Source organism: Urocampus carinirostris, chromosome 9 (genome assembly GCF_059441175.1).
Source record: "Urocampus carinirostris isolate Australia breed hairy pipefish chromosome 9, RoL_Ucar_1.0, whole genome shotgun sequence".
Taxonomy (NCBI): domain Eukaryota; kingdom Metazoa; phylum Chordata; class Actinopteri; order Syngnathiformes; family Syngnathidae; genus Urocampus; species Urocampus carinirostris.
Window position 1 is genome coordinate 31232530 of NC_142357.1, and position 253161 is coordinate 31485690.

At 40.3% G+C, this 253161-nt stretch overlaps 12 protein-coding genes, 1 long non-coding RNA gene and 1 pseudogene across 21 annotated transcripts in view; 7 read left to right on the forward strand and 7 right to left on the reverse strand.

Annotated features, from left to right (window-relative positions):
* Positions 1 to 9067, forward strand: part of LOC148360062 (D(1) dopamine receptor-like) — a 35098-nt gene extending 26031 nt beyond the window's left edge. Inside the window, exons 2-4 of one of the 3 annotated variants that reach the window (XR_015851281.1) lie at positions 616 to 967; positions 8608 to 8687; positions 8818 to 9067. The gene's annotated coding sequence lies outside the window, so the exon portion shown is untranslated. The remainder of the gene's footprint in view (positions 1 to 615; positions 968 to 8607; positions 8688 to 8817) is intronic. The other 2 variants (XR_015851282.1, XR_015851280.1) reach the window with 2 other exon arrangements.
* A 48276-nt stretch (positions 9068 to 57343) lies between these two features.
* ttc9c (tetratricopeptide repeat domain 9C) lies at positions 57344 to 61900 on the forward strand. The gene is made up of 4 exons (XM_088343494.1): positions 57344 to 57466; positions 59514 to 59818; positions 59935 to 60117; positions 61439 to 61900. The coding sequence occupies exons 2-4, from the start codon at positions 59524 to 59526 to the stop codon at positions 61558 to 61560; spliced, it is 600 nt and encodes a 199-aa protein (XP_088199620.1). The 5' UTR covers positions 57344 to 57466; positions 59514 to 59523; the 3' UTR covers positions 61561 to 61900.
* A 932-nt stretch (positions 61901 to 62832) lies between these two features.
* On the reverse strand, positions 62833 to 85914 carry LOC148360064 (uncharacterized). The gene is made up of 4 exons (XM_088343493.1): positions 85445 to 85914; positions 69707 to 69926; positions 66463 to 66681; positions 62833 to 66392 (listed from the first exon to the last, which is right to left on the reverse strand). Exons 1-4 carry the CDS (start codon positions 85658 to 85660, stop codon positions 64009 to 64011), a joined length of 3039 nt encoding a protein of 1012 aa, XP_088199619.1. The 5' UTR covers positions 85661 to 85914; the 3' UTR covers positions 62833 to 64008.
* A 642-nt stretch (positions 85915 to 86556) lies between these two features.
* LOC148360065 (uncharacterized) lies at positions 86557 to 97209 on the reverse strand. Its single transcript, XR_015851350.1, has 4 exons — positions 97070 to 97209; positions 96599 to 96957; positions 94619 to 94773; positions 86557 to 86741 (listed from the first exon to the last, which is right to left on the reverse strand). It is a non-coding gene; the product is annotated as an uncharacterized LOC148360065 (long non-coding RNA).
* map1lc3cl (microtubule-associated protein 1 light chain 3 gamma, like) lies at positions 94736 to 96914 on the forward strand. Its single transcript, XM_088344134.1, has 4 exons — positions 94736 to 94796; positions 96404 to 96459; positions 96519 to 96625; positions 96688 to 96914. The coding sequence occupies exons 1-4, from the start codon at positions 94736 to 94738 to the stop codon at positions 96863 to 96865; spliced, it is 402 nt and encodes a 133-aa protein (XP_088200260.1). The 3' UTR covers positions 96866 to 96914.
* A 7111-nt stretch (positions 97210 to 104320) lies between the features above and the next one.
* Positions 104321 to 133541, reverse strand: ehd1a (EH-domain containing 1a). Its single transcript, XM_088343495.1, has 6 exons — positions 132841 to 133541; positions 119832 to 119929; positions 111192 to 111433; positions 109028 to 109198; positions 108789 to 108953; positions 104321 to 106546 (listed from the first exon to the last, which is right to left on the reverse strand). Exons 1-6 carry the CDS (start codon positions 133227 to 133229, stop codon positions 106013 to 106015), a joined length of 1599 nt encoding a protein of 532 aa, XP_088199621.1. The 5' UTR covers positions 133230 to 133541; the 3' UTR covers positions 104321 to 106012.
* Positions 124472 to 124568, forward strand: LOC148360068 (U2 spliceosomal RNA; annotated as a pseudogene).
* An 11305-nt stretch (positions 133542 to 144846) lies between the features above and the next one.
* Positions 144847 to 155424, forward strand: ubxn1 (UBX domain protein 1). Of its 3 annotated transcripts, none has more exons than XM_088343496.1 (10): positions 144847 to 144905; positions 145380 to 145444; positions 145523 to 145576; positions 148443 to 148561; positions 148683 to 148764; positions 151248 to 151439; positions 151507 to 151558; positions 151627 to 151743; positions 153134 to 153317; positions 154969 to 155424. In XM_088343496.1, the coding sequence occupies exons 2-10, from the start codon at positions 145386 to 145388 to the stop codon at positions 155007 to 155009; spliced, it is 900 nt and encodes a 299-aa protein (XP_088199622.1). In that variant the 5' UTR covers positions 144847 to 144905; positions 145380 to 145385; the 3' UTR covers positions 155010 to 155424. The 3 variants fall into 3 exon arrangements, with proteins under 3 accessions (XP_088199622.1, XP_088199623.1, XP_088199625.1); XM_088343497.1 differs by having other exon boundaries at positions 144886 to 144909; XM_088343499.1 differs by lacking the exon at positions 144847 to 144905 and adding an exon at positions 144916 to 145185.
* Positions 155425 to 156937: 1513 nt separating this feature from the next.
* LOC148360070 (pre-mRNA-processing factor 39) lies at positions 156938 to 171150 on the reverse strand. Of its 2 annotated transcripts, none has more exons than XM_088344135.1 (15): positions 171055 to 171150; positions 169464 to 169666; positions 167828 to 167953; positions 167626 to 167744; positions 167381 to 167548; positions 167127 to 167307; positions 166949 to 167053; positions 165943 to 166060; positions 165696 to 165868; positions 164392 to 164515; positions 164047 to 164318; positions 161668 to 161852; positions 161527 to 161601; positions 158605 to 158785; positions 156938 to 157276 (listed from the first exon to the last, which is right to left on the reverse strand). In XM_088344135.1, the coding sequence occupies exons 1-15, from the start codon at positions 171104 to 171106 to the stop codon at positions 157205 to 157207; spliced, it is 2154 nt and encodes a 717-aa protein (XP_088200261.1). In that variant the 5' UTR covers positions 171107 to 171150; the 3' UTR covers positions 156938 to 157204. The 2 variants fall into 2 exon arrangements, with proteins under 2 accessions (XP_088200261.1, XP_088200262.1); XM_088344136.1 differs by lacking the exon at positions 156938 to 157276 and adding an exon at positions 161189 to 161349 and having other exon boundaries at positions 158662 to 158785.
* Positions 171151 to 171435: 285 nt separating this feature from the next.
* Positions 171436 to 186648, reverse strand: ganabb (glucosidase II alpha subunit b). 2 transcript variants are annotated; one of them, XM_088343500.1, is made up of 25 exons: positions 186424 to 186648; positions 184006 to 184107; positions 183795 to 183903; positions 181999 to 182126; positions 181074 to 181253; positions 180870 to 180935; positions 179610 to 179652; positions 179458 to 179533; positions 178801 to 178897; positions 178517 to 178697; positions 178296 to 178449; positions 177969 to 178204; positions 177637 to 177763; positions 177460 to 177539; positions 175931 to 176071; positions 175744 to 175840; positions 175575 to 175676; positions 175198 to 175441; positions 175013 to 175077; positions 174218 to 174294; positions 174067 to 174141; positions 173884 to 173997; positions 173707 to 173816; positions 172473 to 172573; positions 171436 to 172389 (listed from the first exon to the last, which is right to left on the reverse strand). In XM_088343500.1, the coding sequence occupies exons 1-25, from the start codon at positions 186441 to 186443 to the stop codon at positions 172280 to 172282; spliced, it is 2835 nt and encodes a 944-aa protein (XP_088199626.1). In that variant the 5' UTR covers positions 186444 to 186648; the 3' UTR covers positions 171436 to 172279. The 2 variants fall into 2 exon arrangements, with proteins under 2 accessions (XP_088199626.1, XP_088199627.1); XM_088343501.1 differs by lacking the exon at positions 180870 to 180935 and having other exon boundaries at positions 186424 to 186645.
* A 3116-nt stretch (positions 186649 to 189764) lies between these two features.
* On the reverse strand, positions 189765 to 203689 carry ints5 (integrator complex subunit 5). Of its 2 annotated transcripts, XM_088343504.1 has the most exons (6): positions 203414 to 203689; positions 201234 to 201486; positions 195959 to 197935; positions 193846 to 194247; positions 191310 to 191408; positions 189765 to 191249 (listed from the first exon to the last, which is right to left on the reverse strand). In XM_088343504.1, the coding sequence occupies exons 1-6, from the start codon at positions 203488 to 203490 to the stop codon at positions 191103 to 191105; spliced, it is 2955 nt and encodes a 984-aa protein (XP_088199630.1). In that variant the 5' UTR covers positions 203491 to 203689; the 3' UTR covers positions 189765 to 191102. The 2 variants fall into 2 exon arrangements, with proteins under 2 accessions (XP_088199630.1, XP_088199628.1); XM_088343502.1 differs by having other exon boundaries at positions 189765 to 191408; positions 203414 to 203688.
* Positions 203690 to 207080: 3391 nt separating this feature from the next.
* rarres3 (retinoic acid receptor responder 3) lies at positions 207081 to 215349 on the forward strand. 2 transcript variants are annotated; one of them, XM_088343506.1, is made up of 6 exons: positions 207081 to 207216; positions 208244 to 208343; positions 208694 to 208742; positions 211693 to 211801; positions 213050 to 213318; positions 215082 to 215349. In XM_088343506.1, exons 3-6 carry the CDS (start codon positions 208728 to 208730, stop codon positions 215196 to 215198), a joined length of 510 nt encoding a protein of 169 aa, XP_088199632.1. In that variant the 5' UTR covers positions 207081 to 207216; positions 208244 to 208343; positions 208694 to 208727; the 3' UTR covers positions 215199 to 215349. The 2 variants fall into 2 exon arrangements, with proteins under 2 accessions (XP_088199632.1, XP_088199633.1); XM_088343507.1 differs by having other exon boundaries at positions 207081 to 207196.
* An 82-nt stretch (positions 215350 to 215431) lies between these two features.
* Positions 215432 to 236984, reverse strand: scyl1 (SCY1-like, kinase-like 1). Its single transcript, XM_088343505.1, has 18 exons — positions 236783 to 236984; positions 234507 to 234647; positions 231850 to 231957; positions 231532 to 231758; positions 231330 to 231420; positions 230561 to 230716; positions 230326 to 230484; positions 229408 to 229515; positions 229195 to 229308; positions 228957 to 229112; positions 227955 to 228143; positions 227805 to 227880; positions 226684 to 226869; positions 225479 to 225618; positions 224742 to 224828; positions 224368 to 224667; positions 218743 to 218821; positions 215432 to 217247 (listed from the first exon to the last, which is right to left on the reverse strand). The coding sequence occupies exons 1-18, from the start codon at positions 236888 to 236890 to the stop codon at positions 217123 to 217125; spliced, it is 2550 nt and encodes an 849-aa protein (XP_088199631.1). The 5' UTR covers positions 236891 to 236984; the 3' UTR covers positions 215432 to 217122.
* Positions 236985 to 250605: 13621 nt separating this feature from the next.
* LOC148360075 (uncharacterized) overlaps positions 250606 to 253161 on the forward strand; it is a 20272-nt gene continuing 17716 nt past the window's right edge. The window contains exons 1-2 of the mRNA XM_088343509.1: positions 250606 to 250952; positions 252464 to 253161. The exon at positions 252464 to 253161 is cut by the window's right edge and continues 866 nt beyond it. Coding sequence (XP_088199635.1) covers positions 250849 to 250952; positions 252464 to 253161 — 802 coding nt within the window. The 5' untranslated portion in view covers positions 250606 to 250848. The remainder of the gene's footprint in view (positions 250953 to 252463) is intronic.

A 253161-nucleotide genomic window follows, 5' to 3' on the forward strand; every position in this document is an offset into this window, starting at 1 on the left:
GAAAAAACACAATATTTGTCTCGACCAGAACAGAATCAGGACCCAAATGCGTTGCGTTAACCATAAGTTTATTGATTGAGAGAGGAAGGGCAGCGCCCGTGATCCGGTGCTCGCTGGACGTGGGAAGCAAACAGCTCATGCAATCGGACCGTGATCCGAATACGCAAGTGGCTCTTCGGTAGCGAGAGATGGCGGTGTCAAGGACGGAAAGAACAGGTCGATAGCCGGGACAGGAGAGCAAAAACGTGGTCGGGATCATAAAACGAGTCGTAAGCCGTGACGGGAGACTTTCAATAAAACTTGTGGTAAACGTCACGCAAGTGGGTCCTGTTTCCGTTCTGGTCCTGACAAATATGGGTTTGGTGATAATGAATCGCGGTTGCACGAGTTCAGTTCATTTTCGGCGGAAACAGGAAAAAAAGGAAGAAGAAAAAAATCATCATAATTGGAGCATGGTTAAAATGTGTGTTAAAATCTCTAAAAACAGCATGCTAGCTCAAGCAACAGAACAAGGAGCAAGGATGCAATGTTCACTGCGCTAGCTACGACTTCACGATTGATTAGCCTTGCTTGTCTTTCATGGACGGATGAATAACTACAGTAAAACAAATGCAGGTCTCAGGACCCTCCACTGTCCTTGCCTTATGAGCGAGCTGCCAGAAGGGATCAACAATTAATAGAACCCAAATGACTCGGACCGCCGAGCGAGGCGGTCACCTGTGACTCGCCGGCGCTTTCACCTGCTCCGGAACGCGACCCGTATCCCTCCAAACGTCACCGACACGGAGAATCTCTCTCCGGTTTTCCCTCCCGGGGTTCTAGGAGGCTCTTTAAAGTGCCGCTGTCGTCCCGGATCTGCACATGGAGGACGTGATGTCGGACATGGCGACGTGGCATGATGCTAACGAAGCGCTCCGGGGAAATGATTTACTGAGACGGGGCAAGGAGAGAGGAAAGAACGCCTTACGTAAGTATCAAACGACCGCGGCTTTGAAAAGAAGGGGGGAGAAGAAAGTGAGAGGAAGCTGGTTTAAGGGGCAGTGTAGGACCGGCCTAAACCTTCATGGGGCCCTGAACAAAATTAGATTTGGGGCCCCCTATTACTTGCATCCATACCAGAACTCATTCCATGTTCTACTCCAGGGGTGGGTAACTATTTGTCAGGGGCCGCATGTGGTATGTTATACTTCTTTTTAAATAGTTTCATCAAATTGGCTTTGAAATGACCACAGTTAAAGTACAATAGTAAATTAGGCACTTCATTTGTTATTTAGTTTTGAAGTATTATTGTTACGGGGGGTTTCGTTTTTTTTTTTTGTGTTTCTGAAGTGAGATTTTTATTTAAGTAGTTTTTTTGTAGTGTTACTGTTGTTTTCTCTTTGCACTATTTTTGTAGTATTTCTGAAGTGATTTTTATGTAGTATTTCCGTAATAGTATTTCTGTAGTATTTTTGTTGTATTGTGAAAGTAGATTTTTTGTTGTTGTATATCTGTGGTATTTTCGTAGTATTTTTGGATTATTACAGTAGTTCTATATTTGAAGTATTTTTGTAGTATTACTGTCGTATTATTATTTTTTAGTATTTTTGTATTATCTCTGTTGTTTTTGTAGTATTTCCATATTAAAATGTTTGTTGGCTATCTGTGGTATTTCTGTAGTATTTTTGTAGTACTGGTTTACTGTAGTTTTTTGTAGCATTTTTGTGTTATTTTCATAGGAGAATTTTTGTAGTATCGCTATGGGTGAAATTTGCGGTATTTCTGTTGGAATCCTTGAGTAATATATTTTTGTAGTAATATTTCCCTAGTATTTTTATATTATAGTATTGGGTATTTATATTTATTTAGTATTTCAGTAAAAGTAGAAGTGATGTATTCCCAAAGCAGTATTTTATTAGTATTTTTGTAAGATTTTTGTCGTATTTCCACGGTACTATTTCTGTCATATTTCTTTAGTATTTTTGTAATATTAATGTAATTGTCTTTTTGTATATTACCGGTAAAAAATTCTGTAGCATGTTGTAATATTGTAATACTGTCACGGTTGTCATGGTGCCCAATTGGACGGGTAAATAATTTTGTAGCATGTTGTAATATTGTAATACTGTCACGGTTGCCATGGTGCCCAATTGGCCCCGTCTGTGTGGCGCCAGCTGCGGCTCATTGACAGATTGGCTTTCTGTCTATTTAAACCCAGTGCTCTCACTCTTCGTTTGTCAGTCCGCCAACGAACCTCTGCCTCGCAAGACGTGGGTTTTGACTCGGTCCTGTTTCCTGTTGGCATTTCCTGTCCGGTATTGTTCCCGTTTATTTTTGTCCTGTTTAATATCGGTACTCCAGTTTCGTTCCCGTCTATTTTTGTCCTGTTTATTATTCTCTCCAGTTTTCGTTCCTGTGTACTTTGTCTAGTTTTATTTCGATATCCTGTTTCATTATGAATCGTGTCCGTCCCGTCCTGTCCAGTATTGACCCCATCTGTCCAAAATCTGCTCGGGCAATTGGTATCGATCTCGTCAGCCTCTGGCTTCCGATCATTTCATGCCAGACTGCTGCCTAACGTGCATGACTCCCCATTTCCCGTAAAATAAAAGGCTAGTGTGAGAAACGTCACGCGTTTGGGTCCTGATCCTGTTCTGGTGCTTGACAAATACTGCAGTAGTATTTTTGTAGTAATACTATACAATGTTTTATTTTCAGAATTAAAGCAAAATAATATACGAGGTCCCTGTTTTTAAGCACTATATTTGATATTTAGTTTTGTAGTTATTGTAGTATTTTTGTTGTATTTCTGTCGAAGTATTTTTGCGTGGACACACAATGAACAACTCTTGGGGCCCCCTACCGGTAGTGAGGCCCTAAGCAGGCCCATAGCTCGCTTATGCCTTGGGCCGGCTCTGGGGCAGTGTGTAGCATTCGAACACTAGATCTCGCTTTCTAGTTTAGTTTAACAGTAAACAAGTGCTATACAAATTACAGGGAGTCAATGTGACCAATTTGGAGAATGAGTCAGACTACAAGGGTCAAAGGACTATCGGCAACCTCACACTGAAAACCACAAAAACAAAGGAGATAGTCCTGGATTTATATGCATTTCCTAAAATAACAATCATATCATGTTGTTACTATATCGTTACTATGTTACTTTTAGGTTACTACCCCATTGTAATTTCAAGAAGTAGAGTTAAAATAGGTTCAGCCACCGAAATCATGACAAGTTTGCTCTAGATGAGTCTCATATTATGTGAAATAAACGCAAGTTCCTTGACCTACAAGTATGTAATGCACTTTTATATTGTATTAATTAATAATGTACCACTAAGAGGCGCTAAATAATACACAACAACCATTTAAAGGCTACATCCATCTGCAAAGTCGACCTGTTGTCACGTCGATCACGAAAGACGCTTCTTGTTTGTCGTGCGCTAACCGCTAATAAGCGGGCCCCGTGCTAGCGCTAGCAGCCCGCTAATGCGCCTAATGATTTGCTCATCGTTCGCGCTCTACCGCGTTTGTCCTCCGGGGATTCAAATGCAATCAAACAATTTGCTATGTCTGTACTAACCCCAATTAAAAATGGATTATTCACAACTGGTGGATCATAATTGAGCTGGAGAAAGATTCATTTTTAATAACTCACGTAACACCCGGGATAAGCATAATTAGCCAGGTGCTTGTTAGTGACTTGAACCTAAGTGCGTCAGATATGAATTTTCTGGGTAAATAAATACCTAATTATACCTTTATAATCAAACATGTCAAAAATACCAGATTTATTTGTGTATAAAGCCATTAGTATGTAACACGCTCCCCTATTTTTGGATTAAAAATCGGTGTAAAATGTTTTTGAGTTCCTGATTCAATCGGGATTACGAGACAGGAAGTTTATCTTTGCTCTTGACTGGACTTTTCACATAATTTCTATTACATCCATCCATTATCTGCACCGCTTATCCTCAGTAGGGTCGCGGGGGTCTTCGGGCAGTGGGCAGGGGACACCATCAACTGGTTGCCAGCCAGTAGCGGGGCACACAAACGCAGCCAACGCACTCGTTCATTCACACTTAGGGACGATTTGGACCGGTCAATTAACCCGACATGCATGTTTTTAGAATGTGGGAGGAAACCGGAGTGCCCGGAGGAAACCTACAGTAGCACGGGGAGAACATGCAAAATCCGCACATGAGGATTTGATCCCATGACCTCAGAACTGTGCCGTGGATGCGCTAACCACTCAGTGCCGCCCATGATTTCTATTATTACCTATATATTTTTTATTTTTATTTTTTTATATATTTTTTATTTTGTTTTAAGTTTTTCCTTTCCTTAATGTAGGTTTCAGATCAGGGGATGTTGTGATGGTGGTGTTTGCATCCCTTTGAGACACTTTGCGAGTAAAGGCTATACAAATGGATGTAAATTTATTTGATTTCTCTTTTCCTTGTCTCAAACTAAGTAGATGAGTGACAAACATGTTGAATGCTTGTGACCACGGATCCCTTGACCGCCAGGGTTGTAGGGGCAACACTTCCTGTGGTGTGTCTTGGGCAGGTACAGCCTGGCAGGGCCGAATCCTTTCCAGGTCGTTTTTGGGTTTAGGGGTTGCTTCTCTATATAAAACAGAGGTTTCCATGGTTGCCAGTAGCAGGAGAAACATCCTGATGTGACTGAGTTACAGCACCTTCATCATCTGGTTGCCGTTGTTTTTCGGTGTACAGTGTCATCTTGCTCTTTGGAGATGAATTGGACCTCAGCGATGACGGGCAGCGGAGTTTGTGTGAAAATACTGATATTAGATCCAAAATCACTGGGGAAAAACTATTTTGTTCCGAAATTTTGAGTATCACACCGTACAATGCACATTGCATCACTTGTGACTTTCATTATTTTGTTTAAAAATGAACGTTTGTAATCACGAATAAGATCACCGACAAGAAGAGCTCTAGGAGCAAGCGATCTAATATTTAAAAGACTCAATTTTAGCTTAGCTGAATCGTTTAACTTAGCTGAAGTCTTTGTAGAGATCCTCACAAGATTTCGCCGTTCGGGCGTGTTGAGTCTCAGGCGTCGGTTGACAGGCAAGATCGATGAAGAAATATTGGTGGAATTAGGCACAATGCCATCATCTTCGTGTCCTTCTCTGCCGTTTCGCTGATGTAGCTCCCTTAGCTTAGCACAGTTGCCCGAGCGACAGCCCCGCTTTTGTTTACGATCCCTACGCCGTCTCCGTCGCTTCGAAATTGGGTTGGCCATCCACGGAGATCCCGAATCTCTTTGTATCTCTTTCGGTATATCAAAGGTGATATAAAAAGTGCCCGAAAAGTAGAAATTTAGACGCAGACCCAATTGTATAAGTTCCTCCCAACTATATGTATTATTGGCCACACATGTGTCCAGAAAAGAAAGCAAAAAAGACAAGAGAACGGTAATAAATAGAGAATTAGCTGAAGAGCTGTGAGCCGCTGCGTCCTTGCGCGCCGCCATGATCTTCAAAAAATAATGGATGGATGGATATTTTAGAAGGCATCTTAAGATGTCTAAAATACATGTTAAAAGTGTCTTAATTTGGATGAAAAGTAAAACGTGAAAATCGTCTGTGTACTGCAACTGTCATGACCAGAAGGGAATCAGGACCTAAATGCGTAGCGTTAACCACAAGTTTATTGATAGAAAGAGGAAGGGCAGCGCCCGTGATCCAGTGCTCGCTGGATGCGGGAAGCAAGCTGCTCATGCAATCGGATCGTGATCCGAACTCGGAAGTTGATCTTCCGTAGCGGGAGATGGCACTGTCAAGGACGGAAAACAGTGGTTGGGATCAAAAACGGGTCGTAAGCCGGGACGGGAGAGCAGACGTGGTCGGAATCAAACACAGGTCTTAGCTGGAGACAAACGGGGAAATCTGGAACGGACAGGTGGAAAAACGGGTGCAAGAACGGGCAGGCAGGCGTCAGGGTCAAAATGCTTCCCTTGTAACAACAGAGGTTTGCTGATGGACCGACAACCGGAGAGTGACAGGACTGGGCTAAAAAAAGGACAGGGAACCAATCAGGTAGCCCGCAGCGGCTGGCGCCAAATGAGCAGGCACAAGTGAAACTTAAATAATTAAAGCATTCGTGGATAGTGCTTTCTTGTATTATACTTTGTAATCATGCCAGTAAAATGATTCTCACTGTATGAACAACAAGGAATGGATGTAATATTGCGTAGTACAGTAATATTATCAATTGTTTACCTAGTGGCCATCATAGACTTTCTGGACTAGTTTACAGGCTGGGGGTGTCGTTGGTGTCATGCTCTTTCCGGACATTTTCAACATCTTACCTAGTGTTTACTATTCTGTGTACAGTAATGCTAATTGTGATTCACCCTGGTCAATCCTGGAAGGTGGATTTCCACATATGAGGTCCTTTCTCAAGGTTTCTCTTTTCTCCTCACACTGAGGTTTTTGAGTTGTTCCTTGCCCGCATGCTGGTTTAAGATCAGGTAATTGTGTCATTGTAATCCTGTGCAGTCCTTTGAGACATTTTTGTGATTAGGGGCTATACAAATAAACATGACTTGCTAAAAAAAGAGTAAAGTAGTCTCACCATAACACCAAGTGTTTCCAAAAGCTTTCAAAAAGTTAATCTGTGCTTTTTCTCACAGCAACTGTTTAAACACTACACACTCACTCTTTAAAACTACAATAATAAAAAGTTATGTGATTCATTGCAGTTCTTAACAACAGAAAACCACAATAACAAAATAAAATTTACAACATTTAATCGAATACTAAAGTTATCTTGCATAACTTTCCTGCAGTATGCTGATGAAAGATAAAAACCGCTCAAATCAAATTGCATGCTAATCATGGATTATATACACACATGTATGTGCTTCCATCCAAAAACTGAAAGTATGCCAGGGAGCCAGGACCACACTTCTTTGCAAGTTGCCGACATAATGAAGCGCAGTTTTCACAAACAGCTCGAAGCAAACAAAGTGTCTCGGCGCTCGCCTTGCTTGTTGCAATTTTCAACAATTACACTGGCAGAACATTTGTATAATCACCTCCATGTCATGTGTTTTATAAATAGATATGTTAGGCTTCCCAAAATTGTCATTTTTTTTTCAAAAAGACAAGCAGGGATTTTAACTGCAGTGTACCAGATGATGACACAACAGCACAAATGCTCAGCGAAAGAAATGGTTTGGCAAGCGTTGCTTTAATTTGCCATGATTTCTAGGCTGTTGGTTCGGGCTTATCGTTTCCATTTGGTAAATGGCTTTTTGTGGTGTAGATTTGATCTCGTGTGAGAAAGTACGACAAAAATGTTTGCCTGTGATTCTCGGTGTGGATGCTTGAAAAATTCAAATAAATTATCTTTTTCACACCATATATAATATATATATATATATATATATATATATATATATATATATATATATATATATATATATATATAGGGAGTTAGGACAGGGCAGACAGAGACAAAGAACATAGAGAGACAGAGGGTGAGAGGAGGGAAAGAGAGATGATATGAAATAGAGACATGAGAAAAGGGGAGTGTCAGGACCAGAACGGACACAGGACCCACTAGCGTAACGTTTCTCACAAGTTTTTTAGAAGAAAGGGAAAGGGTTGGGCCCACGATCCGGGGAATGCTGGACGCGGGAAGCACATCGCTCTGAACGCGGCAAGCGATGGCGTGTCGGGAACGGAAAAAAACGGGTCAGTAGCCGGGATAGAAGAACAAAAACGGGATCGGAAACAAGTCTAAAGCCAGGAGAGGAGAGTAGATGTGGTCGAGATCAAAAACGGATCGTTATTCGGGACAGGAGAACAGACGTGGTCAAGATCAAAACAGATTGTAGCGGGGGACAAACAGGAGCAAAAAACGGGACAGGTGAAAAAGGGCTTGCCATGTAAAAACAGATTTGCAGACGGGCCGACAAAAGGGGAGTGACAGGACAATACTGACAGGGAGCCAATCCGTCAACAAGCTGCAGCTGGTGCCACATGGCGGGGCCAATTGGGTGCCATGGCAACTGTGAAAGATAGAGAGAGGGCATGAAACAGGAAGTTATAGAGGGGAAAAGTAGATTAATGGGGATAGAGAGAAGGCGAGAGAGAGAAAAAAAGGGAAAGAGGTAGAAGGACAGATGGGGACAAGAAAAGAGAAAAACAGAGAGAGACATGAGAGAGAGAAGGACAAGTAAAAAGAACGAAGAGAGAGAAAGAATGCGATGGGGAGAAAAAGAGAGGGAGAGAAAGACAGACAGACAGACAGAAGGAGGGGATAAAAAATGGACAGAGAGAGCGAGGGGGAGAAAGAGAGAAGGAAACACAGATAGAGAAATAGAAGAGAGAGGTGTGAGGCAAAAACGAGAGAAAGAGACAGGGTCAGATAGAGAGTGAGACAGGAAGAGAGACAGAAATAAATAGCGAGAGAAAGACAAAGAAAAGAAGAACAGAAAGAGTGATAGATCGAGAGAAAAGGGAACAGAATAAAAGAAAGAGAGAGAGAGAGTTGGAAAAAGAGACAAAGAGACAGAGAGAAAGAGAGAGAGAGCGAGCATGTTATCTTTACCATTGGCTGTAACATAATTTAAATTTTTTTGTTCATACAGTGATTTCATGTGCTATGAAAGATTCTTGGAGGACTTCAAATTCCAGTACATGGATCTTGGTGCAAAGCTAATCCGGCAGTGTATGTTGTGCACATGAGGTCATTCTCATTTCCACAAACTGATTACTTGAGCTATCTCCTTCTCTCTCCATCCCTGCTGTCATTTCCCCTCTCCGTTCTCTCTCTCCTTTTTCCGGTGGTGGGGTCACAGGCGCCGTTCTCTCCACTGGAGCCCGAGTGACGAATGGCGACACGGCACTGCCACTAGGCTGCAGCGTAAACAGTAAACAGAGCGTGGGCGTACCACAAAAGCCGTGTCATGAGCAAAGACGAGAAACAACTAGCCGGCGCAATCAAGCGGCCTGTCGCAAAGGACAAACTTTAAAGGTCAAAATATGTTGTTTTCATTTACCATATTTATTTATATTTCCTTCTTTGTTACTAACCTTTTTTTGGGACGTATTATTATGGGAAGAATAAGGAAATAAAACTTTAATAATAACAATAAAATGAAATGTGGTCCCTTTTCAAAAGTGCAGACTGACTTGTTATTATTATTTTGCCACGGCACAGGCCCGTGACCCAAATAATTTACAATGACAAGTGTTCCACTGTACCTTTGAACCTTTTGTCACAAGCCAGGAACGGAGACAGGACCCAATAGCATTCGTTTTACTCAGTTTTTATCAACAAAGAGAGCAGTGCTTGCATCCACGATCCGATGATAGTCGGTCACGGGTAGCTGATGGCAGGAACGCAGAAGTGGCACTTCCGTGTCGAGCGAGGGTAGTCGTTGAAAGCGAGAAAACAGGTCGAGAAAAAGGTCAGCAACAGGTATCAGGCAGGAAACAGGGCAAAACGGGTCTATGGCCAGGACGGAGGAGCAAAAGCAGAAACGGGTCCAAAAAAGGTCAGCAACAGGTATCAGGCAGGAAAACAGGGCAGGATAATGTCAGAGAGTACAAAAGCTTGCCTGGCTGAGAGCATAGGTTTGCAGACGGTCTGACGGCTTCCTTTTAGAAGACGGGAGTTTAAAAAGAGTCCATCAGGCAATCAGGTACCGTGGCTGTTGGTGCCAACGGGGCAGCTGCAGGTGCCCCGAATCAGTAATCATAACACCTTTAATATGTAACAAAAGCAAAAGACGGAACATTATTGCAACAAAGTATGTTTTTTGACAAAAACTGAAAGTTACGAGTGGTTACAATGCGTACTGTACGATGTTGTACTCAAAATTTCGCCGAAAAATATTTTTTCCCTTGTGATTTAGGATCTAGTATTATCATTGTCACATGCTCTGGCCCGCCAATCACGTGGTTCGGTTCATCTCTGAAGAGCTGGATGACGCTTTACACTGAAAAACAAGGGGAAACAGATGAAGAAGGTGCTGTATCTGAGTCCAATCAGAAAACTTCTCCTTCTACTCGTAACCATGGAAACACGTTCTGTTTCACGCAAGGGAGAAAACCCCTACCCCGAAAAATGGCCTGGAAAGGGTCGAGTGCTGCCAGGCTGCACTTGCCCAAGATACACCAAAGAAAGTGGTGTCCCTACAATCCTGGCGGTTAAGGGATCCGTGAACTGTGAATGTATTCGATTATAACGCATATTTTTTTTACCTTCAAAATACAGTTACTCAAAGTTTCGGTGCGCATTATACACAAGGTCTTACGGTTTATCACCATAACTTTTTGCCTACCACAATCACAAAACATTTAATGCACAAATGGTAAATGGTCTGCATTTATATAGCGCTTTTCAGGTCAATGAAGACCTCCCAAAGTGCTTTACAATGTGCTTCACACACACACTCACACACCAATAGCGGCCATGCAGCCATGCAAGGTGCCTACCTGCTTATCGGGGGCATTAGGGATTCAGTGTCTTGCCCAAGGACACTTCGACATATAACACGGAGGAGCCGGGAATCGAACCTGCGACCTCTTGATCCCAAGACGAGCGCTACAATCTATTTCAGGTAACAATATCCAAACCACTTGCGCGGCGGTTTTACAATAGTTACGGTAATTTCCGATGGCTCGTGCTCAGAGGCGAGGCACCTCTTCATACCTTTCCTCACTTTGCCTGGCTGACACGAGTCTTTCGGTCATTTCTATCAAAAGTAATGATTTTTTTTAAATAATTGCGAAAAATGGTTTGCACGTGTGTCATGAGATCGAACCTCCTGTGTGGAGTTTGCATGTTCTCCCCGTGCTTGCGTGGGTTTACTCCCACATTCCAAAAATATGCATGTTATGTTATTTGGCCCGTCCAAATTGTCCCCAGGTGTCCCCTGCCCACTGCCCGAAGATAGCTGGGATCGGCTCCAGCACCCCCACGACCCTACTGATGATAAGCGATGCAGATAATGGATGGATTGATGAATTGCAAACCCAATGCTATGAGTTTGTGCAGCTTGGTGAGTATGTCTATGTGTAAAACAGCTTTCACTCCACTGTTAAACTAAACCAGTTAACACATTCAATGCCAAACATGAAAATATTTTTCCAATTGTTTGTGAATAAATGTGTTGTGTTTAGAAAAGAGCCTTTGTCTTCCTTTACTGTAGTATAATAAGTTGGTTGGGTTATTAATGTAGGCTTAATGATAAAACATGATACTGAAAATGAAAGCTAGAAATTTTGACAGACATTCTTTTATTTTCCGGCCCGCCTCAGAGTAGAAATTCTGGATCGAGCCCGAGAGCCAAACTAAGTTTGACATCCCTGATCTCGAGTTATAGCTAGACGGCAACTCAGGCTGTGAAGAAGAAGCGTCCTGTCTATGATGCCTCTTTCAAGTTCAAAGTTGCTGATCATGCAGAAGATTACAGTATTCGAGCAACAAGCCAAAAACGTCACTGTGCCAGAGACTAATGTTAAAGAACGGAAAAAAACAAAAAGTCGTCCTGAAAGATCTGTACAACTAAAAAAGCACGACAGGGAACACCGTGTGTCATGAACCGGACCGGAGGAGAACCCAAATGCATGACGTTTCTCACACATGCCTTTTATTATACGGGAAATGGGGAGTCATGCACGTTAGGCAGCAGTCGGGCGTGGAATGACAGGAAGCCAGAGGCTGACGAGATCGATACCAATTGCCGGAGCAGATATCGGACAGATGGGGTCGATACCGGACAGGATGGGACGGACAGGATTGATATCGAAACAGGATATCGAAATTAAACAGGACAAACTAGACAGGAACGAAAACTGGAGATAATAATAAACAGGACAAAAATTGACAGGAACGTGACCGGACAGGAAACACAGGCAGGAAACCGGACAAAGTCAAAACCCACATCTTGCGGGGCAGAGGTTCGTTGACGGACTGAGAAAGGGAGAATGAGAGCACTGAGCTTAGATAGAAGGAAAGCCAATCTGTCAACGAGCCACAGCTGGCGCCACACGGGCGGGGCCAATTGGGCGCTATGGCAACCGTGACATCCTGAAAGATAGATAAAACCAAAAAAGCATGGCGAGGGAAATAACGCTTTGGTGTATCTGATGATGAATTTGACTTTGAAGGACATTAATCCATAGATTATAAAAATTGTGAGAAACAAAAGAGATAAAACGATTATTAGTGAAAGAGGGGGAAAGAAAGAAAGAGAAGGAAATAAATCCAAAGAGAAATAGTAAGAGAGAAGGAGGGAAAAGAAAAGGAGAGAGAGAAGGGGAAAGCAAGAGAGAGAAAAGGAAAAAAAGGAAGAGAGAGCAAAAGAAGGTAAATAGACACAGAGAGAGAAAGATACACGGAGGAACAAAGAAAGAGAAAAAGAGAAACGGAGAGAGTGAAAGAGAGAGAGACAGAGGGTAAGAGAAAAGAGGAGGAAGAGAGAGAGAATGAGAGACAAAGAGGGAGAGACAAAGAGATTCTAGTACAACATTTGTGAGAGGCACCTGGCTTTGTCTCGCAGGCCGGATTCAATCCCTTCGCGGGTCTGATCTGGCCCGCGTGCCCACTGTTTGACACCCCTGATATAGAGGGCAGCACGGGAGGGCAGCACGGCAGGGCAGTGGTTAGTGCGTGTGTGGCACAGTTCTGATGACATGGGATCGAACCTTCCTGCGTGGAGTTTGCATGTTCTCCCCGTGCTTGCGTGGGTTTCCTCCGGGCACTCCTGTTTCCTTCCACATTCCCAAAAATGCATGTCAGGTTAATTGGCAGATCAAAATTGTCCCTTGGTGTGAATGAGCGAGAGAATTGTCTGTCTCTAGGTGCCCTGCGACTGGCCAGCAACCAGTTCAGGGTGTCCCCTGCCCATTGCCTGAAGATAGCTGGGATGCGCTCCAGCACCCCCGCGATCCTACTGAGGATAAGCGGTGCAGATAATGGATGGATGGATGGGCACCATATAGAGTATGATAGTTTTTTTCCAGGGGTCACCAATGTGGTGCTTGCAAGCACCAGTAGCCCCATAAAAGCACCTGAATAACCCACAGACTATTCCTGAATGTAGCTCACTGGTGATGGTTATTGTGATTTCCGATGAAATCTGATTTCTAACTAGCAAATAACTCATTTCCATGATCAGTGTCCTTAAATACAAGATAAATGCTTCCAAAATCAGCCTGTAATTTACAAATGCGAATGAAATGCCCTTAGTGGTTGACTGTGCCTATTTAAACCCTACGTCTAATGATTAAAATTTGATAATAACATGTGGTCATAAAGTGATAATTTATTTTTACCAAACTAGTAGTTTTTCACGCTAATCAATAATAAATATGTAGCTCCCTACCAGGGTTGGGTAGGGTTACTTTAACTTGATTACTTTCAATTACTTTTGGATTACTCCAATACCAAATATCCTAATAAAAGACAAAAGAAATTAAATATAAATACAATTACCAAATTTTGTGCAAGCTTGGGGAGTAACGGAATACATGGAACGGCAAAAATCATGTCGGCAAGCTGTTTGGATTGATTTTCATTTTGTTTCTGTCGCATTTTATGTTAGTTTTGCCGGAGATCCAAGAGATCAAAGCCAGGAGAGAAAGCTTACCACGTGTTGTGAGTCATCATTTTATTCATATTTAGTTTATTTTGTCTTTTATTAGCATATTTGGTATTGGAGTAATCCAAAAGTAATTGGAAGTAATCAAGTTAAAGTAACACTACCCAACCCCGCTCCCTACTTTAAAAAGGTGACTCAAAGTTTAGCCTTTGTCTGGAATCTAAAATGTCTGATGAGAGACCAAAGAGAGGTTTAATGCACTTTAATAAAATAGGAAATGAAGGAACGTTTCTGATGCTTGATGAGTCAATATTACAACTTTGACCTTTATTTTTTTCTGGTATGAAAGTGCCGACTGCTGGTGTGTGTCTGCTTCCGTTAAATCAACGTTCACAGCATACGTGTAGCATGTCCCAGACTTTCTTACGCAAAGGAAATTAAGACGCTCTCAAAAGTCGCATGCATTTAATAGTACAAACGGAAAACTGGAGATGACATCATTTTTCAATTACTTGAAAATGCTTGGAATGCAGATGAGAGACATCTTTCCAAAGAATGCAGGGAAAAGAAATGCGAAACTCATTAAGCCAAGTCAGGTCAAGTCATGTTTATTTGTATAGTTAATCACAAGAGGTCTTAAAGGGCTGCACAGACCACAGACTTTTGCAAACTACAGACTATTATTACACCATTCCCTGATCTAAAACCTACATGGGGGCAAGGAAAAACTCAAAAACCTCAAAATGAAGAAAACCTTGAGAAGGGGCCGCACATGAGGTCATCCCCCTTCCAGGATGACCAAGCCAAAATGAATATTGCAAAACACAGACATGTAAAGGTCATTCATAAGCTATAGTACAGTGGTTTGCAAAACTATTTGGCCCCCTTGAACTTTGCGGCCCTTTGCCACATTTCAGACTTCAAACATAAAGATACAAAACTGTAATTTCTTATGAAGCTTGTAGCGCCACCTTTTACTGCGATTACAGCTGCAAGTCGCTTGGGGTATGTCTCTATCAGTTTTGCACATCGAGAAAATGATATTTTTGCCCATTCCTCCTTGCAAAACAGCTCAAGCTCAGTGAGGTTGGATGGAAAGCGTTTGTGAATAGCAGTTTTCAGTTCTTTGCAGAGATTCTCAATTGGATTGAGGTTTGGACTTTGACTTGGCCATTCTAACACCTTGATATGTTTTTTTGGTCCAGAGTGATCGTGGGCCTCTTGGCTGAATCTCTGATCAGTTTTCTCCTTGTATAGTTTAGGGGGAAGGCCCGATCTTGGTAGATTTGCAGTGGTCTAATACTCCTTTCGTTTCAATATCATTACTTGCACAGTTCTCCTTGGGATGTTTAAAGCTGGGGAAATCTTTTTGTATCCAAATCCAGCTTAAAACCTATCCACAACAGTATCTTGGACCTGCCTAGTGTGTTCCTCGTTCTTCATGATTCTCTCTGCTCTTTAAACAGACGTCTGATACTGTCACAGTGCAGGTGCATTTATACAGAGACTTGATTACACACAGGTGGATTCCATTTATCATCGTTAGTCATTTAGATCAACATTGAATCATTCTGAGATCCTCACTTCTGGACAGAGTTTGCTGCACTGTAAGTAAAGGGGCTGAATAATTTTGCACATCCACTTTTTTGTTTTTTATTTGTTAAAAAGGTTTAAAATATCCAATAAAGTGTGTTCCACTTCGTGATTGTGTCCCACTTATTGTTGATGCTTCAAAAGAAATTACAGTTTTATATCTTTATGTTTGAAGTCTGAAATGTGGCAAAAGGTCACAAGTAGTTTCGCAAACCACTGTCTATAAGTGTGTTTTAAGCCTAGATTTAAACAGTTCCACTGAGGTTGCAGATCGAATCTCAGAGGAAAGAGCATTCCACAGCACCGGTTCCCAAATAAGTCTTGTTCCGGATCTGTTTCTGGGTAGCTACTGGAAGCTACATGTCAAGAAAAAGTACATACAGTATATCAGAAAAGTGATTAGAAGTTTAGACAATAGCCGCCAGATGCGCTTTGAAGCCCCTGCTGCGTTTAGCCCAAAAGAAAAACGAGAGCAGAGGAGCACTTAGCGTCCCACTGCTGAGTGAAGCTGAACAAACATCCCCAGCCGAGCTGCAGAGACAGTCGCAAAGCATGAAGGAAAGAGAAGGAAATTGCAGAAAGATTGGGACAAGGTCTCGCAAATTTCCATGCAGGCATGAGAAATCATTAAAAGGGATCATTTCTTTAGAATATATCTTATTAGTCTACATAAGGGTTGCCCCAAAAGTGGGTCACGGACCTGTTTTCTGTGGGTCGCTTTTTCTTGGCTGCTAAAAAGAAGAAAAAACAGAGGGGCGGTTACAGTACTTAACAGCAGATGGCGATAATTCCATGCCCGATCTCTTACCTGTTTCGTCAATCGGTAGCAGAAGTCAATGGAAGGAGACCAGAGGAAGGCCGCGATTGACGTGGATGGATAGTGTTATGAGTGCACTGCAGGAAAGAGGTCTAAATATTATGGAAGCTAGAGCTCTTGTTGGTGATAGGAATGAGTAGAGATGGAAAGTGGGATGTTTGGACGCGTTTTAAGGGGTGGGTAGGGCACCCATATGCTGCAGCAGGGGTAAACCAGTGAAAGCTGTCGGGCTCTGCTGTTGAACAGAAGAGTGTGTTGTGTCACCCTGACCCAAGTGACATGGCCGCTTTCTTGTGTCCCGTTTGATCTGGAGGGACGAAAGCATGACAGACTTGTTTGGGCGTTTTGGCATTTGGGTTGGCCATGTTGTGTTTGTTTTTTGCTACTTTTTCCCTTTTTTTAATTTTCTTTATTTTTTTATGTGTTTGTCTTGCTGTCGGTCACCTCTCTGGAGGGATATGACCAGGGTAGATAGATAGATAGATAGATAAATAGTCAATTGGTGCGTTGGAGAGGGACCACATCTCATTTTATTCTGATTGTGTTGGTTTCATTACCAATTTCTGCCCATAATAACGGGTGCCATGAAAGTCAGTGATAGGGGAAGGAAAATTGCTGGGTCAAAGACCTGTTTTCTAGGGGTCACAGGCCTTTTCCTTGGCAAAATAATGTTAGGAAGAAGAAAAAAATAGAGGGTCAGTTACACTACTTAACAGCAAATGGCGATAATGCAATGCTCAATCTTTTTTACCTGTTCAGTCAATCAGCGTTTTAGAAGAAGAATAGAAGAATATACCTTTATTGAGATTGTTACATATTGTGACAACGAAATTGGACGTGGCACTCTAGTATCACATTTAACAGTGAGGATAAAAGAAAACAAAGAAAATAAAGGAACAAAGAAGATAAGGTTATAATTTACACAATATTTTACTAGGGGCACCACATCTCATTTTATTTTGATTGTGTCTGTTTTATTATCAATTACTGCCCATAATGATGGGTGCCATGAAAGTCAGTGATAATTGAAGGAAAAGTGGAAAACAGTGACAATAAAGATCAGGTCCAAGAAGGAAACAGTTGCAAAATATGAATAGGTTGTATTAGGGTGGAATGGTGGGTCTTGAAGTCAGATAAGTTGCTTTAGAGGACAGTGGCATGCTTGATGATATTTTAGCATAATATTTTTCTTTCATTCCTTTAATATTATGTATTACTATTTTGCATATAATCATAAACATATTTCCAAGTTCCTTTCCAGCTCTTTCATGCATTAAATTGCGGACTGAACGTTTCAATTCTCAGCAGTTTTTTGAGAGAGAATCTTATAATTGTGAAAAAAAAGACTGGAATGCTAATTTACCTTCGATTTGCTTTAGAATGCAAAAGCCCTAAACATCCCTAGGAAAGGATATGGGCACTATTTACTCACTTTTTTTCCGGCTTACTTTTACGACTAGCGAGTTGGCTCCGGGTGTGGGCAAATGATATTTGAAGCCATGAATCACGGACGGGCAGAGAAAAAGACACGATAAGAGGTCTCGAATAACGCGAGGAGAGGGAAGATGCGGCGTCCCCAGATGGGCCAAGAATAGAAACACCTCAAACATTCATTGTTGCGGGAAGATGGTGCCCCGGCCTGGCGTTTGTGCCGCTTTTTTGCTTCCTCGGGAGCAGGAAAGGCAGTCGACTCCATTTCTGCTATTTTGGGGAGATAGATCTTAAAAAAGAAGGCAAGTGGGAACCCTTGGGGTCGGCAACCTAAAATGTTGAAAGAGCCATATTGGACCACAAAAACGAAAAACAAAATTTGTCTAAAGCCGCAACAAATTACAAGCCTTATATAAGCCTTATAATGAATGCAACACGTGCCATGTGTATCTGCATTGGCTATATTAGCCTACATGCTTGGGGAGTGACGGAGTAATGTAACTATGTTTTATAATCAGGATACAAAAAGTAATTGTATTCCGTTACTTCTATAAAGAAAATGAAATTACAGGTATATTTTGTAAAAGTAAGGATTACTTTGCAGGATTACAATTCTATTAAAAGCATTCTTCTTATTTTTTGAAATTTTTATTTTATATTTCATATCATACTTTTAGTATTTTATATTTTATTTTTATTGTGTGTTAATGCAACATTCATTGCAGCCTGGTCATCCTGGAAGGGGGATTACCTTATGTGCGGTCCCTTCTCAAGGATTTCATTTTTCTAATGCTGAGGTCTTTGAGTTTTTCCTTGCCCTCATTGTCATGATTTGTCAATTGCCCTCACCTGCGCTCACTCTTTCAGCCCCAGCTGCCACTCGTTCCCCTGATTAGCCCTCCTTCTATTTAAGTCATTCTCGTCCACTCCTTGTCAGTCCATCAGCTAATCTCGGCGCATGCAAGGCAAGGACTTATGACTCTGAATCCCGTTTGGATCCCGACCTGTTTCCTGTATCGACCCCCGATCCAAGCTCCGTTCTCCTACCCGTAGCCTGCCTGATTCTGTTTCCTGTATTGATCCCCAATCCCTGGTTCTCCGCTCTGCCTGACTTGCTTCCGATCGCCGACCAGGCTCCGTTCTCCCGTCCTGACTGCCCGGATTGTTCTGTTCTCCAATCACGCTCCGTCTCCTGTCCCGGCTGATTTGTTCAGATCTCGGACCTAGGCTTAAAACACATTTATATTCTATAGATTATGAATGACCTTTACATGTCTGTGCTTTGCAACATCCATTTTGGCCTGGTCATCCTGGAAGGGGGATTACCTCATGTGTGGTCCCTTCTCAAGGTTTCATCATTTTCCCCATGCTTGGGTTTTAAGTGTTTCCTTGCCGTCATGTAGGTTTTAGATCAGGGGATGGTGGAATACAGCTCTTTGAGACTCCTTGTGATTAAGGTCTTCACAAATAAACATGACTTGACTTGACATTTTTATGTTGCACACCAATATTGGGGTTCGGTGTGCGTTATTCTTTTCCTCGTTCACAACAGCTTCGTTTAGACTCGGCAAGTCCGTTCGTGCTTCTCCCTCTCTGCGGTCTCATTCATTCTACACGCTAACACTCAGGAGCCCCCAGACCCCTCCACCTGCGGAGCTGCCCAAGGTGCCTGACTACAAAACATTACTTTATGACCACAGATGTCTCAAAACAACACGTCATTAAAGAGTCACTAACAAAACAGCATCAACAAAAAAGTATGAACAAATGAAAAACATTAAATTTAATTATGGATGGAATTCAATGCCTGGGAGCATGTGCCCTCTTTCACAGCATCCTTAAATGCATCCATTCATTCACTTCATGTATTCATTCACGTGTGTCTCGTATTTACATATACAGGGTGACCCAAAAAGATGCTTACCCATATTTTATTCGATAAAAAATCCATTATTTAACGAATGTCTTTTCTATTGCAGGACGTGAAAGCTGGATGATCTTTTGCAGCTATAGTTGCCATAAAAATGTCTTGGACAAATCAGCAGAAGATATTCTCCCTGGAGACCTATTTTGCGACAAAATCATACCAGAGTGTACAGATTCAGTTTCAAAAGCGTTTCTATTGTCACAACTTTCCATCAAAATCCACGATTGTTAGTTGGGGTAAGAAGTTCAGAGAGCATGGAACTGTAGTGGACCTATGTTCTAAAGCCACAGGGGGAACTTATTCAGACAGGAAGAAGAGTGCAAGGACAGAAGAAAACATTGCTTGCAGCCCTAGGAAATCAGTGCGTAGACGCAGCCAAGAACTCGGAATGACAAGGGAGTCACTGCGGCGTGTTCTTACGTCTAATCTGCACCTATACCCATACAAGATCAGAAATAAAGCAAAAATTAACTGATGCTGACAAGGAAAAGCAAGTAACAATGTGTAAATGGTTCTGTAATGTGCTTGAAAATGATGAAAACTTTCTTGAGAACGTTTGGTTCTCAGATGAAGCCCATTTTTTGCTTTCCGGGTACGTCAATAGCAAAAACAATATTTTTTGGGGTTCGAAGGTTCCAGAAGAAGTGCTTCAGAGGCCGCTTCATTCCGTTAAAAATAAAAGCCATCCCGAAAGAGGAGTGTATAAAAGTGATTCAAAACTTTGCCAGTAGAGTACAGTTTTGCTTGCAACGAAATGGTGGACATTTGGAACACATCTTGGGAAAGCCATAAATTGGATTGAAGATTGACAGAAATAGCTGAAACTCTTCCATAAACTGAATAATGTGTGGCTGTAATTTGAAATAAATAGCTTTTTAATCAAAGCCACAATTGAAATTTTTATGAGTACGTATCTTTTTGGGTCACCCTGTACATAATGTTTAAATAGATAAACTGTGTCTATTATAATTTTAATTAGGGGAACATCTCGGTATCCGTCGGACGAGCTGGATGAAGTGGCTGGGGATAGGGAGGTCTGGGCTTCCCTGCTAAGGCTGCTGCCCCCTTGGCCCCTGGGTAAGCTGAAGAAAATGGATGGATGGATAAATGCAGAAATTTAGGATCCCTTTTCCTCATGCATTGCTGAAGTATTGGCTGGTGACTCTGTATCTGCAGATAAGATAGTCAAATTAATCCTTTTTTTTGCCATTTTTTAACTCAATGCAACCCTTGACTCAAAATCTTTTCCCACCCTGTTCTTATCATTAAGATTCTGGGTAAACTCTATACCTACCTTCAGATGGTGTTCCACAGGCTTCCATTTTAGGGCTTATTTTCTGTCCCTGGCTAGGAATGAATGGCATGTCCTTTCACTGCCTTGCAGGTGACGGTCCCATGGGACGTTTTTGATGCTTAAATGTTCTCTCCCCACATAAAATTTCTGAGCTACCCCGTCCTTTGGCACCTTCCCATCGCTTCAGGTCAGAAGACCAGACGCTTCTGGAGGAAGGGCGGACTAAAACCGAGGCTCAGAGAGGATCAAAGCTTTTCCGTTGTCTGTCCTTACTTTTGGAATGACCTTGCATTAAAAAGTTATTCCAGTCTCCTTGTTGATATGAATGAGAAAAACGTACTGGGAAATTGTGCCATGGATCCCTCATGGAAAAACAATGTTTCATTTCACTCTATCGAAAAAAATAGAAAAGGATTAAAAAAACGGATTTTCTTTACAGGTCATGGGTTGAAATTTTGCTGGAGCTTAATTATATTTTCTATTCTTGTATACGTATATAGAAATATTGTCATGATTACTGATTAGCCTCACCTGTGTCCGCTCATTTGGCGCCAGCCGCTGCGGGCTACCTGTCCTTTTTCAAGCCCCGTCCTGTCACACTCTGGTTGTCAGTCAGTCAACAAACCTCTGTTGTTACAAGGGAAGCATTTTGACCCTGACTCCTGCCTGTCCTGTTTTTGCACCCGTTTTTTCCACCCGTCCGTTCCTGATCTCCCCGTTTGTCTCTGGCTCAAACCAGTTTTTGATTCTGAATACGTTTGCTCTCTCGTCCCAGCTTACGACCCGTTTTTATCCCGACCTGTTCTTTCCGTCCTTGACACCGCCATCTCCCACTACGGAAGGTCCACTTCCGTATTCGAAACCCGTTCCGATTGCTTGAGCGGTTTGCTTCCCGCATCCAGTGAGCAGCGAATCGCGGGTGCTGCCTTTCCTCTCTCTATCAATAAACTTGTGGTTAACGCTACGCATTTGGGTCCTGATTACGTTCTGGTCGTGACAAACATCAGGTTTTTTCTTTGTTTTTGTTTGGTTCATGTGTGACTGGAGCAGCAGATTTTATCAATGCAAACCCGGAATAAGGGCACCTTCTCACGTATGGATACAACAAATTACTTTATGTTCTAAATCGATTCGCATTTGTCTGATTTCCTCCCACTACACAAATGCTTTTGTTAATTCACACACCCTAATGGAATTTAAATTTACAAGCACAGCTCTATTCCTAACAAACGTGGGCATTGGGGGCATTTGTAATCATCGAATTGTTCTGCTGGCATGTACACAATTTAAATAAAAAAAGCTTTTTGTCAGTGTCTGAAATAACGGGGCGTGCATCTTTTATGTCGGGCGTACAACTTACAAAATGTCTCCGCCCGGGTGGCCGACAGCTTTTTCATAAAAATAAATAAATAAGTAAAAATCTTAAGTGTTTTTTTTTTTTCAAATCAATTTGCTTTATTCCGATTTCGAAATTTCGGAATTTCGGTTCGTTTAGCAAATGTGTCCTAGATTTTCGAATCAAAGCTTATCTGCGATTTTATTCTTACTTACTGATGAGTTTATTCTGCTTGCTTACAATAAAGAATGTCAGTGTCTGAAATAACGCCTGCCCGGACGCCCGGGGCGTGCATCTTTTACGTCGGGCGAACAACTTACAAAACGTCTCCGCCCGGGTGGTCAACAACTTTTTCGAGAAAAACAAAAAATAATCTTTCGGGTTTTTTTTGTTTTTTTTCCCCCTTCAAATCAAACGTTTGCTTTATTCTGTTTTCGAAATCTTCGTTCGGTTTGGAAATTTCGTAATTTCAGTTTGTTTGGAAATTTGCATACTCGGCAGCAGATCAGAAGCCTGCATCGAATAACTTAAGTTCTGGACTTTCCCAAGCGTTAAAAGGTCGTGCATTTGCATATCATTTCCCAAAGTAAACGCACAGAGAACACAAGAAAAATGAATACGTGGTTAGGAATCAAGCCAAAACATCAGCTCCGGAAGAAAGATTCAAAAGAAGCTAACAAAATCTATGACGCTACAAAACGTAAATGTACATTAAATGCATCGTGGAATGAGGAGTTCACGTGGCTTGTAGCAGATGACGCAACGCAAACATTGCATGAATGAAGATGAGTAAATCCAGGTACATACTGATGGCAGATGGAAAACAGCAATGTCACATACATGCAATGAATGTTATAAGTAGATTTATAATAAACTGAATTTTAAAGTGTTGTTCTGTTATATATTCTGATGATCAATCCTTAATACTTTGCAACAATGTTTTTTTTTTGCCATGAGTTGTCTTATTGTGTTTCAAGTTGTGAAAAATGGGGCAGGCAACTTTTCAGAGTTGTCTGCCCTGATGTCCGGTAACTTTTTGTCACGAGTTTCAGACAGTTTTTGTTCTCCTTTCAGTCTGCGCCATGAACGCTTTATTTGCAATCGGAAAAGCAGATCTCGAACGGTTTGCGTGTCGTTCCGTCAGAAATTTAAAAATCCCCAACCAGCCTGACGGCTTCCACGTGATAAATCACGAAGGCTTTACAAGCCTAGTCCATCCGGTTTACAGACATCTCTGTCTGAATTTTTGATGTTTTCTCATGCACTACATTTCAGTAACGTGTGGCATGTGATCCATTAGGCAAAGCAAGCAATTGTTTGTTGACCGCCTAGCCAGCATAGGACACCAGAGGGCCAATATAGTTCGCACGAAAAGAATATAGTGAACCGTTGTTTATCGATGCTACGTTCCAAAAAGAACCCGTGATAGGGGAAATCTGTTTTTTTTTTTTAATTACTAAACAATTAAATACATTGAAACTGAAGAGCAAACCTTTTTTATAAGCCCATGCTTTCGTTTATCAAAATAAAGTACTGTACACTGTATCCGTGGAAATTCCATTATTTCTTTAATGCCAATACTTACTCTCTTAGAGACTGTTTATCCATTTAGAATTCAGAATGACACAATGACTGATGAAAATCCGTGAAGCAGCGAGAAGGTGAAAAATCAACCACATTATAGCGAGGGATTTTTGTTTTTTTATGCTTTCATGTTAGAACCGCCAAGTTTCAAGGACGAGTGACCCTCTCGAACTCCTTTAAAAGGGCCCCACTAGTCAAAATAGAGGTGGAACAAATTTTTCTCTATTCTATGTGTTTTTTTATATCTTGGTAATAAAACAACAGGCCGGCTTGACAAAACAAAAGCTTGAGATGAGCAATTCACTTACAGAATATTCTGGGCACAATGAGGTGTTACGACCGGTACAAGCAGGGTACCCAAATGTGTAACGTTTCACACAATGCTTTGTTAAGGAATCAGGGAAGTCAGGGTGAGAGGAAAAGATAGCAATCTGGTGCTCGCTGGGCAGGAGGAGCGGGAAGCACTCGCAAACGAAGTGTGGGCGGAGATCGGAACAAGTCGGGCAGCCGGGACGGGAGAAAGGAGCGTGGTCGGAAATCGGAACAAGTCGGGCTGCCGGGACAGGAGAACGGAGCTTGCATCAGGGATCGATACAGGAAACAGAATCAGGATATGGTAGACGGGACAGGAGAACGGAGCGGAAAGAATATAAACTATGGAAGCTCAAAGAGACTAAACTGCACTATTTTCTTTTCTTTCTTATTTTTTGCACATGTATTTATGCTTATTTTTCAGATCAACATTGTTATTTCTAATGAATGAAATTTGACCGCTAGGAAGCGCTAAATAATATGCACTGTCCCTTTGAACAGTAGTGCTAGTTTGTATTTTTTCTTGCATCTACTCGGTTAAATAAAGCATGTTCAAATGTGGATGTATGAATTGTATTTATCATTCATTCATTTATTTACAACAAAAGTGACTTTATCTTAAGTACTTTCGTTTTAGTTTCACTCACTATTAAAGGAAAAGGTCAGAAATCCATCTACCAGCCTTCCTGTGCGGAATTTGCATGTTCTCCCTGTACTTGCATGGGTTTCCTCCGAGCACTCTGGTTTTTTTCCAAAAACATGCATATCAGGTTAAGTGGCCAGTCCAAAATGGTCTAAAAAGGTTCTGAGGTCATGGGATCGAATCATCCTGTGCGGAGTTTGCATGTTCTCCCTGTGCTTGCGTGGGTTTCCTCCGGGCACTCCGGTTTCCTCCCAGATTGCAAAAAGATGCAAGTCAGATTAATTGGCTGGTCCAAATTGTCCCTAGGTGTGAATGAGCGAGTGAATTTTCTGTCTTTGTGTGCCCTGCGAATGGCTGGCAACCAGTTGAGGGTGTCCCCTGCCCACTGCCTGAATATAGCTGAGATGGGATCCGGCACCCCTCGCAAACCTACTGAGGATAAGCGGTGCAGATAATGGATGGATGGTCTATTATTCACTCCTTTAGCATGCTGGTTTAATATGTAACCAGGCAACTGCAAATGGTCCAGTTTCAGCCTGCTATTTCTAATTCCCTTTTGCTCAGGGCCCTCATGGACCACTAATACGCCACTGCATTTGATCAGGATTTAGCATGTAGCAACTATTCTTTGAAATACATCAAAAGCAAAAGCCTAGTCTTCGCAATGCCCTCAGTAAAGACCTTACAGTTAAAGGATTTGTAAAGTAACCCAGGAGCCGTGTTGGTCCCCGCTCAGCAAGGAGCAAGGTAATCTGACTCCTGTAGGAAACATCTCGTGTCTCCCGCGGCTCAACGCTCAGAAATCAAAGGTCGAGGTTGGCGGTAGATGATGTTTTTTTCTTTTTCTGCTAGTCATCACTTTCTGGATGGATGCTAGCAGTCAATAGAATCACCTGTGGTGAGGTGACTTCTAAAACAAAGTCACTAGCTGCGTTTGTGCCCATTAGTGCTATTTCTGTGTGAAAAGGAACATCAGAAGATAAATCGTATTCCACCTATAGAGAAAAAGAAGTACAGTACCTTGCAAGAGTATTGGCCACCCAAGAACCTTCTGGAATATTTCAGGCTTCAAGCTTATACATAGAAAATAATAAATATTTTCTATGAATCAACATCATGCGAGACACATTTGTGAAAAGAAACCACATTGATTCAACATATATGTAACGGGTGTAATAATAACTTTTGTTTTATTGAAATTCCTGCTGAAATATGTTGTATAGTTTCTGTATAAGTGTCCTGCAATGATGAGTCCAACAGTGTCACCTGCTGGTATGTGTTAAGGTTTGGTTTGGCTTTAGACTTTGTGACAGGAAGGTGGGGGGTTTTGGCAGTCTACAACGAGCTGCCAACGGTAAGACACGATCTATTGGTGTTCCGCAAAAAGTTAATTTCAAACATTAAAACCACAGCTGACAAATCCCTCAACATGTACAGGAATTTGATTGATGTTGTCAAGCTGTTTGGATCTATTTTCGTTTTGTTTCTGTCGCCTTTTATGTTAGTTTTGCCGGACGTTGCACATTGTACTAAAATGCTAATTCCCCTTATAGAGATCAAAGCCAGCAGAGAAGCTTACCACATGTTGTGTTGTGACTCATTCATTTGCAGGTAAATTGTACCTGTTTTTTATATTCATTATTGTTGTTATTTCTATTTTCTCATATATATAAAAAGATGATGTTGGTTAAAATTCAGAGTAAAGAAAAATATGTTGAATTCATTGTAAACGTAAAAAAAAACACTATACGATCTCTTGTTAAAAGTATCTTGTTAAAATGGATGTAAAATGTATTATGATGGTTGATATTCTAAAATGTATTTTATGTAAACTGAAAAGAAAGCTCTTTGATATGTTTAGGACAGTCTACAACGAGCTGCCAACAAGATCAAAGCCTGCAGAGAAGCTTACCACGTGTTGTGTTGTGACTCATTCATTTGCAGCAAGTGTAATAAAAACCTCATCATCCAGTCCAGCGTGAATGTGGATCTTTGGTGGGACAGGTACACCGCGGTAACACATATATTGTGCTGACAAATGAAATTGAAAATAAAAGGTAAGTGTTGCAAACTATTGGCCCTCTTTGGGTTAATCCTTAAAGTGAATACTTCAAGTTAGGACTTTGTACAACATCCTTTTGCTGTGATCACAGCCACAAGTATTTTCACTTAATTTCAGTTCAGTTCAGAAAATGTATTGTCATTGTCAAAAAAACATCAAAACTTTGTTTGGAGCATCCAGTCATCCATTCACAGTTAAAAGAAAATACAAAGATCCATAAATATTCAGACTAAATATAGATCTCTATGAGGTATGCATATCTTGAAAATCAATGTTTGCCCATTCTTCCTTACAAAACAATAAGTTCCCTAAGGTTTGATGGTGATCGTGTGTACACAGGGCCTCTATATAGTTAGTTTTAAACCATTGCATTGTAGGTTTAGCTTTATGTTTCAGGTCATTGTCCTGTTGGAAGGTGAACCCGCGCCCCATTCTCAGGTCTCTTGCAGACTCCAAGTCAAGTCACAATTATTTGTATAGCAAATTGTATCAAAGGACTGCACTGGTTACAATGACACTATCCCCTGATCTTAAAACAACATGCGGGCAAGGATAAACGCAAAACCTCAGCACGAAAAATGTAAATGTAAATGGTCTGCATTTATATAGCGTTTTTCAAGTCAATGAAGACCTCCCAAAGCGCTTTACAATGTGTTTCACTTTTCCCTTTTACACACTAACTGACCGATAGCAGCGTCAGCCATGCAGGGCAACTACCTGCTATAGAGGGCATTAGGCATTCAGTGTCTTGCACAAGGATACTTCGACATATAACACAAAGGAGCCAGGAATCGAACCTATAAGAGACATAAATGAGAGATACCTGAATCACACGGAATTGGTGAAAGTGAGTGACGCTGACAGACAAACCAGGAAGAGAAAGCAATAACAAAAGTGCCTAGCAGCAATCAATCGGATGCAGTTAGGTGGCTTACATGAGTGGCTAAAGAAGGAAACAGTGGGAAAAAGTGGAAGATGCCTGAATCATGGAGCTCAGTGACATTCACTTGCATGACCAGCCATGGAAAGAGAGTTGCACAAAAGGGAGAAGCCGGAGCAGGTAACATTAGCGGCGAGCAACCAACTGAATAACACAAATAGCTAGAGAAGGAAACAAAAAATTGGAAGATGCCTGAATCACAAAACTTGTCCGTGACCAGCTGTGGAAAGCGAGTAAAACTGAAGGACAAAGCATAAGCAGCTAGTAATATCAATAACGGTGAGCCATAGCCTGTAGCCAAACAGCTATCATGATAGGCTAGAGAAGGAAACAGTCAAGAAATCAGACGATGCCTGAAAGATAAGACCTGGCTTTTGATGGTTACAACACTGAAAGACAAAGGTGGAGCTGCTCACAATATGAAACCTTGAGAAGGGGCCTCACGAGTGGTAATCCCGCTTTCAGGATGACCAGGGTGCACTAGATTTAGCATTGAGTAACAGTACACAAAACATATTGACCATCAATAAAAGAAAAGATAGGTAATATGTTAACCCTGACCACCAACTGCCGTACAATTTTATTTTTAACATGGACGTTATATTGAGAAACTTGATCAAATAAAAAGAAATGGGGATTTTGTCATGATCCTGCCCTCAGATTACCCTCACCCGTGCTCACTCCTTCAGCCCTAGCTGCCACTCGTGTCCTAATTATCCCTCTCCCTATATAAGTGCTTCCTCTCCAGTCACTCTTTGTCAGTCCGTCAGCGAACTTCAGCACATACCAGGCAAGGACTTTTGACTCTGGCTCCCAGTTCGATTCCCACCTGTTCCTGTATCCTGCGACCTGTCTGCCCACCTCGTCTTCCTGCCTGATTCCTTCCCCGGATTCCTGCTATTGGTCCCCTACCCCTGGTTTCCTGATCGTCTCCGGTTCCCTCACTTGCTCAGATCTACGATCACGCTCTGCTTTCCAGCCCCGGCTATCCACCTCGCCACCTGTCGCCGGCCGCGGGGCTTCTTGTTCAACCTGTCCAGCGAGCACCAGATTGCCGTTTTTTTCCTCTCTCCCTGATCCCCCCGATTCCTTAATAAAGTGTTGTGTGAAACGTTACGCCTTTGGGTCGACTGTTTGTTCTGGGCGTGACAGATTTACTGGGTATGTTTTGAGTGTCCAAACCTCAGAGCAGGTAACATTAGCGGCAAGCAACCAACTGTCGTATACAAAAAAAATATTTTCTGCCACAATCACCCTGTATTTGGCTCGGCCTATCTTCCCATCAACTTTAAAGATCTTCTCAGTCCCTGCTGAAGAAAAGCAACCACAGAACATGATGCTGCCACCACCATGTTTGACAGTGGGGATGGTGTTTTCAGGGTAATGTGCAGTGTAGCTTTACACTAAACAAAACACTTTGAATTCAGCCTGGTTTTCAATTTTGGTCTCATCAAACCAGGGCACCTTGTTCCACATATTATTTGTCTCTCATTTGGCTTTTTGCAACTGCCAAATATGCTTTTTATGGCATTCTTTTAGAAAGGGCTCTCTTGCCATTCTCCCATAAAGCACAGATTCATGAAGAGTATATCTAATAGTTGTCCTATGCAAAGATTGTTCCACCTAAGCTGTGTACGCCTGCACGTCATCCAATTTTATCTTGGTTGCCTCTCTGATTAGTTTTCTTCTTCTTTGGGCTGAAAGTTTAGAGGGACGGCCATTTCTTGGTAGGTTTATAGTTCTCTAAAGCTCTTTCTGTTTTGATATTATTGCTCGCACTGTGCCACAGGAGGTGTACAAATAATGTAAAATCTTTTTGTATCTCACTCCTAGCTTGAAACTCCTAGTTTCTGCAACTTTATTCTGGAACTGCCTGGTGTGTTCTTTGGTCGACGTAATGCTGTCTGTTCTACAGTGTCTTCTTTCACAGACCTTTCAACGTGGTGTTCAAAAAACCACCTCATACTGAACACCACAAAAACAAAAGAACTCATACTGGACTTCAGGAGGAAAGGCAGGAACCCAGCACCACTCATTTTAAAAGGAGACTGTATAGAGAGAGTCCACTCTTTCAAATTCCTGGGTGTGCACATCTCCGATGACCTCTCCTGGTCTGCAAACACCAGAGCGGTGGTAGGAAAGGCCCAGCAGCGACTCCTTTTCCTGAGAGTGCTCAGGAAAAATCATCTGAAACAGCAGCTGATGGTGTCCTTTTACAAAGCCACTGTGGAGAGCATTCTAACATTCTGCAATACGGTGTGCCATGCTGGGTGTACGGCAGCAGACAGGAAAACGCTTCAGAGGGTCATCAACACAGCCCAGAGAATCATTGGTTGCTCTCTACCCAGTCTGGAGGACATTGCCTGCTCTCGCTACCTCAGCAGAGCAGAAAACATCATCAAGGACTTCTCTCCCCCCGGCCACCACCGCTTTGACCTGCTGCCTTCCGGCAGGCGCTACAGGACACACAAAACAAAAACAAACAGACTCAGAGATAGTTTCTTCCCTAGAGCCATTACTACCCTTAACACACACCACACAACAAACTGAAACTCTTGCAAACACACTACCTCATACAGATGTAAAATTGTATTCATGCCTATGCTCACTTTGCACAATGTTGACAATTTTTTTGAACAATGTTGACTATTTTTGCACTTAACCCATATTGCACTAATACGATCCCAAAACTGTATGTAACATCCTACATGCTCACATTTCTTGTGTAAATATTGTGTAAATTATAACTTTATCTTCTTTGTTCCTTTATCTTTTTCGTTTTCTTTTATCCTCACTGTCAAATGAGAAACTGGAGTGCCACGCCCAATTTCGTTGTCACAATATGTTCAACCAATTTTGTAACAATGACAATAAAGGTATATTATTTTCTATTCTATTCTATTCTATTCTATTCTATTCTATCACAGAGCAGGTTCATTTGAACTGAGACTTCATGACATGCAGGTGCACTCTGTTTGTCATTGTTAGTTATTTAGGTTGACATTGGATTATTCAGAAGTCATCAGGCAACTTCTGAAGAAAGTTGGCTGGGCTGAGAAAATAGGGGACCAATCATTTTGCAACACTTACTTTTCTGTGTTTTCAAAGTATACATAAGATAAAATGTTGAAATCATTTGCTTCCAATTCACTATTGTGTCTCGTGTCTGTTTTTGGAAAGGATTTTCAGATCTTCGAAAAAAAAAAAAAATGGGGCGGCAGTAGCTCAGGAGGTAGAGCGATCGTTTTAGGATTAAGGGATCTCAGTTCGAATCCCGGCTTGTCCGTGTTACATGCTGAAGTGTCCTTGGGTAAGACACTGAAACCCCAATACCCCCAATAAGCAGGTCAGCGCCTTACATGGCTGCACAGATCACGGCCGCTATTGGGAAATGTGAAGCACAATGTAAAGCGCTTTGGGAAGTCATTGACTTGAAAAGCGCTATATAAATCCAGATCATTTCATTCATTTCATTTCATCTTAGCTCAAAGTTTGAAGCCTGAAATGTGACAATATGACAAACTCATCCCGTGATTCAGATGTTCAATTCCATCTATCAGGATAAACAAAGTGGAGAATGGATTGCATCTAGATTGGGAAAATCTTAAACATTTGGTTTGTCTGCTTCTTTGAAGCAGCATAAAATTCATGTGATATTTACTTCCAACTCATAATGCGTGCAATTGCTGACAAGACAAAGAACAGTCCAACCCTGCGCATCTTCTATCTTTCCCACCGATATTTTACAAAAATATTTGAACACATGATCTCATAAATTGTCGTGAAAAAACACTTTGGGACTTTCCAAACCTGCATGTGATGTATTTATCTCAAATTTTCGAGACGCTCTCTTTGTTAATTCATCCGTCCCTTCATTCTTTTATTTATTTCAATGCAGACCCAAATCAGCCGGTGTGAATCTTTAAATGAATGTAAACTAATTCAGATATAGAGTAAAAGACACATAAACACTAAAAATCCAACCCAATATTGTGTCAAAATGAGCTGATCTATTACTTGGATCAATCTATTCAATTTTTCTGGGTTGTTTTTGAAGAAAATATTTCATTGTTTTTTCTCTTTTTTCCATCAGCAAAATGTCCTTTTTTAATTAAAAAAAAACACTATTGTTTATTTATTTGTTTTGTCTGAAATGTATGTCATTTGCGAGGGGGGACCTGCGAAGGAAATAAAATATTCTTTTTTTTTTGTTTGGAGGTAAGTAATTATTTTAGGAGAGAGGGTTTTTAAATGGAACTCACGTTTAATAAAATTATCAAGTTTTGTTGTGTTTTAAATATGACCTAATATTTTTTCAAAAATATCCAGAATTTATCTTTTTGTTTAATGACCATTATTACTATTGTCATTATTTTTCCTACTAGCCTTCTGAAGCCTTCTTCTGAAGTCCATTAGCTCTCTCCTTATTGGCCATCTTCTCCCCGCACAATGGCGCGCCGGCTCCTACCATGAGCGTGCCAAGGAAGCCCAAAGTGGGCTTAACAATCTCAGAGACGAGCATCCCGATGTCTGTGGTTCCTCAAAACAACGGCGAGCGTTTCTCAAAACAACGCCTGCCGTCCTCCGTCAGAGTCCTGTTATCAACAGAACTAGACAAAATATTCTGCATTTGGAACGGCCTGACCTGTCATTGAACTAAAGCCTACTCAGTGAAAATCTTCATTGCATTATGAGTCAATCGTATAAAATCCTTTATAGTCAAATGTATAAAATCCTTCACTATACATCAAAACATTTGAGATTTTTCCATCTTGTGCATCCTCCCTCTGTTCTGTGTGTATACTGTATTGTTTTTGTCTGTGACCAGCATGTTTAAACACAAAATGGCTTATTGTTTTAGAACAGAAATATTTCAACAGGCGTTTGCTTAGAGACGGTATGGAGGCACGTGCATCATCCCCACCTGGGGTCTATTTGTGCATAGGCTGGCCAACTGCATCATTCTTCGAAAATGTTGACATTTCAAATGAGGTCGAACGATATCGAGTGAATCAAATTAGAGCTCATTCAGTACAAAGCGGAAGTGGACATGAGCGCTTATTCTACTATGTTAATCCGCTTTAATTGTCCCATCTGGAAGTCTGCTCCCCTGCACAGCTCACCTGTTTATCAATAGATCAATATGGAGGAAGAAAAGGATATTTTTCAGGTTTTTTTCTGCTTAAATGTATTTCGCTTAAGCATAACTCTCAAGCAGTTTTTAAAACAGGGGTCTCCAACTTAATTTACCTTGGGGTCGCTGGACCTCACCAGTTTTTTCACAATGAAAGCTCAGAAAAATATTCCAATATTCTCAAATATATATATTTTTTATCAGAAAATAAGATGGGGGGGATAAGTAAATTAATACAAGGAGATAAATGACTGTAGAAACCACATATAGTTGCTCACTATAAAAAATATATTTTTAATTTAGCTCAATTGCCTTGTTTCAATTTTAATTTGCGAAAAATCAATGAAACAGTGATCATGAACTGTTCTCATACCTGTCAACCTGTATTTTTTTGCTGTACAAAGTGTGTTTATTATGCATTTTAAGACGTGTACGACGTCCAAGAAAATCTGTACGGAAAAACGCGAATTTGTCAATTATGGGTACCATCCAGTAAACACCGACTATCAAGAAATGGCAAATCACTCAAGTCAAGCGAGTTCGCCGGGGAAGCCTCTATCTCGGTATCTCGTTTTTTTCCGCTGCAAACGAAGCAAGCGGTTTGATGCTACTGTGCGTATGCGTCTGCCGCGTGGGGATTTCCCATCATGCATCATTTCGTGGTAGTTGTGTAGTGAAAGGTAGTCCGTCTCTTTTTAGGGAACCGGCTTTTTCGGCTCAACTCATTAAAGAGAGCCGGGTCTCAAACAGTTCACTTGCTTTGATGCATTACATTACGAATTATTATTGTTGTATAGAGAAGTTAAGAAAAAAAGGAAGTATAAAAGGATAAAATGAAAAAAGACAGGTTTGTGGTTATCCCTTTAATCAGTATATTACCAACAATAATTTAATGCAGAAAATGAATTTATAATTGGAATAGAAAAATGTATTATTCTACTTAATTATATTTGCATGTATTTTTTCCTTCTACAGTGAACGTCCAAGCTACTTGATTTTTAAACTTTTTTGTAATAAACCTCATTCATGTCGAGCAACTCATTATCTAAAAAAAAATGTTAATTAACAATATATATGATACAACGAAACACATGTACAATATAACATGTTAAACTACATAAATAAACACGTTTGGAAAAAAAATATGGTGTAAGATTTTTTTGTATTTTTGTAAGGGAAAATACGACAGTTTGTAAGGGCATGGAGCTGTGGAGCTTGACAGGTATGTGTTCTAAACATGGCTTCTCTTGCTTACTTCTCGCTGCTAGAATTACAACAGCAAAACTGAACAATTGTAAAAAACAAACCTTTGTCAAGGACCCGCTCGGGGTGTTGTGGAAGCACAATGCAGAAACGCAAAATGTACTTTGATTTTTATTTCAAGCAGGGTTTCGGCTCAAAGGGGAATCCGGGGCAGCAGTGTCTTAATCACCGGAGGCAGCAAGCGCGGTCGAGAAAGGAGACAAGGGTTCGGTAAACTGGATATAAATAAAGCAATGACATGAAGGCTTGGAACTAGCACAGAACCAAAAATCAGGAGCGCTCAAATAGGGAGCAGGAGAGGTGATTAGGGAGCAATCAGGGCAAGTCATTCCAGGTGTGAGTGGAAATCAGAGCTAAGGAGGAAGTGACCAAAAAAGCAAGGTAAAGCTAGGGGGGAGAGAAAGTCAAGTTGTCAAATCTGACAACCAGGCGGTGATAGAACCCCCTCCTCCTCAAGGGAAGACTTTTGTGCCGCATGTCAGAACCAGAACAGGAGGAAGATCCAGATGCGTAAAGTTTACTCGCAAGTTTATTGAGAAATGGAGGAAAACAAACGCCAGCGATCCGGTGCTCGCTGGACGAGGGAAGCAAGCCGCTCACAGGATCGGAATGCAGAAGTGGATCTCCCGGAGTGGGAGATCGAAGCGTGGTTGGTGGTCCAAAACAGGTCGTTAGCCGGAGCGGGAGATCAGAGCCTGGTCAAAAGGACAAAAGGGGTCAATAGACAGAGACAAATACGGAATCCGTAACAGACGAGTGGTATACGGATGAAAAAACGGGACTGACGGGAGCCAGAGTCAAAGTGCTTGGCTTGCGTTTGCAGAGGTTTGCTGACGGGCTGACAGGGGGCGACTAGCGCACAGGGTATAAATAGGAGGGAAATTGATCAGGCAACAAGCAAAAGCTGGCGCCAAACAAGCGGGTGCAGGTGAGTGCAATGAGTAATCATGACAGCGCATGTACCGTAGGATGAGATAAATGAAACTCATGAAAGAGATCAGGGTCCAAAACAAAACGAAAAGGAACCCATAACCGCTCTTTAGGGCCGTAACCTTCCCAATCCACTGTGGAGATATTCCCTGACTTGCTACAGAAACCCCACTGCGTCAGAAACTTTTCCCCTGTTTGCATTCCTTCTACAGTGGAACCTCTACTTAAAAATGTAATTAGTTCTGGGAGTAGCTTCATAACCTGAAAACTTCATAAGTAGAGACGCATTTTGCATTTAAATGTGCCAATCCGTTCCAAGCCCCGCAAAAGTACAGTAGGATATTTCTTTTAATAAATCATAAAAGAGCATCAGAACATGAAACATGAAAATTAGATTACTGCACAATAAACATGAAACAAGAGGCACATAATGTAAAAAACTTGGAACAAAGGAAATAATAAAAATATTAATTTGCCTTTTTCCCTTGCGTTTTGAAGGATTTTATACATTTTACTATAAAGGATTTTATACGATTAAATACAAGTTACATTTATCGAGTGCAATGAAGATTTTCACTGAGTGGGCTTCAGGTCACGCTGTTCCAAATTCGGAATGTTTTGGCTGGGGGATTTTGATAATAGGACTCTGACGAAGGATGTCAGGCATGGTTTTGAGAACAAGGCCCTGATGACGTGGAGACGCTCTGCTGTTTTGAGTTTCTCCAGACATCAAGGCGAGGGGGTGGACACCACGTGGGGGATTTCCCTAGCACGCCCATGGGAGGAGCCGGCACACCAGCTTGCGGAAAAACGTGGGCTGAGAGGAAGGAAGCAGAAGATCGCGAGAGGAGGCTTGACAGAGACTCGAGGGACACTAATTCGGCTAATTCTGCCGTATTGTATGGAGTTCACTTAGCTAATTTGTTTAAGAAATTAAATCTTCCCCCGTGTGGAAATGCTGGTCTCTTGTCCATCTTTACCATCAAGAAACGAGTGCGCGTGGTTAGGAGAATGCAGGTTGTGTTTGCTTAATGGAGTCAGATAACTAATTCGGACAATTTGGTAAACGATACATTATAATATTAAATTCCTAACAATTTATCGACAAACGAATCCAATGAAGTCTTTTGTCCATCCGTTGGAAATCCGCGAGGCAGACGTAGCTATAGCCTGACTTGTCTACACTTTTTCTGGGTGATTCCTTTCCACAAATTCTGAAACTTCATGAAATTTTAGTAAAACGTCTTTAATTTGGGCTGATTGGAGGATAGCTGCGTCCTCCTCCCGCTCTCTTGCTGAAATCGGCCTCGTCTCTGAACTCTGAACTGTGGCTGTGACATGAAGAGCATGCTCAGAGCCAGGGTTGGGTAGGGTTACTTTAACTGGATTACTTTCAATTACTTTTGGATTACTCCAATACCAAATATGCTAATAAAAGACAAAATAAACTAAATATGAATAAATTACTACATTTTGTGCAGGCTTGGTGAGTGACGGAAGACATGGAATGGCAAAAATGATGTTGGCAAGCTGTTTGAATTTATTTTCATTTTGTTTCTGTCGCATTTTATGGTAGTTTTGCCGGAGATCAAAGAGATCAAAGCCAGGAGAGAAAGCTTACCACGTGTGGTGAGTCATCATTTTATTCATATTTAGTTTATTTTGTCTTTTATTAGCATATTTGGTATTGGAGTACTCCAAAAGTAATTGAAAGTAATCCAGTTAAAGTAACCTTACCCAACCCTGCTCAGAGCACACATGCGCACTGGGTTGCCAGGCAAATCTAAAGTAATATTCAGATTCAGATTCAGATTCAGATCTACTTTATTGTCATTCTAGTACACGTGTATACAGAACGAAATGTCGATGCATCTGACCCCCACAGTTTCCTTGAATGTACAGATATAAATAATGTTGTATTGTATTTTGGCTACGTAAAGTATTTTACCATAGTGCCGATAGTGCAAGAAGAGTAGCTAACCAGATGTGCAAAATGGGCAGTCAGGTTAACAAGTCAGGTACACAGTAACATTAACACTGTAACAATAACGCTGTAATTACAATAGTGCAGAGAGCAATGTGCAAGGAGTGGCAAGCTATAAAAAAAAAAACTGCCAGTAGTGCAAAAAGTCAGATTAGCAGCCGTTTAGATTTAAGTTAACTATATGTTAGATTGACCATTTAACAGTCTAATGGCCAGGGGGACTAGACTATTGCGGAGCCTGGTGGTCCTGCACCGCACACTGCAGTACCTCTTCCCAGAGGCTAGCAGAGTGAACAGTCCATGATGGGGGTGAGAGGGGTCCCCGGTAATGTTTTTAGCATGGGATAGGCAGTGCTTCTGGCCAATGTCCTGAATGGAGGGAAGTGTAGTCCCGATTATTTTCTCTGCTGTCCTCGTTACCCTCCTCACACTACCCCAGTCGGTAGCGCTGCAGCCTCCACACCACACAGAGATACAGCTGGTCAGGATACTCTCTATGGTGCCCCTGTAGAATGTAATGAGGGAGGGTGGGGGCAGGTGGGCTCTCCTCATCCTCCGCAGGAAGTACAGGCGCTGCTGTGCCCTCTTAACCAGTGATGCAGTGTTCACGGACCAGGTGAGTTTGTTTGTAATGTGCACCCCTAGGAACTTGATACTGCTGACAACCTCCACAGCCTTGTTGTTGATGCAAAGTGGGGCATGGTTGGGCTGGTTTTTCCTAAAGTCGACAATGATCTCTTTAGTTTTGTCGACATTCAGGACCAGGCTGTTGTCCCTGCACCAGCCCACCAACTGCTCCACCTCCTCTCTGTAGGCCAGGTCGTTGTCATCCCTGATGAGGCCCACCACTGTTGTGTCGTCAGCATACTTCACGATGTGGTTTGTGGCGGACCTAGGGACGCAGTCGTGTGTCATCAAGGTGAACAGCAAGGGGCTTAGGACGCAGCCTTGGGGGGAGCCCGTGCTGAGGTAGATGACATCTGAACTGTTCTGACCTATCCGCACTGATTGGGGTCTGTCACAGAGGAAGTCCAGCAGCCAGTTCCGCAGGGGGGTGTTGAAACCCAGGAGTCTCATTTTGTCTTCCAGATGTTGTGGGATGATGGTGTTGAATGCTGAACTGAAGTCCAGGAACAGCATCCGCACATGGGTGTTCTTCTCCTCTAGATGTGTCAGGCTCAGGTGAAGCGCAGAGGAGATGGCATCCCTGGTGGAGCGGTTTGTCCTGTAGGCAAACTGAAAGGGGTCGAATGAGGAGGGGAGACTGGAGGTGATGTGCTCTTTAACCAGTCTCTCAAAGCACTTCATTATGATAGGAGTCAGTGCAACGGGCCGGTAATCGTTGAGTGATAAGATCTGGGGTTTCTTTGGCACTGGGATGATGTTGGCAAATTTGAAGCATGATGGTACTTTGGCTTGGTCTAGCGAGGTGTTGAAAATGTCTGTTAGTACACAAGCCAGCTGATCGGCGCACTCCCTAAGTACCCGCCCCGGAATGTTGTCCGGGCCTGGAGCCTTCCTTGTGTTGACCCTTCTCAGGGTCTTCCTCACGTCAGATGAGTCCAGGTGGAGTGCTCTTTCGTCCTGATTTGGAACCGCTTTCGCTGCAGGGGTGCCGTTTTGTGCCTCGAACCTTCCAAAGAATTTGTTGAGGTCATTCAGAAAGTCCATGCTAGTGTTCTGCACTGGGGCGGTGGTTGGCTTGTAACTGGTGATGGCCTGAATGCCTTTCCACATATCCCTGGTATTGGTTGTGCTGAGGAAACGTTCCTGGATTTTTTGACTGTGCGTTCGCTTTGCTAGTCTGATAGCCAGGTTCAGGTTAGCCCTCGCTGATAACAGCGCCTCCTTGTCACCAGATCTAAAGGCAAGGTTCCGTACTTTTAGTTGTTTTCGTATTTCAGCAGTCATCCAGGGCTTCTGATTGGCACGGGTGCATATAGTTTTGTTATTGCTGACGTCTTCTGCGCATTTACTGATTGATGTAGGCTGACACAGAAATGGCGTACTCATCTATATTTATTTTGTTGTTGTAAGTGGCAGCCGATTTAAACATGTCCCAATCAGTGCAATCAAAGCAGTCCTGTAGTGCCTCCATTGCCCCCTCAGACCACACCCTCACCTGCTTCACTGTAGGTTTTTCTCTGGTCAGCAGGGGCTTGTATGCTGGAATTAGCATAATAGAAAGGTGATCTGATGAGCCAAGATGGGGGCGGGGGGCTGCTTTATATGCACCTTTGATGTTTGTGTAGGCCAGGTCTAATGTGTTCCTACCTCTTGTAGCAAAGTTTACATGCTGATGGAAATGCGGGAGAACTGTTTTCATATTGGCCTGGTTAAAGTCCCCCGCCGCAATAAAAATGCACTCGGAGTAAGCATGCTGCAGTTCACTCACAGTTCGGTAGAGAACGTCCATTGCCTCCTTCGTATTAGCGCTGGGGGGCACGTACACGGCAGTAATGATGGTCGCGCTAAACTCCCTCGGTAGGTAGAACGGTCTGCAGATCACCGTCAAAAGTTCAATGTCTCGTGAGCAGTGTTTCGAGATTATCTTCGCATTTTTACACCAGTTGTTGTTGGTATAAATGCATAGACCGCCCCCCTTGCTTTTGCCGGTGAGCTCGCCGCTTCTATCAGCGCGGAAAGCAGTTAGCCCCACAATGCTAACAGCGTCATTCGGGATAGATGAGTTTAGCCATGTCTCCGTCAGAATTAAAGCACAACAGTTCGTCAATTCGCGGTTCGATGTAAATTCCACTTGTAAATGGTCCAGTTTGTTGTCCAGGGAGCGGACGTTGGATAGGAAAATGGATGGTAGAGGCGTTTTGAAGGGTTTAGCCTTCATCCGAGCCGTTAGCCCGGCCCGACAACCTCGTTTCCTTCCCCGGTCACAGCGCTTCCGCTTGCCACTTTTACTCGCTGCTTTGTAGGCCGCTGCGTTCTGTTGACGTAGCACTCCGAGGCTAAGTAAACACTCCAGAGTGATCGTCGAAATTTGCGCTGGATTTCTGGATGTTCGCATATCCAGCAAAAAACTGCGATCGTATATTAATCTACAGTTAGAGTTGTCTTTGTTCGCCCTCATAAACTGAGTCGAAGATTGGGGTTTTTGACTAGAATGTGAGAAACTGTCGGGAGCAGATCCAGCCGCCGCCATAGAGGGCGCCGCCATTTTGAAATAGACAGTTTGTATACGTTTGGGAAACTTTGGGAGCGCCTAATAACAGCGAGTACTGTATTATATTTTTGACTTTGTAACTAAAGGCAATATTCTCTCGTTCAGGTACTTTGTAAGCTAAGCTTTGTATGTAAAGACATTCGTCAATAAAGGTATCACTTTATAGACTTAAGTGCCACACTTTCCCCCTATTTGCATTCTGTTAATAGACTCAAGGGCCACACCCTACCCAGCCTAGACAACTCTTCGTTCAAACTGTTTGGGTTACTCTTGTTGATCGATTTACCGGTGCCAACTTACGACGTTTTCCATTGTAATTACTGTATTTTCCGCACTATAAGGCGCACCAGGTTATAGGGCGCACGCCCCAAAAAATAGTTTTTGGTCCTATATTTTCCATACATAAGGCGCACCGGATTATAAGGCGCTACAATGGGAACGTCGACAAAACAGTCAGATAGTTCGGTCAAACTTATTACCCCCTTAACATTCCAAAAGCTTGCTTGCAAAGAAGCAAACACGTGTCTCAGACATCTACGGAAACAGTGTCTGTACGATGTCACTCAAATGCATCGTTCCAAATATCATTCGGAAGGTTAAAGTCTTGGGATTCAAGAAATGCCAAACATTTCTTAGTTTCTATTTTATTTTTTGCTGGCAACTGTGTGGACAGCAAAGTCAGAATTTTATTGTGCAGGGAAACGTGGTGGGCAGCACGGCGGCGCAGTGGTTAGCGCGTGTGCGGCACAGTTCTGAGGTCGTGGGAACCTCCTACGTGGGTTCAAATCCAGCTCCCGGCCTTACTGTGTGGAGTTTGTATGTTCTCCCCGTCCTTGCGTGGGTTTCCTCCGGGCACTCCGGTTTCCTCCCACATTCCAAAGACATGCATTTCAGGTGAATTGACCGGTCCAAATTGTCCCTAGGTGTGACTGAGCGAGTGAGTTGTCTGTCCCTGTGTGCCCTGCAATTGGCTGGCAACCAGTTCACGGTGTCCCCTGCCCACTGCCCGATGACTGCTGGGATGGGCTCCAGCACCTCCGCGACCCTACTGAGGATAAGCGGTGCAGCAGATGAGATGAGATGAGATTAGGGAAACGTGGTTCTTTACTGTGCATATGACAATAAACACTTTGAATTGAATTTAGTTTAAAAATAGACTCATCACAGAAACATCAAGATCGTTCTTAAACAAGATACCGGGAAAATATAAAGCCGCATAGCTCACCTAAGTTCTCTTGCAGCCATCACGTTCAATAATGATACATAACCATTGTCTTCTTACAACCGTGAGTGTAGTAATCCAGGAGAGTAAAATATTTACAAATACAGAATAGTAAAAAATGTTTTTTCTGTGCCGTAGTGCAACCCAACGAGTGATTCACATTCATCTTTTTCGGCCAATAGCAGGCTTTGTTTCGCCCCTTTAGCCTATGCGAGCCTGTAAATGATAAAAAGGATCCATCCCCTTTACCTCCAAATAACTTTAGCTAATAGTGACTGATTCAAATGATGATTGACACATTGGTTAGGAAATGAAACGCCGGTATATAAATCCCAGCATACACCGCGGACTACTTCGCCTTCGGCAGAAAATCTAGTCGGCGGCTGCTTGCCTTAGTTGCAAGACTTTGCGACTTAATATAGATCCATATATAAGGCGCACTGTATTATAAGGCGCATGGTCAGCGTTTGAAAAAAATAAAGGCTTTTAGGTGCGCCTTATAGTGCGGAAAATACGGTAAATAAATTAAAGAGGAGGGCTCAAAGGGCTAGTCTTAACTGGCTTGACATGACATGAAACTTGGGATGAATGGGTATCCCTTTTGGAAGACTGAGGCAGACCACCCGGGGATCGATTACCATAGAAACAAGGAAAGTGACCCCATGTGTGAGTGTAAATCAGAGCCAAGGAGGAATTGACAAAAAAGGCAAGGAAAAGCGAGAACCAAACCTTGATAGTCAGACTATGACATCCTTCAATTGAAATTCAACCACAAAATGACCAAAATAATGAGCGAAATGACCCGAAAAGACGCCCGGAAAATGACCAAAAAATGAAAAGCAACCCCCAAAAAGGCCTCCAATGTAAAAATTAAAAAAATGTACTGAAAAGTATGAAAAATAACTAAAAGGGTACAGAAAAGTATGGAGAACGTACAAAAGCCGGTGAAACGTGTCAAAAAGTACTGAAACTTTCTTTAATTTTTTTTTCTCTTCTTCTTTTTCCTTTTTTCCCTCCTTTTTCCTTGTATATCTTGTTTTCCTTCTTTTTTTTACATATTCCTACTTTATTGTTTTTCTTTTTTTTCCATCATCCACTTTTCTCTTTATTCTATTTCCTTTTCTATCTTAGCTCCATTTTTCCTTTTATTTCTTTTGTCATTCTTTTTCAGGTTTTTGTTCTTATTTTCTTTTTCTTCTACATTTTCCTTCCTTCTTTCTTTTTCTTTTAACTTACTTTCTTTCTCCGATTTTCCTTTTTTTCTTTCTTTTCGATTGTATTTCTTTCTTTTTTTTCTTACTTTTATATTTTGCCCTTCTTTTTTCTTGTTTTATATTTTTCTTTATTCTTCTTTTCCTCCTTCTTTTTTTTAACTTTTTTCTTCATTCTTTATCCTTTATCCTTTCTTGCTTTCTTCTTCTTTTCCCTTTTCTTTTTTGTGATTTTGTTCATAAAAAAATGCAAAAAAATGAGAAGAAATATGGTCACTTTGACACTCCTTGTTTACGTTTTTCCATGTGATTTTTCACACTCATTTCTCAGTTGCAATACTAGGTCATTTAGAGGTCAATTATTAAACACTGTCCCTTTAAGCAATTTCTTTTTTAATGAAGAAGCTTTTCTTAAGAGAAAAATACAATGACACTTTCCCTAGAAAGTTCGTCTCGCTCAGATTCATTTTAACTACAATTTACAAAGGTCAGCACATTTGCGGAATTTAATCTCTGGTGAATGTGTGTGGAACGGCCTTATTATTTCTCGGAGGGGGGTGCGGGAACGGCGACTGCTTCACTTTATACAAGCCGTCCGGGAATAAGTCCAAAAGTGTCCGCGTATAAAAATAACATATTGTTAATAATCTCCTGATCAGCAAGAAGGCCTGTTTAAAAAAACTGAGGTGTCTCTTGACTTCTTCTTGTGACTTTAACCAGGGTTGAACAATGATGTGCTTCCCTCTAGTGGCGAAAAGTGGAATGAGAGGGGAAAAAATAACGACAACAACGCTGTTGTGTTGGAACTAAAATTATATTTTGCTTGCCGCGTCTCATAAAATCTGTTAAATTACCGTATTCTATAAGGCCTACCGCCCTAAAATAGTCGTTTTTGGTACATTTTTCATATATAAGGCACCCTTAACTATAAATTGCATGGAATTAAAACTATAGTTTTCATAATTAACGATGTGATTCATTCGTCGCCAACCGCCGCAGGTTCTGATTGGCTCCCTGTCACTATTTGAACCCTGTCCTATCAATCCCCTGTTGTCAGTCTGTCTGTGAATCTCCGTGTATACTAGGCAAGCCTTTTTTTAGCCTGACTCTCGCCTCTCCCGTTTTTTGCTCCTGTTTGTCTCCTGCTACGACCTGCTACGTCTCCTCTCCGTCCCGGCTTACAACTGGTGTCCGACTCCGACCACGTCTTGCTCTCCCAGTCCTGGCTTCCGACCAGTTTTCCGCCCCTGACACCGCCATCGCTTGTTACGCAAGTAGGTCCTGTTTGTGGTCGGGTCCTGACACCAATAAGAGCCAGGGTTGCATGACATTCAAATCAAAATGAATTATTTAATAGAACATAAATTGAAATTATAACATCTGGTTTCACCACCAGAGGGCACTCGAAAACCACTCTATGTTTCTCAAAGGCAGAACAGTTACAGTATGCAGTGTCGTTCAATTGTAAGTATTCATTTCAAATTTTATCCCAGTATAAGGTGCACCAGATTGTAAGGCGCACTTTCAAATTTTGGGCCAATTTGCGATATTTAGGTACGCCTTATAGTCTGGAAAATATGGTTTATTAAGTATACATTAAATACAATTTTACGTTTCTTGTGTAAATATTGTGTAAATCATAACTATAACCTTATCCTCCTTGTTTTATAACCTTATCTTCTCTGTTCTCTGTTCTCTGTTCCTTTATCTTCTTGGCTTTTTTACCCCACTGTGGATGTGTGAAACTGGAGTGTCATGCCCAATTTCGTTGTCACAATATGTTAACCCATTTTGTAACAATGACAATAGTCAAGTCAAGTCAAGTCATTTTTATTTGTATAGCCCTTAATCACAATTAGCCTCTAAGGGCTTCACAAGTTATTACATATAAGAAGATTAGGTTACTCGTATGCTATAGAGTAGAAGTGAGTTTTAAGCCTAGATTTAAACATTTCCACCGAGGTTGCAGATCGGATATCAGGGGGAAGAGCATTCCACAACACCGGTGCCCGGATGGAGAACGCTCTCGAACCAGCGGAACACTTCTTGGCTCTTGGGATCACCAGGAGACCGGCGCTCTCGGAACGAAGGCTTCGGGCCGGGACATAAGGGCAGATCAGATCTGAAAGATACGAGGGGGAAAGTCCATGTATGATTTTGTATAGTAGTAGGAGAACCTTAAAATCGCATCTTAGGCTAACAGGGAGCCAATGCAGGTTAGCCAAAATTGGGGTGATGTGATCATACTTTTTTGTCCTTGTTAAAAGCCTCGCTGCAGCATTTTGTACCAGCTGAAGACTCTTGAGTCTGGTCATCGGAAGACCGGAAAGTAGTGCATTACAGTAGTCGAGACGGGAGGTAACAAACGCATGAATAATGATTTCCGCATCCGACTGAGAAAGTATAGGACGAATTTTAGCAATGTTACGGAGATGGAAGAAAGCGGTTCTAGTAATTTTCTTCACATGTGTTTGAAAGGACAGATCAGGGTCGAAAATGACACCTACATTTTTAAGTGAGTCACTCTGTGTGATGTGGCAATTGTCCAAGTTCACTGCGGTTTTAGAGAATAAGTCACGGGACTTAGAAGGACCAATTACTAACATTTCAGTCTTTTCAGGGTTAAGACGCAGGAAATTGAGTGACATCCACTCTTTTATCTCAGTGAGGCAGGCCTCCAAAGTTCCACAGTTTAGTGTGGTAGATTCCTCCATCGGGAGATAGAGTTGAGTGTCATCTGCGTAACAATGGAAACTGATGTTATACTTGCGAATAATATCACCTAGTGGAAGCATATAAATGCTGAAGAGAAGGGGGCCAAGCACTGAACCCTGCGGAACACCACAAGTTACACTAAATGGCTCAGATGTCAAACCAATAAAGGTATATTCTATTCTATTCTATTCTATTCTATTCTATTCTATTCTATTCTATTCTATTCTATTCTGTTCTATTCTATTCTATTCTATTCTATTCTATTCTACATCAATAATGTGGTGCTGGTGTAGACACTGATTAGGCACAGGTGGGCCCTCTCCAACCATTTCCCCCGTGCTGTTGTAAATAAGAGTCAACAATGGCCAATTGAGTTCATAGAGCCTTTATATATTTTTGCACCACGCTTATTTGTCACGGTTGCCATGGCGCCCAATCTGCCCCGCCTGTGTGGCGCCAGCTGCAGCTCGTTGACAGATTGGTTTTCTGTCTATTTAAGCTCAGTGCTCTCACTCTTCCTTTATAAGTCCGTCAACGAACGCGCAAGACGTGGTATTTGACCCGGTCCTGTTTCCTGTTGGTATTTCCTGTCCGGTATTGTTCCCCTTTATTTTGTCCTGTTTAATATCGGTTTCCAGTTTTTGTTCCAGTCTAGTTTGTCCTGCTTATTTTCGATATTTGTTTTGATATCAATCCTGTCTGTCCCCTCCTGTCCAGTATCGACCCCATCTGTCCGATATTTGCTCGGGCAATTGGTTTTTGATCTCGTCAGCCTCTGGCTTGCTATCATTCCATGCCAGATTGCTGCCTAACGTGCATGACTCCGCATTGCCCGTAAAATAAATGTTTGTGTAAGAAACATCACGCATTTGGGTCCTGATCCAGTTCCGGTTCTTGACACTATTTGCTTCTTTCTTACTTTTATCATTGATGTTCCACCCACAGATCGAATTAAGCTAAAGGAAAGGAAGCGTCAAAGGGGTAGGAGGCTTTGCATGCGCATGCTCGAGGTTTTCTTTAATACTAGGGTGAAAATGGTGAAAGTAAGAAAGGGAATGTTTTAAACAGCCAACTCAAAACCCCAAAAAGATGAAAAATGAAGAGTTTATTGGAGTGTGTTTAGGAGAGAGACGTATATGCACGTGCAACAAATGGACCTTGACAGAGGCTGTCATGAATACTGATGTGAAGCACCTGTGGCCGCTCTTTTGGCGCCAACTGCCTCTGACTCTGATTGGCTCTCTGTCCCTATTTAAACCCACTCCTTTCCGTCCCCTTCTGTCAGTCCGTCTGCAAACCTCAGTTTACACTAGGCAACCCTTTTTTCGACCCCGACTCCAACCTGTTTTTTTTGCTCCTGTCTGTCCCCCGGCTTCGACCCGTGTTTGATCTACTCTCCCGTCCCGGCTTTTGAACTTTTTGTCCTCGACCACGTCTACTCTCCTTTCCTGGCTTCCGACTCGCTTCCGACCCTGACCATGTTTTTGCTTTCCTGTCCCGGCTACTGACCCATTCTCCGTTCCCGACACCGCCATCGCTCGCCACGGAAGTCCCACTTCCGCGTTCAGATCGACCTGCTTACCGTGCCCAGCGACCCATTCTCTTCCTTCAATAAAACTTGTGAGAAACGTACGCAATTGGGTCCTGTTTCCGTTCTGGTTCTGACAGAGGCTGCAGTGATGATTACAGCCAGAACATGGCGTTAGCAACTCGACTATTTTAATGTCACGACCACAACCTTTAAGAACCTCTGGAATAAGTTTTTTTTTCCACACAACAAACATAAACCACTCTACTACAAAAACGGAAAATATATTTTAAAAACCTCAATAATGCAAAAGGTAAGAATTATGAGCCTGTCTCAATGTATGTAAAGTTTCAGTTAAATTGGAAACCATTTAACTGATCCAAGCAAATCAAAAAATAAGTAAATAATATAATACAACCTTAAATCCTGTCTGAAAGCACAACTCAAATGCAAGCCAGACTATTTTAGTGTCCCTTTATGTTAAATTGGGTCACATTTGCCGACCACATCAGCGAGAGGCTTCCCTTAGAAAAGGCTTGAAAGAAGTCAACAAAAAACACCAACTGCTGGAGGAGATCTGCTTGTTAGTGCGTGACTTTCTACGAAATATTTTACTGTCTTCTTGCGGCATAGAACACAAAAACAAAAACAAAAAAATCATTCACATGACATCATCTGGTGCAGGGGTCACCAAGCTTTTTGAAGCTGGGAGTTACTTTTTTGTTAGGGATGAGCTCCATGTGCTTCCAGTTTGATTCGTTTTTGTTAAATAAGAACTTATCGTGTTGTAACTATTTCGTGTTGTAATCCTGAAATTTGTCACTTCCCATGTTTAGACATTGTATGGTTTCTTTATTTATGACTTCATTATTTCAGACATTTATTAATTCTTCTTCTATTCAATTTTGAATACAGTTTCTCCCTTTTATTTCAGTTGTATTTTATTCAGAAGTGGTCTTGAAAACGTGGTATCAGTACTTGATGGAACCGCTGTGGCCTAAAACTCTTGTTCTGTGAATGTCCACTTCCAACTTTTTTTTCAGGTTTTGTTTTTGAGTCATGGGCCGCCCCTCAAGTATAAAAGTGATTGTCAACCATCCGAGTCTTTCCAGTTGTGAAATTCTACAGCCATTGTTCTGTAGCTCATTTGTGCCCAGAATATTCTGTAATAAAAACTTGGAAAGGAACTGCATTTCTTAAAGGGACGGTGTGTAATATTTGGTGCCTCTTAGTGTTACAAAAAAATCTTTGTGTCAGTAAAATAACATTGATTTGAATCCTAAGCAAAATTACATGAACTATTATTCCAATGGGCAGCACGGCGGCGCAGTGGTTAGCGCGTGTGCGGCACAGTTCTAAGGTCTTTGGAACCTCCTGTGTGGGTTCAAATCCAGCTACCGGACTTACTGTGCGGAGTTTGTATGTTCTCCCCGTGCTTGCGTGGGTTTCCTCCGGGCACTCCGGTTTCCTCCCACATTCCAAAGACATGCATTTCAGGTGGATTGGCCGGTCCAAATTGTCCCTAGGTGTGAATGAGTGAGCGAGTTGTCTGTCCCTGTGTGCCCTGCGATTGGCTGGCAACCAGTTCAGGGTGTCCCCTGCCCACTGCCCGATGATTGCTGGGATGGGCTCCAGCACCCCCGTGACCCTACTGAGGATAAGCGGTGCAGCTAATGAGATGAGATGAGATGGGATCATTCCAATGTTATTTAAAAAAAAAATCATAAATCGAGAAATTAGCACATATTTTTTTACATATCTTAGGTTGCAGCCATGTTTGTCGTCTTGTTTCTTGCTGTGGCACTGGTTTTTGTTCACATTAGACAACGGTCCTGTCTAGTGGTCCAATATCACAGCCTTTATTCTGAAAAACTAACAAAGCTGGGAAATGGTCCATTTTGGTACAGGGGTGACCAATCTTCTTGAAGCTCAGAGCCACTTTTTTGTTTCTGATTAGCACAATCGGCTCCTCCCACTATTTTTAATTTGTAGCCAGAGGTGGCCTTGAAAACAGGGGTGTCATCATATCAGTACTTGTTAGAACCATTTTTGACCAAGACTCTTGTTCAGTAAATTTCTACATCATATTTTTCTTTAGGATTTCGTTTTGACTCTCGGACTGCCTCTCCAGTGTAAAAGTGATTGTCAACCATTTGAATATTTGCAATGTCTGCAGCTATTGTTCTATAGCTCATTTGTGCCCGGGATATTCTGATAATAAAAACCTTGTAGGAACTGTTCATCTCTCCAGCCTTCATTTTGACAAACCTAACATCTTAAAACCCGGATAAAAACGAACATGCGGAGGAAGGAATATTCAATTGTTAGTTTTTTACATTATGTTTTTTTTCACATTAGTGTATTATGCAAATGCTAAAAAAACTGCAAAGTCGTCCACCCGGAGAGGCTACAAAACTTTCAGACAGGAGTCATCAAACCTTTTGAAACTGAGAGCTACCTTTTTGTTACTGATTAGCCTGATTAAGGGTTCATTTATTGTTTTAACAACATATGTTGTTGTATGTGACATCCCAATCGAAACTAGAGGCAAAATAATACTTGCGCTGGTTAGATAACTAAGGAAAAAAATGCTTTCGTAGCTGCTAGTGGCCATTATGTTGAGTGTTTGTGCACCGGAATCGGGTAAAAAGCATTAGTGATCCTAAATTGAAGTTATACAGGATCCCAGCGAACACTCCTGTTAAAGAATAAAGAAGATAGTTGTGCTACTGCTACATCACAATGCAAACAAATGAAGGAGTCTATACAATACAATACAATGCAATATACAGACAATACAATACAGTACAGCTTCAGTGCTATATTTTGTATGTTTAGGTTTTACATAAGTATGTTTCAGGCTTGTATAAGTAACCTGTATTGTTTTTTACTAAAAAATAAACGTTTAATGAAGTAATTTGCTCTATAAAGATAAATAAAGTGAGGTTTAACTTACTTTTGGGGGATGCGCTTCAAGAGGTCATCCTCCGTGGTAAAAGGTGGCCAAAAAAAAGCGATCCGACCATTTTCTCAACAGCATCTAGCTTCTATATTCCACTTTCATTTCAAATGATGCCATATATTAATTAAAATCAAAAATATAAACGATCTGCTAGCCTATAAGGAACATAATACAAAACGCTGTATGTACTCAGACAACCAAATAACTAAAACCTGCAAATCAAAAATGAAATGAAATGAAATGAAATGATCTGCAATTATATAGCGCTTTTCAAGTCAATGACCTCCCAAAGCGCTTTATAATGTGCTCCACATTTCCCAATAGCGGCCTTGCAGCCATGTAAGGCGCTAACCTGCTTATTGGGCGTATTAGAGGTTCAGTGTCTTACCCAAGGACACTTTGACATGTAACACGGACGAGCTGGGATTCGAACTGGGATCCCTTGATCCCAAGACGATCCCTCTACCTCCTGAGCTACTGCTGCCATCCAATGCCCGAAATGTGTTCAAAAACCTCCAGAAATGTAAGGCTAATGCTAACCCAGAGCATTAAAATAAAGAGCCCAACTCGGACTCAATGATTGGACTTTCACTGGCCTAAATTGTATGCTCATCAGATAATAGTGCAATGAAATAAACAGCAGCATTTTGTTATGTATAATGCAATGTATTTGGCTCTAAACGATCTACTATTTATTTCAAAAGGAGTTTCATAACTAGCTGTATGGAGAGTTTGACGTATGAACATCAAGGCAACATACGAAGAGCAGAAGATGTAACGTATGGGGTGGACACCTGTTTCCAGCTTTGAAGGTAAGATAAAAGCTCACACTTGCTGCATCACTCATGTTTTTTCCGTGGTGTGTGAAACCAAAACCTGACTCCCATCTCATTTTCTTTTCATCACACTTCAAATTGTAGCACCTCTGAGAGTGATCCTTTAGCTGACTTTTTTTAAAACTTCTGAGATACTTGTCTCAGTTTGATGCTGTATTCCCTTGGAATTACACTTTAGCTCAATTGTCAGGAAAAAGCCAGGACAAAAGAGACAAAGCGATATTGCCTCTAGGAGGTTTTATTTTCTTTCAACATGACAGGCATGACTTTTTTTATTTGAATTTTTCACAAAAGGAACAATTGTATTCAGTCGTGCGCAATGGACAGGGTTAGGTAGGGTTACTTTAACTTGATTACTTTCAATTACCTTTGGATTACTCCAATACCAAATATGCTAATAAAAGACAAAAGAAACTAAATATGAATAAAATGACTAAATTTTGTGCAGGTTTGGGGAGCAACGGAATACATGGAACGGCAAAAATGATGTTGGCAAGCTGTTTGGATTTATTTTCATTTTGTTTCTGTCACATTTTATGTTAGTTTTACCGGAGATCAAAGAGATCAAAGCCAGGAGAGAAAGCTTACCACGTGTTGTGAGTCATAATTTTATTCATATGTGGTTTCTTTTGTCTTATTAGTATATTTGGTATTGGAGTAATCCAAAAGTAATTGAAAGTAATCAAGTTAAAGTAACCCTACCCAACCCTGGCAATGGAACGTAAACTTGATAGAAGTCTAGGCTGGATGCTCGTTAAAGCCACAGTATGTAATATTTTACCACTAGATGGCACTGTTGTGTATTGTGAATGAAAACCAGTGCCACAGTGAGCAACAAGACGGCAGACAAGCATAGCGTGTCAAGAACCGGAACTGGAGGAGAACCCAAATGCGTGACGTTTCTCACACAAGCTTTTATTTTACGGGAAATGGGGCAGGAATGCACGTTAACACAAAACACCAGTGATTCAACGATCGCTGCGGGAAAGACGAAAGACAGAAAAACAGAAAGCAAAAGACCAACAAGATTGATACCAGTTACACGAGATGATACCAGACAGATGATGTAGATACCGGACAGAACGGGATAAAAAGGATTGATAACAGATATAGGAGACTGGAGACGGATATCAGACAGGAGGAGAATGACGGGCACGATACCAGACACTGGAAACCAGAGACCTAAATCACAACAGGACGAAACAGATGGGATCGATATCGGACAGGATACACGAACGGGATACCGGACAGAGTCAAAACCCACGTCTTGCGGTTGCAAAGGTTCGTTGACAGACTGACAAAGGGCGAGTGAGAGTGCTGAGTTTAAATAGAAGGGAAGCCAATCTTTCAACGAGACGCAGCTGGTGCCAATTGGGCGCCATGGCAGGCAACCGTGACATGGCGGATTCCACAATGTAAAAGAAATACAGATTTCTCAACCTGTGATATTTTATAAAAAATATACTATTGGAATAATTAGGGGTTAGTGAGTGTAGTTTTGCCTAGTTTTCCAATCAATGTTTTATTTTTTACTGAATGAAAATTGTTGTACCACTATGACGCACTAAATAATACTCACTGTCCGTTTTAACAAGTGAAACGAACAACTTAAAATTAAAGTTAAAAGCAAGCCTTTGCATGTAAAGATTTGTATGTAATTCGTGTTTTAATATATATAAATTTAAATATATATATATATAAATATCTCATCTGATCTCATATCATTAGCCGTACCGCTTATCCTCATTAGGGTCGCGGGGGGGCTGGAGGAAACCCACACAAGCACGGGGAGAACATACAAACTCCGCACAGGAAGTCTGGAGCTGGATTTGAACCCACGACAGGTTCCCATGACATGAACTGTGCCGCACAAGCGCTAACCATATATATATATATATATATATATATATATATATATATATATATATATATATATATATATATATATATATATATATATATATATATATATATATATATATATATATATATATATATATATATAAACTTCACAACGCTTCCTATTGTTATTTCAACAAGTGTAACAGGTAGCCTAGATGGTAAGGCGCCCGCTTTGAGACTGGGAGGTTCGGGTTCGCGCCCCGGCCGAGTCATTCCTAAGACTTAAAAAGTGGTCGGCGGCGCCCTCTCTTGGCTGCGGCTGCATCGGGTCAGATGCAATCGACATTTCGTTCTGTGTACATTGTTACACAGAATGACAATACAAGGAAATTATTATTATTATTATTATTAGGTTAAACAAATAACTCTAAAGACTCATAGGGGAATCGAAGGGAAACTATGACACTTAGCGGTAATAAAGCAGAACTGCAGGTCCAATCATCAAGCTGGGATCACCATGGTGGTATTGGCGGATCTTCTGTGGGGCCACGCCGTGTGACTACTACTAATCCCAAGAGCCAAGAAGAGCTCTGCAGGTTCCAGAGCATTCTCCATTCAGGCCTCGGTGTTGTGGAATGCTCTTCCCCCTGAGATTCGATCTGCAACCTCAATGGATCCGTTTAAATCTAGGCTTAAAACATGATTCTACTCTAAAGCTTATGAATGACCTATATTTCCTGTTGATGATATCTGTGTATTAATTATTATTACAGCATTCATTGCAGCCTGGTCATTCTGGAAGGGGGATTACCTCATATGCAGTTCCTTCTCAAGGTTTCTTCATTTTCCTTATGTTGAGGTTTTTGAGTTTTTCCTTGCCCCCATGTAGGTTTTAGATCAGGGGATGGTGTCATAATAGTCTGTGGTTTGCAATAATCTGTGGTCTGTGCATCCCTTTGAGACTCCTTGTGATTAAGGGCTATACAAATAAATATTATTTAATAATATGATTACTGTTGTGGGGCAGCACGGCGGCGCAGTGGTTAGCACATGTGCGGCACAGTTCATGTCATTGGAACCTCCTGCGTGGGTTCAAATCCAGCTCCAGGCTTCCTGTGCGGAGTTTGTATGTTCTCCCGTGCTTGCGTGGGTTTCCTCCCACATTCCAAAAACATGCATTTCAGGTGAATTGGCCGGTCCAAATTGTCCCTAGGTGTGAATGAGCAAGTGAGTTGTCTGTCCCCGTGTGCCCTGCGATTGGCTGGCAACCAATTCTGGGTGTCTCCTGCCCACTGCCCGGAGATGGCTGGGATGGGCTCCAGCCCCCCCACAACCCCAATGAGGATAAGCGGTACAGCTAATGAGATGAGATGAGATGAGATGAGATTACTGTTGTTATATTGTTACTGTTACTGTAACTTTTACTGTTACTATTGTTATCAGTGTTACTGATTAGTGATGTGACTCAGCTGTGCCTGCTCTTTTGCCGCCAACTGATTCTGATTGGTTCCCGATCGGTATTTAAACCCAGTCCTGTCAATCCCCTGTTCTCAGTCCGTCTGCTAACCTCAGTGAACACTAGGCAAGCCTTTTTCGCCCCTGACTCCCACCTGTCCCGTTTTTTGCTCCCGTCTGTCCCCGGCTTCGACCAGTTTTTGATCCCAACCACGTCTGCTCTCCCGTCCCAGCTTTCGACCTATTTTCGTCTTCTCTCCTTTTCTGGCTTACGACTCGCTCCCGACCCCGTCCACGATCTTGCTCTCCTGTCCCGGCTACCGACCCGTTTTTTCCGTCCCTAACACCGCCATTCCTCGCCACGGAAGATCCACTTCCGCGTTCGGAGCACAATCCGAGTACAGAGCGACTTGCTTCCCGCGTCCAGCGAAGACCGGATCGTGGGCGCAGCCCTTTCTCTTCCTTCCAAATAAAAACTTGTGAAAAACGCAACGCAAGTGGGTCCTGTCTCAGTTCTGATCTTGACAGTTACGGTTAATTTTTACCAAATTTACTATTGAATAGTGCTTCTTGTTATATTTGATTGTAACTTAAAATTTGCAGTACCCCACAGAAAATTTTTCATTATTTCAGCACAGATCAATGATACAGATTGTTGAAATGTTCACTTTGTATTGCATTGTCCGAATTTTGATTTAGACTAATTAGAATACAAAACCATATGATTTACAGCTGAGAACTAGTTGCTAGAAGTACAGAATGTTGTTTATTTTGGGCGCGCTAATTGACATTAAACATTCTAAGTAATGGAAATTGACAAGCTTGTATAAAGTGCTGTTCTTGTGCAATACATTGTGACTTAATTGCCAATTTGAATGTTAAAGAATGTTAATGAATGTTAATGAAAAGGTTATATACAGCTTTCCAATGGGGTTAAGGAGACAAAAACACAAAAAAACTTATTAAAAGCGAGAGGTTGGTAGCAGCTTTCATTTTTTTCTGATAAATTTTCTGTTTCCTACCCAAAATATCTGTTGTACCCACTTGCGCCTCCGCACTAAAATTAATCCAGATGCGCCCCTGGCCGTATGCAGCCATCAATGAAGATGAATACATTAGACAAGGCAGGAGAGTCGGAAGTCAAATGGAGAAACCGCTGATCCTATTCCCAAAAGAACTAAAAAAAGAATTGAAAAGTAAAGTAGGATTCACATATTTACAGTTCATGACTACCGTATTTTCCGCATTATAAGGCGCACATAAAATCAGATTTTTTTTTTTAAAAAGCTGACTATGTGCCTTATAATCCGGTGCGCCTTATATATGGATCAATATTGAATTGCAAGGTCTCGCAACTAAGATAATAATAATAATAATAATAATAATTTCCTTTGTATTGTCATTCTTTGTAACAATGTACACAGAACGAAATGTCGATACACCTGACCCGTTGTAGCGAGTCGATGCAGCCGCAGCCAGAGGGCGCCGCCATTATACCAATTAGGTATGTCTCGGTCGAGGCGCGAACCAGCGACCTCCCAGTCTCAAAGCGGGCACACTACCATCTAGGCTACTGAGCTGGTAAGAGAAGTAGCCACCGACTCCATTTTTCGCATAGAAGAAGAAGTGCACTGTGCATACTGGGAAAAATTAAATAACGATTCTCTTTTGTTTGTGCGTTCGTATAAAGACCCTGAAATGGCTCCTATTAAGAGACACGCTTACAACGCAGAGTTTAAACTCAAGGCGATCAGTCACGCAGTAGAACACGGAAATAGAGCAGCAGCAAGAGAGTTTAACATTAATGAATCGATGGTGCGGAAGTGGAGGAAGCATGAGGATGAGCTGTTTACATTTTACATTTTACAGTTATTATGTTATTGCTTTATTGTTTTGTTTTGCACTTGTTATTGTTTTTGCACATTACAAGTGTCACTGTATTGCGAATGCACTAACGTTTAATTTACCATAACAGTATCAGACGTTTTTTTGCGTGTTGACTAAATGGACTAAAATGTTATGCCTTGCTGTTGTTCAAAGATGTTAAAAATGTGTCACGAAAATGCTTTACCTCAGAGAAAATAATAAAACAGCTGTTTATTCATTTTGGGAGTGAATGGAGTTGTGGAAAGCTTGTTGTTATCTATTAATAAAGTTTGACTGACCAATCTGACTGTTTTGTTGACATTCCCTTTAGCGCGGCACCATCTAAAGGTTGCATAGCGTAACTACAGCCTCTATTGTAGCCAAGTCAAGTCACATTTATTTATATAGCCCTTAATCACAAAAATGTCTCGAAGGACTGCACAGGATTACAATTACAAAATTGCACAATTACCTGATCTTAAACCAGCATGCACTTATAGCGCCTTATAATGCGGTGCGCCTTATGTATAGAAAACGTTTTAAAATATATCATTCATTGAAGGTGCGCCTTATAACACGGTGCGCCTTATAGTGCGGAAAATACGGTATATCCTAAACCTTAAAGGGACAATGTGTATCATTTAGTGCCTCCTGGTGGTAAAAAATAAGTCATTCATTTAAATATTTCATATTCAATATTAATGAATCATAAGCAAACATATATGCCCAATCATATAAACATACATTTTTTTAAACACTAAGTAGTTTCAAGAGTAATTTGTATTTATTTTACATAACAAGAGGCTCACCAAGAAGGAGAGATGACATTATGGTTCGCCATCCTGCCACTGAGCCGTTTTTTTCAAGATTTGTTTTTAGTTTCTCTAGTCATTGGTCAATATGCATGTTTTTGTTGTTGTTGTTGTTATTGTTTTAGGGATTCTGTGTTATTGACTTTTCATTTCTTGAATATAAAAAAGTCAAAATTGTTTTGTGTTTGAACTTTTTGTTTGTACATATATAAATATTTTTATATTTCATGTTTATGTTTCCTGTGTTTTTCAGGAATAATGTGTTTTTCATAACAGATTCAAAGTATATTCTTATATTTGTTAGTTTATTTGCTGTTGCACCCAAAAATCTATATTTTTAATTAACAGGTTACTATGTTTTTCAGAGATTTTAAGCTTTTTCTTAATATAACAAGTTAAAATAAGTGAAAAGTTCATGTTAGAGTGAAAGGAATGCTGTTCTATTTAGTAGCATAATATATTTTAGACTGCATTACCACCCCCTATCTGACGTTTCCGGGGCCTTTTAGGCTATCCAAACTTAGGATAAAAGCCTTCCAAAAACTACAATAAACACTTTTGTTTTGATAAATAAATATTAAAAATTGTAAGTATTTAAAAAATAAAATAAAAAAATTGAAAGCATTTACTTTCTTTAGATTTGAGCAGCGGGTTGACGGCAGACACTCGTACACTACTCAGTATACAGTATTCAATAATTTCCTTTTTCAACTCGAACGTAGCTCTCGCTGTTTTACCTTTCTCCTGGTCCACTCGGTCTTTTTTTTAATACTAATGAGGCAGCAAACAAATAATTGACTGTTAATAATTGTCTTTATATTTTATATGTACTATTTTTTCCCTAACAAAATTATAGATTTCAAGTGCATATTCACGCGTAGCCTCTAGATGGCAGTAATGAACATGGAGTTTATATTTTAACCCAATTGGTGTCAAAACGAAGAAGTAAACAAAATTTCGGGGCAATTTTGTTTGACATATTCATATTTTCGAAGTTGAGTCCTTCGCCTGGGTTTAAAGGTGAGACAATTCATTAGTGACTTTTAATTCTTAACCCTTTAAAGCAGGATTTTTATGTAAAAAATAAGTCTGAGGGGTTTTGTGTTTTCGTAACATTTTGTTTAGTGTCAGGTGTCTACCGTGACTAGCATCGTTAGCTTAATTGTCGATACACGGTTTAAACTAGCATGACAGTAACTCAAGGCGGAATTTATTTACTATTGTTTTTGATACGCTAATGGTGCTGTCTAACAATGATTGAAATATTGTGGATTCTTGTGTGCGGTGTAATTACTAGTCAAGTCATGTTTATTTATAGCCCTCAATCACATGGAGTCTCAAAGGGCTGCACAGACCACAGATTTTTGCAAACTAGAGGTTATTATTACACCATCCCCTGATCTAAAACCTACATCAGGGCAAGGAAAACTCTTAAAAACCTCAACATGAGGAAAATGAAGAAACCTTGAGAAGGGACTGCACATGAGTCAAGTCAAGTCATGTTTATTTATAGCCCTTAATCACAAGGCGTCTCAAAGGGCTGCACAGACCACAGACTATTGCAAACTAGAGACTATTATTACACCATCCCCTGATCTAAAACTTATATGAGGGCAAGGAAAAACTAAAAACCGAGTAGACTACTGTACTGAATCCCTTTGTTCTCCATTCAGCTACAACCAACCAACCACTCCTCCAATATATAATATCAAAACCGATACAAGTAGTGTCTGCCTTTGATTTAAAAGATCCCCCCAGTGTTTATAATTGTCATCACTGGTAATAACGTGGTTTACTTTATTTACAACGAAAGTAGACGTGGTAGAATATTGGGGAATCTTAAGATAGATAGGCATTTCACAAGATCGTGCTCGTCATCTTTCCTAAATTGTAAAAGCATAAAAAAATGCTGCAATGATATCTAGCAGCAAAATTGTGCTAATTAGGAATGTAGAATGATATAAATATACATTAAGAAAGATATTCTTTCACAGTTGTATGTGCTTGTTCAGGGTGGTAATGGCTCTGGGGAAGAAACTTGTCTCCGAACATGTTCGTCTTTTTTTAAGGCACCTGTAGTCTATAAAAAGATTTTGCAAAAATGTCGGCTCTCCTGCGGTCCTACAGACACGGCAGAGATCAGTTGGTGATTTTCTGGGCTGTGTTGATGACCCCATAAGGTTTTCTGTCTGGTGCTGTGCTCTTATCATACCACACACCTTAATGCTGTTCGCCAGTATGCTCTCTATTGTGGACAACTTGTAACTTTTAGACTCCACTAGTGATATCACTCTAAATTAGACACACAATGCTCTGAATGCAGGTTTTATACAGGCGCTTGAAAATGCTTTAATTTTAATGCTGTGTTTTCAAGGATTGAAAAGTGCCTAAATATTTCGGCAAAGTGCTTGAAATAATTCCCATGTTGAAAAACAGGTCTGCCTAAAAATGGCGTAGACACTGCTCTCTGGTGGCTCGATTTTGTCATTGCCTTTTTTCTTCCTTTGTGATTATTGGCAGCTGGCATTAGTTTGTATGGCCTTCTCCTGTGGAGTGTCATAGCCTCCTGTGAGGACAGGTCCAAAAAATTAAGGTGGTGTTTCCCAGTGGTAAATTGTGATTAAAAAAAAACTTCCTGCAACTTAAAATGTAAGCTACATATTACCGCCATTTTTACCCTACACCCTTTATGAGGAGAAATTTGTCTCAAAAACAAATATATTCGCAATTTACTCAAGACCTAAAAAAATCATGTCTTGATAAATGCACATGCAATATTAAAAATTGCAAATGACAATCGCAGATATAATTGTGGCGTTGCATAATTATTCACGCTGTAGTTTTTTTTAATGGTACTGTAGAAATTGAAAAATTTTCAGTTCTTGATTTTGGCCATGACTAGGGTGTACGGACACTGTGAATGTATCTTACAATTATTGAATGCAAATGTTCGCATGCGAAATTACAATCATGTTTTGATGTTTTATAATTTTGTTTACAACATTACAAATCAAACCAGCGCTTGGATCACACAGTCATTAAAGTTCAGGATGTGCTTTCATTTCAGCTTTCCTGAAATGCCGATTGACGGAGAACAGGGAGCAGCTGCCTCTTCTTCTTCTGCTCTGAAGCCAGTCTGTGTTTTGTTGGATGAGGCCAAAGAATTAAAGACCAGAGGGAATGCGTTCTACAGGGAGAAGAAGATCCGTGCCGCTGTTGGCTGTTATCACCGTGCTCTGATCATACTTCGCAGCCTTGACTCACAAATGCCGTCCGCTTTAAAAGGATTTGGACCTACGAGGCCGCCCCTCACACCCGAGGAAGAGACATTGTTGAAAAACACAAAAGTTGATTGTTACAACAATTTAGCTGGTATATTAATACACAAAAGAGGATTTCTTATTTGGATTTCAGATATTGTCTCTTTCACAATTCAGTATTTCATAAACTGTAAATTTGTACAATATTGCTTCGTTTTTATTTTTCAGCCTGTTTGCTGCAGAAAGAGGACGCGGACTACGCTCGTGTCCAGGAGTACAGCCTGCAAGTATTGGAGCAGCGGCCAACTGATGCCAAAGCGTTGTACAGGGCCGGCGTGGCCACATTAGAAATGGGGGATGCACGGAAAGCCAAGCAGTACCTAGCACAAGCCTGCGTGTCACAGCCTAACGGTAAAAATAATACTCAATTTAAGGCTGATTCCATCGACAAAAAAGTCAAGTCTTAATATCATGTCAGAGTTTAAAGACGACTGTAGAAATGATTGTCAATAATAGCTATAGTACATCCCCTAGATCAGGGTTCAAGCTTTTTGTTACTAATTTGCAAGGGGCTACCAGTTTGATATGCATTATTACCAGAACAACTTATGTTGTTATTATGATGTTAATATAATTACTAGATACTATAATTATTAGAAGTTGGGTTAAATAAAGTCAGACAACCACTAAACATATAATTTTTACTAGAAAATCACAATGACCTAGCACTGGTCGAGATATTTTCAGGACCAGTCCGCATGTTGCTCAATTGTCCTTAGGGGACTACCCGGTGCACTTGGGCTCCATGTTGCTCTCGATACATGTAACACCCGAATAAAATCCAACTGGCTCTAAACGTCCAACAGCGAGGATTGTAATGCCCTTGGAAAATGTCCTTGCTTTCATCGCTTCTTGGTTTTAATAATACTGTAGTTTTGATTTTTGAATGATTATGGGCACGAAACGGTGCCAAGGAGTGATTTGTGTGCCTTGTTTGTATTTCTTGATGATAGCAAGCTTCGTTTCCATGATTATCATGTTTTTGCTTTTCCTTTATCACTGCAAGCCTTGGCGAATACGGTACAAAAATTACAGAACTGTAGGCTGACTCGCTAAGTCTTTACAAAGCACGCGAGATTTTGAATTGAATGGAGGGAAAGGCATTGTGGGAAGTAGTTTGGCCAATAGCATATATTTGTTTTAATGATGCCGTAAAGCCAACCAATAGCAGTCCAGCATTTATATGATTTCAACCAGTAGCAGAAGCGCATGTTAGAAACGTAACTCGTATGCACAAATATTCAAAATTTTAAATTTAAGTTTTGGGCACGCAAAATAATTTGTTGTGCCTGTCGTACGGTGAGGAAAAGGCTGTAATGGCGGCCTATTACCTTTTAATTCCTTACTGAACAATCAACATTTTTTTTAATATGAGGCAGAGTAACAGCCCAAAAGAGACCCGGCATTGGTATGAGCCGAGTTTTGGCCACGTGAAATAGCTTGTTGTCGTGTAGTAGAGAAAATGCCGTAGATAGTGGCTGAATAAATATCTTATTCCACACAGCAAAGTGAAAACGTCATTTGGGGGATTTGCTATATCCTGGAAGTCTACTGTAATTAGAAAAGAGTATTTAGTTTTTAGCTTTAAATATACATTGGTGCTTTTTTTGATATCATGTTTCTTCTAATGACTTTTTGAAATGTTGTGTTTGATCCATTATTTTGACCTCAGATGTCAACGTCAAGAGGTACCTGCAGAGAGTCGAAGAGAAGCTGAGCCACGAATTGGTCCAGGAGAAAGCTATGTGCAAAGGCATGTTTGCCTCTAGCACAAAGAATAGCACCGGAGAATAAATCCACCAGATGGAGACATCTGAGACCGAAGACTTTGTTCAAACAGAATGGATGGCAAGTCATCTTGGTATTGCACTGAAACGAAAGCGTGTCTTGTTTTTTTTCGGAGGTGAGTGGGGGACAACAGTTATTGTGCACCACAAGTCAAAATCCACAGACACCCCCATGCCATTGACAGAAAATGCAAACTTTTGACTAAAAATAAGACACAGAAGAAAAAAGCCCGCCTCCAAGTCGAGACAAGAACTGGTGTTCCCTAGCAACGAGTATCTCTTGAACTCTGTAGATCAAATATGCTCACAAAGCTGATTTTGGAAGTAAAGACATTTTGTCAACTGTGCATTTTTTACGAGATTGCTTCGTCTCGGAAATTTTAGAGGTATCTATCCATTTCATATCTTTGAGGTGTGTGTGTGTGTGTGTGCACTAGGGATGCAAAAAAAACTATTGAGTGATATTAGGAACAATGACTTCAATTATCGGTCCGCTAAAAAACAACTCTGGGTTCATCCACATTTTTTAAAGATGGCGCCGTTGTGTGTTGCTGGCCGTTTACTTCTGCTACTTGTCGCTTTTCATGTATCTCTACTTGTGTATGATCTTCAAACGGTAATTTAAAAAATGATTCTGGACGGATTGATCATTAGGAACACTGATCTTGTCAATTATTTCTCATACCAGTTCAAAATCTAATTTCCTAGAGAAACAAAATAGCGCAACACTGGTGAGCTCTCTTGCTTTAAGACTGTTAAGTACCAAAACCTCAAATTCCCATTCCAGGCTTTCTTTACCAATAGAAACCAAATGAATAAATATTCTTATCGATTATTTGTTTATTCACTTTGGGTGAGAGTTGAAATTGGAGGTCGTATCCAACAGAAATGCAAAATCATCCCGGCTGCAATACATCTATAGATGATAAGCTGCGAAGATGATTTCAAAATAAAAGCCTTTCAAATTGTTTAATTTTTAAATCCTTATAACATCCCAGAGTATGTATATGACTATATGGAGAACTGTGCTCGAGCTGTTCTATTGGCAGCTGAAAAGAGGGACTGACGAAACAAATGGGACCATAGTGTCCTTGTTTTGTTGTGGTAAAAAATGTGTTGGGACCTAAAAAGTAGCGTCCGGTGCCCTAAATTAAAATAGGTCAAATAATTTCGACAATAAAACTATCAGTTAACAGTTTCACATGGTCACGTATCACAGCTTCAACAACATCAACAAATACTTAGCATTCATAGTTTGTACCACATTTGTGACACAGTGGATGTATAACTCGAGGTTTATTTATTTTAATGAGAAGTTGCACTTAAGTCTCACAATACTTTCAAAAATCCTGAGCACATTCAAGGAAGAAACATCCAGTTTTGGTCAACATTTTGGCCATTATGATTGTACTTCGGAGGCAGGGTTGCCTATCATAACAAATAAAAAAGATCTGATATCACGATTACTTATCACTTCACAGAGCAGCATGCATAATTGTGTATATGAATAAATTCAATCTTTTCGGTTACAGCAGTCAAGAATATGTTCAGTGTTATATTTTTCTTCTAGCGTAGCTACTTATATACCCAGATTAGTGCTCTACAACAGTGGTCGGCAACCTTTTCTGTACCACGGACCGGTTTAATGTCTGACTATTCGGAGGAAAAATAGTAAGCTCAAATCTTCAGTGCAAACACTAGCATCTGAATGACAAAGGGGAAAATATTTTATCTTTTCACGCTAATTTACCTCACAGTACCACATCATACAGCCATGCTTAGGTGAACGCTTTCCCATAATGATCCATTAGGATGTACAACGTTGTATGACATGGTACCGTGTGTGATGATGAAACTAATTCTAATGCCTTTAGTGAGAATATGGCTAGAATCGGGCGCTTTTGCCACCCCAATTCAGGCTCAATTCCCACTGCATCCAATGCTGCGCGATTGAGGTCAGTGGTATTATATGACTGATCAATCATTGCTCTAATACGGTGTTGGACCACCGTAAAACCTCGGTGTATCGAATTCGCACCCAAACTCAGATTTTATTTTTGGCTGAAAACAAAATGCGTGTATACACGAATACATTCGGTGTAAGTCGAACTAAGGCTTACTTTTCTTTCAGTGTAGTCTGCTACCAAACGACCCACGGCCCGGTGGTTGCTGATCACTGCTCTACAATACTTGATAAAAACACACAATATTTGTACGGGTCCTTGCATCTGCAAACGCTTAAAAGCCGACATTCATTCTTGTTGATTCCAGGCACTCTTTACATAAGAGATTCAGTGCGGTCATTCATTATGTTCCCCAGCTGTCTCTCAATAAAAATAATACATTTTATGGATCAATGTACCTGAGACTAACACCCCAGATGATTGCTTGGAAAACATTTAGTGTTCCAGTCCAACATCAAATCTTCACTGACATTTTACACGGTGCTGAAAAGTCACTTCTTTGAAGGTTTTTGTTTCAGGCTTAAAGACCTCATAGAACCGAAAACTCGCCTGCCCAAGTCCCTCAGTGATCGAGAACGTCGAAGTCTGGGTGGAGGGGAAGGTGAGAAAGAAGGTGAGGACAGAGGAGAGATTGAGTGACAGCTGCTTTCGAAGCTCTGCGAGCAGGAGAGATTGAATAAGCTGGCAGCGGATGAAAGGTGCTTGTCCTCCTTTGCGATCAGTAGTCTCTCACCTTTATCCCTGACACTTTGCCCTACATCGAAAGAGGAAACCCAATTAGACTGTCTTGAGGGCTCTTCTCTGTTGCAAGGCATCAGCAAGCCCTGAGATTCGCTCCTGAACAAAGCCCTTCTGTACATCCTGACACTTGAACTTCGCTTCTCTCCACTTTCTGCTCCTCTTTTCTTGGAGAAAGAAGGTGACCACTTGTCGTAAGTGTCGGATGCCACCTTTACCCGTCTCTGTTCTCCCCTCCAGCTTCCGCCTACGTTCCTCGTCCATCCGTAGCCGTACTCTGCCCTATCCATCTCCTCCTTCTCACTCTCGTTTTTCCCCCAGAAGCGCCCTTCAAAAGCTCTGCTCAATTTGTTAGGAGTCTTACTACGTGGTCGTTTCTCCTCATCCTCACGCCAAGCAGAGGCGTAGTCCTCTTGTTTACTATAACTGCTAACAGTCGCTGCCCTGATAAGCTTATGAGATGCATGCTTGCCACTGTAGAGCCCATCGGGACCCCCTCCGCTGTGTCGGAGGGACCCGTTCCTCGGATGAATACCTCCGTACTCGATTGGAGGTGTGCTGTTAGTGGAACGAGGCAAGGAACACTGAAAAGGACCGTCTCGTCGAAAAACCGAAAGCGGAGTAGGTCCCATCGGAGAGGGTTGAAGAGGACGAGGAGGGGAGTGGGCTCTCTGCATGGGAAGGGTGGTTGGAGAGGAAGCAGTGGAGGAGGGTATGTCTGCTTGGTATTGACTGTTTGAAGAACAGACTGGGGAAGGGGTGTGGATGGACTGGTAAGGATGTATAGGGCTGCTGGAGTGTGAGATTGAAGGGGTAATAGTAGACTGAGGGGAATGGGTAACACTGAGAGATAGCTGGATTGGTCTCGGAGGAATCCGGTCGTTCAGCCTTATGGAATCATTTGGTTGTTCTTTGTGGGTTGTCAGAAAACCCTTACGTTTCTGTGAATTGCTGCTTGTTTCAGTCTGGAAGCAGTCAATGTCTAGTTCCACCCCTTGATCCATCAACCCTACCACAACATCTCTTGACAAGCCAGAGAGACGAGAGATTTCTCCAACCATTATGGAGTCCTCGATCAGTTTGGGACTGGAACTGGACTCGCGTATTAAACTACTGCGCTGCGACCCCGCAGTCGATCCATAACTGTTCTCAAACACCGAGGTCTCCTCTTCCGGTGTCGGTCCAGTACTCCATTCCAAAGACCGAGAGAACAGTGCTGATCCAAATCCTGGAAAGGTTGCAGGACCTGGAGAAACTTCCAATGAACTTCTGTGGTTCAGGGAAGTAGGACATGTAGAAATTCGAGGCCGTGTTCGGAGAGGTGGGCCTGGTGTGGATGAGGGTGTCTGTTTTGAAGCAGCCTCAAACCCGTGATTGACATTTTGGCCTTTTCCATCGTTCCCCTTGGTGGATTTTAATCCAGGGGCTAGGTTCAAGTTGAGGTTTAGATGCAGGTTGATGTTCAAATCATCACCGGTTGCAGAGGGAAGGCTCCCCAAGTTGATTGAGTTCCTTGTGGCTTTTTTTCCAGTAGCACTTAGACTCACTCTAGCTGAATTACCCAGCAGTGATTTACAAGGTGTTGCACTGCCCCCTGGCAGCGCGGAAGGTGTACTGCGGCTTTCGAAGGCAGACAAGGACTGGGTGGAACCGTGACCTTTACCAGGCGTACTAAGGCTTCTTTGTGGGACTTGACAATGTGCAAGATCAGGAACGGAGAGGTTATTCCGTTTGTAGTATTGTTGTGCCAACCGGGAAATGTACTGCTCCAGCCTGGTCAAAGACGTTGCGTTTACGGAATTCCGATTTTGGAGAGGGAGGTTCACACTCGCACCGGATTCCGTTTGTTTTATTCTGTTTCCGCTAGGATCTGGAGAAGGAAATCGCGCCTGTGTCTGAGAGGTAAAGAGAGGACTCTGTAGGGCAACAGCGTGCAGAGGACTGGGAAAATAGTACACTTCTTTTGTCCGACGAGATAGGAGATCTTCGCAGTAGCACGGGTCCATCTGGGGTTGTTGTGCACATGAGGATGGGGATATACGGTCAAAATTTAGAAGGGACGAAATCAAGGAGTGATTTAGACCTGGGCAGAGGTCGGATAAAAACCCCAGACCAGACACTTCTGAGTCACTTGAAACTGTAGACAGAAAGGGGACAATTTTTTAGTTGCATTTTAATTTTATATTTTTTGTTAACCATAAACTCACCTGGTGTTGATTGTTCCATGGTTGCCTCAGTCTCCTTGCGTTGATTGTGCTGTTGGGCCCCACAGTCTGACCATAAGATGTCAGTGTTGCATAAAGGAGCAGGGATCTGCTCCCAAAGCTTTGGGTGTCGGTTCACCGGTGCCAATCCTCCCCCGGCAACATCACTGGACACTGAATAGGACGAATCTGACAGAGAGCTACCACTCACTGAATAGAAACCTAAAAGAAAAACATCCGGTCATGGGTTTGCATGTCTACTATACTAATCAGCTATCACGTTCCAAACCCCAGTGCCCCAGGTAAAAACATGAAAATTGTATTTACACATTAAACATAAAAACAGGATAGTACGTAGTAAGTACTACTTATGTGTCATATAAGTGCATATCATAAATAAATATAAATTAAAGTAAATACAGGGATCAGAATTTTCCGCGGATCCGCGGGTTTCCGCTGTTTTTGAACCCCAAAGGCATTCCGACTTTTTCACTTTTTCTCTTGCGTAGCAAACAAATTCAAAATCCGACTGTCTCACTCTTTCCTTTATTGCTCTGGCGCATCCTGGCGGCCGTTAGAAAAATTGGCCGCATTGTTGCTCAAGCTGCAGGGACTGAACTGCATTTGAACTTATCTTGCAGTATTTACAAAAAAATCAGTTATGTGGGCAAATTATTTTAATCTTCTAAAAATGTTACTTAAATGATAAATATAAGCATGATTTTGGACAAGTAAATTGCCTAAAACCCAGGAGCTTGGGGGGGGGCTTTATTCCTGGACCCTGGCTATTTCAGCTGAAAATGAAAATCTCCATTCTGATCCCTGTAAATATGACATTTTATCCATCTTCAGTGTGACATGACTTGAGGTGGTACGGTGGAGTAAGTGGGTGAATGCAGAGTGAAGAGGAGACGAGTTATCAAGAATTAACAATTTTGGAAAATATTTTTGCTTGAATTGCCTCCTTGTGCCTAATATTTTTCCTGATTGTTAAACTGTTATGGCTATATTTTTCATCAAGATTGACAATGCGGGTGGCTTCTTTGTATTTCTTGATAATCACATGCTTCATTCCATGGTTAGCATGTTTTTGTTTCTACCCTTAGCATTACCGCAAGTCTTGGGACCCAAAGCTAATGAATGCAGTCAAAAAAAATACAGTATTGTTAAATACAAAACATTAGACACTAAACAAAGACAATGATAATGACGCAAACCAATAGCAGGCAAGCATCTGATTTGACATTGACCAATGGTAGAGGGCTATCTTAGAGATATGACTTTTCATATGCACAAACACTGCAAATCTTGAACTTTATTTGTTTTTAGTCACACAAAATAATTTGCTGAAGTGGGTGAAATGTAAAGAGAGGCCAAAAACATCTTATTCCAGTTCGTCAAGTGAAAATGTTGTAAGGTGGGGTCGCTGTACGCTGAGGGTCAACTGTATTATTAATGTGCACCGTACAGCAGCAGGCTTATCGCATTTTAACCATTACTATTTGTTAAACAGAGTTTTATCAAGTTTGTTTTTTTGTTAATTTATCGACATGTGAAAAAAAATCAATGTCAGGTGGTGAGGAAAATGCCATAACCATGGAGCCCAAAAAATATCTTATTCCTCATCATAATGCAGCGATCCGCAACCACTGGGCAGCGGGCCAGTACCGAGCTGCAAGTGATGTAGATACAATGGGAAAAGCCTTTAGATTTTATCTCGACTTAACACTATTTTTTTTCACACGGTACCATTTTGTTGTATCATGATTTAAATAGTTTATTTACTACATAAAACGGAAAAATAATTTATCTTTCCATCTGTTATCTGGGCCGCTTATCTTCAGTAGGGTCTCGGGGGCGCCGGAGCCCATCTCAGCCGTCTTCGGGCAGTGTGCAGGGGACACCCTCAACTGGTTGCCAGCCGGAGTGCTCGGAGTAAACCCACACAAGCACGGGGAGAACATGCAAAATCTGCACAAGAAGGCTGGTAGATGGATTTGATCTCATTACCGTGCCGCCTGTATTCATTTAATGACCTTTAAAGTCGTTCATCAGATACACCAAAGAGTTTTTTCCCCTCGTCATGCTTTCTTGTGTTTATATCTTTCAGGACGGTACTATGACTAAAAATAGGGTAAAGATCATGTAAAACCGAATGCCTTTTCTGATGTTATCTGTATTTCTAGTGGTCTGATGTTTACTTAGTGGATTTAGGCTCATTATTGTTATTAATAGTTTTTATTGCTTTTATCAATGTTGTTATTATTGGGCCGGGCTGCAAGAGTATTGTCAGGCTTTAGACCACAGGTGTCAAACAGGGGGCCCCCGGGCCAGATCAGGCCTGCTAAGGGATTGAATCCGGCCCGCGGGACAACACTCAGAGAAGCGCAAGAGAAAAACAAGCTGCAGGTTGAAATATGTCAACTTGATGTTGCCAAAGCCAGGTGCCTCTCACAAAGACACTGTACTTGTATTTTTTTCTCTCTCTCTCTCTCTCTCTTTTCCACCCCTTTTCTCCCACTCTCTGTCTCGGTTTCTATCACTTTCTGTGTCTCTCTTTTTCTCTTCCTTTGTTGCTCTTTGTCTCTTTCTCTGTGTCTTTTTAACTTCATTTGCTCTAACTTACTTTTTTCATTTTCTCTTTCTCTCTTCATACCCTTCACGCTTTCTTTTCTCTCCTGTCTTTCTATTTCTCTTTGGATTTCTTTCTTCCTCTCCCTTTCTTTCCCCCTCTCTCACGACTTCTCTTTTTATGTTTTTTTTCTCATGCTCTCTCCCTCTCTCCCTTTATTTCTTTCTTTGTCCTGCCCTCTCTCTTTTTCCCTTCCTCTTTCTCTTATTTCTTTCTCTTTAATCTACTAGTCCGGCCCCCGACAGAATGTTTGTGATATCGTGTGGTCCCACGAGTTAAAGTGAGTTTGACACCCCAGCTTTAGACTGATCCGGCGTGCAAAAAAATGGTTGCAAGGTGGGGACACTGTAACCCGGGGGTCTACTATATCTTAATTTGAACTAATGCAATCAAGCGCTAGGGGATTTTCTCAAGTTGCGTGTAACTACTGCTGGCGTTAAGAATGTATGACTTGGATAGCCATTAAGATAATGCCGGGAAAGGCTGAAAAGTTGAGTGAGTCAGTCACTAAGTCGCACAAAGTGCAAGTCAACAAGAGCAGAAAATAGGAGCTGTTAATGTTTAGAGAGACGTCTTCAACAAGACGTCCGCACGCTTGCGTTTGTTCGTTTGTACCTGAGCTGGGTCTGGAATCGCAGTCCAAGTGGATCGCTCCATTGGGGTCCGGTGTGGGTGGTGACAGCAGGTCGGAGGGAGCGTCCCAGGACAGAGTAGACCAGCGGGAGTTACTCCCCCCGCTCACTGAAGACTGGACCGCCCCGTCGCCGGAGTTACCGCCTGAGTTGCCCGGGTTACTCTGACTTGACAGGCCCATTGTGTCCGAGGGGGAAGGAACCTAAAAATGAGACGGAAGATAATGTAAAAAACAGGTGTGTGTATGTGTTTGTAACACAGCATTTAAGACAGGGAGGTCAAACAGGGATTGAATCCGGCCCGCGAGAGAATGCTGAGGGATGCACAAGAGAAAAACGAGCTGCAGGTTGAAATATGTCCACTTGATGTTGTCAAAGCCAGGTGCCTCTCACAAAGACGCTGTAGTTTTATTTCTTTCTCACCCTCTTTTTCTCTTTCTTTGTTCCTCTTTGTCTTTTTACCTTCTTTTTCTGTTTTTTTCTTTTCTCTCTATTTTCTCTCCTGCTTTCCTATTCTCTCTTTCTCTCCTTCACTCTTTCTATTTCTCTTTGGATTTTTTTCTCTCTCACTATTTTTCTTCTATCACTTTTGTTTCTCACATTCTCTCTCCCCTCTCTATCTCTTTCTCCTCTTTCTTCGTGTTTCTCTTTTTCTTTCTCTCTAATCTACTAGTTCGGCCCCAAAGAGAATGTTTGTTCTATCGTGTGGTTAAAGTGAGATTGACACCCCTGATTTAAGACATGCACAAGCAGTCATTTGTACTGTCGTTAAAGGTTTTTATAGTACATTTTAGCGAAGCATTTAAAATCTCGGGGTTCCGCACACAATTTTCATGGCCAGATTCAAGCCATTTTTAAGGACTTTTAAAGCCATTTTTGAAATTTCTAGATTAGAATTCTAATCCAAATGATGTATTTTGCAGATCCACAAATATATCTGTGATTCTTGCGTGGACGTTAATCAAGAAATTATTATTAGATTTTGACCCAACGGCGAATATATTTGTGGATTGGAATACGTGTGTTCATATTTTTGGGACAAATTTCAAAAAAACAACCTAAACAAATAATTATTATATTTTTGCTACAAAACTAAATATTAAATTTAGTGCTATTTATATACTGTCATATATATATATATATATATATATATATATATACACACACACCCGCGCCATATCCCCCTAGTGGCAGGTGGCTAGAGTCAAGAACACATTCCTGACTCTTTCTGGGAGATTGATACAGAGGAGGGGATTCCCAGCCCCCTTGCTCAACCCAACAGATGTGTTGGGAGTCATTAGGTGACCAAACCCCCTAATTCCAACCCCTAATGCCGAGCAAGGGAGGCAATGAGTACCAATGTTGTAAGTCTTGGGTATGACTCGGCCGAGGCTTGAACCAGCAAGGCCACTGAACTAATATATTGGTTTGCTTTAATTGTGAACGTCTTAAAACCAATTAGTTGAGACTAATCTTACTGGATGTATATTTGTTCAGGAACAGCCTCCTGGCCTAATAATGAAACCCAACGTGGCCCCCGACTCCAAATAGTTGCCCACCTGTTTTCAAGGCCCCCACACCCTGCTTTATTAATCCACGTCAGAAACAGGAAGCCAGAAAGATCTATGGCATCGTTTTCACTGTGTGCCCCTTTTCGAAAACGAGTCTCCGTCCTCACGCCACGGGACTGACAATCACTCCATCAAGTCAGCAAAGTGCTTCCATTTCCTAGATTAGCCGGGGCATGAAATAACCCCCCCACCGCCAAACATAACCCCCCACCTTCTTTCCTCCAATTATTCTCAAGCACTGCTGCCGGTCCCTGCGCGAATCAAGGGAAAGCATGTGAGCACTCCCGATCGAGAAAACAATACAGGTAGTGAGTCACTGCCGTGATGATGGGAGACGGTAGGGGTGGGCGGCGGGGGGGGGGGTTGAGTAGATAATGGGAGAAGACAGATGACGTAACAAAGAACACAAAGCAGGAGGTTTGTTTGTGGGGTTTGTGTAATGGCTAGAGATTTGAACTGCTGTCAGTCTCCACCTGTCACCTTGGAGATGAGGAAGCAAAAAAAAAAGACTGGGGTGACTCATTGAGTGATTAAAAGCGAGATGAACCCCCCTCTCCTCTCACTCTCCTTCAACTCCCCTTGACAAATAATCCCCCGCTCTTTTATAATATCCTCAGCCTTCTGCTTCTACCTACAGTGCCTAGCAAAAGTATCGCCCTCTCCCGAAGAACTTAGTGCCACACATTCCAGGCTTCAAACGAAACTAATTCAACGTTTTATTGTCAGGAACCAGAACAGGATCAGGACCCAAACGCGTGACGTTCTCACACAGGCCTTTGATTTTACGGGAAATGGGGAGTCATGCACGTTAGGCAGCGGTATGGCGTGGAAAGACAGGAAGCCAGAGACCGACGAGATCGATTCCAGTTGCCCGAGGTGATATCGGACAGATGGGGTCGATACCGGACAGGACGGGACAGACAGGATAGATAATGAAACAGGATATCGAAAATAAACAGGAGAAAACTAGACGGGAACAAATTTAGAAACCGATATTAAACAGGACAAAAATAAACAATACCGGACTGGAAATACCAACAGGAAAACAGGACCGAGTCAGAACCCACATCTTGCAGGGCCGAGGTTTGTTGACGGAGAGAGCGCACTGAGCTTAAAAAGACGGAAATCCAATCTGTTAATGAGCTGCAGCTGGTGCCAAACAGGCGCCATGGCAACTGTGATATTTATATTATATTTACAACAACAAAAAAATGAAAAGTAGGTGTTGATGACTTCTGAATGACCCAATGTCCATCTATATGACTAGCAATGACGAACATAGTGCACCTGTCATAAAGTCTCAGTTTGAAATGCACCTGAACACACATTATGCAGATCACAGAACACGCCAGGCAGGTCCAGTTTGAAGTTGAAGGAAAATTTCATAGCAGGACTGGGATACAAAAGATTTAGCAATATTGACACATCTCCTGAAACACTGTGCAAGGAATAATATCAATATAGAGAGAGCATAAAACCACTGCGAACCTACCAAAACCTGGCCATCCCTCTAAACATTCAGCCCAAACAAGGTGAAAACTAATCAGAGACGCTACCAAAAGGTACATGTTTACTTTGGAATACCTACAGGCATACACAGCTGATGTGGGACAACCTAGGCAAAGGACAACTATTAATATACCCTTTATAGAAGAGTGGAAAGAAGAATAACATAGATAGGCCCGTTTGGCGTCTGCTATAAGCCATATGGGAGACACAAATAACATGTGGAACAAGGTACTCAGTACAGACGAGACCCAAATTGAATTATTTTGGGTTGAATGCAAAGTGTTACGTTTGGCGTAAGAGTAACGTTGCACTTCACGCTGAATACACCATCCCCACTGTCGGACATGGTGGTGCCAGCATCATCCTCTGAGGTTGCGTTTCTTTAGCAGGGACTGAGAAGGGGTCAAATACAGGGCAAATCTGACAAAAACGCTGTTGGAGCTTGTAAGAGACCTGAGAATGGGGCACAGGTTTACCAACAGGACAATAATAATAATAATAATAATAATAATTTCCTTGTATTGTCATTCTGTGTAACAATGTACACAGAACGAAATGTCGATTGCACCTGACCCGTTGTAGCGAGCCGATGCAGCCGCAGCCAACAGAGGGCGCCGCCGACCACTTTTTAAGTCTTAGGAATGACTCGGCCGGGGCGCGAACCACCGACCTCCCAGTCCCAAAGCGGGCGCCTTACCATCTAGGCTACTGAGCTGGTGAGACCCTAAACATTGTAGGGTTTTATACATTTGACTATAAAAGATTTCATACGATTGAATACAAGTTACATTTATTGAGTGCAATGAAGATTTTCACAGAGTAGGCTTAAGTTCAATAAGCAGTGAAAGTTCAGGGCCCCATGACGTGGGGCTGATAAGATAATCAGCGCATCTAGACGCGGAGGGGCCCTGATGCCGGAGGACGGCAGGCATTGTTTTGATAAACGCTCTGCTGTTATGAGTTTTCCAGACATCGGGAGGCTCTTCTCCGAGATGGTGGAGCCCAGAGGGCTTCGTTGGCACGCCCATGGGGGGAGCCGGGACACCATCTTGCGGAATAACGTGGGCTGAGAAGAGAGGCAGGAGAACGAGAGAGAGGAGGCTTGACAGAGACTCGAGTGACACTAATCGGCCATATATGGAGTTCACTTAGTTAAATTGTTTAAGAAATTAAATCTGTGGAAATGCCGGTTTCTTGTTAATCTTTTCCATCAAAAAATGAGCGTGCATTGTTAGGTGAATGTAGGTTGTGTTTGGTTAATGGAGTCAGATAACTATTTGAACAATTTGGTAAACGGTAGATTTTATTATTAAATCCCTAACAACATATAGCAAAGTACAATTGAATGGTTTAAAACTAAGAATGAAACACCTCAATCCACTAGGGCCTTTTTAGAAAGAACTGAACAAGACTGTGCTCAAACATCCACCATCAAAGCTTAAGGAACTGGAGCTGTTTTGTAAGAAAGAATGGACAAATGTTTCTCATTTAAGATGTCAAAATACCACAAAAAAACTTGTGGCTGTGATCAGGAGGTTGTACAACGTATTAACTCAAAGTGTGGCAATATTTTTTCCAATTCCTACTTTTCATTTTTAGCAAAATATAAAACGTTGAATCAATTTAGTTTCTTTTCACGATTGTGTCTCACGTTAGTAATTCTTAGTAAATATCTTGTGTTTTTCATCTGTAAGATTGAAGCCTGAAATCTGTCAATACGGCGAAGAGTTCAGGGGGTTGGGGGGTTATTACTTTTGCAAAGCTCTGTAACTCCTCTGACTTCTTCTCAAACCTGTGCATTTGCCCTCTGATTCAATTTCGAGATTACGTACGGCATATAATGTTGCACACAGGCGCAGTCGGTGCATGATCGAATCAGGAGTAGTGTGGGTGGAAACAGGGGAGAGGGGGTTGCAGTCGCATGCCATGTAATCTGATCTTCTCGCATGTCAGGAGCAGGGAAACGAAACATATCGGTAACGTGAGCACTATTTATTTCTCATGCATTATTAATTACCGATGTGAAACATCCGCCCACCGTCGTGTGCAGCGCCCTTCGGTCGGGTGCGTATTTTACCTTTTCGTTTGTGTTTCAGCACCCGAGGCGACGAGCGCAGACAAAGACCGGCTGGATTCACAAGTCGCCCTAATGGTCGAGTGTAAGGTGATGCGTCCTCGATCTCGTTTTGTTTACAAACGCTTGCGGCAGGGCCTTCGACTATGAAAGATTTATCACTCCGGCGTTCGATCTGATTCCATACATCATACATTTAAACACTGAAGCGCACAAGTACATTTTAAAGCCCAAGTGCAGGGGTCTGAAACTCGATTTACTTGGGTTCTAGGTGAGGTTGCACCGATTCTGGTTTTCACTCGAAAATCTCTTTAAAACATTCTACTGTTCTCTTATATCTTATTTTTAAATCATGCACAAAAAAGAAGGAATATAAAAATAGATTATTAGTATTAAAATGAATCCATATTCACATGGACTGCTTTCATTAAACTTTCATATTGAGGCCGGGGCCTCAAACTTGCAGGCCAGGGCCCACAATTGGCCCTGAAGCCGAGTGGACTATATAGTTACCCCTAGTGGTGTATAAATGCATCATTCCTTCAAGTAATACCCTCTTGATTCAAATAATAAACAAAAACCCATCTACGATCTCAAAGATTTTTTATAGACTTGTAGTGTCACGATTCAGCGAAATGGGATTATTGACCCATTTTTAGTCCCCCTCTGTGCTCCCCTGTCCAGGTGCTGCCAAACATCATTAGCCACTCTCAACTATAAATACTCCGGTCTCCCACTCTATGTTGTTGTGTCGTCTTAGTACTCATCTCAAGATATTCCTTTGCCAAGAAGTCGAGCTGCTCATCCTAAGACTTTCTTCTCCAGGTTTTTTTCTTTAAGATATGTCTCAAATATTTTTCTCAAGACTTTCATACTCCAAGACAAACTCATCAAATTTCTCCCTTATGACTCCTCTCTTGGTCAGTTCCGGTACGGCTCTCTCTCTAGCAAACTCAATTTGTGATTGAATCAACGCAGCATGTTTGGGTTTGATCGCATCCCTGTTTTTTGTGTCCTGCATTTGGGTCTGTCCGACATTACGTGACACGAAGGTTTAATGAAATATTACACTATTACTACTACAGAAGCTCGGATGACGATTTTGCAACGGTAGCTTGTCCTGATGATGCTTTTAGCACTTCACTGCCACTATTTTTCCACTATTTCCCTCTTTGGCCACTCATTTTAGATGCTTGGCTGCAGGCTATGCCTCGCGCTATTATTGTCAGCTGCTCGTGTAAATAAAGCTTTCTTTTGTCCTTCAGTTTCCCTCACCTTCCACTGCCTTTCGTGCAAACACGGAAAGGGCTCTAGAGGTGTTGGGTAATAATTGAGATTAATGCAGAAGATATTTTTACAAAAAATGTGTAGATCTCTGAATATTTTATTTCATATTTCATGTGTTTTTCATGGATCCCCTGCAAAATATATGAAATGACTAATTACTAAGTAGGTGCATAATGTTTTATTAATATTATTGATCATATCATCAAAAAATATATATCTGAGGAGTTGTTTTCGTAGCCGAAAAATCGGCTCTTCTCAGCGAGACCAGCCAAAAAAGACGGTTTTCTAAATAGAGCTGTTCTCTTCGGTGCAACCAGTATGGGGTATTGATGCTTCACGTTACTACTCTATAATGACGAGCCACCAGAGCAGGCCTGCTGGCATTATTTATATGCAGTTTTTTTTCTTCATTTATTACGTGGTCTATAGATTTAGACTACTCCTAGAAACATGGAAACAATTTCAAGAGTTTTCAAGCATTCCACCCGAAATTGAAACATTTTACAGACCTTGACAACACAACATTAAAATTTTTTGTAGGATTTCAAGCAGCCGTACGAACCCTGACCATACCTAAAAGCTACATTCACAATAAAAATTTGCGGTTAATAGAACTATAAGTTAAAAGAGTAAATGTCAGTGTTTAGTAAGTTAACAGCGCAGATCAATTGAATTTATCGTTATCTAATTCACTGCTAACCTGGTGGAAATGTTTAACCGCATTAACCGTCATTGGCGCTGAATGAGTGGATAGTGCTTAATAACATTAGGCCACCATTAAAACCAAATTATTGATCTATTCTGTGAAATTTTTAAATACAATACTGTGAGGACCTAATATGTAGTAATCCATGACTGCAATATTTTTTGTTTTGTTCTTTATAAAATCTTCCCGCCCTTAATAGAGCTTTCCAACATGATCAGTGATGAGTTATTGTGATTATCTAAGAAATGTCATTTCTTACTAGCATGATGTTTAGTGGTTGACTGTGTCATGATTACTGATGTGACTCAGCTGTGCACACTCATTTAGCGCCACCCGCTGCGGGTTCTGATTGGCTCCCTGTCACTATTTGAACTCACTCCTGTCAATCCCCTGTTGTCAGTCCGTCTGCGAATCTCTGTGTATATTAGCCAAGCCTTTTTCGATCCTGACTTCAAACTGTCCCGTTTTTGCTCCTGTTTGTCTCCCGCTACGACCTGTTTTGATCCTGACCACGTCAGCTCTCCCGTTCCGACTTACGACCCCTTTTTGATCCCGACCAAGTCCGCTCTCCCGTCCTGGCTTACGACCTGTTTCTGTCCCTGACACCGCCATCGCTCGCTTCGGAAGATCTACTTCCATCTTCCGATCTCAATCCGAGTCCGAGAACGACTTGCTTCCCGCGCCCAGTGAACACCGGATCGTGGGTGCAGCCCTTCCTCTCTCTTTCAATAAATCGACCACGTCTGCTCTCCAGTACCGACTTACGACCCGTTTTTGATCCCGACTACGACTGCTCTTCCGTCCCGGCTTACAACTCGTTTCCGACCCTGACCACGTCTTGCTCTCCCAGTCCCGGCTACCGACCAGTTTTCCGCCCCTGACACCGCCATCGCTCGCTACAGAAGATCCACTTCCGTGTTCGGATCACAATCCGAGTGCGAGAGCGACTTGCTTCCCGCGCCCAACGAACACCGGATCTTTCAATAAAAGTTGTCACGCAAGTGGGTCCTTTTTCCGTTCTGGTCCTGACAGACTGTTCTTATTGTATTCCTAGTTTTAGTAATCACAGCCCGGTTTGAACATGATAACATACATAGATCATAATGGTGCTTGAAATCCTTCAAAATGCTTGAATTTTGGTTGAAGGGCTTGTAAATGCTTGAAATTGCTACCATGTTTCCCAGCAGTCAGACTCGTATACCGCGAATTAAATGAAGACAAAAATAAAAATCACGTCTGCTTGAAAATGACGCCAACACCGCCAGCTCTGGTGGCTTTGCTTTGCCATTGCATTTCTTCTTGCCTTGCGACTCACGGCAGCTGGTATTAGTTTGTATGGCGTTGTCACGTGAAGCCTAGTCGCCACCTTAGGACTGATGAAAAGGCCAAGATGCCGGGTACTGGAGAAATTGGAAAATTGGCTTTGAAAGTGCTTGAATTTGGCCATGAATACCTGTACGAACCCTGTAACAGTAATAACATATGTTGTTATTATACGATAATCAGTAACAAAAAAGTAGCTATTATTTTCTGAGAAATTTGATTTCTAACAGGCACGATGTGGTGATCTGAGCCTGATCACAACCTGGTCATAACATAGCAATATCACAGTAATAACACAACAGGTTGTTCTTTTAGAAACGCATACGAAACTCGTTGCCCTTTGCGCTAGTCAGTAACAAAAAGTAGTACACATCTTCAAAAAGGTTGGTAACTACTGAACTAGATCGTTAACTTTAAACAGATCTTCCTAATGTTTTAGGGTCCTTTAAGGATCCGAGATTGGCGTCACAAAGGCTGTCTTGTGACGGTTTGTCTATCTCAAACAAAAATTCAGAATAATCTTATCTCCGTATAACACGAAGCGAAGTTGATCTTATTTTCTTCGGTAAAGCAAAAATAGTGGATAAGGGAGCGTTTCCAATGGAGTTGCGAGCGAGCATTCGGAAAAACAACTCGTTATATAATTGCAAAACAGTGAGTCATGCCGTCCAATGTGTCGGAGCAAGAAAGCGTGCGCCGTGGTTGTTGTTTTTTGCCCGCCGTGCTATCTACACGCGGGTACATGTCGGAGCTCTCGCTGTTCGCATGGGCGGAAGGTATCGGGCCACCTTTTGAGGTGAGAATGAGAAAACCAAGCTTTGGAGATGCCCCGCCGAGTGGTTGGAGGTGGCGGCGAGTGGGTGGTGTCGAAAGCTAGTACGATGCTGGCGATCTGATTGGTCGAAACTCTTCTGTACAACTAATAGAAGCGGTTTCAATGTGCTGTCATATAGCTGAACCAAAAATTTCCCATGAACTGCTATACACCTCTAATGATCACAAATAATCTTCACCAGGGGTCTCCGACGTAGTGTCCGCGGGCACCAGGGTGCCCCTGGAGGACACTTCAGGTATCTGCGGAGCTGTTCTAAAAATAGCTTACCATCTCTGGGTCATTGTGATTTTATAGTAAAATGATTTTTTTGGGTGGGTTAATTAAGTCTATTAAACCTTATTTTTTATTAATTAACCTGGTAATAACACAGTAACAACATAGTAATAACATGAAAATGTGTTATTTAATAAATTTTAAAAAAATAATTCCAGTTCATGGCCTTCATGGAAAAACAAATCTATTCAAGTATTGATGAGTATTTTGAGCAATTAATTCAGAAAATCTATTCATGTAATAAATGTATTTATTCATTTTTTTTACAGGAAATACAACAAACTAAATTCCAGTTTATGAGTTTAATCATTAGCAATGAGCAAAAATCATGCAGTTTTTTAACTAGCTATCTGGCCACCCTTTTAACTTAGTAGCTAGTTATGTTCCTACGTTTTTAGCAAGCTATCTAGCTAACATTTTTGCTAGTTAACGAGCTAAATTTGTACCTCTTTTCTAGCTAGCTGTCAATTTTTTTTTTAACTTTTATATCTGGCTATTTAGTTGGCTTTTACTGTTTTAGCTAGCTATCCAGCTCTTTTTTTAGTTTTAGTTTACTATTCTAGCTAACTATCAAGCTATTTTTTAGCTATTTAGCAAGCCATCGAGCTAAGTTGCTATTTTAGAGATTCGTATCGAACTGGGTGCCCTTTGCGCTAATTAGTAAGAAAATGTAGCTCTCGTCTTGAAAAGGGGTGCCAAACCTCATGTTTGCAGCTCCTCTTTACGGCTTTTTACCCACTATACAACAGCAACAAATTATTTCATGAGCCCAAAAACATATAAAATCTAAACTTATGTTCAAGTTACGTCTCTAAAATGTGTGTGAACTATTTGTCAATGTTATATAAAATATTGGTCTACTATTGGTTTTGGGATGGCATCAAGAAAATGCTGATATGCCATTGGCTGAACCACCTCCCACCATGCCGTTCTCGTTTCGTTCAGTTTAGAATCTTATGTGCTCTGTTAAGACTTGTCAAGTTGGCAATGCAATACTGTATATTGTGTACTGTATCTATTTGCCATGAGTTCCAAACTTGCAGTGATGCTAAAGGGAGAAGCAAAAACTTGCTAATCATGGAAACGAAGCATCCGATTATCAATGAATATGAAGAAGGCACACGGATAGCTATTTTCACTAAGTTGCATGACAATAACCCTTCGATGATCAAGACTATTATTAAAATAAGGAGACGATTAAAGCGGGGACATTTGCTAAAGGCATCGCAAGTGGAAGTCTCAAGATCTCAGTTACCAAATTTTACAGTCTCGGGTTGTTTTTTTAATAGATCAGCCGGGGGTGCGACTTATACTTAGGTGAGACTTATATGTGAAATTATTAACGCATTATCATATCTTTGTGTTTTAATTTTTTATTACCAGGACTATATATGACTTCACATGTTATTTTCACACTAAACTGCAAGAGGGCGCTCTAAGTCTGTGTTAACAATTTCAACATTGCCCTTTAGGGGGTGAACATTTTTGAGAAAGCAAAGTGGCTTATCGTCCTGGAGAAGAAGTTTACGGGTAAATGACACTGAGGATGAATATTTTATTGGAATTAGTGATCCTGAAAGGGGGATGCCACATGTGCGGTCCCTTCTCAAGGTTTCTTCATTTTCCTCATGTTGAGGTTTTTGAGTTTTTCCTTGCCCTCATGTTGGTTCCAGATCAGGGGATGGTGTTAAAATAGTCTGAAAAAATAGTCTGTGTAATAACCTGTGAAGCCCTTTGAGACTCTTTGTGATTAAGGGCTATACAAATAAAAATGACTTGACTTGACATTTGGAGTGAAGCTGATAGTTTGGTAATGCTAGCGTTATCTGAATAACTCTTAATATTTTACATCGTTACTAAAATATGCACGTACCAGTAACATCAGTATACCGTGTTCTCTATTGTATTTTAATTTGAAATTGCCTTTCAAGATGACGTGTATTTTCTGGGTGAAGGATTTTATCAAATAAATCACCGCCCCCACCCCACCCCCCCAAAAATGCGGCTTATACTCCAAGTGTGACTTGTTTATTCCTTATTATGCATTTTTTGGCTGCATGATGCGACTTTTACTCCGGAGAGACATTTTTTAAAAAATACGGGAATTTTAATCAACCATCTTTTCCTCCTCTGCATCCACCCGGTAACTCCACTGGACCAGCTCCCGTCACGTCACACTTTTAAGTTAATAAAATGTCACTTTTTGTTGACATATTTATGAGGATATTTCATCAATATTCACGTGTATAACATAACAATTGTACTTGCTACATACTATTTTATTATTTGAATGTTTGTATTTGGGGTATAGCCAATTACGATAGGATTCTACCCCCCTCCCCCGTTATGCAGCGATTTCTCTTTGCGTTCCCCGTCTCAGAACGAATTAATGTCATATCCTGGAGTTCTTAGGCGTGCTTTTATAATGATGAACTACAAAACGCTTCATCTTAACCTCAAACTCCTACCCAGTGTGAATTTTCATGAATTGACCTATATGTGGCCAAACCCCTCTGCTCCATTTCTTTGATTTCACTTGAGCAAATGTAGATCAGTATCACAAATAATGCACAATATCACCATCACCATGGGCAGGAGCTTCAGGCGGGAACATTGTGTCCTTCTAGATTGTATGTCAGCCTACATTCTACAACATTAGGTTTACTCTCATTGGATTTGTTTTTTTACCGTTGTTAGAAAATAAAAATTCATTCCAGGAGTTTTGATCTGATAATGATTTGCGTCGGATATCAGCCCAAAAAACTAGGGATATTCCATACCACATTTTTAGACTGATACCTAAACCTTGTAGTAGTTATTATTGATACTATGTACCAATACCAGCGGTACATAAAATGGCCTTCCCACTATTAACTGGTAATTTACCATCCTAATAATTTGTTGTTAGCCACTATCGCAAGTATCGATAGATAGGTAGATAAATAGATAGATATAGATAGATACTTTATTCATCCCCATAGGGAAATTCACACTTACAGCAGTATCCTTGTGTTAAAAATAAAACAAAAATGAAGTAAAAGGAATATAATATATAAATACCCAATACCCAATGTAACGTGGTAATATAGAGTATTTAAATAGTGCTACATAAAATACACACTGTAATAAAAATAGGGTAATATGCAATGTGGGGGTGAGGTTTAATGTAGGCTTTTACTCCCCCGGGTGGAGTTAAAGAGCTATCGATGCTCAAAAACCTTGTATCAACACCGATTATACTTAGTATAAGTACTTTTTTTTCGAATCAAAACATTTGTTCGTCTGCAACAATTTCAGTGTTTGTCATGCACAATTTTAAGAGCATCGGGACTAAATTTCAAAGTTTTTAAGTCTAACTGTCATGATTACCGAGTGGAATTACCGGTGCCCGCTCGTTCGGCGCAAACCGCTGCGGGCTCTGATTGGCTCCCTGTCACTATTTAAACACAGTTCTGTCACTCCCCTGTGGTCAGTCCGTCAACGAACTTCTGCCCCGCAAGTCGTGGGTTTTGACACGGTCCTGTTTCCTGTTGGCATTTCCTGTCGGGTATTGTTCTCGTTTATTTTTGTCCTGTTTAATATTCGCTCCTGTTTTCGTTCCCGTTGAGTTTGTCCTGTTTTATTTCGATACCTTGTTTCATTATCAATCCTGTCTGTCCCGTCCTGTCCGGTATCGACCCCATCTGTCCAATATCCACTCGGGCAATTGGTATCGATCTCGTCAGCCTCTGGCTTCCTATCATTTCACGCCAGAATGCTGCCTAACGTGCATGACTCCCCATTTCCCGTAAAAAAAAGGCTTGTGTGAGTAACGTCACGCATTTGGGTCCTGATCCGGTTCTGGTTCATGACACTAACATGACTTGAACTAGAATTGTCCAAATTAAAACTGTTTTGTGCCCAATTCGAGGGGGGGAAATATGATAAAAACACTAAATTAAAACAATTATTCATTAAATGCAGTTATTCAATTAGAAAAAAAACGTATTCATAGGAGGTAATAATAGTCGTATCGGAAATATTGTATCGGGACACACTCAATCGATTCTTCTGTTATTTTATTGACTAATCTGATACACACCGTTTTCATTACAATGTTTGGATTTATATTTGACAAAAATAAAGGATAGTTCAAATTTGCTCATATTTACAGTTATGGAGTTTGAGATATTCTAATTCCCAAAAAGATCTCAACGATTAATCAAATGGATCGTTTGATAGTCGATTATAATTGTATTTCTTATTCTCTTCCAATTAAGATCTTGCAAGGAAATGTTAACCAACCGTTTTTAAGACGAGATCTACTTTTTTTGTTTCGGATTAAAGCAAAGTGCTACCAGTTATATCCATGTCTAAAATGTTATTACCATGTTGTTATTATTAGTAGTGTTAAAAAAGCCTTGGCCAGCCACTAAAACATATGCCTTGTATAAGGGTAGACTGGTTTATATACATGTACAGAATCGATCATATATTTAAAGACACTCAATGGTTTCTCATTCCAGTTATAAAGGACATTACCAAGAAAATCACAATGACCCACCACTGGGCAGCTTTTAGCAAAACATGTCCGCCAGCTACTCAGGTGTACTTAGCACCATCCTTCCTCCAACTCACTATACCTGCTGCCCGTCTCAGCTCCATGGAGAACTGAGCTTTCAGCCGCTCTGCCCTCTAATTCGGGAACTCGTTGCCGCCTGACTTCCGGAATTCCGCCACTGTTTACCTTCAAATCCACCTCTTCAGACATGGCTTTTCTTGATCACCTGCCTCACATACCGCCCCCTTTTTCACTGTACTTTGTTTTTATTTGGTATGTGTTACTTGCTTGTTTTATTGTTGTTTGGTACTCTTGTGTACAGCACCCTTGGGTGTCCTGAAAAACGCTTTGAAGTAGAATGTATTATTATTATTATTAGTAGTAGTAGTATTATTACCAGTTTCTCTCGAGCACCTTATGGATGAACAAATGTACCTAATATATTGCCTCGTTTGTCAAAGGGACCCTTTATAGCGAATCTCCATATTGGTGCACCAAAAACAAAACAGCGGCAACTCTCACTCAAATCCCATATCTGTCAACCTGTACGTTTTTGCCATACAAAGTACGTTTATTATGCATTTTAAGATGTGTACGAAGTACGATAAAATCAGTACGGAAAAAAACAAATTTCTCAATTATGGGTACCATCCGGTATACACCGACTATCACGAAATGGCAAATCAATCAAGTCAAACGAATTTGCCGCGGTAGCCTCTACCTCGGTATGGTTTTTTCTGTTGCAAACGAAGCGAACGGTTCGATGCTACTGTGTGCATGCATCTGCCGCCTGGGGATTTTCCATCATGCATCATTCCGTGGTAGTTGTGTAGTGAGAGGAAGTCCGTCTCTTTTAGAGTACCGGCTATTTCGGCTCACTTGCTTTGATGCATTATATTACGAATTATTATGTTGTATAAAGAAGTTAAGAAAAAAAAGGAAGTATAAAAGGAGAAAATGAAAAAAGACAGGTTTGTGGTTATCCCTTCAATCAGTATATTACCAACACTAATTTAATGCAGGAAATGAACTAATAATTTGAATAAGAAAATGTATTATTCTACATTATATTTGCATGTATTTTTTCCTTCTCCAGTGAACGTCCAAGCTACTTCATTTTTGAACTTTTTTTGATAATAAACCTCATTCATGACAAGCAACTCAGTATTTTACAACAAAATGTTAATTAACAATATATATATGATATAACGAAACACATGTATAATATAACATGTTAAACTACATAAATAAACACGTTTGGTGTAAGATTATTTTGTATTTTTAAGGGAAAATACGACAGTTTGTAAGGGCATGGAGCCCTGAAGGTTGACAGGTATGCTAATAAATTGCCCCTTTGAGACTCTTCGTGATTTAGGGCTATACAAATAAAAATGACTTGACTTGACCCTTTAGAGCGAATCTCCATAATTGGTGCACCAAAAATGATAAAACAGCAGCAACTCTCGCTCAAATCCGCAGTCACGCCTCCATGAGATTGTCAAGTAACTTGATGGGGTTTAAAGAGTAGAGGAAAAGGGTGGGGGTTACATTGCCCCCGTGTTATCTTCCCCCCGGGATGCGACATGCCACCCGCGGTACTGACCTGTTGCCAGCGGGCCGTGGCCGCATTCTGGTCATGGGCTTCGCTCCACTCCGCCGCCCCCGGGTCGTGGGTTGAATCCTTCCGAGCCCCGTCCACCATCTCGAGATGTTTTCGCCGCAGCAGCTCGAGCTCCAGAACCCCGGCTAGCGTCGCTTTCAGGCGCTCCCCGATGCGGACGCGCTCCGTCCCCGACCACAGCGAGTTGACGGTGGCCATCCTGGCTCCGGTGAAGGCTACGGTGAGGGAGCTCCAGTCGGTTGACTCATCCGGGCCACGGATTCCAGCCTAGCACGCGGGGGAGGGATTAAGAGAAGGCGGGTAATTTCCATCGAGTTGTCGCACTGTGTCTGATATGCAGGTTGTTATTTATTGGCGCGCGCGGGTCGCCATGGGGCCGCGCAGGCTGCGGTTCTTCCGAATGAGACAATGCAACACACCCGCAACGTGGGAAGCGGCGGCGGGGAGGGCGGGGCCAAGTTGACATAGCTGCGCTGGGATTGGCTGGGGACTTTTTTCGAATAGACGCAAGGGCAGAAGGAAGCGACGAAGAGTTCCACTTGGAGCGGTAAGGGTGGGCGATACTAGGATTTTTTGATATCGAAATGCTTCAAGTTAATACAGAGTAGTATTGTTCGAATCCTATACCGATACTTTTTTCTTGGAACTGTCGTCATCATTGAACTGCACTCCTCCCTCCTTGAGTTGGGAACCTTTGACTCGTGAGCTATATACAGTATGGCTCTTTTCCTGAGTCTGTCCATCTATCTACCTCTCCATCTATCTATCTAACTCCGTCTCTCTCTCCATCCATCTATCTCTCTCTCTCTCCATCTCTCTCTCCATCTATCTGCCTACCTACCTACCTACCTACCTTAGTCATATCCCTCAAGAGGGGTGACCGACAGCAAGACAAACACATACAATAAGTAAGAAAATGAAAAAGATTAAAAAAAATAGCAAAAAACACACACAAACATTTTTGGGACCATGGCCAACCCAAATGCCCAAACACCCAAACAAGTTAGGCACCTCGGCACCTAAGGTGGTCACGCTTTCGTCCCTTCAGATGAAACGGGACACAAGATCACTTGGATCAGGGTGACTTGTTTCTGTTCAACAGCAGGGCCCGACAGCTTTCGCTGGTTTACCCCTGCCGCATCATACGGGTGCCCAGCCCATCAGGTAAGAGAATTCTCCCACCGTGGTCCGCAGTGTGTCGTAAGAGGCGACTAAAGTGGAGGGAGCGAGGGGACTGTCGATCATCTCTTCTCTATCTCTACTCCCTTAGAGACTTTTCCTGAGTACAGAAAAAAATAAAAAACAGAAAAGAGTGTCGCAAATGTGGAATTAGGAAGAAATATGACTAATTCAGTCCAGAATAATAGAACATAATGTAACTACAGTTTACAATGAAGGTGACGCTCCAACATACCCCATTTTGGCTGCAAATTGCTAAATAACCCTGAATACGAAAGCTCATGTAACAATCTATGTTCATCGTTGGGACACTATATGATGAAAAGCCAAAGAACAAACATTTTACCCAGAAGCTCTTGCAAAGATTTAAAGCAATTTATTGGGTAAACTGTAAGAATGGGCTAAGCTATACACAGCGCCATCTGCACTGATGGTAAATACGTTTGTATCCTCAATTGCAGTATTTTGTGACATTTTTATAAAAGAACTTTGCTTGCACCTCATTTTAAAACCATTATTTAGAACAAAAAGGCGTTGATGGGCTTTATAGGCCAGGGAATGTGATGTTATGACTCTAGGCCTTCGCTGATGTGCATTCCCAGGGACTTGATACTTCTCACTCTCTCCACTACAGAGCCATCGATCATGAGTGGGGCATGCTCGGTGTGAGCTTTCCAGAAGTCAACAACAATCTCCTTGGTCTTCTCCACATTCAGTTGAAAATTGATGTCTTTACACTGCTGGACCAGCCTGCTCACTTTTCTTCTGTATGTCTCGTCTTGTTGTTGATGAGACTCACCACAGTTGTGTCGTCCACAAACATAATGAACAGGTTGGAGTTGTTAAGTTTCAAATTCATTTCTATCAAGAATTTTTTTTAATAAATACCAACAAAAGGCTCTTTTTGGCCTCTAGAGGGCAGTGTTGAGTCTGTCTCGTGTGTTGAGTTCGTTCAGGTGTAAAATGGTAAATGGTCTGCATTTTAATAGCGCTTTTAAAATCAATCAAAACCTCCCAAAGCGCTTTACAACGTGCTTCACACTTACCCATTCACACACACACTCACACACCAATAGGGAGTCAGCCATGCAAGGCGCCTACCTGCTTCATTTACTCAAAAATGGCCCCTTGTCATTTGGAATTATAATATGTAGGGTCCATTACTAATAGGGTCTAAATGATGAAGCATAATACTGAAAAACAAAGCAATAATTGTATAATTGACATTGCTTTACTGATCTGTGCTGCTTAAGTCTGGATTAAGCTCCATGCCAAACTAAAGGGACAGTATTATTTAGCGCCTCCTACTGGTAAAAATACATATATAATTTTTTTTTAAACTAAAATTGTTAAAGAAAAAGTACTTTTTGAATTAAAAATACATAAACTCAATGACTGGAGGGCTTCGAGGAATAATACATGTTTTTCTTTAAAGCCAGCAAATATTTTAAGCCGCTGGAATCAACAATAGTATTAGCATTGATAATATAACGATTTACAACTATAAAACTACATTTTACAGTTAAATCGTGTACTTTCGTAAACACAACCGTGTAATATATGTAGAACTACAAATGAATACAATTAATACACTGGGACAACAACAAAAAATGACCCATTTTTGTAGTAAAATCTTGGAGACATCGAGTATTCGTTGGCGCCTCCTAGTGGTAAAAACTTGAATTCATTTAAAAAAAATTGATTTGAATAACAACCAGAAGTATATTAGCTATCATAGTAACATGCATTTTCTCAGATACTCACAGGTTGAATATTTTGCATTTCTCTGACATAAGAAATCACCTAGAGAGAGCTGACATCATTGTCGGCCATCTTGCTGTTAAGGGTACTCAGAAACTAGACAAAAAGAAGAGAAGACACACGGTAACCGTTTTCTGTTGCAGTACACCGTACAGGGACATTCAGTCGTCTAACAATACACACTGTCCCCTTAACAGTATCAAAATAAATATAAATAGTTCTGTTACAACTGTTTTATAACAAAAGATTTAATAATAAAAATTATAGCAATGTCAACAAAACATCTAGAATACCTTCCATTACCCAATATTTGGAAAAAAGTGCAAAATGGTCTAAACACAATGGAATCCGATTTTAAATTTATAAAGTATACATAATCTCACAATTCACTAACAGCATTATTTATTGTGCTAGCAATGATCCAGGACAATAGTATCAATAATATCGCCATTTGGATCAATCTGCCACCCTTAGATAGCAAACAGACAAGTCCTTATAGAAAAGTGGCATTCCTGGAGAGTTCCCATAGAGATAGTGTGTCTTAACAAGTGACCTCATGGCGGGGGTCTGTTTTTTGTTCCCAGGATCCTTTGTGTCTTGAGGTGAAGTTTTTAGTTGATGTTATTTAAGGTGACGGGCGTGGACCCCCATTGTGCGAATGCCTCATGCCTTTAAATCCATTTTTTTATAAAATACGTACCCACCAAAACTACCGCTTTAAGTATTAAACGAGTGATCATCACTACCCCCAAATGCTCTATTAAATTTAAACAACAATAAAAGATCTTTACTCAAGACCAGGGGTCTCCAACCTGGTGCCTGCAGGCACCTGGGTGCCCCCTGAGGACAGCTGAGATGCCCGCGGACCTGTTCTTAAAATACCCAATTGTTGCTGGGTCATTGTGATTTTCTGGTAAAATTATTATTGTAGTGGTTGACTGAGTATATTTAACCCTACTTCTTGCCTATCTTATTCTCTTTCTTTGTTTCTCTCTCTCCTCTTTTTTTCTTTCTTTATTTCTTTCTTTCTTGCTTGCTTTCTTTCTCTCTCTTTCTTTTTTTTCTTTCTTTCTCTATGCATCAAAGCAAATATTACATTTCCTTTCCTGCTCAGAGCATTTGCTCTGAAAATGCTGGTATACGAGTGATCCCAAGAGCCAAGAAGAAATCTGCAAGTCCAACACGTTCTCCATTCGGGCCCCAGTTCTGTGGAATACTCTGCCCAATGAGATTTGATCTGCAACCTCAGTGGAAGTGTTTGAATCTAGGCTTGAAACACTTATATTTAATATCTTATTAATGTTGACATCTGGAAGCTGTCAACCGGACATTCTGTTATATTACGTATATATATTGTTGATGATGTCTCTGTATTGTCAAGTCATTTTTATTTGTATAGCCCTTAATCACAAAGAGTCTCAATGGGCTGCACAGGTTATTGCACAGACTATTATTACACCGTCCCCTGATCTGGAAACAACATGAGGGCAAGGAAAAACTCAAAAACCTCAACATGAGGAAAATGAAGAAACCTTGAGAAGTGGCATGAAAGTAAAAAGCTAGTGTTGCATAAAAAATAAATTTGAATTGAAATAATTTATTTCATAGAACATAAATGAACATGATGTCATCTGGTTTCACCACTAAAATAGTTTTAGCAACAGACAATGCACATGTTTACCTCAAGAGGGCACTGGAAAAACCTTCTATTGTCTGATTAAGGGCTATACAAATAAACATGACTTGACTATATTTGTTTTTATATTTATTTATATTTGTTGTATATTTCTTTTGCTATCTTTCTTTTTTCACTTCTTTTTCTCTTTCTTTCACTCTGTCTCTTTTTTCTCTCTCTCTTTCCCCCTTTGAGAGTGATTAAGGGCTATACAAACATGACTTGACTTATTTATTTCTTCTCCCTCTCTCTCCTCTCTCTCTTTATTTCTATCTCTCCTGTTACTTCTTTCTTTCTTTGTCTGTTTCTCTCTCTCTCTCTTCTTTTTACCTGCAATAATTAACCTGGTAATAACATAGTAACAACATAGCAAGTAGCACAAGATACGTTGTTATTAAAGAAATATATGTCAAACTGGGTGCCAATGGCACTTATAAGTAGCAAAAATTAACTTAAAGCTTGAAAAGGTTTAGGAAGCCCCGCTCAAGACTAATGCTTTAGTCTATGGTTGCTTTATTTTGAAAGGAGATAAAGCCTTTGTGTATAAATAAACTGCTCCAATGATTGTATTACATTTGGCAAAAGTTTACCATTTCCGTTTTCAAACAATCTTTTTGTTAAATATCCAGAGACGGACTGTGTTTCATGCCTATAAATAGAGTGTGCGATAACATGCGCCCATTTTTAACGTCAACAGGTTGGCATTTATGGGTAATATTTTGAATGATTTAGTAATATTTCAATTGAATTGTGTTTTCCACGTCCATGTGAGAACCATGTTTGGGTATTTAACGAGTAATGTAGTATAACAGCAGTGGTCTGACGAGTCCATTTCTTTTGAGAATTATTTAGATTTTATCTATGGGGGACTTGTCTTTTTTACAACTCTTATTTTAAACCAATGATGACATTTACCCGTTTTCAATTTTCTTTTCAAAATATATAATATTTTTATATTCATTTCTTTTTACTTGCACTGAATCAGTTGCTTTTATTGTTTTAATATTGCAACATTATGATAAACTTGAGCAGCTAAAAGATTGAAATATTTATTTGAAATCTACTATGGTTTGTGAAAATATTTTATTTGTATTGAATCCACTTCTTGGAAGGCTTTATAAATACATAAAAAAGTCGAGTTAATACTGAGCTTTTTAACATAGGTTCTGTTAAAATTCTGGTTTTGACCAACAGATGGGGATGTTCTCCATTAAATTGAAGTAGACGACCCTTAAGCATAGGCTTCTGCAAGGCCTTTGTAATGTAATGTAAATGTAAATCTGCAATTATATAGCGCTTTTCAAGTCAGTGAAGAACCTCTCAAAGCGCTTTACAATGTGTTCCACACTTTTCCCTTTTACACACTAACCGATAGCAGTGTCAGCCATGCAAGGCAACTACCCGCTATCAGGGTCTGTTCATTACCCACCTATAATGTACACAGTGCAGCCTTGTTTGTCGCGGGGGTTACGTTACAAAAATCTAATTTGGCATATATGTGTACATAGTAAACCACAATGTTATTGACACTGTCACGATCCCGCACCCATTTGGTTTTTATTGTGGCTCTCTATTGTCCTCCTACCTTTATTAGTATTCCTTCCCCTTGGTACCTTGCTAGTTCCTTGGCTTCTTTGTCACATCCCAAGCATCCTTCTTTTGACAGGATGACTATATTACATACACCGGGTTGTGTGTGGTATCCCAATTCAAGACGATAGTATTTTTATGTTTAAGGTTTTGGTTGCACCAAAAAAAAGCCTAATCCCAGAATTGGTACAGCCACATCTTGCAATTGAACCCACAACCCTAAAAGTGCTACAGGCAGTTAACATTTTGAGCTACTTCTTGAGTAATGTTTTAATGAATTCAATATAATGTAATGTCTCATCTCATCTCATTAGCTACACCGCTTATCCTCAGTAGGGTCGCGGGGATGCTGGAGCCCATCCCAGCAATCATCAGGCAGTGGGCAGGGGACACCCTGAACTGGTTGCCAGCCAATCGCAGGGCATATTACACTAAAAATTCTTCTTCCCAGTAATAATTTTATATTCCATAAGATTGAGGGTTTTAAGTTTGAATCTATTTTTGAACAGTTTTTGTAATTTTCTTAAAAAGCTGTGTTGTTACTCAGGTCGCGAATGCCCAATAATTACAATAAAATAACGAAATATTTTGTACTAAAACCTTGGAATTTAAATTAAGTGAAAAAAAAATAGTCATTATGAAATACAGGTAACGTCCAACCTGGACTAGCATCAGTTCATAAATCAATTACAACAACGCCATCTGCTGCCGAGCCAGTATATAATTAGTAAGTGTATAAAGGTAGTGGTAAATTACTGTGTTGGCTGCCAAAATTGTTCTAAGTGTTGCCGGACTACTACGCACTGTACTGCCAGGCATTGGATTTAAAAGAATGTACAGGTAGAGGTAGAGTGCTCCTCTTGGGATCAAGAGGTCGCAGGTTCGATTCCCAGCTCCTCCGTGTTATATGTCGAAGTGTCCTTGGGCAAGACACTGAATCCCAAATGCCCCCCGATAAGCAGGTATGGACTCCCTATTGGTGTGCTAGTGTGTGTGTGTGAATGGGTAAGTGTGAAGCACATTGTAAAGCACTTTGGGAGGTCTTCATTGACTTGAAAAGCGCTATATAAATGCAGACTATTTACAGGTGTAGGTAAGTCGAGCAGGTCCCAAGTCGGATATTACCAGTATTATATATTTTTGAGGGGGAAAAACAAGAAAACATTTCGCTTTACTACCTTATTTCACGATTCAATTACCAATTTACCAAGATTATATTTAAGTAAAGTTGTTTTTTATTGATTTGATTTTAGGCTTTCATAGTTTTTGCCACTCCCAAAACCCGTGGACACCAAGTAGCCCCCTAAGAACACCCGAGTGACCCAGGGACCAGCTCTATAAAATCGCTCACCATTATTGATGGGTCATTGGGATTTTCTGTGAAATTTAATTTCTTACTAGCATAAGAAATTAGGGACTTTAAATACATAAAAGATCAGTTCTTCCAAAACTGTTTTTAAAATTAGCCAATGATTTATATAATGTTTGTGAATATCTCAGTGCTCTCACAAAAGGTAGATGTTTTACATATAATGACATAGTAACATAAGTTGTTATTGTCTAAATGCATATCAAACTGCTAGCTCTTTACGCTAATCAGTTACATAAAAGTAGCACTCAGATTCAAAAAAGGTTGGTTACCTAAGCCCTAAAGATTCCTGGCGCCTCCTGATGGACCACTTTGCAGCTTTTTCAGTACAGTACAGTAATCCCTTGTTTTTCGCGGGGGTTATGTCCTAAAAAAGAACCCTTGGTATACGATTAAGTACTGAAACTAAAGTACGAACGTTTTTACAGTCACATATATTTGTTTAACAAATACAATTACTAAATAAACGTTTATTTAATAAACTTTCAAATAATAATACGCGGCATGACTTAATGGCCAATCAGAAAACTGAACCCACGCACAATGCAAATTCATTAAGTAGCAAAACCGTAAAGAGAAAGATGGATTACGGCGAGTGTCACGTCCAGAAGAAAGGGTAGACCCAATCGCGTCACGTTTCTCACATGTTTATTGAGAATGGAGAGAGGAAGGGCAGCACCCGTGATCCAGTGCTCGCTAGACACGGGAAGCTCTCTCGCAATCGAATCATGATCCGAATACGGAAGTGGATCTTCCGAAGCGGGAGATGGCGGTAAAACAGGTCAATTGCCGGGACAGGAGAGCAAAATCGTGGTCGAGGACAGAAACGGGTCTTAAGTCGGGACGGGAGAGTAGACGTGGTCGGGATCAAAACAGATCGTGGCCGGAAATAAACAGGAGCAAAACGGGACAGGCGGGATTCAGGGTCGAAGGAAGGCTTGCCTTGTATAAACAGAGGTTCGCAGACAGACTGACAACAGGGGACTGACAGGACTGTGTTCAAATAGTGACAGGGAGCCAATAAGAACCCAGGGCGGTTGGCGGCAAATGAGCGGGCACAGGTGATTCGCATCAGTAATCATGACAGCGAGGGATTACTTTATTCACTTTTTTTTTAAACTCACCAAACTCGGTTTCAACAAACGTGTATTTTTCCCCAAATATTGCAATTAAGATTCGACAAGACTGCATGGTGGAAAGTAGTTCAAACATCTGCATCACGCTTCTGAAGATCTGGATCTAATGCCCCCCTTTCTGTGCTACTAAACTGACACAGATTATAATGTTCACTTTGCACTTTTGTGTTATAGAATCAGCACTTTGATAACGGCCTTCCAGACACCAAGTTGTGATTACCCAACCAGTACAATTGAATTATAAAAAATAAAAAGATGCCACAATTGCTTTGACCTCATTTGCAGCCCTTCTTCCGGCCTTTGCGGCCCCCACCCGTCAGGCAGCCCACATGACTGTTAGAATGCAAAGTCAGGTAACCAGTAAGTGTGAATCCACCGCCGAGCCACATACGTTTTATTTTTGGCCCGGGAGGACAACACCCCCCCTCTTTGCCCACTCAACGCACCTATAAAGCCCCCCGTCGCCCGTCTCTCGTCGGGGTTTGCAAACTTCCACTTCGACCGTCGCAACATCTCCAGCAGCAGCGCAGGTCGCGGCAAACCACCCCACGCAAGTAACCAAGATGGCGCCCTTTGAGAAATCCATGGAGATGATGATGCCCTTTAAGCAAAGGAAGTGCTTAGGTGAGTAAAGAAAATATTTTATTTTTAGTATTAGTATTTATTTTTATAATAGCATATTGGTATGTCCTTTTTTTCCCTAATTACCGGTGGTTTTGATGATTTCTTATGCAGAAATCCCTCGTTTTTAGCGGGGGGTTGCAATGCAAAAAGGTCCCACGATAGTCAAAACCCACAAAAATTGAAACCTTTATTTATCTATCCATTAAATACTCTATTATACATTGAAACCAAAGAACAAACCCAATTTACAGCATTTGTTTAACAAAAAAAAGTACTATATAAATGATGTGTTTAAAATATATCTTCTCTTCTGTTCTGTACAACGTTACTGACGCACAGCCGGACACAGGCAGAAAAGGGCTGGGGCGACTTTTGAGCCAATCAGAATGCAGAACACGTTGCACATTGAAAATCCACAAAGTAGCTTTACCGCAATACTCTGTGTACGTGTATGTAGGGAATCATTCCATTTCAAAGACGACGCTTTAAACTCTGAGTTAATGCTTTAACTATATTGAAGTTAATGCACAGTACTACAGAGATTTTGACTCTAAGTTTTTTTATTATTATTTACCACTAATATTAACGGGCATTAGGTATCCCAAAGATATTATCTAAATGTTTTTTTAGTCAGTCTGGAAGATGACGATTTTAATCAAATTAAATTAATTTTAATCTCACTGGAATAACATTTATTTAAAGAAGGCTGTATCTATTTAAAAAATACATCCCATGCAAAATGTTAAGACAAGAATACATATTTTAACCAATATTTACTGAAAGTTAAGTCATGCCAAAAACAGGCACAAAAAAATTGAATTATTCGCAATTAACCTGTTTTATAATTAGCATTTGAGTAAATTAATCTCTTAAACTTTACAATTTTTTAAAGATATATTTATGAAATAAATCAAGGTCATTCCCAATGTGTTCACACTTAAACCTTTTTTTGAATCAAATATTTTTCAAATGACAAATTAATCAAATTAACTCAATTAATTTTGACAAACTTTACAATTTAGGCTTTTTTCAAATGTTGAAAAGAACAAATCAAATGAATTCATTTAATTTCCAAATACATCTAAATTTCAGCTACTTTGTAACTGAAAACCTTTAAAAAGACAAATTCAATAAATTAATTGGATTTTTCAAAAAGGTTTCAGCAAAATTCAAAATTAAGCTAATTCTTTAATTGTATATTTTTAAAATAAATTGATAAATTAAATTACTTTTGTTTGATTACCCCTTTTAAAAAAATGAAAATTTTCAGATATATATAGTTTTTCAAATGAACAATGAAAAAATGTATTTAATTGCCTATTTTATCTTTCGCTACTCAAATGAAAAATTTGATGTTTGACGTCGAAAACCGTCAATGGCACTAAATGATAAATTAATCTAATCAACCTAATTAGTTGCCCCAAACTTTCACAATTTAGCTAGTTTCCAAAGTTATCAAATTAATCTGATTAATTGCCCAACGTTAGTCTTTAATCCATCACTGCTTAACAGGAAAAATTGAGCTGCAACATCTATAACTCTAACTCTATAACTATAAATGTGATTGAAAGGTGAACAATTAACAGCTGATTTTCTCTTTTGCTCAGAAACAAGAAAGGATGAAGTATGCAGCATCCGCTCCAAATTCCCCAACAAGCTACCGGTGAGTTGTCATTTGTCCCCATAGCTCAATCCCCATTTGACCGACGTTTCGTCTTCAAGGTGATCGTGGAACGTTACCTCCGGGAAAAGACTCTCCCCCTCCTGGACAAAACCAAGTTCCTGGTTCCTTTTGAGCTCACCTTGGGTCAGTTCCTCTGCCTCCTCAGGTAAGACCCTCACCTCGCCCCCATCCCGTCTTCCTCGTCTCATTTCCGGCTTTTCGTCCCAGGAATAAAATCGACCTGGAATCCACGCAGGCGCTTTTCCTGTTGGTGGCTGAGAAGAGCATGTCCTGCATGTCCTCCAGCATGGGGGAAGTCTACTCCCACTACCGAGATCAGGACGGCTTCCTCTACATCACTTACGCCTCGCAGGAGATGTTCGGAGCACCGTCGCCGCCGTGTTGAGGTCCGGGGGGGAGGCAATTTACGGACATTTGAAACCGGACCCCGGACGAGAGGCCACTTCTGTCATCTGGGGGTTCAACTTGATGCTGTTCCTTCAGGAAAAAGTCCAGAATGAATGTGTTTAAAGTTACAAGAGCAAACATTTACGGTTGGGTCATGTGTTAAGAGATGCGATGCGGACAAAAGGAGAGCTGCGGCACTCACTTGGGCTGCAAGGCGATAATCCCTCGTAGCACTGGATCCCTTCTCCCTCGCATCGCTTCTTCTTCCCTCCACAATGTGAATTCTTGTCCCGAGGCTCCTGGTCGCGAGGACTATTGAGGCACTGTGATGTGTTTCAGTATTTTAAAAGAAATAAACATACTTTTAATACAATGTAATGACTTGGTGTATTTTCTATATGTTATTTTAGTGGTGTAAAGTTGAATAAATCTTTATACTTACCACAATTTAGAGCACATTGCACATCAGAAGTCGGGAACCATCTCGACCCAAAAAGCCTTTTTTTTTTTTACAAAGCCGTAAGCCGTATATTTTAAGACAAGTTTTATAAAAATCGCCAAACTCGCTTTTCAGACAAAATCTAATTTTCAAGTCAAGTCATGTTTATTTGTATAGCCCTTAATCAAAAAGAGTCTCAAAGGGCTGCAAAGACCACAGATTATTGCAAACCACAGACTATTATGACACAATCCTGTGATCTAAAACCTACCCGAGGGCAAGGAAAAACTCATAAAACCACTACATGAGTCAAGTCATGTTTATTTGTATAGCCCATAATCACAAAGAGCCTCAAAGGGCTGCACAGACCACAGACTATTGCAAACTACAGACTGTTGTTACACCATCCCCTGATCTGAAACTTACAAGAGGGCAAGGAAAAACTCAAAATCCTTAACATGAGGAAAATGAACCTTGAAAAGGGACCGCACATGAGTCAAGTCAAGACATGTTTATTTGTATAGCCCTTAATCACAAGGAGTCTCAAAGGGTTGCAAAGACCACAGATTATTGCAAACCACAGACTATTATTACACCATCCCCTGATCTAAAACCTACATGAGGGCAAGGAATAACTCAAAAACCACAAAATGAGTCAAGTCAAGTCATGTTTATTTGTATAACCCTTAATCACAAAGAGTCTCAAAGGGCTGCACAGACCACCGATTATTGCAAACCACAGACTATGATTACACCATACCCTGATCTAAAACCTACATGAGGGCAAGGAACAACTTAAAAACCTCAACATAAGGGAAATGAAGAAACCTTGAGAAGGGACCGCACATGAGGTAATTCTCCTTCCAGGATGACCAGGCTGCAATGGATGTTTCAGTAACAAATAATACAGATATTGTCATAAAATGTAGGTTATTCATATGCTATGGAATAGAAGTGTGTTTTAAGCCTAGATTTAAACAGTTCCACTGAAGTTGCAGATCGAATCTCAGGGGGAAGAGCAATCCACAGCACTGGGGCCCGAATGGAGAACGCTCTCAGCGCATTTTATTTCACTGTGTGACGTTAGATGATTTGATCAAATCTATGAAGTAAGAATAATGCCAAAGCCTGTGTCCCATGTAAACCAACATACCACTTGCAACTTGGCTGCCTCCCGCAATTACTGGAGATTGTTGAGGCTTATTTTGACATTCATTTTTTTCATAAATAACAGTTTTAAACAATGTGCAAGCAAAGTTCTTTTGCAAAAAAGGCCCCAAAATACTGTAAGCGCAGATAATTTGCTGCAGATGGCGCTGTGTGCGAAGCTTTGCCCACCCAAACAAATTGCTCTGTGTACTTGGCTGGCATTTTTTGGAGTTTACATTTACAGTTTGTTTTGTGGGTTTTCATCATAAAGTGTCTTGACGGTGAACATAGATTGTTTAATCAACTTGCATACAAAGGATTCCTTTGCGACGTACAGCCAAAACAGGGTATGTTGGTGTGGCACCTTGACTCTAAATTGTAGTGGAAACTGTGCCCTTTATAAACTGGACAGGATCAAGGGCATTACCAGTACTACATTAGCTTTGCACAAACCGAACCCTTTTGCGGGCAAAACAATTTACTGATTAAATTTGCTTCAGTAAGCTTTTATCTCCGGGCCATGCGTACTCATGCAAATAGCCATACAGTATGTCACAAAAATGTGTACACCCCTCACATTTCTGCAGAGCTTTCATCACGTCTCAAAACTTGGGGGGAAAAAAAACCTGACTGAAAACTTTGACCATGGTCTCGTCAGACCACAATAAAAATCTCAAACCCATGTGGGGAAATATGTGATCTGTAATTGAATTTGATGTATTTTATTTGATTGATTAAAAAAACTCTTCTTGCAAATTGCTAAAATAAATAATTCTACCCGAAATCCAGCCAGGTTTTGAAATAATGATAAAATAATTTGGCCAAACGTTTTGTGAGTATGCAAACTGCAATAAAATACATCAGACCGTCTTTGAGAAAAGTGTGATCTGTGATTGAATTTGATGTCTTTTAAATTTAAAAAGGAAAAAAAAACCCTCATTTTGCGAGCGTTACTTGCAAAATTAAAATGTATATAATTTCCCATAAATTTTTAAGGCAGTTCCAGCCGAGTGTTCATAAAAATGGGAAAAATACTGCTAATAAAGACCCAACTGTCATGATTACTGATCTGATGCACATGTGCCCGCTCCTTTGGCGCCAACTGCCTTGGACTTTGATTGGCTCCCTGTCCCTATTTAAACCCACTCCTTTCTGTCACCTGTTGTCAGTCCGTCTGCGAACCTCAGTGAATACTAGCACGCCTTTTCGACCCTGACTCTCACCTGCCCCGTTTTTGCTCCCGTCTGTCTTCGGCTACAACCCTTGTTGATCTTGACCACATCTGCTCTCCCGTCCCGATTTATGACCCGTTTCTGACCCGACCACGTTTTTGCTCTCCAGTCCCGTCTATCGACCTGTTTTTCCATCCCCGACACCGCCATCGCTCGTCACGGAAGATCCGCTTCCGCGTTCAGAGCGACCGGCTTCCCGCGCCGAGCGAACACCGGATGGTGGGCGCAGTCTTTTCCTTTAATAAAACTTGTGAGAAACGTAACGCAATTGGGTCCTTTTTCCGTTCTGGTCCTGACAGCAACAAAATATCCCGATCCCATTTAAGCAAATGCATGATCCGTATTTTTTCTCAGTGAAAAAAAAAAAAAAATCACAATAGTGTCTCCGAGCCAAGCTCATTATATCATTAAATCCTCATTAGTGGGGACACTGGACATCAGGTGACGGATGGCTTTGTGTCCCCTAGTTGACACAATGTTTGCTCGCAAGCAGGTGGCCAATTCCTCACCTTTTATTCCAAGAATCCTCACTATGCGCATTATTAGTTACATAAGTTCAAACCTGCAAGGTTCAGCATGTCACCGCCGTTTTTTTTCCTGGGAAACAAATAAACACAAGAAGGGGAGCACGAGGCGAGGCGGCAAATAGGAAGGAAGAGGGGAAATTGGGAGTGTGGAGGAGGGGTCTTCCTGACGGAAGAAGACAGGAAAGGGGAGAAGAATGTATAGGAAAGATTTTGCAGAGAGCGGCAGTCATCAAATCCTACCTTGGCTCGCTTCTCGTCGTTGTGGACATTCTGGCAGCTTTGTGCTAATTCAGAAGCGACCTCAAATGGTTTTTGGGGGCGTGGGCGTCAATGGCATTCAGTCAACAGAGAAACAAGATGTTTCCCTCAAGTTATAAACATGTCTGTTATTTCACTTAACATTTACTGTATACAAGTTAAACTGTGGGATTATATTGGTATTTACAATTTAGAATTTAAAATTACAAAAATACTTTAATTTGTACATTGACGAGAATTACGATTTTAGCTAACCTGCATCGGCTCCCTGTTAGCTTAAGATGTGATTTGAAGGTTCTGTTGGTATTATACAAAATCATGCATGGACTTGCTCCTTCATATCGTTCAGATTTAATTTCCCCGTTCGCTCTGAAAATGCTGGTCTACTGGTGATCCCAAGAGCCAAGAAGAAACCCGCAGTTCCGAGAGCATTCTCCATTCGCGCCATGGTGCTGTGGAATGCTCTTCCCTCTGAGATTCGATCTGCAACCTCAGTGGAAATGTTTTTATCTAGGCTTAAAACACACTCCTATTCTATAGTTTATGGATGACCTATATTTCATGTTGACAATATCTGTGTATTGCTTGTTAATGCTGCATCCATTGCAACCTGGTCATCCTTTTTATTTTATTTTTCGTTTTTTATTCTAAATTATACTTTAATTATTTTATTTCCAATTTGATTGTCTGTGAATGCAACATCCATTGCAGCCTGGAAATCCTGAAAGGGGGATAACATCATGTTGCAGTCCCTTCATGTTCCTCATGATCAAGTCTTTGATTTTAGCCGCACATTTAGCACCGGAGCGGTACAAGAGATTGCAATACAGAGGACAAAAAGAGAATTTAAAAAAGATAATAATAATAATAATAATAATAATAATGAGTCAAGGCAGGGAAATTATCCTTTTTTGGACTCGTTTTAATTATATTAATGGCTCCAAACATTGTGCGTTGTCAATCACCGACATAAGAATCTTAATCAATCCCTCAAAGCTTAGAACTTTGTGTTCCTGGATACCAAAATTGAGTAGAGACTAATGATATTTTTGTTTTTGTTATACACATTTTAATATATATGTTTGTGTGTTTTTCAGCGGTTCTGTGTTGTTTGTTGAATCGTAAACGCTCTCCGACTTACGACTATTCAAATTATGAAAAATGGTAGATACAAAAAAAAATTCCGGGATGGCTTAAAATACATTAGATATTGTATTGTGCACCTTTTTCCAAGTACAGGACAGTACTGTAGTGCTTCTTTCCGCCACGTGGCGCTGTGAGAGGTCACCCAGCATCCAACCCGAAGAAGAAATCTGGCTTCTACTTCCTGGTTCGTGTGTAAACATAACAATATGTACTGTATCGCTCTCGCGCTAAGAACTTTGACGTTTTTATTGTTAAATATCTCGTGCATTCATTCAATACGGTTGGTGTGAAGTGTAAAGAAGAGGCAAGCCGTTTCTTTTGAAACAAAAGTGGAATAAAAAAGCTTGATGCGGTTGAGAAAATGGTGGGAACGCTTTTTTTAGGACAATTTCTGCCATCTCTTGAAGCGCATCTTCTAAAAGTAAGTTAAACTTAACTTCATTAAGTTTATTAAGGGACAGTCTCTAAAAAGAACCACAACTAATAGATTGTGAAACATAGATGTTTACCCCATATTTTATACATTTTTTCAATCATTTAAAAATTGTGTACTCCGTATATTTTTTGTTCTACATAAGTCTACCTTGCTGTGAAGAAATAAGTGTCGCCTTGTGCTTGTAAGGTTGATTTTTACCTAATGAGGAAATTGCACTCATTATTAAGGAGAGCAATTGGCGGAAGTGTGTGACAGGTATGAATTAACTTCCTGTAAACCATCAAAGAAGAACCGACATCCTGTGATAGCAGCAATCATAAAAGCATCAGTAATGATATATATTACTGTAATTTACTAAATCACCCATACAAGTATTGAATTTAACTAATTCAAACTTCATATCAGTGATTTGGTCTGTTTAGTCGCCCCTAGACTCTCCACCAACCGGGGTCTCAAACTCAATTTACTTGGGGGCCGCTAGAGATAGGGCCTAGGTGAGGTTGGGTCTAATGGGGGTTTCCACAAAAAGAGCGATAATAACAACATTACACTGTTTTTAGATAGCTTCTATACAAAACAAGATTTAGATTTTACAAAAAAATAATATGGTAATAGGCAGCATGCCAGTGCAGTGGTTAGCGTGTGTGCGGCACATTTCTGAGGTCATGAGATCGAACCTTCGTGTGTGGAGTTTGCATGTTCTCCCCGTGCTTGCGTGGGTTTCCTCCCACATCCCAAAAACATGCATGTCAGGTTAATTGGCCGTTCCAAATTGTCCCAAGGTATGAATGAGCGAGCGAAATGTCTGTCCCTAAGTGCCCTGCGACTGGCTGGCAACCAATTCAGGGTGTGCCCTGCCCACTGCCCAAAAATAGCTGGGTTGGACTCCAGCACCCCCGCGACCCTACTAAGGATAAGCGGTGCAGATAATGGATGGAATATATGGTAATCAATCAGTAAATGTGTATTTTCTTAGTTAATTGTAGGTCGGGAGTTTTGTATATCTTTATCACAAGAGGCTCATCTAAAGAGAGCTGATTTTATTGCCGGCTATCCTGCTACTCTAGAAAAACAGAAACTTTTGTTTCCTTCATTCCTTTTTTTTCCATTTTTATTTTTGTACTTATTTCTCTTTTTAAAATAAAGTTTGATTTAGTCACTTTGAGTCATTTTTTTCCTCTTTTGTAGCACATTGCACAAAACAGAAACGTTCAGTTGTTAAATAATGCACACTGTCCCTTTAACTATCATATTAAGGAAGGGACCTGAAACTATCATCCTGAGGTCTGCAATTGGCCTCTTGGCCCCGAGTTTGAGACCCTGTTCTATGGGAAACACTGCACTGACAAGTATTTAATTTCAATGACTCACACAAAAATAACGTGTTTTTTCAACTTGAGTGTTCAAAAAAAGGATATAATACTGCTTTGGTCACCAATGAGTTATTTATATTAAAACAAGAAGGCTATACTAATCACATAAACACGCTACATGCTAACACGAGCATTAGCGTTTTGATTTTAGTTACCCACACCTAAATTTCCCCCCAGAGAATTGTTAAATCACCAATGTTGTTGTTATAACATGATGTTATACTGGTTTACTTTGTCACTTGTACGTTATTTAAAGAAAATCTCGTTAAAAACTTGAGGGGCTAACACCATGCTAACGTTAACAGGCTAACACGCAAAATAATGTCATTAGCATGAGCGTTTATTAATTGGTTTTTATTCAGGTATCCACTCGTAGAAATGTTTTTTTTTCTATCATCATTGTACATCAACCGATGCCATACTTTATGCCTACCTTCATTAATGAGTTAAAAGTAAAATACGACCTGGAAAAGATAAATCTTAACACGTACCAAACGTTTCCACTGGGGCGTTAATTAGTTTGACTCACTACCGCCACCCTTAGCTTTAAGATGTTATTGCAGCCTGCATCAAACTCGCGTTTGTTATTATAACTGCTCAAAATCTCACCTTAAAATCAAAGTCAGATTTATAGAATCAGAAAATGAAATCATGTTGGGTGACATGACCCCAAGTTTGTCGACTACATTTTGTATCCTGTACTGTTTTGAACGGTGATGATGCTATGACTTAGTTTGACCAAGAGGGGGCAGTAGATACCATTAAAAATCCGGTTCTAAGTATTCTAAAGTGTCCTCTCATAACGATTTAAGAGGTGTCATTGTAAAAAAAATCCCACGTCATTATAATACCCCACAAACCAAAAACAAAACCTAGGTAGACAAACACCAAAATGATGAATATTCCTTTTATTTATCTTTCCAAAAAAAACAAAAAAGGAACCATTTGGAGTTAATGTCAGGAAATACAAAAATATAGATGAACTGATTTATTTCCTCTTTTGTTTGGCTCCAAATTGAAAACAAAACAACTATATCTTTGGATCAACAAATAATGTGGACTATATACTGTATACTATAAGACATCTTTTTTACACTGAGGTGTAAATTTAGTTGCAGATGCATCCTGCTACTGGGTGAAGAGGTCCAGGATGCAGCAAAGTCCTCCTGTGTGGAAAATATCACTCCACCTTTGACATCCATATTTGTTAGTACAGCTCTGGAGAAAAAAATAAGGTGATGACTACTACTTTGGGAGTCAGTTTAATATGGATTCTGGGAGTATTTTATGGGTAAGAATGCTTCCTCTTGTGGCAAGATAAAGAATGACTGAAATGTACTTGATTAAAGCTCACCTTTGAATGCATTTTATTTGAAAAAAAAAATCCTTTAAAAAAGCATTTATATGTAAAAAATATAGGCACTATTTTCAGGCTACTTTTATAGTCATGTATGTTTTGATGTTTGAAAACCAGGAATTTTGAGCAATAATTTCAGGGGTCTCAATTGTGGCCCTCAGAATGATAGTTATGAGGCCCCCGCTGATATATAAAAGGACAGGGTGTATCGTTTGACCGCTAGGTGTCACTGTATCGTGTTGTGCAACCAATAATGAGTGCTACCAAACGCGAGGATGAATAAGAACTACGTAGTCTGAAAGTGACCTGACAGCAGTTTTATTACTTTTAAAAAGATAATGAGAAATTAGATTTAAAAGAAACAACGGTAATAATAGGAAGAAAAAGAAAAAAAAAGACAAAAAAGCAAGAAAAGGGGAAAAGAGAAATTAAAAAGAAAAAGACAAAGAGAAAAATAGAATATTTTTATTTCTGTCTTTTTCTCCTTTTTCCTTTTTTGCCTTTTTCCTCCCCTTTTCCATTTTGCATCTTTTTTTCCACTTTGTGATTATTTTACCTAGTTATTTCTCTTTATTCCCATTTCCCCCAACCCCCCATTTTCTTTTCTGCTTTCTTTTGCTCTATTTGTCTTTTTATTCCCATTTCCTTTTTTCTACCCTGGCTTGTTTTTCTGCTGTATTTAGCACCTGTTTTTCTTTTAATTCCAACTTTCATTTTTTTGCTTCCTTTTGCTTTCTTTTTCCCTATTTTTATTTTGTCCATTTAAATTATTTTTTTCTTTTCGTTTTGCCACATCTATTTTATTCTCTATAAATGAATGGGTAAGAAAAGGGGAGTTTCCCAAGTTTGTACTCTGTTTTTTACTCTTAGTAAGACTCATTTTCCTTGCACTTCACGATACAGCAACACCTAATGGGCAACTATTAAACACTGTCCCTTTAAGAAGAGCAAAATGTTTTCATCAGCGCTTCTTTTGTGTGGAAAACCCAATTGGTACGACCTCACCAGGACCCTAGCTTCAGGGGTTTGATTGAGTTTGAGACCCCAGATTTACTTGCAGAAAACGAAGAAGTGTTTCTCTGTCACATTATTTTTTCACCAGAGCTGCATTTTTCCCCAAAATAACCGAGAATATCCTAATTGAAAGGCCGGCGAATCTTGTGCCCTCTAAACCTCTCAGTTTCTTTCTCTCCGGTGCTCTTAAGAGTCCCAAACAGGAATCGGCGCCTTACTCCTGCAGCGTGCCGTCGCGCTTGGACGGGGGAACCAAGTGATCAGGCAGCGTGGAAGGCAACTCGTGGCCCTCCAGCTTAACTTTAATCAGATGGTTAGCCAGGGCGAACTCCTCGTTGTCCAGGAGGCCGTCCCTGTCCACATCAGCCAGCTTCCAGATCTTACCCAGCACCGTATTGGGCAGTTTGGACTTGAGCATCTCCTTCTTGGCGGCGGCCCCCGACACTTTCCCGTTAATGGGCGAGAGCGTGTAGAAGATCTCGTCGTAGGACGGTTTGTCGCGGTTTACCACCCACTCCAGATCGTCGATTCCCTCGCCGGCGCCTTCGCCGTAGCCGTGACCGAAAGGGCCGCTCATTGTGCCCTCGAAGGCGCCGCCTTTGACGGAATTGCTAGGCAGTGCCGCTTCTTCCTGGCGCACGAGCGCCATGAGGCGAGCGATGTCGTTGGCTAGCATGTCCTCCACCGCTTCCAGAAGTTTGGGCTTCATGGCAGCGAATTTGGAGAAGTCCTGAGCGTTGAGCATCTCCTGCGCATAATAAAAAAAAAAACAGGAATCGGTGATAGAAATAGACTTTTCCAGTGGCGGTGCACGGGCAGGATTTCCTGGCGAACCAGGAAAAATAAATCTGGTCTACATCCTGGGAAAGAAAGGTGAAGGGGACGCCGCAGTCAAATCTCAGGCAGAGAGCAAATAGGGGATGGCTTGGTGAATTTTTGGGCATCCGGTGCGCTTTTTGTCCAACAGAATTAATAATAATTAAATGCATTTATTCCTTATAAGGAAATTAACTTTCACCGATTGTACCGAGGAGTACAGTCAGTGCTGTCGCAGCAGAGCGTGCACCAAATGTCTTATTTACAGCACCTGGTACTCCCAGGCGGTCTCCCATCTGAGTACTAACCAGGCTCGACTTAACAGGCAAATGTTATAATGCATGGGGGATGCAACACATTTTCACCAAGGGCCACATCAACATAATGGTTGTCCTCAAAGGGCCCGATGTGAACTTATAAACGAAACGAAAGCGGCGCAGTGGTTAGCGCTTGTGCGGCACAGTTCATGTCATGGGAACCTGTCGTGGGTTCAAATCCAGCTCCAGACTTTCTGTGCGGAGTTTGTATGTTCTCCCCGTGCTTGCGTGGGTTTCCTCCGGGCACTCCGGTTTCCTCCCACATTCCAAAAACATGCATTTCAGGTGAATTGGCCGGTCCAAATTGTCCCTAGGTGTGAATGAGCGAATGAGTTGTCTGTCCCCGTGTGCCCTGCGACTGGCTGGCAACCAGTTCAGGTTGTCCCCTGCCCACTGCCCGAAGATGGCTGGGATGGGCTCCAGCCCCCCCGCGACCCTACTGAGGATAAGCGGTACGGCTAATGAGATGAGAGATGATGAGACTATTTCAATGTTTTACAGTGAAACTTAAAACAATGTCGATATTATGCACAATGTTTAAGGTGAAGTTTTCTAATAGACTTTTAATACTGACCTTAGTAAACTGCTAATTGACAAAAGAAAATTCCAAAAGGAAACTATTTCAGAGGGTATGTTAATTGAGAAAGGCATGAGATCTCGCACCACCTTATTTCTACCTGTGCACGACATCATTCGGTATACCCATGTTAAAGTTTTGCCATTATTAAGCTAAGCAAACATTTTCCAGCCTATGTAATGTGCTTGTTCTGAACACACATTGCGGAATGTAAAGTTTCATTTTAAGAAAACTCAAATGGGAGTGGCAATAAGAGCTTTTTCACCCTGAGGTAAATCCATTGCTAGCAATGTGGTCAGGAGCAATTCAAGCTTCCACAGATAACGATCTTTCTCCCATGCAAAAGTTTTTCGTTTTTCAAAAATTTGGGGGTCTCCTGTAATTTTAAGTAGCAGTTCACCTGTTAGAAGTGTCGCGTGTACAGTCATACCTCTAGATACAGTTTTAGAAGAGGACTGGCTCTGTGGTTTGACAAGAGGAAGTGGTGAGTGCAGGTTACAAAGTCGCAGAGGTATTTTTGCAATGCTTCACTTTGTTAAAATAAAAACAGTATGCTGTGAAAGTGTTTTTGTGAATGTTCATTTAAAGTTACAGTAGCTTTATTTTTGGAGTGTACAGAAAGTACTCACGAATTATCAACAGTCTTTCGTGTCCCGCACCTATTCCTCCATAGTAAGTGCTCATACTACACCCGCATTATACTACGTTAATATCTATCCATCCATCCATTATCTGCACCACTTATCCTCAGTAGGGTCGCGGGGTTGCTGGAGCCCATGCCAGCCATCCCCGGGCAGTGGGCAGCGGACACCCTGAACTGGTTGCCAGCCAGTCGCAGGGCACAAAGGGACAAACAATTCACAAGCTCATTCAGACCTAGGGACAATTTAGACCGGCCAATTAACCTAACATGCATGTTTTTGGAATGTGGGAGGAAACCACACGCGAGCACAGGGAGAACATGCAAACTCAACATAGGAGGTTTGACCTCATAACCTCAGAACTGTGTCGCACACGCGCTAACCACTGTGCCGCCGTGCTGCCCTACGTTAATATCATCTTATTATTTTATTTTTTTGTTCATTTACTATTTTTTCAGGAAGATGTGTTTTATGGCTATTTAGAGTTAATTTGGATGCTTCTGATAGGCCGGAGCAGATCAATTCATTTTCAGTAATTTAACATTGGGAAAATGCGCTCGTTACACAAGTAATATGAGCACAATCCTGAAACAAACTAGGCTCATAGGTAAAAGTGTATTCTGTTTACTTTGACCTTACCTGCATCTTAGCAAGGTTAGGGAAGTCTCCTGGAGAAATCTGGTGCTCCTTCTCCACCTTTAAGTAGATCTCGCCTAGGTTGGCAATCAGTTCCTTCTTTTTTGAATCCTTTCCAAACACACTGGGCATTTCTTTCTTCAGCGAGCAGATGATGTAAGCGTGCACCTGAATAGTAACAAAAAGGAGTTACGGTATGCCTAATTATGATAACTTCCATATCGTTTCACATCGATATGAACCTTTGCCAGGCGCGCCCGCTTAATGAGGTCATTGAGTTTTCGTAAAGCAGCATTGCGGGGCAGGGACTGGATGTCGAGAAAGAGGTCCTGTTCCTCGGCCTCAAACAACTTCCGGTTGTCCGGTACGAGCAGGGGCTGGGCCCAAAATGAGCCGATGTACACGCGAACCACCTGTTGGGGGCGAGACATTGACACGTGAGCGCAAAGTGGCACTAGGCGGCGCCCGCATCCATGACAGTGATGACACAGCAATGTGGGTTGAAAGAATAAACAAAAACCAACGGAGAATTTGTGAAATGTAAACGGCCGCGGCGACACTAAGTCCTTCAGCGTGCATTCTTGCAGGCCGCAATGTCAGTGAATCATTGCTCACATGACCCTGTGGTTCTTTTGTGAACCGTTTATGACTTTCACTGACGTTTGAAGATTAACTCAAAAGCACGAGTGGGAAAGAAGGAAAAAGACACATGATATAATGTGGCATCAAACGCTGCGTTCAGTTATCACTAATATAAAAATGATCTGATTATCTTATGATAGTCTCCATGGAAATTTGAGGTGTGGATCCAATCACCCTTTTCAAAAAACAAATGATATTGCAACGACCTTGTCAGTGAGCACAGTGGACCCGGTTGACCTGTATTTTATATACTGAGCATGCTCATTAGGTTGTTGAGCGAGGGCGACACTAACCTTCGCACCTATCCGCACCCAATTTAGCATGTTTGTTTTGGGAATGCGAGAACAAATGAGAAAAACGCAAGCACAGTGAGATTTTGCAGATAAAACAAAGGACTGCTGGGGGTGGTTGTCAGAAACAGCTGAAAAGAAGGATCTGGTTTCATTCAACGCTTTCTGCTGGGAACTTTTTATTGTTGCTTTACTATTTTTTTCACTACAGAGGCTGGATGGAATTTTTTTGCATGTCCAATCAAATCAGTTTAATGGTTTCCATGCAGTGCATGTCTTCATATAAAAAATGAAAAATTAAAACTGGAAAAAAAAACATTCTTAATGATGTTTCCTTGGCTACATAAAGCTTGAATAAAAGTTAACATCAAATTATGACATTTAGCGAAACAACTGCAAGAACCCAATTAAAAAAAGAAATATTCCCAGTTTCTTTAGGAAATTAGGCTACCAGAATCAAGTTCTGTGGACAGATAATTCTGCTTATTTTATTGCTTATTTTACTGATTGTTTTATCATTCGAATATGTATTTTCTTCTCAAATTTTAACTGAAGTTTTGCAATGCGGAAAAAATCATTTAGAAAAAACAATTATAATACAAACATGCTTATTACGTGCAAAATTAGATGGAAAATTTCTGTTTCTTTTCAATTTTATTTTACAAAGATAAAGACTCACTCTGTTGGCAGAAAAATGTGCACAATTGAGGTCTAATTTTTCCGAGTATATTTTAGTAAGATAATTAAAGCAAAAAGAAAATTAGAAAAAATATCTAATATGGCAAATGTTATTTTCTTATTTTAAAATTTATCAAAACACAATAAAAGCATAAAATAGAAAAAAATCGAATTATGTTGCTAATTTTTCAAAATTTTTAACTTAAAATTAGGCTAAAATGGTAGTAAAATAAGAAAAAAAATACCTAAAAATAAGCAAAAGTTACTGGTAATAATTTCATTTTTGCTTTATATTTTGGTCTGTAATATCTTGTGAAAATGTTGAACACTTTGGAATAAAAAGTTAAGAAAGTATCAACCAGTGTTGGAAATATGGTAAAAAAGAAAAATTCTATAGCATGTACTGGTAAATGGTCTGCATTTATATAGCGCTTTTCAAGTCAATGAAGACTTCCCAAAGCGCTTTACAATGTGCTTCACACTTACGCATTCACACACACTCACACACCAATAGCGGCCGTGCAGCCATGCAAGGCGCCAACCCGCTTATTGGGGGCATTAGGGATTCAGTGTCTTGCCCAAGGACACTTCGACATATAACACGGAGGAGCCGCGAATCGAACCTGCGATCTCTTAATCCCAAGACGAGCGCTCTATCTCCTGAGGTGTGTTTTGTATGCGGTTATTCTAATTCAGCACAATGCCTCCCAATTTCAAATATTTTTGACTTCTTAGTCCCGATTTTGTATTGGGCCCTGCGATAACCCAGAAATGGTGTTCCATGAGAACCTCGTACCTCGGGCGTGTTGATGATTTTCCCCAGCGACCACATGAGCGCCCCGTAAACCCTCATGAGCTGCTGAGTGCTGATCTGGTCGGCCTTGTTGAGGACCACGCGCATCTTGTCCTCGTGGTTCTTGAGTGCCCGGATCACCTCAGAGAACTCATCCGAGATGTCCAGTTTGTGGGCGTCAAACAGAAGGATGATGCGGTCCACGCGTTCCGCGAACCACTCCAGCACGGCTGCAAAGTCGTACCCTGCGGATGGGAGGAAAGCGTGTGAGGGATTTACCTGCCTGTGCACACATTTCTATTACTTGTTCTTGAATGTGTGTGTGTGAATTCCTTTTACATGAACTTGCAAAGGCTAGTACACTCATAACCAAGCGTTTTTACATCCACTTCTGTGGAGGAACTCGTACAGAAAGATTTCCCAAGCATAACGACATCTATTGAAACTTCCACAAGTTTCATTACCCCAAACTGACAGGTCACAGATTCTTCCCATGGTCAATTAAAGAATGTATCGGGCAGGATTCACAAGATACGAATTGCATACAACAATCATGTAAGGGTCAAAGATAATTTTTTGTTTGAAAATTACTCTCGACACAAGGTAGTTTAACTGTAGAACGGCGCAGTAAAATGGTCATTATATACTATTAAACAATGAAAAACTCCTGAACATTTTTGGATTGCAGTGCAAATAAATGAATTATTATTTTACTGGCAGATCATATTGCTTATTCTAAATATTTTTATCATTTTACCTTGCATTTAACCATTCTAAAACCATCACAGGCTTTTTCAATATTCTTTTCTTATTTTACCATTTATTTTAAAATGATTAATTTATCACACTATCATCAGATCATTTTACAAAAAACTGGTAGTTATTATTCTTTTTTTACCGTTATGTTTTTAAAATAAAATTTAAGTCAAATAAAAGAATTTCACTAATATTAAAGAGGTTTTTTTTTATATTTCCAACTTGTTTTTATATAAAACCTAAAATGAAAGAAACTACAGTATCTTATATTGCAGACCATTTTGCTTATTTTAAGTACCATCTTTCTTTCTTTGTAAACTGTATTTTATCCATTTAAAAAATAAAATCATACTGTGAGAACCAAAAGTAATCTGATACTTTAAATAATTTTACTCATTTTAATTATATTTCTCTTATTAAAAATATATAATTGTTAATATTAAAAAAATGGAAAAAGAATATTTAAAATTTGTCAAATGATCTTCCAGTGTATCAAAATAAATCAACTTTTTAACATGTTTTTCCCTTCTCAATTTCATTACTTTTCGAAAAGTGTATTGCAAGGAAAAAATGAGTTTAGTAACAACCAATGTGACACAACGGACTGTACTGTACAACCTCCGGAGATTCCACTGTACATTTTCCTTCTTACAATGAAAACAGAAACAAATGGTGCTGTACAAATATGGCCATGTTTCATAAGGTCAAAGGTGAAGAACTAGCAAGGAGGAAAGTAAAGCATCATGTGAATATCAAGATCGAATGTACCGAGCAATAGTTTGTTCCCCAGTCTGCCAGCTGTGAATAAAAATTAAAAAGAAAACAAAGTCTAAGAAACTGACATTTTATGCTACAATGTCATCTCCCAGTGTGTAAATCAGATTTATCACTTTGCATTTCAATCACACTAAAAATACAATGTGCAATGGTAAATGGTAACTGGTCTGCATTTATATAGCGCTTTTCAAGTCAATGAAGACCTCCCAAAGTGCTTTACAACGTGTTTCACACTTACCCATTCACACACACTCTCACACACCAATAGGGAGTCAGCCATGCAAGGTGCCTACCTGCTTATTGGGGGGCATTAGGGATTCAGTGTCTTGCCCAAGGACACTTTAAAGGAAAACGAGCGCAACAAAGTTGTGGGAAGATTACAAACTACGGAGACTCCAAGTGACCAAACTGCACCATATTTTTGCCCTCATTTTTTGGGGTTTAGCCGTAGCAGCAAGTGACCTCGAAGTGAGCCCCATGTTATGTACAATTTCCTCAACTGACAATTGTTTTAAAAAAGATAACGCTCGTTTATATAATGGTTTGTGTATTTTTGCTTATTATTCAAATCACTCGTTTATTTTTCCACTTGGAAGCAAAAAACAATTCACTTTGTCTCTTTAACAAATAAATCACAATTGTATTTATTTTTAAGAAAATGTTGAAACATTCCACAAAAGAGGTGAAGTACAGTTGTGTCCTTTATGGCTTGGATTTCCAGTTTGATGTCTTATTTGAGTTGCCAAAAAAAGGCACACATTATACGAACTCTGAAGATTTCCTAACTTCTATTGGAAAATATTTGGAAGAATTGATTATATATTCTTAGTCAGCGATCATGTCTATAATTTTCCATGCCAGTTAAAAATCCCAAATTCCTGAAAATTTTTTTTAAAAATTCATCCAAAAATTAAAAAACGACTGATGACAAGGTCACAAGGGCAGTTTATTATGGAGAAACCAGAGTTGACTCAGTTTTTTTTCCACCATATTCACCCCCCTAACTTATTTAAAATCAACAACTAACGTCTATCTCAATTCTCACTGAGTTGACCGTTTTCTCCACAATAAGTTGTTTTCCATGGTTACCTTTGAACTCACATTACTGGAAGCGTTGCCTTAAGTGCTGAGAATGGATTTTTCTGGCAAACTCACGTCCTTTGCCTTTTTTTTTTTTGAGGCGCGAGTACAGTGAAGGCCTCAAGGTCAAATTCCAAAAAAGAGATAAATTGTTTCAAACTCCAATTTGGAAATTTATACTAACCTCCAACCCAATAAATTAAACATAAAGATAACCCATATGTTTGACTGCATGAGTGTTATCTATAGTTGTTCTATGTCAAAATTCAAATTAGAGCTCAATCAGCATTCCAGTACCGATTACGTCTGAGGGTGGGACGGAATGGATTTGATTATTAATGGGCGTGTCATTGGATCTTTCTCCGCAAGTTTATCTCCCTGCAGCGTAATCATCTATCAGCATCGCATATCTGCCGCACTCGCATTCTTCCCTTTTGTCTGCTTTGGAGCACGTGCACAGTAAAAAAAGAGTGAGAGATTCCACGGGCGATTAAAAACTACGAGCGACAGTGAGCGAAAGAGTAAGGGCTAGTAAAAGTGAGCTGCCGCTTTTATGTGTGAATAGAGAGGACGACATATTTAAAAGTCCCTGAGGGAGACGGGGGAAGACATTTTGATGCGCTGTTTTTTTCTTTCCCTAACTTGACAGCTGCACAAGCATGAGGCTCACTTATAGCCTGCACGGACAACTGTTGTTTCTCCGACGTACATGCCGGGGATGCTCATGCGGGCCATGTAGGGCAAAAACCCTTGTGCACACCATCGAGACCAAGGTGAAATTAGGGGCCATCTTCATTGGAGCAAATGGCAGTAGAGTTTTCGTGTTTCACAATCAAGAAGTTCATTTAGTAGTCAAGTCATGTTTATTTGTATAGCCCTTAATCACAAAGAGTCTCTAAGGGCTGTACAGACCACAGATTATTGCAGAACACAGACTATTATGACAAGATCACCTGATCTAAAACCTACATGAGGGCAAATAGCATCAAGTTCAAAATCTAAAATTTGATAATTCCTCTTAAGTTTTGAAAATTGTCTGTAATAAGTGTTTTTCTCATTCTTAAACATGATTTCTCAAGGACTGCTTTCCTGACTTGGGTTCTCTGTGCCCTGGCATGTCTTTTCTCTTAACCATGTCTCCTCCGCATTTTAGGGACATTAAGTGTATTAAGTATGTTTTTATTGCCAGCTTGCCTTACCACAACAGAGGAAACAACATTATAAAGGACTCTTCACCCCGGTCACCACCAGTCTGACCTGTTGTCCGATAGGTAGACGCTACAGCTCCCTTAAAACAAAGACTAACAGGCTCACAGTTTATTTCCCGGGGCCATCAAGCCATGATTATTTGTATAGCCCTTCATCACAAAGACTCAAAGGGCTGCACACACCACAGTCACAACATCCCCTGATCTAAAACCTACATGAGGGCAAGGAAAAACTTAAAACATAAAAATAATCAGGATGAGGAACATGAAAAAACCTTGAGAAGGGGCCGCACATCCTAAACAAGTACACAATACTGTGAAAAATGTATATCTTGTCAGTTACATTTCAAAATGGAGACTTATATCTTATTTATTAACTTATTTGGGATTTTTTTTTTCATGCATTATTGTTACGAGTTAGTTTTTATTGCATTGTAACAAATTGGGCCAGTCTCCAAGCATTGCTTTCTAAATATTTGTGCCCATTTATGCTGAATTTCTTTTATCTTAGTTTTTTCTTTTAAGTCTTTTTTTTCGTGTATATCTCGTGCAATGTCAAGTCATGTTTATTTGTATAGCCTTTAATCACAAGGAGTCTCAAAGGGATGCACAGACCACAGATCATTGCAAACAACAGACTATTATTACACCATCCCCTGATCTAAAACCTACATTGTCATGTTTATTTGTATAGCCCTTAATCATGAGTAGTCTCAAAGGGCTGCACAGACCACAGATTACTGCTAACTACAAATTATTGTTACACCATCCCCTGAAGGAAAACCACCATCCTAAAGTGCACAAAACTGAAAAACATACCATATTTTACAGACTTTAAAGTGCACCTAAAAAAAAAACAATTGGCCAGAAATTTTGCGCCTTATATACCAGGAAGTTACAGTGGATATAATTGGAAACGCATAGCTACAATTTAATTATACTGCAGACGGTAATTGCTCTGCCTTTGAGAAAACTCAGCTCGGACGCCAACTTTCAAACGTGACACCATAAGCATTCATATGATAGTTATTATAAGGGTTCGTTCAAGTAATATTTTTCACGGATTTTTTAAATATTTGCAAACTATATAACACCATCCAAAGGTGGTTGCAATGATTCATAATCTCAAATCGAAAAAAAAAAAAAATAACGGGTCTCATTACTACTATTTTGCAACCAAAGGCAAGACTAATAAACGTGTTTTCTGAAATGTGTCAGTGTACCATGAAAATGGTGAAAGTAAGAGAAGGCCTGCCTCAAGTAAAGTGCAAAAGCCAACCCAAACCTCAAAATATATATTTTAAAAAAAAGTTGATTTGAGCGTGTCTAAGAAATGAGCGTACCTTCATGTGCATGATTAATAAGCTGACTGAGAATGCAATAACAACACAAGCCAGGGGTGGACAGCAGAGAGTATTAAAGTTCCAAATTCCGTACAGCTCCTTTAAGGTCTTTAATTCCATGCTCACCTATAATCCTAAATGTAATCTTGTTGTTAAAAATGTACACATATTGTAATCAATGAAAATGACGACAAATCTTTTCTGATCTTGTAGCACACAATGTTCACTGCCTTGTTTTTGATGACAATATAGACAATTTTCATTTTAATATATAACATTAATGTCATGTGAAACAAAATCCTGTGCATTCATTCTTGTATGTCAATGGTTTATTTAAAAGTCATTTAACAAGTTATCCTTGCCCAAATCTTTTACAGTACTACTAAATGTATTATATCACTCATATAAAAAAAAAAAAAAAGTAAAAAAATATCCCAAAAATTCGTTTTTGGGGGGAGTAATTGTGTTTCATTCTTCCTGCTGAAAAAAATTACTTTTGAGAGTAGTGTTTTTCACATTGCAGCGACAATATGAAAACCTTTTCATCGAATTTCAATTGATATTTTTATAGTAGGGGCAGCACGGCGGCGCAGTGGTTAGCGCTTGTGCGGCACAGTTCATGTCATGGGAACCTGTCGTGGGTTCAAATCCAGCTCCAGACTTCCTGTGCGGAGTTTGTATGTTCTCCCCGTGCTTGCGTGGGTTTCCTCCGGGCACTCCGGTTTCCTCCCACGTTCCAAAAACATGCATTTCAGGTGAATTGGCCGGTCCAAATTGTCCCTAGGTGTGAATGAGCGAATGAGTTGTCTGTCCCTGTGTGCCCTGCGATTGGCTGGCAACCAGTTCAGGGTGTCCCCTGCCCACTGCCCGGAGATGGCTGGAATGGGCTCCAGCCCCCCCGCGACCCTAATGAGGATAAGCGGTACGGCTAATGAGATGAGATGAGATTTTTATAGTAAAAATTTGTGTCACAATATGTCCAAATAAACAGCACATTTTGACCATATCACATTTCCAACATAGCGGCAGGAGGATATTAACTAAGAACATTTGTATGTGAGGACAAGGTGCTTTTGGAATAAGGCGCAAGACAAAATGCAGTAAGAATTTTCTTTTGAACTCTTATTCCATACATTGTAAATTAAAATACTTTAGACTATTAGAGGCATACAAAACCTATCGCAAAGAAAATGTTTAACTTGACCTCAGACCTTGGAGGTGTAAAACACAGCTTTGAGTATTTGATAAGAAACTCTGTAAGAGACTGTGACCTTTGGTATCATTGTAAATTACCTCGACTTTTATTGCATGTTTTACACCATATAGTGTTAAAGTTGATGCAATCAGTAATTAAATCAATTTGACATTTTATCCTTGGCAAATCCGACAGTGACTGGTCATACAAATTTCATCGTGTTATAGGTTTCCTGAAATTTTTTTTTAACTCATCTGTCAAGAAAATATATTATCTAATCAACATTTTGCACAAGACTCTTACATGTTCAGTTTTCTTCCTAATTTAGTCAGGGTTAAAGTGTGTGCTACTGTTGTGTGAGCATGCAAAAATCGGCAAGCAATGCATGTCAACTTCCTGCACTCTGGTGCCAGATATCTGCATCGAGTGTTTAAAGTCTATACGCGCTTGTTTGTATATAATACAGTAGCGTATTGTATTAATGTTTATACACAAACAAGGAAGGGCAGGGAATTAAAAGGTGTCTCCCTTTGTGACCTTGAGAGAGTCATAAAAATATCCATCACAACTTATTCAACACATTATTCACCTATTTGTAATTATATCTTGGGTTCAGTTTGTTTGTTTCCCCCTTTCTCCGTTTCCTCCAGCTGCAACATTTTTCCGGCGCTCGGTCTCACGGGAAACCCGGACTCAATAAAAACCACATTGCGTATCAGCGCATGCAACTTTCTTGTGGAAACTCGGAATTCTCCGATTCACCCAGCTTCCTCTTCTCAGCTCTCTGTCACTATGTGGACACTTCCTCTTTTAACATGTGCAGGGAGGAAGATGTTTTGCGAGTCATTAGAGTCATGAGAAAAGTGTGAACGGAGCAATTTTGAAGTGCGAGTGCAGCGTGTGAACGCCGAATGCAAGCGGATGCACTGCGTTTCCCCAAGTAGTCGTTTGCAAGCATTTATTTACTCAGCAAGTTATTAATTGGGGTAATGTGTGGATCACAGAAAGCCTCAAAGCATGCAAGACATTTTCAGTTTACAATTTCCCCGAGGAAAACATTAGTTAATGAAAGGTGTGGTTTATGTTTATTCGACTTTGAAAGGTAAGCACCTGGAATCTAGCTTAAGCTCGTCCCTATTCACAAAGCATTGACAGTAGCGTTGAAAATACATTTTTTAAATTGTGGATTTAAGAACCTTGGAATTTGGTGATTTATTAAATTAAATTATAAAAATTACAATAATTATACAAATTGTTATACTTGTTTCATTTGTTCATGCAAAAATAATAAAATGCCAAAAACAAGTGATGTCTTTATACAATAGCTGAAAGGAGACACTGTATTTATATATATGTACGGTAATTTAAAATAGCAATTATAATGCATTAACAGTATGAGCAAAAAAACAGCAGTCAAACAGAAAATGTTTAAAAAAAACTAAGTATGACCTTCTTAGTAAGTCTGTAAGTGGTGAGAAATTATGTGTGAACAATATTTTTTAACCTCCAACATTAGATGAAAAAACACAATATCGAAGTATATGTGTTCCCTAGTGTTCTCTTTTATTGATGTTTACTATGTTTGTGTACTGTAACTCAATGCTATGGGGGATTACCACTTGTGAGGCCCCTTCTCAAGGTTTATTTTTTCCTCACGCTAAGGTTTTGTTTTTCCTTGCCCGCATGTTGGTTTAGGATCAGGTAATGGTGTAATTGTAATCCTGTGCAGTCCTTTGAGACATTTTTGTGATTAAGGGCTATATAAATAAATGTGACTTGACTTGACTTGACTTAAAAATTGAAGTTTGGATTTTGTATTGTAATTTCATTCAAGGGTGAAGTTTAAGTTTTCTTTTTCTATTTTTTGGGAAAAATTTTGATATGAGTGAGCTTTAGCCTGTTCATTTTTAATGTGCGTTTTCTTTCAGCGGTTATAACTTTTCGGTTTGTTTTTTTAACACTGAATGATCAAAATAAAGGACCATTTATTCATGTATTCACATCAATGTTTTGAATTTCTTTGAAGTGGTTTGGTAACATCATCAGGATAAAGGGAAAACAAAGTGGGACGAAAGGAGGGGGCGGTCGAGACGTTTGTAGGCAGAAAAACGGGATAAGTTGCATGACCCGTTTGGTTAGAATTTGGACTGCTGACGCATAGAGAACACAACGTGGCTCGAGAGGCCATACATTTCTTTGGGGGGATTTGCATTTTTCACATTCGAACTTCCCGTTTAACCATTCATGTTGTAATCGTGGGGTGTGGCGTGCAGCGTCCACAGACCTCGGCTGATCCTCTGCTTTTCTCCTGACAGGATCCCAGGAGTGTCGATGATGCTGATGCTTTCCAGGACTGGGTTGGGCAGCTGGGCACACATAAACCTATTGGGGAGAAGGGGAGGGCGTCAGTAACGGAAAAAAAGAAAGAAAAGCAGGGAGTGGAAACGGAGCATGAGGAAGGATGGGAGAGAAGTGTGTGTGTGGGGGGGAATTGGTCAGCGTGTGTACATAAGTTAAAAAGTAAACACGCAATAATCGAGCTGAAAATAACTCGTTTTCAAACTCAAACATGTGAGAAACAGGTGTTTCGGTTAAATATTTGAAAAACAAAATGGAGTATTGGCACAGCAGAGACTCCACTTAGACAAGAAGAGAGTAACGACTATTTATAGCGTGTTTTTATATCAGATAACCGCCAGTCCTAATAAAAGTACCACATTTTTTGTTTGTGCAAAGAGAATGAACACACTTGCAGTCGCATATTTTGTTTGTTTGAGGAAACGCATTGACGAGACATGATGTATCACAAGCGGAAACAATCACATTGCTGCACCAGGGTACCTACAGCTTAAGGAGGCTCAATTTCAATACTTCTTTTTTAGACTTTTTAATGCCTTTTGAAATCAAATTTAAGACCAAGCTGACCCAAAAAAACACAATTGAAACAAGCAAAACAAGAAAACACAAAACTTTCTTGCCCACGATACATCATGCCTCGTTCACATTCCCTGGCACGGCTTTTAGCCATGGCCAAAAACTTCTGGCGGACAGGCCCCTCTCATTAAAATTACACTTTCCAACGGTCCAAAGTAAACATCTCGGTCCGAAGTTGCCGTAAGTATCTTGGGTAGACCTTAAACATGCGTCAGCTCTTAAGGGCCTGACTGAAACAACATCACCGTTTTGATAACTTCTGTTATTGTGGTCAAGGTATAGTGCCATGAGTGTAAATCGGCTAATTATTGAAAAATGTTACTAAATCTTGAGATATTTTGACGCCAAATTAGGCCTTATTTTTAGAGTAATGAATCTAATGCCTTTTAAGACTTTTAAGGATCCGCGGGAACCCTGTGCACAAATGGCTCTTCATAGCGGAGAACGGCTGCTTTGTCACAAGGGTTCGTCGAAAAGGTGCGCTCAATTTGCTATCTAAATGTACAGATGTGAGATTGAATGCCCTGGGCAGAAAGTATACATTTCACAGAGCTACCAAATACTAAAAATGTTCCGTAGTTCACTAAATTACTACTTATTTTCTATGACAACTAGGAAAATTGAAATTAAAGTGATGCTCATTTTATAATTGAAAATATTGTTTTGTACAAATACGTAGATTGTTACGAATACTAAAAGATTATGTTCATACTAAATATGTACAATAGATTGACACGACGCTTGAATTAACATAGAATTAAAAACAAAATCGGACATTTTATTTAAAATTTCTAGTTACAGGTAGCAAAACAACCACAGGAGCATTAATACCTTAGAACCAAGGGTGTGCAGGTTTATCACACAGGCGATTTATTGTGATTGCTTGAATCAGCCGATCTCATCTTTTAAAAATCTCAGCTTCCTTGCCTTTGGTCAGACAGCTACGGTTTTATTCTGCTAAAATGACTTATGGAATTTTCGCTTCAAATTTAGCTTATTTCTCAATGAGCCATTGAAAAATAGAACAAATAAAAATCGTTTGATTGCTCTAAAAATACTGTTTTAAGTTTATTGATATACTGTAATAAGATCAGAAAAGTGAAAGTGTGCTTTACTTAAGGGGAAGAAAGCCTGTATGTTCCGGAAAACGCAGAGTAAGGTGGAAAAGTGTGGGGATAGATATGAACCAATTACACGTGTTTTTATAGTGAACACAAATTCCTAAAGAAGGCTCTGTAAGACAAGGAAATGTACAAAGGAGGAGACGTGGTTGCAAAAGAGGAGGAAGAATAAACAAAACTGAAGCACGGTATTTGTTTAGCAGCATACCTATTTCTTTTGCAAGTTAAACACTGCAGTTTATAGTCGTAACCAGTTCCAATATTACAACAAACGCAGCCAGAAATGATGACGTGGTATGCACGAAGTAAGTTTCTTTTATTCCTGAAATAATTCCCTTTCCCTTAACCAAATGAAAAACAAATACAAGATAAAGTGAGTAGGTGTAAGAGGAAATCATGGGATTGGACCGAAGTAAACAAAGTAGGGCTGCAACAACTAACCAACTAAAATCGAGTATCATAAGCATCATCGATTTGTTGTATAACGTGATTTATGAGCTACTAAGTACGTTAAATCAACGTAAATAAGAGTGCAGACAATCCGGTTGAGACGCTGAGAGTTGTAGTACCATTTTGGTCCAGGACAGGGCACCAATACCGTTTCATTAAAAAAAGTTGGCTTACATTTTAAACTATTTTTTCATTACAAACAAAATTGGCACTAAAGTTTCAAATTTGAAGTGTTTGATTGTTTCATCGAGGGATTTTAAAGTGCTGCTGAAGTAGAGAGAAAATACATTTTTTACTTAATTTCTGATTTAACTAAAAAGAAAAATAATAATAGTGACATGTTTAACTCTACACAAGGGACGGATTAATCATGTAATTATATATCCTTTTCATATTGTGAATGTTTATCATATTCAAAGATTTAACCCCAAAAACAAATTCGTCCACAACTTTTAAAAGTGGGTTTATATTTTTGATAGATTTTTTTTGTGGATAAAGAAAATTCTCTACACCCAAAATGAAATGTATTTTTGTTTCATTTTCGTTTTGTATGATAAATCCAAACGTAATCTTTGGATAAGGCCGTAGGAAAATAGTATCTTACAAATTAGCAGGTTTATTGCTTTTATCTGTATGTATTTTTATTTAATGTCAAGTTAATTGACAAACACTTTTTATTGCTTTATATTATAGAATATTTTGCGCACTATTTTTCTATATGTCAACTACTTCAATGAAGAGGAGGAATTTAGTAATGTTTTCAAGACATCCAATTCATCTGATAACGAAAAAAATGATAGACCGATTCATCGATTAAGAAGATTTTAAAAAATGATACGAAAAAGTTTCATTTTTGTTCCAACACCTATTGGCAACCTTCATTGAATAGCCTTAGTCAAGAAGCTAGTCCTAACACATATAGATATAACCCACAGGACTAGATGCGTGACAGTAAGGACAAAGACTCCAATTGTCGAGACAAGCCATAGCTTACAGAAGGCCTTGTCGGGTTCAAAGTAAAAACAAGACTCATAACAAAAGCTCTGAAGCTGAGACCGAGTCACGAGACCGAGGGAGCCTTGCTTTTAACGTTCATTCTGAAACCACGCGAAGGCATGCGCACACAAAACCGCACTATAAACCCGAAGAGAGGTCTCCTTCCACACAATAGAAATAGGAAAATCAAAACCAATCATGTTAAATATGTGCTGGCATTATAATATTATACTGCCCTGTTTATTCTAGATAAGAAACAAGCAAGATTCTTCCGCCCATGTGTCACAACAGCCGGCATACTTTGGAATTTTGGCCCAGGGCTTTCCAGTTACCCATCAATCCCCATCGTTTCCACTCAGGAAAAAATGAAGCGGATGAATTGGAATTCTACAAAGTCATAAAGAGTGTGGTTGTGCTTGCAACTATGCAATGTTCGTCACCCTTCAGTTATGTATCGGGTAGGTGCGAGTACCTGCAGCCGCACATCTTTGCTAAAATAGCACTGAGGGTTAATAACCACGTCCTGTGATTGAAGGTTAGGTTTACGCCTCACTACTGGACTTTTAACCTCCCAACATACTTCCTGCGGACAAAGAGGAAATGAGTTTGGAAGCTGCTGGTTTTAGGTACAGGACAGAGGTCATTGTAACCTTTTTAGGATTAAATTCAGTTCAATGTGAGCAACTCATCACACATTTACCATGTTAACCACTATAAGGCTCGCCGGATTATAAGGCGCACCCCTAAAAAAGTGTCTTGTCGTATTTTTTCCACACATAAGGCGCACCGGACTATAGGGCACATGAAATTGAGACTACAGTAAGAGCTACAGTGTTTATTCATGTATAATAGTTGGGGTTAATATTTACTTACGGCATATAATTGTGCATTGATCATAATCACTTAACAGTTTTTGCAACGAGAATCGAACCCAAGTTGCAGCAGTAGGGAACCGACTATTACAAACTAGACCAGATGACAAACGAAAAGGCATTCGAGCTTATTTCATTATCACACGATTTTCACTCACAGAGCCAGAAACACTGATTACATAGTGCACTTTGTTCTGCATTTTGAATGGTCACAGTCTCTCCACTTCTTCACCTGTGCGTCTCTAACGTTGCGGTTTAATATGTTTAAGTACATGAAAGAGCTTGTATAGTATTTTGTTGAAAGACTTTCTGTTTTCGGTTTCAGTCTTTTGAAACAATACTGATGCAGTGGTGGAGAAGTGGAGAGAATGTTTAACCTATCAGAGTGCAGATCAAAATGCACTATGCAAATCAGTTTTTCTGGCACCGTGAGTAAAAATAGTGTGACATTGAGATAAGCTCTTTTAATTTTTCGTATGTCACCTATCCCACTGGTGGTCCAGTGATAAATAATCAGCGCCTGTGATTTTTGGCCTGTGGACTTTAATGAAGGAGCTTCTCGGCCTTTTGGCTAAGATCAAGTGTAGTATCTGTCGCTTCTCGGCCTTTTGGCTAAGATCAAGTGTATAGCCGACTGTGAGATTCTAAATGAGTCGTCATGGAACGGTGCACTGTGAGATTCTAAATGAGTCGTCATGGAACGGTGCATTCGCAATGATCGCAGCAAGGCTTTAGGGCTAGGACCTTAGCTTGGCCTTTTGGCTGAGAGTAAGTGTCCCGGCTCCTAGGCTTTGTAGCGTATTATGAACTGACCGATAACGGATAATGGATAATGAATAACGAAGATAGATCAATAACCCTTAAAAACCCCAAAACCCCCCATCGCCATGACCTGGCCATTACATAGATTGTATTGCAATCTGTGTGAGTGATGATAAATTTTAAATTGATCAATTATTGCTTAAATACACTACTATACCATAAAACCTTGTGTAGTAATGCACACCTATTAATACTGCATGCATTTCCAATTCCATCCACTGTATTCTGTGGTACATAAGGAGCACTTTCAGATGTCTGGCCAGCTTGGTGTTTTTAGGTGCGCCTAATAGTCCGGAAAATGAGTTCCTTTGAGACAACTAACAGAAATCCTGGTTTGGATTTGTTGATCTACTGTCCATCCCTCTCTGAGGCTATGCGTGCCTTGTGTTGCAGGAATAACGCAAAGTCAGTGTCCTGGAATTAAAAGCCAGGAGATGGACAGGACGAAGCGGGAGCAGTGCGGAACTCCAACTTTGCTGACTCAACTGTTACCGATAGAAGCTCACACGGTTTGTTGCTCTGAATGATCGTGTAGGCATTTTAAATAAAAGGACAAGAGGGAAATAAATTAAATGTATGGTGGATTTGAGGGGGACATTTACCTTTTTTTTTTTTACATGAAGGCTAAAATGAGTAATTATAAGGTCGAAAAAAATAATCCCAGTTACCTTTGGAGTATAAAGGCATTGGGATCACATGACAAACTTCAGTTTTCATTCAATATGAATAAGAACCTTAACCAAAGGTGAGCTTGCTAGTTAAAGAGTAACCTGTATCTTGGGCAACTACAGTTAAATGAGTAAACCCTTAAAGTATTTAAAATGCTCTGGAAATTAAAAAAAATAAAGTTTTAAGAATATGTATCGCTGCAGGTCTTTTAACCTTATACCTATCTGGAGGAGCAACAACTAATCGATTGTCAAACTAATAAACCTATTTTTTCTTATTATTTGTTTGGATACTCCTTTGGGATTATAAAAATATTTCCTTAGGGGTTTCGCTCCCTAACAGTATCAGCCATTTATCGGGTGCTTGATTATAAAAGACCAATAATATTTATGTTATATCAGAACCCCAATTTTTTTTAGAGGTCACAATTAGATAAATCTCAAGTTATTTAAAAATCCTTACTATTAAAAAAAGCATGCGGGGGTCTTTTTTACAAATAAATGATTTTCTTAGGGTCACACAGGTAGATCATTGTGACCTGACTCCAGCGATTAACTTTTACTTGGGAAAATTGTTTTTTAAAAATCCTCATATTCTGAAACATACAGGCCTAGGCCACAAAAATAAGGTTATTTTTCTTTATTCAATAAATTGATTGACAAAGTAATCAATTACTGGTATTTAAACAATTATTTTTGCAGCCATACAAAGACATGAGTATTAATATTGCAAAAACATGCATTCATTCTCAGAAAGCGGTCAAGTCCACACACGATTCTACTACCCAGTACTGGCTGTTGATCGATAGTTCGGCTGAAATCAAAAGGAAAATATTTTTCTATACAGGATAATAAAAAAATATATATCTTATCAATAGCATTCAAAGCAAAGCACAAGTCTGTGACACTACAGGACAGCGTCCAAAAGTGTGACAAATGATTCAGGGATGGACAATGGCCTTTGTTTACACACAATCTTATCTGGTTTCCTCTCACATCTAATACACTGTGACTGAAGAATCGTCCACTCTGAAGTCCGAAATCACCGCACTTTTAAAAGGGTCTTATCTGAGATGAGTTATTTTGTTTTTCTGGGCTTGTCTGATGTTTTTTGGCAGCGTGTGGAAAGAAAAGGCAAACAATTTGCAAAATTGCAGGAAAAGGATTGCGATGGAAAGTGGAAACATGTCATTAAAATGTGCTTGCTTGTCTAGATACATCAACAACTGTGAAGAAGTATTACCTCCTGCATACTACTCCATCCAAAACACTGAAATAAGACGGTTGTGGTTGAGAATGGCAGTTAGCCCAGCTACCATTCTGATCACGAGACTAAGTCTTGAAATATTCATTTGTGGGCAGTGAGGAACGAAAGCGAAGCTCTATTTTCTTGGCTAAATGGTTAAGTGTAATAAGTTGGGAGAACAACTGTGTGCTAATTAGAACTTCAGTCAGGCCAGTTATGTTGGAAAGAAGAATTTTGCCTGCAGGTGGTCATCTCAGAGTCCCGCAATTCATGCTCTTGCAGTTTTTGCTAGCAGTTCACGAAAGTTCTTGCTAGCCACTCTTGCCCAGTCCAGTTCAAAATGTTGACAATTGGGCTTGTAAGTGTATTCTTATTTATTAGTTCACCATTAAATAACACTCAGTGAGGCTCAAGCCTGGTGAGATATACAAATAAATTAACCTACATCTTATTCATCATTTGATTGACAGAGCAAGAAAGCAAAAAAACTGTAGCACTGAGTGTTATTGTCTTACCTTAACTAATAAACGAAGTCTATGCGCTGCTCCTTTTGAATAAAAGCTTATGTAATCTTCCAATATGAAAACAAGTCCACGCAGACAGCTTGACTTGCAGTTAGCTTGCTAATGCTATCACTAATTCTATTTTTGTGGATCAGGTATGCGCGGAATTAAAAATTCTAGAGCTCGTTATTGCCCTCTGCCATGAGGCAAGCGAATTGTGTGCCTCACTCAGCACAGTAAAACATTCCATACTAAATGGATTATTAACATTCATAATATAATGTGAAAAAAAATAAAAAAAATGTTTAAGTTAAATGAGAAAGAATTTTAACACTGAATAAATATAACATTTGATATAATTATGTTTTATATTTTTATGATAACAACTAAAACAGCCTCATCTGCCTCCCTTGAATGCACGCCACTGAACGATACTCGGTATTATACGTAAAATTTGAGAAATACAGCAAAAATTTTTACATTTACTTTATCTGGAATCCTGTTTTTTTTTGTCATCATCCTTCCAATCTCCTCTTTCTTCCACTCAGTCGCTTTACTTCCACATCCTCTCACATTTAGTGACCCTATAACTAGGGTTTGCGAGAGCTTTCGGTCTCCCGCCTCCCTTTCTTTGCCTTGCTGTCTCTTAGGAAATGGAATTTTCATTTCATGTCTCTTAGGCAGTAGAGATAGAGAGGAGAGGATCCCCAGTCCCCTCGCTCCCTCCACTTTAGTCGCCTCTTACGACACGCAGCAGACCACGGTGGGAGAATTCTCTTACCTCTCACAAGGAGATGGCCCCTCAAGACAAGGCACTTTTTTTGTTGGTAATAGGAATGAGTGGAGAGGTGTCGTAAAAGGATAGTGGGATGTTTGGACGCGTTCTAAGGGATGGGCAGGGCACCTGTATGATGCGCCAGGGGTAAACCAATGAAAGCTGTCGGGCCCTGCTGTTAAACAAAAGAGTGTGTTGTGTCACCCTGACCCGAGTGACAGGGCCGCCTTTCTTGTGTCCCGTTTCATCTGGAGGGAAGAAAGCATGACCAACTTAGGTGCCGAGGTGCCTAACTTGTTTCGGTGTTTGGGTTGGCCATGGTCCAAAAATGTTTGTGTGTGTTTTTTGCTATTTTTTCCCCCTTTTTTTATTTTCTTTGTTATTGTAGGTGTTTTGTCTTGCTGTCGGTCACCCCTCTTGAGGAATATAACCAAGGCAGATAGATAAATGTTTTTTTTTCTTAAGTCTTTAATTACAACTTTATCCTGAAGTGCCACTTCTAATTTAGCAATCTTTAATTCTAATCAGAATTTCTAGATGGAGATTTTATCATGCGAAAATTCAGTGTCAACAAATCTACCATTTCACAAGATCGGAAAAACAAACCAAGTCAGATTCATTACAAAACAATTTGTGTGCGTTTTGTTTGGTGTGATTGTTCCAGCAAAGGATGCCCCCACAGTAGAGAACGGGGGTGGGATGGAGAGGCATTCAACCATTGTCTACAGGATGAAGTGTTATAAACAAACTTCTTTTTACACAGATGATGACACACACAAAAAAAAAACACCAGGGGCAGAGTGGAGTTACATGTTCCAACATATGAGTATGCTTGCTGTAGCTATGTGTAAGGGATCAGCCCACTTCTGGCGGTGTGTCTCTGTCTTTTGGTTGTTTTGATGGAAAAGAAAAACTGATGACTCAAACTTAGAGTAAGAGAGGTAAGGAAGAGGAAAACTGCATTTTACTAGTCAACAGGGTTTCTACAGGTTAAGGGAAGTTCGATTCAAGTCTTTTGAAATCAAATTTAAGACTAAGTTGCCGAAAACACAATTGAAACACACAAAACAAAACAAAATATTTCTTGCAAACAATACATCGTGCCTGGTACACGTTACTTGGCAGAGCTTTTAGCCATGGTGAAAAACGTTTGACGGACAGACACTTCTCATTGAATTTAATTTTAATCTTCTCTATGGTCCCAAGTAAATGTCTCTGCTCGAAGTTGCTATGTGTATTGAGGGTAAACCTAAAACATTAATCTACTCTGAAAGGCCCGACTGAAACCCCATCAACATTTTGACAGTTAAGTCAAGTCATACTTATTCGTATAGCCCTTTATCAAAAAACGCCTCAAAGGGCTGTACGGAGCACAAAAATGAAATAAGTTGTAAAGTATAACATCAGCTATATAAAATATTTTTGTAGGAACGGAAATATGTTGAGAAAAATATGGAAAAATTAAATATGAAACTTGGTTTACATAGGATCCAAATTCCAAATATGATTATATAAATATTAATAATATTGTAAAGTTCGTACTCAGGTAAAAAACTAAGTTGAAGCTAGATAACTCACTAAAATAGTAAAAAGTGATCAAATGTTAGCTCGAAAGCATACAAAAATGTAAAACGCTAGGTAGATAGCTTGCTATATAGCTAAAAATGTATAAAGTTAGCTAGCTACAAAGCTAAAAAAAAAAAAAGTAGCCAGATACATCGATAAATGGTAACTGGTGTGCATTTATATAGCCCATTTCAAGTCAATGAAGACCTCCCAAAGCACTTTACAATGTGCTTCACACTTACCCATTCACACACACTCACACACCAATAGCTCAAAAAAACCTGCGCATTTTTTGCTTATTCGCTTTATGAAACCCGATTGCCGGATTTAAGTTTTTTTGCACCACTAGGAGGCACTAAATATTACACACGGTCCCTTTAAAGACTAACACTGCTCCAAATTTTACACTTTGAGCGCTCACTTCCATGACATTAATGTTGATTTTGTCCAAGACTCTCCTTGTGGTCACACAATGTTGCCACGAAAGTAAATTGGTGAATTATTCAAAAAGACAATTGACTTGAAAAGCGCTATATAAAAATGCTTTTACATTACATAAATGTTTGTTTCAGTTCAAACACATCTAAATATAATTAATGTGTTAACATTTTCAAGACTTTCGAAAATTGCATTAAAGACATTTCAATCATATCTAGAATAATGAATTCATCGCCTTTTAAGACGTTTCAAGGATCTGCGGAACCCTGGTCGAGTGGGCGTTTCCTTTTTTTCTCAATTTCCCCAGACCATGACACATTGTACACGTGTTAGGCATAATAATAAATAATTTCCTTGTATTGTCATTCTGTGTAACAATGTACACAGAACGAAATGTCGATTGCACCTGACCCGTTGTAGCGAGCCGATGCAGCCGCAGCCAACAGAGGGCGCCGCCGACCACTTTTTAAGTCTTAGGAATGACTCGGCCGGGGCGCGAACCACCGACCTCCCAGTCTCAAAGCGGGCGCCTTACCATCTAGGCTACTGAGCTGGTATATAATGCAATACTCATAATGTACTTTCTGTATTTGTGTGACTAAACAACCCAAATGTATTAATGAATGAGCTTTTACTCAAGTACAACAGGGATCTAAGATAAGCACGCTGAGTCAGTCTCGCTTGTTACAATGTCAAGCAATGATACGTGTGAACCTTTAACCTGCTCAGACAATGCTCTTGCACAAGGGCTGCTGGGGCAATAAGGAAGGTAGTTTTCCTGCTGGTGCCGTGAATTTGCAGTTCGGGGGTAGAGAAAGTTGAAGCTGTTGCCAGGCAACATCACCTACAATCTGTGTTTAGTCAAGAAGCTACTTGAAGAGTGTGCCAGGTGGTCGCAAAGTATGTGGCTAAGGGAGAAAGTGGACTACGATTCTATCAAGAATATCCTAACGTCATGATGTGTGAGCTGGATCAGCTGATTTTGGGTTGACATGAAGGGAACCATTGACTGGTGGTTCTCAAATGGGAGTATGTGAAAACTATTTACACCTAAAGGGTATTATTTGACTACGAGATGTTGGTGTATAGTGTCGAGAAACCAGAAACGATTGCTAAAAAGCACAAGGAAAAGTAGAACTACAGAGACTCAGTGACTAATTTGCATCATTTTCCTTCCCAAAAAATATTTGCCCATCCTTTTGCAGTATTGCTGTAGCATTACTGTAGCTTGATTTTTGTAGTTTTTTCACCAGTTGCATTTTTCTATTATTTCCATAGTAGAATCTTTGTAGTATTTCTGTAGGAGTAAGGTTGTAGTATTTCTGTCGTAATATCTATGAAGAAGTATTTTTGTAGTATTTCTGTCGCAACATATATGTAAAAGTAATTTGTAATGCAGTCTTACTGTAGTGGTATTTTTGTAGTATTTCTGTAGTAGTTTTTCCAAACAATGTTTTGGGAGAAGTTCTAAAGTATGTTTTTAGTATTTCTGTTTTAATATTTCTATAAAATACTTTTGATTCATAGAATTAAAGTAGTACTTGCTTTTAAGTATCATACAGTTTCTTTCTAAAAAGAATGAAAACAAAATAATGTTAGATCCTGTTTAAAGCACTAAATCTGATATTTGTTTGTGTAGTAATTTTGTAGTGATTTTTAGTATTTTTGTTGCAGACCCACAATAGGGACAAAAAAAAGGAAATGTATTAGACCCGGTGGAAAGATCTGATGGTCTGGAGAGGGATGGGCACCAACAGGCTCTATTTGCCCAAGACACACCACAGGAGATGGGCCCCATGACCCTAGTGGTTAAGGAAAACATCCACCAACTTGCCACTATATTTACTAATATAGAGTCTTCATTATATTTTGTTTGGCGGGCTCTAGTTTGCCCACCCCTGATCTGGGTGCTCAGTACCCAAAAGCTCTGAGCCCAAAATCGCCCTTGGTCTACACCCAATTTGAAAAGAAACTTTAATATCGAAGAGAGCACGTGAACAAGACGGTCAAGTCAAGTCAACATCCATTGCAGCCAGGCCATCCTGGATGGGGGAATACCTCATGTGCGGTCCCTTCTCAAAGTTTCTTAATTTTCCTCATGCTGAGGTTGTTGAGTTTTTCCTTGCCCTCATGTAGGTTTTAGATCAGGGGTGGTGTAATAATTGTCTGGAGACTGTAATGGTGTGTGCAACCCTTTGAAATGTCTTGTGATGAAGGGGTATACAAATAAACTTGACTTGAATTGACTCATGTGCGGTCCCTTCTCAAAAGTTTCTTCATTTTCCTCATGATGAAGTTTTTGAGTTCTTCCTTGCCCTCATGTAGGTTTTAGATCAGGGGATGGTATAATAATTGTCTGTAGATTGTAATGGTCTGTGCAGCCCTTTGAGACTTCTTGTGATTAAGGGCTATACAAATAAGCATGACTTGACTCATGTGCGGTCCCTTCTTCGTTTCTTCATTTTCCTCATGTTGAGGTTTTTGAGTTTTTCCTTGCCCTCATGTATGATTTAGATCAGGGGATCGTGTCATAATAGTCTGTAGTCCGCAATGGTCTGTGGTTTGTCCAGCCCTTTGAGACTTTTGTGATTAAGGGCTATACAGTATAAGTAAGCACGACTTGACTTGACCCGGGATTCGAACCCACAACCCCGGAACTACGATGCCGACGTGCTAAAAGCCTGACTCACGTTTGATGATGAATACAGAAGAGTCACACAAACGTGAGAATGCTAACAATATTGTGTAACAACCTGTCGCTGAATGAAACTAAAAAAATATGGCGTGGAAAAAGGGCGTGTGGGACTCATTTAAACGATACGATTTGAGTATATTTGTGTTAGAGGTATGAAAACAGAATAATAAGTTACTCTTTTGGGTGAAAAGCGTGAATACGATGTACCTGTTGAGAAAGGCGTTTCCAAAAGCGTTGAGTTTCCGAAAGGGCTTCTTCGGGTCGACGACCAGCGCGTTACCCGGGATCACCCCGTCCTGATCCCCATGCATCACCGCGATAAACGAGTCCGTTGTGGGTTCCGGGCCGATACGCATGCCAGGGAAGTCCTGCTCCATGAGGTGTCGAATGAAAGTGGTTTTCCCGGTGGAGTACTGACCCACCAGCAGAACCATGGGCTTGTTGTCGAAGTCGGCATCTTCGAGGGCAGGAGAGTGAAAGTCGTGGAATCGATACGTGTCCTCCAAAGGGAACAGTTTGGTCCGGTAAAGCTGCCGTAGACCGTCCGCCACGTTCTGGAACAATTCAGGGTCCTTTTTCAAGGTTTTTCGGAACATGGTGAATGGAATTTAGTCGTGTCAGAATCCCCCTTTAGGACGTTAACGTTTGGAGAAAGAGGGCGGCTGACTGGCAGCGTCTCGAGGGTTAGCGGCCCGTCGGAATGAAGCAATGGCTGGGCGAGGTCTGCCAAGTTTTTGTCCCCACCCTCCGCGGTGTTAGCTAGCCAAACAGCGCCGCGCGCTCCTTTTGATTTACTCGTTTCCCAATTCAAAAATGTATTTATTTATAAAAGATAAATTTAATTATCAGAAGGACAATTTTATTTTGTTTTAACTTGATAGTTACGTTAATAACTTTAACGGCTTTCTAAGTGACGTCAGCTGACTTGACCTTCTACGGAAAGCAAGAGCGGACAATTTTGTTCCTCTTTTTTGTGTGACAGTATTTAGTTTTTAACACGATAATGAAATTGTGAATGTGTTTAATTGCTGTTAAAAATGTCGATAAAAACTGTTCAAACGTTATAGTGTTAGAAAATGATATAACGAAATTGTCTCATCTCATTAGCTGCACCGCTTATCCTCAGTGGGGTCGCGGGGGTGCTGGAGCCCATCCCAGCAATCATCGGGCAGTGGGCAGGGGACACCCTGAACTGGTTGCCAGTCAGTCGCAGGGCACACAGGGACAGACAACTCGCTCGCTCATTCACACCTAGGGACAACTTGGACCGGCCAATCTACCTGAAATGCATGTCTTTGGAATGTGGAAGGAAACCGGAGTGCCCGAAGGAAACCCACGCAAGCACAGGGAGAACATATAAACTCCGCACAGGTAGGCTGGTAGCTGGATTTGAACCCACACAGGAGGTTCCCAAGACCTTAGAACTGTGCCGCACATGCACTAACCACTGCGCCGCCGTGCTGCCCATAACGAAATTGTGAATATGCTTAATTGCTTTTAAAAGTGTTGAGAAAAAATGTTCAAACCTCACATTGTTTATTTGCTGTTAAAAGTGTCAATAAAATTGTTCAAACCCCCCCAAAAAAAATTTGTAATTCATCCATTAACATACCTGTCAACCTGTACGTGTTTGCCGTACATAGTACGTTTATTATGCATTTTAAGACGTGTACGACGTACAAGAAAATCTGTACTGAAAAACGCAAATTTGTCAATGATGGGTACCATCTGGTATAACCGACTATCACGAAACAGCAAATCAATCAAGTCAAACGAGTTCGCCGCGGTAGCCTCTATCTCTGTATTGTTGTTTTTTTTTTTTCGTTGCAAGCGTGCTACTGTGCCCATGCGTCTGCCGCCTTGGATTTCATGTGGTAGTTGTGTAGTGAAAAGAAGTCCGTCTCTTTTTAGAAAAGCAGCTTTTTCGGCTCAACTCATTAAAGATTTCTCAAACGGCTCACTTGCTTTGATGCATTATATTACGAATTACTATGTTGTATAAAGAAGTTAAGAAAAAAAAGGGAGGATAAAAGGAGAAAATGATAAAAGACAGGTTTGTGGTTATCCCTTTAATCAGTATAATATCAACAATAATTTAATCAGAAAATTAATTAATAATTTGAATAAGAAAATGTATTATTCTACTTAATTATATTTGCATGTGTTTTTTCCTTCTACAGTGAACGTCCAAGCTACCGGTACTTAATTTTTGAACTTTTTTTAATAGTAAACCTCATTCATTTCGAGCAACTCAGGATCTCACAATAAAATGTTAATTAACAAAAATTATGATATGACGAAACACATGTACAATACAACATGTTAAACTACATAAATAAACACGTTTGAAAAAAAATATGGTGTAAGATTATTTTGTAAGGGAAAATCCGACCGTTTGAAAGGGCATGGAGCCCTGGAGGTTTACAGGTATGCATTAAATATATATTTAGTTTATTTCCCAATGATCCAAAAAATCCCACAACTATAAGTCAGTAGTTATTCTTTCATTTCCAAGTTACGCTTATGACTTTAGATGGTGTTTTATAATTTGTCAGCCCCATGACCTGATCTACAGCAGGGGTGCGGAACTCATTTAGGCTTGTGTAACAGAATTCAAATTTGATTGTTTTGAGTTTTTTTGAATTCTCACAAAATCTGTGTTTTTGTTGCATTACTGTTAAAACTCTGGTACCACATTCATTTGTTAAGCCATTGGGGTGTGCGAACCGTAGTCCGCCCCCCTGTCTGTCTATCTATCTATCTATCTATCTATCTATCTATCTATCTATCTATCTATCTATCTATCTATCTATCTATCTATCTATCTATCTATCTATCTATCTATCTATCTATCTATCTATCTATCTATCTATCTATCTATCTATCTATCTATCTATCTATCTATCTATCTATCTATCTATCTATCTATCTATCTATCTATCTATCTATCTATCTATCTATCTATCTATCTATCTATGCATCCATCCATGCATCCATCTATCCATCCATCCATCCATCCATCCATCCATCCATCCATCCATCCATCCATCCATCCATCCATCCATCTATCTATCTATCTATCTATCTATCTATCTATCTATCTATCTATCTATCTATCTATCTATCTATCTATCTATCTATCTATCTATCTATCTATCTATCTATCTATCTATCCATCCATGCATCTATCTATCTATCTATCTATCTATCTATCTATCTATCTATCTATCTATCTATCTATCTATCTATCTATCTATCTATCTATCTATCTATCTATCTATCTATCTATCTATCTATCTATCTATCTATCTATCTATCTGTCTGTCTGTCTGTCTGTCTGTCTGTCTGTCTGTCTGTCTGTCTGTCTGTCTGTCTGTCTGTCTGTCTGTCTGTCTGTCTGCCTGCCTGCCTGCCTGCCTGCCTGCCTTTCTGTCTAGCCCATGGACAGGTTCTGAAAATAGCCCATCAGTGATGGGTAATCGTGATTTTTCCAGGAAATTTGATTTCTAACTGGCGTGATGTTTGAGTGGTTGACTGAGCTTACAATTACTCAACTTTTAATAATTGCAACATGGTAATAACATAGTAACAACATAGTAATGACATGATAAGTTTTCATTTTAGAACTGCATATCAAACGTGTAGCCCTTCAGTAACAAAAAGTAGCTCTCAGCTTCAAAAACGTTGGTGACACACACGCAAATTTTTGATTTGTGAATTAGTTTAGATAGATTTAGATTCTACATCCTCTGCTCTGAAAACGCTGGTCTACTAGTGATCCCAAAAGCCAAGAAGAGATCCGCAGGTTCGAGAGCGTTCTCCATCCGGGCCCGGGTGCTGTGGAATGCTTTTCCCCCTGAGATTCGATCTGTAACCTCAGTGGAAATGTTAAATCTAAGCTTAAAATACACTTCTATTCTATAGCATAAGAATAACCTATATTTTATGTTGACAATATCAGGGGATGGTGTCATAATAGTATGTAGTTTGATTTGTGCAGCCCTTTGATACTCTATGTGATTAAGGGCTATACAAATAAATAGGACTTGACTTGACTCTTAGACCAGCATTTTCAGAGCGAAGGCTCTGGACTGGAAAACAGGGGGAAATTAAATCTGAAAAATATGAGGGAGCAAGTCAATGCATGATTTTGTATACTACCAACAGAACCTTAAAATCACATCTTAAGCTAACAGGGAGCCAATGCAGGTTTAGCTAAAATCGGGGTAATGTGATCAAACTTTCTTGTCTTAGTGAAAAGCCTCTCTGCAGCATTTTGTACGAGCTGATTGATTTGGGACTTTGGGAGACCGGAGAGTAGTGCATTACAGTAATCGAGACGGGAGGTAACAAACACATCAATTATTATACAAATAAACATGACTTGACCGCTTTTTTACAGTGTGTCCTATTTTGTATTATTGTATTCCACTTATTATCTTTAAACAAATCCCTATAAAAACAAGCATTACATTTATGACTTTAAATTTAAAGTTTTAGGTTACAATCGACTCTAATTACTTTTTCATGTCCGTGTTGTCACTTGACTTTCTAAAGCAAGCCCCTCCCTCCAAAAAATAATCAAAATTGATCACATTTACAACAATGCCTATATTTCATTTTCATTAATTAATACTATTTGTCATCTGTACTTAAAGTAAACTGGTGAGCACTCTAATACATGTTAGTTACTTATTTTACAGGAAAAAATGGCTTGTGGTTGGTCTTGTTTTTCTCTCCAGTTCCACACTCAGTTTTTACCAACGTACATTAACTTAAAGGGACAGTGGGTACTATTCAGTGCCCCCAAGTGGTAGAACAAACCTTTCTTCATTAAAAAACATTGATTAGATTACTAGGCAGAAATACATTAACTATCATACCAATTGATTTATTTTTTTTATGAAAAAACATAGGTCGATATTTGTATGTATCTTACATAGTGGAATCCCTACTTAGAAGTCGTCGCCATGTTTGTCTGGCATCTTGCCATTACACTGCTCAAGGCACTGGTTTTCGTTCGCATTAGAACATATAGTGACATCTAGTGGTCAAATATTGCACACTGTGGCTTTAATGTGCACCATGCGTGTGAATTATAAAAAAGATATTTCACCAAACCTGGGTTCAAATATTCCTTTTAATAATGCAACTATTTCATTATTGTCAGCCTTTCTTAACAATAGTTTGGAAAATTTTCCGAATTTTTCAGATTTGTCTTAAAATTCCACTCTTTTACTTACCAACAAGTTGTAATCCAATTAAGATAGGCCTTGTGATGGGCTAGCTCCTTTCTTAGCCCCTCCATTATCTGCACCGCTTATCCTCAGTAGGGTCACGGGGGTACTGGAGCCCATCCCAGCTATCTTTTGGCTGTGGGCAGGGGACACCCTGAACTGGTTGCCAGCCAGCCACTCTCACTCATACTTAAGGACAATTTGGAGTCACCAATTAACCTGACATGCATGTTTTTGGAATGCCCCGAGGAAGCCAACACATAAGAATACATGCAAACCCTGCACATGGAGGCAGGTAGCTGGATTTGAACCCTGGACCTCTGAACTTTAGGGTTGACGCCGCTGTGCCGCCCTTCTTATCTCAAATTGTGATTAAAAAAGTTGGCCACATTATATAGGAAGTGAAAGGGCCGCATATAATTAATCTTGGGACAGAATTCACCCTTATTATCTTATTATTGTTTTTGCAGTAACTTAATTATAGCCATCCACGATGTTTGTGGCTTTATGTTATTCCTTCTTATGATTACAGGAAAGTTATATTTTATAAATTAACATTTTATATAACTGTGGTTGAGTCATTATATATACCTAATTATTTTGAACAAGTTATATACAGTATTTCTTATTAAATTCATCCTTTTAGAGCATTCGAAAACTATTGACTTCCACTTGATTCGGGCCAAAAATTTCTCGGCTTAAAAATAAAGAACATTTTTGCAATGTTGATGAAAATAAATTAAGCCTGAGTTTAGAAATAAGAGAGACTGATTTGTAATCCCATTTTATTGACAACACAGACATAAAATACATAATAAAATACAAATATATCATTGAAATGGTATCGGTTATCCCTCCAAAGATAACAGCAGCTCCACTGGAAGTCCAAATTTTCCCATATGGAGATGCTGTTACAGCTGGTGAGACCCAAAGGTGCACAAAGAGATTTTTTTGGTGGGGAAAAGTGAAACACATTCGTTTTTGATTCGGTTAAACAACAAAAAGAAGAATGCAAGAGGCATGTAACACAGGCATGTTAGTCGAGTTAATCCGTCTCGTCATCGATTTTTGAGCATATCACAAAAAGAAACGAGTCTCTAGATCATTTCTATCAAATTTTAAGAATTTGTCATTAATACTGTACTGTAAATGCAAACCAAATGCAATCCAGACGCTAGAGGGTAGTGTTGAGTTTGTACGGTGTGGTGAGTTGGTTCAGGTGTAAAACTTCAACTGTTAAACTAGTTAACACATTCAATGCCAAACATCTTTCTCCACATTGTTTTTTTTAATAAATACGTTGTGTTTAGAAAAGATCCCTTGCCGTTTGTGATAATATCTAGGGTAGGTTATTAACGTAGGCTGAATGATGAAGAATAATACCGAAAAACAAAGTTTAACATTTGGAGTTCATATTTGTTCGATGATCACAATGTCTTCACCGGGCCTTGGAGCCTAAATGAGTTTGACATCCCTGCATTTAAAATTGGGAATAATAAATAAGATATGTATAAGTGATCATTGTTTCCTGATGAGTATTGTTTCGAAGAGGTTATACAAAAAGGTTTTTGAATATTAATTGGAAAATGTTGGGAATCTTGCTTCATCAACTTTCTAACAGAAAACTGCTCAAACATAAAATGTTGCTGCCCTCTCTTGGTGGCAGTTTGCTAGCTGAACAAATCATTTACTGCTATCACAAGCTCCTAAAAGATAACACGGCCCACATATAATAAACCCGAGTCAAGTACTATCACGCCCTTGGATTTTAACCCCCATTCAAGATTAGAGTTTTCCTCTTATGACGCCAATGAAATGAAGGTCGTTCACCTGATAAACGAAAGAAGAATCCATGCTGGAGGTCAGGAAGTGCGATTTTTTTGGATCGTATGTTATAAGTTCATAATAAATGTATTACTTTTGCGCATTTTAAGGGCGTATATTTCAGTTGTATTTCTTTTTTTCCCCTGGAAAATAAAATCAACTTTACTACCAGCGGTGATGAACGATGACTTTTGACCTCATACCCAAGTGAAGAAAACAGGGCCATAAACTTATCAAGTTTGCACTTTCACCTCGTTTTATGACTTTATGAAAGTAAATGGTCCAGAATCAAAAGAAGTAGTACAAATATATCATTGTGTTTGCTGAATGAATCCCGGTACATTCACAATTTTCATTATTGACAATGACTCACCTTGGTCAAAGGGAAATCATAGCAGCAGAGATTCTGAGAAGATCTACTCTGTTGCAGAAGTCTCATGACATCAGACCTTGAGAAAATCCTTAGAATTGGCTACGAATTTGCACTTAAACATAAAAATTGGTTTCCATTGCCATATATAAAGCTAAATCATCGATTGCATCCAGACTATCTCTTACAGCAAGCGTTCACAACCTTTAAGAATTCAATCCTATGTGTCGAAAGCTGAGGATACCATTAGATAATAAAGATATCTTAAAATACTTAACAAAAAAATAGCACTGTTGTGAGAATATTTAAAACAATATTTTCATACTTACAGGTGTGAACTTGAGAGAAAGAAGGAAAGAAGGAAAGAAGGAAAGAAAGAAAGAAAGAAAGAAAGAAAAAAAGAAAGAAAGAAAGAAAGAAAGAAAGAAAGAAAGAAAGAAAGAAAGAAAGAAAGAAAGAAAGAAAGAAAGAAAGGGAAAGAAAAAGAAAAGAAAGCTGTGTCTCAGTCCTGAGGTAAGGCGACGAAGTGCTTGCGCTCAGACTGGCTGCTCCTTAAGACAGCAAGGTGGGCGAGAAACAAATTAATCATTAAAATGATTGTAAATATGTAACAGACCTTCCCTGCCCATAAAACACGAAAAGAAAATTATCTGTGCTCATTGTGTTTTGCATGCACCAACAAATTCACGTCATTTATATTAAGAAGGGGAAAAAAACAAATACCCACACTTATTATAACTCAATTAACTAGGATGAATTTACATAAAGTAATCGATGAAGACTTTTTCTAAGGCGTTTCTACGTGAATGTCATGATTACTGATGTAACTCAGCTGTGCCTGCGGGTTCTGATTGGCTCCCTGTCAGTATTTGAACCCAGTTCTGTCTGTCCCCTTTTGTCTGTCCGTCTGCAAACCTCAGTGAACACTAGGCAAGCCTTTTTCGACCCTGACTCCCACCTGTCCCATTTTTGGCTCCCGTCTGTCCCAGACTTCGACCTGTTTTGATCCTGACCACTTCTGCTATCCCGTCCCGACTTACGACCTCTTTTTGTCCCCGACTACGTCTACTCTCCCGTTCTGGCTTACGACTCGCTTACGACCCCGACCACCGCTTGCTCTCCAGTCCCGGCTACGACCCGTTTTTTCCGTCCCTGACACCGCCATCGCTCGCTACAGAAGATCCACTTCCGCGTTCGGAGCACCATCCGAGTACAAGAGTGACTTGCTTCCCCCGTCCTTTTTCCTCTAATAAAACTTGTGAGAAACGTAACGCAATTGGGTCCTTTTTCCGTTCTGGTCCTGACAGTATAACAGAATTACTGAATGCTTTATAAACGGTTGCATTTATTACAAGACCATTTTCTTGTGAATTTTTGTTAAAAATACATTAAAAACCTTTTCTCATTATTATTAGTATTTCTCTTATTTGTATAAAATAAATATTGTTGAAATGAAATAATGCTCTTATCTATGGAGTTTTCCCCAGGGCCTTCACTACCCTAAACACGCATACAAGACTGTGAAAATAGATTTAAATATCATGCTATGAATAGAAAAATGTATATTTATATTTTGTTGCTCTACTCTTATTTTGAAAATATGATCCTGCAAATGTTATTGCTGTCAAGACCAGAACGGAGACAGGACCCACTTGTGTTGCGTTTCTCACAAGTTTTATTGGAAGAAAGAGAAAGGGTTGCGCCCATGACGGTGAATGCTGGACGCGGGAAGCAGGTCGCTCTGGTACTCGGATTGTGCTCCGAACGCAGAAGTGGATCTTCCGTGGCGAGCGATGGCGGTGTCGGGGACGGAAAAACGGGTCAGTAGCCGGGACAGGAGAGCAAAAACGTGGTCGGGTCGGAAGCGAGTCCCAAGCCAGAATAGGAGAGAAGACGTGGTCGGGCACAAAAAGAGGTCAAAAGCCGGGACGGGAGAGTAGACGTGGTCAGCATCAAAAACGGGTCGAAGCCGGGGAACAGACGGGAGCAAAAATGGGACAGGTGGGAGTCAGGATTGAAAAAGGCTTGCCTAGTGTTAACTGAGGTTTGTAGACGGACTGACAAAAGGGGACAGAAAGGACTGGGCACAAATACTGATCGGGAGCCAATCAGAGCCCAAAGGAGCGGCCACAGCTGAGTCCCATCAGTAATCATGACAATTGCACTGTTTTAAATTGCACTATAAGTTCCACTACCGCACAAATACAAGCACTACCATGTAAAAAATACGTTAGTGATAACGGTGGAAACCAAACAAAAATCAAACAAATTCAGATACAATCACAGAGATATACATCTTGACAAGAACACAAAACAGACATGTCCTGAACAACTCATAGTTAGGGCAGACAAGCGGGAATTATTGTTATGATAATAAATACTCTTATTTTGAAGTATGCTGAAAATGTATGTGTACAGCAATGATGATAATGATGTCAGAGAAAATAGTGATGGCGATAATAATGACGGCGATGATAATGAAGGGACTGTGCATCCACAAAACGAATGTAAATATGTATATTCATGAGATGTTAGCGATCAGGAAGTCTAGGGGGTGGATTAAATAAGCAAATACTTCCTCCTATTTCTTTTCGGTCATGATCGAAACATAGTTTCCTTTATTCAGTATAGTATAGTGAGTTAAAAATACTGCCAGAAGTACAAAAAAAGCACAAAATATTTGTTTGTTTTTTTTATTTGAATGTCAATGAAATTTAAGAGTGTATGTGAATGGGTAAGTGTGGAATACATTGTAAAGCAAGTGACTTGAAAAGCGCTATAGAAAATGCAGTGCATTACTATGTACTGTACATCCTGGGGTTTCAAGTCTCATCTCGCTGTAAACAAGATTTACTACGTTGTTATCGATGATAATAAAGAAAATTATAATTTTATTTCTATTGTAATCTTATTTTAAAAATGATTCAGGTATTTTATTTTATCTAAAGTAATACCAATCGTATTTCCAATTGTTTATTCCAAGTACGTGTATTAGCTTGTTATGTTTCAATGCAGCCTATAGCCTAATAAGAGTTTATTTTCTGATGATCAATTATTATTCGAGAAATTGTTAAAATAATGTACAATAATACCAGTCCTTTAAGAACTTTTTTTTTTTTTTAAAAGGGTTAAAAAAAAAAGAAGGCAGGATCAGGCCGGAAAGGGGTTTTAATCCAAGATAATGCGGAAAGACAGGAGGAAAATGATCTGCAGTTGTAAATATGGCCACTTGAGGTCTCCAAATCCAGGTGCAATTTGCAAAGCAAATGCAGCTGCAATTCTTTCTCTCTCTCTGTCTCTCGCTTTCTTTTTTCTCTCCCACTTTTCTCTTCATGTCTTTCTCTTTTTCTGTCTTATTTTTTCTTTTCTTAGTTTTTCTCTTTCTCGATCTCTTTTTCTCATTTCTCTCTCTCTCTCTCTCTCTCTCTCTCTCTCTCTCTCTCTCTCTGTTTTTGCATTCTGCTCTCTTTCGCTCTTTCTCACTTTCTCTCTTTCTCACACTCTCTTTATCTGTCTTTTGTCTCTCTTTTTTCTCCTTTATAATCCAGTAAAAGCAGCAACATTGTAACTCAGAACGATTTATTTTTTACCCTTATAGTCTTCTCTTCAACGTCTTTATTACGTGTATTATTTGTTATTGAAACATCCGCTGGTGCCTGGTCATCTTTGACTGGGGATTACCTCTTGTCCGATCCCTTCTCAAGGTCTCTTCATTTTCCTCATGTTGAGGTTTTTGAGTTTTTCCTTGCCCTCATGTAGGTTTTAGATCAGGGGATGGTGTCATAATAGTCTGTAGAATAATCTGTGGTCTGTGCAGACCTTTGAGACTCTTTGTGATTAAGGGCTATACAAATAAACATTACTTGACTCATGTTGAGGTTTCTGAGTTTTTCCTTGCCCTCGTGTAGGTTTTAGATCAAGGGATGGTGTCATAATAGTCTATAGTCTCTGCAGCCCTCTGAGACTCCTTGCGATTAAGGGCTGTACAAATAAACATAGTTTGACTCATGTTGAGGTTTTTGAGTTTTTCCTTGCCCTCGTGTAGGTTTTAGATCAGGGGATGGTGTCATAATAGTCTGTAGAATAATCTGTGGTCTGTGCAGACCTTTGAGACTCGTTGTGATTAAGGGCTGTACAAATAAACATGACTTGACTTGACTTAATAATAATCATGATAATGTAATTTAGGGCAGCACGGCGGCGCAGTGGTTAGCGCTTGTGCGGCACAGTTCATGTCATGGGAACCTGTCGTGGGTTCAAATCCAGCTCCAGACTTTCTGTGCGGAGTTTGTATGTTCTCCCCGTGCTTGCGTGGGTTTCCTCCGGGCACTCCGGTTTCCTCCCACATTCCAAAGACATGCATTTCAGGTGAATTGGCCGGTCCAAATTGTGCCTAGGTGTGAATGAGCGAATGCGTTGTCTGTCCCTGTGTGCCCTGCGATTGGCTGGCAACCAGTTCAGGGTGTCCCCTGCCCACTGCCCGATGATTGGTGGGATGGGCTCCAGCCCCCCGCGACCCTACTGAGGATAAGCGGTACGGCTAATGAGATGAGATTCTATTTAAGCGGTACAGCTGATGAGATGAGATGAGATGAGATAATGTAATTTATATTCTGGAATGCATTTTTTAAAAGTCATATATTGTGGATTTGTTATAATTCGACTGATACGTTGTACTGATTTGAGTTTATTTTCTTGTCAGGTTTATTAAATATGGAAAAAAAAACTGTTTTTACCCCGTCAAGAAATTACTTTTGACCACAATTGATAACAAATGAAGACGTTATACAAACGTCGTTCTTTTTGACGCAAGCGGGCTTCCGTACTGTGGCGACGAAGGCGTGAGTAAGCTAACTTACGTCTCCTCGTGATTCCCTTTCATTCTGATAGAGACATTCAAATAAAAGATGTTTTTGTAAATACTAAAACTGTCTTTAAAGAGGAAACACCTTGAGTGGGACTCAGAAAAATATTTGCCGGCATTATTTTGTCGCCTTTTATCAATAAAGCCTCGCTGGGTTATGATGCTAACGTTAGCTTCTGCTCTTTGAATCTTAGCCACATCGATGCTATTGTAAAACCTATTTTTTCGGTCGGGTGGCCACACTCGATCACGTAGTGGTGAGATAATTCTCTTATTTGCGGGATTAATATGAGACTTTTTAATGGAATGTGAAGTTTACTTGATATTTTTTAACTGAAATCCCAAGCTTCATTCAATTCCCATTAGCTTTAGTTCAGATGAGGCGAGTTGATTTGGTGACGTCACTTCCGCTAACGTGAGAATATTAAAGACATGTAAACGTTTGTTTCAGCTAAACATGTCAGAGCTAACAACGCTTGAGACCCTTTTGGAGATGGGCTTTGAAAGGAACAGAGCGTAAGTGGGAAGATATACAAATTACGATTTTTAAAGGAGAGGGACTTTTCTAATTTATGATCATTTCTGTCCTTTTAGAGTAAGGGCTGTGGCCAGCACTGGGAATCAAGGGATCGAACAAGCAATGGACTGGTAAGTCAAAGATTCAAGTTTAAATGGTAAATGGTCTGCCATTTATATATGAAGACCTCCCAAAGCGCTTTACAATTTGCTTCACACTTACCCATTCACACACTAATAGGGAGTCAGCCATATTGGGGGCATTACGGATTCAGTGTCTTGCCCAAGGACACTTAGACATATAACACGGGGGGAATTTACCTTGCGACCTCTTGAGCCCAAGACAAGCGCTCTACCTCCTGAGCTAAGCCCTATAAAGTTTAAGGTCTGAATAGAGTAGAGCAGCAACGATTAATCTTTCGATTTATTGTTTCGATCAATCCGTGAATCGGATTTTTAAAATGTGCTCTCTATTCAAATATTAATGTTTTGGAGGGATAGAAAAAAAAGTTCATAAAACAACATTCTCTGATGTAAAACAATAAAAACTACATACAAAAACATGTTAAACACCTGCAAATACAAAATGAATTATTTTCCTACCACCTTATATATTATATTTAGACTTCTACAAAATAATAAAAAAAATGGCAATGCATTTCATTTTATAATGTATCCCCCACAAAATGTACCAATGATGTTAATCCACTTTTCAATCTTTGAATATAATAAACATTTCCAATAAGAAAATGATTTATAAAATGCTAAAGAATCTGCCATTTGTGTAGAATTGACAATGTCATCATTATTATTTTTTCCTTTTTTATTTGATTAATTTGTTTTTTATTCTCTGTACTTTCGCAGCACTTTCTGTTCCCCTCTAAATTTGTTAAAAAGTTAAAACGTTCATGCCAATTTTGTTAGTAAGGATGAAATGTTCAATTTAAAAAAGATAAAAAAGAAATTAAGAACTTTTTTATAAAACGGTCTTTGTGCCCCCTGCTGGATTAAAGTGGTACTACAACTCTCAGCATGCAGTCTTATTTGCATTGATTTCGCGTACAGACGTTGCCTTACTTACGATTCCCGATGATTGTTCGTAAGTTGCTTCGGAGCTATATTTTGTATGTTTAAGGCTTGTATAAGTAACCTGTATTATTTTGTACTAAAAAAAAAAACAATTCATAAAATAATATGCTCTATAAAGATAAAGTTACGTTTAACTTACTTTTGGAAGATAGGCTTCAAGAGGTCCTCTGTGGCAGAGTAGATGAAAAAAAATCAATCCAACCATTTTCTCAACCGCATTAATCTTCCTTATTCCACTTTCATTTCAAGTTAAACGACCTCTTCCTTATACTTTACACCAACCCTATTGAATGGATGCACAAGATTAAACAATAAAAACTTCAAAATTCTTAGCTCGATAGCGATACTGTACACGTTATGTTTACACACGAACCAGGAAATAGAAGCCGGATTTCTTTTTTGGGGTGGATGCTGGGTGACCTCCCACAGCACCACACGGCGGAAAGAAGCACTACAATAATGTCCTATACTCGGAAAAAGGTGCACATAATACAAAATTTAACTTACACTAATGTTCGGATATTTTTCGACATCCTGAAAAAAAGTTGGTGTCTACCGTTTTAAGTACGTAAAATGGTCGTAAGCAGGGGAGCGTCTGTACTTATTACCTCATAAATCATGTGATACAACCAAATAGTTGCCAGTACTATTAATCAAGTTAATTGATTCGTTGTTGCAGCCTTAGAATTGATAGTTATCACTTGAGCTACACTCGGGTCATATTGGATGGGTTTAAGTTTACCTCATCGCGATCGACATTAGAAATATGGCGGACAAAGCTGTAGTTTGGCTGTCGTTAACTGTTCTGGACTAAGTTACGACAACAAATATTCACCGATGTACAAACATGTGCTAGAGAAAAGTGTGTGGTATTGGAGTTAGAGTTCAAATAACCAATTTAACAAAAAAACATCTTATTCCACAATGTAAAAGCTCCCTTTGGGACTCTATTTGGACGATGAACAACAAACTATCACCAGCCAGGATTTTTAAAAGCCTTGACAATCGACCTGGATTACATTACTTCAATTAGGACCCTATATCTGTCCTCCACTCACCGGATAGGGGTCCACTATTTTCGACACTTGGAGCTAATTTCTCCAGGGGAAAGGCACACTACATCGTATTTTCGGCTGGGCTTTCTGCTGCGTGCTTTAAGTCGCATTGACTAATTGAGGTTCTCACTCTACCCTAAACTCACCAGGTAACAGTACTTGCAAAAACAGATTAAGTCACAAAAAATGACGCCTTACATCTTCCACTTTCATTTGCACATCCAACAAAATAAGTGTAAACCAGTGACAAATGTGCTTTATTCATACAGCTCTTTACAACAATCCCTTCACTGTACCAAAGTTCTTAACAGTAATAATAGTAATCCAAGTGTCATCTTCTTACTGAGTATTAAAAGCCATCCTTAAGAATTGGGTTTTTAGCCTGGGTTTCAAGAGACCCAGTTCAGAAATAAGACGCAACTCGACTGGGAGCTGATTCCAGAGCCTGGGGGCAGCAACAGATGAGGCCCGGTCACCCTAGCGTTTATATTTTGACCTGGGAACTTCCAGCACACGTTAGTTCTCGGACCGCCCAACACTACCAAGATTGCAAACGGTTATAAGCTCAGATAAACAAGATGGGACAAAACAGATAAAAAACAAACATTAAAAACTTAAAATCAATTCTAAAACAGACAGGGAGCTGAAGAAGGGCTTTAAGAATAGGAGCAATACGCACACGTCCGCTGGCGTTGGTTAAAAGCAGCGTTGAAGGCGACTGATGCACAAAAACATCGAACCGCGTTGGTTGGACCCATCCAATATGGCCGACTGTTGACATTTGAGGAAGCGCTGGATGTTGCGCCAAAACTATCTATTACGAAGAGCCGGTGATGTAAATGTGTGCTGTCCAGGTTAATGGAGCATGAGAACGATCCAGACATCGATGAGCCGTACAAACCTCCTGTTTCGGAAGCACCGGGCCAAGAACAGTCCGGCACACAAGAGCCTTTGCTTGGGGATGCAGCTGGGGGTCAGTCAACATTTTATTAAAAAAAAAAAAACGACAACAATATGTTTATTTACACAGCTTCGTAGCGGGTTTGGCTTTTTTTTTTCCTCGGGTTTTACACCCAAACGCTTTGTTTACGCAGTTGCGAGTGGAGAAGGCAGCCAGCCTGATGAAGCGGACAAAAAACCCATCACAGAAGAGGAGAAACTGCAGCAAGTCAAAAGGTCAGAGTTCACACCAGGGGATGTTTGTCTTTTGTAGTAGGAAACAAAGCGTTTTTTGTGTGGGCTATATACGCTCAGATGACACGCTTAAAAAGATAGACACCAAATATGGTGACCCACTGTATGTTTATATTCACTTCATGGTTTGGATTAAGATGTTTTGCCCCTTGCCATGGCATTTTCCCCAACTAAAAACGTCTACGGCCAATGATATTGCGTGGGCAAAAACTGAGAAAATTCATCCTTCGTGATGTATGTATGAATGACTTTGTGAGTTATGTCTCCAAGATGCCAGTCTCCAATTGTTCGTCCCGATATTAAATTTGCTATCAGCATCATGAGCTGAATTAGCGCCCACCATGCCCTTTCCTTAATTTAGTGTAGACTACTAGTTGATGATAAAATATTGTATTTTTTTGTACTGTATTTATTGGCTATGGGTCTCAAGGCCAGCACGGTGGAGCAGTGGTTAGCGTGTGTCCGACACAGTTCTGAGGTCATGAGATCGAATCCTACTGTGTGGAGTTTGCATGTTCTCCCCGTGCTTGGATGGGTTTCCTCCAACCACTCCGGTTTCCTCACACATTCTAAAAACATGCATGTCAGGTTCATTGGCCAGTCCAAATTGTCCCTAGGGGTGAATGAGAGAGCAGGGTGTCCCCTGCCTACTGAGGATGAGCGGTGCAGATAATGGATGAATGGGTCCCAAGGCTTGGAGTGATGTTTAGCAAAACATGATAACCATGAAAACGAAGCTTGCGATTATCAACAAATACAAAGGCGGCCCACTCATAGTTACCCTTGTCAGGGGATATAGCCTTGACCATCTCAGCTATTATTTACAATAAAGAGGCCATTTAAGCAAGAATTTCATTGCTGCCCTTTTAAAGATTGATATTACAGTAGACCCCGGAATACGGTGACTTCACCTTATAACATTTTCACTTTACAGTGTGTAATAGGATGTTTTTTGAGGCCCCACGTTAGGGCATTCTGCCTATTACATGATGTCAACAACAAAATATTTTGCGCCAATTTAAGATTTAGGCAGATGGCTGGCAACACAGCATCAGCAAAATGCAGATATGCTGTAAACTGAATTACTGCCCTCTTTTCCTTAACTTCAGTTCAGTTTTCTAAGCTAAGACTTTGGAAGTCAGTGAAACAATACTGTCCTGTATTTATTCGCCATTAGTCCAAAATCTTGCAGGGATGCTAAAGGGAGAAGCAAACACTTGATCACAATAAAAACAACGCAACAATTATCAAGGGATCTAAAGAAGACACACGTATTGCTACATTCCTTGAGGAATAATGCCGTAACCATAAGATCATCATGGCTTTTATTAAAAATAAGGAAGCAATGAAAACAAGGAAATATTCCAAGAAAATAGCAATCCTCACAAGTGGATCTTTTACAATCAATTTCATTTGTAATCACCGTTTCCCACCTCTGCATCCACCCATTAACTCCCCTGTATCTTATAGATGGATAGATAGACAGGGATCAGAATTTTCCGCGGATCCGCGGATTTCCGCTGTTTTTGAACCCCAAAGGCATTCCGACTTTTTCACTTTTTCTCTTGCGTAGCAAACAAATTCAAAATCCGACTGTCTCACGCTTTCCTTTATTGCTCTGGCGCACCCTGGCGGCCGTTAGAAAAATTGGCTGAATTGTCCGCCCTGCTTTATTCCTGGACCCTGGCTATTTCAGCTGAAAATGAAAATCTCCATTCTGATCCCTGGATAGATAGATAGATACTTTATTCATCCCCGAAGGGAAATTCACATTTCCAGCAGCATCCCTGAGCTGAGAACAGTACAATAATAAAGTCAAAAGAATACAATATACAAATACCCAGTGTGACGTGCAAATGCCCACTGTAGCGTGTTATATAGAGTAACTAAATAGTGCTACACAGAATACATATTGCAGTAAGATTCGGTAATATCCAATGTAGGTGGTGTGGTTTAATTTGGGCCTTTACTCTGCCGGGTGGAGTTAAAGAGCCTCATGGCATGAGGAAGAAAAGATCTCTTCAGTCTGTCCGTAGTACAAGACAGTGACAGCAGTCTGTTGCTGAAACTGCTCTTCTGTCTGGAGATAATGCTGTGTAGTGGATGTCAAGTCACTCTGAAGGTAAATGTCAGTTTGCCTTTAAATGTTATCTAATCATATGCACATGTTTTACTAATATGTAGACCTATTATATTTTCGTTATTTGAATATTTTTATCTTGGGCATTGGGGTTTTTGAAGGCATTCCCTAATCATCATAGGTTTCTGTCCCCCGCTATACCCTGATTTCCCCTTCCGATCCCCACTTCAGAACAGTTTTATGTCGTACCCCGGTGTTTACTGATTACTCTTAAAAATCTCAGTAACCCCTTAATGACTAATTATAAAAAAAAGTCAGATTTTCCCCTCCTTCATTTAAACACATTGGATCAAGTAAGCATGTTATAATTGGAATATCTCCTCAGGCTTGAGGAGCTGATGCGAGTCATGCAGGCAGAGCGCCAAGAGCGCGAACAAGCCGAGGAGCTCGAGAAGGAAAAGCAGCGGAGGAGGCAAGGCCAAGAACTGCAGCAGATTCGTAGCAAACTGCAAGACGACGACATGAAGAAGCTGGCCGAGTTGAGGCAGAAGGAGAAGATGGAGGACAAGATGGCCAGGTGAAGTCGGTCGGCGTGTTCAGAAACGTGTTTTCTTGTTCAATTGACGTCGGGTTTTCTCCTTTAGGCAAAGGGTCAAAGAAAAAATAGCAAGAGACAGAGAGGAGAGAGCACGAAAGGTAGATGGATCGGCGTTTTCTTTATGGAGAAGGAAGGATTTGTGACTGGACGTTTTTCTTGTTCAAAGTTTGGAGGTGGAGGAACATCCAGCTCAAGCGCTTCTTCAGTCCAGCCAAGTCCGGTGTCCCCCACCAGTCAGGGCCCGCCCCCCACTAAGAAAGAATACGACGAGTCCAAAATACAGGTCAGGATTTAAATTTGGTCTCTGTGAATCCCAAACGGGACTTTGTGTATTAGCACCCCCTCATGGTAAAAAACTTGATAAGAAAAGTATATTGAATAATAAGCAAAAATCACTGTCTACTAAACCACTTGAGTATTTGGGGCATGTATCTCCAGGTGTTTTTTTTTTTTTTTTTTTTTTTTTTTTTTGCCCTCCCAAATGAATGAGATAGTACTGGTTTCCCACGGTTACAAGTAACGGGGGAAGCCTCCCGATCTGCCTCAGACACAGCAACATCATCATCCGGCCGCCATTGTTTTTCAGTGTAAAACGTCATCTCGCTCTTGAGATATGAGCCATACTTTGGCTTTTTTTTTGGTTGTAATAGTACTAGCAATACTTGGTCTACTCTCAATTACTTTGTCATGTGCGCAAGGGATGGGAGAGCTTAAGATCAGTCGCATGGCTCAGCATGTGTACAGGCTATTGTTATTGAACGGGCATCTCAGTTTTAGGCCGTACAAGAATGTTTTTGTTATGTTCTTGTGTTAATGCCCATTTAGTTAATATTAATTTATAGTAGCTTCATCGCGGCAATGTGTTACTTTTCCCTACTAGACATTTCCCCGCTGATTTTTAATGGACGTAAGGTTATTTTTACAGGTGTTTAAGCCTGCGGCTTAAAATCTGGTGTGGCTTATACAAAACCAAAGTTGAGTTTCTTCCTTGTATGAGTGCATGTGGTTTTGAATCGGGGGCAGCATGGCGGCGAGGTGGTCAGCGCGTGTGCGGCACAGTTCTGAGGTCATAAGACCGAACCTCCTGTGTGGAGTTTGCATGTTCTCCCTGTGCTTGTATGTGGCTCCTCCGGGCACTCCGGTTTCCTCCCACATTCCAAAAACATGCATGTCAGGTTAATTGGCTGGTCCAAATTGTCCCTACGTGTAAATGAGCGAGTGAGTTGTGTGTCTTTGTGTGTGACATGCTGGCAACCAGTTCAGGGTGTCCCCTGCCCAAAGATTGCTGGGATGGGTTCCGGCATCCCCGCGACCCTACTGAGGAGAAGCGGTGCAGATAATGGATGGATGGATGGGTTTTGAATCAGGTGCGCTCTGTAGTCAAGAATTGAGGTATATTATCGCTATTCAGGTTAAACTTTGATGATTTTGTGATGCTGGGAATAGACTAATTGGTTTGTATAGTAATTTCTTCTGGGGGGGAAAGTGTACATATGAGCTCAATACGGGAACAAATAAGTTTCTTACGAAGAGGGGCCGGTGTACTCATAAAAAGAGCCACACCTGCCTGTTAAGACGCGCCTTCCCGACCCGTGTCATAATGTCCACGTGTTTTTTATTATGAGACCGAAATGTCATCAAGTGGCAGTCAATAAGCAATGCCTCGCGCACAGGTACGTCTCCTGGACGGCTCCACCCTGACGGCGGTGTTCAAGGCCCAGGAACCCCTGGCGGCGGTACGCGTTTACGTGCAGGTGAACGGAAACACGCCCGAGGGACAAGACTTTACGTTGCTGTCCCCTTATCCGCGCCAGGTCTACACTGAGCTGGATATGGAAAAGCCTCTCAAAGAACTGGGTGAGACATCAGGACACATTTAGCGCAGGGGTCTCCAAAGTGATGCCCCCTGAGGTGTCAGAGGACAAGGTCTGAACATTGCTCAACAGTGCTGGGTCATTGGGATTATCTAGTGAAATTATATTTTTGGTGGTTGAATGAGTCTCTTTAACCCTACTTCCTTTGTTTCTTTCTCACGCTTTCTCCCTTGTTCTGTCTTCTTTTTTCCCCCTCTTTATCTACCATGGTCATATCCCTCAAGATGGGTGACTGACAGCAAGACAAACACAATAACAGAAAAGAAAATAAGTAAGGGAAAAATTAGCAAAAAACACACATAAATTTTGGGTGGGACCATGGCCAACCCAAACAAGTTAAGCACCTCGGCATCCATGTTGGTCATGCTTTCGTCCCTCCAGATGAAACGGGACACAAGAAAGCGGCCATGTCAGTAGGGTTAGGGTGACACAACATACTCTTCTGTTCAACAGCAGGGCCCGACAGCTTTCACTGGTTTACCCCTTCCGCATCATACGGGTGCCCTGCCTATCCCTTAGAACGCGTCCAAACATCCCACTATCTTTCACAACACCTCTCCAGTCATTCTTATCACCAGCAAGAGCTTCCACTAGATTTAGACCTCTTTCCCTTTTTCTCATATTTCTTATCCTTATTCTTTAACCCGGTATGAGATGTTATTTTAGAAATGTAACTCAAACTAAGTGCCCTTTGCGCTAATAAGTGGCAAAAAGTAGCTCTCAGCTTGAAAAGGTTGGAGACCCCTGATTTAGCCAGTCCACGACCAGTCTTGGGTGCTTTGCTGAAAACAGTAGTTACTAGTTACCTCTTCATTAATCCATTTAGTTACTTCCTAGATTACTGACACTAAAGTGGCGTGTAAATATGTAGTTACAAATTACCTTAAAAACTCATTAAAGCCAACCCCTAAAACTGCTATAGAAAAGCCACATAATAAAATATAAAACATGTACACCACCCTTTGGAAGCACTAAAGCCTTCATTTCTTGGATTGTGCAATCTTTATAGTTTCCAAAGAAATGCTGAGACAAGTCACTCTATTTTTCTCTGGGCTTCAAACTATTCAAAGATATTCCTCCTTTCTGGTTCCTAGACACTGCGTATTGCAAAAAATAACTTACCAAAATTCAGCACACTTTTCACCGTAAATGACGTGCTCACGTTTGCCCCATTGTTTTCGTTGTTCCATCATAAGACATGCCCCCTCCGTAGCTTTGCCTACCACACAACCAAATATGTGCATATATTTTATTGTATAGTTGTAAATAAGGCTTGGACGTGAGTCTATACGTTAGGGAGAATATCAGCAGGGAGAAATTCAGTATCCTCGCCACTATTCCTGTATTCAGTTATTCTGAGTAGGTAAATGCTTCTTGTGCGTTGCATGTTTGATTATGTACAAAGGAGGAACTGTTTATGACCAGAAAACGTCATAAATCACAAGCTGCTTTTAAAGAAGTAGCGGAATAACGCACCATGTTGTTATGACTGTTGAGATACAATTTTTAACTACGAAAAAGTCGAGTCCCAGGAACACGTGTTCCTTTGATACTCGTTAGTCCCAACACTGCTTTTGACACAGTTCTGCATGGCTTTGCTGTTTCTAATCCATTTGCGCTTGGGTCTTCTTTAGGTTTGGTGCCTTCAGCTGTCCTGGTGGTAATCAAAAAGTGAGTTTACGGGAGCGTTTCGCTCCGTGGGGCTACCTCACCACCTCCACTTAAAGCAAGAAATCGACTGGACCTGAACCCCCAAATGTTCATTTTGCCACTGGACCATCGACTGTTGAAAATCAAGTTTTCACTTTTATCAGCCGAAGCTCTCGAAAACAGACAAAGAAATGGCTGTTTGATTTCACTGGATGCTGTATAAAGTGATGCTTGCCGGCGCAACTCAAATTTCAACAGAATCTCCTAATAAACAATATATTGACACTTGCCTTTTTAAAAGGGCCTTAAAATTGAGTTCACAATATACTGATTTTGTGAGATTCTACTTTGCCAGGTTTTATAAGTCGGAATATATTGACATGTCTGTATCATGGACTTCCCAGAGTTGACGTTCAATAAAGCTGACTTGGAGAATTTCACTGCTGGCATTTTCAATGTTCCTATTCGAGTCGACCCCGGGATAGAGTGACCCCCGCCTTACGATGTCTTCACTTTACAGTGTTGAGACCTCACTTAATGGTATTTTCTGAGATATAACTTGTCATGAAATTCTAATAGTTGATGCTTGTCTGCTATTGGTTTTTGTCACCGCATCATAAAAATGCAGATATAAGATTAGCTAAACTATTTCCCACAATGCCTTTTTCGTCATTCAGGTAATCTCGTTTGTTGAGGAATTAACGAGTGATTGCAATACTCTACTGTTTTTTATGTTCTGTATTCTTTGTGGGTTCCAAAGCATGCACTGAATCTAAAGGAAAGGAAAAAAACATTGAAACTTGCAGTTATCAAGAACTAAAAAACCAAGTGCACAAATCACTTCAATCAACAATTTAGACTTATTAAATAATGAAGGAATAAATCAAGCAAATTATTCTAAGGGCATGACAATACCCGCATGCGCTAGGTTTAAAATCAGTTATTTTTGATCAATATTTCCCCACCACCCTCTGCATCCACCTGTTACTCCACTTGACCATCTTAAGTCACACCAAAGGAAAATGTAATTTTTCTTCATGTATATATGTGACTTAATCATCAAAGTATATGTCACACAAGTAGGACTTACTATACTGTATAGCATTTGCATATTTGTTATCTTTTTATCTAGGGTACAAGGGATTAGCTACAGATTCCTATTGGGTTTCTATCCCCCGCAATTTCAGTTGGCGATCCACACCTCAGAACGGATAAATGTATGCAGTATCTACTGTATAACCTGAAGGATTTTATATTTTATTTATTTGACTATAAGGGATTTTATACAAGTTACAGTTATTGAGTGCAATGAAGATTTTTCACAGAGGAGGCTTAAGTTCGATGACCGGTCGCGCCGTTCCAAGTGCGGAGTGTTTTGGCTGGGGAATTTTGATAAAGGGGCGCTGACGTAGGACGTTAGGCCTTGTTTTGATTCCTTTAGACAACGCGACGCCTTTCAGTGAGGAGGTGGTGAAGCTGGCACCTGACCCGCCCCATGGGAGGAGTCAGCACACCCCATAGGAGGGGCCTTCGTGACGCACCAGTCCAGATGAGGTGGCGACTAGGTGGAGGCCACGTGGGGAGTTCCCTGCCCGCCCATGGGGGAGGAGCCAACACCCCAGCTTGTGAAAAGAACTTCAGAAAACAGAACTTAGACAGAAGAGATGGAAGATCGATCGTGAGACTAATTCGACAATAATTCGGTGGAATTCACTTAGTTAAATACTTTAAGGAAATAAACCTGCACCCATGTGGAAATGCCAGTCTCTTGCCAATATTTTTTCCAACAAGAAAAGAGCATGCATTGTTGGGAGAAAGAAGGTTATGTTTGGTTAATGGAGTCCGATAACTAATTCGAATAATTTGGTAAACGCTACATTTTTTAATCGTTTTTTTTCCCCCAACAAACCACACAGTCAAACATCTCTTCAAAATAAAGTTCCAAAACACAACAACCCTATAAAACACTTTATGTACATCAGGAAACAAACACTTCACAAAAGTGTACAAAACGTCTCATGATCAGCGAGTGACCGACTTTGATCATAAAATACCTTTCAAATAAAACTCAAAAGCATGCGGACATGTATAAAAATAGTTCGTTAAAACAGCAACACGCGCTGTTGTTTTTGTCGCCATGGCAACGACGATGACAAAAGGATGCTTGGAGATCATTCGTGAGGACAGAAAATGGGTGGAGTTATTGTACCTTTCTTTTTTTTAGGTGGGTGGATAATATCCCTGGTTGTAGTTCCAGCTGTTTTGGTATCCGTAACTTCCGTACTGCGGTTGCTGGAAAAAAGTAGAAACTGATAACATTAAGATTCTTCTGTTATTGACATTGGACAAATGCAAAGGTTTCATACGATTCCAGTTCCTATTTTGACTATTGTTTCGTACTTTTGTCTGTTGTGATGCCATCGACCAATCATGTTCCTGTTCTTTGATTCCCACACCCCTTTAAGGCTGATCTATATTTTTTTTAATATATATTTGAAGATGTTACCCCTTAATCTACCTGGTCAATTTGCCTAAAATCCCAATCCACGACGTACCCAAAGTAAAAGGAATGATGTTCTTGAACATTTGGAGAATATGGACAGTTCTTGTCTCTTTTGAAAGACTCTGAAGTTTTATCCCAAACTGAAATAATTACTGCAAGTGCTACTTGCATTGCAAGAGAGTTGGAACACACGGAAATAGAAGGGTTTTATTCTCGCCTGAATTTTGCAATCAAATGCCTGCAGATGAGTGTAGCATGGGCATCCTAGCTGGAAAACAGGTGAGACAATAGCCTGAATAGCGTTTACAAAAGTTTCCATCTGGAAACGACCACATTACTACACTCAAAGCTTTGCAAATTTGTATTTTACTTTGGCCAATTAGTTAGACATTGTGAAAGAGTTGTAAATGTGTGATTTGTCTTTCAAGAAGTCAACTCAATTATTTTGCACATTTGCGTGTCATCTGAGTGCGTAAAAATGAATCACATATTGCTTTGTGCACGTTTATTTTCAGCTATGATTTGAATAAAATTCGAAAAATTGTAGACATTTATGTTGGAAATTTTATCGGCTAACCAATGTGTCAATCGTCATTCGAATTCGTTACTACTGGCTGAAGATATTGGTTCCTAATGGAGACTATATCCATTTGATTTATCAAACAGGCCCCTATGCCAAATGCGGGCTGCGGACCGTGAAAAAAATCCTGATATTGGCCGAGAAAGGTGCTAATCAAAAGGGGGGAGGCTAACTACCATATTGGGATTAATTTATTAGTCTGTTTATTTTGAAAGGGGAGTTTTGGAGGGAAACGAAGACATTTCAAGAGGGAACGTTGAACGAAGTAGACGAGCTTTCAGGCAGATTCCAATTTATCTGTCAGAATCATCCTGTGTTTTCACATGGTTGGATTATATGGATTGTCCTTAATGTAACGAAGCCATTTTACAGTCTTCAGAAACAGGGAATGGAATTTTCTTATCTGAAAGCTACCTTCCCAGGTTCTCTTTCTAGTTCTAAAGCCATTGACATATTCTCTCCCAATTTTGAGTGTCTAATAAAGTTTAAACTTAAACATCAATGAACAGTTTCCTAAACACAAGTCAGAATTCCTACCTGATACCAGTTGCTGTATGCCGAATGAGTAGCAGACTGTGTGCTCACGTCCATTGTAGTCGATGGAGGGACAGTGATTGGAGGGACAGTGATTGGAGCTTGCGGATCGGCGGGTGGGACTTCTGGAGTCGTGTCGGGTGGGGCGTCTTCGTTTTTGACCGCCTTCTTTTTCTCCTCGTTTCTGGAGAGAATTTACAGAAAACCAATGAGGATAGCAATTTTTTTGTCGTTCAAGGCCATCTTACATAGAAAATAGCAAGTTCAGGCATCCTCAAATGTTCCATAGTATATTAGACCGTGATAGCAGGATCCATACTGAGGTGGAGATCACAAAGTGAGATTTCCGTAAAGCAGGGGGATAGAGCCTACTGTAATTAGCTCCCAAACCTTCTGCATCAAAGATAAATACATTACCAAAATAGTATATAGTAAGTAACATGTGCGGTCCCTTCTCGAGGATTCTTCATTTACCTCATGTTGAGGTTTTGAGTTTTTCCTTGCCCTCGTGTAGGTGTTAGATCAGGGGATGGTTTAATAATAGTCTGTGGTTTGCAATAGTCTGCAGTCTGTGCAGCCCTTCTAGACTCCTTGTGATAAAGGGCTATATAAATAAACATGACTTATGTGTATGATTAAATAGCGTTAAAACTAAATATACACCGACAAAGGCAAAATAAAGTGATATTAGCCTTTGGTGTGATGTGACTAAAGCTAGTGGGTAGATGCAGAAGTGGACAAGTGCATAATAGTATTTGCCTCTGGTTATTTTTGTTAAGTAACCCAGCGAAAAACAAGGGCTTGCTGTACTAAAAAGGCTGGGAGTTGGTCCACCAGGAGAGGGCTACTTGGTGCCTGTGGAAACCACTTTGGGGACTACTGCCTTCGAAGATTTCCTTGCTTTAATGACTCTCTTTTGCTCAATATTAATCCTGATCTTCGATTGGTTACGGCCATACAACTTGGTGAGGGTAGTTATTTGTTTCGTCCTCATGTTCCTTGATAAGCTTCATTTCCATGGTTATCGCCTTTTTGCTTCTCCCTTTAGCATCACGACAAGCAAACAATTACAAGCACATTACCACAGTATTGAGACTCTGAACTGAATGAGATGTAAAGGCTTTGTGGGAGATATTTCAGCCAATAGCATTTTGGCATTAACATGATGCTATAATGCAAACTAATAGCATAGCAGCAGCAGCATTTTATGACTGACCGATAACAGACAGCCATCTGAGAGACGTTACTATACCAATACAAACATCGCAAAGTTTTAATTTGATATGCTTTAGGACACACAAAACAATTTATCAATGAAGTGGGGAAAATGCCCTAAGGAGAGGCGAAAAAACCAGACCATCATAAGAACATCATAAGGTAGAAACACCCTAACCCAGGAGTCTACTGTATCTTTAACAGCTTAAGTTAAATTCAAGACTTTTTAAACGCCTTCTTGAATCAAATATAAAACCTAGTCGACAAAAAAAGCCATCTTGTCAGAACTGCATGCAAACGAGTAGGCAATGTCACAGTCGGGGAACATTGCGCGGAATAAGTCTCCGACTCCCTCATTTGACTTAAATGATAGGTATTTTGTCACAGTGTCCAAAGACCAGAGAAGCTCCGCTTTTACTGTAGGTGTACTGCCGAACTCTCGAAGATGTGATGCTGCCGTCTCGGTTGTCCTCCGGCACCCAGGTGAGAGCACGGTGGAAAAAACAGACGACCAGGTCTGTTGGTATTCTAACCTTCTTTGATCAGAAATGTCCACCGCGATACTGATAATCTTCAATTTGCGATCACTAATGTTTTTTCTCCGATTCCGGCACACAAACAACCAACAAGACAACAACAGCTTTCTTTTCAAGATGGCGGCGCGAGCGAGTGCAGCGGCTTCAGGCTGTCCAGTTAATATTTTTACTTTCAGTGTTGTTTTATCTCTCTTTTATAACCTCATCTTCTTTGTTCCTTTATCTTCTTTGTTTTCTTTTATCCTCCTCCTAAATGTGAAACTGGAGTGCCACGTCCAATTTCCGTGTCACAATATCTTCAACCCATTTTGTAACAATGACAATAAAGTCATATTCTATTCTATTCTAAGTCCCCTCTGAAGCTATGTTTCATGCGTTGTATGTGGTACTCCAATGCCCTGACTCTTATCGTGCTGAGTTTAAGATATTTCTTGCACACAATACATCGTTGCCTCGTACACATTACCCGGCATAGCTTTAAGCCATGTCGGACAGTGACTTTTCTCTATATGTACACTTTCCGAGAGTAGAAAGTAATCGTGTCTGTCCGAAGTTGCTATGTGCATTATGGGTAGACCTAAGACATGTGTCTGCTCTGAAAAGCCTGACTGAAAAAACATTCTCGTTTTAATAGTTCCGTTATTGTGGTCACGCGATGTTGCATGAAAGTAAATCCGTGAATTATTAAAAAAGACAATCGATAAATGTTACTGAATCTTTTCAGTTTAAACAAATAATCTTATTATTCTGTTAACAGTTTTAAGACTTTTGAAAACTGGATTTAAGACATTTTCATGGCAATTAAGGGCTAATTTTTAGAGTAATGAGATCAAAACCTTTTAATGTGGCATTTGCTCAGGAAGTAAAGCGCTCGTCTTGGGATCAAGAGGTCGCAGGTTCGATTCCCGGCTCCTCCGAGGTGTATGTTGAAGTGTCCTTGGGCAAGACACCGAATCCCTGGTGCCCCCAATAGCAGGTAGCTGCATGGCTGACGCTGCTATCGGTTAGTTAGTGTGTAAAAAGGAAACGTATGAAGCACATTGTAAAGCGCTTTGTGAGGTCTTCATTGACTTGAAAAGCGCTATATAAATGCAGACCATTTAAATTTAAGAATTTTCATAGATCCGCGGGAACCCTGTCCAATGATTTTCGTGAGTTGTATGTATCTTCTTACTTCTCTTCCGCTTCTCGCTTTTTTCCGCTGAGGTCTTTGAGCAGTTTCTGGTGATCCTCGTAGAAGGACAGCACGCTGAACAAAATAGGAAATGAATGTGACCAAGGTTAGAATAATCAAAGGGATGAATGAAGTATTAACCTCTTGATAGAGTTGCCATACTCCTCCAGAAACTGGAGGCAGCGCTGTGAGAGGATGATTTTGGTGTTGGGCGTGAGAGGAGCCGCCAGGGCTCGCGTCACGCACTCCTGCACCGCCTCATCTGAGGACCGCGCCTCACTCGAGACCTCCAGTTCCAACAAGTTCAAGTGCAGCTTCTCGTTACTCTAACGGAGAGAACAACCAGAAAGTGTTAAACAATATGTTTCGAGAGCACTACTGACCCCCTTATCTTGCTTTATAGTAGTGGCACATTTTTTTCTATTACACAAATTGCACTAGAAGTACTCTGTAGGAACAGATAGGTCAACAATAACCCAACATGGGTCACGGGTGAAATGACCCTCCACTTTAATTTTTTTTTCAACCCAACTTCCTGGGTTGTATTACAAACAATCTTAATAATTGGCCTTCGGTCCTCCCAAAAACATTTCTATTTGGAAGTCTGCTCTACAAAACGTAATGTTTTCTAAAACTACTCTTTGAACCCAGGCCCTGATTAAACACGTTCCCAAATCAGGTTGTCGTTTTAAACCCCTCCTTAAAATCAGTGTTTTAATACAGTACCTGATAAAACAAATCCCCCAGAATTTGGTTACACTGTTCAAAACAAACTAAAAAATTGTCCATTTCCTTTGGGCCCCCAACGAGATCCTGTTACACTAGGACCACCCCAAAAAATTCGATGCATTGTACAAACAATCTGCAAGCTGGGTAATTTTGTTCAAGCCAAACAAAAAAATAGGTTATTTTGGTTGAGGACCCTCAAAAATCCTCTTGTAACAACCTGAAAAATTACACCGTAGAGTACAAAACAACCTCCCGAAGTCAATTTATTTGCGCTAACCCCAAATAATTTGGGCTATTTTGTTTGAACCCCTAATGATCCTGTTACACTTGGACAAAAAAAAAACAAAAAAACAATTGGGTCATATCATGTATGAATAACCCCCAAAAGCAAGGTCAGTTTGTTTTATTCAAGTTGAACTTTAAAATTGAGTTGTTTTGTAGAAAACAACCTAAAAAAATTGGGTCATTTTGTTTGAGCCCCCAAAATGTCCTATTATAATAACGCCCCCCAAAATTTGATTTTATCGTACAAAAACAATCCCCAAAAGTGTATTTATCCAAGCCAAACCCCCCAAAATAGAGTTCTTTCGTTTAAGGCCTGCCAAATAACGTCATAGGCGCCGCCGAATGCGACAGCCTTTCCAGCAGCTCTGTTATTTCGCTCTTTTTGTGATTTATTGTTTTTATTGTCTGCTTCTATCTTTGGTGTTTTTCATCCCGTTTGACAACTACACTTTGGATTATTTTCTATCCTATTGTTTTAAGGCACAAAAATGCGTTTATTCGAGGAATCAACTCCTTGCCCTGAAGAATTCTCGTGCTGGCGTGATGAGGGGGCCCTATCGTGGCTGCAGAGCCGGAGCTAAGGTGAAGGATAAGCGACTAGCGGCGACATAAGCCTTCGGTACTGTCCGTAATCATGGGAAATGTGAACTCTCTACCAAATAAGACCGACAAACTGGCTGTACTGGTGAAAAACATCAAAGCGTACAGGGAGTGCAGTTTGCTGTGTTTTACAGAAACGTGGCTCACATCTAGCATACCAGACGCTAACGTGGAGCTACAGCGCTGTTAGGACAGAGACACAAAAGCCTGTGGTAAACAGAGAGGAGGTGGACGCGCTATCTACATGAACACGAGGTGGTGTAACCCATGGCACAAAGATTTCCATCTGCTGCAGGGAGGTTGAACTTTTGGCCTAGCGTATGACGTCATCCACTCTGCTGTTGCTAAACTACAACACAGCACACTGAGGGCATCCTGTTAATCTGTTAATAATCAACACAAGGATACTGCTGGGAGTGTGAATTTCCCTACGGGGATGAATAAAGTATCCATTTATCTATCTATCTAAATATATTTTATAACAAGATAAGAAAATGTGTCCACATAGTAGAAAATTACTTCCCCAAAGCTAGGCCAATTTATTCAAGCCAAATCCCAAAAATTGGGTCATTTTGTCTGAAGACCCTCAAAAATCCCTTTATGACAGCTTTGGGTCGTACAGTAGAAAATTACTTCCTAAAAGTTAGGTCAGTGTATTTAAGAATTGGGTCATTTACATCAAAAGCCCCAAAAAATCCTGCTCTGACAACCTAGAAAATTGAGTCGTTTATTACAAAACAACCTGCCAAAGTTTGGTCAATTTATTTGAATTAATCCTCCAAATTAGTGTTGTTTTTTTGAAAACAACCCAGATGATTGGATCAAATGCATCATAGAGGTAGAATGGCCAATTATTTGACCCAATTTTGGGTTTCTTTTTACTAAAAGGTGTATACTCCTACTCACCGGACTGATCTCTAGAGCTTCCTGCAAAACACTCCGAGCCCTGTCTGGGTTCCCGCCGAGTTTCAGCAGCATCCGAGCGAGCTTAATGGAGTAGAAAGCGTGCAAGGTGGGCTTCTCTTTGGACTGGCTGACCGCTTCCTGCAGAAGAGCTTCTGCTTGCTCCGGTCGACCGGCCCTCCTCTCCAAAGCGGCCCTGCGGACCCGAACCACGGCCAGGCCTGGCTTGTTTTTATCCAAAGTTTCCAGCACCCGCCGAGCCTCAGCCCGGTCGCCTGAACGCCGAGACGAGGCGCGGTGAGAAACGGGTTGACAACTGAAAAGGGAAGTTCCTTTGCGGTCTCGTACCACGGTTTTCCTCAAAAGTGGCTCTCCGCATGTGGAGGTTTGGACTTGCGGGCAAGTGAAGACAGGCTCGCTTGTACACGGCCCCAACCTCGTCCGCGCTCCACGTTTCCAGGTATTGAATATACTGAATGAAAATCACAATTTAAAAAAAATGAAATCCAAAAATGTACATGGTTCGTACACTTATTTCATGGCCAAACTTAAGTCCCTTCAAAGCCAAATTTTCTATATTACCGGTACCTTCAAAGGAAAAAGATCCAGCGGCAAAATAACGTTTTTTTTTTACTTTTGACTTGAATGGTTGAAATAAAGTTGCTATCTTGCTGCTAGCACATACTTTTAGTACAGGCGTCGCCAACCTTTTTGAAGCTGATAACTCCGAGCTCTTTTAGTTGTTCCTATCTATGATCTACGATCTGTTTGTGTCAATGGGCTTTTATAAACCTTCCATTCTGCCTCAACAATGCAAACGAAACTTGTCTATGTTACACTTGTCTACAAACACGGAAAGGGCTCGATAGGCGCTGGCTAATAATTGACTTCAATAGGGAAGACAAAAAAGAAGGGTCACATGTATAAAAAGGACATAAATGAGCCAAATTTGGACTCAGTCTAATGATATTGATTGCTCCGGAGTCCATTCCATCTTTCAATTGACTGCTGATCTTTTGCTTTTTTTTAACTTATTTAAATTTATATTTTCTGCACGTTTTTCAGAGAGTCTGTGTCTAAATTTGTTGAAATAAAATTGTGAATAGTTGATTTCATTGTATTTCCAGGGATTTTGTGTTGTTGGTCAACTTTAAATCTGTTTCAGTATGTAAAGATCTGTGAATATCTTTATTTATATCTGATTTGCAGGGATCCCCCTCAGAACATATGGCATTTCTAACCCCTAAATAATTTGGTGCATAATGTTTTTTTTTTTATTTGTTATCATTTATCTTAAAAAAAAACATCTGAGGAGCTGTTTTGGCCCCAAAAGCCGGCTCTTCTCAGTGAGCAGAGTCAAAAGAGCCATTTTTCCAAATCGAGCTGTTCGCTTGGGTCCGACCACATGACAACGCCATTTTGACCGAGACCAGCCGTACCCAGGTCATTTTTGCTTACTTTTCAAAAAGATTTTCTTTATTTATTGCGTGGTCTATATAGAGTCAGATAGACAAGAAACATGGTAATGGCAACAATTTCCAAGCATTTTTAAGCACTTCACCCAAAATTCAAGCATTTTCCTGACACTGAAAATTAAACATTAAAATTCAAGCATTGTGAAGGATTTTAAGCACCCGTACGAACTCTCTTACCCTGTTCCAGAACTCCTCATAGAGAGCACAAGTGATCAGACAGCGCTCGAAGAGAAAACGAACTCTGTGGTCATTGCGGGGCATCTCGCTTTTATCGGTCGCTTCCCGAGTCTGGGCTGTCACCTCAGGGCCTTCCCTGGTCGATTCAGCATCCGTGGCTGTCTCTGTGGAGTCTGCAGAAGCACAAAAAGGACGTTTTTAGCTCCACATATACAAAAGAAAAATCACGCCGTTGTTACGGTTTCACCTTTCTTCGTATTTTCCGTGTCTTTGTTCAGTTGACCAAGCTCCCAGTCCAGGTAGGTGTGCCAACCACGTAGCTGGATTTGATCAAGCGGCTTCACGTGGAAGTAAGGACGTTTGATCTATAAATCAAACGCACCAATTTGTACTACTGATATATCTTGTGAGCTAAAGTAGAATACAACTTTTTGTTTAACTAAAAACGAAAATTAAGGAAGAACGGCAAAGTAATCCTATGAAGTTCCTTCTTATAACATAGCTTTATAACAAAATATGAAAACATTGTTTGTATAAGTTTTTATTACAATCACAATACTTCAGTCACTGTAATTTTAGAGTTAAGTGGAGCTACAAATGAGCAGAATTTTTCTTACGCAAAAATATTTACATAGTGCAGGCATGTTCCAAGTCCAGCCCCGGGGCCAGTTACAGCCTGTTATCAAAATGTTACCGGCCCGCTGCCTCTGCCATAAAATTGATATGTGGCCTGCTAGTAATGTTGCCTTGCTGCACTGCAGGAAAGAGGTCTAATCTAGTGAAAGCTAGAGCTATTGTTGGTGATAGGAATGAGTGGAGAGGTGTTGTAAAAGGATAGAGGGATGTTTGGGTGCATTCTAAGCGATGGGCAGGGCACCTGTATGATGAGGCAGGGGTAAACCAGTGAGAGCTGTCGGGCCCTGCTGTTGAACAAAAAGGTGTGTTGTGTCATTTAGGAGCTTTGTTTCATAAGCTGACCAAAAATGCGGCTTAAATTCAAGTGTTGGTTTTCTGCCTGATTTTGCAATTTCTAATATAAAATTGCCGCCAACCTTATGCAGTTTTAAGGACAAAGAATATATTACGCTGCTAAAGTAGAAAATGTATTAATTATTATTACTTTACATTCCAAATAATGGGAATTTTGAAGTGTGAAGAATTATTTTTCAAAGCAGCGTATTCTGAACCACAGGTTATCAAATGTGGCCCAAAGACCAAAGAACGTCCAAGAACAAAGACTCATGATGACTCACAGTGTCTTCAAAGATCCATCGTTTGCGGACTTCGTTTTCATTTTCCTGGTGAATCTTTTCCCGACGGAACAATGCTTGCTCCCTAATCCTCTGCATCAGCTCCTCCTAGGTCAGGAAAATAAAATGATCAGATGTAGGTTCGGCAGATGCGATTGCGCCATGTTCAAGGGTTCTTCACCGAGTCTGTGTCTTCAGGCGTGGCGGGTTCCTCCTCCCCAGGCGGCAGCTCTTTACCCTTCTTCTTAAGCTTTGCGGTACGCTCTAAATTCTGAGCTTCCCGGCAAAGCGCCCTCACCTCCTCGTACTCCTCTGAAGAAAGCACTTCCTTGGGTTCATTGCTGCTCAGGTGGTCCTTCAACCTAGAGAAGATGCCACATCCAATTTTTACAATGACGCTCTTCCCAACCATAAATAAGAGCATCAACGTCTTACTTTTGGTAGTGTGTGCCGTAGTTCCGTGTAGGAAGTTTGAGGACTCTGTCTAGGACGGCAGTGACATTTCTCAACTTTCCTTGCTCCTTCTCCCATTCCACATACAGATCCCACAGCCGGTCTGATTGGAAGTCCAAGCCGGCTGCTACAACCGCGTCCTCAAACACACTAAAGGTGAGGATGGACATCAGTACAGTGCAAAAACATCCTCTCTCAGAGAAAATACAATAACTGTGTGTGGGCACCTGCGAATACGCTCTGGCGACTCAGAAAGATCCATGTCCAGTGTTCCCAAAAGCAGATTGATGTAGTGGATCCACAAATCCACACTTAGTGGGATTAACTTAAGACCCTCAATGCAAACCTAACACAAAAACACGATTAACTCTGAAAAACCTCAAAAACACCAGCTACAAAGCCGACCTGATTTCTAAAAATGATCCTCACCTCAGCTGCTTTGTCGTTGTTACTAGCGCGACGCTCCAAATCAACGTACTTTTTCCAATAACCGTAGCAGAGTGGATAGCGACCGAGAAACGCTGTCAGGGCTTTCTGTGATGCTGCATGGTGACCCTAACAGAAAGGGAAAATTGATTTTATACAACATAAAATCAGATGTAACACTTCCACCTACTGTGCCGGGGGAAAGCAGGATTTTTCCAGAGGCGAGTACTCCTAAATCTTATTCTGTATCCGCGCACTGACATTGGTGTAGTGGGTGAATGATATCCTGGACAATGGTGTTTGCCAGTCCGATGATGGACCTTTTAAGTCTGAGAGGTTGGGGGTGGTCTGGCTGAGGATTTTAGCTGCCGTGCATGTGATACACGTTAGTTTGGTCCAGTTTGTAACGGAAAACATAGTGAAAAAACATGCGGAGCGGTACACGAGGATGGGTTGGACAATTATTTCGCACAGTAGTAACAGAAGGCAAGGTGTAGCATTTAGCCCTTTAAGTTTATGGATGACTGACCTTACCCCCCCTTTTTAGTCTGTGGTGTGCTGATTAAAAGTTAGTTTGTCCTCCAGTTTTACTCCCAGGTACACGGTTCCTACACCCTTTTTGATGGCCAGAATTAAGCACTTTCAAGGCCAATTTTCATTGTTCTCCCAGTCCCATTAAAAAAATAAAATAAAGTTTCAATCATTTTGCAGAGCCGTAAATATATCTGCGATTACATTTTCGATTTTTAATCTTGTGTGTGAAATCATCAAGACATACAGTACGATTTTTAGATCTTGATGAATATAATATACATGTGGATCTTAACAATACTGCAGCGTCCGGGAGACGGTGAAAAGAAAGGGACCCGTTGGTCAATCGTCGCCTTTCTTGCTTCGTGTGGTAATAATTTTAGACAAATCTCTCCTCATATAGGTGTTGGGTCAAATGAAGGTAATTTCTGTCTTACATTTTCAGTTGCATGAAATTCTTCCCATTACAATTTACCACTGAGATAACCTGTTTTATTTTTTTACATAACACTTAATGAAGGTCAGTAATTGATACATAATACTTGCACTAATACACATTGCATATTGCCCTTTTAGGTGTAGCTTGTAGCTAACTGTTAGCAGGAAAAAAAAATCATAGTTTGATGTCTTTTGTGCACACTTTGCAGCATGCGGTATGCGGATTTGTTCCATGTTTTAATCATGGTTTGTAACCATCTTTTTAGAGTCATCCTTCATTTATTCTGCAACGTCCCGGCATTTAGGGGTGATTTAGGGGCGGTTTTTAAGCTGACTTTATGATTAATAATTTTGTATTACTGTATATTTATTTGTTTAATCTGTGTCTGTCGAGTAAGACTCCCAAAGACATCATATGGCAAGACTTTTATGCATTATCAAGCACTGCAAACAAAATAAAACCATTTTCCTGACCTTGAAAACACAACCCTAAAATTCAAGCATTGAAACACCTGAACCATACTTCTTTTGTTTTCATGACATTGATTTTGAAGTGAGTGGCTGTGCATGATTCTGTGAATGTCAGAGAGGAGTTTTAACATTATTTCATCAAAAAAGATGCACTTGTCCTGCCATTAGTTAAAAGAAATGCTTGAGCTGAAGCTCTCACCTCTTGCTCACAGTATTGTAACAAGTTGGTCCAGCTGTTGAAGTCATAAGCGTTGTTGTGCGCAACATTCCATAGACGTTCAAAGTCTGTTGGAAAATCGCCTTTTTCATCCTCCAAGACTGGAAGTAGTGAAGAGGAACCAGTGTCTCCCTCTGCAGAGTCTGCACAGCCATTCTCATCCATCATCTCTGAAGCCTCCATGGCTATAAATAAGGAAATTGTTAGAAAGACATATTTTCCACTACCGGAGACCTCCGGCCACAGCACCAAAAGACCTTTTCCCTTTACAGTGTGGAATAAGATGTTTTTCCGACCCCTTTTCTGACATTTTCACCACTTGTATGACAACTAAAACAAATTGTGTGGCAAGCCCAAGAAATATAAACTTTCCAGTGGGCTTGCATACTAGAATCACGTCTTGAAGATGCATGTCAGGGGCGGCAGTTACATGTCTAAGTGTCCTTGGGTAAGACACTGAACCCCTAATGCCCCCAATAAGCAGGTTAGCGCCTTACATGGCTGTGGGGCCGCTATTGGGAAATGTGCCCCCAATTGGTTGATGTCCTATAAAATGCTGGTCTACCATTGGTTTGTGTTAATGCATCATGAAAATAGATGCCAATTAGATGTGAATTACCGTCCACAATGCTTTCTTTCTCCATTTGTTCAGAATCTCTTGTGCTTTGTAAAAAACCCGTATTTCAACACTGCAATCTTTTTTATACTGTATTCATTTGCTCTAGATCCCTAGATTAAAAAAAAGATTACCATGGGGAAAAAAAGCTGGCGATTATCAAGAAATATGAAGAACAAGCAATGATTGTCACCCTTGCTATGTTGCCTGGTCATATCCCATCGACAATCTGGACTAAAATTAAAAATAAAAATGCAATTAAAGCAAGGAATTCTTCTACAGGTAGTAAACAAGTGATGAATAATAAGATATTCAGAAATTTAAAATATAAACTAGATAACAACTTCAACTCTTCTGACATCGTTTTCATTAAAATTTCATTGACAAGAATTAGACATATGAGACAAAGGATGCTGAAAAGAAGCACCACAGTGCCGTCGACTGGAGAGGGCGTTACGTGATGGCTTACCTTGCAAGTTTGGAACGAGTAACAATTGCATTGCAATTTATAAACACAAAATTCACAAACAGAATTTATTTTAATCGTTATCACGCAAAAAGACAGATTCCTATTATGCATAGAGAAACAATAGACCAATTTACTGTTGTAACCAACACACGCGACAGATAATATGAATCATTGAGTCAATGGGAATGTCAAGTCAAGTCATTTTTTTCTTCTAAAAATTGTTATTAAAGTAATAATACAAAAGAAAACAATCGGAAACATTTATTAAATGTATTTTGAGACGTTGACAAGTGTCACTAAGTACATTTACGAATAAATCTATATTAATACTCGTTAGCCTAGCTTAGGCTAGATACGGTTGCCCCAAAACCAAGCATTCTTACCCAGCCATTAATCTTATGTTCTTCCAGAATGAACTAGCCGTTAATACATACATCTAACCTACACGGCAAAATGTTTTTAATTGTATTTAACTTTATTCAAGGTACCTGAAGGGTGTCCCATCTCCCCATTGCCGCTTATCCCGCGTTTGGTCGCCATGATGGCAAACCGTAGTCATACGTCATTATACTGCGACACTTTCCGCTCTGGCGTCACAGAAATGCGACATCACTGTTGATTTTCTCCAAACTTACAGTAATGTAGATAGTTATTAAATATTTTAAAGAATGTATCCGAAAACTTAAAATAATTGTAGACAATTTCACATTCATATTGTAGTTATAAATTGGACTTTTCTGCTGCAACTGTATGAATAGTTCAATTAAGAAAGTACCACTGTTACTTCCCATTCCCGCGTTGACATTAAAATGATTCTAATTGGTTCTACTTAAGGTAGCTTGTACCAGTAGGGAAAAAAAAAAGACTACCACATTTGGTCATCTTTATTTTCACTTGGTCACATATTTTGAAAACTTAGCTAGTTTGCTCCTTCACTTCCATTTCCACTGTATCAAGTTGAACCCTGAAATATTGCAGCAACATTCACAATCATAAAAACAATACAAGAGCAGACAGACACAATTTAACAAAACAGGACCCTATGATCATTTATGGAACAGTCTTTCCGTGATATGACTCAGATAACACAGAAGTTTGTTTACCGTTCAGATTTACGTTCAAGATAATTTGGACCTATACAATCTGGAAATGTTGGATTCAAGAATGAAATCGAAGCAACCCGCAGGTTGGCAGAAGTGCATTTAAAATAGCAGTAAACAAATGGAAATGCAAAGAACTTGTCAACAAGTCAGTATTTCAGTAGCTCAAAAAAAAAAAATCCCGATTGAAGTCGTTCAAAACAACCGTGTTCAGCAACATGAACCCTTACCAAAGAAAATATCGTCATGAAGAACTTCATCTATCTCTATTTTATGACGTAAACCAAAATGGTGCAAAACAAGATCATTTTTTCTCCCTTCATATTGCAAATCCTTGAAATATAAATTATGAGTTGGGTGAAATATTAACATCAGTTTGTAATAGACCGTCAAAGAGAGCATTGACTTTGACAATTACAGGTACATTAGTGACTCAGTATGAGTTGACGCGATTATGATTAAAAATATTACATGTTGTAACACACGAGCCAATAGATTTTCACTTCATAAGAGCAAGAGCATTTGTGATGTCGCGTTTAAGTTCAAGTTTACACAGTGGGGACTCCTGTTACTGGTTTCTCTTTTCAGTCACAATTCCTCCTTTTATCCCCGGTTACTGCAGCATTACAGTCCAGTCGGTGCCTGCATTCATACCGGGCTTCCTGATAGTCAACACTGATGTGGACACGCCAAAGTCAAAATCCAGCTTGCTGGTCTGACCATCTATAGAAGGAACAAAATAAATTGTAATTAATATAGAACTGATGTAATTATCACGTGAAAAGGAATTCAAAAAAATGACTTACCGGCTGTCTTCAAGATAACCTTATTAGGCCTACTACCACCCAGTATGACGATGCGTTCAATGGTGGAGAATGTAGAGAAATGGGCCTCTGGATCGAGGTTCCTACAGGTCATGACAATTCCATTTAAGATAACAGAAACCCCCAAAATCACATTATTTTCGCATTTGATGCCAAGGAACTATGTCAATGTGAGTTGCAGAGGTCACCAACGTTTTTGAAGCGCAAAACTACTTTTTTGTTTATGATTGGCGCAAATGGCTAACATTTGATATGCGTTTCTCGAATAACTGGTTATCATGTTAATGTATTGTTACCATTATGTTATTACCAGGATGTGATTCTTAGTAGTGTTAAAATAGGCTCAGTCAATCGCTAAAACATCTTCCTTGTAAGGCTACAGTGTTTTACATAACAATTATAGTAAAATTCTAAATATAATTTTAGAAAAAATTATGTATTTAACCAGTGTTCCTACAGTTTAAGGCGAGATGAATTCAAGAATTTTCATCGACTTTTTAAATGCCTTTATAAATCAATTTAAGACCAAGTCGACAAAAAAAAAAAAAACATTGGAAACTAACAAAACACCACATGAATTAGGGGCAAATTCAAACAAAATCATATTTTTTTTTATAAAATTTTGGTCCAGTTAAAAATGTTTCCATCTGAAAAACATAGCAAAGATTTATACATGGAAAATAAATAAAACCGTCGTTTACAGTACATCATGGATCCTTGGTCAAAACTGTTAGATAACTACTAAACCTTTATGCTACATTCATGAAGCATTTTTTTTATCATAATGCATGAAAAAGGACTTAACTGAATCTTTATGGTCAAACTAATATAAATCTAATTGATGTTTTATGAAGACTTTCGAAAATTGGATTCAAGTCATTTTAATGCCAATTAAGGCCTTATTTTTAGAATAATGAATTCACTGCCACTGGTTAACCCCTCGCGTGCCACTTAAAGGAGGGCATTTTATTTTCTTACCATACACTGAATCGTTTTAAACAGCATTTTGAGTTGCAATTCATTGCTTGAAAACTGCGTTACAAATACATTTGGATTTGACACGTTGGTGACCCCAAGTGTATGGCTTTGCCTCCATCCTCTGACATATTGTTACCAAGGAAATTTGTTAAAGTGGGATGAAGGGGCAGCCACGGCATATTATTTTTCCTCTCTTTAAAAATGTGGTCCACTTGAAATTTCCGTATAGGCTACTCACACTGAGGAAAGGTTGTTGTTGACAAATGACAGCCTCCTGTGAATGAACTCCTTCTTATCAAAATTGAAGGTATGGCCATCATCGATGTAGAGTTCTCCCTCTGCAGCTCTCTGTGTAAAAATACAACAAGCCTGAGTACATAACAGCAAACTAAAGTCCAGAAATGATTATCTGTACCTGATGGTCAAGAGCCACAAACAAAGTGTAGGGGTCATTCTCCATACAGCTGGAAGATCTTCGCACTCTGAGCTTTCTTGGGATAATGGAGCCGCCGCGTTGGAAAACCGGGATCTAAAATGAAGAAAGAGAACATGATTATTGACTGGACATATGTATTTAGTAAAGATTAGTTTGTCTTACAGAGCTCATGGTGACAGGAATATAGAGATTCTGACCGCCGTTGTGCTTCTGGAAGGTGTGGACATCAAACCAGACCTGATAGGGTTAAACAGAAGAATGCAGTGAAGAAAACGCATAAGTGAATTGAGAGCATCAAAACTTGTGTTCTCACCTCTTCTTTTCCTGGTAGATAAGCAGTTACTCCACTGGCTCCCTCTTCAGTCACAGGATGCACTAACAAGTCTTTCCCTGTAAAAATAGTTATGGGACAGAAACTGTTCAAACCATTGATTTGTAATTCGGCACAAAAACTCTGTTGTACGCCCCATATTTTTCGGACCACAAGGCACACCTAAAAACCCCAATCTGACCAGAAATTTGAAAGTGCACCGTACAACCCAGTGGTACAAATGGCACACAATAAGGCATTAGACTTAATCTCAGTATCACACTATTTTTACTCACAGTGCCGCAACACTGATTTCTATAGTGTCTTATGATAGGTTAAACAGAATCTCTACTTGCTGTTAGTTATTTTAACATAATACTATACAAACTCTTTTACGTACGCATACATGTTAAACTAAGAGGTTATCGACGCACAGTCGAAAAGGTGGAGAGACCGTTTACCTTTTCAGAATGCACTGTGCAAATCAACCTCGTGGCACTGCGAGTATAAAAAGTTAGATGATGTAATAAGGTCTAGGGTCTAATTCTCTTTCGAGTATCATCTGTACCACTGGAGGTCTAGTAGTAATGTATGAGCACTCTCACCGCCACTGCTTGGGTTCGATTTCAATTGCATTAATATGTACCTGTACACACGAAAGCTCTTGGTATAGTCTCAATTTCATGAACCTTATATTTCGGTGCACCTTATGTATGAAAAATATGTAACAAAATACTTTTTTTGGGGGTTGCACCTTATATTGCAGAAAATCAATATCAAATTTCCTCCATTTCTTACCAATTAAAAACTCATCCTCCAGAGCATATGTAGTCTGATCCTGAGTGTATTCCACCCACAGCGGCCTATAGAAAAAGAAAAAAAGTAATATCCACATGGATATGAGAAAGTTTCATTTAATAAAAACTATGACTACAAACAAAATGAAATCTTGCAACACCATTGAAACACTTCTTAAATCTCACCTCATGACCGGATGTCCGGTACGATACGCGTGGTAGAACTGCTGGTACCAATACGGCAGGAGGCTGTAACGTTGGCGAATAACCTCTCGGATCAGAGCAGTGTTCTCTGGGCCGAAGAGCCACGGCTCTCGACGGGCGGTGTCCAGGTGGGCATGAGCCCTGAAGAATGGCTGGTAGGCTCCAGTCTGGTACCAACGCACAAGCAACTCTGAGCTGGGAGACTTAAAGAAGCCCCCAACATCAGCTAGAGGAAAAAATTGGATTATGGAGGGTCTTTAGAGTCATGCTGCAGTCATTAAAAAGTAAATTACACATTTGATTCACTCCTTTATTGAGCTTTTGGCTCAGCTTACTAAATGTGGGACGGATGTACTTACCACCACAAAAAGAAATCCCCACCAAACCCATACTGAGACACATGGGGATGGATATTTTCAGGTGGCCCCACTCAGCTGCATTATCACCAGTCCACACAGCACCTAGCAAAATACAAATACACTCAGTAAACAGTGACAGAAGCTTCGTTAGAGGAAAACCAAGGCTCACCATAGCGCTGTGACCCAGCAAAGAAAGCCCGAGTCAAGACAAAAGGTCTTTCAGCCCCTCCCGATCTATAAATCAGGCCCTCTGCTGTGGCTTTGTGCTGCAACAAATATAATTACTAAAAACTGCAAATAAGGAAACATAAAACTTCAATACAACGTGAGAATCGTGATAAGTGACTTCTTCTCACCACGTAAAAGCCATAAAGGTTGTGCACATCCCGGTGCTCCCAGTCTCCATGCTTTGCATCCTTGTGCATGGTGATCTCCGGCCCATTGAATATCGAAGGCTCGTTCATGTCGTTCCATGTGTACAGGTTCTCCATTGTGCCCTAGAAAAATGAGTAGCAGAGAATTTTGGGTAGTGGATCACGTATAGTGATACCTTGCCTTTACAAAAAACATGGGTCAGTCACTAAACATATGGTGCTTAATGCTAACACACAACGCGAAAGCTCATTGAGAAGTCAATAAACACTGTAAATTTTAGGAACCTTGAAGCAAGAATAGTTAGACATTAAGAAAATTCATTACCCTGGAAAAAAAAGTGTTTTTTACTCCAGTTTAGAGGTAAGATCAGGCAAAAACAAATTTAGCCCGGCCCGACAAACTTGATTTGAGGGACAGAGCCCGGAAAAACAGACTTGGATATTTTATTTGTGAGGACAAGGTAGGGACGGAGAAAGAAAGTGTGCATGTGCTGCTACACGAAGAACAGGAACCACAGATACATATGACGCATGTGGCATGTAAAAACAGCCGCCACAGGGTAGTTACAACAGCGTGACCTCACGGTCGTAGAGTGTACTGTTGCCGCAAAGTGTGGTGAAAAGAATGGCTACTGTAGACAAAGGACAGTGAGCACAGAGCTGGTTTTTAATTGCCTTATTAAACATAACATTGGCGACCAAGATGGAGGTTCCACTCTCGCCCTTCCTCAGTCCATTGCCCTGCCTGGCAATCCGGAAAGTCCCATGCCCCGCTGATTAGGATCTCTTGAAACGTATTAAAGCCATCGGGCTTTTCAACGCGTAAAGACAGGCAATGCTAATCCATAGCCTGTGTATCTTTCAAAGTCTGGGACCCACCATGAAATCTGCGGACTGTATTGCACATCTCTCCTGACACTTTGCCGCTCTACAGAGCTTCATTGTGCGGCGGATTATCTTAGGGCAGTGTCAATAGCGGCCCGGTGAGTCAGTCCACCATTACATCGCGGACCTCTAGGGCTTAGCCAGCCTCTGAAGGTTCAGAGATTTGGAAGACGAGCTGAGCACACGATCGATCTTAAAGTGCGGGACAAGCTGTTTTCATCGCCGGACAACACGTCACAGGAGGTAAATGCTCATTTTAGGACTGAGAGGTCGCATGTTCGATTCCCTGCCCCTTTGAGTTAAATGTCAAAGTGTCCCCTGGCAAGACATTGAATCCCTAATAGTCCCGATCAGCAGGTTGGAGCCTTGCATGGCTGACGCCGCATCAGTGTGTGAGTGTAAATGGGTAAGTGTGGAGCACAGCGTGCTTCAGTAACTTAAATGTAGACTTTTTACCATTATTCACAAATGTGTGTTCTGTGATGGACTATTTCAACTCATTCCAGAAGTTCAACAGATTCTATTATCCAATTAAATATGATTGAGAAGAATAAATAACCCAAAGATCACAAGTGAAGGCCCCTTAGAAGTTGATTCATAGGTCATCATAGTTCCATCGGTCTCACCTCGTACTGGTCGTAGGCAAACATGCTGGCCCACCAAGCCCTCATGTCTGCACGGGTAAAGTCTGGATAACCGGCACTGCCTAACAAAAAAGAAAAGGAAGAAAAACAATCAGTATTGGACAGTCTCGGTAGGGAAGCGTCATCCAAGAGCTAGCATTTAATTCAAGTGTGCCTTACCAGGCCAACACCAGCCCTCATAGTCTGCGCCATCTTTATTTTTGGTGTAGAAACCCTGAGACTTGATTTCATTATGGATCTTGTAGCCGCTGTCCACTTTGATATGAGGGTCCACAATGGTCACCATCTTTTACACACAAAAAAGGAATGGTCATGAATGATAAGAATCAGTTTAGACTCTCAGAAAAAAGTGTCAGCTCAAATCACTTAAATGTTTGTGCTCTTAGCTTTTTTAGAGATATTTTAGGACATCTATTTTAAAACGTTTGCCCCCAACTATCCCAATTGACTATGATGCACATAAACAAATAAACTAATGGTTAATTTAATACCTTGCGCTTCTTATCCATGAGACCTTGAAGCATTTCCTTGGGTGCAGGGAACTTGTTAGTATCCCAAGTGAAGTAGCGCTTGCCGTCTGTGTGCTCAATATCAAGCCAGATGAAATCATAGGGAATGTCGTGCTCGTCGAAGCCTGCATCAACCGACTTTACGTCTTCCTGATCGTTATAGTTCCAGCGACATTGGTGGTAGGCCAGTGCAGCCAATGGGGGCAAGGCCTGCGTGCCTGACAAAAGGTTACAAACATTTTAAATGTCCAAGGGAAATACACACAAAATTCTTCTTGTTGCCAATCATTTCCAAAAATATAATCTTACCCGTAAGAGAGGCATACTGTGCAAAGACATCTTTCGGTGTTGGGCCGAGCATGATGAAGACATCGATGATACCGCTTTCAGAGAACCAATGCACATCTGTCTGCGGAGTCTCGCTTGAACCCTGCACATATTCCAGCATTTTTCCAAACACAGTCTGAAAAAAAAATTAAAAATGGTGTCAAAATTGGCATTTGGTTCATCGCATGAGAGGAAACACATACCTTCCCTGCAGTGTTAGAGCTGATGTCAACCCAAGTCTCAGCAGCATTGAGCCAAAACATTCCAGTAGTTCGCTGGGAATTGTGAGCCAACATGACAGGTACAGAACCATAAAGTGCCATTGGATTATCCAGCTCGTATTGGAACACGTCCAAATTATACAGCCGATAAGGATCTCCATTACTGAGGTGAACCACACAAAATATAATTACCCACTGGTGAAATCTCACAGTAAACAAGCTCTTTTCAACCATGCGTAGTCATTTTGATTTCATTCGGCTCTCACTTCGTAGTTTTGAGTCGGAGGGTGTCTGCGTGTTCTGGAATGCCGTATACATGCTCCACCCCTGGTAATGAAAAGTCTAGACCGACAGCAGTTGGGCCTGTAATGTGAGCATAGCCAAATTATTACATTCAAAATAAAAAACACGGTATTTTCTAGTTATTTATGACTATTCGTTCATGTGCTTTAGAGTGCCAATCGTTGAACATGGGTGGCCATGATTAAAAGTTAACTATAAACACGATACAAAATCTAGTATATTTATTTAATGTCTTCCAAAGTCCAATTCATCATCAAATACACTAACATTTTCTTTCCCTCTGCGTATTTATATATCTTCAAGAAGACTTTCTGTTTTCCCCATTCTTTAACATTTGTTTCTGGTACTGTAAATAAAAATAGTTTGATAAGTACTAAGTCATATACTGTATATTACTAGTTGTGTAGAGGTGGGGATGCAGTGCTCTCACGTCCAAGACCTGGGTTCGATTCACGTCAAATGTAATGTTTGGCAACTGCGGTCATTGATATTTTTCGACGGATCAACCATTGTACGAATACCATAATAATACCTCTTGTATAACGCACGACAAAACTTTTGAGTCTTTTTTAGGTTAAAAAAATGTGTGTTACACACGTATTTTAGGGTTAACAACTTACCATTTGGTTTGCTGTCTGTAAATGATTTATACGTTTCCTCCCACATTCCATCCTCATCTTTTTCCTCCAATATAGCCTGCAAGGTAGGAATGTATTTATTTTATGATGTATTGCCACATGAAAGGTAGAGTAAAACTGTTTGTGTGCAGCACCTCATTCTCCGGCTCTGCACCCTCAGCCTCTTGGTCAGTCTGTCTGCTCCAGTCCATAAGGTGAAATAGCATAGGAGACATGACCAAAAAAAATACATTACTATGGAAAATGCGTTCTTTTTGAAGATCTACAGTGTCAATTTAACTGGGGAGAACCTGTCTAACACAGACAACACAGACTGCTATAACAGTCTAGGACGTGGACTCTACTAGAAAAAACGTGCAGATTCTGCCTTATTTTCATACAACTGTAAATTCTATTAATATGGTTAAGGAAACCTTTTCTACATTCAGCTGAGGAGTTGCTTGATTCACACCAGCACACGAGCATGCAAGCATTAGCCGATTCTTTAAATAATTACAGATCAAGAAGAGATGCAGATGCCGTGGAGTTAGCAATTAAGGGTGCATACTAGGAGATAGGATTAAAAGCAACTTTTTCCACACTATAGGCATGTCCATACTTATTTGATGGCATAGCATATCAAGCAAAAGGTTTTTTTTTCCAGAAATCATTTTTTGTAATCTTAGCAAAAAGAAAAAAAATGATCCTGCAATAATTGACAGTGCATTTGGTCACAATCTTAACAGTGAAGGAAACAATTCTACTGCTATTGCAAATTCTCTAGCCGTGTAACTGTATCGTAATTTTTTTTTTTTTTTTTTTTAGGATTGCCTAACAAATGAAACACTTGACAAAAAAGCCAACAAGTTCATGCAAATACAACATGTCATGTTACTGGCATTTGCAAGCAAACAGATTTTTTTTTACAGAGCATTTAGTCATCATCTTAACAGTGAAGGAAATCTCCTGCGAAAGCAAATTTTCAAGCCATGAGGCTAAATCGTGATTTATTTGGGCGGGAGATTTGCTAAAGAAACAAAAGCTTCTCAACTGGTCGTCAAAAACGCCATCAAGTTCATGCAAACAAATATCTGCCTCAAAGTAAAAAAAAAAACTGAAGGCCTAAAGATAACCATGCACATTTTTCTTTAAGATATCAAACGTCCAAAACACACACACTGAACTTTTTCATTTCAAACTGTTAAAAGGAGAAAATCATTTAAAATTTTGATTGAATTCCATCACCAGCAAATGCATTCCACGCTCAGCCACATCAACACCCAAGAAAAAAACCACACAGTCCACGTTCCCATTGTCCTCATTTTTTTCCAGGAGTTAAATTGGAATTTTCCCTAAAAAGACTATGTTGCTATTTACAGATTAGTACAAGGAATATAATACACAGCAGTCTTTACCTAGAGAATATACTCGTGACATTATTCCACACACTAGCCAATGTGCCAGTTATTAAATTGGAGAAACTAGGGCGATAAGGAGAAGAGGACAGAACGAGTCAGACAATTCTGAAAGGAACTCTGATGTTGTCAAAAGAAAAACAACGGGCACTTAAACGAGGGACAGGCATTATTCAAAGTGTGTGTGTAAGCGTGTTCTCTCACGTGTCCTTCCGTAGCCTTAAGTGCTCAAAAGCCAGAAGGCCACGCGAGTTTAGGGACATCAGCACGTCTTGTCCTTCCATGATGAACAATCGGAAGGGCCGTGCAATGACGATAACTCTTTGAGATTCCGCCCCCAGAGACAAAACCACTCCATTCTCATCTTGAGACAAGAGAGACAGGCTGGGGGAAGGGGAAAAAAAGAGGCCAGTGAAAATATGCAAGGTTTTGAATAGGGGCTGCAACAATTAGTTGTTGTGACATTCTCTGCTCTGCACAAGATTAATCAAGTGCAATTACAGTTTTCAAATTGTAACAGATTTGAGCATTTTTTTCTTAAAAACACAATTGTTGTCAGTAACGCCAGTTTTCCATGAGGTTAACAAAACCTCAGTTGACAAAATGTCAAAAACGACAAACGTCACTTGCTAAAGCGTTTGATTTCAAACTGTTGGAATTGTTAAGTACTTCTGGTACGGACTTTGCAGTTAACCACTAAATGTACATAATGCACATCATATGCGTTTTATTTACAGTTCTACTGCTGCCAATGAGCCTCTTCTCGGTTTCTAGGGATAAAAATGTTTACTTCGTTTTATTACTTATTTGCCTGTCCCTTAAAAGGGGAACAGGGACTGTAGCAATTTTTCTTGTTTTTGTTATAATTTGCCTCATAAATATATATAATAAATCAACTCCATGCCAAATCTAAGAAAAAAATAACAATTTTCCGATTATTTGACCAATCCTTTCAATAATCGGCGACGAGTAAAATATTAAAAGTATTTAGTTGCAGCCCTATTTTGAATAGGATGACACTTAAACTTTTTCATCACCACAGAATCATGGACTTTAACCAACATGTCAACATCTATTACCTTCACATGAAAAACTTCCACTGCGGCAACAAAACCCATGAGACACTTACGGCTCTGTAGGTGGCTCTCTAATGAGCACGTCAGGGACCTCAAAACGAGGCTTCAGAGGCTTTAGCTCATTAATCTTCACCCTTGTTATGTTTCCCTGGAGACGATAGAGCTCCAGGAGCAAACGCACCTATGGAGAAAGCACCAGAGATCACATCCTGGGAAATTGGAACACCTTACGTAATGCTGTACTAATAAAATTTGCATTCAGATGTGCCAACAATAGATGTTGTTTTTTAAACTAAAGCGCAAAACTGTATTAACCCAATAAAATATTCTTCGAACAATTGCATTAATTTTAGCAGTGTTGGACGTGATCAATTGAATTGCAATCAAAAGAGAAAATACTGAAATTTTGTAAAAATAAATGTTTAAACAGTCATTTGCATTTCATATAAAAATTTAAAATTACTGGCTTTGTGCAGTTTTGACTATTATTTTCTGAAACATGACAATTTGAAGACAAACACAAAAGCTTTGCATTACTCTTTTATAGTGATTTATCATTTACTCAAATGTTTACACCTAAGGAGCCTGGAAGAATTTTCCGAAGTTGTATTAGTAAATCATTAAATCACTGTAAAACAAAAGTTTTTTAGGTAAACATCTCTAAATAAAGAATTATCCCCATAACTTTATCCATCCATCCTTTATCTGCACCGCTTATCCTCAGTAGGGTCGCGAGGGTGCTGGAGCCATCCCAACTATCTTCGGGCAGTGGGCAGGGGACACCCTGAACTGGTTGCCAGCCAGTCGCAGGGAGCACAGAGACAGACTCTGTGGCCTGTGCAGCCGTTTGAAACTTCTTGTGATTTAAAAAAAAAAAAAAAAAAAAAAAAAAAAAAAATCAAAATGCTGGTCTAATAGTGATCCCAAGAACCAAGAAGTGATCCGCAGGTTCAAGAGCCGTTCACCATTCGGGCGCCTGTGCTGTGGAATGCTCTTCCCCCTGAGATTCGATCTGCAACCTCAGTGGAAATGTTTAAATCTAAGCTTAAAACACACTTCTATTTTATAGCATATGAATAACCAAAATTTTTTTGTTGACAATATCTGTGTATTATTTGCCCTCATGTAGGTTTTAGATCAGGGGATGGTGTCACAGCCCTTTGAGACTCTTTATGATTAAGGGCTATACAAATAAACATCACTTGACTTGACAACTCACTCGCTCATTCACACCTAGGGACAATTTTGACTGGCCAATTAACCTAACATGCATGTTTTTGGAATGTGGGAGGAAACCGGAGTGCCCAGGGGAAAACCACGCAAGCACGGGGAGAACATGCAAACTCCACACAAGAGGTTCGATCTCATGACCTCAAAACTGTGCCCCTATAACTTTAATATTCCTTTATTTTAACATATCGGCCATCATTGTAATAAATAGATTCATTGCAATGTTTCTAAAAATAAACGAGAAAAAAAATATATTAAAATATCACTTCTCACAATCAAGATTATTTTCAAAAAAATTGTATTAATTTTCCTAATCATTCAATCTGTTTCAATATTTTAATTACATTCTCATACTGAGAAATGATGTTTTTTTTTTTACCTCTCACAAAGTTGGGTGATGCCACTACATGCTCCCCCAAGAAAAACAAAAATATGAAAAGGCCCTAGCTTGAGTATTCCTGGCTCAGCAACCTATTAGATCAATAAATAGAAACACATATCATATTCACTGGAGCACAATATTTAGAGAGTTCTTTTATTTTATTTTTTTATTACAGGGGCGCATGTGTCTAATTGGTTATAGTTAGTGTCTTGTATTGTATCAGGTAATATGCTGTACCTTGTTCTTATCATTCTTGAGCTGCAGTGTGAGCCTAGTGTTTGTTAGCTCCATCGTTTCGAGCAGGGCACGATAGGGCGAATTGCCAGGGTTCAATGCTCGCTGACGTCTGTTAGAAAAAAAAGAAAAGAAGAATGCATTGATGCAGAGCGACGTAAACACGTAAATACATAAACACGCTTCCGTATTCCAAATTAATGACTTAACACACTTGCAGAAGGCACTCTGGTCACAGGTTTTGAAATTGGCTCTCTCCACAGCCCATGTCCCACTGAGACATACAGCAAGGCAAAATAGCAACATAGGTGCCATCCTGAAAAGGGAATCAAGATAAAGGATTAAGGACTAAAATGGCTCAAGCTGGCAAAATATGTGAGAGTAGAGTCCCAAGAAGCACGCGCAACATTTGTTTTTCTGACCATTAGAAATTCACCATTCACCATAATTCAACATTTGATCATTTATAACTGTGAAGATTTGTGAAACAGTTCACTCATAGATTAATTAATTATGCTGAGCCCAATAAAAAAACATGTCAAGGATCACATGAGAAGCCACTTGTATCCACTATAAAAAGTGCTAACCTGTGACAGCATGGGGACAGTAAGCATCAATTTCTGTGAATTCTGTACTGAAAAACTTTTTGGGGGAAAAAAACATTCATTTCTTTGGTAAGTTATTGAGGAATCATTGTGATCATAATCCTTGTATTTTTAAAGAAGCTGTATGGAATTTGGTACTTTGTTACCCTCTGCCGTCATCTCTTGGCCTAAAGTCATGATCGCAGCCTCAGTCAGCTCATTCATGATGCTCGTGCTAGTATGTGCATTTTTTAGGGGCAAACGGATAAAAGCTTCTTTTCTCATCTTTCTTTGGGTTTGGGTTGGCAGGCCTTTACTCACTTTCACCATTTTAATCGTACACTAACAAATACAAAAAAAAAGGCAACGTGACGTCACTCTTCAGCACTTCTCCTCACACCTCGTCCCTCCTACCTAATATGTTCCGCCCCAAACAGCTGTGATAAAAGTAAGATGAAAGTAGATGGGCACAATGTAGAATAAAGCAAAATGGGTAATTGAATTCAGTTGGGCACTGTTAACAAAAAGACGACAGTTTGTTTCCACATTTGTTTTTCATACAAAAATCATCAACACTTTGATCGGCAGTTGAACAAAGATCAATTAAAAAAAGGGAGGTGATTACAAATGATTTGACACATTCATGGCTGCCACGTATGACTTAACTTAAAAATGGAAAATGGCCACCACAAATTTCTTAGTATTGTATTTACACTAACACCTCTAGATTTTCAATCTAAACAAACAGAAATCTAATCCAGGTCAGGCAATTCATCATCATACCATTTTTTATTCACAGTACCAACATAAAAAATACAATGCATTTTTTGAATGTACTTCAAAGTCCGATTCATCATCAGATACACACATCGTTTCCCTTGTCGTTCTTTATCTATACAGCTCTCTGGTCTTAATTTTCATTAGCTCAGGAGGTAGAGCGATCGTCTTGGGATCAAGAGGTCGCTGGTTCGATTCCCGGCTCCTCCATGTTATATGTTGAAGTGTCCTTGTGCAAGACACTGAATCCCTAATGCCCCCAATAAGCAGATAGGGTAAGAGTGAAGCACATTGTAAAGTGCTTTGGGAGGTCTTCATTGACTTGAAAAGCGCTATGTAAATGCAAACCATTTACCATTTAACCAGTACTTATAAAAATATTTAAATATCTACTTTTAAAGGACACCTCAAATAACGCAACCCACCTTCGATGCATTAGGAAAACTCGGTGAACGTAAATTTCTTAAAACTGGAAATAATTTGCATTGATATGTAGCCAAGGTTTGTGACCTTAGGTCCAAAAATTCGCAGTCATTGCCCCCATTGTGCAAAGCTTTCCTTGTGTGCATCGAGCACTCTCTTCATTTGTTTAGCCTCTAGGCACGTGTTTTAACATGTCCGGATTGTGTTTGTTTTTTAAATGTGCAATTATCTACAATCCAGAGAAAAGAATGTATGAATGTAGTTTTTTCATGCACCTGTAAAACGTCCCGATTACGCCGGACTTGAGCCTTCTGGATGCGGATGCTGTCCTAATGATCAACGCGGTGTTTACACAAATGCTTCGATTCCAAATTAAAAATAAATACACATTCTTATGTCAGTTACAGTGAAATCCCATTGAAACAGTATAAATAATTAATTTGACCAATTGTTAGAACTACAGAGGCGTTTTGTGCTTCGAACTGCTGCCATTCAAGCTAGCGAAAGCCAACTATTGTTTAACCACCTGAAAATTCGTATTATTCATTATAGTGTGATAAATCTACTTAGAATGTAAAGGATAAGCAACAGTAAGACTGCTTTTGTAAACTTTAAGACGGTTTCCGCTGTGTCGTGCTAACTGGTTAGCAAGCGTCCTAGCATCAGTACAGGTTGACGGACGAGTTTATTTCTTTAATAGGTTCTCCACTGTGAGCGAGCAGGTTTTGTTCGGTAGTGATAAAAGCACATACGCTGTCATTATTGTACTACAACTAGTTTTTTTTTTCGTGTTGACACAAAAACATTAAACACCACCATGAATGACAATGCGAAACCGTTAGTCTTACCTTTCAGTGAAGGCGGCCATCTTGATTATAAGAGGGTCAACTCCGCCTCAGTTTAAGAAAGTGGAGGATTAAAAATCAATATCCACAACATTCAAATACTCATAGCTTGGCCAGTTTACTGGTAAAACACATCAAATCGATTTTTGTTGATTCGGATCAATAAGAAATGATGGTTATTTCGTTCACGTACCCGGCGTCAAAATGAATTAAAGTTGGATCCTCTTAGGATCAGACACGTCATCGCCGCATGAACAATAGTTGCCATACATTCATTCATTGAAAAACACACACGCACATAAAAATTAACTGAAATTACAGTCAACTGATATAAAACATTTTTTGAAAATCCTGAAAAGATGCAGAAAAGACGGTAAGATTGCGTCCCATTGGGTCTTTAAGCGAAACTTTTAGGGGGCTAAATTCTGATCCCTTTTAAGAAAACACAAGATTTGTTTTAGGACTTAATTTGCACTCCTGTCAATATGATTTCAATAGAATCACATTCAGTAATTAACACGAATTTCATTTACCATATTTGTTTTTGTCTACCATAATTAAAAAATATTTTACTTATTAGACGAGCTAAACACAGCATCTTTTTTTTAAATTTACTTAATTTGCATATCAACCCAAACAATTTTGGACAAATTATTGTTGAAGTATTTCAATACGAAAAGTTAAAAAGACTGCAAAATTCAGTTCAAAATGTTTTTAATTGTTTTAAAATTGACAGTTGAAAATAAAGTATAGTTATATCTACCCAGGTCATATCACTTGAGAGGGGTGACCGATAGCAAGACAAACACATACAAAAAAACAAAGAAAATAAAAAGGGAAAAAGTAGCAAAAAAATCCCACACAAATTTTTGGGGACCATGGCCAACCCAAATGCCCGAACACCCAAACAAGTTAAGCACCTCGGCACCCAAGTTGGTCATGCTTTCATCCCTGCAGATGAAACAGGACACAAGAAAGCGGCCCTGTCATTCAGGTCAGGGTGGCACAACACACTCTTCTGTTCAACGGCAGGGCCCAACATCTTTCACAGGTTTACCCCTGCCGCATCATACAGGTGCCCTGCCCATCCCTTAGAACAATTCCAAACATCCCACTATCCTTTTACAACACCTCTCTACTAATGAGGGTCCTGGGAGGTGTGAGAATTCTCCCACCATGGTCCACTGCGTGTCGTAAGAGGGTACTAAAGTGGAGGGAGCGAGGGGATTGGGATCCTCTCCTCTCTATCTCTACTCCCTAAGAGACAGCAAGGTAAAGAAAGGGGGCGGGGAAAAAAGGTCCCGCAAACCCTAGTTCTCGGGTCACTAAATGTGAGAGGATGTGGAAGTAAAGCGACTGAGTGGAAGAAAGAGGAGATCGGAAGAATGATGACTAGAAGGAAGGTGGATGTGTTACACCTGAGTGAAACAAAGATGAAAGTAAAGGGTGAATTACAGCTTGGTGGTATGTATGGTAGAAAGTCTGGCATTACGGGTGAACATGCTAAAGAAGGAGTGGCTGTGCTTGTGAGTGAGAAAGCAAAGGAAAAACTGGTGGAGTCGAAAGAGATATCTTCCAAAAGTATATTTCAACAATTCTTTGGACCAAATTTAAATACCAGTCAACCTGTTTTCTTTTTTTTTAACAAATGTTTGCTGAACTTTTCGATACTATAGTATACAGAAAGTCACACGATTTTCATGTGATTTACATAAAATTATTTTGCCAACTTCAAGTGAACATCCTTTCGTTAGGCTATTATTTATAAAATGTGGTCAAAGATTTTGGCTGAACCTTAGATTGTTCCATGATTCTATCTTCCTATCTATCTAGCTACCTTGGTCATATCCCTCAAGAGAGGTGACCGACAGCAAGACACACACATACAATAACAAAGAAAATAAAAGGGAAATAAATAGCAAAAAAAAAAAAAAAAAAAAGACACAAAAATCTTTGGACTAAGGCCAACCCAATTGCCCAAACACCCAAACAAGTTAAGCACCTCGGCACCCAAGTTGGTCATGCTTTCGTCCCTCCAGATAAAATGGGACACCAGAAAGCAGCGATGTCACTCGGGTCAGGGTGACATGGCCGCTTTCACACTCTTTTGTTCAACAGCAGGGCCTGACAGCTTTCACTGGTTTACCCCTGCCGCATCATACGGGTGCCCAGCCCATCCTTAAGAACGCGTCCACAATCCCACTATCCTTTCACAACACCTCTCCACTCCTCTTGGTGTTCCGTGATAAGAAGTGAAAACATGGGAAAATACGTATTTAACAAGAGAAAGTCAACCAGTAGGTCTACATCTTGGAAACGCGAAGGGTATCCCAATATATTAGAAATGAGTACAAAGCAATAATCAAATCATTGAAAAGACAAGAAATGTGATAAGTGCTTTGGACCATGTAAAAGTATGTTGATATAATATTGAGACCATAACAAGGATCCGTGACGTGAAGTGTTCAACACCCTCAGTGCTGCTCTACAGTAAGTATTTATTTACTTATTTAATAATAACATTTCAATTTATGGGCGGCACGGCGGCTGGGTTGTTAAGGCGCAGCCTTGCGGAGCAGAGGTTCAGGGTTCAAGTCCAGCTACCGCAGCCTGCCTGTGTGGAGTTTGCATGTTTTCATCATGCCGGTTTCCTCCCATATTCCAAAAACATGTATGTCAGGTTAATTGGCCAGTCCAAATTGTCCCAAGGTGTGAATGAGTGAGTGAGTTGTCTGTCCCTGTGTGCCCTGCGACTGGCTGGCAACCAGTTCAGGGTGTCCCCTGCCACTGCCCGAAGATGGCTAGGATGGGCTCCAGCACCCCCGCGACCCTACTGAGGATAAGCGGTGCAGATAATGGATGGATGGAATTAGATATATCCGTACATATTTTAATCACTCGAGGTTGACAAGTGTGCGTTACTGATTTAAAAATTTCAAGGTTAAACCTCAATTTTTACACTTGTTTGACAACCCTTTTTTAAAGTTGGCCTTGTAAAATTGTTGTCATTCAGGGTTGCCAGGTATGAATTTGGTCCATGCTGGATGAGCTGAAAGTGATCTAATTCTAGATGTCTATTTTTGGACTAAATATTATCAAAAATGGGCCAGACCAGATTTAGCCCAATGTCCAAAAAATGTCAAGTGCTCTTTGGGAACCTTACCCTGAGATTTAACATGGATAAGGGTAGGTAGTACAAAATCATACTCAAAATGTTACAAAGTAATTTAAAGTACACGGCATATGGTGTATTTGTATTTAAGTACATGTTGATATCTTGCTCACAGCTAAACCCAACATGTTTTACACACTAAAAAGTGGTTAAATCAAATCACATGAGCGTATAGCATTTTTGGAAAGCTTTATTTCAAATTGTACCCTTTCCATCCTTTTCTGGAAGGCTCTTTTCTTGCCTTCTCAAGCGGGACCTAAGAATTATTATTCACAGTTAAAGAACCCAAATAATATCATTTAATTTCCAAGTTGGATATGGAGCCTTCTTGGGCATGTTAGCCAAATTTGAAAACTGTATCAATGGAATTTTTTTTCACTCATGACTTACAGCAGAAAATACATTTTAATTACCGATGAACAATGCAATACAAACACTCAATTTCCTTAAGTGCAAGGGAGTCAATGTTCAGTACATTTTTCTTCTTCACAGAAACAAGATGTTAGAAAAGTATAAAGTCTAAGAATATATTACAAAATATATACATACAGGTACATGTGCGGAGATTCACACAGGAAATTTACCGCATTTTCCTATCCAAACTCTAAGGTACACCCAAAGACCCCAAATTGTCCAAACATTTTGAAAATGCGCCTTACAACCCGATGCACCTTATGCAAAAATACTGATAGATAAAATTGGAAATGCATACAGTATTTATTTGTGTGCACTACTACATGAGGTTTTTCAGTTTATTACTGTAATTGTTGCAATGATTGATTGATTGAAAATGGTCTCAGACCAAAATCGCCAAAAGTTGTATGCATCGGGAATCGGACCCAAGTCGCGGCAATAAGAGCGCTGAATCCTTACACTGGACCACCAATGATATAAATAGTACATGAAAAGACATTCATTTTTATCTTATCATCACACTATTTTTACCCACAGGACCATACACAAATGAGAATGGAGCAGACAGAAAGTCGTCCAGGAGGATATAAATACCGGTAATCAAAAGGTCCGATTCATCACATGATACACCAATGAGTGGTTTCCCACTTCGAGCTTTTTTGCCTTTATCTATATCTTTCAGGAAGACTTTGTTTTCTCCATTCTTTAAAATGTGTCTTTGGCACTGTGAGTCAAAAAAATGAGATAAAATCTAAAGCTTTTGGATATGTCATCTTTATCACTGGTGGTTTAATAATTACATTACATTTTTACAAAATTATTCCCATTGTATAAAATGTTTTTGCCATTTTGGTCAGTGACATTTATCAATTGATCAATCATTGCACTGATATAGATATACATATGTATAGGGTAGTTGTTACTGCAATTTTAATTTAATGTGCCTTATGTATGAAAAACATTTGACAAAAGTCTATTTTTGGGTGTGCGCTTTATAATCCTGGATGCGCCTTATAGTACGGACAGAAAATACAAAACCTTGTGAGAGTGGTACTGCAGGTGTGATCTAACTCAAACATGTATTTTCCTGTGTTTTTCAGAGCTGAAACCTCCAGCAAAGGTGTCCCAGCCTGTCAATGTTCTTATGCAGGACGCTGTGAACCGGGGACACGTACCGGGCCACGTCGCCGTCCCGGGAGAAATCTCTGCAGAAAAGACCCTTTTCCGGGTTGAAGACAAATTTCTGCGGCATGGGGCCGTTAGCTCTCACGTATTCCCACACTGCTAGCAGCAGAAGCCTCACCTCAAAAGGTGCCAGGTGGGCGAAAGCCTCGTGGACGTTGGCCAGCACCGGGGGCAGCAGCTGACCTTCTCCCATGCAAGACACCAGGAGACAGGATGCCTTTAAAGATATTTTTTAAATTAGACACAGAACGTGTAGTGTTCCTCTCCACAATTCAGCAAACACGTTGCAAAATATTCCACGCGCCAAGTCAAAACTTAAGTCAAAGGTTGATGCATCTGTCTTTTTGGCTGTAGAGCTGCAACATCATTTAGGTAAAACAACTCTTTTAAAATGGCAAATCCTAAAAAAAAAAAAACATGTGAGGCCAGCTCTGAAACAGATAGCGATTGTAGTAAACAAAAGTTTCTTTGACCTGATTTTAAGAGGGATTCTGACAAAATAATGTCCCTGACAGATATGTCTAGGGAAAAAAACAGTAAACACACGTATATTCAATAGCTTTAGAGAGTCGTTGGCATCATACTCTTGTCTTCTTCTCCTTGAAGGAGGAGGATAAGTCTGGTTGTTGCACGGTGCATGCATTTCGAGCCATCGTACCGGCACTTAGACCTGATGTATGACATCATCTAGAACCTGCTGCATTGGTCACTATTTTGGAACAGGGAGCTGTCAACTGGACATTACCTATATTCCAGGGGATGGGAACCTTTCTGACCCTAAGAGCTGTAAAAGCAAAAACAGTTGAAAAAATATTTGAGGGAGCCACACCATATATTTTAAAACAAAATTCAACAAAAGCACCAAACCCGCTCTTCAGACAAAAGTTAATTCTTCAGCACAATTTATTTCACTGTGTGATGTTTGATCAATTCTATGAAATTTGATTTATCCCACATCCCATATTAGTATAAATATGCCACTTAAAATTCATCTCCGTCCTGCAGTTACTTAAGGGCGTTGAGTCTAATAGTTTCAGAACAAGGTGCAAGCAACATTCTTTTGTAAAAATGTCACAAAATACTACAAACGAGGATACCAATATATTTACCTTCAGTGCAGATGGCGCTGGGTGAGGAGGATGAATGCACACGCTCTGAATAACTGCCCATTCCTACCGCTCACCCAATCAAAACTTATCTAAGTGCTTTGCTTGATCTTTTGGGTGTTGAACCCTCAAGCTACATTGTAATTTTTGAGTATTTTAAATTCAAATAAAAAACAATTCATCCAAAAAAACACTAGAGAGCAGAAATTTCTATGGGTTGTCTAAAATGTCCTGATTTCAAAATGCCACCTGCTGGCCATTCTAAGCAGCTGCAGCAATGAGATAATAACTTTGATGCTGAAGCATACATGAGCTACAATTATTGAAGCATAGACACCCATTATGATTCAGATTTTTGAATGCATAGAAAACCTAACGTGCATCCCGCTATTGCCACATAAATCGCTTTATTTACGTTTGTACAAACATACTCATGCCAAATTTTTGTTTTGTGAGCAATTACACCCCTTAAAACTAGGTGGAGCCAGATGTTCGCTAATGATTTTTCCTTTTTACAGTAGGTTCCAAACGATGCGTACCTTTATAAAAAATTCCATCCAGATGTTACTAGCGCTCTGTGAAAACCTCCATGCATAACATTTTGAGTTTTGTAGGCTTCGAGACCGGATAGGCACCCGCTGGCTGTACTTGCCGGAGACACACCACAGGAAAAGGTGCCCCTACGACCCTAGTGGTTCAGAGATACAACCAACCCACGCATCGCCGCTTGTCGCCATAGCCGTTGTGTATTTTCAGTGTTGATTCCTGCTTAATCTGGGTGCTCACTACTTGTTTTTGGGTCGGCCAGCCCAGTGTTTTTCCCCTGAGGCTGTGTACGCCTTTCGTGGCTGTCCCAATTAGTTCTCTGTGTGTTTTTTTTTTGCCAGCCTCTATTTGGCTGCCCGCCCTTTGTTATACTATTGCACATTCACCTGCAACACAAGGCTTAGGCATTCCCTGTAAAAACTACACTTTACCTTCAGCACAAAACTCTGTTTTCAGGCATCGAGTTTCCATGAACTGCACGCGACAACAGTCTGTGTTGTCCTGAGCAGTTATATTTTCTGTGTCAGTCCTCTTCAAAATGTGCCGAGCATAACAACGACCTCTTTTAAAGGCCTTCCCACACTTGCACGCTCTTTACAAATTTTGTCCAATTTCTAGCACCATATCTGACTAACTGAGTTGTACCATTATTTCATCCATCTGCGACACAACACCTATGGATTCACCAAAACGTGATTGAAAATACCCCTCTTTGACTAATCAACACATAGATCAAAGCAGCGTCTGGCTTGCTAGGGTGCTGGTGTTCCTTCGATGACGTCACAGCTCCAGATGACAAAGACAATAAATGTTGTCTTCAAAATAAATTATCTCGGAAAAATAATTGGAATATACCGATGCAATATATATATATATATATATATATATTTATAATATCGGTAGATGGATAAAGAGATAGAGAAATAGATAGAGAGAGAGAGAGAGTGAGAGAGAGATGTACAATTTCCTTACATTTTGCAATGTCTAAAAATTTGGAATTACCTTTAGGTGCCACGGCGAGTCGGTGGACAAGCTTTCACGAGACGCCTCCCAATGAGCCAGTAGCGTGGCCAGGAGACCCCTAAGAACAGCCGAGCAGTAGCAAAGCGCCGGGCGTCCTGCAGCTACTACTTGAAGCAAGGTGAAGAGCACAGGGTGGGCCTCAAAGCAGCGGCGGATGTGAATGTCGCGCTCCATGGTGGTGCGGGCGTGCTCCTCCGGAGGCCACGAAAGCTCGCCGTTTGCCACGTCCGGGCACACGTTCTCCACCAGGGTGACGGCCACCACTTTTGCCGCTTCGGCGTTGATGGGCGGGGGTTCGTCTGGGTCAGCAGGGGGCCGAGATCCGTTGAGAGCCGAGGAGCTGCAGCACTGGACTACCACCATCAGCAATGTTTGGATGTTCTGAAGGGAAATAATGACAGAGGGGGGGAACTGTTTATAGATAAATCAAATAATTTCCATTTCTAATTCACTGGTAATGACAGCTGTAGAAGACAAACATCTAATTTAAAGGTGTCCTTAAAAAGTCAAAAGTAAAATATTTCCTGTATTTAATATCTGTTACGTATGCCCAACTGAGTTCAAAGAGCCCTTAAGCTTTATTTTTTCCCCAGAGCGCCAATCTACTTTTGGGGTGGAACACATTGGGTAGGTAGAATATGGGCCAGGGTGTTATTGAAAAAAAAATAAAAAAATAAAAAATGAAAAGTTTTATTCAAGCACGTCTAAGAAGTCTATGTACTTTCATGTGCTTTATGAAGAAGCTGACAAAGGCTGCAGAGATGACAACAGCCAGGAGATGGCGGCCGCAAGTAAAAAAGTTCTAAATTCTGTACAACTTCTTTAAATTCTGTGCCATTCATGTCTTTGGACCTCAATCCTTCCTTTTTCATGCTGGAAATGAGTTAACTGGGCAGGCACTGAATTAGATAATGTTTAGTATCGGTCATACCATTATCACACAACATTGCCTGATACTTAATACCAGTGAACTTTAGATGTAACCATACGAAACCTTTCCTTGTTTCAGGGTTTCTGTTTGCTTCCAATAAATGCAGTTGTGTTCAAACTGAGACCCTATGTCCACCAGCTCCGTAGCCTAGATAGTAGGGCGCCTGCTCTGAGACTGGGAGGTCGCTGGTTCAAGCCTCGGCCGAGTCATACCTAAAAGACTTACAACATTGGTACTCATTGCCTCCCTGCTTGGCGCTCAGCATTAAGGGTTGGAATTGGGGGGTTTGGTCACCTAATGACTAAAATGGCTGCGCCCTGTTTGGCTGGGGCTGCATTGGCTCGCTACAGTTTAACTGTACGGGTCAGGTGTATCGACATTTCGTTCTGTGTGCATTGTTACAAAGAATGACAATAGAAGTAAATTCTATTCTATTCTATTCATTTGAAGCATGCCATTCATTTTTAGCTTCCCCCAGCATATTAAAAGAAGACCTTTGACACAGCTTATTAGATTCTGTTAACAGTTGAATTAAAAACGAAACAACTTGGGACAAGAACGGACGAGTTGCCTAATTGAGTTAATTGTGATGCAAATTCCTCAGTGGTTTTGTACAAGTAGCACCCAAAAAATCTTTATTTACAACAAATATCCAAACAAACAAGAAATAACTCAAAAATGCATTATTTTTTTTAAAAACTAAAGCAAAGGAGTCAACCTAAAAAGTTATGTATATTGTATAAATAATTTTAAAACTTTTGATTTGTTTGATTAGAAACAACTGAAAAAACGGCAAATTTCGGACCTATTGGTTTAAAATAACAGTCAAATGTATAATGAATGTAGAATTTTAAGCTCCACCATAGAACAAGCATAGGAGCATTTTCCGCTAGTGGGAAATATTAAAGTCCTCATTGTACAGTGGAAATACCAACATATAATATCAAACCCAAATGGTACGATTACATTTTTAAAGTTATTTTGTTTTCCCTTGACAAAACTTTTTTTCTAGTTAAGAGAAACTTCTCTAACATTTTATCTGAGGAGAAACTTCTCTTACTAGAAAAGTATTTACTCTGGAAAAAAATTTAAACTCAAATTGTAATCCAAACAATTAAACAAGATGAATAAAATCACGTTTTATTTTTACCCTCTACTTACCAGGGTGACCCCGGATGGGTCTGGCTGAGGTGTAGCGGTCCTCATCTTCAATCCCTTGCCGATCACACCGGCATGGAACACTGACCAGACGCTTCCCGAAAAGTTGACGGTCGTGCCGAAGCGGCAATTGATGTCCAACAAGGAAGCTCCCACATCAAGGGATCCCGACTGGGACGACACAGGAGCGCCCGACATGTCGGCAATCTGCCCTCCGAAGAGCCCGGCGTTTCCTTTGTGCAACACTCCTTCTACCAGCTGCTGAAGTACTGCCTTGAGAGTAAACGGGGAGTACCCAGCAAAACGGGACAGCAAATGAACCGAGCAGCTGACGGCCTCGGCTGCTTGTCCGCCGTCTCTACCTGCCTTCCCTACCTCCCCTCTCCGCCGCAGAGCAAGGAAAAAATGAGCAACAGCCGCCCGGGAGAGCAACAGGAGGTGTGCCGGTGAGGCGGCGCGGGGGAGCGGACTGGCCGATAGGAGCCGCACCGCCGCATGAGATACAGCGGGATCGCCGTGGAGTAAGAGAGGGCTGAAATCGTGGAGGTGAATGGAAATAGCCGAACCAACCTGGGAAGCCATGGTGGACTGGCCATCCAGGGTTCCTTTCCTGTCTTCGTCTTGACTTTTGATTACCGTGGCCAAGTTGAGAAGCAACTGCCGAAGCTGCCGTGGTCCAAAAGTGTGCGTGTGGATCTGGGCCACGCAGTGGGCCACTGCAGCACTGACCAGCCCAGCCATGGAGGACGAGAGGTTATGATGTAGTTGCCAAGCCAAAGCTAGCTCCTCTGGGTTTCGGGCCTGGGTGAGCAGCTGACAGAGCGCCTCAGTTGCCACGCTAGGTCCGCCATACACGGACAAAAGGCAAAGCAGCTGATGCAGCCAGAGATGCCGCTTTCTTTCCAGTCTCAGCGTCTCGGCACAGAGTTCACCCACATGTGTCTGAAGCTCCTCCAAAAACGGCACTGTGATCTGCGGCTGAGCGGAAGCCGAATGATGCGGGTGCCCGTCTGCCCCATCTGAGCGGTTGTAAACCAACTTGTGGAGGTGCAGGAGCAGCATTTGCAGGAGGCTGTCACAACCTTCTCTCACGCCCTCGTGAGGGGATGAGCCCGGACCTGAGATGATAACTGAGGCCGGCGTGGCCGTGTCTGCCAGGAAACGCAGGACCCGAGCCCCCCCCGTTGGACTTTGGCATATAAGGTGGACTGCTAAACCCAACATGTTGTCCAGTTCGTCTCTGGCGAGTCCCTGCAGTAAACTGTGCAACTGGAGCAGGACAGGCGGGCGCAGCAGATCAACCAACTCGCCGGACAAGGCCCCGAAAAGATCCGGCGACATGGCGGCTAGCTGAAGGAGAAATGGTACCGCAGCTCGACGTAGCTGAGGAGAACCTTCCCAGGAGGTGGAGGACGATGTGGGAGACATGGGGCTAGAAGGGCTAAGACTCTCTTGGAACATTCTCAGCAACTCTTTCCGGATACTGTCCGAGTGGTGCGCCGCCAGATGCCCGAGGATTCCCACAACAGAACCAATCTTTGGCACCCGGCTTCCTTTTTCCACTCCGTTCACCACCGGTGCTGGGTCCTTGGCACCATAAGAGCAGAAATCCTTTAGTCCACAGGCCAGGACACGGCTGATGATGGTCCCTGGGAAGGCAGAGCCGATGTGAGCCACCACCCAGTCAAAATGCGGAGAATGCTGGACCGAAGTGTCCAACAGTGCATCCACGCAAGCGTCAGGGCACCAGGCCAGCATGGCGGCCAAACACTGAGAGTATGCCTCCATGAGGGAACGGGTGGCAGCACACGACATCCATAACTGGAGGAGCTCATTCAGGCTGGAGGAGTGAGGAGCTACCCTTCGACCAGCGTGTTTGCTGCTAAGCTGACCCAGTAAATCCACAGCCCAGGTGGACACCAGAGGGGCCCAAGCCCTCGGGTTGAGCCGGATGAACTCTGAGAGTACGCCATGGACCTCCTATTGCGAAACAGAAACACAAATTTACGTTCAAGTCAAATCATGTCACATTTGTTTGAATAACTCTTATTCACAAAAAGTATTAAAGGTCTGCAAAGACCACCATTACATCCCCTGATCTAAAACCTACACAAGAGCAAGGAAAGTTAATAAACTTGAGACTGGGTTGGACATGAGGTAAATTCTCCTTCCAGGAATACCAGGCTGTAAAGGGTGTTGCAAGGAAATAAACACTACACAGTCAACATAAAAAATAAACATAAGTATTAAGATTCAGGGCACGGCGGCGCAGTGGTTAGCGCTTGTGTGGCACAGTTCTGAGGTCATGAGATCGGACCTCCTGTGTGGAGTTTGCATGTTCTCCCCGTGCTTGCGTGGGTTTCCTCCGGGCACACCGGTTTTCCTCCCACAAAACATGCATATTAGGTTAATTGACCGGTCCAAATTGTCCCTAGGTGTTAATGAGCGAGCGAATTGTCTGTCTCTGTGTGCCCTGCGAGTGGCTGGCAACCAGTTCAGGGTGTCCCCTGTCCACTGCCCGAATATAGCTGGGATAGGCTCCAGCACCCCCGCGACCCTACTGAGGATAAGCGGTGAAGATAATGGATAGATGGATGGATTTAAGTTCAGTTGACCCTTTAATGCGTGTGAGTTGGGATAATTAACAAACAAAATTTGTTTTTTAAGGATACGGAGCATACTGTATTGGGAAAAACATCAACATATGGCTTAATATGAAGTCAGATAACAAATTCAAGATTCTCATTTCTCATCACACCATCTGATTCAATATAATCACACACAAGATTATTCTTGAGCTTGTACTTCCAACATTAGTTACTAGGGGGATTTTTTTCCCCCTTAAAAACAAAAACAAAATGACCTTAAAAGGTGGTTTAAAAATCCCTCAGAACAAAATAGATATCCAGGAAACAAACAAAAAAAATCCTAATAAATTAGAATATAATAAAGAAATCTCCCAATAATCTACAGGGAGTGCAGAATTATTAGGCAAATGACTATTTTGACCACATCATCCTCTTTATGCATGTTGTCTTACTCCAAGCTGTATAGGCTCGAAAGCCTACTACCAATTAAGCATATCAGGTGATGTGCATCTCTGTAATGAGAAGGGGTGTGGTCTAATGACATCAACACCCTATATCAGGTGTGCATAATTATTAGGCAACTTCCTTTCCTTTGGCAAAATGGGTCAGAAGAGGGACTTGACAGGCTCTGAAAAGTCAAAAATAGTGAGATATCTTGCAGAGGGATGCAGCACTCTTAAAATTGCCAGGCTTCTGAAGCGTGATCATCGAACAATCAAGCGTTACATTCAAAATAGTCAACAGGGTCGCAAGAAGCGTGTGGAAAAACCAAGGCGCAAAATAACTGCCCGTGAACTGAGAAAAGTCAAGCGTACAACTGCCAAGATGCCACTTGCCACCAGTTTTGCCATATTTCAGAGCTGCAACATCACTGGAGTGCCCAAAAGCACAAGGTGTGCAATACTCAGAGACATGGCCAAGGTAAGAAAGGCTGAAAAACGACCACCACTGAACAAGACACACAAGCTGAAACGTCAAGACTGGGCCAAGAAAAATCTCAAGACTGATTTTTTTAAGGTTTTATGGACTGATGAAATGAGAGTGAGTCTTGATGGGCCAGATGGATGGGCCCGTGGCTGGATCGGTAAAGGGCAGAGAGCTCCAGTCCGCCTTAGACGCCAGCAAGGTGGAGGTGGGGTACTGGTATGGGCTGGTATCATCAAAGATGAGCTTGTGGGGCCTTTTCGGGTTGAGGATGGACTCTAGCTCAACTCCCAGTCCTACTGCCAGTTTCTGGAAGACACCTTTTTCAAGCAGTGGTACAGGAAGAAGTCCGCATCCTTCAAGAAAAACATGATTTTCATGCAGGACAACGCTCCATCACACGCATCCAAGTACTCCACAGCATGGCTGGCAAGAAAGGGTCTAAAAGAAGAAAAACTAATGACATGGCCTCCTTGTTCACCTGATCTGAACCCCATAGAGAACCTGTGGTCTCTCATCAAATGTGAGATTTACAAGGAGGGAAAACAGTACACCTCTCTGAACAGTGTCTGGGAGGCTGTGGTTGCTGCTGCACGCAATGTTGATCGTGAACAGATCAAAGCACTGACAGAATCCATGGATGGCAGGCTTTTGAGTGTCCTTGCAAAGAAAGGTGGCTATATTGGTCACTGATTTGTTTTTGTTTTGTTTTTGAATGTCAGAAATGTATATTTGTGAATGTTGAACTGTTATATTGGTTTCCCTGATGAAAATAAATCATTGAAATAATAATAATAATAATAATTTCCTTTGTATTGTCATTCTTTGTAACAATGTACACAGAACGAAATGTCAATACACCTGACCCGTTGTAGCGAGTCGATGCAGCCGCAGCCAGAGGGCGCCGCCATTATACCAATTAGGTATGTCTCGGCCGAGGCGCGAACCAGCGACCTCCCAGTCTCAAAGCGGGCACACTACCATCTAGGCTACTGAGGGGTATACATTTGTTTTTTGTTAAGTTGCCTAATAATTATGCACAGTAATAGTCACCTGCACACACAGATATCCTCCTAAAATAGCTAAAACTAAAAAAGCCCCACTCCAACTTCCAAAATTTTCAGCTTTGATATTAATGAGACTTTTGGGTTCATTAAGAACATGCTTGTTGTTCAATAATAAAATTCATCCTCAAAAATACAACTTGCCTAATAATTCTGCACTCCCTGTATACATAACAGAAGACTTTGTTACAAGAATTTGTTTTATGATTAAATTATTGTGAAAGGTGTTTATACTGCCAAGATAAGCTCATGCTTTTCCCCATCAGCTCATTTTTTCTTTCTGTTTTCTCGTTTTTTTCCTCAAAGTTGTTGATTTTGAATTCATTGTAAACTTTTTATTGGATGAAGAGAGGGAAACAAATTCAATAAATCAATCAAAAACCCCTACAACAAGTCACTTCGGCCTCAGAATTCAAGAAGATCCTTTTTTCAGAAAGATTGGCCATTCACTGCTTTAAGAGTTTGTTTTGTCATTTGCTTTACATACATTTTTGGGGGTTGGGGAATCGTTTTAATGAAAGAAAAACACAAGGAAAGATTTTACCAAAATTATTGTTAAAAAAGATTCAATAAAACAGAACACAGAAACCCAAAAGATTGGCTTTGTTACATAGTGCCGATGCTCTACCAACTACCACTGAATTGGAACTTTAGAATGACCAAATGAAATGCAGTTTTCTCTAATAACTGACATTATCCCACCTGAATGATGTCTTCCAGATTAGTGCTGATCCCTGAATTGCCATCTCCCTCGGTCTCTAGGTGGTGCAGAAAGACTGAGACGTGTTCATCATAAACGCCTCTCAGATGTTCAAGCACTGCTCCTCGACAGGCTGGGACAGATCGTAGCAGACGTACTGCACAACGGGCGTGTTCCCGGACACTTAGCTTGCGACCCTGGGTTGTGTCAACGCCACTGATGAAGGACTTGATCTCTTGGGACAGTTCCTGGCCACTTGGAAAAATATGGAGAATGGAAGAGAGAGTGAATTTTAGTGGTAAGACCGGGGCTAAAAAACTCAGGCCAGCAGGTATTAAAGCCCGACCAATTAACTTGATTTGAGGGACCGAGCCCGAAGAAACCCAAATTTTCCTATTTTATTTGTAGGACTCGGAAGAAAGGGTGATTTGGGCCATAAGACCACCCCACCTCCCCGCTTCTCTGGGTCCGACTGTCGCACAGACGAATTTTGGTTTAGGCTCTAGTTGAGCTTAAGATTTAAATGATTAAGGGCTATACACATAAACATGACTTGACCTCTAGTGAATTTATACATTTACCGGAGCCATATCCCCCTAGTGGGAGGTGGCTAGAGTCAAGAACACATTCCTAACTCTTTCTGGGAGATTGATATAGAGGAGGGGGTTCCCAGCCCCGTCGCTCAACCCAACTGATGTGTTGGGAGTCAGGTGACCAAACCCCCCAATTCCAACCCATAATGCTGAGCGCCAAGCAGGGAGGCAATGAGTACCGATGTTGTAAGTCTTAGGTATGACTAGGCCGAGGCTTGAACCAGCAACCTCCCAGTCTAGGAGCGGGCGCCCTACCCCCAAGGCCACCGAGCTGGTTTAAACCGAGCTGGTGCATTTTGATCAGAAAATTCTCACTTTCGGGTTTTGGACAGTTCAAAATAGTTTGTTTTCAAACATATCATGCATTGTCTTCTTTTTATGTCAGGTTTAGTCAGCAATAGTTTGTTTTCCAACATGTCCTGTGTCTTTTTCCCTTCTTGTTTTGTTTAGATCTGTTCTACCATTTTATGTATCTATTATTTTTTTCAATTTAACCCTTGTGCGTTTGTCTGTAGTTGCTGTTCCAAGTTGTTGGACGAGGGGAAAAAGGTTTATATACAGCACTTTGAGTTGTAATTTCTTGTCTGAAAAGATGCTAGACAAACACGTTTGATTTGATCAGGTAACGGTAACTTTAAAAGCTGTATGAAAGATTTCAATATACAATAAGAAAAATCCTTGGAATTCTATCACCTAACATCCCGAGATCCTGAAATACAAAGACACACACTCACCAAATGGGAAAAGAAAACAAATAACGATAATAAATTAAAAAAAAAAAAAAAAAAAATCAAGAAAATGTGATGCCAGGGCACAGACTAACCATGTCAGGAAATGGTTTTGATAACGCAAGAGAGCACTTAAGCCTACTAAAAAAACTTTAAAAAAATGGCCAGAGTAAATACTTATCATCAAATATAATGTCTTTCCATTTAATAAAGGAAAAATAAAGAGCATATTCTATTGCAATTTGAAATCGGTAAATGAGTGAAATTGCAATAGTCCATTTTGGTCCAAATTGCAAAGTATTACACTTGGCTATGCAATTCCAAAAACACAAATTAAAGTGTCAGTGTGTATTATTCGACCACTAAATGTCACACGGTCTTGTGTTCTGTTTGCTACAAAGCACAGGGAACAATACAAACTACAGAGACTTAAAGGTAACCAAACTGCAACACTTTTCTTATTTTTGTTAACATTTTATAAGTGATCTGTTTTTTGGGATATTCTAGCAGCAAGATGTCAGCTCCCTTTAAGTGAGGCTTATATTACGTAAAATAAATAATTTTTGCAACCTATGGGTATTTTACAAAACGCACGTTTGTATGAGTTTACGTAATTTTGCTGATTATTTAAATCAATATCTTTAAATGAAAAACACTTTTCCCACTAGGAGGCACTGAATAAAACACATTGTTCCTTTAATGTTATCTTGTTAGAAGGAAAATGTGAAGACTTGTTAATAATTTTTAAAAAATACATATTTTAATGATTGTTGTTGTAGAATCCAAAATCAGAAGTTTAAAATACAAAAGCGTTATTATTTTTTGTTTTATGGAGGTTCTCCGGCGTCTCCACTCACTCACCTCAAAACAGGCAGCGGTGTGTGAGTGTGTGAGCTCTGCATCGCATTAAGCAGACTCCCGTCAAACACCACAGACATCGCTTACTATTCTAACACAAGAAAGGGACATTAAAAACTCCCTAATGGCCCTTTTGTTTCAATTTAGAGTGCCTATAACCCCTTTTTCTTATTATTCTCTGTCAAATAGCGTAGCGAAGAATACGCCGAAAGGGCGCTCCTTGGCCGGAAGTGTTTTCTTCTTCGATGGAGAAAAATGTAAATTGATGACGTCATTGATATTGCTAGCGACATCCTGTGTTCTGTTAGGGGCATGGTCGTGTTTTAATCTCGTGTCGTCAGCAGCATTCAGGGTGAGGCAGGGAAATAAACTAATTAACATACCTGTCAACCTGTACGTTTTTGCCGTACAAAGTACGTTTATTGTGCATTTTAAAACGTGTACGATGTACAAGAAAATCTGTACGGGAAAACGCAAATTTGTCAATTATGGGTACCATCCGCATACCTGTCGCGCTCCAGGACTCCATGCCCTTACAAATTGTCGTATTTTCCCTTAGAAAATACAAAATAATCTTACTCCATATTTTTTTTCCAAACGTGTTTATTTATGTAGTTTAACATGTTATATTGTACATGTGTTTCGTTATATCATATATATTGTTCATTAACATTTTGTTGTGAGACACTGAGTTGCTCGACATGAATGAGGTTTATTATAAAAAAAGTTCAAAAATGAAGTAGCTTGGACGTTCATTGTAGAAGTAAAAAATACATGTAACCATAATTAAGTAGAATAATACATTTTCTTATTCCAATTATGAATTCATTTTCTGCATTAAATTATTGTTGATAATATACTGATTAAAGGGATAACCACAAACCTGTCTTTTTTTTCATTTTCTCCTTTTATACTTCCTTTTTTTCTTAACTTCTTTATACAACAATAATGATTTGTAATATAATGCAACAAAGCAAGTGAGCCGTTTGAGAGCCGGCTCTCTTTAATGAGCCGAAAAAGCCGAATCTCTAAAAAAGAGACGGACTTCGTTTCACTACACAACTACCACATGAAATCCGATGTTGAATGATGCATGATGGGAAATCCCCAGGCGGCAGACGCATACGCAACGAAAAAAAACGATACCGAGATAGAGGCTACCGCAGCGAACTCGTTTAACTTGATTGATTTGCCGTTTCGCCATTGTTGGTGTATACCGGATGGTATCCATCATTGTCAAATTTGTGTTTTTCCCTACAGATTTTCTTGTACGTCGTACATGTCTTAAAATGCATAATAAACGTACTTTGTACGGCAAAAACGTACAGGTTGACAGGTATGCATCCGGTATACACAGACTATGACGAAACAGCAAATCAATCAAGTGTAACGAGTTCGCAGCGGTAGCCTCTATCTCGGAACCTTTTTTTTCCTTGCAAACGAAGCAAGCGGTTTGATGCTACTGTAAGCATGCATCTGGCGCCTGGGGATTTCCCATCATGCATCATTCCGGGAAAAAAAAAATTGGTGTAAGTTTATTTTGTATTTTGTAAGGGAAAATACGACAGTTTTTAAGGGGCATGGAGCCGTGGAGGTCGACAGGTATGACTTAAAGACAAATAGATTATGAAAAGATGGACAGAATACTGCTCCGAACTCTACAACCACCTGACACATGGAAATCCTGTGGTCCTTAAGAATTCCGACTTTCCTATTTTAGTTAAGAGGTAGAGGCAGCATTTAACTCACTGAAGAACAGAAATTCTCCAGGAAACGACAACATCCCATCAGAAATCATACGAAATTGTGGTGAGCAAACTATAGACATTAGGACAAAGATTTGCAGAGAGATCTGGCAAACAAGAAAGTGGCCATCTGCAAGTATGCTCCTAACAACTACAGAACCATCAGTTTTATCAGCAAGTAAAGTTATGCTAAAGGTCCTATTGAAACCACAGGCTAATAACATCCTAGCCGAAAAACAGGCTGGTTTAGGGAAGGAAAAAAATACCACAAAACAGAGTTTTAATCTGCGCATCCTATGTGAATGATTTTATACATTTGATTATAAAGGATTTTATACGATTGAATACAAGTTACATTTATTGAGTGCAATGTAGATTTTCACCGAGTAGGCTTTAGTTCAATGACGTCACGCTGTTCCGAATGCAGAATATTTTGTCTAGTTCTGTTGAGAACGGGACTCTGACGTAGGATGGCAGGCATTGTTTGGAGAAACGCTCTCTGTTGTTTTGGTTGGTCCAGACATCGCGGCGCTCTTCTTCGAGATGGTGGAGCCCAGGGGGCTTCGTTGGCGCGCCCATTGGAGGAGTCGGCACACCATCTTGCAGAAAGACGTGGGCCGAGAGAAAGAGGCTAGAGGACTTAAGAAAAAAGGCTCGCCAGAGACTCAAACGACGCTAATTCGGCCATATTTGATGGAGTTCGCTTAGTTAGATTGTTTATCAAATTAAATCTGCCCCTGTGTGAAAATGTCGGCTTTTTTTGTTCATCTTTTCCATCAAGAATCGAGCGCGCATTGTTGGGTGAATGTAGGTTGTGTTTGGTTAATGGAGTCAGACAACTAATTCGAACAATTTTGGTAAATTTTACATTTTGATATTTAATTCCTAACATATGTAAGAAATTTCAACAACACCAGACAAACCTCTATCATGTTTTTGTTGATTTCAAGAAGGCATTTGACAGAGTATGGCAAGCCGCTTTATGGTCACAGAGGGCTAGAACCTGTCTCCAAAATTCAAATATCTTGGAGCTTTCATATCAGAAGATGGGACAGAAATCAGAAATCATTTCCAGGATAGCTCCAACCACAGCACACTTGCCAGACAAGAACATAGCAGTGACATCAAAGATCAGACTCATGCAAGCACTGGTTTTCCTCTGCGCTTGCGAGACATGGACTCTCACAGCAAAACTGGAAACGAAAACCCAGGCCATTGAGATCTAATGCTAAAGGAAACTTCAAGGCCTCTGCTACTTAGCCCGTGGACAAACAAAACGGTGCGCAACACCACCAGAGGGCAGATTGGAACATACGAAGAACTGAATGGTATGGTCACGTCACAAGATCATCAGGACTGGCCAAGATAATTCTCCAGGGCACAGTCCAAGGGGGCCGGAGGAGAAGATTACCGAAAAAGAACTGGGCTAAAAACATTAAGGAATGGACTGGTCCCAACTTTGCCACGACCCAAACACAGGCCGGGGACCGTCGACAGTGGAGGAAGCTGTCCAGAGTTGGGTCCTCGTTGGTGTCCCGACGACCCATACGGTTAAGGGATCCGTGAACCGTGAAGTGCAGTGGTTAGCACATTCGTCTATCAGTCAAAAGGTCCCCAGATCCAGACTGGGTGTAAACATTTGCTAGTCTGGAGAGAGTTGGGCGCCACCAGGCTGTACTTGCCCAAAACACCACAGGATATGGATGTTAAGGGATCCAATCAAACAACCAACCAACCAACCAACCAACCGTTTATATGATATAAATCTCCCACTTGGAGAATCACATACCTGTCAATCTCTACGCTGTCACGGTTGCCTATTGCCCTCACTTGGGCCCGCCCGTTTGGGGCCAGCTGCTGCTCGTTTCCTGATTGGCTTCCCTCCTATTTAAACTCAGTGCTCTCATTCACTCCTTCAACGAACCTCTGCCCTTGCAAGACTTGTATTTTGACTCTGTCTGGTATCGATCCCGCCTGTCTCGTCTTGTCTGGTATCTTGCTGCAGTATCCAGTATCGATCCCGTCTGTCTCGTCCTGTCCGGTATCTTGCTTCATTATCCGGTATCAATCCCGTCCTGTCCGGTATCTTGCTCGTGTATCGGTATCAATCCCATATGTCCCGTCCTGTCCGGTATCTTGCTTGTGTATCCAGTATCGATCCCGTCTGTCCTGCCTTGTCCGGTATCTGCTCGTGTAACCTGTATCACGTTCTGATCTCATGTCACGGCTAACGACCCGTATTTTAAACCCCGATCACGTTCTGATCACCCGTCCCGGCTCACGACCAGTTTATCCCGTCTAGTTTTTCCTGTTTAATTTCGATCTCCAGTGTCTGTTATCGTTTCCATCTATCCCGTCCTGCTTGTTATCGGACTCCAGTCTCCAGTGCCTGATATCAATCCTGTCTGTCCCGTCTTGTCCGGTATCAACCCCATCTGTCCGATATCTGATCGTGTATCTGGTATCGATCTCGTCGGCCTCTGGCTTCCTGTCATTCCATGCCAAACTGCCGCCTTACATCTTTCACCCAACGATCGCCGAATCACTGGTGTTTGGATTAACGTGCATGACTGCCCCATTTCCCGTAAAATAAAGCTTGTGTGAGAAACGTCACGCATCTGTGTCGTCCTCCTGTTCCGGTGAATGACAAAAATGTTCATTTAGAGTTTTCATTTTGATTTCCTTCCCAAACTGCTATCGTCCTTTCGTCATGCCTGGATTACTGCATCCCTCTTTCGTTACGACTTATTTAAAGACACCATGATCTATTGTTTTTGAAATAATTCCCATTATTTTTTCATAGTTAATAAAATAATTATATTTATATAATTGTAATAGTTTCGTTTTCCAATACTTTGATTAAACCGGTTTCTATGTGCTTTTATTTTCGCTTTGGCGAAAATAAAACTAAAGAGAAAATTCAAAATAAAAGAAAGACTGCTACGTGTGTGCTAAACAGTAAATTATTTTTTTTTAATTAAAATTCCCGCGTATCACAAGTAAATCTAAAGATATATAGACATGCAAAAATAAATGTTGTCACTGTACTTACTATGTATTGAATGTGTTTATACTTTTATTTGGAAAGGAAAAGAAGCAGTCAGGTGATCTCTGACAGTTGAGTTCAGCTATATTTACGATGGATTTTCATTTTCCAGTCCAGAAACACATCGACTCTACAATTTAAGGTAAGCACAGACGCAGCAAATAATTGATCTCAACCAAATACACACGAATGTTTAAATTGTTTTTTAAAACAGATTTCATGAGGCCGCGTATGCAAAATGTGAATTCCCCACAAATGATGTCGTTCACTTATAATAAACGGTGAATCAAAACTAGTAACCCTAACGTCACTTACTAGTGATACAGTAAAAATGTAAACATGTTAAAATGTCACGTCGTGGAAATTATATTTCATGTGAGGTGAAGGTAAAGAAGTACGATACTGCCCAACAATTTGACAGAAAGCACAGTTTACATTTGTGTCAATTTTATGTCATAACATTTATCTCGTCTTCTCGTCTTTCTTTTTAAGAGTGTCCGATTTTGCTGCGAAATTCAAGAGAGACATGGCAACAGTTCAGGTAAAGATCATTCTTTTACACTGTCATTTTATTTCATAGCCAAGACGTCGTGTTGTGAACATTTTTTCAATGTGGTGTACATTTTTATTTGTAAGAGCAGATATAAAAAAAAAATCAAAGATCTATACTATAAGTATTTCTGACAAATAAGCTAAAGAGGATTACCAGGAGTTTTAGGGCAGGGGTGTCAAACTCATTTTAACTCGGGGGGCCACACGGTAGAACAAACATTCTGTCGGGGGCGGACTAGTAGATTAAAGAGAAAGAAAAAGAGAGATAAAGAAATAAGAAAAATAGGGAGTGAAAAGGAGAGAGGGCGGGACAAAGAAAGAAAAAGAGAGGGAGAGAGTGTGAGAAACAAAAGGTAAAAAGTCGTGAGAGAGGGGGAAAAGAAAGGGAGAGGAAGAAAGATATCCAAAGAAAGAGAAAGACAGAAGGAGAGAAAAGAAAGCGCGAAGGGTATGAAGAGAGAAAGAGAAAAGAGAGAAGAGGAAAAGGGAATTTAGAGCAAAAGAGGTTAAAAGACACAGAGAGTAAGAGACAAAGAGCAACAAAGGAAGAGAAAAAGAGAGACACAGAGAGTGAAAGAGACAGAGTGGGAGAAAAGGGGTGGAAAGGAGAGAGAGAGAGAGAGAAACACAAGTACAGTGTCTTTGTTCGAGGCACCTGGCTTTGGCAACATCAAGTTGACATATTTCAACCTGCAGCTTGTTTTTCTCTTGCGCTTCTCTGAGTGTTGTCTCGCGGGCCGGATTCAATCCCTTAGCGGGCCTGGTCTGGCCCGCGGGCCGCCTGATTGACACCTGTGCTTTAGGGGGTGGGCCCAAGTGAAGGAAAGCAAGAACTGAGGCAGGGGCTCTCAAAACAAGGATGGTTTTGATAGATAAAATAATACATAAAAACAAAGTACAGTAATGAACAAACAAGGGGTCATAAAACAATTAACATGTTCGAACAAACTCAAACCTGACAACGTCCAAACCAGAAACATAAACCGTAACTGGAAATGCAAGAAACAAAGAAACAAACAAGAGGTCACAAAAATAACATGTCCCAAAGTAACAAACAAGAAGGCACAAAAAAAAACAACCAAAAATACAAACCTGAGAATATCAAAAACAAAAATAAAGAAATGCAAAGTAACACACAAACAAGAAGTCACAAAACAAACGACATGTCCAAACAAACTCCAAACAAGAAACATAAACTGTAACTGGAAATTGAAATGAAAGGGGACAAAGTAACAAGAGGTCATAGAAAATAACATGTCCAAACAATATCATTCCTGAGAATATCAAAAACAAAAACAAAGACCAAACCGTAAAGGAAAATGCAAAGAACAAAGTAACAAACAAATAAGGAGTAACAAAACAAAGGTTTGTTCAAACAAATTCCAAACTGACAACATCCAAACCAGAAACATAAACCGTAACTGGAAATGGGAATGTAAGGAACAAAGTAACAAACAAGAGGTCAAAAATAACATGTACCAAAAAAATCAAGCCCGAGAATACCAAAAGCAAAAATAAAGAGATGCAAAGAACAAAGTAACAAACAAACAAGAAGTCACAAAACAAACGACATGTCCAAACAAACTCAAAACTAACAACATCCAAACAAGAAACATTAACTGCAAATTGAAATGTAAGGAACAAAGTAACAAGAGGTCACAAAAAATAACATCCTGAGAATGTCTAAAACAAAGACTAAACCGGAAAGGAAAATGCAAAGAACGAAGTAAAAAACAAACAAGGAGTCACAAAAAAACGACATTTCCAAACAAACTCCAAATTGACAACATCCGGACAAGAACATAAACTGTAACTGGTAATGCAAGGAAGAAAGTAACAAACAAGAGGTCACCAAAATAACATGTCCAAACAAAATCAATCCTGAGAATATCAAAACCAAAAACAAAGAAATGCAAAGAACAAAGTAACAGACAAAAAGTCACAAAACAAATGACATGTCCAGACAAAATCAATCTTGACAATATCCAAACCAGAAATCAAGAGGGAAATGGAAATGCAATGACCTGAACCAGTGTGTTGTTCAAGCAGTCAATATAAAGCTTGGTGATTGGGCTCAGGTGTATCCTTCTTCACACCCAGTTGGAGCCCTCTGGGGGTAGGGTGTGCACCAAACCCTGTCTGTTTATTTGGGTAAAAATTGCTATATAATATGTTAGCAGCATAATTAAAGGTCTGAAATGTCATTTCTTGTTCTAGTTTCCCTTTTGTGTTCTGTTGTTTTGATTTTGTGTGTTTTCTACAAGAATAGGAGTATGCAGTTTAAAGCTTAAGCTTCAGCTTACTCCCTTCGGGCAAATAGTTAATTGCTTCATTTTGTTAATTAATGGCAGATGTTGTTTTTGGTGCTGTGCTAGGATAAAAAGCAACAAATAATTGGTAATAATTATCATGGCTGGTTTGAACTTGTCACCTAATGGAAAAACAAGTTTAGGGCCAGATGGGATCTTAAAGTAACTGTTAAGCAGAGACTCGTTGTCTGGCACCAGGATGAAGAACAAAAAACCTGAAACAACAAAGGGGTAGGTATTTTGAAGTGTACAACAGATGGCCTTTTTTGTCTTAGGGAAAGACCCACAAAAAGGGCATGCGTAATCATCTATATATTCCCTGAGGTACTTATGACCAGTGAATGCTGCCACTTTTCTGCTCAGGCATCATTTTGAATAGAAATAAAATCTCCTTCCATCACACTTGAGCTGAGTCAACGAAGCCTTCTTTCATCTCCAGCCAGCCTGTCCGATTTTGCTTCGGAGGTCAATTGACCAACTTTTGCCATAAACTACACATGCTAATGTAATGGTGTCGCCAGGGGCCCAACTGTATGGTAGTAGTAGATCAAAATACTCACTAATTCAGGTTTTGTCGATATTTTGTCATAAACTTTATCTAATTATATCTCCCCTCCTTTCCCTCCAAAGTATGATGAGAAACCCGAGCCTGGCGACTTGATAGAAATCTTCCGCGGAACTTACGAGCACTGGGCTGTCTATGTCGGCGACGGCTGTGTGGTTCACTTGGCCCCAAAATGTGAGTTGTTAATTGTCTTCATGGTCATTGATATTAAAACAGGAAACATTGTATGCAATGAGCTTAAACATGGCACCTGTAATGCAGTAGTTAGCATATTTGCATAACATGCGAGAGGCCCCTGGTTCAAAAGTGGGTGGAAACATTTATTGGCTGGAAAGGGATGAGCGCCATCAGGCTGTACTTGCTCAAGGCACACCACAGGAAATGGTGCCCCTATGATCTTAGTGGTTGAGGGATAAACCAAACCAATTCAGGGTAAATGTGTAATAAAGACTTTAGAGAAAAAAAAGATAAAATTCTGTCAGGATAAAAGGTAGGGGAAAAATATGTAAAACGTAGAGCCTGAGTTATAATAATGCAATGTTTGTGAATTAAAACGAATAAATTCAAAAGGTATATATTTTCACGGTTTTGTGCAATAGCATATAGCATTAACAAAAAAGAAAAAAAAACTCATGACATGTTTTCATAGTAGGGCAGCACGGCGGCGCAATGGTTAGCGGGTGTGCGGCACAGTCTTGGGAACCTCCTGTGTGGGTTCGAATCCAGCTACCGGACTGCCTGTGCGGAGTTTGTATGTTCTCCCCGTGCTTGCGTGGGTTTCCTCCGGGCACTTCGTTTTCTTCCCACATTCCAAAGACATGCATTTCAGGTGGATTGGCCAGTCCAAATTGTCCCTAGGTGTGAATGAGCGAGCAAGTTGTCGCTCCCTGTGTGCCCTGCCCACTGCCCAATGATTGCTGGGATGGGCTCCAGCATCCCCGCGACCCTACTGAAGATAAGTGGTGCAGCTAACGAGATGTTTTCAAAGTTTTGTGCGCTCGTTTAGGGTGGTGATGCCCCTGTTAAAGAAGCTGTCTGCGAGTCGGTTGGTCCTTGTTTTTAGGGACCCCTAGTGCCTACCATAGGGCAAGACATCAAAGAGATGGTGGCTGGGGTGTTTATAATGTTGCAATTAGCAAGCCAGCGATGTCTTCTTGACCGGGTTGGGATCTGCAAATGATCTTTCGGGCTGTGTTGATGACTATGTTTTCCATGCACCCAGCATATTACAGAGCGATGCCATATGCCTTTCGTCCCCAAGCCTCTTGGAAATTCTCTCATTTGTGCATAAAGTTACCATGAAAAAATCTAAAAAACACCCATGCGTTTAGTTTTGCATATTTTGACGAGGAAAGCATGCAAACAATGACAGAAAGGGGAGGAATAAGTAACTGAACGGTTGCATTTCATATTTCGTGGCAGCTGAGGTCCCCGGTGCTGGTGCAAAGAGCGTGATGTCCGTCCTCACCGACTGGGCCGTTGTAAAGAAGCAAGAACTGTGGGCGGTGGTTGGCGACAACCCCTGGAAAATCAACAACTTTCTAGACGACAAGTACAAACCTCGCCCTGTTCACCGTATCGTGAGAGATGCCCTGGAGCTGGTAGACGAGGAGCTGAAATATTGCGTGTTAAGGAGAAACTGCGAACACTTTGCCACCGCGCTCCGCTATGGCCAGCCTCAATCCCGACAGGTAGGTAGAAATATTTACGGTAGACCTCCGGGATATGACGTAAATCCATTCTGAAGCGTTGAAGGTGGGGAATAGAAAACTATCGTAATCAGATACAGTGCCTTGCAAAAGTACTGCTCCCTCCTCCCCAAAAAACCTTTGTGACATTTTGCCGTAATTCAGGCTTCAAACTTATAGATAAAAAAACTCAAACTGTTTTCTGAGAATCAACAACACGTGAGAGACAATTGTGAAAATAAAATAAATTCGTTCAACATTTTAAATGGTGCTAACAAATAAAAAAATTGAAAAGTAGACGTTGCTAAAGTATAGGCCCCTTTTGAGATTCTACTTTGTACAACGTCCTTCTGCTGCAATCAAAGCCACAAGTCCTTTTAGGAATGTCTCCATAGGTTTTTGGATATCTTGAAACAGAAATATTTGCCCATTCTTCTTTACAAAACCGCTCAGGTTCCTTAAGATTTGATGGTGATCGTTTGTTCACAGCATTTTTCAAATCTTTCCACAACGGCTCTATAGGGTTGAGGACTAGACTTTAGCTTGGCCATTCAAACACCTTTTTATAGTTAGTTTGAAACCATTAGATTGTAGGTTTTGATTTAGGTTCAGGGTCGTTGTCCTGTTGGAATTTGAACTTGGGCTCCATTCTCAGGTATCTTGCCTACTCCAACAGATTTTCTGCCAGAATCGCCCTGTATTTATCTTCATCCTTCTTCCCATCAACTCTAACAATATTCACAGTCCCTGCTGAAAAAAAAGCAACCCCAGGACATAATGCTGCCACCACCATGTTTGACAGTGGGGTTGCTGCTTTCAGGGTGTTGTGCAGTGTTAGTCTTACATCAAATGTAACACTTTTTATTCAGCCTAAAAAGTTCAATTTTGGTCTCATCTGACCAGAGCTTCTTGTTCCACATGTTAAACCTTCCTTTCCATTTGTTAAACCTTCCTTTTCTGAACAGGTAATTGCTCATGGCTGTTTAATTTGGCTTCTTGTATCTTTGGTCCTTTACGTTTCAGTACAACAGCAGTGAAAAATTCTCCGATGGAGACATCGACATAGAACTTTAACATATTGAGGCAAGGCCCTCGCAATATCGTTTCGCGGGCCACAACTGGCCCCCTTGCTTTAACCACCTCATTTGTATTAATAGTTGTGTTTGTCGATTGATCACAGCTATGCGTGGGAACGATTTTTGTGCCTTCTTCATATTTCTTGATAAGCTTCTCTTCAATGGTTAGCATGTTTTAGCTTTCCCCTTTGACATCACTGCTAGCTTTAATAGCCGTAACAAATAAACCCAATACAAAAAGAATACAGCATTGTATTGACGACTCGCTAAGTCTTTATGAAACACGAGATACTGTAAGAAGAGAGGGAATGGAATTGTGGGAGGTAGTTCAGCCAATTCCATATTTGTACATTCTTGATGCCGAGATGCAAACCAATAGCAGACCAGCTTTTTATATGATGTTGCCTAATAGCAGACAAATACCCCAAAGTTGGAGTTTTTGTGCACACTAAGTAATTTGTAAATGATGGTGCATGTTGGGGACCATGTCGTAAAGAGGGGCCAATAAAACATCGTACTCCACACCATAAAGTGAAAATAGCGTAAGCTGGGATCGCCCTACGCCGGTGGTCTACTGTATGAATATATATATTTTTTAAGGATCACAAGCAGCCTGGTTATATAACTTTGAAGTATATACCCATCATGAGCAGCAAATAAGTAAAGGAGGAACAATTTCTCTTTTTGAAGGTGCGTAAAGCTGGAGAGGCCGCTGTCGTCGCAGGGGTGCTAACCGTTGCCACTGTAGGCATCGCCGCCCTGGCGGTGTCGTTGCTCAGAAGCAAGAAGGAAAAGAACGAACAGTAACAAAGAATTGTATCTGGGTTTCGAGATACCAGCAAGACCAACAAACGATTTTTCCAGGTTCCAAATCTGGAACTTACAATCACTGATTTTTACTGTGTACAGTTTAAATCATTTAGATATTTGAAATGTAAATGAAAATATAATATGTGGATTTAAGGGGTATTTTTTCTCTTTAAACATACCTTTTTTTAATTCATCAGGTACTTGTATTTAATCTTGTCAAGAACACCGAGTCATTTAAAGGTATTTATTTGAGTTTGTTTTGAAAACAGCTCACATGCTACATCACCTTGAATATGTTTTTGAAAGGCTTTACTTGTTTCTGGCACATGGAATATGGCAGTCTTTGTTTCATGTAGTTCAAAACTGCGATGCAAGCTGATATTCTTGTCCCGCAAAGTAAAAAAAGGCACATAAACTATAATAAAATATGAAAGGTTCAAATGAATGAAATGTATTGGTTGGGTATTTCTTCATCACACTGTTTTCAGAAGTTTTCACCCTGTTTGTATGCTGTTGCTGCATGAGAGAAATTGTTTAGAAAATCTCTAACTGGTTAAAAAAAAAGAAAATGAACCACAAAAATAAAATTTGGATTCTTTAAAATGTTTTCCCCAAAATATTGTAGTAAAATAACAAAAATGGATAAAAGAGTAATTTTAAGTGTCCTATTTTAATGAATAAGTTGAAATTAACAAAAAAAACATTCTTAAAGGGAACTTTTTCTTATTTTACAGTATATTTCTTATACTTATTTGTCTAGTAAAATAATACCTGAAATAAGGCAGATTATCTGATATGACACAGGTCTGATAATTCTGCTCATATTAATTTAAAAATAAATCATCTTGATAAAAGCCCCAATGTGTAATATTTGACCACTAGATGGCACTGTGTTGCCTGGTACTAGCAAGGGCCAGTGATACATGGCACAGCGTGGCGACAGAATGCCGGACAAACATGGCGCCGACCTTAGTATTCCACGCTGAAAAAGGAAAAGAAATTTCTCGACCTATGATCTTATTATTTTTAAATAAAATATATATTTTTTTTAGTGCCTAGTATTCAAATCGATGTTTTTTTACCGCATGAGTTTTTTTTGTACCACTAGGAGGCACTAAATATTACACGCTGTCCCATTAATTATAGCTGTAAGTTATTTTGTAAAAAAACAGTATTTTAAGTAAGCAAAAATTACTTGTATGGCAAAAGGAAGATCAATTTTCTCATCAGAAAAAAAAAGAAAGAAACTAAGTATGATTATCCAATTGATTCTTTTCCTGGGGAAAATAAGAATATTTAAAATGACCAACGTAAAACATACGCTATTTTAAAAATTCTCTTTCTTATATAAATATATATACATGTCTTATGATAAATCATAAATTAAAAAAAATATTAAAATGAGCAAAATGATATGAAAATGAAAGAAGACAATTTTTCTTGGAAAGACTATTTTTTAGGGTAAATATATTACTACAATTTTCTTATTGGACTTTTTGAGAGTATAATGACTTTGGCTTAAATGTTTCTTGTCAATAAAGTTCTTATATACCCTCATGCATGAAGTTAATAAAGCCTGGTGTGTTGTGAGATTACTGGAAAGTTCTCAAATTTCTTTACATATTTTTACCACATGGAAAAAAAAATCTGCATTTTAAGACAAGATGCTTGATTTTATATACATTTACTTTACATCTGTGACCCAAATATGGTGTCCACTTTTCTTCCCATTCACGACAACACAATGCAAGAAAAATAGGTGATTGCCGCACTGTCAATCAACTCCGAATTTTGGTCATCATCAGTGAACAGTCTTAATAAATGATGTCCAAAAAGGCAACAGTGTCATGTAGGAATGTGGTGCTTCTTTTTGGTGTACCAGTTCAGTCGATGTGTGTCGTACCGTCCTCCAACCGGTACTTCAATCTAGTTTTCGTGCACCCAGTTTAAGAGGACCTTTAACTGCTTTGCGTTCTGCCCGCTTAGCCTCCAGTTCTTTTCTTCTGTCCTCTCGTTTCTTCTTGGACAGCTCGGCCTTGCTCAGACCTGTTTGGTGATATGAATGTTATTAGTACGGAATGGCCAACTAAGTCAGCAGCTTTAATATCCATCAGGGAGCAGGCTGCAATAGAAGTCTGTTCATAAATTTCGAAAAGAAAATGTGATGAACTATTGTAAAAAAATGACTATAAATTCTGGACTACACGTGGCTACTTTTGTGCTTCATTTTAAACACTGCATCTTAAAATACTTGGCTTATTCCTTTTTTTGTGGCAGCACAAAGGAAAAGGGCGAGCTGCCTTTTCCACAACACATCTGCTTTAAACACGGTGATGTCTGGAAACGTGTAAGATGCCCTTCAAGAGAAATTAGTCCAAGTTTTTGCCAACATTATTAATGTAATATATGACAGGAGCCGGGTGGCACGGTGACTGGGTGGTAAGCGCGCAGCCCCACGGTGCAGAGATTCAGCGTTCAAGTCCTGCTACAGCAGCCTCCCCGTGTGGAGTTTGCATGTTCTCCTATTGTCTGCGTCTGTTTCCTCCGGGCACTCAGTTTTCTCCCACATTCCAAAAAACATGCATGTCAGGTTAATTGGCCGGTCCAAATTGTCATTAGGTGTGAATGAGTGAGTGAGTTGTTTGTCCCTGTTTGCCCTGCGACTGGCTGGCAACCAGTTCAGGGTGTCTCCTGCCCACTGCCTGAAGATAGCTGGGAAAGGCTCCAGAGCACCCGCGACCCTACTGAGGATAAGCAGTGCAGATAATGGATGGATGGATGGACATAACAGGAGCAAAACAGGAGATTTTACAGTACTTTATTGAATATTGACACTTTTCATATTTCTCATCCAAGGCAATAAGTTTGTACTGCAAGAAAAATACTACTAGTGATAACAATAATAATTATTTTTCTACTGGCACATGTTTTTCCTACAAAACATAAAATAAACTAAAATTGAAAAAGCTCTTAAAATGATCTGGCATCTGTCACACTGTATCATTTTTCTTATTTAGGTATTCATGTTCTTATTTTACTCCCATAAATAGTTAAAATACAGTAAATTTGGAAAAATATTTTTCTTATTTTAGTAAGACAAACAAGATTGAAAATACAGTAAAATTGGAAAGATATATTTTTTATTTTAATTTAATAAACAGTAGGGGAAAAAGATACAAAAAAAGGAAAATAATTAAAAATAAAATCAATGATGATATATTTAGAAAAATATTATCTTAATCAAGAAAATGGTCGAAAAAAAAACCCAATATACAATAAGATAGAAAAACAGTAAATCCAAAAAACCTCTTTCAAAATGAGATGCTGCATTTCTAGGAGCTAACCTTAAACCAATAAATGATTAATACCTTTTAAGTCATTTTGTGCAATTAATCTAAAGAACATCGTTTGCGGTAAAATAAAAAAATGTAAAACATGATGTTTGCAATTTGCTGTCTATCCATATTACAATAATTTGAAGTCATTATATATAACAAAATGCAAGTGCAGATATAAACCAAAAAAGGAACATAAGTCTCACCTTGGTTTCCATCTAATGCCTCCCAACTTTCTTCGGTGCCCCAGTCACCGGTTGCCTCTGCATCCCAACCACCTCCAGGCTGAAAACAAAAGAAAACAGTTATTTATCTCAATCAATTTATTCCATCAATCTTCAGGAACCTGATTTGAAATTACAGTGGTCCCTCTTTATACGAGCGCCGCTAGACATAAGAATTTCGAGTTTGATTTGGAGCATAAATCTTGCTCCATCCGTCCATTATCTGTACTGCTTATCCTCAGCAGGGTCACGGGGGTGCTGGAGCCCATCCCAGCAATCTTTAGGCAGGGGTCAGGGGACACCTTAATAATAATAATAATAATAATAATGCATTTTATTTAAAAGCGCCTTTCAGGCCACCCAAGGACACTGTACAAACAATGAAAGAAAAAAATACAATTTAAAAAGTTGTAAACGAAATAATAAATAAAAACAAGACATAAAATCATAAAAACATAAGAAATGGAGAAGCTATGTGTTGTAGGCAGTCCTGAACAGGTGTGTTTTTAGACAGGACTTAAAAGTGGAGAGAGGTGTGCAGTTTTGGAGGTCCGGAGGTAGATTGTTCCAAAGCTTGGGAGCAGCGCGACTGAAGGCTCTGGCTCCCATGGTGCTCAGATGGGCAGGGGGCACTGACAGTCGGAGGGAGGACGAGGATCTGAGGGAGCGAGTGGGGACGTGCACCTGGAGAAGGTCGGACAGGTAAGGAGGAGCCAGGTTGTGAATGGCCATATATGTATATAAGATGAGTTTGTAGCTGATGCGATGCTGAACAGGAAGCCAGTGTAGCTGTTGGAGAACGGGGGTGATGTGCTGCTGGGAAGATGTTTTTGTGATGATGCGAGCAGAGGCGTTTTGAACCAGCTGAATTTTATGGAGGGACTTTTGGGGAAGGCCGAAGAGGAGAGCATTGCAGTAGTCAAGGCGGGATGTGACAAGACTGTGGACGAGAATAGCAGTAGTGCGGGGGGTGAGGGAAGGGCGGAGTCTGGTAATATTGCGGAGGTGGAAATAAGCAGTGCGGGTGATGGTGTTGATATGTGAGTGGAAGGTAAGCATGCTATCCAGGATGACACCCAGACTCTTGACCTGGGGGGAGGGGGACACTAAGGAGCTGTCGATGTTGAGAGAGAAGTTGTTTACTTTGGATAAAGTGGATTTGGTGCCAAGAAGGAGGAATTCTGTTTTATTGGCATTTAATTTAAGAAAGTTTGTTGTGAACCATGTTTTGAGTTTGGAAAGGCAAGAGGTGAGGGAGGGAGGTGGGAGTATGGAGTTTGGTTTGCAGGAGAGGTAGAGTTGGGTGTCATCAGCAAAGCAGTGAAAGTGGATATTAAATTTGCGGAGGATATGACCAAGAGGCAAGAGGTAGACGATGAAGAGAAGAGGACCTAAGACAGATCCCTGGGGTACACCTGTGGTGACTAGGGAGGGCTTTGAGGTGAAGGATTTCAGCTGGACAAACTGAGTGCGGCCAGTGAGATAGGAATGGAACCAACTGAGGGGAGTATGGGTGAGACCAATGGAGGAGAGTCTATTGAGGAGGATAGGGTGAGAGATTGTGTCGAAGGCGGCGCTCAAGTCTAGGAGGATGAGGATGGAGACTAAACCGGAGTCGGATGCTATGAGGAGATCATTTACAATACGGATTAGGGCAGTCTCTGTGCTGTGGCGGGGGCGGAAACCAGACTGAAAGGGCTCATAGAGAGAGTGGAGGGACAGGTGCGAGTGGAGTTGAGCAGCAACAGTTTTTTCAAGGATTTTTGAAATAAATGGAAGGTTGGAGATGGGGCGGAGGTTGTCGAAGTTGTTGGGGTCAGCACCATGTTTTTTAAGTGTAGGAGTAACAGCAGCGGTTTTGAAAAGTGATGGGACAATACCAGAAGAGAGTGAGGAGTGAATAATGGCAGATATGAGAGGAAGCAGGGAAGGGAGGCAGGATTTAACAAGGGATGAAGGGAGGGGATCGAGCTGGCAAGTGGTGGGCTTGGATTTGAGTATGAGGTTGGATAATTCAGCAGTCGTGGGTGGAGCAAAACTGGAGAAGAAGTGACAAGGAGAAGGAAATTCAGATGGGGAGGGAGCAGACAGGTTTTGATGGAGTTGGTGATGAATCTTAAGGATTTTGTGATTGAAGTACTCCATTATGGAGTTGCAGGTTGCTGTGGAGTACAGGTGGAGGGGGAGAGAATTTGGTGGCTGGAGGATTTTGTTCATGACAGAGAAGAGAGTTCTTGAATTTCCTTCGTTGGAAAGGATGAGGCCGGAGTAGTAGCTGGATTTGGTTTGTGCAATTTGGTCCTTGTATTTAGCAGTATGGGTAGTGTACATGTCCTTATGGATGGTGAGGCCGGTTTTCTTATAGAGTCGCTCAAGTTGGCGGTTCTTTGATTTCATTGACCGAAGAGCGGGTGTAAACCAGGGGGCAGATGTGGAGAATGAGGCAGTCCTGGTTTTCAGGGGGGCAAGAGAATTTAGAATATTTGTGAGGCAGGTATTGTAGTGAGTGGTAAGCTCATCCGGGCTTGAAAGAGCTTCTGGGGGTGGGGAACGGTCAATAATGGAGCAGAGGGTGTCAATGTTGATATTTTTGGTATTACGAAAAGAAATGAGACGGGAGGTTTTGACAGTAGAGAGACAGAGTACGGTGTTAAAAGTGAGGAGGACATGATCAGATTCAGGAAAAACGTTGGAAGTGGGCTTGGAAGTAGAGAGGCCAGAGCAGCAAACCAAGTCCAATGTGTGGCCTTTAATGTGGGTGGGGAAGTCAATAAGGCTGTGTATCCCGAGACTCTCCAGGCAGGATGTGAAGTCTCTGGTGAGTGGCAGGTTGGGGTTGTCCATGTGAATATTGAAATCTCCTAATAAAATTAAATTTGGCGAGAGAGTGGATAAATGTGTAATTAAGCTGGAGAATTCATTAATAAAATCACTATGTGGCTTTGGGGGGCGATAAATTGAAGCAATAATGGTTGGCGTGGGTCCGGGGAGCTTAAACACCAGACATTCAAAGGAAGTCGATGAAGTGACGGAGACAGGCAAGACTTTCCACTTCTCGCGGTGAATTACCGCGAGACCTCCTCCACGGCCGTTGCCACGGGGACGGCAGATGTAAACAAAGCCGGGAGGAGTGGAGTCATTCAGAGCAGCGAAGTCGTTTGTTTGTTGCCAAGTTTCTGTTAAAACGAGGAAGTCGAGTTTTCGTTCAGCGAGGACGTCTTGGATGAGGTGGCCCTTGTTCCTGAGTGAGCGGACGTTCAGCAATCCAAAGTTGACGGCGGAGGTGTCTTGTTTGACGGCGGCAGTGCTGTTAGCCGATCTAGCTAGGCGGGCTAATGTATGGCAGTTAGCCCTACGGCCGCAGTTTATGGGAGGGCGTCGAGATGTGGACCAGGTCGAGGTGATTGAACCAGGGTTTTTATACTCGACGTGCCTGCGCGATCCGCGGTGAATGTAGCGGCGTCGAGGCAGGCGAGTTATGTCAGGATGGTGGAGCAGCTCCGGTGGCGGAGGCCCCCGCGCAATCCACCGGATCCGGAGAAGATCCGCGATAGAATACTGGAGCAATCCTGTCGCTGGATGGTGGCAGAACGTCAGGAGTATCAGGAATAATCCAAAAGCGGCGAGGTTTTGGCACGCCATGACGAGGGAGAGAGGCCGGTGCTGTGACAGCTGGTATGTTTAAGTTAGCCCGAGGGCTAAGTTACGAGGGTTTGATTGATAAAGTGAAATGTTGGTTCAGGTTACATCAACCAAAGTACCCACAGTCCAAAACAGAAGGGCAAAAGAAAAATCAGAAAAAGTATCTGAGCTTCGAAAAAGTTTGGAAAGGTTTTTGGAGTGAGAAGCGGCGACATACACGCCAGCGTCCTCTCACCCCGGAAGTTAAACTGGTTTCCAGCAAGTGGCAGGGCACACAGAGACAGACAACTCACTCGCTCAATCACACCTAGGGACAATTTGTACCGGCCAATTAACCTGACATGCATGTTTTTGGAAATGTGGGAGGAAACCGAGTGCCCGGAGGAAACCCATGCAGGCAGGGTGGAACATGCAAATTCCACACGGGGAGGCTGCTATAACTGGACTTGAACCCTGAACTTCCGCACCCTGGGGCAGGGGAAACCTTAAACTGGTTTCCAGTGAGTGGCAGGTCACACAGAGACATACAACTCACTTGGTCAGTCATACCTAAGGACAATTTGGACAGGCCAATTAACCTGACATGCATGTTTTTGGAATGTGGGAGTAAACCGGAGTGCCCGGAGGAAACCCACGCAGGCACGAGGAGAACATGCAAACTCCACACGGGGAGGCTGTTGTAGCTGGTCTTGAACCCTGAACATCCGCACCCTGGGGCTGAGCGCTAACCACCCATCCGCTGTGCCGCCTAATCTTGCTCCACATAGGACAAAAAAGCCAAGTCATTTTATGGAATTTCCTTTTTGTGACCTTAGACAAGAGTTCCAAAGAGGGAAACATTGAGGTGTATGAGGAAAAAAAAAGAATAATGACAATTGAAACGAAGCGGCACAGGTTCGTGATTAACCCCCTTATCTAACTCCAACCCCATGGATTTTCTGAGAAACAGCTCCTCCGTGTTATATGTTGAAGTGTCCTTGGGTGAGACACTGAGTCTCTCTGATAAGCAGGTGGTTGCCTTGCATGGCTGACGCTGCTATCGGTGTGTGTGAATGGGTAACTGTGAAGCACATTGTAAAGCGCTTTGGGAGGTCTTCAGTGACTCGAAAAGTGCTATATAAATGCAGACCGTATACATTTTTTTACATTTACGAGCGCGGGGTTTGTGTTATGTTAAAGGGTTCGATCCCCAACACGAGTCCAACGTGGTGTCGGATAAGATATTTCCCTCGGAAAATCCAGGGGTTTGAAGTTAGATGAGGGGGGTATTGACGAACCTGTGCAGGTGCACGTAAGGAAGAAAAAAAGTGAAAAATCTGTGCTGTAAATGTTTACCTAAATTTGTAGTTGCAGTCACTTTAATTTGAAGTGCACAGTAAGTGCTTACGAATCAACAGTCTAGTGCTCGTCAGTCACTTCTCCTGCACCAAGATAAGTGCTCATAATAAACTCACTTTTTATTTCATTAATATCATCCTATTTATCTTACTACAGTATTTTTTCCATGTTTAAATACTCTTCGAATGTGTTTTTAGTGACGTCTTTCATAGCTATTTAGGGTTAACTCGGATGCTTTTTGGTAGATCGGGAATTAGTTTTTATTGATGACAAAGTCTAATTCCAATTCTATATCAGGAAAATTGCTTGTTGCTCGAGCAAGTGAGCTATGAATGCTCTTCCCCCTGAGATTTGATCTGCAACCTCAGTGGAAATGAATAAATCTAAGCTTAAAACACACTTCTATTCTATAGCATAAAAATAACCTATATCTTATGTTGACAATATAAGGGGATGGTGTCATAATAGTCTGTAGTTTGCAATAGTCTTTGATCTGCGCAGCCCTTTGAGACTCTTTGTGATTAAGGGGTATACAAATAAACATGACTTGACTTGACTTGACTATGAGCACGATTCTGGAAAGAATTAAGCTCGTATGAAGAGGCACCACTGTACTTCTAGTCTCACCCCAGGGGCCGTGGAGTTTCTCTGAGCCACGCTAGCGAACAGGTCACTCTGGCCTGGTCCTTTGCTGACGTTGCCGCTATCCCAGTTGTACTCGCTGGCCAGTCGGACCCCTTCGGGAAGTGAGGCAACGCCCACATCGGCCTCATCTTCGGCCCACTCGTTGCCCCATCCCTCCTCGCCGGCTGAGCTCTGTCCCTGGCCCTCTTTCTCATTGGACCAGCTGTCATCCGCGTCCCAGCCTGAGCTGCTCCAGTCCGAGCTCTGCTTTTTCATGGCCGTGCCGGACGAGGATATGCCCGCCTGCATGCAGATTAGCGAGGTGAGGTCTAAAATCCATGATGATGATAAAAAAGCCAAACATAGAGGGAACCTACTTCTTGTTTGGTGTTCTTGTTTGATGACGCCATCCCTGACCAATCCGTATTCCAGTCGTCCTTCTCGCTTCGACCTCTTTCCGACTCCTTGCAAAGGACAAACAAGCAGAAGTAAGATTGAGCATAACAATTCCGACCTGAGCCAGGCTGCGGGAATCAATAGCATACTCAGTCCAAGCCCAAACAATTAATTTTATTTGCAGGACCGAGTCCGAAGATAACCGGAAATTTCATATTTCATTTGAGAGGACTCGGGAGCCGGAGGGGTGTTATATGTTAACAAATTATAGCCTGTCTTTTGTAAAGAATTCTAAGTTGAACAGAAATGTATAAACATCTACATGTTCTATATTTCTGTGTCTGCAGAGGTTAGATTAAAGAACAATTTTCCATCATTGACGGGAAAATGTTAAAGTATTTTGTCATTTTAACGGGAAGAAAATTGGCTATAAACCACAGCAGCAGCACTTCCTTAGGGATCTAGCGCAGTACTTTAAGGGACCGAGAGGCAGAGAGACAAAGAAGCACAATGATGCGTGGATAATAAAGCATAAAAGTCAGCAAGAGAAAAGCACGGCCCGAACCTGAACATAATGGTTGACCTTTAAGCCCAACCCGGCCCAAATAAAATTGAAGTTGGGTCAGGCTCGGTCGGACTTAAGATCTTACCTCTGCAAACAAGCTCCCAAGGATCCAAATGATAATTTTTCAAAACACATACTTAAAACAAGCCTTACCTCTAAACTTCCCCAATCCTCTTCATCATCCCAGCGCTCTCCCGGTTCATCGTCATTTTCCGTCCTTTCAAGAGTTTGTGATCTGTCCACTGGACTTGATGCAGGAGAACTGTGGTCCGGTGGACCTTTTTCTGGAGAACCTAAGATGATGTTTCTCAATTAAATAGTCTGTAAACCATTTACCTTAACTTGCATGGTAAGTCATTGACCTGATCGCTGTCTTCAAATACATGATCATTTCTCCTAAAAAATTATTTAGAATAAGCCTATCGTTTATATTTGTAAATCACTCAGTGCCCTTACACAAGGCAGATGATTGATTGGTTTACTGAGCCTATTTTACCCAGGCTGGTAATAACATAATAGTAACATGGTAATAAAATAGTAATACAGTGGAACATCGGTTCTAGACCATAATCCGGTTCAGAACCCTGTTTGAACACCGATTTGTTCAATCACAGAAATCATTTTTCCCGTTAAAAATAATGTAAATCGTTTTAATCCGTTCCAACACCCTGAATGTTTACCATGAATGTTTAACGTAAATATGAAGCTAACCCAGGCTAATCGTACGTTCGCGTTATCATAATCTTCCGTACGAAAGATTACGCTAACATGAACGTGTAAAAATAAAAAAAATCAGGTCGTTTACAAGTCCTTTAGCACCCGGGTCTCCACAACAAGTTGTGAGCGGTTCATTGGAAAAGGGGCTCCGTTCCAACACCCTGAATTTTGGGCTCAGTTCCAACACCCTGAATGTTTACCTGAATGTTCAACGTAAACATAATGCTAACCCAGGCTAATCGTACGTTCGCGTTATCGTAATCTTCCGTACAAATGATTACGCTAACATGAACGTGTAAAAATAAAAAAAGGATAAAGAAAAGAATTATGAATAGGATTTCTTACCTTTGTGTTGGTCAGCAGAAGCCATGCTATATTCCCTAGCAAGATCGGAAACTCGCACACCTCTTTCATATTTAGCTATCATGTCCTTTCTTAAAGGCAATAGTTGTACGAACAACTTTTCTTTTTTTTTTTAATCCAAGACAAGAGTAAAGGCTCTCTCGGCTTCATATTGGGCTTTTAAGTATCTGTACTTTTAAACCTAAGTTTTGAATTCCAGACCCCGTTTCATTTTTATCTCTATTACTCTGCCTTTTCATTTTTCTCAGAAGGACATGACTTCAATACTTAAAACTTACATGAGGTTTCAGTAGGAGACACACCAGTGGCGTTTGGAGCCTCGTTGCCCTCGGCCGTCGCAGCTCCCACGGTCCCTGGTGCGTTGCGTATCAATTTTGAAGTCAGCGTGGACATGCCAGTCACGGCCCAGCCGGTCCAGCCGGACGAGGAGCTGGGTGGCTGAGCGCACGACCCGACGTCTTTTTCTGTTAGACACATGGCAACGGGAATTACTTCCAAATATTTTTTGTGCCTTTTTGTAATTAAGTAGAGACCCCTCGCTACTTTGCGTTTCAGTTATCGCTGGTTCACTCACTTTCTCTTTTTTCTCTCTCTCCCTCCATCTTTGTAATTCTCGCTTTATCTCTCTCTCTTCCTGTCTCTCTCTCTCTCTCTCTCTCTCATTTTTTACTCTTTGCCTATTTTTTTCTCTCTCCCTCTCTCCCTCCTTCTCTCTGTAATTCTTGCTTTCTCTCTCACTCCTTCTCTCTATAATTCTTGCTTTCTCTCTCCCTCTCCCTCCTCTCTGTAATTCTTGCTTTCTCTCTCCCCCTCTCCCTCCTTTCTGTAATTCTTGCTTTCTCTCTCCCTTCTTCTCTCTGTAATTCTTTCTTGCTCTCTCTCCCTCTCTCTGTAATTCTTGCTTGCTCTCTCCCTCCTCCTCTCTGTATTTTTTGCTCTCTCTTAACCTCTCTCCCTCCTTCTCTTTGTAATTCTTGCGCTCTTTCTGTCTCCCCCTCCCTCTCTCTGTAATTCTTGCTCTCTCTCTCTCTCCCTCCTTCTCTCTGTAATTCTTGCTCTCTATCCCTCTCTCTCACTGTAAATCTCTCTGTGTCTTCGTCCCTCTCACTGTAATTCTTTCTCCGTATCACTGTAATCCCCCTCACCCCTCTCTATTTCATCTCATCTCTCTCTTTTTATCTTTTTTCTCTCTCTCTATTTCATCTCTCCCTCTATTTCATCTCTCTCTCTCTCTCTCTCTGCCTCTATTTAATCTCTCTCTCTCTTTCTCTCTCTCTCCCTGTCTCTCTCCCTCTCTCTCTCTCTCTCTCTGTAATTCTCACTTTGTCTTTCTCCGAAAAATGAGGAATCTCTGTACCTTGAAAACATTTATGAGGAAACATACTATACAGTGTCATACCAATCTCAGCTAGCTTGGTGGGATCTTCTGATACCGTTTCCAGCTTAGAGATAAAACTCTTGATGGCTTTGAAAGCCTGACAGAGATGAGAGTATATAATCAAATTACAGGAAGGACAAACAGAAAAAATGGGTGGAATCATGCACCTACCTGCTCTCTGACACTCTTGTCTGGGTCCATAGTAATAGCACAGAGTGTTGGCAATATTCGAGCGGCAACCTCGCTTAGGCTGTAATAGTTGTGCGTGGCCGCAAAGCCCAACACACCAGCGGAACGTGATGCTGCAAAGGGGTCTTTGGTGGCTCTCGAAAAGGCAGAAATCAGAACTCGCTGTCGGGTCTATAAAGGTAAGGACCGGATGTTGAGTATTATCACTTATGAGTGCCTTGTATCTGTCTCAGCACAATTGATATATAATATACTGTAGTTGTGCAAGTCCATAACAATATAAAACAAATTCCTTTTCTCAAAAGGAATAATTCAAAATTATTCATAATCCCGTGTTTTTTTTTTTAACTTTACTTCCTTGAGTTTTAGAGTACTGAAAAATAATGTAAGTTATAACAATGTAGTTAAATAAATCTAAAGTTCAACATGGTGATGCAAAAAATAAGTGACACCAGCTTACACCCTTACAAATAAACACAAGAACAAAAATGATCAAAGAAAAAGATTGACTTCTCAAACGGCAAAAAAAATAATAATCTGGTTCCACTATTAGATCATTTTGCTCTTTTTAAGTAACAATTTACTCATTTTATTGTCTTTTTAACTTGTTTTTCCTTTTCATATTAAATAAACTTACAAACTAACCCTCAACTAAACTAACTACCCCTAACCCTTTTACTGAAATAAGAAATAATTTTTAGATAAGCAAAAGAAATCTGTTAGAACTAATCAGTTTAAATAATGTAGGTGTATACAGTATTTTTGTATTTTCCAAATTAATGTTTAAACAAATCTAAAGAAAAAAAAGTTTAAAAAAAGAGATGCATAATTTTTTGGGTTTGGTATTTTCTAAACGGTCTTTCTGTGGCACATCATTCAGATTCTGGATTTTCTTTTTTTTATCCGATTAATAAATTTGCCACAACAAATAAAACGTATTAGTACGGAGAGGTTACCCCTCAATTCTATCCTATTGAGGCTTACCCCAGCATTAAGGTAGGAGGCGATCTTTCCCAAGCAGACAGTGGTGTTACATCGGATGGGGCCCTGCTCATCCCTGGCCTGCAGCCTGGCAAAATGGCGCATGAGCTCCTGATTCAAGTTGCTCTCGTTCAGTTTGGGAGCCAACAGCATCATCGACTGAGCAGAAGGGAGGAGGTAAGCTCCTGCATCAGACAAATATCTTCGAAAAAATGGTTTGCATTTGGAGTAGGTGGCATACCTTTACTGTCTGCTCCCTAATGGCAGGGTTAGTGTCGGTGAAACCGTGAACAACATGAGGGAAAATCTGGGAATTCACTGCTGCTTCATTCAGATATTGAATAAACTGCTCCATCTAGAATAACACAGAAGTATGCAAAATATAATTGTCGCTTGAGAAATGCAAACACAGTGCTATGCACGAGGTTTGAATTTGTAAAAATGCATTAAGTACCTGCTGGAGCAGTCGTATTCTCATGGCTCGATCTGTGGAGGAAAACATCTTCACTATGACAGGGATGATCTTTTGTTGATATTCTTCTGCAGACAGGAATTTCCCAACCTAGTAGACATTTTTAGAGAGACTTGAACGCAAGTATCGATACTGGATATCAGTTTCATAAAAATACTATAACGTTTTGCGATATCCATGCTTTTATTGGACTTTGAAATTGACATAAATCTCATTAAGGGGATATTTTGAGGGTGTGTGGTATTATCAGGTGTGACATATTCCAGAAAATGCAATAATTCAATCTTGTTTTTAATATGAAATATGTCATTATAAATAGATGGAAAAAAATCGAATACATCCAATTCTAGGTAAAGGTAAGACTGGGCCCGAAGTAAACCCAAAATTCACACTTCAGCCCCAAAATGTGGGGCCGAGGTGGAGCGCTGAAGTGTGTTAGTCAAGGTGTGTTCTCAAGGTTTCTCTTTTTCCTCACGCTGAGGTTTTGAGTTGTTCCTTGCCCGCATGTTGGTTTAAGATCAGGTAATTGTGTCATTGTAATCCTGTGCAGTCCTTTGAGACATTTTTGTGATTAAGGGCTATATAAATACATTTGACTTGACTTGAAGTAAAAGTACAGTTACTTCAGAATAATATAACTGAAGTAAAAGTAAAAAGTAGTCATTCAAACAATTACTTGAATAAAAGTGAGTGTGTGCTGTGCAGATACTCCACGAAGAGAGAAAAGAAAAAGAAAAGAAAACAGCGAGAGAAAGCCGACAATGATTCACATTTTATGCCTCAACCCAGCCCAAAATGCGGGCCGGGTTCGAGTCCAAGATCTGACCTCTATTTTGAGGTGATGTAATGTATGACATAGCTATTGTTTGCAAAAATGCAACTCATTAATTAAGGACTGACCTTGAAAAGCGGAGTGAGGACCACAGCACCCGCATTGCCAAACTCAAAGGCGGTGAGCAGTTGAGGCAGGACCTTGTGTTTACAGAAGTCCTCTGGGAAAGAATCCAAGTTGTCACTAAGATCTTGGAAGAACTTCTGTTTCTCTGCTGGCTCCTTGATCTGATATTTACCAAAAGCTATTTTCATAACACCGCTCTTCATAAACTACTGGGTTTTTATGTAAAAAAACAAATACCTGGATCTCCTCCAGGAAAAGGTTGCTGTCCACAAAGCTGTTACTGAGGAAGCCTCCCGAACTGCGGCAGTTGAGGAGGAACCGGGCTGGATTTGGCCTGGCTCGTGGGTTGGCGCCTACAAGCTCGCAGTAGTGGGGAACCAGGGCCTTGGGGATCTGTGGGCATGGAGATGGAAATCCAACAAACAGAGGCATAATAAGAAAGTAACAAAGAAATTAGTACAAAGATGTGGGTATAAAATTGAACTTACTGTAAGTCATACTATAGGTAGTTTGTTTTTGTTTTTTTTAAATTATGGTTAGTACTCATGAAATTAAGGTAATTATTTGGTTTTCTGTTTTATAACCACCTTTGTTAGGTGAACTTTCACCGAGTTTGAACCATATGTTTACTTGTGAGGATTTACTACACACGGGCCGTTTTCTCTATCCGGGATAGTTTATACTTAAAAGCACTCTTGGACTTGTACCAGAGAGATGAATAAACTCAAAATCCGGCTTGCTCATTTTAAAAGGCTCATGAATATTGGTTGATTTCTCAAGGACATTTCCCTTTTATTTTCTGCCCTCATGGCAAAAATCCTGCAGTTCATATCTAGAGTATGCAGCAGTTGTTTGCACCCGTAGGGCTGCGCACTAACCACCCACCACCATGCCGACTGCAGAACTAATTGATATAAAACGTCCGAGATGAACAGAGGAAGAGAATGTTGAACCACGATAGGGGAAGGAAACACTGTATGAAAAAAAAAACAGTATCTTAACTAACCTTTCCAAGTGACCGAAGGGAGGCAGCACGAGCAAGGGGCCCATTGAACACTTCCCAGATCAGACAGCCTAAGCGCCACACTTCCCCTGTCCTGTAAAAAAAATAACATGAAAAGAAAAGAAAATGGAAATATTTTCCTTTATTTCCATATAGTACACCCATTGTCTGTTGCAGTCATGACTCCATATCACGAGTTTCTCACCATTTTTCTCCACTGCTATTTGGTGTTTCTGGAGGGTCATACTTTTCCATGTCGGGGTAAACTGACTTGGGATCAGGGAGCAAAGCCCCACTTGGGTCACCCTGTTCTGGAGCAACATGCTCAAGAGCCCCCAGTTTCCACTCTCCGGCTCGATCCACAAATATGGCCCACAAGCCCAAATTGTTATGGAGCAGGTGGCAATCGTTTACCAAAAAACTTAGAGCTTTCTAGTAGATAGGGAAGAAAGTACAATACAAGTAAGATGCTGCTTTGTAAAGCAAACTCAGATGGCACTTTAACATGAAATATGTGACTTACTACTATCTGATGCAGACCCCATGATATTTCCAGTTCACTGGGACCGCCTTTCAAGTGAGTGGCCAGCGGGGTCACTGGTTCAGTTACCAGGTACAGGCTCTTCTCTGTCTGCACACAAAAAATTCATTGCCAATGACAAACATCCCATATTCCATTAAACACAAATAAAAGCTAATTTCATTATGAAATAGGTAAGCTTATTTTGCTTGTTTTTGTTTTTAATATTGGACACCTGCAAAGAAGATTGCATAGGATACTATATCAATTCATTCATTCATTATCTGCACCGCTTATTCTCACTAGGGTCACGAGGGTGCTGGAGCCCATCTCAGCTGTCTTTGGGAGTGGGCAGGGACACCCAGAACTGGTCGCCAGCCACTCGCAGGGCACACAGAGCCAGACAACTCGCAAGCTCATTCGAAAATTTGAACCAGCCAATTAACCTAACATGCATGTTTTTGGAATGTGGGAGGAAACCAGAGTGTCCGGAGGAAACCCACGCAAGCACGGGGAGAAGATGCAAACTCCACACAGGAAGGTTCAATCTCATGACTTCTGAACTGTGCCGCACATGTGCTAACCACTGCCCCGCCGTGCTGCCCTAGGATGCTATAGTTGTTCGTTATTTTGCCTATCATTCCTCACTGTTGTTTGTTATTTTGACTATTATGCACAGTTAAGATCATTTTGACTGTTGGTCAATAATGTTGCCGTCATTACTTCCTACATATTTTAGGTTGGATCTGTGTTTCGTAACCTAGACTAGAACCTAGATTTGATAAAAAGAGAGGGGCTTGGACCTCTGGAACATATTAACATTTTGTATCTTGAAGATTTTTGTAAACTCCTTCTCTGTTCTCCTACAGCAGGTTTCCTGCAGCTTAAGGCAAGTTAAATTCAAACAATTTCAATACTTTTTTAATGCATTTTGAAATCAAATTTGAGACCAAGTCAACCAAAAAAACACTATTGAAACAAACAAAAAAAACACAGCAAATGAGTAAGAGGCAATTTTAAACATATATGTGTATATAAGTTTTAGATGTGGAAAACAATAAATAAAAAAGGATGTTCATAGTACATCATGGCTCCTCAGTCCAAACTAACAAATAACTACTAATTCCATTGAGATCTATTGCTACATTCATGGAACATTTTTACAATGATGCATGAGAAATTACTTTTTTTACCAAATATTTTAGTTCAAACAAATCTATATCCTTACTAATGTGCTAACATTTTTAAAACTTTCTAAAATGGGATTTAATACATTTTATTGCCATTTAGGCCTTATTTTTGGAATATAAAATTGAATGCCATTTAAGATTCTTCAAGGATCGACGGGAACCCTGCAACTGTTTCAAAAGTCCTTGATAAATTCTCTTCTTATTTTTAGTGTCTACTAAACTATAAGCGTATCATTTTGGTCCTTTGAGCTGGGTAAAAACTACAAACGACATAAGGACCAAAAAACTAAATCATAAAAAACGGTATAAACAATATTAGGAAGTTATTATAAAAATGCAAAAACGTTGTACATCAACGGGTGGTGTTGTGAAAAAAAAAAAACAGGCGAATAACAGCTTGGGCGACATTCAAAAAAAAAAAAAAATCAACCTCATTTTTATCAGTCTGGATAATTTGTTGTCAATTTTATACAATTAATGAACACCACCAAAAAAAATTAATCTAAAGAAAGTTTTACTGATTAAAAGTTTGGAAAATGTTTACACAAGAACAACCGATTTTAAATCAGTTTTAATTCACATTAAATATTTTTTTATTTAGAATATGATTTTTAATCGGCAGCACGGCGGCGCAGTGGTTAGCGCGTGTGCGGCACAGTTCTGAGGTCGTGGGAACCTCCTGCGTGGGTTCAAATCCAGCTCGCGGCCTTACTGTGCGGAGTTTGTATGTTCTCCCCGTGCTTGCGTGGGTTTCCTCCGGGCACTCCGGTTTCCTCCCACATTCCAAAGACATGCATTTCAGGTGGATTGGCCGGTCCAAATTGTCCCTAGGTGTGACTGAGCGAGTGAGTTGTCTGTCCCCGTGTGCCCTGCGATTGGCCGGCAACCAGTTCAGGGTGTCCCCTGCCCACTGCCCGATGATTGCTGGGATGGGCTCCAGCACCCCGGCGACCCTACTCAGGATAAGCGGTGCAGCTGATGAGATGAGATGAGATGATTTTTAATCCTAAACAATCTAATCCTTTTTAATTATGGATCATACAAAAAAATGAAACTTAAAGGCCACAAATACCTAGTTACACTAAATAATAGTGGTTGAATAATCAGCTCCTGCTTAATGTAATTTAAATCGACTCATGAAAACAGAAGCTTTTAAATGCCTACACCCATTACCGGTACGATTTATCTTGCAGGCAAGTCACATTCAAAATCAGAACAAGTCAAACGAAACCCAACCCAAAAAAATTACGTTTCAGTTCAGCAATTATACAAATAAAACCATCCTATACCATCTTTTACCCAAATAAAACTCTTGATGTATTAATTTTCTTTAGCGTATTTATAAAATAAATCATCATAGTAATATCATATATATGTACTTTTGTTTAATTGATATAATTCAGGTGCATTTTTATATATAAGCTTAGGCTTGACGTTGCACATTTTAGCCTCACAAAGGCGAACTCCCACCTCTAGGCCATCTACGAATGCCAAGATGTTAGGATGGCGAAGAGTCTTCATCCGCTTGAAGGCCGCCTTTGCTAGCTGGGTCTGTTGCTCTGATCCTTGAGTCACTTCGTGCACAAACACTGACACCGGCTCTCCATTGGACTAAATTAGGTGACAACACACAAGGTTGAGAAAGTTACATTCAAGATGAATCGTAAAAAAGCTAGTTTCCTGTTAAACAACATTATACGAACACAGTGTGTTTTGTAAGAATGCTTAAAACAGCTTTGTACCAATGCCAATACTTCAGCCATATGGATCAATCTATAGAGAACTGATTTTTTTGGAAAAATAATTGATAATTTTGCAAATGAATCCATAAGACTTTATGCCCATGTGTTATTCGTGTTTTATCAAGTTATTTGTGTGTTGAAGAAGGACATAAATTGCTAGTTGGGTTGACCATAAAGAAATTACTAGTTCAACAAATAACAAAAATGCCACATAGCGGAAATCATGACGAATGAGAATGAATGAAAATCAACTTGAACTTGAGGATATGTGTGATAGTTTGGGATCTTGATTGGATCTGATTTTTTGCTCATTAAAAACAATTGAGGGTTATTCTGGCCTATGTACACCCTTTCGGTGGATTGATAATGATAGGCGTATTGTCAATTTCTAATGTGTTTGCAACAAATATTTGGCGTTACAGGGACCTAACAGTTGAGGATTTTCCTTGCTTCAGAGATTCTTTATCATCTTGCGAACTACTTGAGCTCATCAAACATTTGCCCAAGGAGAAAAGCTGCATTGTCAAGTTGGTGTGATGCCGGAGTCTTTTTGATGTTCCCTTTTTACGATTGTGTCCCATTGAAATCTTAGATATCCCTTTCCCAGTTATGTGACTGAACTGTTAGCAATAAAAAAGGGAGGTGTGATGTAATCCCCCTTCCAGGATGACCAGGTTCCAATAGACGTTGGAAGGGCATCAAAAGAGAGCTATGTAAGGTGACTGACCTATATACAGTCAGTGACTTCATTTTAGTTGAGATTACTTCAATGTTTAATAAACCAAAGATACAATACAGTGAAAAAAAAGTGAAGAAAAAGATCATATTAAATAAAGGGAACATGGCTAAAATTGATTGTCTATTGTTTTTATATTTGTTTTGTTTAAAATGGCTTTTAGATAAACAATTAAACATAACCTAGATCAAATCTTAAAGTGAAAATTCTGTCATGGGACACATTACACGGTGTGGAAACAACAACATATATTATGTTCAATTCATTTACCATGAACATTGTGAAACATTCTTAGTATACTGTTGATAAAGAGGGAGTTGACTGTTTACTTCTAACTAAACCAGATTATGTATCCCAGCAATCTTCAGGCAGTGGGCAGGGGACACCCAGAACTGGTTGGCTTTGAAATTCAGCTTCTTGCAAAAAATACTTGCATAAAAATGATTGAAACGTTGAACAGATTCAATAGTGTCTAAATAAATTCAGTAGTTAGCCATTTATTGTAATTAAATTTAGGGGTGGCACCCAAAGCTCAAAAAACTGAAAAAAAATCTTGCCTATGTACAGAAAATTAGATTAATATTTTATGTCGTTATTCTTATTTTGCACGCTGTTGCTGTTAATGTCATTGCACTGTTTCTTGTTGCACTGTTTTCTGATGCACTCGCAATTTGTCTGCAGGCATTATTGCTGCAAATACTGTATTGCCCATGTATCATAATATACATTTTTAAATTTAGGTTGTATATTACACACGCATCCTTGAGTGCCACGTCTAATCTCGTTAACAATGTACAATGCGTTGGAAATCGATGACAATACTGTTCTATTACTTTATTGCTGTTTATTTTGCATCATGATGACGTCAGGCGATCAGCAACCGGATATCGATGATGACAATGAAAACAAGCACATAGAAAGTCCTGTTTATTATGTGACAGTTGAGCTTCTTGACAGCTTTGCAGACACAAATATAAGGAGTAATTCACAGGAAGCCATTAAATCAGATCATTAGTGGCTTTTGATGCAGCTCACTGGGTGTGACGTGGCGAAAAATACGTGACCGGTGAGCTGTCATTTCTTAAACCGCTGTTGAGAGTAGTCATTTAAATTCAGGTTTATACACAATTCTTCATATAAACGAGAAAAAAACACAACATTTAAATTAGGTTACACAATAACTGCCATTATTGGGTGCTTCATTAGGCCAAAATTAGCGACGTGTTGGCAAAATAAACGGTAAAGGGTTGTATCTTTTTTTACTTTACCTTTCGTTTGCCCCGATGCAGCAACCATATTCCAGACTTCTCTTGGCTGTCTGGAATAATTTCATAAGCGAAGTCTTTGACAGGATCCCTGGCAAAAAAGGACCACATCTCCTCTCTCCGCCTCGAACCTCATCAAACAGACATAATAGCTATTAGCTTGCAGTCGGAGTAGCTAGCTTGGAAACGGACCTGTTGAAAATGCTTCCGGGGAAACACCGAACGGGATCCGGTTCCGCTATTTAAAATAGGACTAAATTTATTCATTTTATGTAGTTTATCCGATCTATTGCAGGGGCCATTAACCTATTGAATCAGGGAGCTTCTTTTGCTAATTAGCACAAAAGACTAACAGTGTGATATTTTGTTACACGTAATTATAAAATAAGTTATTATTAAAATGTCATTACTATATTTTCACATTGTCACATTCAAGTCACATTTATTTGTATAGCCCTTAATCACAAAAATGTCTCAAAGGACTGCTTAGGATTACAATAACACCATTATCTGATCTTGAACCAACATGCGGGCAAGGAAAAACTCAAAACCTCAGTGTGAGGAAAAAAGAAATCTTGAGAAGGGGCCTCACAAGTGGTAATACCCCTTCCAGGATGACCCGGGTGGAATAGATTTATCATTGAGTTACAGTACTCAAACATAGTAACCATCAATAAAAAAGAACACTAGGTAACATGTTGAAATTTGTCCATAAAGTCCATAACAGCAATGACAGCAACGACGCAGTTTCCCATCTCTGCCAGCTGGTCTATGCAGGCGTTGACATGCTTCAGGTCCAGAAGCTGGTCCGCTGACTCATCTCAAATCTTCCTTCTTCATATCGCTGCCAGCCAGACAGTCGGAAAAAGACCGAACAGTACAAAAAATGAGGGCATCAATCATATGCCTTTGAATAGAAGTGTCTTAAGTCTAGATTTAAAAACTTCCACTGATGGTTGCAGATCTTATCTCAGGAGGCAGAGGATTCCATAGCATTGGGGCCCGGATGCAGAACGCTCACATTATATCGAGCGGAGGTCCATGCATGATTTTGTATGCTACCAACAGAACCTTAAAATCACATCTTAAGTGGACTGGGAGCCAGTGCAGGTTGGCCAATACAGAAGTAATATGCTCGAACTTTTTTGTCTTAGTCAAAGAGTTGACGCTACACATCGGGAGGCCAGAAAGCAATACATTATAGTAATCGAGCAGAGAATAAACGCTCGAATTAGAACCTCTGCATCTGATTGGGATAGCATCCAACAAATCCTCGCAATATTACAGAGGTGGAAGAAATCTATTCTAGTAATATTTTTCACGTGTAACTGAAACGACAGATCAAATATAACACCTAGATTTTGGACCGAGTCACTATGGTTGATATTACATTTGTCTAGGTTCAGGGCAGTGTTTGAAAACAACTCACGACAATGCGCTGGACCAATAATCAACATTTCAGTTTTTTTCTGGGTTAAGGCGCAAAATATTAAGTGACATCCATCTTTGAATCTGTGAGGCAAGCCTCCAGATTTCTACAACTTAACTGTCCAGTTGTCTCCAGTGGCAGATACAGTTGAGTGTCGTGTGCATAGCAATGGAAACTAATAGACTTGCGGATAATGTCATCAAGCGGAAGCATATAAATACTAAAAAGAAGGGGTCCAAGTACAGAGCCCTGTGGAACGCCACAGGAGACATTAGTGTTTAGAGGTTAGCTTGCCGTGATTAACACATTGCATTCTTTCTGACAGGGAGGACCTAAACCACGAGAGTACAGTTCCTGAGATTCTGATGCATTCCAGACGAACAATATGTTATGGTCGACAGTATCAAAAGCAGCACTGAGATCCAGCAGCAGTAACATTGACTGGGCACCGGAATCTATTGCTAAGAGCAGATCATTGGTTACTTTAGCCAGGGCTGTCTCAGTGGAGTGATTTGCCCTAAATCCTGACTGGACAATTAATTTCAAAGAGGTTATTTTCCGATAAAGTCATTTAGCTGCTGTGCAATGACCTTTTCGAGTAATTTTTCAAAAAATGGCAGATTTGACACTGGCCTATAATTACCTAGGCTTTCTGGGTCAAGGTTAGGTTGCTTAAGCGTGGGTTTAATGACGGCAGTCTATAGGAACAATACCCGAGGGTAGCGATATATTAATATTTGAAACTGAAGGACCGAGGTTGGGCCAAATAGTGTTTTAAAATGCGGATCAAAAGATTCCGCTGTTCTTAAAGGGACAGTGTTTTATATTTGTCCACAAGATGTCACTGTAATGTGTAGTGCAACCAAAAAGGAGTCCAGGGAAGAATACAAACTATGGACAGTGGAAGTGAGCAAAAAGCACCCTTTTTCTTCCAAAAATAAAAGGGGATTTTTTTAACCTTAAGAAATAGGGGAGAAATATGAAAGGCAAAATAAAAGGAAAACAAAAAAAAGAAAAGTAGGGGAAAAGAAAGCAAAAATGTTCAAATGGAGAAAAAAAGTAAGGGCGTTAGAGAAAAGACAAAAACGTGTTACTGTTTTTATTTCCCTTTTTGTGAGATCTTTTTCAATGTAGTAAGGTGCTTTTTGCTCACTTTTTGAGTCTTCGTATTTTCTTCCGTTTTCCGTTGTGCCTTTTGCATTCTTTTTGGGTGGCACGACAGAAAACAGCGATATTTGGTGGGCAAATACACACACTGTCCTTTTAACTCTCATATTGAGGCAGGGGCTCTCAAACGATCATCCTGGCATTTTAGTTCACTTTTCTCTAGACATTTTTATTGCATATGGTTCCACAAGGTTGCTTCAAAAAAAAAAAAAAAAAAAAAACACGTACACCAAAAGAGCCAGACTAGATTCAGCCAAAATTCATGTTTTAATTAGTCACACAAAATTCACATCCCTTTATCATCAAGCACTTTGCATGTGGTCATTTTATGGTACAATCCATTCATATATTGTATTTATTGGGACCAATAATTTGTAGAATTAGATATTGAATTAAATTATTAACTTGGTAAACTTTGTATACAACAAGATCAGACACTTCAGGGTGGTCACGTAATAAACTCGGGGTAAAAAAAAATAAGACCATCAGGGTCAAGGGGAGAAAAATATTACAAAGTAGTTCAGAGACTGCTTCAGTTACAATAGTGCAACGTTTATGAATGAATGATAATAGAGCAATGAAAAGAAATTCAACATTTGTCAGGCGTGCCAATTTATTTTCAAATATTTGTTCCCAAATAGTTTTAGGTATCCTGAAGATATGTTTTGGGCATTTTTAAGGGGGCAATTTTGAGCACATTTGTACATTACTTTAATAATAATGTATTTCCCCTCTTATTAAAATTTGGCTTGGCATATTCACCACCTAAGTTGAATATGACAGTACAATTAAATTAGAAAAATATTTGTAGAAAGTATAAAGGCCTATCCCAAAGTACTGTTACTATTTTTTGTAATTACATTGTTTTATGCACCTAAAAGCCCTTAAAATCTTCACTATGCACCGTTCGCTTTAAATATGGATCAATATTGAGCCGCAACACGTCTTGCTGTAGTTGCGAGACTCAATTTTCCCCTTAGTAATGCGCGGTGTATGCTGGGATATGTATACAACGGCGCTTCTTTCCTAAAGCGTCAGTCACTATTGATAGTTTGGAGGTGAAGGAGGCAGGTCCTTTTAAGCATTTACAGGGATCAGAATGGAGATTTTCATTTTCAGCTGAAATAGCCAGCGTCCAGGAATAAACCAGGGCGGACAAACAAAATTTACCACGTGTTTTAGATGCGCATGTTTTACATGAGTTGATTCACTAAACATGGATATAAGAACACCATGGTTGCGCATTAACGTGAAACGTGGATTGCTGCAAAACGACACGCTTGGTGAGCCAACCGGCTTTATATTTTTCCTGGCATCTCGTTCCAGACTGATCGTGAGGAGTTAATTTGTAAATGGCTCAGCATTTCGTGAATCCAAGAATTGTGTTCCAATGATGTGGCATGACTGGTGAAATCATACGACACTGAGACAGGCATTTGCATCTCAAGTCCACCGGCGAGCTGTGGGAATGTTAAAGGCGATGAAATTTTTAAATGTCTTAGATCCCAAAGGTTTGAACTAAACTGGCATCTTCAGTGACATCGTAGTGTGATACATATTTGTTCATAATTTACGTGAAGGGGTTAATAAAGTGATGGACCACCTGACTGTTTTGTTGATGTTCCACCCTTAGTCAGGTTTGCCTTTTGGTATGGAAAATGACTTTCGGAGGGTGCGTCTTTATGATCGGGTGCACCCAACTAGTGCAGAAAATGCTGTACATTATGCTAATGTACCTAATGCTGTACATTACCTAATTACATCGCAACACACACCCAATTTATACAGCATTTGTATTAGTTTTAACTTTTCCAAAAGGGAATTTAAGTTCAACAGTCTAACTAGTTGGCAGAAATGCATCAAAGACAGGACTATAATTTGCCGTCAATTGAGTGTGTTCTCTCTTTCTGAGTGAGTTTTTAATCCATTTAATCGACGCTGCCACATACCTCAAGAGACACAACCAAGGAAAAGTCTTTTTCAGGGTATTAATATTGCCCTGTAGCCTTCCAATTTGTTCTGGCTACACCAGGTGCAGACAAAATACAGTTCTCCCTAAGCTTTCAAGCGGCGGTATAAATTATGTAACTAGGTACGTAGAGATACACACCAAGAAAAGTACTAATCGTCAGTGATGGTAAAATCCACTAACAGTACATATAAAAGCAAGACACCGCAGGGAATCGAACCCCGTCCCGACAAAGTCAGGAGTGCCACCACCGGAGTCTTTTGCTTTTTGTTAGTACCGTTTGAGGGGAAAAGCAAAACCTGGAGGAACAAAGCCGAGGCTTGTTCCTCCAGGAAAAGAAAACCCATTGACGACCTGGCTGCTATGTGATCTTGTCACCGCACAGGTTAAGTCTGGACACGAAGCTGAAACTAGAAGACACAACTGGTTGCCCCGAAACCCCAATATTCCCCGCGACTACCAGAAGATTGGCAATTTACAATAACTTTCATTTAATGTGATTCCGGCGTTTCGGGTGGTACGCAAATCCATTTTCCCCCACGAGATACCGGACAGGACACCCAGGTAAAGCGACTGAAAGCTGTATTGAGGGGGGGAAAAAAACAAGACAAATAAGTTGCCCAAGCCCCCCACCCCATTAAATCCCAAACATACCACAAAGTCTCAATGAAAAACTGGTTACCGCCAACAGCTGAAACCGTTTTATCACCGGCTACTCTTCCTTAGTGTTGCACAATCCTTCCGAGAAATTAAAAACTAGGCAGTGGGGGAACAAGGCATCCGGCGCTTGATCTTTTAGTTGCGAAGCCCAAGTGATTTATGCTGAAAAATATCTGAGAAGACAGATAGTTGTCCCCACCCCACAAAATCCCCCAAAGCTTGGCATTGCAACTAATCAGTTACACACAGTACAAACATGTTATGCAGAGCTGATGTACATGCAGCAAAAGTAGTTAACATTGAAGCCATGGTATGAAGATTAAGGGAACTTAAATTACTTAACTTCGAACCCACGACAAGCGATGCATTAAGGGGAGGTAAACAAACTTGCAGCTGTTGATTTAAGTGACTGGATTCTCCGTTCCATCACAGGCGCCAGTTAGAAATTTTGTATGGAAATAAGACCTGAGAAACCAAATGGAAAGAGGCAAACACACGGAGAGAGAAAGAGCAGGGCTTCTGCGGAGGACGTCGGGCTTTAAGCTCAAGCGCACAAAGGGTCGATAACGCCATTCGGGGACTACACAAATTCGTCGACAGCTTCCACAGATGGCTTTGCATTCAGAGGCGGGCGAGGTCGGAGAGGACAGACGAAAACGATCTGAAACAAAGTGAGCTACACAACACCCAGCACAGGAAACTCATCTACTCATCTTAAATTTTAAGATGCAAAGCAGGGGCGCCCATGGAACAAAGAGGAATTGTCTAGTAAAGCATTGTTATTGTTTAGAGGGTAACAAAGCCAGTTCCAAGATGTCTTTTCGTTGTCAAAAACATTGTTAATGGATTTAACTTCTTACTATTCTCCCGGTTAGATGAAATTCATTCCTGCATCAGTCTCAATTGTGAGCTCTGTAAAGAGAAATGCAGGGACAGACAACCAAAACCAGGACTCAAGACCCTAACACATTAGCGTTAGAGGTCACCTATTTTAAGCTGCACAATGCACAGCATTCCTCAGCTACAAATTGATTGAACTTCACGCAGTTGCATGATTTTAGTTACTTCACACAGTTGCATGATAGCGGGCATTTTAATTTAAAGCTTGCCATTTGCACAGTTGCGCAAAGGCTTGTAGCTGAGGTCTAAACGTTTGCTAGGCAACATATAACCTGACAATGTGACGGTTGTTGCATATGGCAGAGCTCTCTTGGCATGAGGTAGATGCATTCTTCCTTTGTAGATTGCTCTGTAAAATTCAAACGGAAAACACCCCAAACAACCCACACAATTCCCACAAAATCATAGAACTGACCATTGTTGTTATCCTTACCCAAATGCTTTACTGCAGATATGTCAATCAAGGCCCATCAAATGTTTCTCAGCACAAGCCAAAGCAATGCCATGAATCAAGTTACGTATAGCAAGTTGCTTTTCAGATGAGGGCAGCTGAGCCCATTGAACGTACAAAACCCATTAATGGGTTGTAGGAAATTTAGCTGCTTTCCAACATCAGTATTTGATGGATTCCACTTATCTGCCTTCACCTTCCACTTTGAAAGGGAGCATTCAAGCCCTGGTCACATCCTTGCGCTACAAAGCTCCAAGCATAAATACCTGAAAAGCACAAAAAGAGCTTCCCCAAAAAAGTTCCCCCAAAGAACAAATGCATACAAATATTGTATTCAATCACAAAAAGCTATGCATTTATTATGCAGGTAGAAATATCCTTTACAAATAGTTCACTAATTGTATTATCAATACAAAAGATGGTAACTAATTGCAAAGGAATTGCAATGAAAGATTTACCAGACAATGAGCGTTAAAATAATGGATACAAACAGGGACCTTACGTGATATGCTCGAAAGGAACGCGTATACACAATGAGTTAGGAGAATTCCAGGTGGTCTCAGGTATCAAAAGCGCACAGGACACAGCAGACTGAAAAATGCAAAAGAAAAAGCTTCTCCCCAGAGGGCCCCACCCAAAACAAAGCAGTGCAAACTACAAACAAGTCTTACAACAGGCTACGTCGTAATAATTATTGAATACCGCACTTGTGAACGCGAAGGATTTCCACCAAATGTATAGATGCGCAGACGTGGGCTGTGGTGCATCATACTGGGGCTGGTTTAAGTTAAATCTGCAAAAGTAGCAAGGACATACCCCCCAAACCCAACATGCCAGTACTGAATTGAAACTGAGTAAAGGGACCATTACCACATTCCAATGTGTTCTGGCTACACCAGGTGACTACTTTAGAGGCAGATATCCTGCGAAGCAAATTGTCGACTTCAACGATGCTTGAGATGATTCCTAACCATGCCAATGGAAACTTGAAAGCTGTAAAGCTAGGAAGAGACTGGTTAACATGACACCCCCCCCACCCAAACAGATATCATCCAACTCACCCCTCTTCACCCCAAATGTATTAAGTAAAAACCGATATGTAAACGCACATCCAGTCGAACTAGGGAACAAAGGATTGCCTCTCCAGGACAGGTAACTACTTGTGATCGCAGGGGACAGGGAATTTCGCCACGCTACCAAAGGTATTCATCCCAGTAGACATCATGACGAAGTAGCACGCAACAGGTACGAAACACTTTAGATAGCCTGAAAAAGGGAAGAAAAAACGGTGCGAGAATATGGTCCTACAAAATTTAAACACAGCCTGTTACAAATACCTCTACCACCATACAAACCAACGCCTTTGGGGTTAATTCGAAGTAGGAAGACGCTTGCCCCTTGTGCGACCCTCTGCCTTCTTGCAATGTTGAACCGCTTTAGAAGATGGAGCTTTGCCGATGCTACCCTGCCTCTGGCTCCATCTCGTAACTGCCGCGATGTCACGCCTGCTCTTTTGGCCCCGTCTGACCGCTCTCTGCACCCTCTGGTCCCAACACGCACGCCGATCTTGTCCTGCCTGGTTCGCCCACTGGTCCCAAACGCACGCTCTGGTCCCATTCTGCCTGGTTTGCCCTCGATCTGGTCCCGCTCTGCCTGGTTCGCCCTCGATCTGGTCCCACTGCACTCCCGTTTCATCCCCGCGTCGGCCTCCCTCGTCGCTGATCCCTCGATCTTCTAAGACTAAGTCCATTCTTCCTCTCAGCTAAGTCCTTTCCTCCCGAAAACTCAGTCCATGGCCCATTGGGCATAAAAAAAAAAAAAAATCTTGATAACTTGAACTTCATACGAGGCACTCTTGACTGGAAAGATACTAAAAATTGCAGTCGATGCCATCAAATTTCTGTAGCAACTACGGGAAAAAAAACCCAGAGCTTTGTGGGGAAAAATATCCATAAGACTTTCAAAAAAAAAAAAAACTTAAAGCTAAGTTGCACTGTAGCAAAGTATGCTAGCCGCTTCAAGCAACATGACGTTGTCATCTGATGGCAATTGTTCTTATTGGCTGCCAATGCAATACCAAAAACCCGCAAACAGGGGTAAATATATATATTAAAAAAATACTGGTAGATAGCTTCTAACAAAAAAAAAAAAAAAAAAAAACTCCCAATAAATATATGAAAATACACGGCTTCTGTAAAAGCTAATTATTCTGCACCGGTAGCATACTTGTCATCTGATTAACATGCCTAAAATGGCAGTGCTAAGAGTGCTAATTCAAGCTGATAAGGGGAAAAATAACTTCATAAATGTACAAAAATTATAATAGTCTTCTGTAACTTCAAACTAAGCTGCAATCGTAGCAAATGTAGCTGGCTGCTTTAGGGTAAAAAAAGGCTAAGCAGGTTTTGCCAATTCAAGCTGCCATTTGAGAATGTAAAAAAAGTCTTTCGATATTAAAAAATACAAGGCTTCTGTAACTGCACGCTAAGCTGCGCTGTTAGCATAGTCGCTGGCTGGTTTGAGTAATGACTTATACTGAAGAAAATTGCCTTAAAAGGCCGTACTAAGGCTTAAGTCTTGCAAAAACGATCAGTCTTCTGTAACTGCCCAAGTGAAATGACTTGTCAAATGATGAAACCTGCCTTAAAAATAACAGTGCTAAGGCTCCTAACTCAATACCAAACACGGCCAATGTTGGCTTTAAAATTCGTATTTAGTGGCAAATTAAATAACCGGCTAATAAGCCATTGACCAGGTTCAACAAGTCATAAAAAGGCATTAACTCAAGTTGCAGAAAACCTGAACTGCCACAGACAGGGTCTTAGGTATATTCAAACATGAATATCTTTCGATAATTTAGCAACTGTGAAAAAAATTAAGAACTAAAATGTGACGTTATTGTTGAAGCACAGACGAATTCATCTCAAAGCAACCCATGTTGCTACGTCACGGCGGCCATTTTGAGAAAACAAAGGTTACAAAAATAGGCCAACTTTAAGTCTTTCCCCTTTCAAATATGTTTTTCAACAAAGAGTTATAAAACTGCTCGAGAAAGCTTTCAAATTCTTTAACATCGAAACCTCAATTACGGAAAAAAGAACTTTCGAACTAAAGCACTAAAGGTCTTGACAAATGTTGGAAAGGGAAAAATAGTTTCGTTAAAATAACGTACAAAAAAATGAAACTGTTGAAACAACCGATCAAAAAAGGCAAGACAATGAGCTACTCTTCCTTTGTCTTCTAAAAGACGCTAGCTCTACACGTTTATCTGCGCACTAGTAGGTCTTGTCGGTCAATATGAGAAAATAAATGTCAAAATCTAAAAAGGGAAAATCGTGACAAAAAAGAACAGTTTCACCTGAGACGAAATCACGAAAGACGACGGTAAGTAGCAATGTGACGCCAGTCAGAAATGGCGTCTCTTTATACACTTTGCGTGGTGCGGTCAGGGGGGTAGAACTGTGTATCCCTTCGACATATAGACCCTTCCTCGCAGCGTACTTATTTTAGAATAAATACTTTATTGGATTTATGGATACATTTAATATGCATTATAGATTATCTTCTTTTTAACAGAAAATTTTAGAATAAAATTGAACAGTCGTTTCAGACGCTAATTTGAATTTAAACAACAGACGTCACCAACGGTCGAGCGGATTGATACTGAAGTCTTTTGAGTCCAAAACTGGATGAAACTCGAACATGACCGGATCTACCTATCCTTTACTGCAATGATACGCCCTGGTCGGCAAAATAACATATTTAAAATATATGATATGTTTTGATCATTAAACGTGTCGAAATCACTATAAGACCCTGTGTATCAAACAGTTTATGAAGATCATACTTAGGAATATGTTTGAATGTAGTCGCATTGGTTGCAATCCTAAACTAATGTACTCTTTACTCTAATGCTAAAAAAATCTACAGTTAAATGTCATTTTACTTATCGGATCTTTTACTAGAATAACCCGCAATTTTCCAGAAACACTAAGCACGAATATTCGAGAAGCTTCCAGAATCAAAAGAATGAGCAGCGGCTCCATAGTGGAAAGTTACCAGCCCAGTGGGAAGCGAAATTGAGCAACCGTGTCGTATTCAGCTTGTCGTGTCCAGAATAACCTGTCGATAATCTAATAAAACACTGTTAACCAACCTGTTTATATACCCTATACGTGACCCACGTTGAATTGACGATTTCTACTATAACAAAGCCTTTGCAAAGGGCTTCCGTGCGTTTTTGAGCCACTCATAGAAAGTGTCATCTTCATTTTTATGAAAGCCAAATAATGACGCAAGCACCACGCACAATATTACAGATATTTTAAAGAACAGCGTTTGCATAACGTTTGATTCTTTAATTTCGATGCGTCACGGTGAATAAAAGGAGGGGGCAGCAGACGTAGCGAGTTTGTCAAGGGAGTACATTTAAATGACGACAGGGGGAGAACTTTCGCACAAAGTACACAATATATTGTAATAAACACTTGCTTTTAATATTTACATAACTGCTCTCATCATGTTTTCTTGACTCAGGGGTCATTTGGACAAACAAATTGCTGAGTTGACTGTTAAACAAGATGCAGTCAATTATATTGTTAGATAACTGGACGGATCTATTGACACTAACAAAGATGTTAAAAATGTCAAGAAAAAAATGTTAAAACGTCATATTGCCAGACATAACGAAATTGTGAATATGCTTGATTGCTGTTGAGATTCTCGAGGAGGGTTGTTCAAACCTCACATTGTTTGTTTGATGTTATCAGTGTCAATAAATTTGTTCAAACCCCCCCAAAAATCTATCTATCGATATAATGAAATTGTGAATGTATTTTATTGCTGTTAAAAGTGTCGATAAAAACTCATATTGTGGGGATATGATATAATGAAATTGTGAATGTGTTTAATTGCTGTTAAAAATGTCGACAACAATTGTTCAAACGTCATATTGTTAGATATAACGAAATTGTGAATATGCTTAATTGTTGTTAAAAGTGTCGAGAAAAATTGTTCAAACCAAAAAAAACAAAAAAGTAGTGGTAAAATGTCTGCGTTTGACCGAATAATAATTAAATAGAACCACGTGTATGCAATAGATACATCATTTACAGATATTTTGATAAAATAGATTCGAATAGGATTGCCTTTTTTGTCATTGAAAAGGTCGTGAACATTGTTTACCAAACAGAGACATTTTTTGGTATTGATTTATTTAGTTTTTTGTCGAACCTTGAGTGAAGAACCAAAATAAGGAGAAAAAACAGGAAAAATGAAAAAGGGGGGAAAAGAAAAAAAACAAAAGGAAAAAAAGATTAAGAAAGACAGAAGCAAAATGAAATAAAGACGAAAAAGGAAAAGTAAATATTCAAAAAATGAAGGCAAAAGAAAGAAAATGGAAAAGAACATAGAGAAAAATGGGGAAAAATGACAGGTTTTTGGTTTTTGGGTACCCGCAGCAGCAAGATGGACAAGTTATTTCAGTTCACTTTAGGTGGGGCTCATGTTATGTAAAATAAATGCAAATTTCTCAACCTATGAGTATTTTAAATTAGATTATATTAGACGCGGCATAAACATATAGTAGAACACTTAAAAAGATAAATAAAATGTAAATAATAAATAGAGCACTGTATAGAGATATAAATTGTTTACAGGGTAGTGTTTGTAGATTGTCCTACGTTGTAAGTGCATGAGAAATTGTATAATCAAACATTGTCAGGTCAAATCAATAAAATTCTTTTTGTAAAGCAGAAAAAACTAAAACACACACACACGCAGGAGATAAAATGACACAAAAACAAAATAAATAAGAAAACAAATACGCTTATGGCAAGGCACAGACAAACCATGAGAGGAAAGGGACCTGGAGGAGGCTCATCCACACAGATAGGGATGACACCAGACATTAACAGCAATGATGAGCAAAAATAAGAATAAGGTCATAAAATATGAATATACATGTGTAATACATTTAGCCTCGTGTGCTTGTGGGGGTAATGTCCCTAGGGAATAAATAGAGTCATGATATTGTGTGTGTGTGTGTGTGTTGGGGGCTGCATGGCCTTCAAAAATGAGTCAAAATGGCAAAAATAGGCTCGCACACGCACTTCCCATTTCAGAGAAACGTTTGCCATTGAGTGAGTTGATATTATATAGTCACTTTGATGTTCATGTTAAGTTCCAATGAAAAACAAAGTCACATTTATTAATATAGCCCTTAATCACATCCATCATCGTTTTAAATAAAAACTCACATCTATCATGCATGGGGAAATGTCACCAAAAAAGTCCAAAGAGTCAGGGTCTTGCCCAACCGAACACCCTGGATAGATTGATGCACTATTTTTTCATTGCAATATTATTATAACCTAGGCTAGGCTCTAAGCACTACATTGTAAATACCTTTACCCATTTATTGACAATCTTTTCCCTTTAAAGTCTTGTAAAGTCTTGATCACAAGTTTGCAGTGGAGTGCCATGTCTAAACAATGTTTCAATGACAATAAACACAATTCAATAGTATCAAAATGTAATCACATAATAGCACTTTTCAGACAACTATTAGCAACTCAGTGCTTCATATCTAAATATGTTCAATGTACAGTAAATTGTTAATGGTCTGCATTTATATAGCGCTTCTCAAGTCAATGAAGATCTCCCAAAGCGCTTTACAGTGTGCTTCACACTTACCCATTCACACACAGACTCACACACCAATAGGGAGTCAGCCATGCAAGGCGCCTACCTGCTTATTGGGGGCATTAGGGATTCAGTGTCTTGCCCAAGGACACTTCGATGTATAACACTAAGGAGCCGGGAATCGAACTGTGACCTCTTGATCCCAAGACAAGCGCTCTACTTCCTGAGCTAATGCAAGTAAATACAATGCCCCTCAACAACCCAGGATGCACACCACACAATGGCTAAAATAATATAAAATACAATAATACAATTACTTATAACATTGAGACATAAAAATGTAGTAGTGACCAGCCCTGGTAAAAGTAATAAACATGTTTCATCTATCTGCTTATTGAACCCAACTACAGATCATTTTTCCAAAAGTCCAACTTCGATTATCTCTTCGATTGAGCGTCAGTCGATCCATGAGCTCCCGGTTACATCAGCCATCGAGCCATCATGCATGAAGGGAGTCCACAGTGTGTGCTCAAAAGCAGTTATTTCGTTCCCCTTGAGCCAGTTGGATTCAAAGCTATCCACAGTAGAGGCAAAACATCCAACGACTTGGATCTGCAGTAAAACACAAAAGATATAGCAATTTAGGTTAAGTACTTTCAAAAGCACTCACCTTTTGGTGCAGAGGAAAGATTTCGAGCTCCTAAGAAGTTTGTTGTCCTACCGAGATAACATTTACCGGTGGGAAACTGGAGTTTCGGAGCAGTGGAAAGACTCCTCACCATCAGTGGCCTCTCTATTGTCAACTCGACCAAGGCGACATAAACAGCCTACCGCCAGGGAAGAGACAGGTAATGGAGAAGTTTTTCAGGCCCGTTCAGAGCCCTTCAGAACAGGCGCAGATGAAGCTGAGGAAGTACCACCATCAGCTCCATTGTGAAGAACCGGATTCTCAAAGGTAGGAATCTCTGAGATATTTCATGTTTGTGGTTTTTGTTGCAGGCTGAGCAATTTCTCTTGAGACAGTCTCCTGCAAAAAAATGTTTCACCGATGTCAGTTAATTTAGCTCACATTAAGGTTTATTTTTCGCGTTTTACAAAATGCTATTTTTTCTAGTATACACTATACGATCCTGGCGACCCCACTGAGGATAAGCGGTGCAGATAATAAATGGATGGACAATATACGATAAGTATAATCAGCATGTACTTTGACACATTTTAGGAAGTAAATTGTTTAAAACATACATGTCTATCAATTCAGAACATATCGCCAATTGTAAAAAAATAAAAATAAAATACAAATCCCTAATCCTTAATTTTTTGCTTATTTTAAGGACTATATTTGTCCTTTTAGTAAGTTAATAATTTAATTTTTGGATTAAAACGTTTTTCTATTACTGTTTTTAATGGATTTTTCAAATAAGATAAGATTCCCAGTTTTCGCTAATTTTAAGGATTTTTCTCAATTGACTATGTTTTTAACAACTTTATTTTTTTAATCAAAAGAAAAAAAATAATCTTAATAACCAAATTGGTCCAAATAGCAAATTTCAAACCATTTTTGGTGATAATTAGAATAATTTTGTTGATAAAATAATTAAAATAATACTTAAAAGACCAACATTATCTGCCACATTCCTTCCTATTTTAAGAATAATTTTAGGCCCCTTGGTTGAGAAAATACTTAAAAAAATTAACATTTACACACCCACCAATTCAGATTCTTTTTAGCGCAGGTGGCTAGAGCCAAGAATACACTCGCGTTCTTGAATTTTATAATTATAAAAAAGTAATAATCGAAAAATCCTTAATTTTTGCTAATCTTAAATTTAAAAAATAATAGAAAAATTATTACTCGTTAAAATCATTATTGAAAAAAGTAAACTGATCTTTTCAATGTCAAACTTGGTCAGTAAAATAAGAAAAGTAATACTCAAGATGACAAAAAAAATCCTCATGATTTTGAGAATGATTTTCAATACTTTAGTAAAAAAGCAATTTGAAACATAATAATTATCTGTTTTTACTTTACAAAAAAAACTAATAAACTCATTAAATGCCAGCCCAGTTGGGGACTTGAACTCTAAAGTAGGTAGAAATGACAATTTATTAGAAAAAATATTGGAAAAATTATATTACTTAAAGGAAAACATTTGTTAGTAATCGGTGAAGGTTTACAATTTTATTTTTGTAAGGATGTTTTTTTCTCCAAGTATACCGTCACCTGGTGTTTTTTTTTTTTTTTAACAAATGTCCTTTGTGCTTTATAAATACATACAAGTTTATTCTAAAAACAGTTTCTGTAACATTTTCATGGTTTGAGATACAGCCCAACTCAGTTGCACAGCAACCTTTCGGTACCATTTGAAGGTGAGCCCAAAATCATCTGGATGGCCGTAGAGATTAAAAATGGATGTATTATGAAGTATATTGAAGCTCAATTCACAAAGGGTTTTTGTCCTGTAGGTTTACACGGTTTGATGAAACCGACAGAAACCCCCAAGAAAACCATCGCCACGGTCACTATCTCTACAAAGACACCCCCAATCGCCATAAAATGAACCCAACTTCCCACATGGAAGAGGACGAAATACTTTACAACCACAACACTCCCGTAACTCTGTCCAGAGCTTCGTCGTCTTCCTTTTCCTCCTCATCCTCTTCCGTCTCTTCGTCGTCCTGGTTCACCGAGACAAGTGCAAATGACCCGTTTTCCCTTCGCCACGCCGAACGTCCTCAACATTCTCTGTCCTGTTCCAATATTGCGGATATGCGAAGGGCTTTTCGGGAAGACGACTGCACTCAGCCTGTAGTTTTTGCCACAGTTACGCGTGGTAGCAACTCCAATGGCGGCCCCATAAGTGAAAACTCACAACAAAGAGGGAGAAGTGTTATTTCGTCCCTTGATCGAAGTCACAGCAGAAGTGAGGAGGGCCTCCTGGAAGGAAATGAAGGTCGTGCAGGTAGAAACCAACGCAAGGCACAAACTAGTGGCACTCTCTGCAAGAGCTCTAGTTTGAACCGAAGCCTGACTTTCAGCGATGAAGACTTTCTTTTAAGAAATTCTCAAGGTCCAAAAAGAGCTGTATCATCCATCCAGCTACCTAGCAAAGGAATCCTGAAAAACAAGCAGCCTCAAGCTGACATTCGCAAAGCTAAATCAA

Coding starts and splice junctions, on each gene's coding strand:
- LOC148360064 (XM_088343493.1), bottom strand. CDS start 85,660: ATGGCCACCGTCAACTCGCTGTGGTCGGGGACGGAGCGCGTCCGCATC. Junction 66,682..69,706: donor CGATTCCAGACCCAGCTCAG/GTACAAACGAAC, acceptor TTTTTCTTTTAG/GTTTCTATTCAGTGAGTGGT. Junction 66,393..66,462: donor CATGGAACAATCAACACCAG/GTGAGTTTATGG, acceptor TTCTGTCTACAG/TTTCAAGTGACTCAGAAGTG.
- ganabb (XM_088343500.1), bottom strand. CDS start 186,443: ATGGCCGCCTTCACTGAAAG. Junction 181,254..181,998: donor AGAGAGCCACCTACAGAGCC/GTAAGTGTCTCA, acceptor CCCTTCCCCCAG/CCTGTCTCTCTTGTCTCAAG. Junction 172,390..172,472: donor GGTTATCTTGAAGACAGCCG/GTAAGTCATTTT, acceptor TTCCTTCTATAG/ATGGTCAGACCAGCAAGCTG.
- LOC148360070 (XM_088344135.1), bottom strand. CDS start 171,106: ATGGCGACCAAACGCGGGATAAGCGGCAATGGGGAGATGGGACACCCT. Junction 161,853..164,046: donor AAGCTCTAGAGATCAGTCCG/GTGAGTAGGAGT, acceptor TCTCTCCGTTAG/AGTAACGAGAAGCTGCACTT. Junction 158,786..161,526: donor AAGCGAGAAGCGGAAGAGAA/GTAAGAAGATAC, acceptor AATTCTCTCCAG/AAACGAGGAGAAAAAGAAGG.
- map1lc3cl (XM_088344134.1), top strand. CDS start 94,736: ATGGCGCCCTTTGAGAAATCCATGGAGATGATGATGCCCTTTAAGCAA. Junction 94,797..96,403: donor TAAGCAAAGGAAGTGCTTAG/GTGAGTAAAGAA, acceptor TCTTTTGCTCAG/AAACAAGAAAGGATGAAGTA. Junction 96,626..96,687: donor CAGTTCCTCTGCCTCCTCAG/GTAAGACCCTCA, acceptor TTTTCGTCCCAG/GAATAAAATCGACCTGGAAT.
- ehd1a (XM_088343495.1), bottom strand. CDS start 133,229: ATGTTCCGAAAAACCTTGAAAAAGGACCCTGAATTGTTCCAGAACGTG. Junction 119,930..132,840: donor GGAAACGCCTTTCTCAACAG/GTACATCGTATT, acceptor TCTCCCCAATAG/GTTTATGTGTGCCCAGCTGC. Junction 108,954..109,027: donor AGCGGGCGCGCCTGGCAAAG/GTTCATATCGAT, acceptor GTTACTATTCAG/GTGCACGCTTACATCATCTG.
- ubxn1 (XM_088343496.1), top strand. CDS start 145,386: ATGTCAGAGCTAACAACGCTTGAGACCCTTTTGGAGATGGGCTTTGAA. Junction 145,445..145,522: donor GGCTTTGAAAGGAACAGAGC/GTAAGTGGGAAG, acceptor CTGTCCTTTTAG/AGTAAGGGCTGTGGCCAGCA. Junction 151,440..151,506: donor ATGGAGGACAAGATGGCCAG/GTGAAGTCGGTC, acceptor TTTCTCCTTTAG/GCAAAGGGTCAAAGAAAAAA.
- rarres3 (XM_088343506.1), top strand. Junction 211,802..213,049: donor GGTTCACTTGGCCCCAAAAT/GTGAGTTGTTAA, acceptor ATTTCGTGGCAG/CTGAGGTCCCCGGTGCTGGT. Junction 213,319..215,081: donor GCCAGCCTCAATCCCGACAG/GTAGGTAGAAAT, acceptor CTCTTTTTGAAG/GTGCGTAAAGCTGGAGAGGC.
- ttc9c (XM_088343494.1), top strand. CDS start 59,524: ATGCCGATTGACGGAGAACAGGGAGCAGCTGCCTCTTCTTCTTCTGCT. Junction 59,819..59,934: donor TTGTTACAACAATTTAGCTG/GTATATTAATAC, acceptor TTTATTTTTCAG/CCTGTTTGCTGCAGAAAGAG. Junction 60,118..61,438: donor CTGCGTGTCACAGCCTAACG/GTAAAAATAATA, acceptor TTTTGACCTCAG/ATGTCAACGTCAAGAGGTAC.
- ints5 (XM_088343502.1), bottom strand. CDS start 203,490: ATGTCTGTGGTGTTTGACGGGAGTCTGCTTAATGCGATGCAGAGCTCA. Junction 197,936..201,233: donor ATCTGGAAGACATCATTCAG/GTGGGATAATGT, acceptor GTTTCGCAATAG/GAGGTCCATGGCGTACTCTC. Junction 191,409..193,845: donor ACTCGCCGTGGCACCTAAAG/GTAATTCCAAAT, acceptor ATATCTTTAAAG/GCATCCTGTCTCCTGGTGTC.
- scyl1 (XM_088343505.1), bottom strand. CDS start 236,890: ATGTGGTCCTTTTTTGCCAGGGATCCTGTCAAAGACTTCGCTTATGAA. Junction 231,421..231,531: donor AATAGCAGTGGAGAAAAATG/GTGAGAAACTCG, acceptor TTTTTTTTACAG/GACAGGGGAAGTGTGGCGCT. Junction 225,619..226,683: donor GTCTCCTACTGAAACCTCAT/GTAAGTTTTAAG, acceptor ACATCATCTTAG/GTTCTCCAGAAAAAGGTCCA.